This window comes from Molossus molossus, unplaced genomic scaffold, assembly GCF_014108415.1.
Source record: "Molossus molossus isolate mMolMol1 unplaced genomic scaffold, mMolMol1.p scaffold_m16_p_19, whole genome shotgun sequence".
In the NCBI taxonomy this organism is placed as follows: domain Eukaryota; kingdom Metazoa; phylum Chordata; class Mammalia; order Chiroptera; family Molossidae; genus Molossus; species Molossus molossus.
Genome location: NW_023425354.1, coordinates 14,851,625 through 15,139,982, shown reverse-complemented (window position 1 = coordinate 15,139,982; position 288,358 = coordinate 14,851,625). Strand labels below are relative to the sequence as shown.

The 288,358-nt window shown below is 44.2% G+C and overlaps 3 protein-coding genes and 1 pseudogene across 7 annotated transcripts; 1 reads left to right on the top strand and 3 right to left on the bottom strand.

Annotated features, from left to right (window-relative positions):
- Window positions 1–11,503: 11,503 nt before the first annotated feature.
- On the bottom strand, window positions 11,504–30,926 carry WNT9B (Wnt family member 9B). Its single transcript, XM_036269478.1, has 4 exons — window positions 30,791–30,926; window positions 15,292–15,548; window positions 12,739–13,004; window positions 11,504–11,977 (listed from the first exon to the last, which is right to left on the bottom strand). The coding sequence occupies exons 1-4, from the start codon at window positions 30,868–30,870 to the stop codon at window positions 11,504–11,506; spliced, it is 1,077 nt and encodes a 358-aa protein (XP_036125371.1). The 5' UTR covers window positions 30,871–30,926.
- A 24,578-nt stretch (window positions 30,927–55,504) lies between these two features.
- WNT3 (Wnt family member 3) lies at window positions 55,505–98,610 on the top strand. Its single transcript, XM_036269379.1, has 5 exons — window positions 55,505–55,697; window positions 89,851–90,092; window positions 93,657–93,922; window positions 94,581–95,068; window positions 98,442–98,610. The coding sequence occupies exons 1-4, from the start codon at window positions 55,618–55,620 to the stop codon at window positions 95,058–95,060; spliced, it is 1,068 nt and encodes a 355-aa protein (XP_036125272.1). The 5' UTR covers window positions 55,505–55,617; the 3' UTR covers window positions 95,061–95,068; window positions 98,442–98,610.
- Window positions 98,611–104,992: 6,382 nt separating this feature from the next.
- On the bottom strand, window positions 104,993–246,872 carry NSF (N-ethylmaleimide sensitive factor, vesicle fusing ATPase). Of its 5 annotated transcripts, none has more exons than XM_036268034.1 (21): window positions 246,823–246,872; window positions 226,909–226,994; window positions 223,904–224,003; window positions 221,322–221,361; window positions 214,510–214,676; window positions 211,439–211,546; window positions 210,888–210,963; window positions 207,904–208,059; window positions 175,295–175,494; window positions 164,967–165,132; window positions 163,816–163,890; window positions 163,433–163,620; window positions 153,658–153,753; window positions 149,985–150,141; window positions 147,533–147,666; window positions 135,098–135,164; window positions 133,033–133,112; window positions 110,644–110,778; window positions 109,206–109,319; window positions 106,230–106,289; window positions 104,996–105,789 (listed from the first exon to the last, which is right to left on the bottom strand). In XM_036268034.1, exons 1-20 carry the CDS (start codon window positions 246,832–246,834, stop codon window positions 106,230–106,232), a joined length of 2,217 nt encoding a protein of 738 aa, XP_036123927.1. In that variant the 5' UTR covers window positions 246,835–246,872; the 3' UTR covers window positions 104,996–105,789. The 5 variants fall into 5 exon arrangements, with proteins under 5 accessions (XP_036123928.1, XP_036123927.1, XP_036123924.1 ...); XM_036268031.1 differs by having other exon boundaries at window positions 105,016–105,789; window positions 106,234–106,289; XM_036268033.1 differs by lacking the exon at window positions 246,823–246,872 and adding an exon at window positions 242,031–242,039 and having other exon boundaries at window positions 105,535–105,789; window positions 106,234–106,289.
- On the bottom strand, window positions 197,183–198,321 carry LOC118633871 (annotated as a pseudogene).
- Window positions 246,873–288,358: the final 41,486 nt, after the last annotated feature.

The following is a 288,358-nucleotide window of genomic DNA, read 5'->3' as shown; positions in this document are numbered from 1 at the left end:
CTCATGATGTGGGTGTGAGCATCACTGTCCTCATTTTACAGCTGATGTAGCAATTACAGCACAGAAAGATCCATCAATGAAGAATGCTGATCCTGCGCTGGACGGTTTGGCTCAGCAGTTAGCGCGTCGGCCTGAGGACCGAAGAGTTTCAGGTTCGATTCTGGTCAGGGGCACGTATCTCAGTTGCAGGTGCTATCCCCAGTCCGGTTGGGGTCATGCGGGAGGCAACTGATCCATGTGTCTCTCTCACATCAATGTTTCTCTCTCACTTCCTCCCTCCCTTCCACTGTCTCTGAAAAAAAAAAAAAAAATCAATGGAAAAATATCCTCTGGTGAGGATTTAAAAAAAAAAAAAAAGAATGCTGATCCTGATTGCAAGCTGGGTCTGCAGCTCGCAGAAGCCTTCTGCTCTCTGTCAAAAGTCAGAGGCCTCACTCAGGAGTCAAGGAGATGCAACTACCACGTCTGGGATAAAGAATGGCTGTGTGGGGCCCCTCCCTCCAGGATTTGGAAGGGAAGAAAGGATGGGAACCCAAAACCACCTCGTAGGCACAGATGATGGGAGCCAGGTGAATAGTAGGGAGAAGGGGGGCGGGGCAGGAATGCAGAGGTCAGAGGTCTTGATTAGCCTTTGGGAGCCAGAGGTCAGAGGACCATTTAGCCAACCAGGGGCTGAAGGCTATGACCACTGATGGTCGGCTTGGACCCTACCGAGGCCATGATGAGGCTATAGGTTAAAGTGACTCCTGGTTTCTTCCAAGAAGGAGAGGGAACACGGTCACCAGCTGGCTAGCCCACAGTGCTCCCAGGGTCAGGGCTCTTCCTCTCTGGCCCTGGCCAAGGACACGGGAGACTTGCTGAGTCCCCTCTGCAGGGAAGCGCTTCCTGTTGGGCGAAGGCTGTCACATCCCAGAGGACCTGGTTCCCAGTGGCACACCTCTAAGTAAGCTGTGCACCCCTCCCTATCCTGCATCTAGATACAGTCAACGCCTGACCATCTGACTTCCCTGGAAATCGATTTTCACCATTTTATTGATGTCATCATGGGTTCTAAGTCTAGGACACAGATAAGATTTTTGTCGCGCTTAGTGGGCTGCCGAACTGAAGGAAATGGTTCTCTTCCTGTTGCAGGGAAGGGCTGAGCAGGCAAGCAGGGAACATTTGAGACGGAGGAGCTCTGCTTTGGGCCAGTAAGTGGCTAAGAGGCCACCTGGGATCAAAGCTTGACCATGCAACCTCATGAATGTGACCTCATGCAGGTCACTTAACCTTTGCATGCCTCGTCTGTAAAACGGGGGTAGTGAGTACAGGTCCTCACTCCTGGTGGGGTGGGTTGTGAGGATGAGGATTTAGTGTTCTCAACACTGGTCTTCGTGGCTCTGCCATCCACTGGGGGAGACTGGGGGAGTCTGTCCCTTCCCAGCATGGGGAGGCTTCTCGGTCTATTTGCCTTGAGATGAAACCACCTGGGCAGCCATCCCTCCATCAGAGGTCCGGGGTTATTTTGGTCCTATGTCTGAGGGGTGCTGATTGTAGAAGAGACAGCGCCCTCAGCTTAGGCCTTCTCTCTGCCTTCCTGCACCTAGTGCTGGATCCATGTGAACTACAGCATGTTGCAGCAATGCGGGAGCTCTGGCACCAAGGAGCTCCAAGGCCCGGGAATGTATCAGAGTCAGTGACAGCACGAGGGCCCCTTGTCCCTGGCCCCTGGCAATGGCAGCAATTGGGGGATAATAATAGCAATGGTTGCCATACATTAAGCACACCCTGTGTGCCAGGCACTCTCTAGAGACACCCTTGAATCCCCCCAATGACCCTGCAAGGTTGGTTTCATCACCCCATGCTGTAACCTCCCACTGCCTCCTGCATCCCCCTCCCCCTCCAACTCTTCACCTGGCCGAGGCCTCATTAAGCTTCAGGCTGGAGTTGGGCTGAAGTCACTCCTCTGGGGTTGGGGGGGCTCTCACTTCCCTTAGGCCAGCTCTGCACCTGCACCCCTGCAGCGCATCGTGGGCACTCTGTACTTACCCCTTGATAACACTCATCACACTCTGCAGTTATTCTATTTTCTATTTCATTTAGTTTGAGGGGTAAGTAATGCATTCACACGGTTTCCATCCGACAGCAACGACAAGGAATACAGTGGCCGTCTTCCTGCCCTCCACCGGCTCCCCAGCCACTGAGTGCAGCTGCCTAGGGCGACCAGGTTGTCAGTCCCGTCACCGGGAGTAGTGATGACTTGTTTATCTGTCTTCAGTCCTTTAGGAGCCTGTGCCTGCCTATTAACTGCTTCGTCCCCAGGGCCAGGCACAGTGCCTGACACACAGGAGTACTTTGCGTGTAATCTGTCCATCTACCTCTCTACCTATCGAGGGATTACCCACAGAGAGCATTTGGGTGGTGGTGTCTGTTTGTTTGCCTGCCTGCTTGCTTTATTTTAATGAATGAGGCTCAGAGAAGGAAGGTAACTTGCCCACTTGGCTCTAGCTCCCAAGACAGTGAGTGCTCACCCGAGGACTCTGTTGATCTGACTTTTTTTTCCCCCCATTTTTGTTGTTGTTCAGATAGAGTAGGAGGGAGAGAGAGGAAGAGAGAGAGAGAGAGAAACATCTACGTGAAAGGGACACATCAAGTGGCTGCCACCCACATGACCAACCAGGGCCTGGGACAAACTGCAACCGAGGTATGTGCCCTTAGCGGGAACCGAACCCAGGTCTCTCTGGACCGCAGGCCAATGCTCTAACCGCTGAGCCAAACGGGCCAGGGCTGTTGATCTGACTTTTAAGGACCAGCTGTCCCTTCTTCTTGGACATTTGACCATCCTCTATTAAATGGATCCTGATTTCATTTTTTAGTTTAATTTTTAAGGAACAGAAGAAGTGCCCTTCAGTAAATGATCACAAAGCAAAGGGTCATGTATCTAGGACTAGAGCATCACCACACTTCAGAAGTCCCCTGGTGCCCACCCAATCCTGACCCCATGTTGTGTTCAGGGTGATACTGCTGCTGCGTTGCTCACCGGGGCTCAGTGATCTCATCTGTCAAATGGGAAGGGGCCTGTTAGGTCTGCCGTTCGACGGCTTGCTGACGTCTTCTCTACTGTTACCCCTTCTGGCTGGTACTGCTTTATGCCGGCGCTGAAAGGAAACGGTGTTGTGAAAGCCTTTGATTAGGGCTACCGCTCAGCGCCAAAGCACCAAATGCATGAGCTAGGTCAGGACCGTTCTCTCCACGCCAGCCAATCTGGCCCTGTCCCCAGCTCTGGCCAAGGGCCAAGTACACACAGTGGTCGGTCCTCTGAAGAGCGAGAAGGTGAAGCAGAAAGAAGTAGCCAGCAGAGAAGCAGGTGGAGCTGGGAGGTGGTGACCACCTTGGAGACGGTGGGGTGGCCTGTGCATCTTTCACTGGGGACCAGAGGGCTGCTCATTCCTGCCCAGGGCTGCCGGTTCAAGTTTCTGCGTAGCTTTGTTCCTGGCGGCAGCCAGGAATTGTGAGAGTTGGGAACGGGAGACAGGAGGGAGTGAGGGGAAGGAAAGAGAGGAGAGACAAGGGCAGGGGACACAGCAGTGAGGAGCCAGCGTGTCAGGGAGGGACCTGGTGCCTGCTCACACAGGAAGCCTGCTACGGTAGGACACTGCTGGGGAGGGAAAGATTCATAAATTCACTTATTCATTTGTCTTTTATCTATCTAATAAAGACGCCAATATTGGGATAATTGCTAATCGGGGTACATGCAAAATGCTAAGTAAGTGTAAGAGAAGCAGATAACTATCTGATGAGTTGCAGGCATGGGGGATGAGGGGAGCAGGCCAATTTCACTGAAGGTGTGTAGGCCAAGCCATGGAGCAAGCAAAGGAGAGGCCAGCCCCCAAGTCCTCCCTAGCTCTGTGGCCCATCTCTTCCAGCACCTCTAAATCCCAGCCTGGCTGTTGCTCTCATGGGTTTGAGTCTTTGTTCTGCCACATATTTGCTGTGTGACCTCAGGTAAGTGACCTAACCTCTCTGAGCATCTATTTTCAGCTGTAAGGTTGGGATGACACCAACTTGGAGGGTTGTCATGAGATTCAGATACACTAAGGCATGAGAGGCACCTTGTAGCGTGCCTGGCACCTATATAGGACACACTCCAAACAACCTGCTGTTGATGTGGTATCCGCAGCAGCAACTTCGTACCCCACTCTGGGCCTCCGTCTTCGGTCAGGAGAGGAAAGCCGAGGCTGCTCCCGGCATCCCCCATCCCTGGCCCCCCGGCCCTTGGGGAAATATGAGAAGCAGAGTTTGAGGATCTAATGTGCACCCCCCACACCCCTTAATCCTTCCTGAACTTGGGGGGGGGTGGCCCTGCTGTAACACCTGCATGGCTCTGACATCTCCTGCCTCTGGGCAGAGAAAGCAATTTCAGAAATGACATGTTGCCAACAAGCAGAAATCAGCTTCTGAATTAAAATGTGTCGGCATCAGGTGACCCCAGGCTCCGAGGGCTGGCTGCGTGAAGACAGCTGAGATTAGGGCCTGTCAGCCACAGGAGGGGCTATGCGGGAAGGGGTGCAGGCACCCGGGGGCCTACTGTTGGCTGCCCTGGACTTGTTCGGACAGGGGGGCAGGAATTCGGATGCTGGGTCAGGTTCTCCTGGGCTCTGACCAGCCTCTGCCTCTCAACTGTCCACTCTCCATGGGGGCGGGGCAGGGCGGGGGGGGGGTGCTGGGGCTGCAGCATAAACATGCTAATGGGCCCAAGAGAGACAGTCAGGGAGGAATGTGGGCCCCACAGCCCCTGGGGACTCAAGGAGGAAGGGTGTAAAGGGGATAAGAACCCAAGAGGTTCTGCAGGTATTCAGGGAGGAGAGAAAGGGAGAGGGAAAAAGAAGAAGAGGAGGAGGACAGCGCGACAGGGAGGAAGATACCACCAGCCACACTGAATCCTTGCAGTTCCCGGATGCTGCCTTCTCCCTGGTCCCCACACCTTTGCACAAGCCATGCCCTGTAAGATGGGACAAGAGTCGTGAAGGGGCTGCTTAATTTCCAGCCCTGTTATTTACTGTGGGACCTTGGGCACGGTAGGGAACCTCTCTGAGCTTTAGTTTCCGTCTCTGTAAAATGGGGGTGATGGTTCTAGGTACCCCTCAGGCTGTCATAGTGGTTTGAATGAGATGATCCGAGGGAACGGTACCAGGGTTCCGGCACCACTCAGACGCCTTTCACGGGGCTTAACACCTACGGGTCTCTTTTCCTTGTCGGTGACTTCCCTGAAGGCTGGCCTAAGTCTTGTCACCTTGGCACTCTGGCCCAGGCCTAGCACACTACAGATGGCCACTTAGTTCGCCGAGTGACGGGTTGTAAGAAAGCACACCAGGTGAAAGATTTGAGGAATGGTAGGAAAGGGTGGGGGTAAGCAGAGAACTCTACCCCGTGGTTCTCCCTCCAGAGTGTCCCCACGCCAGTCACAGGTCATTCTTCTGGTCTTTCATAGTCTTCCTTCTAGAGCAGGGTTTGGCAGGCTATGCTTGCTAACTAGACGGTGACCATATTTCCCCTACTGGAAAGTGGACACCTGGGATCATTCCATGTGTCTCCTGGAGTTGATAGAGGCAGAGTAATTGACCTTGGGCCCATCTTGGAGGCTCTAGGACTTGGGGTCACCACAGCCGTGCTCCACAGAGTCAGGAATCCATCACGAACCAGAGCAGGGCTGGTTGGAAAAGGAGGTTCTCAGGGGCAGTAAAGAGGGAGGCTGAGGTACTGCTGAGCCTCTAAGGTTGGAAGTGGGCCAAGGAGACAGGAGCAAGGCTGTCCCATGGGTTCAGGAGAGGAATCTCCCTCCCCTTGTCCTCAGCACTGGTCTAAATGTCTCCACAACTGCTACAGGAACGCCGCTGGAAGGCACCGCTTCCCACTCCCGCTCAGAGCTGAGTCATCAGAGAAGAAACCCAGGAGTTTGAGATGACTCCAGAGAGCAGTGAGTGTGAGCTCGGGCATTAGAAACGCTCGAGTTGAGTCTCAGCTCTGCCACGCACTTGGCAAAGGATTTAAACTCCTGGAACCTCAGTTTCCTCATCTGTAAAATGGGGTTATTATAAAGATGAAAAGAAATACCATGGAGGTAAGGAAGAAGAGAAATCGCTTCCTGATGGAAGAATGCCAACTAAAAATAGAAATGACGGAATTAGAAAACCACCATTTGCAATAGATTTGGTCAAGAATCACCGATGGAGGCTGAAACCATTGGGTAAAATATTATTGGGCCACAGGATATTCCCACAGTCTCAGAGCATCAGCTCATAGATAAGTCAAAAATCACATGAATCAAAGGGAAAAAGGCAACTTCACATCAGAGAGATCTGGCAGAAGCCACAATAACCAGGCGATGAAACCCAGTATCACTAGTAACGTCAAAATCCCCTGGCTCCAGACAACATGCACAGAGAAGGACACACATCACCTAAGTAGCTTTCTTGCCAAAACGTTTAACCAAAATCTAATCGTAAGGAACCAATCAGACAAATTTCTTTTTTTAAAATTATTTTTTCTTTATTGATTTTAGAGAGAGAGAAAGGGAGAGGGAGAAAGAGATGGAAACATTGATGAAAGAGAATATCGACTGGCCGGCTGCCTCCTGCATGCCCCCCACTGGGGATTGGGCCCCAAACCTGGGCATGTGCCCTGACCGGGAATCAAACCGGTGACCTCTTGATGCATGGGTCGATGCTCAACCACTGAGCTGCACCGGCTGGGCAGACAAATCTCTATTGAGTAACAGTCTACAAGATATCTGGCTTGAAGAATTCAAAGTGTCAATGTTATGAATGCAAAGAAAGCAGGGGAACTCTCCACGATTACAGGGGGCTAGAGAGACATGCCAACAAAATGCAATGCTTGACTCTTGAGTGGATCCTGAATCCGAAACAGCTTACCAAGGACATTTGGAGGGACCGTCGGAGAAGTCTGAATAAGAACTGTGTAGTACGTACTACTGGGTCGATGTCAAATTTCTTGTGATGATGGCCTTGTGGGGAATGTTCTTGCTCTTAGGAGATATATGAGACAATATTTCAGTGTCTTGGTGTCTGCAATGTTCTCACAAGTGGTTCAACAGAATGCACACACGCAGAGCGAGCAAATGTTTTTAGAGGGGTGTGCCATGGGTAAGGACCCACCTAGGGATTGTCTCGGAAAGCACTGATCCCTAGGAAGAGTGGGGCACTGAGCAGCTAAGCCGGAAGAGGACAGAGAGGCTGACTGGGAACCAGATTATAGACAAGAGCAGGGAAAGGCATGGTGGGGGGATGGGGAGGTGTTGAGAGTGATATAGAGTAGAAAGAACATAGATTTGGAGGCAAAGACCTGGGTTAGCTTCCTAGCTATGTGGCCTTCAATGAATCCCTTAACCATTTTGTGCCTCAGTTTTCCTATCTGTAAAAAAGGAAGAAGGATACCCTTCTTGTGAGGCTCAAGGGGGACAACCAATGAGAAATCCCTTGGTGCACCGGAGCCTACTGCGTGTGGACATGTCTGTCTCGGCTCCAGGCCCAGGGACACGTTAGGAAGAGCACGTTAGGACAGGCAGGCTGGCGGAACTGTCAGTGACCTCAGGGTTTAACTGTGGACCTCCTCCTGCCTCTCTCCCTGGGGACCCCCTGTGGATCCCGGCAGGGCTGGACAGTGGGGGCGAGGCAGGGACAAGCCCCCTCTGCTTCCCTTTGCTGAGAAAGGGGCCTCGTGCCCCATCAGACCCCTAGGAGCAGTGGCTGGTTGAGGACATGCATTTCCCAAAGCACACTGGGACGGCAGTGTGGCCAGAGGAGGGACTCTTGGGCAGACACATAAATGACCTAAACCATTGCACGGTCCTGCCTCTCATTTCTGCTGACTGATCATAAGTCCTGAAGGTTCTGCACCCACCCCAACCTGCTTTGTTCGCCATGAAACGAGGGCTCTAGAAATACACACCTGTCTGGGAGGGGACCCAAGCCTGATCTGACTTGGCATGTAACCCTGGATGGATTACTTCCTTCCTCTAGGCCTCAGTTTACCCGGAATTCATAAAAGGGGGCGATCCATCCCTGAAATACCTACCTCGAGGGCAGGCAGCAGTGGAGAGGGGAAGGAACGCACTTTTCAGTCCCGACACCACTGCTTGCTAGTGGCACGTGGGCGCCTTGGCCTTTCACAGCCTCGGTGTCCTGAACCAGGGAGGGGGCCGTGGTGCCCATCGTGTAAGGTGATTGCAATAAATCGAGACAAAATGGCTAGCTTGCTGGCATGCTGTTTATTGGCTTATTGTTGCTCTCCCTCACTGGAGTGTCAGCCCCAGAAGCAGGGACCTGGCCTGGCTCACTGCAGCACCCCAGCCTCCAGGGTGGCGCCTGGCGCTCCCTAAACGGTTGTTGATTGCATGGATGGACAGACGAGGTGCTCAGTATATGCTGGCTCCCCTTGTAACTCTAAAATGTGCTAAGACAAAAAGCATTTGAAGTTCATGTTTGTGGAGAAAGAAGTCTCTGGAAAGCAAGAAGTAATCTTCAGGGTTGGCACGGGTCTGTCGGTCTGTCTTCCAAGCAATGGAGGGCACGAGGGAAGCTGGGTTTATCTGGATCGGGGATGGACATGGGGTGCCCATGAAAGCCAGGTGAAATATTCACAAGTAAAGTGGGCTGAGCAGCTGGTACTTGCAAACTGAGGGTCCCTGTGACTCCTGTCTCTCAGGACCCCCCTCCGTAGCTGACTGTCCAGTCTGCCAATGCAGCTGATTTTACGAGAAGCCAGAAATCCAATGGAAAAGAATCCATTTCTAAAAGAAAAACACAAGTAAGAGCAAACAAACCCATCTGTGATGTCACTCAACCCTCTCCCTCTCGGGCAGCCTGGGCAGGAGGAGGCAGGCCCGACGGTGGAGGCCCTGGAGTCACCCCCACGGGTCCTTGTCTGTCCAGACTTCTTGGGCAGTCCTGAGACACAGGACTCCATTTGGGAAAATGCTGAAGTGCTGCCTGGTCCAAACGGCCCGTGCCACACACCATCCGGGAAGCAGCCACTCCCTTGGGTCCTTGGCTCAGGGTGTATCCAGGCCTTGGGGCTCCCAGACTCAGGATAAGTCCGCTCCCATAGTGCCTGGTCCACGAAGAAGTCCAGCAAATGGTCACTGAAGGAACTTCTTCAGTGCGACTTGGAGCACAGCGCTCCACCCCTGGGCCGCATCTGTGAAATGGGCACAGTGATGAGGCCCCGCCGCCCTCACAGGGATAGTGGGGGAATCACGTGAGATTAAAGGGACGAAAGTGTTTCTGAAGACTGAAAGTGCTTTACAAATGCCAGGTGTGGGCATCTTTGTTGGCATTATGATTATGAGCAAGACAGTGTCGCCAGAGCAGCAGAGGGGGCCTGGGACAGGAAGAGAAGTTACAGACTTTGCAAAGAGGGTCCAGATGGAGCCCACTGGAGCTCACGTAGACGGGGGGGGGGGGGGGGGGCATGCCACAGGTGCTGCCCATAGAATATAGAAACTATATAAATAACATAAATATTTTCTCATATATCTTAGCTATATAAATTATTCTCTTTTGCCCTAAAATCTATATATGTGAGGTAGACAAATACCCTGTGAGTGCCTCCCTTCAAGCTATATAGAAGGAGGCATCAGCGGTAACTGGTCCCAGAGTCCCAGCAGCACTGAGGTGGACCTCTGGGGGCAACTGGAAGAGAAAGGGTGGGAGGAAGAAAGAGGAGAGGAGAGAAGGCTGGAGAGGGATGACCGCACAAGCTGAGGGCCCTCAGACTGCAGCCGTGCCCTCGGCCTGTGTTGTCAGTGTTGGTGACCAGCCATGGCCTTGGTCCCTCAGAGTCTGCCCTTTGTCCTCCTGCACCCCTGACAGTGCTGGCCACGGAGCTGTGGCGCGGATGGCGTGTTAGTGGATCACGGCCTCTCTTCCTGCCGCCTTTGCCTCGGGCTGAGCCAGGCTGGAGGCAGAGTCGGGTCTCAGAGGAGCAAGATGGACTGGGCTGGCAGACAGTCTCCGTGTGGTGGGGGTGTGGACAAAACCAGAAAACCAGCCCTCTCTCCTTTTGGCTCGTTCTGCCCAGATGTGGGCCAGCTGCTTGGGTCAGCAGTCAGTCTAGAAAGGGGTCTCGTCAAAGGCTCTGCAGCCAAAGAGCCTTCCAGGACCTGCAGGCCGCCCTGATCCACTGAGGACAGGGCAGCTCCTTTTCGCCCTTGGAGTCTCGGGGAGCCCCGGGGCTCCTTCCTGGGGCTGGCATGCACGGTTTTCCAGCATTCAGCTGATTCAGAAGTTTCCTGTTTCAGTGGAGGGTCAGCAACTCTGGGTTCAGGGAGAAAGGAAGCTGACAGAGGGTGTGACCAGGCCAGCAAAGTGGCCAAGGGCATCCCAGAGGAGGTCACTTCCTCCCGGCTGGCACTGGGCCCTGCTCTGGGGAAGCACACAGCCTCCAGCAGTGTAACCAGAATCAAACGCATAAGCCAACTCTTCTGTATCACGGATGTCAACTGTGTCGAGGCCTCACCGCATGGGGGGACCCCAGCCACAGGGCAGTTGACCAAAGCCACCTCATGGGGAGGCTGAGACACTGAGCTCACGGCATCCCTACCTGACCCGGGGGCTGTCCCCCTCTCCTGGGCTGGGACTAAAGGTTCTGTGTCCCAGGGCAAACAGGGAGGGTTCGCTGTCTCCCTGTGCAGCCTCAGTGCACCATCTGAGCCATACCCGGCGACTGGCTCTTCCTATCGGTCTTGCATCTACTGGTGCTTACTGAGCAGGGCTGGGTGGATGCGGATAACAGCTCTCAAGACAAGAATGAGGCCTCAGCACAGGCGTAATTTAAAAACCAAATCAAAGACAGAGTTCCAGGGCATGTATCTGACTTGGGTCCACTCAAGCCCAAAAAGCTTTCTTTTCTCCAAAACAACAGCTCCCACCACCTGGCCTTTCCTCGCATCGCTAGCACAGCAAAGCCATTCGGGGAGTGACAGTGTGTCGCCCCCGGGCTCACTGCGACCTGAGCAGAGCCCACGGGAGAGACTGACCCAGCCCAGGCAGACTGCAGCCTTGTCTTCCAGCTGACCCTGTTCCCTGTGCCTTCTAGACCCAGAAGCTCAACTCCCTGCACCCTTCCTGCTCTAGGTCACTTATCCCAGGAACTGAGATGGCGGGAGATGCCTCTCTCCCCCTCTGCAACCTCAGTCCTGCCCTCCTCCTGCTCTCTCTTGTTTCCTTCCACATCTTTCCCACTCTGCCTCCCTGCTCAAGTCTTCAAAAAGGCTGGGGATCCTTGGGTTCAGGGGAAGGGCCTGCGCCTCCCACTGCTGAGTGTGGAGGAGGGGAGGCTGCCAGGGCGACGGAGAGAGGCGGACGTGTGCTCTGGAACACACGTGGACGCGTGCGTGCGGCAGGTACATCTGCCGGAGGGGCCAGCTGGACGGCTGGGTGGCCTCAGGTTGCTGGGCACCCAGGGAGGTCCTGGCAGTGCCCGGCTGGCACCCTGGACAACAGACCTAGTGCTTACAGGTATACACGAGCTCCTCCTGCACGCACTGCTGGCACTCCACGTAGCAGCACCACTGCACCTGGCAGTGGCAGGAGAAGGCCACCAGGCGGCTCTGGGTGTCGTATCCCCTCCCGCAGCACAGGCTACTGCAGCTGGCCTCCCGGGAGCACACTCTGCCTGCAGTGCCAGGGGAATACTTGCTGGGCCGGCAGAAGCTGGGTGAGTCCTCCATGTAGACTAGGTCCCCGGGCCGGGGGGCCGGGCCCTTGGTCGGACTGCCCGGCCTGGCAGGTGCCCACAGCTCCAGGCGGCCCAAGGCCTCGTTGGTGGCACTGGACACCTTGACGGCGGAGTCGTAGCGCAGCTTCAGCATCTGGCCCGTCTCTCGGAATGGGGAGAGCTGCTTCCAGCAGGTGCGCACGGCACAGGAGCCTGACACGCCGTGGCACTTACAGGTGGTCCTGAGGCCACTCTTCACGGCCTGAGATGAGAGGCAGATTGGGGGCATGGTCAGAGGCCCGGGGCCCACAGCTTGAGCCTGCCCCCCGGCGCCGACTCTGCACGGAAGTGGTGGAGGGAGGGAAAAGCTAGCCTCGGGCACCTTTGTGGAACTAGCCCAAGGCTCTGCTTCTGCTGGGCAGAGGCAGTCCTGTGCCAACCTGCATGCTTGGTGAGTGTGGGCTGGACCTCGGCCCCGGCTCCCTCCCTTGGCCAGAGCTCTTGTGGAGTAGACAGCATGCGCGGCTGAAAACCACCGCCGTGGTTCACACCAACTCAGTGATGAGTTGGACACAGAACAGAACTGTTTCCTCAAGAACTGGAGCCCCGGTCTCCCCCGGCCTTCTCCTCCCAGAAGACCTAGATAGTTTTACCCTCCAGCCCTCCCACTACTGGGCATCCTCCTCTGCTCATTTGGAAAATTGGAGGGGTGGGGGTTGCACCAAAGTTTTCAAACTACGTTGGCTTCTAGGACCTCCAGGAAGGCTGGTCCTTGGAATAGGGACCCCTCTCCAAACATGTTCCAGCCTCACCATGACCTGGTCCCAAGCCTGGCTCCCACCTGCTGCCCAGCACTGATGACACCCAGCACCCTTCCCTGCTTCCCGGCCATGGTGCAGAGTAGATGTCCAAGCGACACTGGTTCCAACGATGAGGTTTGTTGTTGGGGGGCTGTGCTGGGGGGCAGGGCCTGGGAGGACCGCTGCAGACCGTGCACCCGGGCTGGCAGGGCTGCGTGCTCACCTTGATGCCCACATTGGTGTTGTGGGCATCCGCCCGTGCCCGCAGGTCTTTGCTTCCTCTCTTGGGCCCCAGGAAGTTGCTCAGGAACTTGGTGCTGTACTTGAGGTTGTCACCGCACACGCCCCACTGCCAGGCCTGCCGGCTCTCCAGGCCCGGAGAGTCGTCACAGGTGCAGCGCTCCATGCGGCCGGCACTGCAGGCCCGGGCCACAGTGTGGGTGAGGGCGGCCGAGGACACCGAGTACAGGAAGGCCGTCTCCTTGAAACCTGGGCCGGGCACCAGGGAGGTTGAGGAGGGGAGAGCGGGCTTAGAGGCTGCCCAGGTGAGCTGGCTCAGGGGTGTGTGAACCTGAGGACACAGCTCGGGCACCCCTCCTGCCACCTGCCTGTAAACTCAGGCTGCCAGTTGCCACTTAAAACAGGACTCTCACGTTCACTATGGTGTATGTGCCCACATTCCCAGGCAGCAGGGCAGGAGAACACATAAGAATACTGAGACGCGAAGAGAAGTGACTTAGGCACCCGGTAAGGGACAAAGCTGGGACTGATCTTGACTCCAAGTCCACGTGTGAACAAGTTGGACCAAGCTACTTCTGAAGCCCCGGATCCCCTGAAACATGCCCTGTGGGCCCGTACGTTATGATGTCATTCTTTGCTACCTACTGTGGGCGACTTTGGGTCTCCTGCCAGACTGACCATCCACCCACTTCTGGGACCACCACAACTCTTGCACTGTTGGGGCCCAAAGCCAGCCTCCCTCATGAGCTCGCTCCCTCCTGTACCTGGGATGTGGTGACACTGGAGGGTGGGATCCGCTCTGTCCCAGCCACCAAGAGCAGCTGGCCTAGAGGAGGCTGGCTGCTCCTATACGCCACGGCTGCCTTTTTGTAAAAGCCTGTACAGCCCTGCCTCATGGGGATGGAGTCACACGATGCCTTCTTTTCCCCTTGGGCTGCAAGCTTTCTGAGGGTAGGTGGGGTCCTGACTGGCTCTGTGCCTCCGGCATCCAGCACAGTGCCTGGCTCACCGTGAGCCTCACCAGATGCTTAGTGAACAGACAGCCAGTGGATATATGGAGAGATGCAGGGGAGTGGGGGGGGGGGGAGATGGATCAGTGGATATGGTGAACAAAGAAACAGGTGAATGAATGAGCAAATGAATTCGGCCTGTCTCATGCGATTTGGCCCCTAAGAAGTGCCTTCCAGCCTTCCACACTCTTGTACCAGTTTTGTGTAGGTGTGCATGTGGAGTAGGCTGAGGAAGGGGCTGGGGGACCACCCGTCGCATCTGTGCGCTCTCCAGGGTGGGCTGCGCCTCCTCTTCTCCTGTGTCCTCCTTGCTCCTCTGCTCCCCAAACCAAGGGAAAAGCTAGGCCTCTTTAACTCCCAGGACTCTTCTCACTCAGGACTGTGCTGGGTTCGCAAGGGCAGTGAGGCCTGAGCGCAGGGGCTGGGGCGTGGGAAGGGCAGACTCCCTTCCAGACCCCCTCCTCCAGCCCTCCTCCTCCAGCCCCCCCTCCCAGCCCTCCTCCCAGCCCCCCTCCCAGCCCTCTCCCACCCCCCTCCTCCCAGCCCTCCTCCTAGCCCTCCTCCCAGCCCCCCTCCTCCTAGCCCTCCTCCCATCCCTCCCTCAGGCCCCCCTCCTCCCAGCCCCCCTCCTCCCAGCCCTCCTCCTCCAGCCCTTCTCCTCCCAGCCCCCCTTCCTCCCAGCCCTCCTCCCAGCCCCCCTCCTCCTAGCCCTCCTCCCATCCCTCCCTCAGGCCCCCCTCCTCCCAGCCCTCCTCCTCCAGCCCTTCTCCTCCCAGCCCCCCTTCCTCCCAGCCCTCCTCCCAGCCCCCCTCCTCCAGCCCTCCTCCTCCAGCCCCCCTCCCAGCCCTCCTCCCAGCCCCCCTCCCAGCCCTCTCCCACCCCCCCTCCTCCCAGCCCTCCTCCTCCCAGTTCTCCTCCCAGAGCCCCTCCTCCAGCCCTCCTCCAGGCCCCTCCTCCCAGCCCTCCTCATCCCAGTTCTCCTCCCAGCCCCCCCTCCTCCAGCCCTCCGCCAGCCCCCCCTCCTCCAGCCCTCCTCCAGCCCCCTTCCCCCAACCCTCCTCCTCCCAGCCCTCCTCCCAGCCCCCCCTCCTCCCAGCCCTCCTTCTCCCAGCCCTCCTCCCAGCCCCCCCTCCTCCCAGCCCTCCTCCTCCCAGTTCTCCTCCCAGCGCCCCTCCTCCAGCCCTCCTCCAGCCCCCCTCCTCCAGCCCTCCTCCAGCCCCCCCTCCTCCCAGCCCTCCTCCCAGCCCCCCTCCTCCAGCCCCCCTCCCAGCCCCCCCTCCTCCCAGCCCTCCTCCAGCCCCCCTCCTCCAGCCCTCCTCCAGCCCCCCTCCTCCAGCCCCCCTCCCAGCCCCCCTCCTCCCAGCCCCCCTCCACCCAGCCCCCCTCCTCCCAGCTCCCCTCCTCCAGCCCTCCTCCTCCCAGTTCTCCTCCCAGCGCCCCTCCTCCAGCCCTCCTCCCAGCCCCCCTCCTCCAGCCCCCCTCCTCCAGCCCTCCTCCAGCCCCCCTCCTCCAGCCCTCCTCCCTACCTCTCTTGAGCAGGCCTGTCCTCCCCTCCAGGCTGCAATTCCAGCGCTCCTGCCGAAACTGGAACTGGCACTCCAGCAGGCTGAGATGGGCAGCATCCTGCAGGGTCTCAGCCAGGCCTGGCTCCCGCCGACAGAGCTGCTTCTGCCGGCGGGACAGCTTCAGCAGGTCACACTGCTTCAGGTGGGCCCCACCCTGAGCTGGGGCCACTGCGGTGCCCAGCCCTGGGAAGGGCGTCAGGACCTCCCGCCCGGTCAGGCTAGAGGGGGCGAGAGAAGGGAGACCTGTGACCCTTGGGGGTCATAACAGGGTGGGGGGACAGAGGAGGTAGAGAGTGAAGGATGACAATCCCTGAGGATGTGGGCAGGTGAGGGGAAGAGGGCCTTCTTGGGGGGCTTTGTTATTTCTGGGAGGGAGGCCAGCCCCATGGGGTTATAGTTCCACTTTGCAGAGTTGGAAACCAAGGTGCTTATAGCAAGGGCTAGTGCAGGGTCCCGAACGCATTTTCCAGATGACAAGGTCTCTTCTTACCCACCCTATTCCCGAACTTGCCCAATCAGAACAATCATCTGGGGTGCTTATTAAAAATGCAGGTTCCCGGGATCCACACTTGGCAATACTGCTTCTGTGGGTCTGGAGTGGGGTTACCTGGGGAGTCTGCATATTTACCACATCCCTGGGCAGCTTCGGGGATCAGGGAAGTTTGGGAAATGCTGCCTGGAGGGGACAGCCACGTTCCTACGAGGGGGCAGGCACCCAGCCATTGTCCCTGGTCGCCCTGTCTCCCTTGCATATGTCACTGCCCAAGGAATCCCACGCCAACCTGAATCATTTCCACAACCCCCGGAGAGCTCTTCAACCATCCGGTCACTCAGGGCCTGTTACAACGAGATGCTTGGGGAATACCGCACGGATGGAGGATGGACGAAAGGAAGGAAAGAGGGAGGGAGGGAAGGAAGGGTGGATAGGTGGATGAGTGGACAGACTGACAGATGGGTGAATGAAGGTGAAAGAGCTGAATTTCCATCAGCCCCAGACTTCTTGTTCTACAGCAGCTGAAGTTCGTGGGCTCTGGAATCCAGCTGCCGAGTTCTAAGCCTGCCTGCCACATCTAGCTACACAACCTCGAAGCCTTGGTTTTCTCCCCTGGAGGGTGGAAACAATGATCCTCTCCACCTCCTGGGGCTGCTGGGAGAGTCCCATGAAAAGTACCAATCACAGTGCCTGGGACATGCTGGTTCATTAAACTGCTGGCTGAAGTTTCTCAAAATCCTTCCCTCTTGAGAGATGCTTTAGCTCTAACTTGGGCAGAGTCTTCCCTTTGTCCAGATAAGGAAACAAAGGTTTTCTGAAGAGTCACCCAGCAGATCAGCAGCAAGGTGAGGACTAGAATTAGATCTTACCTCACCTCTCCCAGGGGTTCTACTCGCTCAAAATGCTCACTGTCCCGTCCCCTGGTGGCCCTCTGTGTGGGTGGAGCCTACACACCCTGCACCCAGGCTGGAGGGAGGAGCCCCTCTGGAACATGCTGGTAAACGAGCAGAGGCAGAGGCACACCGGGGCTCCTACAGCTCTTGCCTGGATGAAGCACTGGCCATTCTGTGCGCCCCTGGCCCCGGCAAGTCCTGGCCAAGCCCTTAGGGGTCAGAAAGATCCATGTCCATGGACACACGGGCACAGTTCTCCTGTTTGGAGCTACCTTCCCCAGCCAGGACATCTGGCTCAATGCCACACCCTCCCTGTATGGGTGGGTGTGGGGCCTGGCCAGGCCCCAGGTGCCTCCAGAAAGTGCCTGTAGATTCCAAATCCATCAGGTGCAGCCAACCCAGTGTGGGGCATATCTCTGAAACCTCTGAGCAGAGACAGATGCTATCAGGCTCCTCCTGGCCCAGCCTGGCCCTGGGTTCCCCTTCCAGACAGGGTGAGGGCAGGGACCCGTTAATCATTAATCTGGGGGCAAATGGGTAAATTTCCAGTCCACCAGGTCTACACCCAAGCCCCTCCCCGCAGCCTGGCAGGAAACCCTTAGCGCTTGACCCTTGGCTGGACCACAGCAGAACCCGAAGTCAGCTCCATCTGAGGAGGCCCCACCCTGACTGGCTTTCAGGGTAGGGGGTCACTGGGGGGCTGCAGGGAGCAGAGAGGCCACAGCCATGTAGCCCCTCAATGTCCCACACCAAGGACAGCTTCTGCTCATACAGTACCCATGTTTCAGAAACTGGCACCCTCCTTGTATCAACTGATTGACAGATGAGAGAACAAGCAGGGAGTGATGGGAATTTTAACCAGTGGGCTGCACATCCTTCCAGGCCTGTCTCAAATGCCATTTTAAGAATAATAGCTATTGCCCTGGCCGGTTTGGCTCAGTGGTTAGAGCGTCGGCCTGCGGTCCAGAGAGACCCGGGTTCGGTTCCCGCTAAGGGCATGTACCTCGGTTGCAATTTGTCCCCGGCCCTGGTTGGGTCGTGCAGGTGGCAGCCACTCAATGTGTCCCTCTCACGTTGATGTTTCTCTCTCTCTCTCTCTCTTCTTCTCTCTACCTCCCACTCTATCTGAACAAAAAATGGAAAAAATGTCCTTGGATGAGGATAAAAAAAAGAAAAAGGAAAAAGAATAATAGCTATTACTGTTGTATCATTATAGCTATATTGTGTTATGTTATGTTACATGATATGATATGGTATATCTACCACTTTTTGAGTGCTGATTACTAAGCCTTTTGAAATACTATGTGGACACCTGCTGGGTTGGCTGCCTATCTGTTCCTTCTATCTACATGGTTACCATGTGGGCCCTGTAGGCCATTTTATACCACGTGACCTTGCTGCTCTGGCCTGTTGATTGGACCGATGAGAATCGCATGACCCAAGCTGGGCCAATCAGTCCTTTCTCTGGGAATTTGGAATTTGAATAACGAGCATATAATTGCTTTCTCTCGCTTTCTTTTTGGGTGACTGACTGGGCCTGTAACTCAGGTGATAAAAAAACAAACAAACAAACAAAAAACAGAATGAACCAAATGCAGGAGAGAAGCAGAAGTGACAGAGGGAGAGAGAATTGGGGGCACAGAGCCTTCCTGAGGTCAGCTGTGCTCTGGCCGGAGGCGCTCCCGCCTGGAGTAGCGTCAAGGCCTGGAGTCAGTCTGTCCCACTAAGGGTGCCCGCCGCCCCTGCTCACGGCCTTCGGACAGCGTGGAGCACCAGCGTGCCCTCGGCTGCACTTGTGCGCCAGCTCGGCCCTCTCCCCATCCACAGGCACATGGTTGGGCTTTTGTTTTTTAAATTCATGTAATAGATCCTGTGATTGATGGCCCCAGGAGTCCAGTATAAAGTCGGTTAATTTTATTAGCGGTAATGACACTTAGTAGCGATTAATGGTCAGGAAAGGCAGCCAACCGCACAGGGGCCTCAGGCCACACTGGGCCTTGGTCTGCCCAGGGCTGCTTTCAAAGAAGCCTCCCTGGCACTGCCCACGGGGCCTAGGAAGACAGCTGGGAGCCCTTCCAGGCCCAGTTTCCCTCGTGTTTGTTTTCCACATTGTGGTTTGGGATCATATTTCCTTTGAAGAAGTAGGACTGTGATAGCAGATTTAGAAAACATCTGGAGGCTTGTGACTCTTCTACACACGCCCACCCCAGGGCACTTGCTGGGGGGGTTTCTTCCTGGACCCCCGAAGAATTCAGGCTCCAGTCCGTTCTGGGGTCTGTGGGCAGGATCCTCTCCCCTTGAAGAAACCACACCCTCTGGCACCCCAGGCCTGAGAACCCACCCACCAGGCCCCTCTGGAAAAATCTCAATTGCCAACATGGAGAAGATCAAGTGAGCTTCATTAGTCTAATGAATCCAGACAAAATTTGGAGTCTGAATAAGGACACTGCTTCGCCGTGAGGTCAGAGCTATCGGCCAAACAAGGGACCTGCGTTCTAAGCCGAAGGGTGGAGGACGCGGAATTTGCAAACTTGCTCGCTGCTCTTCCAGTTTGCAGGACGCTCCTCTGGTGTCTCTGCCTGACTCAAGTGCTCCGGAGCCGCCTGGGACCACCTGTCATTGGTTGCACCTGCTTTGGCCAGCTGGTCTCTCCTATTCCTGCTTCCAATCCAGCTCCCCCAGGCTGATTTCCAGACTTTCTTTTCCCATTGAGAAAGCAACAACCCCATGTGACCAGCTGCATTCTCCTACCTTGTTTGCCCCCAGCCTGTGCCCTTTGCCCCCTGAACCCTTGACCTCTGACCTTTCGGTTAATAATAAGACAGGAAGCCCCTACTCCCACACAAAGAGATGCGTCCGTCTGGCTTTGACCCCAGACCATCCCCAGCCACTTCCCTGACCACCTTGTCTCCCCCCAGAGCAGGGAAGATAAGGACGCCCTTCATCTCACATATAGCCCCCCCAGATCTCTTCTGTCCACTCCTGGCCCTTCCCGCCCTGTCTCCTTTCGCTGTCCCCAGTGCTTGTCCCAGCCACAGTTTTGGCCTTGAAATGAGCCGAAAAAGGTTCTCCATGCTCTGGGGAAAGCTTCCCAGGAGACTGCTTTGGTTTGCTGTCAGCAGGACCCAGGAACCATCAAACCCCTGAGAAGAAAAGGGGTTCATCCTGAAACAATAACCCATCACCTGCTGGAGTGTGGGGACCCAAGGACCTCAGGCCCCCGAGGCTGTTCTGACCTGGGGATTTGGGTCCCAGGTCTGCCCTCACTTGCTGGTGACCTCGAGGACGTCCACTCAGCCCCTGAGCTCTCCCATCTAACAGGTACACTGACTAGTGGGGGAACGTGGCCAGAGCCAGACGGCTCGAATTCAAGTCCCACCTCCACCCCTTACAACTTGTGCCACCTCGGAAAAGGGACTCCACCTCTGTCTCATCTATAAAATGCAGATACTCACAGCACCTACTTCACAGGGCTGTCCTGAGGATGACATTTGTAATGCTCTTAGAACAGTGCCTGGCACATAATAAGTTCCAGGTAAGTGTCATTCTTAAGCATCTACTATGTGCCAGGCACTGTGCTGGGTGCTGGGACGTGCCCCTGCCCTCCAGGAGCTCACAACCAGAGAGAACCTGGCTGGATTCCAGAGTACTCCACACTCTCCGGAGGCCCCAGGGGGCAGGGGAAAGAGAAGACAGTTTTGAACCAGCCCAGCTCCCCGAGGAACAATCAGTAGCTGCTCAGGGACCTGAACCAGAACTCCTAGCCCCATGTGGGTGAGAACCTGACCTTGGCCAACCCTGGTCCTGCCTTCAGTGGGGGGTCTGGTGGTGGGGAGGAGGTAGGAGGACGCTCCCAGACCTGGCAGGTAGAGAGCACTTTCCATCACCTGAGGCTGCCCCGGGCTCTGTTTTTCTACCACCGCTCCCCCCCACACACTTGTTTCTGCTTGAGAGGGTCTGATGGGGCCAGAGGAGGCCACGTCCAGGATGTGGTGGGTAAGTGGGGAGGGTGGCACAGGACAAGGCTGGTGGTTTCCAGGGCACCAGGTCATGCCAGCATGTCTGGACCCTTAGCTGGAGGGGCCAGGAGCTGTGCCTGGCATCAGGGCGCATGCCAACTGCAAGCAGCTGCCTGGGAACCAGGAAAGCCTCGCCCTGCCTGGAGCATTGGCCTTGGCCCTACCAACCCCATTAGATGCTCCGATAACAGGCTTCCGCTGCAGGGCCATTTACATGGTAAGTGCTCCTTCTGTGCTTTCATCTCAAACATCTCAGCCCACCTCTCCCAGCCCTAACTAAACCCCCTACACACGCACACTCACACACACTCACACGCACACGCACACTCACACACGCACACACGCACACTCACACTGGTTACCCCACCGTGCTCCCCACTAACCACCTCTTCCCAGCAGGGGAGAGTTAGCGAGGGCAGTAACTGGCCCAGGAAGAGAAGATGCATGGTTCCGAGCAAACAGTCCCTCTTCAGAGAGGGGACCCCTCAACACCCAGGCTCTCTCCCCTCTTCCTGCTTGAGCAGCACATCCTTCCCTCCTTCCTTCAGAGTCCTGCCTCCTCTCCTGGACTCAGCGTCACCTCCAAGAAGATGTCTTTAGTGAGCAGCCTGGCAAATGCAGCAGTTACCATTTCCTACCTTCACTCCAACTGCCTCCATCCCCTACTTTCACTCACTCGCTCATTTGAAATTAAGATAAAGGATTTTATCTTCAGCTTCATGCCAGGTCTACCCGCCAGAGACTGAAATAAACAAGGACACTCACCAGTTCCCTGTCTGGGTCCCCCAGCCCCTCCTGGGTCCAGCCTTTCTTTCCTCCCCAGCTTTTAACCTTAGCACCCACCTTGAGAACTGAATCTTGTCCCCACCTCCCCCCAGGAGCCCACCAGAGCCTGGTCCCTGACCCTTTCCCTGGCTCAGAGAGAAAGAGCCTGTCCCAGCTGTGGGCTTTGTCTCTCCAAGAACAGCTCCACTTCCTGTTTCCGGGACTGGGCTGCCCGCTGAGGATGGCATCGGGGAGACGTGCTCCTGAGCGAAGTGGGCAGCAAGCAGCCGGCACAGCAAGCATGCTTTGCATCTCAAAAACCTTGGGTATTTAGAGACTAACTAGTGCAACATCTGGAAAGGAAATGCTTCCCCTTCCTCCCTCCTGTCTCTCTCCCTCTCTGCTCAGGCTCAGGCTGAAGCTGAGGAGAGGAACCTTCATTCTTCACATGCGTGGATCAAGTGGCATGGAGGGTCCCCAAAGTCACTCCTGCACAGAGGAATCCCTCACCTCAACATCTCCCCCAGGTCTCTGGCTGAGTCCAAATGTACACCATTTGAATTATTATATTTTAGGGCTCTATAAACCCTTCAAGATCACCCAGGTCAGAGGTTTTGCCCTGATGGCTCCTGGGAGTTTATGTAAGATTTATTGTCCAAGGTGACCCTCTGAGTTAGTGGCAGGGCTAGGACTGTGCCCCAGGTCTCCTCACTGTTTCGATCAAGCCATCTGGTGGTTTCTGCTTTCAGTTTCAATGTAAGACATCATCACAGCAAATGTCTAGGGTGATAGGAACACAAGACAGCTAGGTTTGAAGGGAAGGAAATCTGGTCAGGACTGCTCTGGATCCCTGGGCAGTCAAAGGGAAAGAAGGACCCTTTGTTTAAAAGACAACTCTTCCCTGGGCTAAAACTCTCTTTTCAGCCAAAACTCATAAATAAAGCTTCTGACTTTAGAGAAGCAGTCTGCTTATTTACACTAAAGTGTGAGAGACTGAAATAATATCAGTGCCTGAGAACATACAAGCAAGTGTTTCTTAGACACCTGCTGGCTACATAAATCCCTCAGATGTCCCACCCCAGGCTGAGTGTAGCTTAGGCTGTCCCTCAGCTTCCCCTAACCCTACTTCCTAGCTGTCTGGCTCCCAAGCTCCATAAGGCAGGCTCTGGGAGGACGTGGCTCTGCAGGACCTGCCTGTAACCACGCCCTCCCTGGCCCTTAGACTGTGATCACATGCATGTGCTCTCCCCAGTGCCAGCTTTCAGGGCTGCCTGGCTGTGGTCTGTCCGACCCTGAGTCCTCCAGCCCTCTCAGCCCCATGGGAGAAGCTGTGCTCAGGGCAGCCTGAGCCTCCCTTTGGTACCAAGTGAGGACCAGCCAAGAATTTGGCTCAAGTCTTTCTTTAAAACTCAAATGTTCTGAACGTTTGCTGCAGGTTCACAAGCCTTTATCCAAACTCCAGAAAGCTCAGAAAACTGCCAAGTTTTTGTATACTTGTGATGAACTCACGTGGCAGAGATTTGACCTGAGAATATTTATGGTCTTGATTTATCCCAACATGTAGATGCTTTTCGGCAAAACTTACGTATCTGATTATGGGGTGCTGCCCTAGACCTTGCTAGGGGTGTTATGTTATACACAATATATGCATTGTATTACCGTTCTAAAATCTGAGAAGTCTCGAACTCTGAAACGCGTTTGGCCTCACAGGGATTGTAACTGTCAGGAAAGCAGAACTTCTTTGTTTTTGTCCGCGCTGACAGAACATGGGGGTCTAAGTCTCCCCTGGCTCTTTGAGACTCTTCACCTCCCCACCCCCTAGTCTTCATCTCTCCTGTGAGGGGGTCTGGGCTTGAGGCAGCTGCCCTACCCCCAGCTCATCTCGGCTGCTACCAGGTTCCCACGGAGTAGGCCAGGTGTGGCTGACTTCTGGGGTCTGATGGGGGCAAGTCTCTGCTCCCTGCTTGGCTTCTAGCTCCTATCCAGACAGAGGCCAGACCAGAGAGAGCCAAGTGTGAGCAGAAGATGGAAGAATAAATGTGATGAGGCAGAGAGGGAGGTTTTGAGGGAGAGGAAGGAGCAATGGAAAGGAGTGGGAACTGCCCACCCAGACATTCACTGCAGGAAACGATGCTAAGGTCTGTGGGGGGACTCAGACCTCAGCAGGGCCTCAGGACCTCTGTCTACTGGGAGTTACGCATGAGTTGGAGACATGAATACATGAAGAATCAGGTAATAAACCAAGAGTTTAAGACGTGAAGTACAAGAGATGCCTATGGCAGAGGCCAAGTGAAAGGTGTGGGTGACAGAGTGGAGGTCCCAGAGGGTCCAAGCTGCCCAGGGGAGGCTGGCCTTAGCTGGGGTTCAACAGGCAGCATGAAGCAGGGATGAATAGGTTGGCTATGATTCTGACAAGACTAGAACTTAAATCTTGGTGCTGCCAGCCACTAGCTGTGTGACTTTGGGCAAGGCACTTGGCCTCTCTGAGCTTCTCCCCCCACCTGTCAATGAAGATAATTATACTAGTACCTACCTCCTAGGCTATCACAATGATTGCATGAGATGATATGCACATAAAGTGCTGAGCACGGGAAGGATTCAAATTATACGATGACTAGGCTAAAAATGAAGAGAGGAACAGATGCCACTAAAAATGCTCCTTAACTTGGATGCTCTAAGATGGACCATGATATTTCTTAGACTCCTTTTTTTTTTTTTTTTTTTTATCCTCACCCGAGGACATTTTTCCATTTTTTGTTCAGATAGAGCGGGAGGGAGAGAGAGAAAGAGAGAGAGAGAGAAACATCGACGTGAAGGGACACATCGAGTGGCTGCCACCCGCACGACCAACCAGGGCCGGGGACAAACTGCAACCGAGGTATGTGCCCTTAGCGGGAACCGAACCCGGGTCTCTCCGGACCGCAGGCCGACGCTCCAACCGCTGAGCCAAACCGGCCAGGGCTTCTTAGACTCCTTATACATAGATAGCATTTCAGCACTTTTATATACATTTATTTAACCCTCACAATAATCCTATGACGTAAGGATTAACTCATTTTTATTGTTGGGAAAACTGAGGTCAGAGCAGCTGACTGACTTGTTCTGGGTCACAGTAAGTGGTTGGATAAAGGTTTTGAACTCAATTTGTGTGACTCTCAGACCAGGGCCTTGGGCTGCCTCCAATCCTAATCAGGCTGATGGCATGGTGGTGTCCCCTCACGGTACCTGGCCCACCTCCTCTTGAGTCCAACTTCTACCTGAGCACATAATCCTAAAGGCACCAAGACCTCTCTTGCTTAGGAGATTCCAGTCCAGGAGTTCCCCCTGACCTGCTTCCCTCCCTTCCTTTTCCCACTTCACAACCTCAGAAACTTCACCACCATCCACTGAGGATGGTCCGACCCAAACCCAACTTTGCAGCCCAACACTTGGGGGGAAGGGATTACAGCTCAGCCAGGGACAGGCCGCCTGAAATCCTTCCCAAACACAGTGATTCTTATCAGTGATGTCTGGCTTGCAATCCTCTACCCCAAAGCAATAAAATTTATTTTACCCTTTCTTCCCTCCAACCCTGTTTTTCTCAGGACCCAATTAATTCCTAAAATATATTTTTCAATTAAAAAAAATCACCGAAATACATAAAACACTCAAGAATGGTTTCTAAATAATTTTTTGTAAAACCCGCACACTGAAAATTACAAAACACTGCTGAAAGAAATTTTAAAAGCCCTAAATAGAGAGAGATGACCTGTTTGTAAATCGGTAGACTCAGTATTGTTTGAATGTCAATCTTCTATAAATTGATTTATGGATTCAGTGCAATCCCAATCAAAATCCCAGCAGGCTTTCCTGTAGATATCGACAAGTTGATACGAAAATGTATGTGGAAATACAAAGGACCTAGAATAACCAAAACAACTTTGAAAAAAAACCTAGAACGAATAGTACTTGGTTTCAAGACTTAGTGAACAGTTATAGTAAGCAAGACTTGTGGTAGTGGCATAAGGATAAGCATGTAGATTAGTGGAACAGAAGAGCAAGTCCAGAAATAGGCCCTCATATATTTGCTGAATTCATTTGTAATGAAGATGACAATGGAGAAAGGATCATACTTTCAACAAAAGGTACTGGAACAAGGGGCGATCCCCATGAAAAACAATGAACTTTGATCTTACCTCACACCACACACTTAAATGAACTCAAAGATAATCACAGACCTAAGTGTAAAAGCTAAACCTATAAAGCTTCTAGAAGAAAACACGGGAGAAAATCTTCACAACCCCTGGTAGGCAGAGGTTTCTTGATAGGACACACAAAAAGCACAAACCATACAAGAACATGTTGAAAAACTGTACTTCATCAAAATTAAAAAATTGTGTTCTTCATAAGATACCAGTAAGAAAATGAAAGGGCAAGCCACAGACAGGGATAAAATATTGCCAACACTTTCTGACAAAGGACTTGTATCCAAAATAATAAAGAACTCTTACAGCTCAATAATAAAAACCCTAATAACCCAATGGAAAAGATGTTCAAATGACCAATAGTCACATAAAAAATATTCAGCACACCACTCATCAATGGAAAAATGCAAATTAAAACCACAGCAAGATACCAATACATACCCACTAAAATGGCCAAAATTAAGACTGACAGTAGCTTTCAAGAATATGGAGTACTTGAAATTCTCACTCATTACTGTGTGAAATGTACAACCAACTCTGGAATACTATTTGACTGTCTTTTATAAAGTTAAACATATACATACTGTATGATTTAACAATCTGGTCTTAGATATTTATCTAAGAGAAATACAAACATATATCCACAAAAAGACATGTACATAGCAAATTTGGAATAGCCCCAAACTGGAAAAAATCCAAATGTCCATCAACTGGTGAATGAATAAACAAATTGAGGTACATCCACTCAATGAAATACTACTCAGCAAAAAAAGGAATGTGCTACTGATATATGCAACAACATGATGACTCTCAAAACATTATTTTGAGCAAAAGAATTCATACAGCAAAGGCTATCCACCATATGATTCCATTTATATGAACTTCTACGATAGGTAAAACTAATCTATAAAGACAAAAAGTAGCGAAGTGGTGGCTTGGGGCTGGTGGGGGAGGGTTGACTGCGAAGGAGCACATGGGATCCTTTAGGATGAAAGCAATGTTCAATAATTGTATGCCTAGCCTGTTTGGCTCAGTGGTTGAGCATCGACCCATGCACCAAGAAGTCACCAGTTCCATTCCCAGTTAGGGCACATGCCCAGGTTGTGGGCCTGATCCCCAGTGGGGGGCATGCAGGAGGCGGCCAATCGATGTTCTCCCTCATCAACGTTTCTATCTCTCTCTCTCCTTTCCTTTCTCTAAAATCAATAAAGAAAAAAATATTGAAAATAAAAATAATAACTGTGGTAGTGGTTACATGGGGGTAGACATTTGTTAAAACCCAAACTGTGCATTTAGAATACATGCATTTTATTGTACGTAATGTTGATTTGGGGAGAAAAGTTAAGGTTGTGTTTTGCTTCTTCACAATGATGACATCTCCACAACAAAAGAACATGGCAAGAACCCAAGCAACCACCAAGAGCGCTGAGCACTGTACTGAGCACTTAGTATGTGTCTGGCAACCTATCAGGCCCTTTCATTCATTGTCTCAATTAAGCCTCACACCAGCCTTTACAATGGGTGTTATCATCACCCAAACTTAGCAAGGTTAAGACATTTCCTCAAAGTCACACAGTTAGCAAGAGGCATGATCAGGATTCAAAACTCAGGTCTAGCTCATTCAAAAGCCTGTGCTTTTCATAAACGTCTCTGTACCATCTCCAGAAAGGAAAGAAACACATTAAAAAATAAACAAACAAACAAAAAACATGGAAGTCAACTATGATTTAAAAAGTTGCATCCACAGGAATTATTTCTAGTTACAAAGCCATTGGTATGACTTAATAACTGGATTGGATGGCAAGGTCTGTCCTGTTTCCAGCTCATCACATTATACAATGCATGTTCATTTATAGAACATCACATTAGTTAATAGTTGCAGAATTATCAAGCAAACTGAGTCAAAATATGAGTCCTTGATTAATCCTAGACTTCCAGGCCAGGACCAGCCTGTTAGGGAACCTTAAGACCTCCAGGTGCTAAAGACTCTGGAGGCAAGTGACTTGACCATAGACAACACAAAGAATGGTCCAGAGCCAGGACAAACCTGGGCCACTGACTTCTAATCTACCTCCCATCCCACTGCCAACTTGCCATCCTCTAGGAGCCCACCTGACACCCCAGCAGGGCTCAGTGCAACTGTCTAAGTATTGAGGACAAAGGAGAATGTTGTGGCCTCACTCATTCTGCTACAGCCAAGAGAGTCTGACAGAGTTAACTGAACGAGGGGGGCACCCTCCTTTGTAGCTGCAGCTTCCCTGGGTGACCACACAGTATTAGCTCTGGAGGCTGGAGGGCAAAGAGCCCAGACAGGTGTCTATCCTGCCTCTCCTACTAATACGCCGTGTGACATTGGGTGCGTTGTTGAAACTTTCTGAGCCCTGGTTTCCTTTTGGGCACTATTTCTACCCATCCTCTGTTCCTCAGGAATGAGTCTGAGAATCAGCTGCGAGAAGAGCTGTGTGAAAAAGTTATTTGTAAATTGTGATACTAGTTATTATGTTATTATCACCATCAACAAAAGTCGGCTCTAGGCTCATGAAAAGCAGTAGAAGCAGCTGCCAGCTCACTGTGGTTTGAGAATGATGGTTGTTTCATCTCAAAAATGGGGATAATAAGACATGACCTGCTCAAAGCAGGGAGTTGGACCAGAGATCCTTTGGGGGTCACCTCCCACTCTTAGGTCTGCAATTCTATGATTTTGAAGACCCCAAAATGATTGGCTTCACTTGGTTTCCTGATGTTTGAATTTTCTTTTATCAAGATGCCAAAATATTTTATCTTATAATCAGAAATGAGATTTCAAAAGCAAATGACCTGGAGAAGGGAGAAGCACATTGCCTCACATTCTCACTACATTGGGACGACTGATACACATTCCTTCCAGAGAGCAAATTCGGATGGGAAGCTGGGAACCCTGGTCTGACTGGGAAGCAACAGGGCTTTCCCAGTGAGAACTCAGGCTCTATGAGACCAAACACATAACAGCATGAGGCCCCAATTTTAGCTTATTCTCTTAGTGTTTGTCCTGCTCCCCAGACTGTGGTGGTAGTGGCTTGAGTGCCCTTTGCCAGCTTTGTTCAGCTAGGTCCACAACCTGGAAGAGGGGGCTCCAATACTCACATGTCCCCTGTCAGCCCTTACCTAGCCCAAACCCATCATCTCCCCTCTCATGTTCAAGGCTGCCCCTCAAATTCTAATCCCATGTACTAGTTCAAACTCCTCTCCCTTCCAACCCACCAGCCAGGGCAGTCCAGGCTTCCTGGAGCCTCTTTCCTCCCATCCCCTCTGGCCCTTGCCCCATCCTTAACCCCAAAACCCAAACAAACAGAAGAACTGTGGAAATGAGCTGGTGTCCAAGAGGATGCAGGCACGATTTGTCCTCATCCTCTCCATTCCAGTTCGTAAACTCTTGTTAGGGCTGGGATATCAAGACACTGTGCCTGGTCTCTTGAATCATCATATCATCGTCATCCTCCTCATCATCATCACTGGCATTAGCTGAGCATATACTATGAGCTAGATGCTGTCCTAATTGCTTCACATGTACTAACTCACATAATCTTCATATGAAATAGGCACTACTATCCTCATTTTACAGATGAGAAACCAAGGCACAGACAGGTTAAGTGACTTGGCCAAGAGTACACAGCTAGCAAGTGGCAGAGTTGGGAGTTGAACCCAAAATCTGTGTCCTAATCATTATACCCTGCTTGCTGAGGCAATAACTGTGCTTTCCAGCCTGAAGTCACCAGGAAACAATCACGTTGTGCACTGCTCTTGGAGTGGATCTAGAGGCTCAGTCATATACATTCATCCCCTTCTTCGTAAAAGGGGTCATTGTAGCCCAGAGACTGAGTGGTATTCCCAAGTTACCAGCAGCTGAGCCCAGAGCTATGGTGTGAGCTGACAAAACCTTGCCCCTCCCATATATTTTGAGGGAAGCCATTGCCCATAGCCAAGAAACGTTTTAACCAGAGGTCATGACCTGGAAATTAGCCCTTTTTCCAGCCTGTGCAGGACATCTCAGACCCTTTCTCACCCCTTCCTGGTAGGTCCTTAAAAAGCAATCTCTGGCAGGTCACTGTTTAGGTATCTTCTTGCCTTTGCTCTAGTCAAACTATAAACCTCACCCTGATTGGGAGTGAAGATCATAAAAAGTGGCACGATTCAAAGTAACAGACTACATATATACATAGTTGGAGCAGGCTTTGGGTGGAGGTCAGGAAAGTATCTTCACACCCAGGACCCCCTCTCAGACCCCAAGTTCCTGCAAGTCAGGGTCAGAGAAGGAGGTACAATTAGTTGCCCTGTAACCTGCGCTTCAAACACTCCCAGTTCCCGCCCCATGCCCTCCTCAAGTGTCAGTCCCACTCTGACCCTCCTTTTCCAACCGTGCACACTGCCTTCCCTCCCGTGTTTTTCGTCGTTCTCCTGAGAATTCACCCAACGCTAGGTCTGGGTTTGGTCGGATGTCCCCAGCTGATACTCCCCACGGTCCACGGGTTCCTCCATTCTTCTCGATCTGCACGATCCCCTTCCCCGGCCTCGGTAACAACTCACCCCCGCCCATCCACCCAGCCCTCTGGGTCTCCGCTCCGGGCGAAGGCAGAAGATGGGAGGGAGCCTCGGGCCGACTGTGGCTAGGCTGCGCCCATGATGGGGCAGACAGGGTGCCAAGTGAGGGTCAGAGAGGGCATCAGTGCGCGGGAGGGACACCTGGACAGGCTGGGACAGACAGACAGGGCGGACCCGGCAAGTGTCCGAGACGCGTGCAGAGTCGGGGACCTTGAGCCAGGGTCTGAGATCGCGCGGAGTGAGCCGAATGAGGTCTCGGTCAGGGAAGGGTGAAAGAGCACCTGCGAAGGGAACCAGAGTCGGACGCTAGACGGTGCGATGGGGGTCTGAGCCCAGGAAGCCAGAGACCGAGCTCCTGGCGCGAACTCCCACCGCGAGGTGGGGCTAGGTGCGGGCAGAGCTAAGGTCTGAGTTCGAGATCCGACCAGGGCCCGGGCCAGAAGGACGGAAAAGTTGGCCCTGCAGTAGCCGGAGGAGGGGTAGGCAGGCGGGCCGGGGGCGCGGGCCGGGGGCACGGCGGGCACTGACCCGAAGTAGGCGGCGGTGGCAACGGCGGGCAGCGCCAGCAGGCAGAGCGCAGCCAGGGCCTGCGCGGGCGGGGGGAGCATGATGCCGGCGGCGCGGCGCCCAGTCGCATCTCCTAGCGCCGCTCAGAGCTCGCAGCGCCGCCACCAGCCGCCCGCGGGGCTTTAAACCCGGGAGGGGCGGAGCGGGGGGTGGAGGGCGGGAGCAGCGCTAGCGGCCACTCCCCCCCACCCGCGGCGGCGAGCCCCCCGCCCCATTGGCCTCGCCGGCCTCGCCCCGCCCCGTCGCGGGTGGGGTCGCCTCTTCGGGCCCGCCCCCGCCCCGCCCCGCCCCGCCCCGCTCCCATATTTCCCTCCCACTCGCCCCAGGTGAGAGCTCACCTGAGGCCTTGCCCTCCGTGGGACGCGGCGGCGGGACACGAAGCCCTGGGCCTCGAGAGGCAGGGATGGGAGGACTAGGTGGGAGTCAGGAAGTCTGTGCTTCTCTCTTGGGGCGCAGTGGTGGGGCGTGCAGGGTTCCCTCTCCCGAGGTACGAGGGTGCGGGAATAGGAGAGAGGAGTCTTCGGAGACCGGGTCCGCCCTTCTGCCCGGTGGGTGCGCATCTCTCTACCTCAGCCCCGGGACTCTGAGGGCAGGGCCAGGTCCCGATGCAGAGCAGCTCTCCAGGAGCGGGATCCACCTGTAATGGCCGGGAGGACCCTCTTCTCCGGCAAAGGGCATCGGGTGGGTCCCTTCGAGTGGAGCAGGGGAAAGGGCAATCTCTTCCTAAACGGGAGCAGGTCAAGGGCGAGATGCACAGCGTGGGCCTCAGTGGGCGTCTGACAAAGTGCTGCTGGTGTTCGTGGAATAAAAATCCAGATTTTCTGGTCAGTGGAGAGAGAAGGCAGAGCCGGGGTGGGGGTGGGAGGTCAGGGAGGGACCTGCTTTCCAAAGCATGTAGATGCCAGAACCTCTGTCAGAACAGGATGGGCATCTCCAAAGCTCTGTCTTGCTTATTCTTTTTTTAAAGTTTAGCCCCAATTCCTGTAGCGAAGGTGCAGTGATCAAGGCAGCAGGTGGCACCAGTCTAAGAGACAGACATACAACAAATGACCCAAGCAATGTTTTTGAACACTGGGTCAAATCATGCAAAACAAAATATAACTTGCACTGAATGTCAGGATCTTCATGTAAAGTTTCCAAAAAATCAGCCATGCATATAGAACACCAGGTGACAGCGACCTTGGCTTTTCAGCATGACTGCAGGCTGGAAGACTGGTGGAAGATGGCAGCTGTGATGTTAGGGTTAGGTAGTGTTAGCAGAGGAACCCCCAACCCCCAACAGCGAGGCTCTCTAAGCTCAGTTTCCCTGTCAAATAAGCAGTGATTAGATGGTGGATAATTTTTTTTTTTTTTTATCCTTACCCGAGGACATTTTTCCATTTTTTGTTCAGATAGAGTAGGAGGGGGAGAGAGAGAGAGAGAGAGAGAGAGAGAGAGAGAGAGAGAGATCGACGTGAAAGGGACACATTGAGTAGCTGCCACCCACACAACCCAACCAGGGCCGGGGACAAACTGCAACCGAGGTATGTGCCCCTGGCAGGAACCGAACCTGGGTCTCCCTGGACCGCAGGCTGATGCTCTAACCACTGAGCAAAACCGGCCAGGGCGGTGGATGATCTTTTAACAACTCTGCCAGCCCTATCAAATTTCGTGGCTCTATTTATTGAGGGGCATGCCCCAGTGTGATGGACAGAGACCTGAAGTCAAATCATATAAATATGAACCCCAGATATGAAATGAGGATAATGGCAAATGCCTCACAGGATTTGTGTGCAGATAAGAGTGATGCCAAATGCTGAACGGGTGCTACCACTCAATATCGGGCTGTTGCTATAACTACAGGCAGCACCAGTGATGTGCTATGTTTACATGCTTTCAGGTGGATGGGTGTCTAATTTGTATCATTTGCCAATTGCTGTGCTGGAAATATTCCAAGCTATCAATGTGGTGTCATCCCTGATCTCTGGAGTTAGAAAGAGATTTGCACAGTCTCTACAAGCCAGTCTGAGCCAGCTCCAGCACACCACTGGTAAGACCTTGAACCTGGCTTAAGAAGCTCAGAGGACAGGAGGCTCTAGCCACACCCAGTGGCACTGAGTGCAGGCAGGTGAGGAGGGAGCGAGTCCAGCTTGGGCTACCCCAGCTACCCATCCTGTCCTCACACCCATAAGCACATACCATACATACAAACAAGCATGTACAAGCACGCACGTGCCTGGAGAAGAGGGGTGGTGGTGAGGGGGAGCACATTCTCCCAAAGTGACACATTTTCAACATTTCATAAAACTTACATGTTGACATCTGAAGGTTAAGGCTTATGATGCTAAGAAGTTGGAGGAAGCACCAAAGAGTCAACAGAGACATGAGTGATTAGACAGTGAGATATACTTAGAAAATATCCAGATGACTGTTCTTCAGCCTTCACCAGCCAGTAGCATGGACCCCACCCTTGGGCTCCTTCCTCCTGATGTTAGAACAGTACTGCTCTCTGCCTGCTGGATAGACCCCCAACTTGCCCACAGAGACATCAGGGTTCTGCTTTCAACTTTTGGGTAAACAGGGCTTCATGAAACTGCCCAGATGGCAGCTCCTGTTGCTGCCATGTACCAAGCTTGTGTGTGTGTGTGTGTGTGTGTGTGTGTGTGTGTGTGTGTACAATTCCCAGCACACAATCTCACTGAAGCCTCATGCCCACTATGAGGTTAGGGCAATTGCTACCCCTATTGCACAGATGAGCAAACTGAGGCTCAGAGAGCGTAAGTACCTGGTGCATGTGACTCAGCTGTAAGTAGTGGAAATAGGAGATGAGCCCAGCTCCAATGGGACTGTCACACTGGATGTGGCTGGCTGAGAGTCACCCAGGCACAGCTTGACTCACAGTGGCCTTTGTATAATTCATCCTTACGGAGCATCATGTAACCCTTAAGTGCTGACCCTCAAGGGGCTCTAGTCTGGAGCGGGAGATGGTGGCAAAAAGAGATCATCTCCACAACTGTGATATTGTGGGATCTCTGAGGAAGGAACTAAGGGATGGCCCTCAGGACTTACAGTCTTGTGTCACCTTCCCCTATGCTCTCTGAGCTTCTCAAGGGAGGGCCTGAGTTTTATTCTCTCCATATATCCAGAGTCTGGCACAGCACAGGGCCCAGAGCACACAGTAAGTGCTCAGGAAAAATATGTGTTGTTGCAAGCTTGTGACCTTGGTCTGTGGCCTTTTTACAGGGCTTCAGGGATAGAAAGAATACTGACACAGTGCATGCTCACAGGAGCATCTCTCCTAGGCTCAGATACATGCTTCACTACACACACACACACACACACACTCACACACTTTGACACTCTACAACACAAGCCCAGGCATTCAGTGACACACAGACTCCCCCTCACCTCCCCCATGGGTGTCTAAATTCCTAGGTAGACCCACAGCTGCTCCTGGACCCACACGTCCACACAGGTATGCAAGACAAGCATTCTTAGACATCCACATGCAGCTACCTGTCTCCATGAACCAGCCCAAGGCAGCCATACTCAGGGATGGAGTCTCCCCTCCCCGGTATGTGCGCGCGCGCGCGCGCGCGCACACACACACACACACACACACACACACACACTGAAAGGCTAGCAATGGCTGCATCAAATCCAGCTCCAAGGTGTCTCCAGACCTCTCCCTTCTCCCTGCCATTCTGTCCCTGGGCCCAGCCACCCTGCCTGAAGTGAATCCTCAGGGTCCATCCATCTTTGTCAGGTCCCCCACGACTCCAAACCCCAGCCAAGCCCAGGCTGGAGGCAGAGCGGGGCAGTCACACAATGCCCCCAGCTCACCACCAGGCCCTGAGCAGCGGAAATGAGGAATTCCAGGCTGGCTATCTCCTCTAATCACCCTGAGGCTGCACTGGAAATGGACTCAGCCCAACAGGAAGTGGTGCAGGAGATGACCCAGCTCCGGGGGAAGGCACCAGTGCCCAGGCCAGACCCCAGGCAGGGCTGCTCAGGAGAGCTGGTCCTGGGGAAGACCCGCAGGACTCCAGTGGGTGTGCTTACCAGTCTCCCCACTCCCCCTCCCCCGCCCTTTGCCGCGGCCTCATTATGACTAGTTCTATCTGACTACTCCCAATGACCCTACCCCACACACTTGAATTGGACTTGACTCACCTGTGGGACCTGTGAGGTAGCATGTTGGGCATCACTGTCCCCACTATATAGATAGGACATTGACGTTCAAAAAGGTAACTTCCTCAATGATGGAACTCGCTGACACTGGTGGCTGGGGACTTCATGTGTCCAGAACATCAGGTAGAAATAGGATTGAAACTAAGTGGGGCACGTGGACCTGGACTACAGAACCCCACGTGCAGGAGACTCGTGGCTGTGCTTGATATCAACAAAAGAACATGGCAAGAAAGACACTGGAATGTTAAAAGAAAAAGTGGGTGCCTTGGGAGTTGGGGGTGGGTAAAAAAAGTTTTTATCCTCTTTGTATTTTCCAAATTTTCTATTATAAGCATATTTAACATTTATAATGGAAAAAATTCCTTTAAAAAGAGAAAGGACAAATACTCAAGAATAAATCTTTTTTTTTTTTTGGTACGTGCCCCTAGTGGGAACCAAACCCGGGACTCTCTGGTCCGCAGGCTGACGCTCCAACTGCTGAGCCAAACCGGCCAGGGCTCAAGAATAAATCTTGAATGATAGAACTTCAAGCATTGACAGAAAAGCTGTTTGGGAGGGGGCGGGAGAAGTGTTCCTGGATGTCCTCCTATGGCATCCATCCATCCGTCTTCTGTAGGAAGGGCCCCTGTCCGCCTTTGGGGAGCTCACTCCTGATCGGCGGAGCTCACCTCACTCATGGCAGTTCTGGTTCCAGGCCTTCTCGCCTCTCTCCCCTCCTCGCCTTCCTTGCTCCAGAACTACTCTCTGAGTGGAGGTTTTATTGTGTTGAGGGTGCTATGACCCTCCCTTCCCCCTTGCCTGCTTGAGGCCCTTCTCTAGCCCTTGATGCAGCAGCATCTTTGAGCTTAGCTAAGGAAGGCCAAATGCAGAGGGGTGCCCTTTAGCAACCCGCCGCCCAGTCCTGCTTCCATTGCCAAGGCCGCGGGTTTCCTGCTGTGGGGCACCACCCCCACCTGGAAGCCTGCCTTGATTGACCGCTCCTGGTTCTGCTCACTCACCACCTTGGCCCTAGAGACTTTATTAGCACAGCTTAATTTTGAGCTAGTGACCATGTTAATGCCTTGAGATTGGGGGGTGTTAGGCACCCCTGCTATATGTAGATTGCAGATTTCTCAAGGACCCCGTCTCTTGTTTCTTTTCTATCCCACACCTTTTCCCCTAGTGGTACTGAGCTTTAGCTCAGAGTAAAGCAATCATTCAATATTTGAATTAATGAATGAATAAACACTGGAGTGCGGATAGGTCAGACCTGACTTATTGATGACTGTAAACCCTGCCTTTGATTGTATAATCTTCATGAGAGACGAGATGTCGCGCCCTCTATCACAGCATGGTTGGAACTAGAGGGAGTTCTGTCTGGTAATCATATATAGATAGGTAGGTAGCAATCTGATGGACAATCCCAATTTTGAATAGCTACTCCATTGTCCCCATACGGTGACTCATATATGTCTGGGGACATGTGTATGTGCGCTCTACCTGGGCACAGGGCTCACCATGAATATACCCACCACATTTCCAGAAGCCTTAGAACACAGTGAGATGATGGCAGGAAGCACCCAGCAGCTTTGATATGTTTTCAACTATTGTGAATCCACTGTAGGGCCTTCCCACGGGCCACGCACCAACAAAACTCTACTGTGCCTGAGTGTTTACAACAGAAAGGTGTTTCACACAAGGCACAGCTCCTAATATAGCTCAAAAGAAAGAAAGAAAAATGAAGGAAGGAAGGGAAAGAAGAGAGCAAGAAAAACAACTTCCTTAGGAAACAGAAATGAAGACTAACCCCAAATTGACTATAAATGACATTATAAAGATTTGACTCTGAACAGAGGCATTCTTGACATCACTTGTTTTCACCTGAGTAACTTCTTGCTTTCAGAAAAGAAAGGCTGAGAGGAAAGGGTCCCCATCTTGAAGTCCAGAAAGCAACTGGTCCCTGGAGGAATGCAATGCCCTGCATGGTCAGAGGAGATGGCCACCCCAGACAATTTCCTCCGGGCTGCATTTCACAACTACGGGTACAAATAAGTTTGCAGGAAGTGCTCATTAACAAAGTCTTGACTAATAGACGGTTGGACCACAGCATGTTTTCCTAAACTCAGTGTTTCCAGTGGCCCAGGTGGAGGTCTTGCTCTAAACTGGGGAGAGACACCTGGCCGGTGTGGCTCAGTGGTTGAGCATCAACCCATGTACCCAGAGGTCACTGGTTCGATTCCGGGTCAGGGCAAATGCCCAAGTTATGGGCCAAATCCCCACTGTGGGGCATGCAGGAGGTGGCTAATCGATGTCCTCTCTCATCAATGTTTCTATCTCTCTCCCTTCCTCTCTCTCTAAAATCAATAAAGAAAAATATCTAAAATAACATAAACTGGGGAGAGACTTACACCTTGATTTATCTCCAGAAAACACTAAAACAGTAAGCTCAGGTTTAACTCTTCAAAAGAAAAAGTCACTAACTCCATTTTACTGCAAAATTTCCATTTCATATAAAGTATGATGATATAATATTGAATTTAACAAACTTGATGGAGCATCTGGTGGTAAGTCCTGGGAGTAAGAGATGATTAAGCCAGGTCCTGCCCATGAGGAGCACACAGTTTGTTGGGAAAGATGGGCAAATAAATACATATAGCATTTTGGTATATCTATAGAAGCATAAGCTAGTTAGTTATTGAGTACTTACAAGGTGCCAAGCATTGTTCTAAGTCCTGGAGAAATATTAACTCATTTAATCCTCACACCATTTACAGATGAAGAAACTCAGGCACAGAGAAGTTTAGCAACTGACCAGATAGTAAGCCTGGAACTGGGATTAGACCCCAGGGAGCTGGACCCAGAAGCATGTGTTTCATCACTGCTGCAGTAAAGAGAAAACAGTACCAAATGAGGTGGGAATCCAGGCAAGGGGACAATCCAGTCATTGTTCCAGGGAAGGTGTGTCTAGGACAATACCAATAGGCAGTGATATTTGAGCTGAATATTGCAGTCATTTTCTTTCTTTCTTCACTTTGTCAAATGGCACAGTCCATCCTAATTTGCCACATAGATGTTTGGTAAGGAATCAAGTTTTTCCAGTGGTTGTCATTATAATTCTAAGGGATGGCCCTCCAGAGCATTCCTTTGTTACATTGGGTTCCACTTTGAAGTGAGAAGTAGATTGAAGGGCGTTGGGGACTTTAGAACAGGAAATGTCTTTGAGACTTGTTGAACCTTGCCAACCTTGCCACTCTGTGTGGTTGATTCTGGAATCTCATTTTCACCCCCAGCTGCAGTGTCAGGTCTACCCCAGTCACTCCTTCTCTGGGTTTAGCCCCCAGGATATGCCTACCTTCCTCTTCATGATGTGGCATTCAGTGCCTACTATGGCCTGGCTGCAGTGCCGCATGTTTCCAGTAGGGGACGCTGACTACAATGAGTAAGGTATCTATAGTTGAATGGAGAGAGAACCCTGGGTCCTAACGTTACCTTGTTCCTGGCTTCCTCTGTGACCTGTTTCCTCATCCATAAAATGGGTACATCACTCCTGTTTGTCTTCCTCACAGAACAGTGGTGAGGATGGATGTGGACCTTCCAGTGTGACTCAGAAGAGTCCAGATAAAAAAAAAAAAAAAGACAAGCATTTTACAGCTACCTTCTGAGCATCACCCACTGTGTCAGGTGTCATATGGAATCCAGAAATTATTCCTACCTTTGCGTAAAAAGACTGAATAAAGGTTGAAAGCAAACTGCAGTGGGGGTGGGGGACTCTAGCTCTCCCTAGTGGGCGGTAGGAGCAGTAGCCCCTGCCCTGAGAGAGAATGGGGTGTGAAGCAGCGGGACACCTCCTTCAGCCTGTGGCTGAAAGTCTTTCTGCCCAAGAGCTCCGGTCTACTTCACACAATGCAATTTGCTCATGGGGAAACCGAGGCACACAAGAAACGAAGTGACCTGCCCAAGAAACTGGATTCCAGGAACCTTCCAGACAGTTAATTCCAGAATTTGAGGCGGGGAGGGGCGGTGCGGGAAGGCAAGTGACTGGAGCAGCCTGGGAGGGACAGAAAAGGGAGGACCTTCCTGCCCTGACACCCTGGCCAGGCGGACGGTGGGGCCAGCCTTCTGCAGGAGCGCCCCCTGCTGGTCACCGGCGTCGCTGCTCGCAGCGGCCGTGAGTGGATCAGGATGCTCAGCGCTAGAGGGGCAGTTCCGAGGGAGACCCAAGACGCCCCAAAGTAGAGCAGGAAGAGCCCAGAGGGATCACCCTCAGCTCCTTGCACAAGGCAAACACGGAGCTCACGGTTCGAGGAAGTGACTTGCTCAGGCTCTCAGCGAGCCTGCGGGATGCGGGTCTCCTGGTCTTCTGCGTGCCTCACACCGCGGAGCCCTACAACAGCCTTCCCTTCTCCTCCTGTCCCCCATTCCTGAGCCCAGCGGGCCCCTTTCTCCCCGCCCTGCTCCCCGCCAGCCCGTACTCCTCCTGTCCCCTCCAGGAACCCGCCCGCCTGCTCTGCACCCCCAGTTCTTCGTGTACGAAGCCCTTGCCTATTGCCTCCAGGAGCCGGGAGTTCAAATGTCTTTCAAGTCCAGGCCATGGCTTGGTCGGGATGTCGGCAAGATTTTGGGGGCCATAGAAAGGCTTCTTTCTTTTGGCTTTTCCACTCTCCACCCCAGATGTGCCTGGAACAGGGTTGAGCTCTCACTTGGTGATGACACTTGATGAGTGACTTTGTCTTCTCGCCACTGCACAGTGGTCCAGCAGAGTGTCTCTGGCCTTGGACCGCCTGGATGCCTAGGCTGGCTTTGGGGCTTTCCTTTCTCGCTTAAAAGTCGCTTAAAAATCTCTCAGAGCTTCAGTTTCCCCAACTGTTGAATAAATTTTCTTTATTCAGTCTTTGGGCTGGTTGTGAGGATTAAATGAAATAATGCGTAAAATGTGCCTCGAACATACCAGTTGCTCAATAATTGGCACGGTTGACTAATCAGACTCCTGGGGAACCTCAGACTGGTCTCTCTGGCCCCATTCCTCCCTGTTTGGTCCCTCTTCTCCAGATGTGACCTTCCCGCCTTAACCCTCCTCACCCCCTGCCTCCTGTTATGAGCAGCATCAGGGAAGGGCCCACACAGTGACTATGTAAGGATCACAGGAAAGGAGGTGCTCCTAGTGGACAGAAAAGGCAGAATGATGGGGTAATCAAGCCACACTGCCGCCAATGCTCCCCACAATGTGACTTTCAGGTACCTGGTCTGCCTCTCTTGCTTGCCCTTTGTGCTGGTTATCGGCCCTCTTTCTGAACATATCTATTTGCTTCTGCTTCTATTAACTCCCAGTCTCTGCTTCTTAGAACACACGGCCTGCAGATGGCCCTGCATGGCTGCCCTGACACTCACTGTGCCATGGCCATTCACCTTGGGGCCCAGTGACATCTGTGTCAAAGGCTATTGCCGGAGGGTCAGGTATCCACACCTGGTCCAGTTGGCTGTGGTTGTGGGGATAGGGTACATGCTATGAAGAATGGCCTGTGTATTTGCCTATCTGAGAGAATAAGCATTTGATAGTTATAAATATAATATTTGAGACTTGTGGAAATTCACTTGAAATTCATTAGAAAAGGAAACAAGCCTTGTGAACTGTGGTGACTAATCACCTTCCCTGCACAGAGCTCCATGTTTGTTCATCTGTTTTGTACACCCAGATAGGTACACACTGCATGGAAGCTTGACAGACTCATATGCTTGTTACAACAAATACTGCTCCAGGAAGTAACCTCAGGGTCCCCAAACTCGACTGATGGTATTGGGAGAAGAGCTTCCCCATTTTCCCAAATGATCTATGATGTTTTTTCTTTCTTTCTTTTTTTTATTTTATTTTTGTTACAGATGTTTGTCCTTTTTTACCCCATTGACACCCTCCTCCCCATCCCCCCCGCCCCGTCCTCAGCTTTGTTGTCCGTGTCCATTGGTTATGCGTACATGCATATAAGTTCTGTGGTTTATCTCTTCCCTCTGCCAACCACCCCCTCTTCTGAGGGTTATCAGTCTGTACCCTAATTCCATGTTTCTGGGTCTACCCTATTCCTCGAACTGTTATATTCATTATATTCCATATATAAGTGAGATCATGTGGTATTTGTCTTTTTCTACTTGGCTTGTTTCACTTAAGATAATACTTTTCAGGTCCCTCCATGATGTTATTTTTTAAAGCAAATCTAAGATGTGAAAAAAATAAAGCCAACCCCTCCCTGCTCTGCATTTTCCTTTCCACTCACCCACTGGTCCCTGGACTCTTCCTCTCCTCCCCTTCCTTCCTTGCCCTCCCTCATCCCCAGTTATGAGATTCTGCTCCAGCAAGAAGAGCAAAAGCCTGAACCGTCAGCCAGATATCTCTGAGAGGAACCGGCAGGACCAGCGGTACACTAACGGCTACTGCTCTCCATTACCCCTCTGACGACCGCTGGGAAAACCGAGATGGGGCAGACAATGTGCAAGGTTCTCCCACTCACAGGCTATGGCCCGGAGTTGCCCCGACACCTGCTTACTCCCTTGGATGATGGTCTGGAGGAAGAAGTGACATGTGAATGGAAAAGGCTGGCAGGGCACTGCCCACTCACACAGCCTCTCAGATACCTCCCCCTCCAAGCACTTTACTTCCAACCATCAGGGAAAGGTCACTGCAAATATACCTGCGGTGCAAAAGGTGCCCTCCTAGGTGGGGCACCCTTCTGCAGGGCACACCCTGCACAGTTGTGCATGTCAATCCTAAAGATATATCCAAGGTCAGTCCTCTGCCCTGCGAGTGGGAAACAGTCTCGCTGACCATTAGCTATCCCTCCATATCTTTCCCATGCACATTCCCTCTGGGAACACTGCCACCATCCTGTGTACCAGCCTCAGCCCTTTGGAGTCACCTCTCACCCTGACTTCTGAGGGAGGTGGGTCTGGGTTCGCATCTCAGCTCCAGCACTTAGGTTACATGGACTCCCTGGGCTACAAGTCCCTAATTTGTGAAGCGAGAGTGGTGTCAGCTCTCACATGGGGCTTTGTGAGGATTAGATGGAAACATCAGTATGCCTGCTGAGTCCCCGCCATCAGTCCCCTCCCCCCATTTTTTCCCCATTTATACTCCACACTCTACCCAAGGAGGGAACATATGCATTTGTACATGGGTAGGTTATCTCTCTAGCCCCATCAGTGCTGGCAAGGTTGGATTATCCAAGTAAAGGGGTTCGAGGGTAAAACAAATGATATATGGAATACTTGCAAGACTCCTAGACTGGGTTCTCCCTGAAATGAAGGGTTGCTTTACAATCTGGAATCCTTACCCCTGGATTTCTTTATTCGCACATCTGGCTTCTTATTTATTCCAGGGATTTACTGAGCAGCACACCTGTGGGTTAGAAGAACACAGGTCAGCTGGTGGCTTCCAACCAAGACATCACTCCATGGCCCTCGGCAACTCTGCGCACCTCCAGGCCAGCGGGTGGCTCTCTCCACTGGGGGTTTCATTTCATCAACAAATTGGCTCAACAGCCTGAGTATTATCAGGTGTCAGGAGCCGTGCTAATTCATTTCATGATCTTATTTATTCCTCCCAATTTCTTCAGAAATTGACATTACCATGGTCACCTGGACGGTTTTTGACCACTGACATTTGCAGAGTTACCTTTCTTCCTCTTGTTGATGCAATATAACACAAAGACATACAGAGGATATACTTGTTTTTTTGCCCTTAAAACATAGGTGTGCACAGAATAATCTCAGACTTACTTCTAGGTACATCCCTAGAAACCAGACTCTGTGAATAAAGTTCCCCAAACACCACCAATTCCCAGAATTTGTCCCCGAGGCCTGGCTTTCCCTGGGAGCCCCGGCGGAATTCCAATGCCCCGTTCCTTCTGCATCTTGTTGTGCTTCTTTATTTTTTTTAAACCTTTTTGTGCTTCTTACCTGGAAAGTTGATGAGGGTTTAATATCTGAGGCAAATTTCAAGATCTGTAGTGAGGTGTTATTAATTGCCCTCCCTGCCCCCCAACCAACACTTGTCAGCCTCTCCAGCTGCTGTTCCTATAAGCCCCAGCAGGTGTCACTGTGACCCTGACCATGCTCACGGGCCCCTGTTTTGGGCTTGTGTACACAACACCTTTGAGGTCTGGGGGGCTCCCAGAGGTGGGACCTCAACTCTAAGGAATCTCACAGGGAGGAGCCTGTCCCAGAGAGAAGGGTGCTGTCTCTGTTTTATTATCTTCCAGGACCCTTTTAGGGAAGGGCTGTGGTTTAGTGAAGGTTCCACCTCATGGGCAAGGGGCTAGGCAGTGGGTATAGAGGGTGGATAGTGAAGTGGGAAGAGGGGACCTAGACCCTCCTCTCTTCACTCCAAGCTGTCCAGGTCTCTTCTTCCATTGCATTAGGAGACACACACACACACACACACACACACACACACACACCCTCTCTATCCTTCAACCCACCTGACCACCAACTTTGAGCTTTGGGGACAAATCTTGGTGACTGCTGAGGGCCACTAGGGGTCAGGAATCACTACACTGATGAGGAGCCAGAAGGCACAAAGGAGGCTGTAAGTGAGGGAGGCCTTCAGGAGGAGGTGAGTGTGGACCTGAGAGATTAACTCACGGCCCTGTCTCTTGTTGAAAAACAAGAGAGACAAGGAGCCAACCAGGGGGTTCGGTACTGTCTGGGAAAGGGATGCTGACAGGTGGGCCCACCAATGGCCATTCTGGGGGATAGTTCTGGGGTTGGGTGGCTTCCAGGACCTCTGCCCCTGCAAACCAGAGAAGCAGGAGCCCTAGATGAGACAGCAGGGCTGGCGAGAAGCCTTGGGAAGAGCTGGTCAGGGTTCGGAGGGAATATCAGGACGCAGAGTTGTGAGAGGGGAGAGGAAGACCTTCCTTCCAGGTTAAAATTGGGTCATCTGGATGGGGGAGGGGTGTGGCTACAGAGGGAGGGGAGGAGGCAGAGGGTGAGGACCAAACCTGTGCCCAGCCTCAAGAACAGGGCTGAGCCTGGCCAGGTGTGTTTGCTTCCCTGAGCCCTTGGCTTTTCTGGGGATGATAAGTCAGCGACAAGGCAGGGGGCTGGGCTCTTCCATGAAAGGCACTGAACACCTCGTGTAGTAAAGCTCAACTAGACCTCAGAGGGCCCTGCAGAGCTCCCCAGTTCCCCCTCTGGCCCCTCTCTCCCCCCCTCGCACACCCGGCTGCATCCTCAAGTCCAGCAAGACTGCCCTCCGCCAGAGGCCCCAGAAGCCCTCATGCCATCAGTGCTGGTCACCACCCACCCCTGCAGCCGCTGCCCAGACCCCACCCCCCCACTCTGCTCCCCACCCCTGGCAATGTTGCCCTTTTGGTTATCATCTCCTGGAGATTTGGCCCTTCTGGAAGCCAGTGTGGACCCTGGAGTGGGGCCTGGCCCCGGGTGGGGATAGGGAAGATTTGAGAACTAGTAAAAACACAGGCTTCAGCAGGAGCAAGATGCAAAGAAAGTTGAAGGAAAAGCCACCCTCCCCAACAGGAGCCCTGAGCGACAGATAGACAGTTCCTCAGACAGACAGACAGACTTCCTGGTGGGCAGTCTCACCCTACTCCTTCCTTCGGAGTCCTGTTTTCCAGGACGCCGGCTCGTGTGGTGGGTGTCTCGACTGACAGCCAGGGCCTGGGACGCTTAAGTCCTCGTGTTGCCAACAGTCCTCACCCTCTCTTTGCCTCGTGGTTGCACGGTAGACGCCACATGGAAACAGACGCCGTCACAGACTGGGCTGCAAGGACACGGCCCCCAAGTGCCAAGGCACAGCCTACAGCAGCTGGTTCCCAGCCTGGGATGTGTGACAAGGACCAAGGGGCCAGAGTGTAGGTTGGGGACTGTCAGCTCCCCAGCCCACCCTTCTAAGTCCCCTGAGGATTCCTAGACACCTAGACACCCCCATGTGCCAGTGGCCCGCCCTGAGCCAACAGAATACTTTTCCGTGGACATGCCACACGGGGTTCCTTGGCTTCCTCATCCTGCCAGCCCCTGCCAGCTTCCTGGGCCCCTGGCTGGTGAGTTTCAGCCCAGAGGTGGCTGTGGCATTTTGGTGGCCCGGGCCAGCGCCTTCCCTGAGTCCTTTTCCGTTGCTCTGTAGCCCAATCTTGTTCATCCATAACCCCCAGGAGCGGGGGCAGGGCTGGGGGCGAGAGGGGCTCTCTCCAGGCAGCGGCAGGGGGCGGGGGCCAGGGGCTCCCCTAACTGCAGAGGCTAGCCTTACACACCCAGCAACACATGTCCCCCTTTATGGCCAGGGCTTTCTCTCGGTGCTTAAAGGCAACTGTGAAAAGAGCAGGGCTGATTCTGGCTGCCTAGTCGTCTCCTGGCAACAGGCCTGGCAGGAGGTCTTTCTTTCTCCCCCCCACCACCTCCCTCCTCTCCTCCACCGCCCCCCTCTCTCCTTTCCCCCCTGTGTCTTGTGTTGTGTATCATTAAAACTTCCCTCCCAGCCACTTCGCAGCCAACAACCAGGCCCTTCTGGGGCCAGTTCCTTTGGGGCAGCTCAGCCGGCCGGCCCTGGGGGTGGGGGCTCTGAGGGGTCAAGCCCCCAGAGACAGGCTTTGTGTTCTGGAACCAAGGCTTAAACTCAATTTGGCAACCTTTTGCGCGTGCAGGAGGGTCAGCTACTAGAACCGCCCCCTCCCCGAGGACCTCTTCCTCTGGCCTTCTCTCCCCTCCCTTCCAGGTCCCAGTCTCTTCTGTTAGTGCCAATAGTGCCACTAGGCACTGCCCAGCCCTGCTAGGGCTTTACGAACACCCCTCACCTAGAAGGACAAGGCTCCGCTAAAGGTTGGGACAGCCCCAGCCAGAGGTCTGCAGCCAGCTCCAGCCCAGTGTCCTGGTCTGGCCTGAGAGGGACAGGGACACAAAGGGTGGTGGGCCACAGGGCCCCTCCAATCAGTGAGTGTCAGACCAAGAAGGACTCCTCATTTGGCCACTTCTATCTGGATGGACACTGAGACCCAGCGAGGTGAGTGCCTTACCCAGGACCCGCGGCCAGAGAGGGAAAGTGGGGCTGGCAGGCTGGTTTCTGGTCTCCCTCCTCGGTGGCTCTTTATGCTTATTACTGCGGGGGAGCAGGTGGCTCTCTGAGCCGAGGCACCTTCTGGACCCTGACCTGCCTACCTCTAGTGCAGTGACCAAGGGGCGTCTAAACTTGACCAGGCCACCTAAGGCCCCCCGCTTCCCCCACTTAGAAAGCCTGCATCAGGCCTGGACTGGAGGGGTGACCCAGCACCCTGCCCCGCTCCTCTGGACAATGGGGAGGCAGTTACGCTGCCTCCTCCGCCTCCCACCACCACATGAGTATCTGGGTCACAGAGGCCTGGTGCTGGACCACCTTGTCATCCAGCGTATTCATAAGGCTCAATGGATGGCCCCAAGTCTCTCATCTTGACATGTCAAGGCAGGGATGATTCTGGGTGATTCTCAGCTCCTGGCCAGGGTAGCTTCCAGATCCAACTCCAGTGCCCTCCAGTTCTGCCAACTGTATATGGCCTAGCTCTCTCCCAGGACCCCCAGCCCAGCAGGTGCAGGCCCCCAAGAAATGCCCTGACCACACAGGCTGGCATTTGCTGGGCACCCCTACTGCAGGCACTTTGCTCAGTTGTCCCCATGGTCCAGTGTCGTCCAGACCCTAGGCATTTCCATGCCACATTCATACCACAGCTGCATGCAAACTGGTCTCTTTTCTCAACACTTTCCTTAAATTGATTTGCTTTGTTCTTAATTACTTCAACTAAAAAGGAAAGTTCAGATTACTATGATTTTCAACAATGTGACTTCATTCTAACCAGACACTGTCGCCCCCCCACCCCAGCCAAAGGCTCTGAAGGACCCTCTCTTTTTATTAGCAAGGGATCTTATTAAGTATGGCGCTTGCACCAAACAGATTTTCTCCTTGACAGTACTCAGAAGGAGTGAAGGGGAATGGAACAGGGAATACGAATAAATGAGTTTTCTCACTGTTTGAAGTTATTTAACACCACGCGTCATCTCGTGGGGCAGCTAAGGTCCTCTCCAGCCTCTGAGAAACCTTACCATTAGTCATGAAAACGCTCTTCAAATTCCAACCTTTGGCCAAAAATATTTCAGACTTTCTTAGTTCATTATCACCATTGTCCCTCAATCATTAGACAGTCTGGTCAAGATTTTGCCATTTTTTTGGTCACAAGTTAGTAAGTCTTAAGGTACCAGCATGTGTTGTCTACTATATGCCCCCAAGTTCTTTGGGCACATTATGCCACTGGACCCTGTGAGCTGCGGAATTAGCGTTCCTGTTTGCCAGCTAAGGAAACAGCATGCAGAGGTCTAATCACTTGTCCAGCAGTCACAACTAGGCAGTGGAGCCAGGATTTGAAATTGTTCCGTCTGATCATAGAGCCCAGGCTAACCCCCACCCCAGCATTATTCTGACCCCCTCCCTGCAATTGGAGGCTCTTTGGCCAGCGGGGACAGACAGACCTTAGGAAATCCTGGCTTCTCAGGTCAGAGCATGGGGCTCATGCACAGAGGCCTGACAATGTGGGTGGCAGGCAGAACACAGCCCTCTGTCCCCAGACAAGCCTTGCACCAACCCCTGTGAGAAGAAGCAACTTAGGAGGTACCGTGTTCATGTGTCCAAGAGCTGATTCTCCCCACACTCGGGGAGCCTGAGGTTGGTGACTGGAGGGCTGAGATCACGGCGGAGGCGACTGTGGAAGGAGGGCAGCTGAGCTGCTGAAGCTGCTTTTTAAATCCTCACCCAAGGGTATTTTTACATTTATCTTCAGATAGAGTGGGAGGGGGAGAGAGAGAAACATGACATGAGAGAGACACATCAACTGGTTGCCTCCCACACGACCCAACAGGGCCGGGGACCAAGCTGCAGCCCAGTGGAAACCAGAGCCAGGGACCATGCCCTTGACTGGAATCAAACCCGAGACTCTTTGGTCCATGGGCTGATGCTCTAACCACTGTGAAAACTGGCCAGAGTGCTTTTCTTTTTTAAAATAGAGATTTAATTCACCCATCATTAAAATTATCATTTAAAGTGTACCATTCGGTGGCTTTTAGTATAAGTTGTGCATTTATCACCACTATCTGATTTCAATTTCCATCACCCCCAAAAGATACTGCTGTTTGTTAAGGAAAAGGCAACACCAGATGGAACCATATTCTAAATTAATATTAAGCCCCACCTCAAGCCCACATCCTCTCTTTTATTGCTCCCCCCCACACACACACACCCCACAAAGCTGTATGAGTCTTCAGCTCCAGATTCCACTTACAACCTTATCCCCACCCAGAATGAACCCCCAACCAAGAAAAGAAAGCCTAACCAGACCTTAAATTAAAGCAACTCAACTTGTAACATGTCATCTAACTGCCCCACACCAGATACTATGGGCAGGAGGATAGATTTCAGTTAGGAGTACTTTGGTTGCAAGTAACAGCCAGAGTGGCCTAAACAACAAGGAAAATGTTTTATTTTACATGACTAGAATTTCCAAAGCAGAGCTCCCTGGGAGTCAGCTAATGTCTCAGCAATGGTGTCAGAGACCCAGATTTCTTCTCTCTCTTTGTTCTTCCTTCACTAGTTAGCCTCATTCTCAGACAGCTTCCCTCGTGGTCACAGGATGGCTGCTGCAGCTCCAGGCATCCCACCCAGACACAGTGGTGTCTTAAAAAGTAGGAAAAGGGATATTTTTTAGTCTCAGTTAAGAGTCCCCAAAAATCTTTTTCCCAGAAGTCCTTTTGTACCTTTTAGCAGACTTCCCCTCATGTCTCATTGGCCCAAACTGAGTCCCATGCCTACCCCCAAACCAATCCCTGGTAAGGGGAGTGGGTCTTCATGATTGGCTTAGACCAATCAGGATTCACCTCTGAGCCAAGTTGGGGAGGGGTAGGTGCCAGAACAAACTGGGGCCTCTGCCAGCCTGGAAGAAAGAGCCACCAGCAATGTGAGCGATGCTACAATCTAAATAGAAGATTTTGCCCTTGAGCGGCTCAAGAAAGAGCAGCTGATTTTCATAAAGGAATGGAAGGGGCATTTACCTATCACTGAAAATGTCTCCTTTGGCAGCAGCCCTTTGAGGCAGGTGTTATTATATCCAGTTTTTTTTCAGGAGAGGAAGCAGGCTCAGAGAGAGTAGGTAATGTTTCCAGTATCACACAGAAAGAGACAGAGCTGGGATTCACTAGGGTCGTGGTGGTGGCACAGTATCTGGGCTCTAAGACAACCACTCAGACAGAGGGTCTCCCCAGCTACACATGCGGAACCTCATTCAGGCCTCACCTGGAAGCTGTGGTGAAGGAGCGAAGCAGATGGGCTCCGCCAGGTGTGGGACAATGCTAGACAGGTGCCCCTGCTCTGCTCAAGGACCTGCTTTTACCTGTCAGCCACAGCCATCTGTTCCTGGTCCTCTGCTGACGAGGCAGCTCTGATCCCACAGTCAGCCCACTGGGCTCCCAGGACCCAAGGCCAACAGCTGGGCCCACCCCGAGGTTCCAGCAATGGCTGCTGTGGGCTGCACTCATCTGTGGGGGCAAAAGTTAGGTGGCAGAGGTCTGGAGGGTGCAAGCCAAAATTTGACCAGAAATTTCTGCACCACCTCCAAGCATGTTAGGCTTGTTCTACCTCATCTCCCTAATGTGCCGCCACCGAAGTCTTTTCTCCAAGACCCCTGAGATAGAAAGAACTTCTGCAGCTCTTGGTTTTTAAGGAAACAATTGATTTAATCATCTGCCTCTCCAGCAAAGGGCAAAGCCCAAGCCTGGACTGTTTTTGGTCACCAGTCAAGATGAATGAATAAATGAATGAACGGTGAACAAGTGAACCATCCCCTGCACGCACAGAACGCTTGTGTGCAGCAGGGGTGTGGGGTGTGGGACGGTGGGTTATTAAAGAGAAAGGCAGCCTTCTTGAAGACGAACCATTCCTCCCCAGCACTGAGCCCCAGGCTTCCCCCACAGCAGGCACGAGTGGATGTTTGTGGGTGATGGGATAAACAGAACCCTTCCCTGCTTGGCTGAGGTCAAAGACAGAAGAAACCAGGGACAGCTCTAGGGCTGCATCTGGGGTTCCCCTCCTCTCCCACACCTGGTTATATCCCACCCACCAGGGAGTGGAAGGAAAACTGGGAGCCACAGTCCTGACTAAAAGAAACCACGTCGTCAGCCGCACACAGCCACACGGAGGTCTGGCTCTGCTTTCCCGGGGAAGGAGCACTTCTGGGCAGGAACTGACCTGGTGTCAGGGCCCCAAAGCCTTGGGCAGGGCTCGGGCTCCGAGGCAATGGCAGAATAGAGAGGATGGAGTAAGACTGAAAAGGAGGAAGAAAGGGAAAGAGATGAGAGAAAGAGAGAGAGGGAACATGGGCCATGGGGAAGAGTTGCGTGAGGCCCACCCAACCCCAGGTGCCCTGTACGGTGGCAACTTCCAGACAGGCTGCCAACCCCTGATCTCACTGACTTGGGGCCACACAAGTGTCATCTGAGAGGGAAGCAGGAGCCAAAAAATATAGTGGGGTAGCTGGGGCGAGTGGGGAGCTCTGGGGGCCAAGATCTACTCGAGATGGGGAAAACGAGGACCTCAGAGGGCCATAAGGAACCCAGACATGAGAGGAGTCCTCCCAGCCCACCGGAGGCCTCAGCCCCTGCTCCTCCTTCCCTCCCTCAGCCGGTCATCAACAACCTTTGTAAAGGACCCACTGTGCGCCTGACTCTGCTCTGGGCGCCGGGGCTTCAGCAGTCCCACGGTGTTGGGTTTAGATTTCAGAGTAGGAAATGGACAACATTAAGAGAACAACTTAGCAGATATATTGATGTGTTATATAGTAGATAAAGTCATTGTTAAGCTACGCAGAAAAATAAATTGGAATAAAAGGCCCAGAGGGACAGAGTTGGGGAGCAGCTAGTGGTACACGGGGCCTCTCCGAAGAGGAGATTTGGAGGTGCGTCTCCAGTGGGTCAGTCCTGGAGGAGGCTCCTGGGCGCCTGAGGATGAATCCCTTGTTTAGGCTGAGGGGCAGAAGGAGCCACTGAAGAGAGCTGCCTGTTCCTCAGCCCCTTAGAGAAGAAAGAAACCCAATATTTATTATTCACCATCCTCGGTCTGGCATTCTGTCAGCACTGTTCTCATTTAACGCTGACAACTCCCTATGAGATATAAAGCATCATCTCCACCTTGCACGAAGTAGAGGAGGCTCAGAGATCACTGGCAGCTGACATGTTTTCTGTTGCTCCCTCTCTTTTAAAAGACTTTGACCCCAAATCACTTTCCAAAATGCCCTTGGGGAAATGGAGATGACTAAGGCTGGGAAGTGACTCCTGTGACAGGGAAAACCCGTCATGTTCCCACAGGTGGCACCTATGATCTTGGGGTGCGGGTGGGCCAGGCCAAGAAGGACTTGGTGTCATCACCCTGCAGTTTGGAACCTCCGGTATCTCCACTGACACAAGGTTGCTGCAGCCGGAGGGTCCCTGCCTGGCGGTGCCCAGGAGTGCAAGCTCTCCTAGGACCTCAACGTCTCCTCCGGTGGCCTCCCAAGGGAGCCACCTGGGTTGGGAAGAGAGGGGAGCCCTAGCCATGCACACTTTATCCCCAACTAAGCTCAGGGATTGCGAAGTAGATTAAGGGCATTCACTCACGAAGATGCCTACTTAACCTGGATCCCCAAAATCCGGTCTGCACACCAACAGAGGCGCGGGCTCCTGGCCCACGGGTGTGGGGCGGGGCAGGGCCCCCTCCCTCACCGACCGACTTCTTGCCTTAGTATCAGCACCGCCGCCAGGGGGCGCGCCAGGGCCGGACGATGGAGAGGCTGGCAAGCTGGGGCGCTTAGCTGTGTTCCACTGACATTTGTTGCTCGCCCAAATGCTCACCCTGTGCAGGCTATGGGCATTTCCAGGACGCTACCTCTACGCTGGGCAGTTTAGAGAAATCTTGTTCAATTAATTCCTGCGCCCACCACCCCACGCTATGGCCCTCCTGCCTCCAGGTTGCCCAGCTTTCTAGTGGCCTCCAAGGAGCTCGCTTGAAACCGTCTGCGGCTCCTATAGCTCACAGAAGAAAGTTCAAAGCCCCCTTCTGTGGGTCGGAGAGTGCGGAGCCCCCGCGCGCCCGCTCCGTGCGTTCTCCGCGTGCATTAGGCCTTGGCCTTCCGCACTGCTGCTCGCCTCCCCTGCAGCAGCTCCCCTCTGTTCACCCTCAGGCTGGTCCGCGCCCGGCACCCAGCAGCCATCCGGCCTGTTCCCAGCGACACAGCACGGCACAGCGCTTGATCGGAGATTTCCTCCTCCCTCCGCGCGACAGACGGGTAGCCCCCTGCGGGCGGCCGGGGGCCTGGCCGCCGGGTTCTTTGTCTCGGCGGTGCCTCCGCAGGGGGCGCGGTGGAGCGGCGCTGAATCCACAGCGGCCGACTGCGTGCCCCTGGGGAGCGCACATCAAAAGGAACCTGGGGGCAGCTAGAGAGGTGGGGGTGGGATGGAGATAGGCAATCAGTCTGCAGATGGGCAGGTCGGAGGTCCCCGACGTTCACACACAGAACACAAAGTGCTTCCCACGTGCCAGCCCCCAGCCCCCAGGCCACTGGCCCTCGCGGCCTACTTTGCCCTTTTTCAAGAGGCCACCTTCCCATTCAGGGTCCACCTCTCGCTCTTGAGGCCTTGGCGTAAATTTAACCCTTTCCCTATCGAGTGCAACCCACCCTGCGGTCCGGGGTGCCTATTTGAGAGGTGTTTCCGTTTGTGACACGTGGCGCGGGGGCGCCCTCCCCCTCCCGTCAGGGACCATTCCTGTGTTCCAACCCGCAGCGCTGGGCAGGCAGGAGGAAGGAAATTAAGCCTGTGTTGAAGGAAGGACACCTGGCAGGGGAGGAGAAAGGCATCAGGAATCCCCTCCTCTGGGGAGCTTTCAAGTGGGGGGGAAATCCCCACACATGCTTCCATTCTCCAGGGGCCATGCGGGGCCACACACGTTCCCACACTGCTGCAGTCCTCTATGTCCTCAGGCTGCGGCCAGCACAAGTCTGGGTTACCCCCTCCCACCCACTTGTTGGCCGGCCTCCTTTCCATTCCCTGCCTGGTGTTCCAGACCTGGGTCTCTGGTGCTCCCAGGCTGCCTGGAGCAGGCATCAGATACATGTGTCCCTTTAGGGAATGACCAGTCTTACCTACATGGCTCCGGACTACTAGATGGGCATCTCTCTGCCAACCGCCACCCCACACACAGCCTCAGAAATCTTTTGCCCCCACTGCCCAGGGATGGCACCTGTGGAATCTTGGGGACCCCAAGAGGTCATCTAGTGCAGCGCCCACCTCCCAGCCACACTAAATTTATAGTGGTGTCTTGGTGTCCAGGGAAGGTAGTCCTCCTCAGCTCTCAGAAAGATGACTATGAGGCTCTGGAGTGCCCCACACTGTTCAGGGAGGATTTGAGTTCCAGTTGGCACCTCTGATCAGAAAACCAGCTGAGAGCCCCTGCTGGGTAGGATAGAAGTCCAGGGGAGACCTAGCAGGCCATTAGGGGTGTGTGTGTAGAGCTCTCTACCCCTGAGCTGGAGTTCTGGGGCTCGGCCGTTAGGGACAATGGCAAATCCACTGTGACCTTCTTTCCGGGGAATCAGAAACAAGGAACCTAGAGTGAGCCCACCACTACGGCATCTCCACAGCCTCCAGCCCATTCACTGTCCCTGGGCAGGTTAGAGCTTTTTCTTCTGCTCATCCTTCCCCTTCTCCGCCTCTCCCCTTCCCCCCTTCCCTCTTTTTTCTCCTTGGATGCCCTCTGCTAGCCTCTTCTCCTCTTCCCTCTGTCTCTGTCTGTTTCTCTTGGTCTCTCAACTAGCATCTCTCTCTCTCTTTTCTACACTCAGTTTCTCCCTTTTCTTTCCTTCCCTCCTCTCTTTCATCTTTCCCCGGACCCCACCCCCTCCAGTCGGGCTAGGAACGCAGCAGAAGCCGTGACAAGCCCAGGCGGCTCTCCCGACCCTTGGTGCCCGGGGGCCAGTTCCCCGAGCTCCCCGCGCCCACAGCAGCCGTGCGGAGAGAGCTGTCAGGATGCGCAGGGCCAGCGGGTTTGAGCTGTGGGCATGGGTGGCCCAGATCAAAGGCCAGAAATGTCTGGCCCCCTGGGATGGACTTCCTCCAGTTGTGCCCCCACCTGGTGAAAAGCCCACGTTCTTAGGCCTCAGCAGGACTTGGGGCTGCCCCTTCTGCTGCGGTTCTCTGAGCAGTGGCCCTTGCCCGCCTCTCACTGGCTTTGCTTGCTTCACCCCAGGCCCAGGGCTGCTGCTTGGTCCGGAGTGCCTCTGGGGGCCTTGGGTGGCCAGGGAGGAGGCTTGGAGGGGCAGGGCACCCAGGTGACAGGGGCAAGTCCCTCCAAGATCTGCCCTCTATTTGAGCCCCCCTCAGGGCTGAGACTCCTTGACTTTGTAGAGGGAGAGGACAAAATAACCCACTGGAACTTGGAAGGACTTTTTACCTTGGTGAGGGTGGGGTATTTGGGTGCATTTGGCGTCCCGGGAGAAAAGGAGTTGTCACCAAACTCCAGGTTGAAGCCAAGGGCAGGAGAGTTGGGGAGGAGGGGTGTGTCTGGAGGGCAGCTGGGTCTTCCGAGGACCCCGGCTGCTTTCTGCGTTTCACCCAGCCCACAACAGTTCATCCACAAGATCCAGATGGGACTGCGGGTCGTGCTTCTGACCTGAGCTGGAGGCCGGGCCTGAACCCCTTGAGGAGAAAGTGACCCGGCTCCGGAGCAGGAAATGCAACTGACTGCTGGTGTCAGTTGCAGGAAATGCAAAGGCAGCAGGAGGTCCCGATACCGATCTGATCCCTGACAAAAGACTCAAATGACACTCGGCTCTGTCCCCCGGCGCCGCCCGCAGCCAGACCTCCGAGCCTCGGCAGACCCCTCTGCGCGCCTCTCGGACACCCGGGAAGCGACCTCCCGTGGCCGGGTCGAGTGGCTGGTGGTTCTCGGGCTCGGGAGGCTGGAGGCTGGGAGGGGTTGTATTTCCCCACCCCCTCCGCGACCCTCGGAGCCTGTCCTGCCGGAGTGAGGCTTCTGGAAACATCTCTGTGCTTTCTACTGTCGATTCCTCAAGGGCCCAAGTCCCAAAGAGGTCACGGTCCCCCGAGAGAAAAGGAGACACCCATCCATGCCCATGCCGACCCGGCACCACGTGAACGCCCCCGTCAAAGCTCCAGCTCCCTTAACCTGGCTGGCGGGGTGCCGCGGCGGTCCTGGGCCAGCAAGAGGGTCCAACGTGCCGTGCACCCCTACCCAAGTTCTCACTGTGTCCGGGGCGCGGGCTTTGCCCAAGTTTGCTGGGCGATGCCCTTCCCGGAGCCGACTCGTGGGCCGGGCGGGAGGGGCGCGTGATTGACAGGCTGAACTACAGACTCATCTCTTACCTTAGGCCGCGGGCGCTGATTGGCTGCTCGCTGACATCCTCAAACCCGGCTGCTCCGCGCTGGGCTCGGAGGGGGGCGGCTGCGGGTGGAGGTGCGCTTCTGACAAGCCCGAAAGTCATTTCCAATCTCAAGTGGACTTTGTTCCAACTATTGGGGGCGTCGCTCCCCCTCTTCATGGTCGGGGGCAAACTTCCTCCTCGGCGCCGCTTCTAATGGAGCCCCACCTGCTCGGGCTGCTCCTCGGCCTCCTGCTCTGTGGCACCAGGGTCCTCGCCGGCTACCCAATTTGGTGGTAAGACTCGCCTCTTGTCTGCCCGCGGCCCGATTTCTTCGCCGAGTCCCCGGGAGGTGGGGGCGCCGGCCGGGGGTGGGCTCCGGCAGGGCTGGGGCTCCTTTCTCCTTGCCTCCTTCCAGCCCCCCACCCGCCCACCCCTCCTGGATTTTCTGCTGGTGTCGCCTTCAGTATCCAACTCCTGGTTTCTCTGATAATCACCATTTTCCCTGCTACTCGCTGCAGAGGCTGGAGGACTTTCCCCGTCTCAGAAGGTCTCCTGTTCTTAAATCCTAACCCGACACCCATCCCAATCTGGGGGCCCCAAAGACCCTCCATTTGCTTGCAGTTGGGTTTCTGGAAATACAGCGCTGACCCTGGGGCCCACCCACTCCTCTTCTCCATTTTGGGGTCTTCATGGGCAAAATCATCCTGTTCCTTCCTTGCCACCCCCACCTCTGCCGGCGCCTCCATCAAGAGATTTCCCCACAATAATCCCCGTTTGCCTTCATATTTCAGACCCCAGTGGCTTCAGGGATCCCAGGGGCAGGGGAATGGGGGGGATTTCATCAGACTCTCCCCACTCTGCTCTAGATTAATCTTGAGCCTCAGAAGTGAATGTGGTATTTGCTGATCTGAGATGCCATTGAATTCGGATTTTATTCATTTCTTGCTTGTCCATCCTAGAGAAATGGGGGCTCCTTGAAAATGTTGTTTGGAAGGGGGTGGGTTTGTTCTTCGACCAAAAACCCAATTTTCCATGTTAAATTTGTTCCTTTTGGAAAACCGATGACCGAGGAGAAAGGAAGAGAGGGAAAGGAGAATTCCATCCCTGAGAAATGCGGATACAAAAGACATTTTTAGTAAATAAGGCTAGGAAACCAGGCGCGGTGTTTGGGGGGGAGGGTGTGTTTATGGGGAGCCAACTGAGAAATAAACAGCCCATTGGGAGCCCCAATTCCAGGGAGTCCCCTTGTTTTCCAAGCGGCCCCATCGGCCCCGGGCAGATCCTAGAGGCCAGAGGGGAAAGAACCAGTTCTCTAAATTACACCCGCCTCTCCTCAGTCTCCAGCCCCTGCATTCCGGAAAACTTTAATTAAAGAATCTTCCCCTCCTGGACATAGGACAGTCTGGGCCTGGGGGGTGGGGGGGCTGGAGGTGAGTAGGAAGAATTTAGGATCTGTAAGAAGAGGGGCTTTGGCCCCTGGGGTGAAAGTCAGACAGGAGAACCACCAGGGTGTGGTGCCACCTGCATGTCCCTCTTTCCCCATCTTGCATCTCTTCTCCGGCCCTGGATAGGGGGAGCAGAGCGAGGAGATTGGGGGGCCACACCCCGAGTCTGCCACCAGTTGTTTGGGGGTGGTAGTGTTTATTTCTGGATGTTTGGGGGTTGGGATGGGAGCTGGAGCAGGGCATGGTGGAGGATCTCTGTTTAGAAGGTGCTGAGAGTTGCTCCCAGGACAGACACCCCAGGGGGATCCTTTTTTTCTGCCCAGTCCATCCTTCCCTTGACACTGGGCTGGCCGGAGGACTCCTGTACATAAAGAAGTCTGTGGAGGTGGCCTGGGCAGCCAGGGATTCTGGGCTGGGGGCTTTGCCCACTGCAGGGAAGGCTACTGTGGAAACCAGTCCTGCCTCTGTGGCCCTTCCTGACCCCCTTCCGATCCCCTTGCTAAGGCCATGCTGTTCTTTGCTTTCACAGGGACCCTGACCAGGGGGAGGGTAGAAAGAGAAGGTGTGGAGCCCCACCAGCTGGAGGGATGAGCAGGGAGACCAGGTTGCCCTACACTATGGACTGGAGGAGGCACTTCCTGGGCAGTGCCTATGAGGAGGGTGGGGGTCTGGTGTGTAACGGTGTATTGGGGAGCACTAGATAAGAAACACCCAATAGAAAGATGTTGGAAAAACCTGGAAAGCCAGAACATTGGCCCTAACATAATGCTGGACACTTGGATTGTTTGGGGGTTGGGGGGACATGGATTCTGCTTTGTCTGAGCACAGACCTGTGTGTGTGTGTGTGTGTGTGTGTGTGTGTGTGTGTTTTCTAGGTCTATGACCCTAAGGGGTATCATCTGTACACTAGTGTGTTTCTGTGTGTAGGAGCGTCTGTGCCTGCAACTGGGTGACCGTGGTGTGAATTCGTGTGAGATGTGCCTGGGGGACCCACAGCCTGTGACAGGAGATCCATGGCCTGTGACAGGGTGTGCTGCTGTATCTGCACACAAGTGTCAGCAAGTGGCTGATTCCATGATGTGTGTATTTGAAAGAAAGAGAGAGTCTAGGAGTCTCTATGCCCATGTCAAGGTCAGTACCTGTATCTGCTTATGACACTGCATGACTGTGTTCATGACTGGGCATGCGAGTATTGTGTGCGTGTGTGTGTGTGCATGTGTGCACATGCCTTCATGACAGTGTAAGGGGAAAGCCCCACAGATGTCTTTGTGCATGGATATCAGTGCTCATGGCCATGGCCTGATTGTGCTTGTAAGTATGAGTGTGAGGGTTGTGTCTGGGTCTGCCTATGACCCTGCCTTCAATTGCCAGTGGCCATGGCTTGGCCTGTGGCTATGGATATGTTTGTACACATATGACCTATGGGTGTGAGTGACATCCTGAGATTGGGTGCTTGGTGGGCAGTCATGGTTCTGGAGGGCAGTTCAGCAAGAGACAAAGGTCTAACAAGGAAGCTGCAGGGGGCACAGCTGACCTGGGGTCTGGGCGGGGCAGTGTGGGGTGCAGAGCCTCCTGTCTGCCTGAGCTCTGTGGTCAGGAGTTCTCCCCTCTGAGGCCGATTGTCTCTGGTATTGGAGCTGGAGTAGAGGGTGAGTTACCTTTGCAGGGTTGGGGCCAGGGCCGGGCCCAGCCCAGGCTGGGGACAGTAGAGTGGATGGGCCTCAGATTCCTGTTTCTACTCTGCCTACTCCCCCCCACCCCCAGTCAGGTTCCAGGCCTTTTAGCATCTGAGCCCATCAAGGCTGCCCTTGCCCATTAGGCCCACCCAGCTCACACATTCCCCAGGAGGGATTTACGGGGGAAATCGTTTAGCTGGGATTTCTATCTGTGCCACCCCTCAGGAAGGCACCCCCATCTCAACGCCCTGTACTGCCGGCCTCTGCCCTGAGAGGAGGTAGACCAGAAGGCCATGGGGGTCTCAGAGAGGCTCGCTGAAGGAGGTGTGTTCCAGGCCCTGCAGCCAAGTAGTGGCAGAGCTGGAACAGGAAGAGGTGACAGCAAGCACTGATTTCTATAATTCTTCTTGTCAGTCGCCGTGAGTGCCTGGTGGAGGAACTTGTCTTTCTTCTCCTTCTTGGAGGAAAAATGAACTATCTTATTAGGGCCCAGCCTAGCGCCTACTACATTCCAGAGGCAGAGGCCCTGGTGGAAGGGGCCTGTGCTAGGGGTCAGAGTGCACCCCACTTCTGTGTGACCCACCCATCTGGGCCTGTCTCCTCCCCCTTTCCAGGGGTCACCAGCCTGCCTTACCTCACAGCTAGGGTGGGGGGGAGTGTTCTGCAGAAGTCAAGGGCAGTGAGCTGCGAAATAACACCTGAATTCTCTTTGCACCGTCCTGAGAGCCATTCCCCTACTCAAGCGCCTGCTCAGCCCTGCCTCAGTTTCCCCATCTGTCAGGTGTCCCGCTGCCTCCCCCACCCACTCCTACCTTCACTCCCCTTCCAGAGGCTTGTGAACATGTTCAGTCAAACCCCGTGGGGGTCAGTGGGCTGGGCCCAGGGAGGCACCTGGAGACTGCGGGGGAGGAAGGCCCCCAGGCCAGGTGTTAACACTTGTAACAGGCAGGAATTACAGCTGGCTGGGGCTGGGGCTGGCGAGGAGCTGAGCTGGCTGGAGGCTGTTGATCCCACAGACAGACAGACAGATGAGCAGATACCAGATCGAATGGCCAGGCTTTAAGCGGGTGGTCTCCCTTCCAGGGCAGGTCTTTCCCTGGGGGCATGTGGTAGGGAAATTAATTCAGGTCTCTTGGAAGTGAATTAACAGCCCTCCTGACCACCCCACACCCATTGTGGGCGGAGCTTGATATCCCGAAGGGAGTAAAAGGGGTGGCTGATTTGTTTGTATTCTTCTGATGGGACTACATTTTGCTTAAAAAACAAAACAAAACAAAGACCTGAAACAGGTAAAATTCAATATTAAAAAACAAAACAAAACAAAGACCTGAAACAGGTAAAATACAATAATACCAGGAGCCTGGGGCTGAGTTATGTTCTTGGAAGAACCTGCTTTCATGTGTGGGGAAGGCTTGGGGGAAGGAGCAGCTGTCAGGGAAAGTTCTCCTAGAATTTCATAGCACTTTGTCAACAGCTCTGAGGCTAAGAGGTGAGCCATGGGCAGAGTCTGGTCCTGAGCATCACTCCCACCCCAGGGGTCCTTAGGACCTCAAGTGTGGGGCAACTGCCCAGTAGGAAGACCTTTGTGGGGAAGGTCCAAAGAGGCAGGAGCTGGACCATGACTCCCAGCCCTTTAGCAGGCACTCTCTCCTCCCTCCCTGCAGTTTCCCTAGTGGCACACCCAGCCAGAGCCCACCAGCACCCACACTCTCTGGCATCTGGGTGCATCTCAGTCACTGATGAAGATGGAGAGGGCTCTAGGTGGAAATCCCCAATGAACAGACTCAGCCAAGCAGGTATCTCCCAACCCGCTTTCTACAGAACTTAATGTTGATACACCCGATTAGTACTTGGGCAGATGTAGAATTGAAAAGGTGATATGTATACAAGGTGGGGGAAGGGAACTATGACCCTGGGGCTTTCTCTAGACTTTGAATAGGTCTCTCCTTGGTCTGGGCAAGAGGCAAGGAGACTGAGGTGGGGGAAGGAGAGGTGACTCTTTCCTAGGAGAATGCAGCTAACTAATCCTGGGGAGAGCAGGGAAAAGGAAGACCTTTCTAGACTCAGGATGGGGAGAGCCGGGCATTGAGGAGGACCTGGTCTCCCAGTCTTCTACCCACCCTGCTGTGAGCCACAGAACTCTTCTAAAGCCACCAAGGAGGGAAAGACATTCTCTACCCCTCTCCCTGGCTTAGGGAGGAGGTGTGCCTCCTTCAAGGGTTAGGGCCCTGCTGATGTTCCATGGATATGTTCACAGCACCTGTGTGCTAGAAGGTGCTGAGAGCCAGGAGTGGAGAGACCTGTGTGGTTCTGGGCTTACCACCAACTGACCGAGAAATGAGTCCTTTTCCTTCTCTGTATTTCAAGTCCCTATCTCCTTCTGGGCTCCCTTTTCCTTGACCACACTGAGGGGACCCTTCTGCCTTTGGGAGTCCACAGGACTCTGGCAGGGACCGGATTCACTGCTGTGAAGCCTGGAGCCATGTGGCCCCAGTGCCACTCCCCTGCTGAGCCTGCCTCCAACACCCAGGCCAGGCCCATTCAGACACTCAGAGCGAGGTAGGAAGCCCAGCCCTCTGCTCCTGCAGCCCTATCTGACCTAAATTCCAGAGCTGGCTGCTCCCCTGCCGCCCAGCCAGCCCCAGCCAGCTCGCTCCTCCAAAGCCCACTTCCCCCGGACGCTCACGTTCCTCTGGAGCCTGCCCAGGTTCACATCAGGCTTTCCCATGTACTACCTGGGGACCCTAGGGCAAGCCAACCTCTCCCAGCCTCAGCTTCCCCATCTGTAAAATGAGAATCATGACTGCTTCTACCTGCAAGGGTGACTGTAAAGATTAAATGAGTAAATACATGCAAAGCTCTTAGAATAATGCCTCAGATACCAGAAGTACTATAAGTCCTGGATCTAAATTTGCCTCTTCCAAGGAGTCCTCCCAGATTGTCCCCACCTGGCTCATTTTCTCCTTATCCTCCGAGCCAGCTTGCCCCATTATACTGGGCACTGGTGACTGAGCCTGTAGCCTTATTCCTAACTTGAGGGAGGTAGGCCACGCTACCCTGAGCTCAGCTCTTTGCCTGCCCAGAAAGGGGAAGGGACGAGAAAGAGGGCTCTGGAGTGTCCCCTAACCCTCCTCCCACCGCACAGATTGCCAGACTCTTGCAGCCACTGCCATTTCCAGCTGGGACCTGGAGCCACCTTGGGCTGGGCGGGGGGAGGCAGGCTCATGGGAGGGGGAGTGGCACTGGGGCCGCCTGGAGCAGCCCGAGCAGAAGTTGCTCCTCCAGGAGCTGAGAGATGATTCAGAAGGTGATTTATAGACGGAAGGCAGAAAGCTTGGCTCCTGGCAGAGGCCTGCTGCTTAATTACATTCTTTGGGGGGTGGATGTAGGAGTGGGGCAGCAGCAGGGGACCCACGTCTACACCCTCCCCCTCCAGGCCCGGCCCTGTAGCTGCCCCATCTCCAAGCAGGGTCCCCCTTTCTCCTGCTGCAGGAAATCCCCTGCTCTCAAGGAGACTGGTCGAGAGCAGGAATGGCTTGGGAGGGTGCAGAAGAGCCAAGGCCAGAGTCCTGTCTCCTAGGACTCCCCCAGGGCAGCCTGGGCTCCAGGACCACCTGGCAAAGATCACTCTGCTTCTGGGAAGGTGAATAGCTAACCCACCTAGCAGAGGGTTTCTGGAATCTTCTGGAGGGTGGCAACCCTACACTTTTCCTCCGGTGCCCTATCCAACTGGTGCTTCTGGGTCCTTCTTTCAAGTGTGCTGCTTTTCTGTTGTTCGGTTCTCAGTGGGCCACCGCTGGGTGCTGAGGACCAAGCTCTGTACTAAGAGGTCAAAAGTCAATTCTTTGTTGTTAGGCCTGAGCACACAGCCGCCTCAGATCCGGAAGGGTCCTCCAGGCAGGCTCAGCCTGTGACTGAGGAAGAGGAACTTTCCTGTCCTCATTTAAGTGAACATCTCAGAGAGTCACCACAATTCAGCTGCCAAAGCCGAAGTCACATCTGTGCTGTAGACAGGCAGCCCCATCCTGTGCAGCTACCTGCTGTGGTGACAGCTGGATCCCTCTGACCCATGTGGCAACCAACCATCTCTCTACTGCTTCTTAGCTCCCAGGCGGCCTCGAGACCCTAAAACTCCGCCTCTAGATCTTGAGGCTAGGAAGGTGTGCTGGGGGGCGGGGAGCCCAGGCCCAGAGTCTATTTATCTGTTTATAGATTGGCGTGTGCAGCCGGGAGGAGTTGGCAGGGGTCAGGGTGGGGACACTAGACAGCTCTCTGGTTCCCCCTGAGGCGGGCCTTCTCAAAATGGCCTCATTATGTGTGTGGAGTGAATTCCAGAAATGTCAGGCACACCCATACATCTAGGGAAAGGACGGAGCCGTGACAATGTGCTCGGAGACAAGAGGGGGCAGAGTGGGGTGGTGGGAGGTTTCTGGGCAGGGAGTTCAGAGACCTGGCTCTGCCACTAGTGCTAGTGTGACGTTAGGCAAGTCCCTTCACTGTTCTGTGTCTCGATAAATGTGGGAGTCGGACAGGCCGCTGGCCTGGGGCTTCCGGCGCTGAGATCTCAGTCCTGGATTCTGGTCACCCCGCTTTAGGATCATCTGTGCCTGGCGGTGGGGGGTCACTGAGATCATGGATGAGGCTCTGCCTTCCCCAGGCCTCTGTTTTCTCTTCTGAAGAATGGGCACTTGCCCTGCCTTCCAGCAGGGCTGGAAAGAGTTTCAGGAATAATCCTTATGAGAGCCCTTTAAGAACTTTCAAGTACTTTCTAGAGAAGGTGACATCATTGCTGGTCCTACCAGAAAAGAGTAAGAGCCAGCCTCTGGTCAGAGGGTGCTCAGAACAGACCCAGCAGGACTCTCTTGAGAAACTGTTTCCGGAAAAGGAGGAAGAAATGGGCACAGACAGGGGGGTTCTCAGCTCCTTCCTGTGGGGGTCATGAGGCGCAGTGGGGAGTGCCCAGGGCAGGGAGCAGAGGTTTGAGGCCAAGTGGGCACGGGCATGTCCAGGTCCCTAGCTCAGGGCATGGGGTGGGGAGCTCTCCTGACCCAATACGGAGATCACAGGCCTGAGCTCAGCCAGACACACGAGTGGGATTTGTAAGCAGGGACACAATGGCGGGAGATGTGTGTGGAGGTGAGGAGGGCTGAGGGCAGAGGGCCAGGAGCCAGAGGGCCCTTCTGAGGCCTGTGGTCATCAAAAAAACCCTATCGCCCTGAGAGACTATTCACTTGAGCTAGGGGTGGAGAGGGGGATGGGAGCAACAGGACCCAGCACCCAGGTCTGTGGGGCTTTCTGTGAAACCTGCCCCTGGGCACAGAGTCCCACTTCTCTGCCAGAGCCAGCTGGCCAGTGAGGAAAGCCAGCCCCCGGCAGGCCCATGAGGGATGCAAACAGGGGCTGTGGCAGCGGGAACCAGCACCCTGCTGCCTGTCCGCTCTTCACACCTACCTTCCTAACTTCACCTTCTCGGATGTCTCTCCCCTGCTCTAAAACCTCCTCTGCTCCCCACCTCTTGTAGGGCCCCAAGGTTCCCTGGGATCGGTCTCCACCCACTTGTCACGTGTATGTTTCATAACCGTGAGTCCCCCAACATCCCTCTGTGCCTGTTCATTGAAATACTTCGCCAGCCCCACGCTCCCCTCCCTACACTCAACTGCTGACATTCTGTCTTGCCTTGAAGACCCAGATCAAAGTCCTCCTCCTTCGGGAAGCCCACCGAGACTCCCAGGGAAGATGCCGTCACTCCCTCCTCTTCTCCCCCATGGGACAGACTGCCACATCCCACTGCCTTCCACCACGGGCTTTGGGTCTTATTTTCCTCCACTAAACTACTAGATAGTGGAGTTTTAGGGAGACCCCGAGCTTTAGTCACCTTGGGGCCCCTCACCCAGGGCCCCGTGTCACTGTAGCCTGTCTGTGTATATTTCTGCCCCTGTGTGCACTGGCTGACACTACGCTCGGGTGTCTGTCCAAGTCTTTAGTTTAAAAATCCCACTTGTGTTTGTTGACGATGTCTATGGGCTGGTCCCTCTCCACACATCATAACCCAGAACAAACTCTGCCCATTTCACAGATGAGGACGCAGGTCCTGCAGCCTGTTCTCTGAATCCACGTCCTGCTGGGCCCAAAGCTTTCCGTCCACCACCGTTCGGGCTCAAAGCAGACTTCTTGTTTAGGGCAACACTTGTTCTGCCTTGTTTCTCAAAGGATGGCTCTGAGGCCAGATTGCGTATGACCTTCACCTTGAGCGCTGCTGCCTTGGGTTTATTGATACTGTTGCTGAACCTCTGGGAGGGCTCTTATTTGGGAACATGTACAAGCCACCGGCAAATTATCACATGTCCTCCGGCTGGGATGGTAGTGGCCAGGTGAACGTTTTGTTGCAGGGAGAGTGGTGGTTTTGAACATATTGCCGCTTCCTGGGCCTCCATTTTCCCACCCGTGAAACGGGGTGCAGAGCACAGGGCCCCTCATGCTCCTCAGCTACAAGCCTTGTTGTTCGATTTAGTCTTTTGCTCCCCAGCACCCCGCCTTCATCATACACACACCAGGGAGCGATCACACCGAAGCCTCTTTCTTGCCCAAACCAATTCTCATGTTAGTGTCTCTGGCAGAGATGAGATTTGACTTGACCTTTACAATCCAGTCTTTAGCTTTATTTCTCCCTGAGGAGTTAGCGTGGTCTCTCCTTTCAGACATGGTTTCCTGGCTGTTCGGAAACCCAGAGTCAAGCCATCCTTGCACTTGTCTTGACCTTGACTTGGCGTATTTGTCTTTTGGTCCTGATTTTCGATTTCAGTGTATTGTTACTTAAGTCTGTGTCTTTTGTGTAACTGCTTGAGGGCAGACACCGACTTTCACTGCCGATCTCTGCATCACATAGCAGATGCTCATTAAATACGTGTTGCCTTTGGACCGAATATTTGCCTTCAGCCACTTCAAATCCTGCCTGGAAAGAGCAAGGTGCACACAATTTTTAAAAAAAATCTCGCCCTGGCCAGTTTGGCTCAGCGGTTAGAGCATCAGCCCGCGGACCAGAGAGTCCCGGGTTCGGTTCCCACTAAGGGCATGCACCTCGGTTGTAGTTTAGTTTGTCCCTGGCCCCGGTTGGGGTCATGTGGGTGGCAACCAGTCGATGTGTGTGTGTCTCTCTCTCCCCCCCCCCTCCCACTCTATCTGAAGATAAATGCAAAAATGTCCTCGGGTGAGGATAAAACAAACAAACAAAAATCTTGCTATCCCGGGGAGTTGGCCCTGACTGGTTTTGGGTGGCAAGAATTCTGATGGGGCTCTTTCTGTTTCTTTATCATCAGCTTTCCTTCCAAGTCCACAGAAGCCTTGTTTTCAGGGAAGTCACCATCTTTTCCTTGCCCACATCCTGCTTCATTCTACACTTGACATCGGAAGCTTTTCCTCTTGGGAAGTGCTCTTGTTTCTGGCCGGTGATGGCGCGTCCCTCTCCCCCAGCTCTCGTCACACCTCCTTCCTCCCACCTCCCTCGCCCAGGAAGCCAGCCAGCACCACTGCTGCCTGCTGCAGGTGACAGAAAGGCCTGGCAGTGCCAACCGGTCTCTCCATCTGGGCTGCTCCCCACTCCCTGGCCCCCAACCTCCTTTGTCCCGCCCTCCGCCCATGTCAGCAGCCATCGTGAGAACTGCTGTCACCGTAGGGCACAGAGGAGAAAACAGAGAGGGAGGCCGGGCCCAAGGTCACACAGGGCGAGCACCAGGCTCCCCATTGCCATCCAGGCCCTTCCCGTCAGCAGAACCCCCGAGGGGCACTAGCGTGGCCTGGGAGGTGCCAAGCCCCCATCCACTGATGGAACCTCAAAGGAGGGACACAGGAGAGTGGCCAGGAAGGGAGCCAGGTGTCTTCTCAGCTGTGAGTAGCCTCTCACCTGTCTGCTTCTGCCCTCGGGCGGCAGCTCTGGAGACCACTGCACCGAGCACCGTGACTTCAGGAAAGAGAACGCCTACCCCGGGCCGCTGGTTCTCCACCGTGACTGAAACTGCGGGAGGGATTCTGGAGTCTCCCTCGGTGTCAGAAGGATGGATCCATAACCCTGGCTCTGTCCTTGAAGCTAGAATAGCCCCCACAAGATTGGCATCTTCATCCCCACTTTATCAGGAGCTAGGAGGCGGGAGTGGACGGCCGTGAGCTGGGGAAACGTAGCTCATACATGCACTCCTCCTCCCAGAGGCCCAGGGAGGGCTACTCTTGTTACCCTCATTCTACAGATGAGGAAACTGAGGCTCCAGAGAGGCACTTTATGGCCCAAGGCTGCACGGCGGCAGCCCCAGTGCTCCAACCATGACACAGGTCTCTGAAGCCAGGCCTCCAGGCTCCCGTCCCTTTCAGTCAGGCCGCGCCAGGAATTCCCTCCTCGGGCTGACTGCGGTCTGTCCGGACAGTCCGAGCCCAGGTTCCGTTTGGTCCCCAGTGGACGTGAGCATCCCTGGAGATTTTCAGTGTGCACTCAAGGCCCAAGGTACAGTCCTCGCCGAGTCTCCCCTCTTCCAGAACAATCCCTCTGCCTCCTGCACAACTTTAACCACCTTTTCCTCCCTCTTTACCTCTTGCCAGCTTCTCTACTTTTTTTTTTTTGCAAGTGCTGTGGTCCCCAGAACTGCTTTTAGATCTGGGCTAAAGGGGTCTGGCCCCAGGCCCTTCAATTTAGCCCCTCCCCACAGGGCAAGACATTTGGGGTCCCAGGGGTTGTACCCACCCAGAGCTCACCCCCACCCCAAACATGCTCCAGTGCTCAGGTTCCTTATTGTCTTGCCCAAATGGCTGTGAACCAATTTCTGGGCTGTGCAGACTTCTGTCTGGGGTTCATGCCGTCGGGGCAGGCGTGCTGCTAGGGTGGGTATCCTAGGGCTGAGGGGGTGGGAGGGGAGGGCCTGTGGACGGAGCTGGGAGGTGCAGGCAGTGTCCAGTATGGAATGGGTTGGGGAGCAGACAGAAGGCTGGGGCCTGGCTCTCCCACGTCAATTTCTAGCACAGAACTCCGTGGAGAAACCCCCTTCCAGGTGGTGAATACAGTATTTGACCAAGATAACATGATGGGATTTATTTTTTCACTTGTCATTGAAGTCTACGTACAGGAAAGTGCATAAATTATAAGTGTATAGTTCACTGAGTTGGATACAATATATTATATTTAACAGTTTGTTAAATGAAACTTTTAAATATGGGGCCCATGGCAGATGAGCCTTCATTTAGAGTTCTTGCCCCAGGCCCCATAGTTCGGCCAGGCTTGGGGATGGGGCGGGAATGGGGCCCAGGGTCTGACTAGCAGAACCTGGCAGAGGGCTGACTTTCTCCATCTTTGCGGTTCATCCTCAGTGGACCTTATACATTAGCAACACCTGGCAGTCTCTGGTCACCTTTTTATTATTTAAAAAAAAATTATTTTTCTTTAAGGGAGAGAGAGAAGGGAGAGGAAGAGAGAGATACAAACATCAGTGAGAGAGAACATCGATTGGCCGCCTCCTGCATGTCCCCACTGGGGTCAGGCCCACAACCTGGGCATGTGCCCTGACCGGGAATTGAACTGATGACCTCTTGGTGCGTGGGTTGACGCTCAACCACTGAGCAACACCGGCGGGGCTCTGGTCACCTCTTTTTTTTTGGTACGTGCCCCTAGTGGGAACCGAACCCGGGACTCTCTGGTCCACAGGCTGACGCTCCAACCGCTGAGCCAAACTGGCCAGGGCTCTGGTCACTTCTTAGTTTCAAGTTTCTTTTTGTTAAACTGGGACCTTGTCTTACTCATTCTCGGCCTCAGGGGATCTTCCTTGGTGTTTGGTGAGTTTTTAGATGGCCCCATCAGAAGAGTCCTGAGCCAGGACCTCTGCCTGGGTTGTTCCCCACTCCACAGCATGGCCGCGCCCCGAGGCCCTCGGCCGTCTAGCCCCTGCCTAACCCCACCCTCCGCTCTCGCTGGACATCCTCCCCCTTCCACCTGCCTTCGCTTGTCTGGGTAAAAGATTGGGCATTAGGGGGCATCAGTCCTGGGCTCTTGGTGGTTCTGCTGGCTGATCTGAACCTCACTGAGCCTCGGTTTCCTCTGTAAAATGAGGGCTACTGCGAGACGGCGCAGGGTCTGGCGCCAGTACGTTTTGCCATTGTTACTCTGGTTTTATTATCTGTGTTATTCCTGTGGTGCCTTCCATCTCCAGACCTTGGCATTTGCTCCTGCCTTCTCTTGGAAGGAGGTCTGTGAACTGCCATTCATTCTTCAAAGGACAGTTCATTCTCCATTTCTTCCGGGCCGCCTTTCCTCAGCTCCGGCCCCAGCGCGGCCCCCTTCTGGGGGTATCTGTGAGCCCCCCGTGGGCAGAACCAAGTCTCCATTATCTTTGCATAGCACAGGGCACATAGTAGGTCCTCTAAGGTGGGTCATGGGACAGGGTCAGCTGCCAGTCATAGGCTCGGCCTTGCAACCCCAGCTGGATGCTTCAATGAGGTCCTTCTGGGAAGACCTGATGACCCTCGTCACTAGTCACCTTTTCATGTGCGTCTGTCTTGTCTTCCCCACTAGAGTGTCAGCCCCTTGAGGGCAGGACTCTGCTTTATACGTCCCTGTATCCCCAGTGAGCCTGAGTATCGCAGGAGCACAGCTGGCAATTCTGTAGGTGTTGGCCAACACAGCTGGCTGCCTCTGAGGCAAGCTCATGTCCAGGCTCAGCTGGTGCCCAGTCCCTGGGACAGCATTTCCTTCCCCTCATCCTGAGACTCCCCGCAGGGTCCAGACTCCCCACCCCCACCCCAGGGAGGCAGCCTGATGTCCAGATAGAGGGCAGGCTCTGGGCCCAAGCCGGCCTTGGTGTAAAACTCAGATGAGCTACTTTGTAGCTGTGGAACTTTGGGTAGTTCCTTTAAAATATCAATTTGTTCAGCTGTAAAATGGGGGTAAAAGTCCTAATCTCAGGGCAGTTGAAATGTGAGGTTGAAATGAAATAGTACATAGGGACTGGCTGGTGTGGCTCAATGCATTGAGTGCCGTCCCATGGACTGAGAGGTCCCGTTAGATTCCTGGTCAGGGCACAAGCCCAGGTTGCAGGCTTGATCCCCAGTGGGGAGTGTGCAGGAGGCAGCAGATCGATGTTTCTCTCACATCAATGTTTCTCTCTTTCCTCCCTTCCTCTCTCTAAAAAAAGTAAATAAAAACATTAAAAAAAGAAGAAGAAGAAGAGAGAAAGCAATAGTACACAGGAACTGAGTTAAAGGTGAGTAGGTGCTGAATGAATTAAGGACTTCTGTAGTCATTCCAATGTAGCAAGGGTTATACAATAGTCCATCCCAGGCCAGGCTTCCGCGGAACAGAAAGATCTGAATTTCTTTCGAAACAGAAAAGGCCAGCTGGATGCCCACTGCCTTTATCAGGGAAGCCATACCCTTTATCTTGTGTGTCCCATCTGACTAACCTGTGCGAGGAGGAGTGAGGGATGGGCGTGTGGCCGGACGCTGTGACCCAGGGGACCCAAGAGAATGTGGACTCTGGCCTGACCTTGTGTCCTGGTGTCCTGTTCAGCCAAAATGCTCACAAGGACCTCCGGTTCCAGGAAGGGAAGGGTGCAATATTCTCCCTTACCCACAGGCTTGTTCTCCAGGGTTTGTTATCCGTGGACAGTGGTGGTCTGAAAATATTAAATGGAAAATTTTGGAAATAAACAATTCAAAAGATTTTTGATATGTTGATATTTTGAGAGATTAATTTGCATAACTTATTACAGAATATTGCTATAGTTGTTCTACTTTATTATTATTATTGTTCATCTCTCGCTGTACCTAATTTATAAATTAAACCTTATCATAGGTATGTATATATAGGAAAAAGCATAGTATATATAGGGTTCGGTACTCTCTGCAGTTCCTGGCATCCACTGGGGGTCTTGGAAAGTATCCCCTGTGAATAAGGGGGGCTGTTGTAGATCAATGTGGTATCTGTTAGACTTTTACTGGGGTTCCCAGGGCTGGTCTGTATGGGCTTCATATGGCCCTGGTTAATGGCTTGGGCACTGGCCCTGACAGCCCTGCTAAGCACAGTGAGTAGGTTTGGTTGGGGTACCAGGGGGCCTGGGTGGGATGCAGCTGAGCTTCCAACCTTCAGGTGAGAGGGGCCTGTTAAACCATAGGAAGAAACGGAGGCATAGAAAGGCCATGTACTACATTTTGTTCTCAAAATATTTTTTATTGCAAATTGCTAACAACTGTTCTTTAATTATGTGATACTTGACACATAAGAGAGAAAACCTACTATATGGTATACAGGATATAATGGCAAAATGAAAACCTGGGCCACCCCACACCCCTGAAGAACTGGAATGTGATCAAGGTCACCAAATATACCCATGGGCTCCCCCTGTCTGATCGCCCATCTCCCTCCAGACATCCTGAATTTTGCATGTTTATTCCATCACTTAAAAATAAGTCTTTCCCAGTGAAGAATATGTACCCAATATAGATTTCATTTTGCTTATTTTTAAGCATTATAAAATTAGTTTCTACTATATGCGGTCTTCTGTAACTTGCTTTTCTCCCTTTGCATTATGTTTCTAAAATTCAGACTCTGTTGTTGGATATTACTGGAGCTCTTTCGTTTTTCATAGCTGTATACTAGTCCATCATCTGAATATACCACAATTTGTCTCTTCCATCTCCTGTCAATGAATGAGTATCTCGAGGTGCCCATGAGGGAGATACCCATGGGGTACCCACCAGGAATTGCACTTTGGGTTGCAGGGTTTGTGAATCTTCTGTTTTGCAAGTTGATGCCAAGGTGTTTTCCAAAAAGGCTCTACCCATTTGCACTCATCTGTGCTTTGAAACTTGGAATCAAGGGACATCATTTTTGTCAGTCTGGCAGCCATAAAATGTGATTTGGTCTTTGTCGGTAGAGGTGGTACCGCTGTAAGGTCCCAGACAGAGCAGCAGAGGCAGGGCTAGGACCCCAGAGTTCATGTCAACACATGCATTTGGAGGAACAGATGGCCCATGTCTGGCCTGTCTGGTGGAAACCCTCCCCGCCTTCAGCTTCCAGTCCCTCAGCTCCTCATATCGTCTGCCTAAGGGCAGAGGGCTCACTGGCCATTTGGTGACAGGCAGTTTTAGCTAACTTGTCTTCCCTGCTTCACCTCGCCACCTTCACCACCTCTTCCCTTTCTGCTCCTCAAATGTACCCTCAGGGGCTGTGAACACCCTGCCCACTCCCCAAAACAATGCCACTGCTTTTGAGGGCCCAGCCCCTGTCCTTTGTCCCCAGGGGCCACCTGCCTGAGTTCCAGAATAACATCTCTCAGGTGCCACTTCAGGAAGAGCAGAAGGTGAGTCCTTACCTTAAAGCTTCCCCCGAACACTGGACTCCTTCCCTCTGGGAGCACAGCTCTGAAAGCGCATCCTCCCTTCCTGCCGGGGTAAAACTCCACTTCCTTGGGCCTCCACTAGAAACAGGTTTCCCTATGGAAAAGCTCTTTCCCTCGCCTCTCCACCTGCCTGTGACCGGCCCAGGATTTTTCCAAATCCAGCTCAGAGCTGCCACCTTTCCGGGACTCAACCTCCTCTCTCTCTCTCTTCCCCCTCCCCCTTCTGTAAACCTTTGGGGCCAGAGCAGGACATCCTAATGTGTGTTTCTTACACCAGTCCCACAGAATCCTGCTGAGAAGGGCGGCCAGGGTCAAATAAGTTTGGGAAGTGCCACCTGCTACTTCCAGCCTCTTGGTGTTAATGGTGCTCATTAGCATATTAGCATCTCATTAGCATATTAGCAACACAGAGAGGACCTGCAGGGTTCATTGGTTTAATCTGTTTTCCCAAAGTATTTAACCTCAGAGCCTGGGGTGCCCCCTCCCCAGGTAACAACTATTAGCCAAGTAACAACTACTACCCATTTGGAAAAAGTGATCTAGAGGATTCTCCTAACCCTGTCATATGTCAGTTTGTCCTCATGGTCTTGTTCTTCTCAGTAATCTGGCTGTGAGTCTCCTGACCTTCCGATCATCCTGTGTGAACTAGTCCAGCCCACAGCACCCACCTCAGAGGGGCTTGAGTGGAATGCATGCACCAAGGCATGAAGCAATGAAGGAACAGAGCAGCCAGCCAGCGAGCCAGGAGCCAGCCAACCAGCTGACTCTCCTCTGCTGCGAGGCAGTCAGAAACGAGGCCCAGCTGGTCTGTGTACCCCGAGGACTCGGGTCTATCTGGCCAGTGTCAGACCCTCTCCACAATATTCCCACAAAGCCTACCCCCATCACTTCTGGTAGAATGAATCACTCTTCCACATGAGGCCTCCTGTAATTTTCTTTTTCGGCATCTGTCTCCCTGTGAGACCGGAGCCCCTGCAGGGCAGGCACCATGTCACACTCACCTCTCTGTATTCCCATGAGCGGTGCTCGGTCCCCAGCTGCTGAATGATGGATCGCTCTCTGCCTCCTTCCAGAGGCGCGGCAGGCGCTGGAGCCAGACTGGATGTGTCTCTAACTACCAGGGTAACCTCAGGCAAATCACTTAATCTCTGCCTTCAATTTCCCTGTCCAAATGGGGGTGATGATAACAGTATCTCCCTTACAGGGTTGTTGGGAGGATTAAATGAGTTAATATTGTAAAGCACAGGAAACTGACTGGCACCTAGAATGGTATTGCCTGTATTAGCACTTACAACAACAGCAATCGCCGTTTATTGTGCCAGGAAGTGTGATAAGAGCTTTCCCTACATCGTTTCAAGGACTCCTCCCTCCAGCCTCTTTGAAGCAGGTGATGTTTACATTTTTCTGATTAGGAAGCTGAGGCCTCCCAAAGGGACAGGGTGGGCAGCGGGTGGTAGCAATGGATCAGGTGGCCCAGATCAGCCAGTCCTGACCTGTAAGCATTCATGGTGCTGCTTACCGCTCAGGGTTGGGTAGCTCCTCTATTTCTACTTCTACTTCTTTGCCCCGATAAGTACCCCACGAGAACCAATTCAGTTTTTTGTTTTTTTTTTAAATCCTCTCTCCTTCCCCCAAAATGGAAATCCATGGACTACATGATTGGATCTTATGTGCGTGTGAATGTTAGCAGGTGAGAACAAATTATTTGGGAGGCCTACTGTTGCCAGAACCTTCTTCTTCTTTTCTTTATTGATGTTAGAGAGAGAGGAAGAGAGAGATAGAAACATTGATGAGAGAGAACATTGATTGGCCACCTACTGCATGTCCCCAATGGGGATCGGGCCCACAACCTGGGCATGTGCCCTGACTGGGAATCAAACCAGTGACCTCTTAGTGCATGGATTGATGCTCAACCACTAAGCCACACTGGCCAGGCAGCCAGAACCTTCTTGGTAGACCCAATGAGATAGATACCGAGGCTCACTTTAAGATACATGGTGGAGAAGTCACCGGAGTCCGCAGTGTTGCAGGACGGGCCGAGAGACCCTGGCCTTCAGCTTGGTATCATCACTCCCGCACCTTGCCCAGGGCCCTGTATGTGCCCAGGAAATGTTTGCAGGCAGGGCACCTGTGGTGGCTTTATCCAGGCAAAAGACAGAAAAGTTCCTGAGGGTTAGCAGCCACGGATTAGGGATGGTCATAAGGGCCTCAGGACCGGGGGGCCCTCTCTGACTACTGAGATGAGCATGCTCGAACCCCTTCCCCATGGGCCAGCCAGCCTTCTCCGACCCATAGACTGACCCGATTCTTTCCCACTTAGGAGAACCCCAGAAATCACAGGGTCCAGTGTTCCCTCCTTTCCACACTGGCAGGACTGGCCACACAGCTGAGATGTGGGGGCCTTGAGAGGGGCTAAGTGTGGTGATATGAGCGCAGGAGGCTGTTCTTGGAGCAGAGAAGGTCGGGGGACTTCATTCTGCACAGGGGAGCACTCCTTTAGCACCCGAGAACAGACCCGAGTCCAAGTGTGGCTGGGAGGGCAGAGCAGGTGACAGGTAAGATTTCCCAGCAGGTGTCACGAGGCGAAGGCACCATGAGTGGGAGCAGTTGGTGTGTCTGGCAGAGGGAGGAAGAGAAAGGGCTGAGATCTTTCCATCCTGGAAAGAGGAGAGGGTCCCAGGAATTTACAGACTGCAGTCAAAAGCTTGACTAGTGTGAGGACCTGGTAAGGTGCTGGATTTTAGGTCTGTGTCCTCTGCACGGTGGTCCAGTGTGTTCTGTGAGCAGAGGAGGCCCTGGGTCCCGTAGCAGCCCCTTCTCGTCGCTGCCTGAGGTCTTTGGCTGCTCCTCCCCACAGGATCCCAACTGAACTCCCCAACTGGGGCCACCGACAGAGCCAGTGGTGTGAACACTGGGTGCCACGGCCTCCTGGGGGCCTTTGTGTTGGGCCAGATGACTCCAGTGTTTCTTCCAGCTCTGACAGGCTCCTTTCCAGGGACCAGGCCTGCACAGGACCCGGGCCTCTTTAAGGCCCATGGTGGTCCCCACAGCACTGCAAGTGGGATTTAAACTCATCAGCTGGGACCTCAGGCCCTGGCCTCCTTCCCTTTGCTCCTTGAATTTCAGTGTTCTGTGTAACGTCGATGTCCCCCAAATGCCTTTCCCGTTCCTTTTCTCTTAGGGCATAAAAATTCCCCAGAGGTCTTATGGGTTATCTGTTCCCTGTCCTACTCCATGTCCTCCTTCCCATGTCTCCCTGCTGCCACCAGCACAGTTGGTGAGCTAGCTGGTCTCCTGGCACTTGTCCTCTGTTCCTGTGCATGCGGCTGCTCACTGGGCTGTGCCCTCCACCAGGGGAAGGTGCCCATTCAATGCAGAGCACACACTGGGTGCTGAGTGAATGCATTCTGCTGGAATGGACTGGTTATCACCGAAGGGTGGGATCTAGACAGAGAGCAACATGACAACAGTAGGGATCTCAGTCAGACAGATGGGGAGCAGGGGTCAAACCCCACCCCACTTACTGACTTATGGTCCTCTGTCTGAGCCTCAGTTTTCTCATTGGCAAAGAGACAGTAGCTACCTCTCTGGACTGTTGAGAGGATTAGCCAAGATGCTGTGCGGGGAAACGCTTTGCAGACTGGAAGGTGCTGGAATGTGTGTCACTTACCCAGACCTCTTTTGGGAAGTCGATGCCCACCTTTGTTGACATCTAGTGGGTTTGGCCTCTTGGAAGAGGTCTTGAAACCACCTGTCCTGTTTCACACACAAATCCTTCTGGGTTTAGTCCTCACCGCCTGTGGGGATGCCTTCGTGTGGGTCTGGCCTTGTCGGACATACAGTGAAATAAAGCTCAAGTGTGGAGATCCATGACAACATTCAAAAGAAAAAAGATCAATAGGCAGGGACCTCGTGTTTGAGTTTACAGGACTGTAAATCCAGAGAGCAGCCTGATGATCCGGACAGACCTGAGTATTCCCTTCCCCTCCGCCTTCAGTCCTTCATCAACATGCTCCTTACAGAGCTTGTCCTAGTAAGTGCCTCCCCTCATTGCTTTATTAGCCACATCAGCACCACCATTTCCTAGCTGTGTGACCCCAGACATGTTACTTAGCCTCTCTGCACCCATGTCATCACATGTCAGGTGGGGATAATAATAAGCTCACAGGGTTCTTTGGCAAAGTAAAAGATATATTCTACGTAAAGGGCTTTCTATGGCTCTTGGCACTAGTCAGGGCCCAGTAAATGTTAGCTATTTTTATTAATAATAATAACCATTCTGAGTGCCTCAGTAAATTGGTTCTCTCACCACCTTACTTATAGCAGAGTTCAGAAATTATTTCTTCATAACCCCCTTATTAACCATTCTCTACCTAAATGAATATACCCACATTGTTTTATTAACCATCGGGTGGGCACCTCTAAAAGCACCCCCTTTCATTTACAGCGCTGCATGTCCCCATCACATCTCCCCAGAGCCCTGTAGACACCTCCTCCTGTCTGTTGGGACCCTGGTCTTCTCGTAGGCAGGGTGATTCCAAGGAAACCTTAACTGGAGCTAATCTGCTTTGACATGTTGCCCCTCATGCATAACACATGTCCTTTTCGTAGATAAATTGATCATTAAAATTCTTTTTACTTTAAATGTTTGCTATTTGTGTGTATGGATGTGATGATTTTATCTTTTCTGTCCAAAGTGTTTTTGCCCTTGGAAGAAATTCATTTTTCCTTTTGTAATGGACATGACTAGAACACAGGATTGAACATACAGACCTTCCCTGTGGCACTGCACTGGGAGAGCAGCCTGGTGGGGTGCTGGTGCAACAGGGCGCTGGGCACAGTGAGGAGAGCGGAGGGGAGGGCACAGGGGGGGAAGACAGACCAAGAAGAGGTGAATGTCCAGGAGGGCTCCACCATGGACTTGTGGAGAGAAAGTATTTCCAGTGAGAGATGAGTGGGGAACTCTGCGTCCTAGACAAAAAAAAAAAGTAGCTGTGGGCAAGATGAGCAACCCCCAGAAGGAGAAAGGCCTTGGTATCTTGAACCTCAAGAGTGTTTGTTGGTGGCCTGCGTCTCTGCAGAGAGAATTTCCCTTACTCCCAGACACGGTGGCCAGGCTAAGAAACATGAACTGGCAACCAGGAAGAGGGGGAATAAGGGCAGAAAAACCGGGGATACATGGGAGGGTTGAAAGCTGGGGCAGGGAGTCATCAAATAAAGCATTAGGTTGTAGGAAGAAATGCTTTCTTTTGAAATAGACTTTCTATCTTGTTTTCTCCAATGCATGTTAGCGCGCGTCTTTGTAACGCACAGAGAACAGGAGCCGGTGGCGGGCTGGCCGGTGACTTGGACCTAAGCGAGCGCAGTGGAGGGCCAGGCCCACGCACCTGACCACCAGGCGCGCTTCACTCCCGCCGCTGGGGAGATGGAGACGCGCTGAGAGGCCAGGAGGGAGGCCAGGAGGGAGGCCAGGAGGGAGGCCAGGAGGGAGGCCAGGAGGGAGGCCAGGAGGGAGGCCAGGAGGGAGGCCAGGAGGGAGGCCAGGAGGGAGGCCAGGAGGGAGTGGACTACCTCCTGGGAAGAAGTGAACAAAACCTTGGTTGGAAAGGATGCACGGGATACTGCCAACGAGAGGAGGTGGGGCCCGGGAGGGCTGGCCGAGGGCGAGGAGGCCCGGCCCCGCCACCGCGTGCGACTGGGGGCAGGTTCTGAGCTTTGTCTGTGACCCAGGACAGTGCTCCCCCACCTCGCCTCCCCTGAAAATGGCGAAAGAAGAATACCGCAGGCAGGAGGGAGCACAGACCAATTAAATCCGTTTCTCTGGGGGTGGGGCCCAGGCCTCCGTAGTTTTAAGTCCCCCCACGCGTCATTTGTCGTGCAGCCAGGGTTGAGAACCAGTGACCTACCCCTTTGAGGGCTGGAACATTTAATGAGGCCCTGCGTGGACCCGGAATACAGCTCCTAATGGGTACTGGGTAAATGCTGGCAAAACCCAGGCGCCGAGGTAATGAGCCCTTGAGAAGAAAGGACCGAGGGAGGGCGGCGACCCCGCAGAGGGCCCGGCAGCGGGCAGGACTCGGGCCCGCGGCCTCGGAGGCGCGGAGGAAGGTGTTGAGGCTCGCTGCGCCGCCTTGCCCGAGGATGGGGAGGGGGCCGGAGAGGCAGCCACCGCTTTGAACTTGCGGGGAGCCTCCCCAAGCCGAGCGGGGAAGTCCAGGTGCCGGGCAGGGCGCTCACCTGCGCGTGCTCAGCGCCGTGGGGGGACGAGGCGCGGGGAAGCGCTCGCGGGAGGCGGGGAAATACCCACCTGGGAGGAAGGCGGCGAGCGCACGTCGCCCTGAGCGCCCGGCGGGCCGCGCCTCCGCCCGCCCGCAGCCCCGCCCGCGCGCACCTGCCGCCGTCCAGGGGCCCCGGCCCGCCCGCCCGCCCGCCCGGCTCCAGCCCTGCCTGGGGTCCAAGAAGCCCCACGAGTTGGCTGGAAATTGGGTTGTTATTGTTCCTTCAAAGTTTTATGAAAATTGTCAATCAGAAAAAAAAATATTGCGACTATACATACAGTATACATACATTCTCCTATTCAACTGTTTCAGCATTTTGCCACATGTATCCCTCCCCACTCTCCCGCTGTCCCCAACACACACACACACACACACACTTTTTAAGGAAAATGACACTGATTTTTTTGGAGAGGTCAGCCCTGTAGCCTTGTGACTCTCCCACATCCTGACTTTGTCTGGTTGCCTCCCACCCTATAGGGTCATTTGGGTTGTTCCTTTATCCCTCATGTTTTCCTGACACCCAAACGTCACCTCTGAGAGCTTGGTGAGAGTCAGGTTAAACATCTTAGGCGGGAGAATGTCCTAAGGACTCTGGGAACTTTGTATTACGTCATCTTACACTGTGCCACTGCCACACTCCAGAGGAGCTCTTTTTTTTTTTTTTTTTAAATATATCTTCAGATAGAGTGGGAGGGAGAGGAGGAAGAGAGAAACACTGATGTGAGAGAGACATATCTAGTGGCTGCCACCCACAGACCCCAAACAGGGCCGGGGACAAACTGCAACCCAGTTACGTGCCCTTAGCAGGAACCGAACCCGGGACTCTCTGGTCTGTGGGCCCACGCTCTAACAGCTGAGCCAACCTGGCCAGGGCCAGAGCCCCCCCCCCCCTTTTTTTTAATGATCCAGTTTCCCGGATTCCTCTCCTGAGTCTGATTCAGCAGGGCTGACTTTGGAGCCCAGGTGTCTGTATTTTTCAAAACCACCCCAGGTGATGTGGGCGCCTTGATGCCACAGCCTCATCCCTGCCCCCAGCAGCAGCTGGTAAATGCATGTCTTTGGTCCTCCAAATGGCATGGTGTAAGGAAGTGGGTGGGACAGTCAAGGTGGGTGACGTCCTTGAGTCCTCAGCCCTCACCAGGGCTGGTGGTCAGTGCTGTCTGGCTGTGAAAGGGGGTGGGTGGGCATCTGGGCCCCAGAAGGGGTGGGGGATGGGCTACCTGGGAGCAGCCTCCAGGTCCAGCTGTATTCTTGCAAGACCAGGAGTGTCCAATGTATATGTCTCTGCTCCCAGGGCCCAGCACAGGGCCTGGCCTAGTGGAAATGCGTGTTGAGTAAAGACACTCACCAGGCTCTGGCTTTTCAGAGAGTAAACCCCAGCAGAGCAGCCCTGCTTTCCATGTTCCCTCCTGGGCTTCTTCCTAAGAGTCAAACAAAGGGTTTCCAGACTGTGGAACCAGCAGCTGTGTAATAAGCCCCAGACACCTGCCCTTAGCTGGGTGGCAGCCCGTGGGGTCTCTGGGGGACCGGGTTAGGAGGATGGCTGGGGTAACAGGTGGAGCTGTTCAGCTTGACGAGAGGAGCAGGAATGCTGTGCCTGCTGGTGAACCAGGCACTCTGCTCAGTTTACAAAAAATGAGTGAAATCATGCCTCCTCTCAAAAGCATTGAAGTTTAGTCGACAGAGAGTAAATGGACAATTCAATTGAATGTATTTAAGGTTACTGCTGAGGTGTGTATAAGAGCTGGGAAATGCAATTTATACTGGACACAATGGGAGGGAATTTAAAAACTGGACCTTGATGGATGAATAGGAGTCCAAAGTGAACAAAAGTGCTGGGCAGGCTCTTAGCTTTTACCAGAACTGGGCTTGAAGGGTAAAGTAGTGTAGGAACCCAGCAAAATCCTGGTCTGGGAACCAGCAGACTTGGCTTCTCAGAACAAGCAACCAAATCCTTTAAGGACCTCATTTTCTCATCTGTAAAGTGGAAGACTAACCCCTGCCTTACAGAACTTAGTGGCTGGGGCAGTTGGGAAGGGGAGAAGTGTTATAAGGCTGAAATGAGCCCTGGCCAATTTGGCTCAGCGGTTAGAGCGCCGGCCTACAGACAGAAGAGTTGCAGGTTCGATTCTGGTCAAGGGCACATACCTCAGTAGCAGTTCATCCCGGGCCCCGGTCAGTGTCGTGTGGGAGGCAGCCAATTGACATGTCTCTCTTGCATCGATGTTTCTCTCTTTCCCCCTCCCACTTTACCTGAAGATAAATGGAAAAGTGTCCTTGGGTGAGGATAAAAAATAAAAATAAATTTTAAAAAAAGGCTGAAATGAGCCAAAGATGCAAATATGGTTTAGGGAAAGCTTAAATTAGAATATGATTGGGGGAGTGGGAAGTGAAGAAACAAATGGTAGAGCTCCAGGGTAAAAGGTGTCCAAGCTGAGCCCAGCTCCAATGTCACCTCATGGAAGATGTCTTCCTTGCTGTGCTCAGCCCCTCTCCCCTCGGCACTCCATTCCTCCTGCTTTCCACCCCACGTGGGGTTTCTCACACTCCCACTGACAGTGGTCACCTGCGGGAATGTCTCTCCTCTGGGGGGCGGGCTGAGGAGGAGGGTAGAGGCTGCCTTAACACCCAGGCATGAAATGCATGGGGAATGAATGAAGCCCCAGCCCTGAGACCTGAGGCTCAGAGAAGGAACTGCATGCTGTAAGGGAGACAGCATTCTGGCTGGGGTCAGAGGTCCGAGCTGTACTTCCGGTGCTGCCACCAACCAGTGGAGGAACCCTGGGCAAGTCCCATAGTGTCTCTGGGCTTCAGTTTGCCCTGAGGCACTGGACTGGATAATGCCCAAGTTTCCACTCAACTTGGATGTTCTATGGCCTGACACTGTGATGGAATAAGCAATGTGTGTGGCAGGTCACAGAATGCGTTAAAGCCTTTCTAAGGGACTCCTGTGTCACCCACCATCCTCTCCATCTAGCAAGAGACCAGCAGGAGAAGTGTCTCAGGCAGAGACTTTCATTCAACAGGCCTTTATGAAGCATCTACTTTGTGCCCAGTGAGCACTCCAGACACCCCTGGGCCCACCCTGGTTTCTAGGATGCTCAGTATCCCTCGGATGGGAAGACCGGTCCCACTGGAGGGAACTTTGACAGAGGGGAGGAACGTTGTGATCCCAGGCCCGTCACTGACCGTGTCTGGGCTTCCATTGCCTCCTCTGTGAAACAGCATATCAACCCTTTACGGGGCTGGGCCCCAGGCTGGACCCCAGCTCCTCGCTCAGAAGGTCAGGACTCTCTGAGCTCACCTGCGAGTACTCAGTTGCTCGGCAAAATAAGTGCACTTGGGAGCTGTTTCCACCTGTAAACACTGTCCACCTGTGTGTGCTCTCGATGCCTCTCAGGAGACCCTTTGGGGGTGTCTCATTAGTGAGGTCCCAGGCCTAGCCCCCTTTTACTTCTCTCGGACACCCACCTGGGCTCAGGCCTTTCTGTGGCCCCTGGGGACTCTTCCTGGGCCAGTCCTGCTGAAGGAAGATGGCCACAGCTCACTGCGTCCTCTCGGGTGCTGAGGGAGCACACAGCCCTGTGGACCTAAGCTGGAGCTGGGGCTGCCCAGGACAGGCGCCCAATGCTGCAGACCCCTCCCCTCCTCCACTCCTCCCCTCCCCTTCTCCTCCTCCTCCTCCGCCCCTTCTCTCAGCCCCCTACCCCCACCCCTTTCTTTCTCCCAGTTCTCATCCTTTCTTCCTCCCCAGGTCTGACCATCCTCTCTGTACCCCGCCTCCCAATTTGGCTTCCCAATTTGGCTGAAGGGGACAATCCCATCCCCCCACCCACTCCCTGCTCCACTCTGATCAACTCCACTTTCCTATGAAATTGAGAGAGAGAAGGATAAAAAAAAAAAAAACCCTCATGTTCACAACACAACAAAAACAGGTTGAAACATTTTACAGGTTTCAACATTTTTCAGGCCGCCTTGTCACATCTTATCAGATGCACCGGGAGCCGCAGGCCAGGCGCTCTGGGAGCTGCTTTGGAGAACAGAAGCTGTAACATTCCAGCCCAGGCTCTGCCCCGCCCTTCCCTCCCTCCCTTCCTTCTCCCCAAAGAAACGTCCCACAGGGCTCCCCAGGATGGAGCGCAGGGCCAGCTCCTCCACCCTCTTCCCTGGGACTGGGAACTCAGTCTTTGACCCACCCCTGCAGCTTTTCTCAACGCTGCCCACGCCCCTCAGCCCCTCATGTGGTCCCTCGAGGCTCTCAGGTGGTCCTCATTCACCTCCTCGCAGGGCCTTGTGGGCCCTGAAAGGGAACCTCCAGAAGTCAGGGGAGGAGGGGCAGAGGGGAGTTGTCAAAGCCACTCACAGGATGTAGAAGCTGCCACTTGGCCAGTAGGGCCGGTGGGTCGTGTTGGAGAGTTTAGGGAGGGAGAGAAAGATGAGACCCCCACCCCCAACCCATGGCCAGTCCTGGGGGCTGCTGCCCAATGGGAGGAAATGGCTTTTCACTTTGCTTTCATTTTGGTGATGGGGGGGGGTTTGGTGTGTGGGTTTTTTCACCCGTGGCACTGTGGACCCTGGCCTGTAATAAACCCCTTTCCCTCACATTCACCTCAGCCCCCCACCTTTCTTTCCTGCCACTCTCATGGTGACCTTGGTCACACAGAAGACGTGACAGATCCAGGAAGGGCTGACCTAAGTCTGAAGGCCCAGATTTCACCCAAGCCAACCTGAGGGAGAGGCCCAGACTCCGGGTCCAAGGTGCCAGAGAAGGGTGGCCTTTGCCACTCCTGGGTGTGGGGAGACTGGTCAGGCTGGGAGGCCCCACCTGGGACTGAAGGCTGAGGATAGGGGAGGAGGGTGAGGACAAAAGGAGAAGAGGGAAGGAGCCGAGGGAAGGAAGAGCGAGGTGACTCACTTTGCCCAACTGTGTTGGCCACGCGCCTCTGTGCGACCTGATCAAGAAGATCAGGAAACAGGAGCCAACCCCGGGCACTTAATGCCAATGTTGGCAGAGCCAGGCCCGACCAGCCTGCCTCCTGCAGGGTTTCAGGAGAGCCCTCCCCACCCCTTGGCCTGAAGTTCCAGCCTGTGGGTGTGAGGTCCTGGCCCCCATCCTGGTGCCCTCCCTCCCAGGGGAGCCCTGCATTCCTGGAGCCACCGCTGGGGTCCCTCCCTTGGCAGGTGACATCCAACGTTCCACCACGAGGCTCCCGGTTGTCTCACCCACTGTGGGAGACGAGGCCTTAAGCATCATCCTATTAGTAGCTCCAGGACAAAGATTCCCAAATCTGAATCTCTAGCCTCTGCCTTTCTGTTGGGCTCCAGCTCCGCACCTCCAACCCTGTTTGGACGTGGTGCCTGGAGGGCTCAGTGGCCCCACAAAATTCCTTCTCTTTGTTCCCAGACCTGTGTCACCTCTTAAGTTTCCTCTCTTGGTTGACATCATCTCCATCTTCCTGGTCACCTTTGGTCCTCCTTCTTTTTGTTTCCCAGGTGACCCATTGCTACCCATCCTTACTCTCTGCTCCCAATGACACTGTCCTGAGACCTGCAGCTACAGACCTGACGGGTGGTGCTCAGCCCCAGCTGTCCCCAGACCACCCCAGACCAGTGAAACCTGCCCCCAGGGGGCTGCGATGGGCCACCAGGCCCGAGACTCCGAGGCCAAAACTGTCCTGCCAAAACTGTCCTGCTGGCCTCCCTGCTGCTTGCTCAGCCGTTGGTCTCGAGGGCTCTCTGGCGTGGTGGTGATTGGGTTTTGAGTTACAAGGGCCTCAGGACCCTGTCACTTCTTCATGGTCCCCATGGCACCGGGGCCTAGTAGGTGCTGGGAAAGTACTGGTCTATTTGTGTCAGATGCCTCCTGGTCTGGGTGCTCCGTGGGTGTGGCTTAATCCATCTCTGTGTTCCCAGGGCAGGCACTCTGCCCGACTCAGTCCTCACTCAGATGTGTGTAGAGTGAAGAGGCATTTGTTTACCAGGGAAAGACTTTAACCTACTCTCCCAAGGGCAGGCACCTCCAGTCACTGCACATAATTAACGCTCTTGTGGGGCCCCCCGTCTGCATGCTGGCACCGAGTCATGGCCGGCAAGTCCTGAGCCCTGGGCTCGGAAGCTCTTCTAGTTGCTTCTTCACCTGGAACCTGGGTCCCAGCTCAGAGCACTGACCCCTTCACCCCTCCCCTCCTCTCCCAGTCCTCCCCTCCCCATACATAAACAAGGGTGCCCAGAGCCCTCTGGAGACACGAGACCATAGCCCTTCCATGCCTGCTTTCCTGGTTGCAGGATTCCAACCCAAATGGTTCCTTAAGGGAAACACGGTGGGGACAGCACAGTGTGCCTCCCTGGGCACAGGGCCCACAGCCAGCCAGCAGCAGGGCAGGTCGTTGTTGGGTGGATGACAGGATCTGTGGGTCAACAATGCCAGTGTCTTGGGACAGGACACACTGCACAGGGCGCTTGTTGGTGTTACACACATCCAGCCAACACGTAGGCTGACCTGACTTCCTCGGTTGGACTCTTTATCTCTGCTCTGTGCTCACCATGCAGGCCCATCTCCAGCCCTCTGGGGACAGGCCTTGGGGACAGGTGAGTGACCTGAGTGGCGAGGGAGAGTCTGATGAGGCTGTTCACGGTATTTAGTGAAGTCCAGCCTGAGAGGTCAGTGTGGGGTCTCACAAGCAGCCTGGTGCTGGCTGGCACCTGCTGCCCATCCACCTGGCTGCCTGTGTCTGTCCTTAGCCCAGCTGCATGGTGGGTGGTTGGGGTGGAGGATGAGCTGTCTTTAGAGGGAGGGGGGCAGGGTGCTTGGGCAGGGTAGGGCCAGGAGCTGGGTATAAATAGCCCCTGCCCAGCTGGGAAGGCTGGCAGTGCCCTCCCCCCTCCCCCTCATCAGCTGCCAGTGCCAGGCGGGTCCCTGTGTCCCTTGGGAGCCTAAACATTGTCTCAGGTCCTAACTGTAGGAACTTCCTCAGCGGAACTGAGGAGTCTTGTTCTGTGTGTAGGTGGAACCTCCGGAGGCCTCAGGAGTGGGGATGAGGGGCTGACGATGGTGAGCAGCCTGGCCTGTGGGGAAGGACTTGTTCCTTCGTTCCTCCCGTGAGAGTCAGCACGTGCCTATCACTGCCTGGCCTTTTGGGGGGGGTGTGTGCACGTGCACGTGTGTGTGGGTGTGTGTGTGTGTGTGTGCACGTGTGTGGGTGTCTGTGTCTGTGTGTGTGCGCGTGCACGTGTGTGGGGGTGTCTGTGTGTGTCTGCATGTGTGTGGGTGTCTGTGTGTGTGTGCACGTGCACGTGCGTGTGGGTGTCTGTGTGTGTGTGTGTGTGCACGTGCACATGTGTGTGGGTGTCTGTGTGTGTGTGCAGGTGCACGTGTGTGTGTGTGTGTGTGTGTGCGCTGTGAAGAAGGTGTTGAGGGAGAATGGAAGGAGATGCCGCCTCTATCCTCGGAAACTTACATTAGCACAGCCAGGGGGAATTGGAAATAAATCAGCTCAGCATTTTGAGATAAGAAAGTTTGAATAAGGCAGAGGCAAAATCCAGAGGGAGAAGAGGTTACTTTTGTGTGGAGCCCCTGAACATCCTTGGAAGGGAGGCGACCCAGGAGCAGAGGTGCAGGCTGGGTGAGATGCTGGCCCGGGCTCGGGCAGCGGAGCCGCACGCAGGTGGAGGGCTCAGGTGTGCGAGGCATGCAGGTGTGAAACAGCCGGGCTGCCGGCCCCTCCGCAGCCTGGACACAGCGCATCAAAGCCACTCACACTTTGGTATGAAGAACTGAGTGAGGCTCACTGTGTGACCTCCCCCAGGGGATCGTGCCCTTCAATAATGGGGACAAGGAGCTGTGAGTTCAATGAACATGAGTTGTGGAGGCAGAATTTCAGAGGTGAGTAGTGTGTGGGTAGCTGGCTGAGGGTCGGGTGGCAGGGCACGTTGGGGGAGGGCAGCTATCCTGCAGAAATCAATCCCGTGGCCACAGCCTCATTAGCCCTACACCAGCTTGTAGAGCTAAACCCTCCTCCGCAGAGGCCCTTGCTAATTACTGGCAGGATGTCCAGATCTGAGCTAAAACCCTTGACTGGAGCATCATGGAGACATCTTCATACCCTTGCCTTTGCCCTTTGGGTCACCTTTAACAGTCAGCCAGATCGCACATCTGCTCAGCCACCCCAGTCAGGACTGAACTGCTGGGCAAGGGGCCAGCTTTGCTCTGTTCCAAGGCATCCTTCCCAGAGACAGACGGAGGGGCTTTGAAAATGTGATGTGTTCTATTAAGTCAAGGATGGGAGGGCGGGAGGAATGAAGTTGATGACAGGGCAGAGGACAGGGCTGGGGACAGCTCCTAAACACAAGGCCACCACAACGAACGCCATTTACTGAGTGCTTCCTATGTGCCCAGTGTTTCATATACTTTGTATTTCCCATTATGTCTACTCTACAAACTGAGGCACAGAGAGGTGAAGTAAACCACTGGAGAGTGACAGCGAGGACTGGCAGAGCTGGGTTGGGACCGGGGCAGCCTGGCTCTGGCTGCGCAGTGCGCTGGGGCTGCGCAGCACAGGGGAAGCGGGTTCGGTGGGAGGCGGGACATGGACGCATCAGCTCTGAGGCTGGGCATTATTCTCAGAGGGTCTGCATTCTGGCAACTTCCTTCTGTAAGTCACCCAACTTCCCTGTGCCCCCATTTCCCCGGCTGTAAAATGGGGTGGCAGCGCCACCTCCCAGAACTATTGTGAGGATTAAATGAGATAAAATGTGCAACGTGCCTGTCATGTGAGTGCTAAATAAACGGCCGCTGCTATTGCTGCCAGTGTTGAGTGTGACTGCAGAGGACAGAACACCTGCTTGGGTTGTAGGAAGCACTCAGCCAGCAAGGGCTTGGTGACTCTCAGGGGAGTGGAAGGGACCATGGCATCTCCCTACTGGAAGCAACTGGCCTTTGCAGCCAACCAAGCCATGCCAGCCCCAATGCCCAGTGCTCAGGGTTCTGCTGGGCTGGGCAAGCTGCCTGGGACCCTGTGGGAGGGAAATGGTGAAACCAGAAAGGAAGGAGCCCCATGGAGGGTTGGGATGAGGAGCAGCCTCACCAAGTGGAAATGAAACATCAGCAGGGGCTTTGCCACCCCTCAGCCCCCCTTTCGTGCAATGGCAGCCAGCTAACCGGACTGCACTCACCTAGTTGTATGGCCTCTGCAAGGCCCTTCTCCTGGAGGGGGGACCTCTGCTTTCTCATCTGTGTAATGGACTCTGCGTTCTCTCAGGGCTTCTCTTATAGGTTCTGATTCTGATCCGGGGCTCAGCCTCCCACTTAGTTTGAGGGGTACCCAGGCCTACAGAGTTGTCGACAGGTGCAGGGCAAAGGCTGGGAGAAGGAGGAATAAAAGTACTGGGGGAGGGGGTGGGAAGATCCCTAAGTGCCCCTTGGGCCCCACTTTCATCTCTCTGGGTGAAGGCAAGTTGGAGCCTTGGGAACCCGGCTTGGCTGGTGAGCAGACCAATAAATGGGGAGTGATGTGGGGCAGCTGTCCTGGTGATGGAGGTGATGGTGGGACAGGCCGGCCCAGGTGACTGTGCAGAGGGGATGGGAGGCCAGGCTGATGGAAGCGTGGGCACTGCAGGCCAGTCTACATCTCCAGGGACAGGCAGGGACCCAGGCACCTGTGGCGGGAGACCGGGGAGTACTCTGGCAAAAAGGAGGGACACCGAGGCTCTGAACTGGGCGCCAGGTCTTCCCGTGCTGTGGTGGGATAGGCAGGGACCAGGCCAGGGTATGAAGAGAGATCAGGCAATCACCACCGTACTCCTTTAGAGCGGCCCTCATGGCCTCACACTCATGAGCAAACAGTTGTAGCCATCGGGTGGCACATCCCCTATCCTGCCTCAGCTCCACTCCCCAGCTGTCCCTATACGGGGGCTTTAGGTCCGAAAGGTCAGCGGAGGGAGTGGGAAAGGCCTGGGCTTCTTCCCAGGGTGGGCCTTGCTCCTGAGCTCACTCCCAGGATAGCGCTGTGCTGAGCCGTTTGCCTGAACCTGGCTCAGTTTCCTCCCCCAGTGATGGCAGGGCCACTGGGACAGGGCTGGCCATGCTGGTTAAGAGCACCTGGAGAGAGGAGAGGCAGACGGGAGGGAGGCCTAACTCTGACAATGCTCAGTCCTGCAGACAGGCGGGTTACTTAGCTCCCTGACCTCAGTTTCCTCATCTGTGAAATGGGACGATGACGATGATAATGAAGGACCTATCTCACAGACTTGCTGTGAGGATTAGATTACATAATGTGAGCAGTCAGAACCAGCCCAGCACATAATAAGCAACAGGATTTGATTACCATTGTTAGCACACTGACCTATTTATTACTGCAAACAAGACAGGGCAGGAGAGGACAACCTTGAGGGGCCTGTCCGGGGCTGTGGGCATGTGCTCATTAGAGGCCTCTGGGCTGACCTCTCTGTCCTTCTTAGGCATGGATGGGCTCAGTGTTGAGGCCCAGGATGCAGATAGGCCAGGCCTGCAGCCACCCCCACCCATGAGGACCCAGGCAGGCACTGCCCAGAAGGACGGGTGGCGCAGTTGGTTTGCCCCATGGGCTCTGGGGTTGGAAGGCATGGGGTCCATTGATCAACTCCTTAGCTGTTCTGTGGTCTGGGCTCATTTCTCAACCTGCAAGGCTCTGCCATCTGAACCCAGGACTGCTATAACACCCCTATGTCACAGGGTAGTTACAAGGATTCAGTCAGGCAAAGCCAAGGAAAAGCCAGCCCAGTGCCAGGCAAGGAGGAATTCAGGAATAGCCCTTCTCTGTGGTAAGTCAGGCCTGCAGGTCACCTGCCCTTCCTTCTCTTTAAAAGGGCTTGACGCTCAAGATCTGGAAATGTCTCATAAATGTCACCATCCAAACTCCCAGATCTGGTTCCCCAGTCCCTGCCCCCAGAATAAACAATAGCAGATTGGGGGCTGCCTCATCCCTCTGACAACTGAGCCAGCCTAAGGTGGATGGGCACCATGCCCTCCCTGGTGCCCAGAACAAGCACATAGTAAGAGCTGCTAAATGGCAGGCGTTTGGTTCATTTGTGTCTAGTCTGGAAGGCTTTTGCGTGGTATTTCCTGATCTGCCTCGGGTCTTCTGGACCCTCTTCCCAAGGCAGTTGCCATCACTTTGTGTGGGGTACCTGACTGCTGTATGTAAGCTCCCTGTGGGGCCTGAGACTTCTGCTTTTTCTGAGCTGGGGCAGGGAACCCTCCTCCTATTAGTTTTGGGTTCCTTCCCATGGGTCATGGAAAGTCTCATGTGGCCCCAAAAGCTAGATTTCCTGGGAGGTTGCCTAGAACAATCCCTTCAATGCCCTTCAGGGAATCTGGCCCAGAGCCTGGGAGGGGCTTGACCTGGGTCCCCCATACCATCTTTCCAGTCCTGAGTTCTCTTCACGGAATTGCACTGGTCCCCAAGGGCACCCACAAGAGGTTTCTGCTGGTCTTTCTGTTGCAAGCTGGGCATGTCCATGTCAGAGGGCTGACTTGGCCCAGATCGGAGCTCTGCCCTTCAGGGCAGCATCCAGGTGCCAGGTTCAGACTCATGGGCCCTCTGTTGCTCCACCTACCCTGGAGGGCTAACTGGGGGAGAAATGATCCCCATGATGGGCTGTGCTTTGTGCCTGCAATGCCACTGTCCTCTTGTGCCCACAGGTCCCTGGCCCTGGGCCAGCAGTATACATCTCTGGGCTCTCAGCCTCTGCTCTGCGGCTCCATCCCAGGCCTGGTCCCCAAGCAACTGCGCTTCTGTCGCAATTACATCGAGATCATGCCCAGTGTGGCAGAGGGCGTGAAGCTGGGCATCCAGGAGTGCCAGCACCAGTTCCGGGGCCGCCGCTGGAACTGCACCACCATAGACGACAGCCTGGCCATCTTTGGGCCCGTCCTTGACAAAGGTACTGTCTCTGGGCAGGGTAGGAGGTGGGGGGGGTGTGTTGGGGGAGAACATCAGGATGAAGTGCCTGATGTGGCATCTCAGGGTGCCTTAGCTCTGAGCCCAGGGTCCCCAGGGGAGGGTGATAAGGCTGGTCACCCTCCGGGGCCTCCACAGAAAATGGGTCAGGTCCTTCACTGGACCAACCGAGGCTGTTAATCACGGCTACCACACCTTTCCAGGTGCTACCGGGGGCTGGGCAGCCTTGAGATGCTCTAGGATCCCGAGATCCTGGGCAGGCTGGGGGGCTGCAGTCCTCCTTCCCCCTCAGCTTGCACAGTGGGCGGCCCCAGGCTTTGATGTGGACATTTGTGATGTTTCCCCAAAGCTATGTTAACTGCTATGCAAATGTACCTTTGGGGTGGGGGCACTGTCACCCCGATATGCTTCCCATATAGAAAATTCTGGAGCTGAGAAAGCTGCTTGGTGCTGGTGGCACTGCATTGCTCCCAAGTGCCTGTGTGAGAACTTTCTGCTGGTCTCTTGCCCCTGCCAGCTGGATGTGCCCAGGGGTTGTGGTGGGGCGAGAGGGAGAGCGGGCCTCTGGGTAACTTCCCAGCCATCTTGCAACCCGGGAGTCTAACCGGCTGCGCTTCAAAAACACAGAAGTCACACAACTTGACTTCAAACAGGAAGGCACCTGATGAGGGGGATGAAGGGACAAGTGCTCCCTACAAGGGGACTTGGAGGCTGGTGAGTTCTGAGCTGAAGACGGGCACCTCTCTGAGCAACTGCAGTGTCCAGGAATTGAATGATCCCAGCTGGCCTTCCACTCCTTTTCCACAACCCTCCCACCACCAGCAAGGCTTTGCCACCCAAACCCCTGAGCCTGGCCCTCCCTCCTTTCAGGAGAGCGCATTTGCTTCCCGAGGGAAAGGGGATCTGAAAGCCAGGAGGGTCTTGGCGGGTATTGGCAGGGAATGGGTAGGGGGAAGCTGACCTCCCCTCCCCGCATTTGAGAGTGCAGTCCCCCTTAACCTGTACCTCAGGTTCGCAGAGTAAATCCGACCTACAGGCTATTGTCAAGGGACCGAAGGGCAATTAGCGAATCAATGGATGATGATTCTGTTTACGCTTCTGTTACCAAAGCTAATTATTCCTTGTTTACATAAAAGGTTTGGCCTCTAATTGGGGCCAAGTGGCGGCGGTTTGCATTTCAAACCTGATCTTGCTGGTGTGTCAGTCTGTCCGCCTTCCGGTGCCCCACCTCGGGCCAGGTAGGGCTTAATCAAACAGCCTGGCGTCTAGACGCGCTCCCTAAAAGCGAGACTCACCTTCTGCTCGCTCTTCCCGCTCGGGACAGTAGCCAGTGAAAATCGGATCTTTGAGCTTATGACCCATTCGCACCTGTGGCTCACGGTTTACATCACCACTGTAGGTTCTAGAACATACCTTCATCTCTAAAATGGCAAGAGGGCAGTTTGGGGTTAGAGGAGGGGGTCGTAAGTCAGAGGTTCTGGGAGTCTGATGAAAGCTACGAAGTCTCGGGAAGAAGGGCCCCGCTCGCACACGCCCCGATACCCAGAGCCTGGCTGCCCCCCACCCCCTGGGTGGGCCGTCAGGGGTTAATCTCTGCCACCGCTCGGAGGCCAGGGCGGCCGGGAGTCGGTCTGCTGGGGCGCGAACCTTCCGCGGGGGCCGGGGACAGCGCCCGGGGCGGGGTCCTCCGGGAGCCGGCGCTGGGGCGGGGCGGGGGCGCAGGGGTCGTGGGCCGGAAGGCTGAGGACGCGACGGCGGGCTCCGCGGGGCCGGCCCCAGAGCGCTCTCCCCGGGCGGGGCCGAAGGCGGGTGCCCAGAGGGCTTTAGGCGGCTTGAAAGGGGCCCGAGCGCCGCCCCCCACCGCGCGGCCCGGCCCCGCGCCCGCTGCGGCCGCCGCGCCATTCACACGCCCTCTGGCCATTCGGCGCGGCGCGGGGGCGGGGGGCGTCGCTTCAATGGGGATTTCGCGGGCCGGCGCCGGGGCCGGGGGCGCGGCCCGGCCGCGGGAGCCGCCCGTTGCTACGCGGTGGCGGCCGGCCCGGCGGCCCGGGCCCGGCGGCCGCATTATGCGGGTAATGCGGTGTGACACCGCGCGAACAAAGGCGGATTGAGCGGCCCAGCGGGCCCCGCCGGACGGGGACCGGCACAGCGGGGCTGTCAGCGCCGCTCCCAGGCTAATCCCCGCCCCGCCCCCGCCGCCCCCGCGTTCCCGGGGCTGGGAACCGAGCGCGTCCCGGTGCCTGGGCGCCGCCGCCGCTGCGAGAGGCCGCGAGCCCGGCCGGAAGCGAGGCCCTCGCCCTCGCACCCCCGCCCCCGGCCGCTGCCGGGTGCAAGGGGGCTGGAATCGGGGCGGTGGAGGCCACCGGGTTCGGAACCAGGGCGCGGCGCCACAGGCCTTGGCCGCCCCCTGGCCGCAGTCCGCCCTTGCTGCGCGGGCTCCACCGCGCCGGGGCCCGCCCCGCGCCCCCTCCAGCCTGCTCGGCGCAGCGGAACGGCCCTTCCTCTGCAGGTGGCCTACGAGGGCGCCGGGGCCTCCAAAGAGGCAGCAGCGGCTGCCGGGGGATACTGGGCTCCCTTGTCTGCCGAGCTGCGTTCTTCCGCAGCACTCACGCCCCTGCTCTGGGTCCTTCACCAGCAGGGAGAGACTGTCGGACTAGACGGTCGGACTGCAGGTCTTTCAGGCCTTCGCCTCTCTCATCGTTGGCCTGTATCTATAGAATGGGCCTATAAGACTTCTGCCTCATGGGGTTAAAGGGATTGAATGGGATAGAGCACCTGAAGGGAAGAATCTGGTGCCTACTGAGCACCCAAAGGTGGTTATTATAATGAGGTTGGGGGAACATCCCTGAGAATCTCTTTTTCTTTGCTGAACCCTGGGGCAGAACAGGGGAAACTGTCGTCCCCCCCCCCCCCCCCCGGAAGGACTTGGCCTTCTCAGCCCAAAACCTTGGTCTTGTCTGGGTGGAGAATGGGAAGGGAGAGGGAGACTGAGATGCCCGCCACCACCCTTCTGGTCAGGAACTCTGGTGGCAGAGGGAAGTTCTTCCCAATCTTTGAAGAGGGTAACTGAGGCTCAGAAAAGGAAAGGGTCTGCCCAGGTGCATCCTAGTGGGGAATGCACAGACTTGGGTAGGTTTAGGCTGTAGGTTCCCAGACCTGAGGCCCTCAGGACTGGGAGGGCTCAGGCCTGTGTTGGGGTCTCTGGAGTTTGGGAAGATGGAGGGCAGAGGGTCTGCGGCTAGGAGAGAGCAGGGCCACCTAATCTCTTCTGCAACCTGCCAGAGCTATCGTTTCCACCCGTTTCTAACAGGCTCCCTTCTGCCGGATGTTAAGGCCCTGGTTTACCCAGTTAGTGGCCCTGACCTCAGTTTGCTCATCCCTAAAGTGGGAATACACACGACGAGCCAAAGAGGGTCTGAAGGGCACCTCGGTTTCTCCCTCTTCCCTCCCCGCTGGCGAGCTCTCCTCCCCTGCTGGGGAAGTTGAGGAAGGGCGGCCAAGTCCCAGGACCGGGCCTGAGCAATGCTTCCCAACTCCCTCAACGCAGCTACCCGCGAATCGGCCTTCGTGCATGCCATCGCCTCGGCCGGAGTGGCCTTCGCAGTCACGCGCTCCTGCGCGGAGGGCACCTCCACCATCTGTGGTTGCGACTCCCATCACAAGGGGCCGCCCGGCGAGGGCTGGAAGTGGGGTGGCTGCAGCGAGGACGCGGACTTCGGGGTGCTCGTGTCCAGGGAGTTCGCGGACGCCCGCGAGAACAGACCAGACGCACGCTCGGCCATGAACAAGCACAACAACGAGGCAGGCCGCACGGTGAGCCGCAGCTGCTTTTGTTGTGACCCTTTCTGGGACCCCTTCCCAACCCTGTCCCGGCCTCTCCTGTCCAAACCCCTTCCAGCGGCCCTTGTGCGTCCAGCGCTCCCCACCCTGCCTCTTTCCCCTTGGCCAGGGTTGGCCCCCACCCACACCGCACAGTCACTCCTGTTCACGCTCCTTTATCCTTGGCCGGTCCTGGTCTCTGCCCGCCTGGGGACGCACCAGCAGGGAGTGTGGTGGCCCCATGGAGCAGGTCCCGGCAGCCCATCCTGTGCATCAGGCTGCCTGCGTAGGTCTGTGGTCCTGAGTGAACTCAGCTTCCACCCCTTCCTATGGTTGTTTGACTTAGGGTGAGACATTTAAGTTCTCAGCCTCGGTGTCCTCATCTGTTAAACCTGGATAATAATCCCTATTTGTTACAGCTTTGAGAAATGGATGTGATATTTGCAGATGCTTGGGGTGCAAAAGGGAGGGAAACAATCAATAGTCACCATTCTTTGGGTCCATGCCTCCGTCCTCAGTCAGTTCTCATCTTGGCACAGGGTAGGAATAGGGAAGGCTCCAGGGGTAGGGCTGGGCAGGGCAGAGCAGGAGGGTTTAGGTGTGCTCCCAGGTGTGGTCAGTCTGGGGGCCAGCTGCGACTCCTCTTTCTCAGACCATCCTGGACCACATGCATCTCAAGTGCAAGTGCCACGGGCTGTCGGGCAGCTGCGAGGTGAAGACCTGCTGGTGGGCCCAGCCCGACTTTCGCGCCATCGGCGACTTCCTCAAGGACAAGTACGACAGCGCCTCAGAGATGGTGGTGGAGAAGCACCGCGAGTCCCGGGGCTGGGTGGAGACCCTCCGCGCCAAGTACGCGCTCTTCAAGCCGCCCACGGAGAGGGACCTGGTCTACTATGAGAACTCCCCCAACTTTTGTGAGCCCAACCCCGAGACGGGCTCCTTTGGCACCAGGGACAGGACTTGCAATGTCACCTCCCACGGCATCGATGGCTGCGACTTGCTCTGCTGCGGCCGCGGCCACAACACGCGGACGGAGAAGCGGAAAGAGAAATGCCACTGCATCTTCCACTGGTGCTGCTACGTGAGCTGCCAGGAGTGCGTCCGCATCTACGACGTGCACACCTGCAAGTAGGGAGCCAGGTAGGGCGGCGGGGTGGGGAGGCCGGGGCGGGGGTGGGGCGGGGGCTTGCTGCAGCGACCGGGGTGCGCCTATCTCCTCTTGCTCACAACCTGTTCTAGTTCTCAGCTCCCCAAGACACATGTTCCCAAGTGTGTGCTCCTTGGCTGCAAGCAGTTGATTAAAATTCTGATACATGTTAGTTAAATATGAGCCAGGTCAGTCAACTTTTTGTCCGGCCACTGGCTCTCATTATTGAGTATCTGTGGACACAGAGGAGGGACACAGTGGGGTCGGAAGCGGGGACACCTGACCTCTGGTGCCAGCTTTGCCCCTCACTTCCGGTTCCTTTACTTCTCTGGGCCTCAGTTTTCTTACTGTAAAATGAGGTTAAAATACTTGAAACGGTAGGCAGAAAAGTCTCTACAGACCCTGGGGCAGAGCTGTTCTGCACCCACCTTGAACTTAGAGGGCAAGTTTTTGCATAAGTGTAAATCCTACCAACCTCAGGGAGGAGGTGGGTGGGGGGGAAGCTGTGTATAAGCCCATATCCTGGCAGATCTAAAGCTTGGGTGGAGTGGGGTGCACTCTCACGGAGTTTATGGATGGTGATGGGGAGGAGGAAGGAGTCAAGTTCAGAGTGATGGTGGTGAGTAATCATGGGATCAAAGGCTGGGATTATGTTGCCAAGCTTCCCAGAGGTAGCCGGGCGTGGGAGACAGTATGCCTGGTGCTCAGATCCATAGGTCCCCAGGACAGGTCAAGATGGATGCAAATGGTCCTCAAGTCTTGGAGGTGGAACATTTTGAGGCTGGTGTGCCTTCTCCCTTTTCTCTGTCCTGAGAAGGAGCCTAACATACAGAGGCATGAACCCTGGTCCAGCTTCCATCACTTGCCAACCATGGGACCTAGACAAGTCTTTCACACCTGTCTCCGCACATCCTCCTCCCTAGGAGTGCTAGGAGGAACAAAGAACACTGGGAACAGCGACTCGTTCATGGCGAAGGTCTTGACAGCCTGGGTCATCGCTGGCTGGGGCTGTGTCAAAGGAGAGCACACTTGGGTCATGCAGTTCCACTCCGGGCACCTCAGAGCTGGGGTGCACACCTGTGCTGGGTGGGGCTGGGGGAGGAACCTGACATCACGGGGAGAGTTCTGGTTGCGGGTGACTCACCTAGTCCATCTGGGAAGCCCCTCTGTGTAGCTCAAGTCTGGGACAGAGCAGGGGGTTCCCATCCCACTGCTTACCAGCCACGGAACCTTCAAGCCCAGTTTCCTCCTCTGTGCAGAGATGGTGATCACGGGAGCCTCGCAGTTCTATGAGCTGAGATGACGGCTTGTCTGAATATAGTACTAATAGAAAGTGTGATACATGCCATCAGGGAGCTGTGACATGAGAGTGGTCATCATGTAGTGAAATGGTATCATCACTTGGGCAGGTTCATTTACTGTCTTTTAAAATGATAGAAGAAAAGTCAGCAAATGAGAGAGAACTCAGGCTCACTGTGGCCTGTCAAGGTGGAATGTTTGAAAGCACAGGGGCCACCCTCTTCTGATGTCCACTATGGCCAGAGGCAACACAGTGTCCCCACTATCCACCAGGTCATGGCTCTGGCCATTCTGAGAGGGGCCAGAGTTTTCGGACAGTGTCACTGAACAGAGGGCCATCTGTCTGGCCTGCTCACTGCAGAGGGGCAATGAGCCCAGGTCTCTACCTCCAGAAAGCCCATGTGTGTGGGTCCTGCAGTATCCCAGGCCCTGTCGGGGGCTGCAGGGTGTCACCGATTCAGGGCCCTGGAACTCTGTTCCAGCACCTCCCCTCCCCTGGTGGGCAGCTGAGATAAGCCTTCTGCCAAGTGGGGGAGGTGCTGGGTTGGCCCTCAATGTCGGGGAAAGTCCCCTGCCTGCCCCTGGGTGCTAACGCTGATCCTAAGAATCAGTGTTCTTCATCAGCCTTCAGCCTCCCCATTTCTGAAGTAGAACGGTGTTTTTCCAGTTTTATGGAAAGTGCTAGACATAGTTTCAAGATGCCATATCCAGGTAGATCGTGCCCCAGGCCCCTCCTGGGACAAGTGGCGAATCTGCTCCCAGTGTGGTCCTTTTGTTGAGTTGTTTGGGGCAAGCTGTTGTGCCTCTCTGAGCCCAGGCTTCCTCAGTTGTGAACTGAGGATAAGAACTATGTCCCTTGCAGGGTAGTGTGGACTAGAGTCGGTGACACCAAGAGCCCTGGCACAGGGCCCACGTGCTCTTGAGGAGGCAGCAAAGATTCCCGGGCCAAGCTGACCTCCGAGAGCAACCTCAGACTGAAGCCACAGGCTGGGACCCTGTTGCCTCCCCGTCCTTTCATCCACACGGACACTGCGGGCAGAATGGGGACTTAGAAACAGGCTGGTAGGACTGCAGGGACGAGCCTTTAGCTTTCCTCGGAGGTGCCCCGTCTCCACAGTGCAGGAAGGAGACAGAGGGAGCTGCAGGGCAGGACGCGTGCCCTCCACCGCGGGGTGGGGAGAGCCCTAGTCAACCGGCTTTACACCACAGGAAGGACAGACTTGCTTATGGGGAGAGCATCCTTTCTATCACTTGCAGCTTTTGTCCAGTGTCTCAGGCGAACCATCGATTTCTAGCATTACAAGTACCAGATTTATTCCTTGTCATTCAGATGTGAGCACGAAGGACTTTGGACAAGAGCCAGATGGTCTGGCTGACCCTTGGTGCTGGATCTGTCACTCACTTGCTGTGAGACCTTGGACATGTCCCTTGAATCTTGAGTCTGTTTCTGCCCCTGTAAAACCGCTTTACACTGGTCCTGTCAGCCCCCGAGGGGTGGCGGGTTGACTGGGATTATCACCAAGCTCTTCTGGCTTAAAATCTGTTGAGATGTAATACACAAATAAAATGTACTCATTGGTGCCCCTGTGAGCAGGAATTATTCGTAATTTTTTAACCAAATAGACTTTCTCCTGTTTGGACAGCTGGTTCTGAAACTCTCTGGTGTGATCCGAAAACACAGTGCCCAGGAGTCTGCTCTAGTTGGAAACGGCCCTACACCTGCTAGGTTCCTCCCAGTCTCTATACAAGACAGATTCCTCCATGAGGGTGGTCGGTTACTTGCTACAAGGCTTTCTGTCGCCCAAGCCCCCAGCTAGAAGGCGGAGGTAGCATTTGGATCTGTGGATGCTAAAGCCCTGCTCTTCCTGTAGACCACACCCCCCTTCCTTACTGGTGCACCCCAAGTACAGGAGGGAGCAGGGAAAAGCCATTCAAGGTCTCCATTATGTCCAAGTACAAGAAAAATGTTGAGATCTCCTGTCAGCAGCCTGTGATCTTTGCGCCCTTATGGGTGGTCTCCCTGGGAAAGCGATTATGTTTCTAATTCTTCCTCTTTATTTTCCAAAGGGCGCTGGGAATGGTGAAGTGTGTGGCTGGGCAGACTGACTGGAGTTCTATGGGGAGCAGGACCTAAGCCGGGCTCAGCCCTCCGCATCAGACAGCAAGGAATCCGGACTGTTGCCTGATGCCCGTGTGGTAAACTACCTGGACCCAACCGCCCACTGACCGGGAGGCTGCCCTCCCTCTCTCCTCGTTTCTCACTCTACTCTGGATGGTGTGTGGTTTTTAAAGAAGGGGCTTTCTTTTTAGTTCTCTGGGGTCTGATAGGAACAGACCCGAGGCTTTTCTTTGCACATGTTAAAGAAAATAAAAATGGAAAATAATTTCTACTCCAACAGAACAGGCTGGGCTAATGTGAGCTCTTTGCCTGGTGATCAAGGTATCAGCATGGGCAAGATTCAGTTTCCAAGCCGCTTCTCATGGTGACACTCCAGGAAGCCTGGGAGGTGGCAGTGATGAAGTAGGACAAACCCCTGCCGTCTCCTTTTCTCTGCCTACTCCCATTCAAATCCGATACACTTACGCGGGCTGATAAAAGCCACAGGTTTAGCAAGGATCAAGTGGTAGGGAGGCCCGAGGCGATTGTGAGTAGGGTTTTCAGTTTTGAAGAACTAGTTCTAGGTGACCTGGTAAGCTGTTGAAGAGCGGCTGTGTGTTTTCAGCCTTGTTTTCTCTAAACCTGTTCTGTCCCAGAGGCTCTTGGGAACTGCAGTCAGATCTCTCCAAACCCTTTTCTACCATTCTGCAGTTCCCACCATTACTGCAGTACTCTTTTTGGTGGACATTGTAAATGGGATGTACATGGAGTGGAGGAAGACAAGCCTCCTCCAGCCCCAGTGGCTTCCTAAGAAAGGAGTGGTATCTTTGGAAGAGGCCACCCAATCCCTCCCAGGCCTGCTCACCTGCACATTCTCCATCAAAACAATGCCAGGTGAGCAGCCAGACTCTGGTCACTTTAGTATAAATTAGACAGAGGGCCAGTGAGAGAGCAGCAGTTTGTTCCTGAAGTTCCACTTTTGAGACTAGTAGATGGGGAGGGTAAAAACAATTCATTTCCTCTCCAGTAAAGACATGTCCTTTCTTTCTTTGGCCTGTGCACACAGACACGCAGAGTTCTTTAAGGCAGATTGGCCTCCCCTGCGTGCTGATAAGCATCAATCCATGCAGTTACTGAGGATGAGGATTAGGTGTTCAAAGGCGAGCAGTCACCTGCTGCTTCCTTGGGAAAAGCACCTCACAGCTGAGTTCTCCTTGACCCTCAGTGGTTCTCTAGTACCCTAGAGGGAGCTAGCAAAATGGAGGCAGACAGATTGGACAGTATGGACCAATCCAACAGCGTTGTCTTAAGGAGAACCAGAAAGAGATGCGGTGGGGGTAGAGCACAGAACCAAGTTCTCTCTTCCTTTTCTCCCTTCTCTCTTTTGTCTACATAACACGGACCCAAGATACTGGGTCCAGCGATCTTCCTGCTTGCTCAGGCAGGTTTGCCAAGACGGCTGTCTAGAAGCCATGTGCTCTTGAATCTGCTGGCCACGAGCCCTGCTAGAGATCCACAGCCCATCGCCTCTGTAGAGTCTGAAATGCCCCTCCTCATCTCACCTTAGACTGAGAAGTTTTAAATCATGTCAACCGGATAATGCTTGCTTTATGTGAGAATTATTTCAGCAGAATGGATACAAATTTTCAAAACAGTCTTTTCATATCTATGTATTCTATATTAAAAGTGATAAAGTCATGTTTCTGGGGCGTATTCAAGTAGCTGACAAGTAATTATTTAATAATAGTACATTGAGTGCATTGTAATTATTCTCGCCGTAGTCAGGTAATAGTATCCAACGGAAATTTCCTACCAACCTGCTGTATCCAAAGTTTTGTAAAAAGTTGTAGAAGTTGTTGATCTTTTTGATTTTATATTCAAAAAGTCTCTTTTTATAAATATTATTTATTATACAATGTATATACCTTTGAGTTAACTAAGATTATATATTATATAAATATATATATATTTGGAGAAAATATATTTCATCATGCAGTTTTTTTCTGTTAAGTCATTAAAGAGAAGGTAAACAAACTTAAAATGGATACATTGTACAATGTGTGGAGTTTCCAGATTAATGCTCAGGAGGTCAAGAATGTCAAGATCTGAATGTGGTAGCTTCAACTTTCACTCTTAAATTAGTGGCCCAAATTAAGTTAATTTCCTGTTCTTTAGAGCACCTGAGACATCATGGACAGTAGATCTGATCTACTTTAGGACTTTTACAGGCTTACTTTGTTCTAAAACAACTTCTAACAAAGAATTTCCAGTTTTAGAAATAAGCGATTTGGGCAGTAATTCATTTCATAGACTCCAGCACTCCCAATGCACAAATTAATGTCACAGACACTCAAAGATGTGGCTCGAGGCCAGCAGACCATGCTGTTGGCCACTGACTTCATCCCTTCCTCACCCATGTTTTCAGCTCCATTCATCGGGAACACAGGATTTGCTCTACTGAAAATGAAACTGGACTGGCAATGGTTCTGCCCTGCTCCCTTAGCTTGAGAGCTAAGCTACAGAAGGGCAGGTTGGTTGGGAAGAAAGGTGTTCCCTGAGCTCTGGGTTGTCTGGAACGTGTCATTTAAAGTTTTAGACTGGGCTGAGCAGAAAGGACCCCCAGTGGGCATTATCTAGGGAAAGGCATTCTCTCCTTGCAGTGCAGTTGCCAAAGGACTCCCCTGAAGTCCACAAGCAGCACCTTCTCAGCAGTGAGATGCTGGAACTCGATTTTATGACAACAAACATAAAATGTCTTCAGACCTACCCATAAAATGTCATCTTCAATTTATTTGGCAGAGTAAAAATCGTTTTCTTTCTCCTGATGTACCTTTACTAGGAACAATTCTTATTGATCTCATTTCACAGAAGAAACAATGACAGAAAAAGGAAGTGGTTTGCCTTGCACAGTGGAGACGGGCTACCCGCACTCCATTTGGGCCTCTAACCTCAGATCAGGAATGGCCACCAGAAATTCATGCACTTAATTTGCTCATGATGTGTCTTTACTCAGCCCCTGGAAAGTTCAAACCACAAAAATGGTTGTTTCCACTGTGCAAGGACTTGGACACGGAAAGTATACAGGTGTCCTCCACATCGGGCAGCGGGCCTATCTTCGTATTCAGTTTTTATAGAAGGCTAATAATACTTGTCTACCCCAGCATTCGGAGGGCTTTTTCCCCCCAACCTATAAGATTGCCAAATATTTAAATGGTCCCTACTCATACGTACCACGGCCATTTGAAATCCTTTCTATGATTAATCACATCCAGTGATTAAAGAGAATACAGTTTACAGCAGTGCTTGAACATTTAGCTTCTCCATAAGCATAAATACTAATAAACATCTAAAAATAAGAGAAAATTTTAAAAAAAGATCCAAAAGAAAGAAAAAAGACAATAAAAACAAGACGATATCTTTCAAAGCAGTATTATTTTACGAAGAAAGAAGGGCGGGGAAAGTGTGTGACCGTGTTCAAGGATGAGGGGATGAGGTACAAGTAAAGGCAAAAGAAAGACACAAGGGAAGAGGTGAGGATGGTGTGATTATTCTAGGTGCCCCCAGTGATGGTACCCAGCGATCCAGTGGTGCATCCATGCCAGCCTGGGGTCTATGGACCTGTACACGCATTACTGAAATTTACACACACAAGTGAAGTTATTTCAGCAAAATGACGGCCACCATACTGACATTGTTTCTCCTAGCATAACGGAGAACTTGCTAGGAAGTAAAAAATTATCTGTCAGTCTTAAATTCCCAAAATAGTGAGACAAAGGCAGTTGTGTGGAGACAGTATACTGGGAATTTTCAAACATGAGCCCTCCTTGCAAATCCTGTCTTCACTACTCGGGAATCTTGCCGATCACGGCACTATCTCCTGCTGAATCTCAGCGCGATGGTGTCCATGCACACACACCTGTGGGTCCTGCTCTGAGCCCCAGTCTTGGCACCGCTTGCCAGCAGATGAGACACTTGAGATCATTTTGCAATAACTTCTGAAATTTACATGCTTTTTTGAACTCTCTTACACACCTCTCCCTGTCGCTTCTTTGAAAAGGCTTATGGATCAAGTTGCCAGGAAAGGAAAAATAAAATCTTGCTTTTACCTTCTGTGTTTAGGCTGGGTTGGCTGTTTATAGCTGACTCAGTGCTTCCACAAGTCTGTTTACCAAGGTTTGATTGTACACACTTGAATCTACTCCATGACTTGTTGCTGAAACTTCAAGGGGAGGCTGTTCACTGTAACTTTTACGATATGAAAAAACAGCCTTAAAGCAAAACATATTTCAGATTTTAACTACCATTGTACAGTTTTCTGTGTTATATTTTAAAAAGTGTTTCAGTGAAGATGTACAAATTTAGAAAGGATAAAATAACCTCGTTTTTGAGCCTTTAATGACATCTTCTGACAAAATAAAAAATAAAAAAAGCCTGTTAACAGTTCATCTGTAGATGCAGAAAAGTAAGGCAGCAGCTAGCTGGAGTCTCCTCTGCTTTATCAGCAGGCCAGGCTGTCATCTCGTATGCTCCTTGCCCAGCATCGACTTCAGAGAGACAGCTTCAAGACTCCACCTTTTCAAGGCTGCCCAGGGACCAGGGTGGTCTCAGGGTCCTCCTTCCAGGAGGGTATGGACAGCTCCTGGGGACCTGATGCTGCCAGCAGAGAAGCTCTGAAGTTGGCCTCTTCCCACAGACCCTTGCTGACTTTGTGGGCTGCCTTTCTTCAGTCCTACCCTGAACCAACTCTAAGGGCCAGTGTTTAGGCTAAGAGATCTGACAGCTCAGAAACATGCAAAAAGGATGAAAGATAGCAAAATGAACCACGGGAAGAAATCTCACTGAGAGAGTTTGAGTCCCTTGTCTTGCACAATTTCGTAGGAAGGAGTAATTCTACTTGAGAAACAATTTTCCTTTCTGGTTTAACCCAATTATGACTTTGGTACACTTCAGTTTTTTAATAACGTGAAATAAGTAAAATAAGTATAAGGATTCTTGTTGTGCATTAACTTTTAAAAATGCTATTGATCTGTTTTTTTTTTTTTTTTAAATAACAACACTCTCAAAATAATTAAAACCGGATTTCTTTCTTTCTTTCAAAATAATTAAAACCGGAGAGAGAGGGAAAGGGAGAGAGAGATTTGTTGTTTCACTTATCTATGCATTCATTGGTTGATTCTTGTATGTGTCCTGACCAGGTATCAAACCCACAACCTTGGTGTAATAGGAGGATGCTCTAACCAAATGAGCTAACTGGCCAGGGCCAAAAGCAGAGATTTTTAACTAAAAATCATCCATTTCCTTATGAGAGCTATAATAAAACATCCAGAGGGTCTTTTCTGAGCCCCCCTCTTCTTCATACATTTGTATTGGTTACATATAGCACTTTGTATAAAATATTGGTCTACAGAATGTTTTCAAGTATATATGCTCTTTATTGCATTCCTTCATTTGCATTAAACAATATAATATTTATATTTAATATAGTTTTGGTCAAAACACAAAGACATTAACCTCACTGAATAAGAGACACAAGTTAGTACACTGTGTGTTGCTTTCACGGGAAGAGAAAGGAGGCAAGAAAGATCTAAAAACAGAAAAGGGAATCCAGGATACTGGCCACCAGGAATCACAGAATTTTGCAATACAATTCACTTTTTGAAAAGCCACAAAATATGCTAGGGATGGAAAGCTGAAACAAAGTGGCTATGACATACAAGTCTACCAAAAATATGCAGAAAACAAGATGTGGAGAGAATCTGCCTTCTACCATGGGAACAGATGACAGCTGCACCCCAGTGCCACCGTGGCGACAAGCCTCACGGGCGGTTGTGGGTGGCCTCCAACTGCTTGTCCTCACATTTTAAGCATCACTGGGGAGAGAGTAGCATGCTCCATAGGTCTCATCACCAAATATGATGACCTATTTAAATTCCTTCTAATTCAGTTATAAGACAGGGCCTTTGGAAGAAGCATGTAGAGGGTACAGGAAATGGGTTAAATGTATTGGAATAGATGTTAAAGAACCGAGGGGACGGAGCTAGAAAGTGATTTATTTTTTTCTGGAGAATAGTGTTTTACTTAGATCCTAGAGATAGTACAGATAATTTAAAATAAAGGAGGGATACATTCTAATACAGTCATTAAGCTAAGGAACAAAGAAAAGTGATGCTAATAAGCCTTTAATATTATACTAAAGAATGAACCATTTAGAGTTGGACACTAATTAGTGCTGAGAGATTTGTAAATTATTTTACTTTATTATTATTATTATTATTTTTAATCTTTGCCTGAGGATATTTTTCAATTAACTTTTAGACAGAGTGGGAGGGAGGGAGGGAGCAAGAGAGAGAGAGAGAGGGAGAGAGAAACATTGATGTGAAAGACACATCAGTTGGTTGCCTCCTACACGACACCAACAGTGGCCAAGGATTGAACCTGCAACTGAGGTACGTGCCTTTGACCGGGAATCAACCTGTGGCTCCTTGGTCTGCAGGCCGACGCTCTAACCACTGAGCAAAACCAGCCAGGGCTAAATTACTTTATTTTAATGACTCCTTTCTTTTTAAGGGTGTAGACTTTTCCCTTACATCTTTCACTAGTTTTTAACAACTATCAGGTGGTAATGATCAACATATCTCTTACCACAGAGGACATTAGTTACATTAAGGGGATGTTATAGTCAACACAGTAATACTCTGACTTTCTATTAAGAAAGATATCCTGATTGCAACTTGGAAAATGACTGAGAACAGCATCTTAGAAATTCAAAGCCCTGATTCTTTAGGCAAAGGTAATAACCAGTTTTCTGGGAGAACTTGAACCAAATGACCAATTACCTGCAGTGCTAGCATAGAAAGTTGTAAGATAATCCCTGTGGCCCCTCACTGTTCCTGGTTTACCTGGAGGAAGTCTTCCTTCTAATAGGCCAAGTGTTGTCTTGCAACATCATCACATTTATTCAGAGTCTCTGGGTGGTGGGGGTAGTAGGGAGCTTAAAATGTGTAGTGTTCACAAGTACAGTATATCCCCCACAGACTGAGGATGAAGGAATCAGCTTAGCTTGCACAGAAAGGTAAGCACGGCATTCTAAAGCAAGTTTGTACCTTCCATAAAATAGTGGAATATTTTGATAAGCACAAGGAAGGGAGTTTTATTGCACTCATCATGCAGAATGAGCATGTGTTGAAGGCAAGGAACAGTTCACTTCATTATGGTCTTGAGTAAATCCAGTGAAGATCCTAGGACATCTTTACCTTGGTCATTTCCCTTGGTCACTGTATGTTTGCAAATAGTCCATTTTCAAAGTCAAGGGGGCTACTGAAAAAGAAATAGCCCAAACAAAAAACAGATTAGGGTTTGCAAAAAGCCATTCATCACAAAATCACTAAAAGCTTCTTAAAGGCTTTTCTACAATCTTCACCATGCATTTGCTATTAGATGAGTATGTCACAGAGGAAAATGGTCAGAGCTCCGTGCATTTAAAAGCAGGTTCCAAAAAATATGCACGATTGAATTTTTTCCTGCATTGTGACAAGGAAGTTTTGCAAAGCAGAACAGGGAGAGCGTAGACCAACAGTACAACCAATTCCCTTGCTTGGTCTCTCAGACCTACAATGTAGGGAAGAATTCTATAAATGGAAACAAAGTTGTCCAAGAAAGGTTCATTTGAAATTATATGTACTGTAGAGCAACTGGTAGAAGAGGCACTGGGATTTAAGAGTGGTTAAGTCTGGTTGACTGTCTTTAAGTGTACATACTTACGCTCCTTCTTCTCTTAAGAGAGCCAAGAATTTTCTCACACGGTATTCAGGATCCATCTAAATACGTCAGAAGAAATAAAGACAACGGGTTAATGGTACCTTCTAATAACCATGCACTTACTTCATGCCAAGTAAATGCTGAACTTCATACTTTCATCAGTGCTCTACTAAGTCACAGAAATGTGCTACCTGTTCCTTGACCAGTATTCTGATATACAGGAAAGCAAATTGCACCGCTCAAGAGAGGTGACTGGGATGTCCTAGCATAGAGAATTACTGTATTCGAGGTTCCAAATGACCCAGTTGGCCCTTCTCAGGCACCTCAGCTGCGCGCTCCCTTAGCCAGTGCTGTGTGAGGAGGCAGCATGCTGAGAGGACCAGTGTGAGACCAGACGGTGGCCATTCATGGGGCTCAAATGGCATCCAATTCATAGGACTCATCTAAAGCATAAAGGGGAGACCAAACTTGAAGAAACCAATTGATGTTGATTAAACAACTAAAAAATAGCTTATGAGTTCTTAGCCTTGGTCTCCCCTTCCATGGTTTCTTCTTTACAATCAATAAAAAAAAATAGTGTTGAAACGAGAAAAGTGGAGAGGGGCTGACTCTTCTGACATGATCTCTGGATAATCCAAGTCTAGATGAGAACGCTGTCGTGAGTCTAAGAAAAGATGGAGGAGTTTTGCTTCAGGTTCTAGGTTCAGGTTGTTATTATTAATTATTAATTTTCATTTTATATTCACATTTATACTAACTTGTTTATATTCTATTTTCATTGGTCCACCAGAGATGTGAAGTTATCTAAAAAATGGTCATTAAGAACATCTTTAATTCCTTAAGATGAATTTTTATTGTAAGAAACACACCTAACTTTTAAAAAATGTTCCAGGGCAGGAGTCTGTTTCCCAAGAGGGAACTCCCTGCCCTCCAGGAGCAGCTTTCAAATGCTTGGTGCAGCTGTGGGTGAATGTGCACTTGCATTCCCCCTCTAACTACCTTTTTTTTTTTTTTTTAAAGATCTCTTCTATCCCAGAAAAACATCGCACAGAAGTTTCAAATGTATCAAAGTTAAGAGGTCAGACTACAAAGGACTAAGAAAAAGTGTGAATAGCTAACAAAAGAAACATTTTTCTTCTTTGGGAATAGAATTACATATGAATCAATTGTCAACTTCTTTAAAAAAAATGGAACTGGCTGGAGCTCAGTTGTAGTCAGTACTTGCAGGTCTTTGCCCATTAAATATATTTAATATGTGTGAGCAACGACTTACTGACTTGCCTGTAGCTATGGAATTAAAAGTCGAGAGAAAGGGAAGAAAAAAGTAATCTAGATAAATGACTTTATTCCCTCAGGTGACATCCAGTCAGAGCAGATCCTCGGCACTGTGCAAGTTTTAACAGAATTGTGTATAGTGAACAGAGAGGTAACATGACTTATATTCTGCTAGACTACGTGCCTCTTCACTTAGGCTCAGTCTCTCTAAGGCAGATCTAAAGAGAATTCACTCAGCTGCACAAAATCCATTTGACATGAAGGGGTTCAGACTCAGAGGCCTATGAAATGTCAGTCGCTGAAGATTAGGCCTGAGTGCCCCACTCTCACTTTCTGCCCCACATACACAAGAGGCATTAACTTGATCACTGACCTGCAGGCATAAAAGCAAGAGGAAGGGGGTCGGGGCTAGGAGAAAAACTCACATAGTTTCTTCTATGCAATTATTGAAAAAAATTGTGCTTAAACTAAAAAAAATGAAGAGTTGAGCTGACTATCTGACAGGTTTATCTTTTTCCAAGGAAAGAGCCAATACATCTGTATATGCACTTTTACAAAGAAAAATCCTAAGCAAAGTGATCAGTCTGTAACTTTAACTTACTGCTCAAAATGGGAAATAAATAAATTGGCTTAAAGATAGTCTAGCTGAAAGTTCAATAGATTAAACTTTACGTTTCCGAAAACCACAATTTTATTTTAAAATAAATTTACCAGCAAAGATTAAAAAGCATTCACTTCATGTTTCCAATCTGTTAGTGGTCCAAGAGCCTATTTCAGTTGTAACCGAAACTTCACCTCTGCCACCCACCGCTCACACTGATCAAGTGGCAGACTAAGCAGTAACACATATGCTCAGAATGTAGCCTAGGACCTAGGAGAGATTCACTCAACAAAAGCTTACTAAGCACAACTATGTGTATGGCTCTGTTCCAGGGGTTGTGGATTCAATAGTGAGTGACAGCTAAGGTCCCTAAACTTACAGAACTTGGTAAGGATACATTTATTATCTAACTAGATAAGCATTAGACACAGGTACGTGGAGTGATGGAGTTTCAAAAAGAGGAAAGGTAAGTTGCCAGTGGACGTGAGAAAGTCCCAAGAAGTTTCACCTGTCTTTGCCCAGGCAACAGCTGGGGGCTCAGTTTTCTAGGGTGCTTAGCCCTACAAGTAGTTTGCACGATATTTTTAGGAGCCCAGGCCAGGGGAAAATATACAGAGCCCAAGTCTAATCTGCACAACTCAGTTACTTTGTCCCTTAAAACAGTCTCCCAGACCCCTTTTGGTGCATGTGCAGTAGCTTCCTGACCTCTGATGAACAACATCATCCCCCCTCCATCAATTGGCTATTACCTTAGATAACTCACTGACAACCTGTAGGACATTGAGCACCCTCATCTCTAAAATGAGGGGCAGCAGAACAATTGCTCTTTGAAGTCCTTTCTAGTTCTATGATCTAGTGACTCCCAAAATTAAAACTTAACATAACTTTATTATCTTTTGTTCTACTTTTGAATTTTAAGAAGTGGGAAAGAAAAGTACCGATAAATTATTGTTTGCTCTCAGGTTACTAATGTCAACTTGAGTTTGAAAATAATATAAGAAAATTACAAATTAAAACTTTGGCAAAAGGAATTATAAAATCTCTAGGCATATCATGAAGCTTCTGTATCTGCAATCATATGGAGAAGGAAGCAACTTACCTGCAGGGACATCTCGATCAACATTAGCAGCTTCTTGATTCCTATCCAGACCTTCTTGTCTTTTATTTGCTGTGCAATTGTGGAGCGTTCCTTATCCTTGAAGTTGCCCAAAAGCTACAAAAACAGAAAAAGTAATGAAAGCACTGTTATACTGAGTCAACAATGGTTACTTTCACATTTATAGGTAAAAGAACAATGATTAGGATCAGCTGATTGGTTCAAGTTGACAGGATTCTCTCCTATTTTAAAATCTAACCTGACTTTCCTAACCCCATTAGGAATAATTGTGAAATTGAAAAATTGGTGCCTTAAGTCATGTTTTCCTATAGGCCTCCATTATAATTTAGAGGTGCATTTGCTGGGGGGAAAAGTAGCTCCACCATTAATAAATATCAGTTAAAATTTTTTAACATTCCTTTCTAGGATCGATGTGTGTGTGTCAAAGTGGACTAAATGTGATTCTCTTACCCAGCTCCAGCACAAAAGCTGCTCAAGCAGGTAACCTGGAGTCATTTATCATATAAATAATTTCTATTTTGTTGGGAGTATGCCCCAATTTTATGGGTCCTGAGAATTTTAAGGAGCCTTCAACACTGTTGAACAACTCACTAGATAATATTTTCTAACAGATCTCATCAAGTCACTTGTACACATTGATATTAATCAAAAGTTTAATGAAGGATTTCTCTTTTTTTTAATCCTCACCTGAGGACATTTTTTTGTTTTTGGTTCAGATAGAGTGGGAGGGAGAGAGAGAGAGAGAAACATCGACGTGAAAGGGACACATCGAGTGGCTGCCACCCGCACGACCTAACCAGGGCGGGGGACAAACTGCAACCGAGGTACGTGCCCTTAGCGGGAACCGAACCCGGATCTCTCCAGACCGCAGGCCGATGCTCTAACCACTGAGAAAAACCGGCCAGGGCAGGATTTCTTTTTTTTAAAGACTGTCATCCTCAAAAATATAGAAAAAATTTCCGTATAATGAACTTATTCATAAAGAGTTCCTTTTACTTCTGTAGCTTATTTGAAGTTCCTAAGGTTTTAATCATTGTTCCAATTTATTAAATAAATACAAGTAAATGAGCTGAAAGCTACCACAAATAACTGATTTTTCTACAGTGACTGCCTTAAGCCTCTGCCCTCACCCCACATTTCTGGTCAGGGCAATCCATGTGCATCACTCATGCAGGGCAGAGTCACTCATTCCTGGTGGTTTGTGTGCTGCCTACACGGAGAAGTGGGAAATTCACTCTCATTTATATTCATCTCTCCTTCCTCTAATTCCTGAAAACAATGGAAGGTATAGGCCAGGTCCCATATTCTAGGTTAACATAGAAACTAAACATCAGGTGTGATGTCTGGCGCCCCTTAGCATTATTTCCAGCCTCAACTCCTTTCTTATAAACAGTAAGCAAATCCATTTATTCATTTTCACCTCCAAGGCTTCCAAGAGCTGCTCTCCTGTGGCAATATTGGGCACATGGATGGTGGTGCTGAAAGCGGTGAGCATTTCCATCTCCTGAAGGACATCTTTTCGGCTAGTGGTCCCAATGATAAGAAGCTTGCGGCCCTGATCGCAGAGAGAAAGCATGTTAAAATGCACAGGAGAAAACGGATTGGAAAACTAGAGTAAGCCTGAACAATACCCATTTATTTAATTGCAGAAATGCAAATGATTAGGCAATAAAAAACTCAGAATTTTCCTCTTGAAATTAAAATAGAAAAATCAACATGACAAAAAGAGCAACACATTCTTCAGAACATGATTCAGAAAGAGGCAACAATTCTTTCTTCTCATTCATATCAATAAAATAATGGCTCAGTAAATCTGGGAGACAGACAAGACATTTCAGTACATGTTTGTAATTAATTTTTCACAGCCAACATGGTATATGTGTAGGGAACTGGAAAAAAAAAAAGAATAAATGAATGAATGAAAAGTCTGTATCACCCACATAGCAAAATTTTATTATGATTTTTAGAAGGATGGGTAATAATAATATTTTACTCTATGTAACACAACTGTGAAAGGCATGGTGCACAATTGTCTAATATTTTAAGTTTCATTTTTATTTCCAACTCCAAAATATACCAAGAAAAAGTTTAAAAACTATACCGGGATTTTGCCACCATTCCTGATTGCCTGTCTCCAGAAGCAACCATTTTTAATTCTCTTAGCTTTTTTTTCTGGTACTTACTTCCTTATCTTTAAATAACAAGGTTATGCTACTATTTTAAGAATTTTGTTTTCAGCTTTAAATATTACTTACTGATTTACTATTATGGAAGATGGTTATTTAATATTAATTTTGCACTCATTCCACCTCTTCCCTTATCGCTTTCTCATCATTTCAATATAGTTATTTCACAGTCTTTGGTTAAATCTGTATTCAGTATTTATTATGACTATATAAATGCGATTGATAGCCAAGCCATGCAGTATACTATTAATTTCCTTTCTTGGGCACCATGTTGTTGTTATTAAACGAGTTAATTGCCGTTTCACCCCTTTGCTTTGTTTGCCAGGTACCTATCATAAGTTCATCTCCAAACACACACGACCATGAATATCCTTTCAACACACTGAAACATGTTAGGAAATTCTAAAGTTGTATTTATTTATTTATTTATTGAAGACATCCCATCCTGAAGTCCCCTGTTCTTAGAGCTTAATCTGAACTGCTCTCTAGGCCTGCTCCGCAGCTGCAGTTTTAGAACTTTCCCTTCCCTTCTGTTATAACCCCCATTTCCTAGCCTTCCTTTTTCTTCATTTATTCTCTCTTTCCCATGGTGCATATACTTTGAAAGCTTCCTGAGAAAGTTTGGTATATGAGAGGTAAAAATTTAAACATTTATTTGAATGCCTGGAAATGCCTTTAGTCTACCCTTAATACTGTACACACGCTTCATACTAGATAGTTTGGCTAGATATAGAGAACAAGGTTAGCATTTTGAAGGCACTGCTCCTTGTCTTTTAATTTTCAGTGTTGCTGGTTGGAAGACTGATGCCATTCTGATTTTCTGACTCTATTTCTAATTTCTTTTTAAACAATATAATTTTAAAGGAGTCTTTTATTTATCCCTATGTTCTGTAATTTCAAAATTATGTACCTTGTGATAAGTCATTCTTTACTAATTTTGCTGGCATTAGACGAGTCTTTTCTAAACTGGAAACTCCAATCATTCAGTCCTAGGAAATTCTTTGAGGTTCCTTCTGTTCATTTTCTTTCCCCTGTGCGCCCCTCTAGTACTCCTGAACCTCCATTAGTTGGGTACTGGTCTACTAATAATTTTATTTTTTTGCTCGTTCCCCCCCCCCTTCTCTAATACTTTTAGGTTAGCATCAAGTTTATCTTCCAACCTTTATATTAATCTTTCTATAATATTTTTTTATTTCTAAGAGCTCTTTCTTGTTTCTTGAATCTTTTTTTATTACATCCTATTATATTTCATGGATACAATACCTAATTTTAGATCTCTGAATACTATAGATTTTAAAAATGTTTCTTCTTTTCTTTGTCTCTGTTTCCTCTGAGTTTATTTTTTCCTATTTGTTCATTGGAGGCTTTCCTCAAGAGTGTGGTCTTTATTTAATGACTAATCACAATTAAGAGTTAAAGTAGTAACTGTGAGCTCTGAGTCTGAGTCCTTCATTACAGGTGAAGATGATCAGATAAGATTTGGCTGATTATTTGGGGGTTCCTAAAAGGTCAGGATGTATACATTTTTTCCCAGAGAAGACTCTTCCAATCTCCTTCCTGAGGGCTCTGAAGCCTAGTTTCCAGTGTACTGGAAGTAGATGGAGAGATGGGTCTGAATATCTCACTGCTCAATGTAGAGACCTTCATTTATCCCATTTGCAGTATGGTACCTCTGTAGAGCAATCTCTCATTTAATGTTCATTATAATCCCGAGAATTAAGTATTAGCATTATCTCTATTTTACTGATGAAGCTATTCAGTCTCATGGAAATAAGTAATTTGTTCAAGGTCAGATAACTAATAAAAGACAGAGCCAGGAATGGAAACTAGATCCAGAATCTAAAATTGTATACTGCTTTGTTTTCATGAAGAAAAATACACACACACAAAAAAAATTTACTTGGAAATGAAAGAGGAATAAATTTTAAATGTATGTCACTATATTTATACACACTAATTCCACAGATAAATCTAATATAGTTACTGAACCTATTTACAGATATTAGAAAATCAGGATGTTAAAATAAATATGGAGCCCTGGCCGGTTTGGCTCAGCAGTTGGAGCATCAGCCTGCAGTACAGAGAGACCCGGGTTCGGTTCCCGCTAAGGGCACGTACCTCGGTTACAGTTTGTCCCCGGCCCTGGTTGGTCGTGCAGGTGGCAGCCACTCGATGTGTCCTTTCACATCGATGTCTCTCTCTTTCTCGCTTCCTCTCTCTCCCTCCCGCTCTATCTGAACAAAAAATGGAAAAATGTCCTCGGGTGAGGATTAAATAAATAAATAAATAAATATGTGGAAATTAAAATAAATGTAGGAAAAGATGTTAAGAAATTGAAGAACAGAGGCAAAAACAATTTCAATTTGGGTTTTGTAAATATTATACTACTACTGTCAATAAGACATGCTAGCCTGTCTCAGTCTTACTCATTTTTTTGTCCATCTACTGTGCCAAGAATGGATAATGTACCAACATAAACAAAGGCATGTCAAAGTTGAGATCTTCTGGTAGAATTAGTGACTGGCATATCAGACATGATGACTGTGCAAAGACTATGGGATAGATGTGTATACCTGTGATGTATTCAGATGGAAGGGTAATTATTATAATTAGTGAAGAAATCAAGTAGCTACAAATCAAACACATTGTCAACAGAGCTTTACCAAACTTCTAGATGAATATGGAAGAAACCTTGTATCAACCCTTCCATTTCACTGCAGTATTATATTGGTGGCATTTTTATTTAAGAAAAAAAAAAGCTTTTGTAGTGATACAAAAGAGATCACTACAATACAATATGGAAAGGTAGAGATGTTATCACAGGATGTCATGGTAGACGGGAGGGCGGGGGGGCAGAACATGAAACAGAGGAACATCTTTTCTCTGGAGGAGGTAATTCCTGAGCTGAGTGTTAAGAAATGAGTAGGCTGATTAGGACGATGAAGGGGAAGGACATTCCAAGGCAGAAGGAGCAGAAATATGTAAGTCCAAAGGCAAAATAACAAAAACAAAAACTGGGATGCTGGGGTAATTATGAACACACAAGACTTACAAATGTCTACTATAACAGGAAAGTGGTGCTTTTATACTCCACTCCAGGTATTTTTCAACACTAAAGTCTAGTAGTAAACTTAGAAATATATTTCTGAAGGCTAATGGATGCCAAAGGCCACACAGGTTGGAACATCCTCATTACATTTAAAGGTTAAGTGGTATTTCTCTTTTTTCCTTAGGTTTTTAATGTTCCATAGCCCATCATTCAAACTCCCTCACCCTCCTCCTCTGTCACGGAGGACATTGTTGGCTCTGGAAGAATGGCATTGAGGAAGAAGCTTCTTACTCATTCCAGAAGCTAGAACTGCCATTTTCCTAGTGAACCTTTCTCCTAGGCTAACAATGACTGTGCTCTTCAGAGTGTTGAAAGACTGGGAAATGTAGAGCAACTTATAATAGAGATGCTAATTTATGTTTTGCTTTTCTTCTTGTTTAACAAGACTGCAAACACTGCAGAGAGGTCACGACCCAGGCAAGTTCAGGCCTTGACTTGTAAAGCATCATCTTTACGAAAACACCAAAAAAATTACGAAATAATTAAATTGTGCTGGATCATTTTGTATATTAATTAGTGGAGTAATGTGCATGAGAAAGCTTTATCATGAAAAAGCAGCTCCGAACATATTAATATAATAAGTCACACTGGAGACGTTTGGAGGAAAAACTGCCAGCAGCGTAAAACAGGAAGGCCAGCTCTAAAAATAAAAGTAGAGCTCAACCCAAGAGCGTAAATACAACTTGTTAGTGTGTGGCTACTAGTCTCAAGTCCATAGCACCGAAACATGTCCCTTGATGGGAAGAAAAAAGTAGAGAGACAGCATTTGGAAAAAAATTGTTCCCAGCATACTCTTTACTGAGATTTGTTGGTCCTGGTGCAATAAAGAAAAGGACTAAATAAAATGACTATCTGCCAATCGGATTATGATAAACATTGTTCCAAGGTTAAATAAGTATTAGTTAACTAATTCTTAGTGCCATAAGAAGCAACTCAGGTGAAAACATTACCATGAAAAAGGCACGGCTCAGTCAGGTGTTGATCCTTCAAAAAAAAAAAAAAAAAACAATTCTTTTACATGATGAAGAATGAGCCAAGTACTAAGCAGTATCTAAGCCTTTTGCCACACAAAGGCCTAACCAGATAATCCACACCCTTTCACAGGTCCTGCCCATTGATTGGCCCCAATAAACTGATTTGTAACAAAAGTTCATATGGAAGAAAGCTTTTTTTCTTCTTAAATAAAAATGCCACCAATATAATACTGCAGTGAAATGGAAGGGCTGATTTTAACCTGTGAACAAAAGTAAAGTCAGTTATGCAGTAAAGAAAGGCCATTCTTTCCATATCATTCAATGCTGAGCAAGTGTAATACACTCTTGGTAAGAAGAATTAACTGTGAACAATTGGAGACTCTGAAATGGATTAAGAAGTGAGTTTAAAAGTGCAACTCCAAACTGCTGTGTGCTGGGGGTGTCTTAAGTTTTATTTTCTGATTGTTAGAATTTGAGGGTTTTGTAAACATGAGTGAAAAATTTCAGAATATTAAGAATATAAACCCAGTAACTGAAAGATCCAATAGATTAGTTGATCAGACCATTAACAAGAACTTTTTTTCCATTCAAGTACTTATGGAATTATGAGATATGGTTTGTGTCTTAAAAGTGATTATAATTTAGCTGGAAAGAGCAAAAAAATATTCAGGGACCACTACCAAGTAACACACCAGTAAATACAAAGTCATAATGTCTGTGGGGACACAGCATATGGGGACAGTTTCTTTGGCGTGGGGTCATCTAGGAAGACTCCTGAAGGACTGTGGAGACATTGACAAAGAGGAGGCCCTGGAGAAGGGACGGGTCTCTAATGCTACTGAATCCTATGTGGGTGGTGGAGGCAGCTGAGCCAGGGCACTAAGGGCTGGTAATGAAGTCTCTTTAAAGAGATGGGGAGTGGGCAGCCAATAAAAGGGAAACTCAGAATGCTATAATAAGGAAGGAGATTTAGTATGAAAAGCAACAGGAAACTAAAGAAGGTTCTTGAGGAAGAACTGTGATGAAGAGAAAGATCAACCTGGCAGCTACATGCAGGATGGTCTAGTGGCCAGTGAGAAAGCTGCTGTACTAATTACATGCCAGTTCCAAGAGTAAGCATGCCAGGAGGGTTGTCTGCACCTTTCACCAATACTTCACATATATGGCATCCTTTTAGTTAGTTTGTGTTTTACAGAAAATATCCTCGAGGATATTTTTCCATTTATTTTCACACAGGGTAGGAAGGGGGGGGGGGGAGAGAGAGAGAGAGAGAGAGAGAGAGAGAGGCATCGATGTGAGAGAGACACAATGATTGGTTGCTTCCCACATGACCCTGACCAGGGCTGAGGACTGAACTGCAACCGAGGTACGTGCCCTTGACTGGAATCGAACACTTGACTCTTCGGTCTGCGGGCCGACGCTCTAACCGCTGAGCCAAATTGACCAGGGCTGTGGCATCTTTTTTTAATGCAAACCTTGGGCTGGCAGAAAGCAAGGGAGGAGAGGCAAGTCCCCTGATGGATAGGTGGTGGCTTGATGCAATAGGAAAAGTACAGGGTCCATCATTCATAGCTGTGTGATTCTGGCTAGATTATTTAACTTCTCAGGACTTGTCTCCTCCTCAACCATAAAAATTGGATTAAAAATCATACCTACTTGTCAGAGTAGAGCAGGAGGTGAAGAATGCTTGGGGGAGGGGTCTTTGCCATTACTGTCAGAGGAGGCAAGAATGAAAGGAAGTGAGAGTTTGAACAAATGGTCTTGAGGGGACCCTGAAAACTCGCCCTGTCTAGGGTGTCAGGAGTCCATAACAGTAGGTCCGCTGGGCGAGCAGTGGGGCGTCTGAGAATTCCTCTCTTCCCAACAACACAGGGCACTAGCAGCAAAAGATAGCGAGAGAGCACATTCTCCCAGAGGGCCAAGATCCACTGTGTTAGGGAAGATGAGAGCACCAATCTTCAGCTTAACCAGGGTTACAGTGAGGCCCAGACGAGGCCTGAAGCTAAAGATCAAACACCCCTCACAAGGAGTCTTGGCAGGGGTGAGAGTGAGGGGCCTCAGCAAGAGGCAGAGACTTCTGAGGGAACAATCAGTTCAGGGCAAAGGGTGTGAAAACACTTTCCTGGTATGAGGTGTTTTAGTCCATCACTGAGCCTAGCTTCATTCTTGAAATGGGAATAATTTCTCATATTTTTACTTAGTTTGTATTATTTTAATAGAGACCTTTAAAAAAAATTCTACCTAACATAATGCTAGTACAACTTTATCACTGCGTTTATTCGCAAGTCTGAACCTCGTTTCTAGTCTGTCAACTCCCTCTGGGGGGTAGGAACCATGTTTTCTTCATCTATGTCCTGGCAGTTCTTAGCACAGCATGTCTAGCATACAGAAGACTCCTGTGTTCTTTCTGCCTAGAATGCTCTTCCCTCATATATCCACACGGTTCTCTCCCTCAAAGTCAAGGTGTTGCTTGAATGTCACCTTTCCAACAGAGCCACCCTCCCCCACCTCCCACAACAGCCTCATTTAAAACTGCAATCCTCCCTTCCTCATCTTCCTTTATTCTGATGTTCCCCTCACAGTACGAATCACCTTTTAACATACTAAAGACTTTACTCATTTACTGCCTTTACTTATCTACTGAATTTATTGCTAATCTTCCTTTATAAGGACAGGATTTCTGTTTGGTTTTATTGATGTATTCAGGGCTAGCCTCGTACACAGAAGTTAATAAACTAGTGTTGAATGAATGAATGGTGATCTCAGTGTAGGTTTCTAGCAAATCACTTCTTCTTTGTTATGTTCTCTCTTCTGCCCCTGAAAAAATGCACATTAGTACCAAGTGTTCAACAGGATAATATACTCTAAGCCCCAAGTGTTGAATGCCATGACAAGAAGTTTAATTTTTTTTAATTTTTAATTTTTAGAGAGAGAGATAGAAACATCAATGACAGAGAACATTGATCAGCCCCCTCCCGCATGCCCCCCACTGGGGATTGGTTCTACAACCTGGGCATGTGCCCTGACCGGGAATTGAACCAGTGACCTCTTGGTGCATGGATCAAAGCTCAACCACTGAGCCACACCAGCCGGGCATGATAACAAGTTTTAAAGAAAAAATTCTAAAATGAATGGCATGTATGCCTCATTTACAATGTAAGTCTATGCAAAGGCTGTCATATCTCTTTTCTTTTAGTTAATTAATTGATCAATCAATAGTTAATACAGATTCCAACAGAGAAAAAATAAGATTCATCAGAGGACATTAACTTAAGCTAGTGAGATAAATATTATTACGCATCTCCTGCAACTCTTGGTTTCCCAAACCAGGGGGAAAAACTGACTACCAATACAAACAATGAGGAGTTTGGATAGAAAGGAGAGGAATGGGGCCTCTGCATATCCTGCATGCATTTCTGATTTCTCATGCTCAAATGTCTGCAACTTCTTTTTTTCTTTTTCTTTTTTGTAGTTAAATGTTTAAGTTGAATACCAAAGGAAGGATGTTTCAAATAAATCATGCTACAACCAGGCAGACAACTACACTTAAACTCTCCATTAGATTTTACCCTGAAGCAAATTCTTAGTCTACTGTCTTTGCAACTATTGCAAGTAGGGCAGAGGACAATAGGAGGGGCATTCATGGATTGGCTACAAAATGAGAAACTTCACCTCAAATAATTGTGAATAATTACTATAAGTGAGCAGCCCACTTTGTAATATTAAAGAATATTTTAGTACCAATTTGTGAAAAAGACCCTGAGTCATCAGATTTTACACTTGGAGTGGCCCTTAAACATTACTTAGTTCTTGCCGTCTCCCTCTTCAGGTTATTTTGTAGCTGAGAAAGCTTTTATATCCAGGAGGGAGCTGAAACTGAGTTCAAGCCTCACTAATATCCATTATGCTTTGCTGTCCACTGTTCTTATTTGTGTACTTTTTAACTCATATCAGCAATAGCTGAACCTTAATTATGAGTTAGTTAGGTTAGATATATTACCTAGAAATTATGACCTCCGAGCTGAGGAGAAAAGGTTAAATAAAGAAAATAAAGTTGGACTCTTAGCATTCTTAGTACCAAAGTTTTGTAGATGTGTTCGCTCATTAGAAACTTAACTAAAATGACTACCGATTAATCCAAATCCCTTGACCTTACACCCAGAGATCTTCCCTACTTCTCTCAGCTTGTTTGATAAGACCTTAAAGGACCCCTCTGCTCTATCAAGTCAATTTTCTTCTTCCTTTCTATTTAATTTCTACCTCTGTGACTAAAAAATATATATTTTTATTGATTAAAAAAAATTTTTAGAGGGAGATGACGGAAGAGAGAGAAACATCAGTGTGAGAGAGAAACACTGATTGGCTGGTTCCTGCATGCCCCCTATCAGGGATCAAGCTGCAACCCAGGCATGTGCTCCCTGACCTGGAATCGAACCTGCACCCTTTTGGTGCAAGGGATGACGCCCAATCAACTGAGCCACATCAGCCAGGGCTACCTCTGTGGTTTTTATCCATAACATTCCTCTTTATTAAAATGCTTTCCAGAGTTTTCTAACAGCCTGCAATGATCTCTTATGTTCAAGATATTTCAAAACTTGCCTTCTCTCCATACTCTGCCCTCATTTAACCCTACACAATGCAGTTTACTCCTTCAGGCCCCAGCCTTTCAGAACATGGATTCAACATGGGCAGTAACACTACTTCACTTATCTGGAGGCAAATTTGCTGGACAACATCAACTATCCAGAACACACTCAAGAAACAAGAAATAAGCATAAGTCCTGTAACATCTAGGACAGAAAACAAAACACAAGTGACTTTACTCATAGGCAGTGCCAACTTATCCATCAGACACAGTGGGCACAGTGGCAAGGGCCCATAACACTTTGAGGGGACAACAAAAATATTCTTTCTTTAAAATCAGAAAAAAAACACAAAACTTTCAGGTTGAAGAAAAAGTTTTAAATACCAACAGTTGGAAAATAAAACTTAAAAAAATTTTAAACGGAGAAAGGGACCCACAGAAGTCATAATGTGGCCCTGCTCATAGAAAAGCCTCTCCAGCTCTCAGCATAGCCTACTTACTCTTACTTGACAAACAACTCACGAGTTCTGGTGGTTGCTTCTGGTTCACAGATGACCAGAAGCAGCAAATTAGAAGAGAGGGCAGGAACTAATACAATGCAATTGGATTCTGCAAGTAACAGCTGATAACAAAACCATTAAAAGCAAGAACAGGTACAAAAATTTAAAACAGGACTAGACAAAAACAGGGTACATTGGGCCTACTTAATGACTACCGTGGCAGTCTTACACATCCTAATAGTTCTTGCTGTCACTCATGATATTACTAACCCATGTGGTTATGGTTTGTAATGATGATCCTTATTCATTAACACAGTGTTTATAATACTTTGCTTTAGACACCAAAGATATATATGGCAATTTTTTCCTTTTTAAAAGAAATTTATTTTTCTTTATTGATTTTTTTTAGAGAGAGAGGAAGGGAGAGAGAGAGAGAAACATCAATGAGAGAGAACATCAATTGGCTGCCTCCTGCATGCCCCCACTGTGGATTTGGCCCACAACTTGGGCATGTCCTGACTGGGAATTGAACAGTAACCTCTTGGTGCATGGGTCGATGCTCAATCACTGAGCCATACCGGCTGGGTGCAACTTTTTCCTTAAAAAAAGGCTAAAGTGGCGTGAACACGCACTATGCTATATAGATGGTACAGTATAGAATTGTACACCTGAAACCTATATAATGTTATTAACTAATGTCACCCCAAAAATTCAATAAAAATAAAATGAAAAAAGCTAAAGTATAACAATTGGTTTAAAGAGGTTAAGATTCAGTCACTTGGAGAAAATGAGCCTTTGATTTCTTATGAATTCCTATTCTTCCCTCCAGTGAAACTGAATATGCCATATGAAGCCCAAGATAAGTAACTGTACATGAAACACATCCTTAAGTTCCCGAGTATCAGTCAGAATGTAAATAATTAGCCTGCTGATCCTGGCATAGCACATTCTTCACTGTCTCTCCCCACTGCTGCAGAGCTGGAGCTCCTGAGCATGGCACAATGACCCTGAGAAATGTCCCTTTTACTCGTCTTTCAAGACCAACATCAAGAACTACTATTTGTGAAATGTTTGCAGATTTTCTCAGGTAAAATGGACCATACTTTCCTTTATATTCCACTGAAACTCACGTAACTTATAAAACCTAACTACATACATCATGTTTACACATTTCTCCTCACTGGATTGTGTCACGGACACCAGTTAGTCTCTGTATGAATTAGAAAGAAATACCCCTCCTCTGTGGATGAATTAGAAAAAAAGCAGTCATCTGGGAGCACGGAACCACCCTTGCCCCTAACCCCCAGAGGCTCAGCACTGTGTATGAGTAAAAAGGCACTCCTTTCTCTCTTCCTCGGGGATAGGGTTGCTAGACAGAGCCCTGAGTATATGTCCCAAACATTGAATGGGGCTATGCTTACACTAAACAATTATTTGATGTCTATCCGAAATTTGAATTTAACTGGGCACCCTATATTCATATCTACTAAGTCTGGCAACCCTACTCAGGGCAGATTCAGCCCCACACCAGACTGTCAGCTTGGTGAGCAGGGTGTGGGCTGGATGTTTACACAAACTGCGCAACTGAACATATGGTCCTGGATTATGAGCTCTTTGAGGGCAGGCAAACATCTTATTCATCTTCGTATTTCTATAGTGAAACAAATGCACATCCTGGTAAAAGCATACATTCCTTAAGGTAATATTTCAGACTTGCCTGTCAAAAGTAATATTTTTGGATGGAAAAGAAACTTCCCATCTCCCTTCCATGAAACTTAGTACAACTGTCACCATCCATCTTAGTCAACCTTAGTCACACTGGATTCAACTGTGGTAAGTTCAGACTAGGAGCACAGCACTGAGCTGAATGCCTGGTAGGTTTCTAAGGACAACTGTGAGAGTCATTAGGCACTTTCACACTCTACTCTCAAGACCACAGGATGTCTTACAGGCTAGACCTTAAATTAAATCAACCATAAAAGAAAAAATAAGGTTAAAAAACATATTATACATTGACAAGCTTAGAGATGAAGGTAGATTCACTTAACTGTTAGTCACACAGCAAATCAGTTGGAAGGATTGGAATGAAAGAATTTCGACAATTATGCTAGGTTAAAAATGAAAATAATAGTATATACGCTGTTTTATTTTAAATTCTTATTATAGAAAATTTATAAAATACAGGAATAAAATATTTTAAAAATCACCTATAAGTCTACCATCTAGGTCACAGCAGTTGCCTTTAAGATAGAGAAATACTAGACTGCTGTCACTTGGTATTTCTCCCTGTCCTCCTTTCCCATTGTTACCCTTCTTCCGCTTGCTCCAGGGCTGGCTAAGGCTGGGTCTGCAGGAGCAAGATGGCTGGCAGCTAGAGGAATAAAGAAAGCTGCTATGCTGATATCTCTAGGGCTGGTTTCATTAGCAGTAGCCTATGGAGATTAGCTTCTTTGATGAGGTTGGTCACTTTGTTGGTTTTAGGTATTTTTGTGTGTGTGAGGAAAGATAGTGTCAGAGTTTTCTTTGAAGTGAATAATAAACTATTAACTGAGCTGTGCTTTGCAGTTTACAAAGGACTACAATAAACATGTATCTTATTTAATTCTCCCAGCTTAAATATTACTACTGTTCCTATTTTACAAATGAGAAAACTGAGGCTCAGGAGTGAGTAGACTGGATTCAAATTCAAGTCTTTGCATTCTAACTCCTGTGCTATTTATACTGCCAATGCCCAGTTCTATGTGTAGTTAAGAACCACCGTCTTCAGAATATCCATTCAACAAATACTATCATCTACATAGCCTAAATAGGGAGAGAGAAAGACAGAAAGAGAGAGAGGGAGAGGGAGAGAGAGGAGAGGGGGGAGAGAAGGGGAGTGAGGAGGAGGGAGGGCCATGCTGACTGTCTGGAGCCTTCCTTGTGAAAAGCACTCTTTCCACTCCCCAATGTGAAGGTATGTAGGATTGTCACGATGAAGATGTGGTTACAGACCAAGTAGTGTCTTAAAAAGGTCAAGGCCTGATTCCATCGTCATTCCAATAACTATCAGAAATATTGATAGAGTGTTCTGGACCCTTTCTAAGGGTCCACCTTTGTAAGGTTCCTCTTATTGGTTCTTCTTACCCAAAATCTGTCGTGCCATGCAGCACAAACCCTAGGGAATCTCCAAAGCTCAGTGTACTTTATTTTGAGGAGAGGAGCTGTGAAATGCTATTCTGTTCCACTTTGAATTAGGAGAAAGGGGGAAATTTGGTTACAAGTTAACAGGTGGTTGCAAGGAAAAAGCAAGTAGGTGGGCCAGTCCCTGAAGGCTGAGGTAGTGTCCTTAGAAATCTCACAGTGTGGGCTCCCCCTACACTCCTTACCCTGTTGAGTTCTGAAATTTGTCTCTACTTCATTTTTCCTGGGATCCCCAATCCCGAGGTCAGAGTCTTTGGAAGCTTCTAAATCTCAGCAATGAGAGATGGAGAAGCAGGGTGTCCCCATTTCTTTTTCCAGTATTGCAAATGAGGTAAGTTGTACCTGGACACTCAAAAGTTTCCATGAAAAATTTGCTATATATAGTTGTTACATGCTTTAGCTTTCCTATCTTATAAGCTAAAGGTTCTGCAAACTATCTAAAGTCACCTCTTTCCTAAAAAAAAAAAAAAAAAAGGAAAATACGTTTCTAGTTCCACACAACAGTTTCTACAAAATACTAAATCCTCTAAGAACTTTGGAACAGCAACAAAACAGGAGGAAATAAAATTTTAGATGCCAACCACTGGGCCCAAGCAATGGGAATCAAATCAAGCAGGACAAATATCCATTTCCTTTTTAAATATCTGGGGATAAGACTCTATAAATCAGTTGTTTACAAATGGCATTCTCTGTGGACAATGGTATACTCCTACTTTTCAGTAATTCCATGCTTTATACCTTACATCTGTGTAGTCCACAGGTTTACAGAGAACTTCACTATATATTATCTTAGTTGGCCCTCCATGGGGTAGGTAAGGCAGGAGGAATTATCTCCATGAAGAAATAGACACAAAGGTTAAGGTTATATAGTCAGAAGATGACTGAGATAAAACCCAAACTCAGGTTTTCTGACTCCAAGCCCAATACAAAGAATAAGTTCTGCCCTGACCAGTTCGGCTCAGCAGTTAGAGCATCAGCCCAAAGACCAAAGAGCTGAGGGTTTGATCCCTGGTCCTGGCTGGGGTCATGCGGAAGGTAACCAATAGATGTCTCTCTCATATCAATGTCTCTCTCTCTCTCCCCCCTTCTTTCTACACCATCTGAAAAAAAAAAATCAATGAAAAAATATTCTTGGGTAAGGATTTTTTTTTTAAAGACTAAGTTCTGCAGAGATGGTACTCATAACTAGATTCATGGCACCATGGAATTCTTTAATCAACACTTTTCTAGTATCATGTCACAGTAATGTAGTTAAGGCAATGAGGCTAGATAAAAACATTCTGAGAGAACATTCTATCTCAGAACCATTAGAATTTCTCTGATGATTAAAATTTAGGTATTTAATCTTGAGTTATCTGAAAATGACATATATGTCTTATAATTTTCTTATATTCATAAATACCTATTATAGATGCGCTCTACCAAAAAACCCCGTTATGAAAACATGGTTTTGGTCAGCAAATATCTGTAGCTATATTTATAAAAGGATTCATCAAATTTCTTTTACTGTTTTTTAATGTATTTGAAATTATTCTACATATACGGTCATGGGCCAACTAATGATGGAGATATGTTCTGAGAAATGTATCATTAGGCAATTTTGTTGGTACATGAACATCACAGAGTATAGTTACACAAACCTAGATGGTAGAGCCTACAACTGTAATTGTATGTGCATACTTTATACAACTAGCAGCACAGTAGGTTTGTTTATACCAGCATCATTACAAATACATGAGTAATGCACTGTGCTACTACTTAGCTATGTCACTAGGCAATAGGAAAGTTTCAGCTCCATTACAGTCTTATGGGGCCACTGTAGGATATGTCGTCTGTCATAGGCCAAAAAGTTGTCATGTAGTGCATGACTGTGTATGTATAAGTGTGATTTACACAGAACTTTATAAGACAATCTACTACTAAGCAAAGTATATTTTATGAGATATTGTAGCCATCTCATGCATTGACTTAATAAATGGAAAAATTGGGCCACTAAATTGCCAAGCATCCTACATTTTTTTTTTTTTTTTCCAAAAAAGAAGCCCAATGCAAAAGTCACCACTACATCAGTGATTACGATTAATGTGTCTGGCAAAATGACTAAACCTCTTTCCTAAAGTGGTTATATATCTTATTGAGTCATATTGTAGTCATTAGCCAGAGTTAATTTTGAATAGATAGATGGGGAGATACTCATGTTTAGGCCTGCACAATTTGGAGTCTCTTCCATTATCTGTTCATTTCGCTAAAGCAACCTGAAGCTTGAAGAGTTGCTTAATATTATCAAGACTTCCTAATAATATTTCTGAAGCAAGAGTGTACGAAGATGTTACAAGGATTACATAAAAATCAATCCTGTCTAGAGACCAATAATGTTAAAATGAAACTCATGGAGAAACAAATACGTCTGTCTGAGTTCTCAACAGGGGTTTACTAATAGTTTCTTTTTGGTTCACATGTTATGCCCATCCCAGCTCTAAACTTTACTTCTTTCTTATTAGGTAATATTCCTAGGTGCCAGAGCAGTGAGGAAGTTTTGTGTGTTTTTTTTTTTTATTTATCCTCACTCGAGGACATTTTTCCATTTTTTGTTCAGGTAGAGTGGGAGGGAGAGAGAGGAACAGAGAGAGAGAGAGAGAGAAACATCGATGTGAAAGGGACACATCGAGTGGCTGCCACCCGCACAACCAACCAGGGCTGGGGTCAAACTGCAACCGAGGTACATGCCCTTAGCGGGAACCGAACCCGGGTCTCTCTGGACCACAGGCCGACGCTCTAACCACTGAGCCAAACCGGCCAGGGCTTCTGTGGTTTTTTTTTTTAATTAAAAAATGTTTTTATTGATTTTTAAAATTTTTATTTTGTTTAGAGACAGAGGAAGGAAGAGAGAGAGAGAGAGAGAAAGAGAGAGAGAAACATCGATTGGCTGCTTCTGGTCCATACCCCAACTAGGGACTAAACCCGCAACCTGGGCACGTGCCCTGACTGGGAATCGAACTAATGACCTTTCAGTGCACAGGACAATGTCCAACCAACTCAGCCACACTGGCCAGGGCAGGAAGTTATTTTTTTCAACAACTTTATACTTTAGCTAAAACTCTCTTAGAGATGAGTTCTTCAATAATAATGCTATGAGTCTGGAGTGATCTTCTTTTGTAAAAGTTTACATTTTCCAACTGGTATGCTGCAAATGAGTTACAAGATATCAATTCTTATCTGTCCTTGGGAAGGCTGGGATGGCTGCACCTCTGGCCAGTGAGTGGCCTCATACCTTTACCCAAGCACAACATCAAATGTTATCATTTTCTATATGCCACAATCTGCAAAAGGTAGGGAAGCACTGAACCGAACAAGGAATGGTTCTCCATAAATTACAAGGCTCTTCTGGTACAGACAGATGTGGTCTTCTAATTTCATTCCCAAAAGTGTCAAGTAAACCTAGTGTTAAAGCAGTCAGGTCAATAGGCTTAACTACTCTCACACTTGTTGAGGAAACTGGGAAGTCATGTCATTTTACAGCCCTAGGAGTTCCTTTTCAGGCACTTTATTCTGTCTCTCCTGCCCCTACCCTCACCCCTACCCCCACTCCAAAAATAAGGCACCAGAAGCAATCTATGAGGAAAATAATAAAGTCACTGGTGCTGCAGGTTGCGGGTAGGTTTACCTGGCCTAACCTCTTCACTACTGCAGCTTCCTGGGGCTCTCACCCTCCTGATTGTGAAAAGCACATTCCCCTCAACTTCCATAAATCTGTGAAACTTGAAAAGAGCCCCCAGTGTCATCAAGTAAAAGAGCCGGCTTTAGGATTCTCACTGGAAGGAGGGGTGTCTTCAAGCCTCTCACTGCTAAGCCGGACATTTCCTAACACTGGACAAATTGTACGTCCAGCTCAGGGAGGGTGAACTGCAGTGGTCTTTTACCCTCCAAGCCAATTGTTAGCTTTTCACAGGAATCAGCAGGGGAGCACATGTGAAACCTCTGTGGTGATGGTGAGCGCCCCCATGCCTTGTGTGACTCTGCATGTAGATGAAGCAGGCTGGGAGCTTTCTTAGCTGCTGCTGCTGAGTTCTCAGAGCAGCCCTTTTCTCCCGCGTGGCTCCCTGCTGGGACAGTCCTTTTCAATTTTTCTATCCCCCCTCGATCTCTTCTCCTGCAGAACACAGGGAAACTTGATTGAAATAAAGACCTAGGGAACATGTTTTATTTTCTCCTGTTCAATCCATTTTAGAAAAGCTTTTAATTGGTTTTAAAAAGATGCTAAACAAAATGTGATGATGTTTTTCAGTCTTCATGAACTACAGATACCACTTTTTTTACTTTCAAAGGGCTAATAAATCAATCATGAAATTAACTCTCAAGCTAAATTTAAAGCAAATCCATTGAATACCAGATTCATTAAAAATCTATGCATTTACTTAGAAAAATTTAAATTCAAAGAAAATTATCCTAGTAACTGAAATCTGACTTGAATTTTTAGTCCTACACTGAAAATCCAAGACCAAAGCAATCACAAAGGGAAAAAAGGAAGGCTTGTGAACCAGTTTTAATAAGCCAATTTACAACGAGGGAGGGGAGCGGGGGAGGGGGAAAAGTAGAAAAGAGAATATCTTGATACATAACAACATAGTGCCCCTGAAGGGATTCTTTTATTTGAGCATGTGCACACATGCACACAATTTTTCTGTGTGAAAGCTGGAATTACAACAAATGCAAAATTAAGGATTCTGTGGCTGATATGATTACTCTATTGTATAATTCCTTTTATTAAAGAAAAATGCCCACAATTTTTCTGTTTTCTTGACAGTCATAAAATTATAGCTTTTTTTTTTTTTTTACCATCTATACATTTCTAGAACACTCAAATTCATATACTTTTAATATTTAATTGAAAATATCTAAAAAACCTAAATGCTTCTACTCTAGAATGACAAATACTCTTGACACTGGATCAGCCCGAAATTTTCCTGAGAGAATACAAACTAATTTTTAAAAGTAAGGTGATACAGAGAAAGCATATTTTTATTTTGTTAAATACATGCCGACAAGAAATATTTCAAACATTAATTTCTTCTGCCACTGATTCACTTATAAAAGGTCATCTAGCAATTCAGGTCAGTCATCAAATTCTGATTAATTACAGGCTAGTATTCTCTTAAAAGAGAATCTCTGCCATTTCCAATCACTAAAGCAACCTGATCTATCTTTTATATCTATGTATTCCTATATCCTTCCTTTCCATTCCTAAAAGAAGTGCCTTCCACATCCCTTTTTAATGATCCAGTCCCCGTTTCTACGATTTCTTCCAAGCTGGCACAGGTGCCTGGGGTGCTCACTCCTTACTTCTAGCTCTTTATATATAATCTTCCTTTCATCATTTAAGTAGTTTCTGAAACCACTTTCTTTTTTTGGTAACCATTTTATTGAGATATATTTTACATAACACACAATTCAGTGATTTAAAGTGTACAATTCACCCTGGACGGTTTGGCTCCGCGGTTGGAGCGTCAGCCTGCAGTACAGAGAGACCCGGGTTCGGTTCCCGCTAAGGGCATGTACCTTGGTTGCAGTTTGTCCCGGGCCCTGGTTGGTTGTGCGGGTGGCAGCCACTCGATGTGTCCCTTTCACGTCGATGTTTCTCTCTCACTCTTCCTCTCTCTCTCTCTCCCACTCTATCTGAACAAAAAATGGAAAAATGTCCTCGGGTGAGGATAAAAAATAAAAATAAAAAATAAAGTGTACAATTCAGTGGTTTTTAGCATATGCGCAGATATGTGAAATCACCACCACAGTCAATTTTAGAACATTTTCTTCACACAAAAAGAAAGCCCATACCAATTAGCAGTCACCTCTTATCCTCCCTACCCAGCCCTCCCAGTTCTAGAAAACCACTCACAAATCTACTTTCTGTCCCTATAGATTTGCAATTCTGGACATTTCATAGAAATAGAATCATATACTACAGTGATACCTCGGTTCTCGAACGCCTCGGATTTCGACCAAATCGGTATTCGACCAGGAGATTCGAGAAACTTTTGTCTTGGAATCCGAACAAATATTTGGAACTCGAACTTCCGAGATGAGCCGAGTTGAGCCGAATGGCGTTCATTCGGCCCAGTGCACCTTGCTTGCGTCATCAGTGTGAGTGCAGAGAGAGAGTCACGCTTTGTGGAGAGAGTCACGCTTTACACTGAATTTAACCCTTAGACATACTGTACACTTTTATTTCTTGTTGAGACTTATGTTTTTCTACATATTATATACAAATTAGGCCAGTAAATAGGCATTTTCTGGGGCTTGGAACGAATTAATCCAGGTTCCATTATTTCCTATTGGGTTTCATTGCTTCAGTTCTCGAACAATTTGGTTCTCGACCGTCCTCCTGGAACGAATTATGTTCGAGAACCGAGGTATCACTGTATGTGGTCTTTTGTAACTGGCTTCTTTCCCTTAGCATAATGTTTTCAAGGCTCATCCGTGTTGTAGCATGCATCAGCACTTATTTCTCTGCATTGCTGAATAATATTCCACTGTATGTACTGTATATACCACATTTTATTCTGTTTGATGAACATTTGGGTCCTTTCCATTTTTGGGATGTTATGAATAATGCTTCTATGAACATTCATGTACAAGCTTTTGTGTGGCATATACTTTCATTTCTTTTTATTTTATTTTATTTTTTAATCCTCACCCGAGGACATTTTTTGTTTAGATAGAGTGGAAGGGAGAGAAAGAGAGAGAGAAACATTGACGTGAAAGGGCCACATCGAGTGGCTGCCACCCGCATGACCCAACCAGGGCCGGGGACAAACTGCAACCAAGGTATGTGCCCTTAGTGGGAACCGAACCCGGGTCTCTCTGGACCGCAGTCCGACACTCTAACCGCTGAGCCAAACTAGCCAGGGCATACTTTCATTTCTTTGGGGTATATATTTAGAAGTAGAATTGCTTGGTCATATGGTAACTATGTTTAACCTTCTGAGGAACCGCTAGACAGTTTCCAAAGGCCACACAATTTTTATAACCCAACGGCAGTGTACAAGGACAAGGGTTCCAGTTTCCATATGCACTTGTTATTATCTGATGTTTTTATTACAGCTGTACTAGTGGGTATGAAGTGGGATATTACTGTGGCTTTGATTTGCATTTTTCTGATGGCTAATGATGCTGAGTATCTTTTCATGTGCTTGCTGGACATTGGAACTTTACTCGTTTTTTAATTTTTTCACTTTAATCATGCCCTGCCAAATATGAACTACAGCAACAGTAAAATAGTTAATCCCACCAAAATGAGAGGACACTAAAAATGTGTATGTGTGTGTGTGTGTATATATATATATATTTTAAATATGTTTCTATTGAATTTTTAGACAGAAAGGAAGAAACATGGATATGAGAAACATCAATCAGCTGCCTCCTGCACGCCCCCTACTGGGGATCAAGCCCAGAACCCAGGCATGTGCCCTGACTGGGAATGGAACCGGGACCTATCAGTACACGGGACAACACTCAATCCCCTGAGCCACAGTAGCCCAGCTAAAAATATATATTTTTTGAATAGCATAAGATAATGTTCCTTTCCTTAAGAATCTTACAATTATTTACAAAACAGAAACAGTTATTCCTAAGTATTTACTAAAAATGTTGCAGGTGCCTGGCCAGAGTGGCTCAGTTGGTTGAGTGTCGTCCTGTGCACCAAAAGGTTGCTGGTTGATTCCTGGTCATGGCACATGCCTGGGTTGTGGGTTCGATCCTCAGTTGGAGTACATATAGAAAGCAACTGATCAGTTTCTCTTTCTCTCCCTTCCTGTCTCTAAGCAGGTCCTTGGGTGAGGATTAAAGAAATAAATAATTTTTAAAATATTGCAGGTCATTTGTTAATATCCTATTTATTTCTATTAGTGTCTATTTTGGATTACAAATAATTCTCAGCTAGGTGTATAGTATTTAATAATGCAAAGGACAAGCAGTTTGAAAAATTATTCTTCTTTCTCCCAAATGATTTTTACCATAAATTCTTTTTAGGTAAAAAAACAAATATTATAATAAATAAATTTAAATACCTGGAAAAAGTCTCCTAATCTCCTAATTTTTAAAATGCTGATTCCATAAAGAAGGATTTTTTGGTATATGATATATTTAGATATTGGGGTTATTTTTCTTGCTGTTGTTGGTCTAGCAACTCTGAATGTATCTATTTATATAGTTATTGAAGAAATCAGAGAAGGAAAAAATATTCTCACTTCTCTAACTTCAGCCTAAGTATAAGCTAAAACTCTAATTATTGGGAATGATAGTTTATGGAAAGATGATTTTAAAAAATCCTTTCACAATGCAAATATGCAATAAAATTTCAGTTACTGTAGGTGTTTCTTTTACTATTCCAGGAATTAAAATAAAAAAACAAAAATACCTAAAAAAATCAAGACAAGTCATTTCCTTTAGGTGTAACACACACACACACACACACACACACAATTTTAACTATTACATTAAAATTAACCAGCTTAATATTAAATAATTTCCATACAGTTTAGTTTATATCTCTAATAAACGCAAGATTCCCATAGAGACATTAAGATGTTTTTCAGGTTAGTACTCAACCCCTTTGTATCTGCCTTTGATTGGCATTTCTTCGAGGTTACAGCACACAGAATCAATCAAGAGAATTTGTATCTTGTGTCACAGCCAAACATGCTCTGGCAGCCTCTACATAATTAACATATTTAACCATCCCTTATAGGTTAGTTTTAAATGTGTTAAGCTATCAAAATCACCACTTTCCAATAGCCACATCGGTGAAAATGCAACCACATGAACCAAGACCCTGGCTAAAAAAATCACTCCTTAAATATGCCACATGCCACAAGAGAAATAACTCAAATTCATTTGTAAAATTGAAAAAAAATAAATCTGCCTATAGGAAATAAATTTCCCCAAATAAAAATTCTTGATAACATGTATTTAATCCCTTCCACATTAATATCATTATCTTTCATAGGAGATGAAGGAGGGTAAAGATAAGTTATACGATGGGGAACTTAAAAAACAAAACAGAATACCAACTGAAACTATGGGATTTTGAAATCTTCAGAAAAGGAATGAAAAATTTCTCTGATTGTTAAGAAAATAATTTACCTCAAGCTAGACCAGATGACCTTTCATAATCTCTCAACAGAATTTTGTATGTTTATAAGCTGCTTATTTAGAGGGAGTACACCATTATATGCAATTTATTGGAAAAGCTGTATAGATGTTCCTTATGTTATGTTTACCTGAGGAGGAGCCTTTTTCAGCAACACAAGAAGAGCCTGTAGTACCAGATTAGAAAATCGAGGGCCAATAGGGACATAATCTGGAAGAGAAACATTACTGTGTTTAGGGATTTGATGTACATATGCACATAATCCAAACATTGAGATTTTTCTACATCAAGAGCAAACACAGTTCTAAAAACAGTCATGCAACTAATGATAATAAGAAATAAATATCTTCAATAACTTGAATGCATAAAATGTTATATAACAAGTCTTATCTTTAAATTTTTTTTAAAAGCTTCTAAATATACATTTTGAGTTCATGTAGACATATTCAGAGACAAGTTTCTTCTAAGGGAGAAAAAACCCCACATGTACTTACTAAGCATTTCCGAGAAATTACTGTCAACTATGACAATACAGTAAGTACACAGGCAACAAAACACCATGCTAGAAAATGGGTAGAAGGGAAAATGGCAACTAAAAATAATGTAAGAAAGGTACTTTGATATAACTGAAAAGATGTTAGAGCCACTAAGATTGGTCCTAGATGGTGAAGAACAAAGAACATTCTAAAAGAACTTCCCACCTGTTAAACTGATTTTGCACAAATGCCACCTCCTTAGCTATCTCTGCATATTGTATACTCACCCTTGCCCTGTGCTTAGAGCTACCTTCAGGCATCAGCCCTCTGAAGTCAAAAGTGATTCCCTGCCTTTTCTGATTATCTAGAACAATGGCACATTCTACTTTGCATTAATTTTTGCCAATATATGTTATAACAACAGACAGCATCCTATTTTTCTGAAACCTAATAATTGTAGCACAGTAGGGCTCAGCAAATGCTTGTTGAAGAAATGAACAAACACGTACAGATAATAACTTCATATAAGTGAAAATATACTCAGAGGGCACACATTCCTGACATAGTAGTGTTGCTATGACCACACATCTCAATTGTGTTTAGATAAAGGAATTTACGCAGAGCTATGAGTATGTGCCTAAAAGCTTTTAAAGAAATAATCCTATAAACTGGGCTAAAATATATCAAAAATAGCAGACCAAAAACCCAGGTCACTAGATAAAGCTATCAATTTAAAAAGATCTCACAGCTATATCTGCTTTGCTTTATAACAAACATTGCCTTAGGAAACAGGAAAATAAGTAACAGAGGATTAAAAATCATGGGGAAAATATAGCCAGAACAGTTAACTTGAAATCATTACTACACCAGTATGGCTAGCTTATGGCAGAAGGGATTGATCAGGTATTAGATAGTATTTTTAGAGGTTTATTAAGTCACCAGGTGGGTTCAATTTCAACAGAATTTATTACAACACCCTGAACATTGTTATTATAAGTTTATTACAGATTTATTTAATTTTTGCAATGAAATAAAATGTAAGAGTAACACTTTTCTGGAATTTATTTGTAGATTACATCTTGAGTTGAGTACAGAGACTGTCTTACTCATCTCTATATTCTGTAGGAGTTCACTTAAACATAGGAGATGTTTAATAAAGATTTAAAATAATTACTATATAGCACTTTTAACTTTCAGAATGTTTTAAACATTATTATACCATTTTTGTCTTCACAATTACTCTATGGGATAAGTAAGGAAGGGATACAGCTTCTGTTTTATAAGAGCAGAAACCGAAGTTTAGAGACCTTGCAGCTTCTGCCCTAAGTGTTACCTTATTCTGATCGTAAACCCTTCTTTCATTAGTTCTGTCGAAGTTCGTAAGTGGAACCTCTGAGCTACAGGCAGTAAATATATCTGTCAACAAAAATTACTAATCATTTATTATGGGCAAGGAACTCTGTAGAAGATACAAAATATTATGAGGCAGGAGTCCTTACAAGGAAGCAGCTTATAATGGAGTTATAGTCATAAGGAATACTTAACATGAATACTGTCATTGACTAGAGAGAGAAGAGAGAATGTTTTATTTCATTATAAGACAAGGACATGTATTTCTGTTGCCTTATAGTTTATAAATACCCATTATTTTTCTCCTATAATTTGTGAGACTGGCTATAATGTGGCAAAGATAGTACAATAGCAAATGCTATGACTCACCAAGCAGTCTCTCAATGTCATCCACAACTACACAACTGAGCTGGGATTTGTATGCATCATCGAAGATCTGGAAGAAAGCAAAACCACTTATCATTTCACTGCTCACCATAATTGTGACAATTTCCAAGAAGATAAAATTTAGTTAATTCTTGAGCAATGCCTAAGCAAAGCACAGTAACACACAATATTTCAGACTACACTAAATTAGAATTTAAAAGATAATAGGATTTTAGAACTAAAAGAGTTCTTGCATTTTAAGAATGAAAAAATCGAGGCCCAAAGCAGTTAAATGACTTGCCCAAGATGATACAATTGGATCATAGCTAGGTCCTTCCTACCTGTGATGTTGAGAACAGACAATTTCATCAAATGTATCACAAAGGTCTCTCCTATCTAGGTAAGAAGCATGACGTCAGTGTTGTGACTCAAGAACCAGATGAAGCCACAATGAATATGCAGAATAAAATTGGGTGTCATTTTATTATCTGTAAGAGCTGTGACCCTATTAAGGAGGAATAACATTGAAAGAACAGAAGCCTGTCAACTCAAATCAGACCATAATGGTCAATGTGTTTAAAAAACAATCGAAGTATAAAGGATCAGATAGATCTGGTTTTACCTTTAAAACCCTATAAAAGATAATAAATAGTACACTGTCTTATGAAAGCCAAATAAATCGAAATTAAACCAAGCAGGAAGGAAAGTTACATCCTGATAAGTATATAGCAATTTCAAGCCAGATAGAAGAATCAACTTATGTATAAACTGAATATAAGCACCCAAGGCCTTGAGACCAGCCTTTTTATAAACGTTGGGGGTTTCTTCTCCAGCAACTATAACTGGGGCTCAGTGCATCCCACTGGTGTCATATGTAAAATTAATTCCTACACCCCACCCCAATCTCTCTGGTTTATAAGTAACCTATTTCAGTGCACCAAGATGGTAACCCTCCCTTCCATCTTTCTTGGGGTGACATAACATTCCTTAGCAGGTATCTTTTAACTATACAAGATTAACAATTATGTATAACCCTGGCCTGTTAGGTTCAGGGGTTAGACCCCTCACTGGTGCGATCCCTAGTCAAGGCTCAATCCCCGCCTCGGTCGGGGTCATGCTGGAGGCAACTAATCAATGTGTCTTTCTCATATTGATGTGTCCTGGCTCCTCCCCACTCTATCAAAAATCAATGGAAAAATATCCTTGGGTGAGGATTAACCAAAAAAAAAAAAAAAAAAAAAAGATTTAGGTATAGAAATAAAGTAAGTCAAACCTATAATATTAATATTTTTATACTAATTTTAAAGACAACTTGTGTATACTTGGTCTTTAAAGTATTTGTAACAATTAAGAACATTTATCATATTAGATTACTAGATTAGCCTTGCTAGTTCAATTTAAAATATGCAATTGAATAATTAATTTTATGTTGGAAGGTAAAAGATAACTTTAATAGTCTTACAAATGGTAAAGATAATCTAAGATTAACTATACTTATGTTTTAATTTAATTTATTATTAAATAAATGTAATTATACACTTATGTGAAATTTAGAATGTTTTTGTTCGACAAACAACTAAGGTACTTCAAAGAGAAAATAAGATATTTTAAATGCAGAAATATAGTTTAAGATATTTAAAAAAATTTAATTAAACTGTAAAAGTCCCTTTTTAAGTAACTGCTAAATTTTTCTAGACTTACAAATAGAATGAGATGAAAGTAAACTTTTTAAAAGTTTGTTCACTTTTGTGTTGTCTTACATGATATAATTTTGATATGTTGAATTTTAATTTTTTAGACCCCAAATTAGCTACAGATGGTCTTTTTTTAAAATTTATTTTTAATTGATTTTGAGAGAGAAAAGAGAAAGAAACACTGATGTGAGAGAGAAACAAACATCAATGTGAGACAGAAACAGGCATCAACATGAGCGACAAACATCGATGGGGATCAAACCTGCAACCTGGGTATGTGCCCTGACTGGGAACCAAACCCGCCACCTTTTGGAGTTCGGGATTTTCCAAACAACTGAGCGACACTGGCTAGGGCTACATATGGTCTTTTCCATGCTTAAAAGTCACCCTCAAAGATGAAAAACAAAACAAAACAAAAACCCCACAAAAAACAACAAAAACAAAAGCAAAACAAAGCATGTTAACAATCTAGATGGTAAGTTCCTCCCCAGCACATTAAGTTCTATAAGGTAGGGACTGTCTTCCCAGTATAATGTCTCCAGGGTCTGCTACCTCACTGGTACTTAATCCATGTTTGCTGCATGCATGCATAACAGAAAGCATGCTAGAAAGAAGAGCTCTGTGCTTTCCTCTGCACCATTCCCTGCACCCTCAGTCAATTCTCCCACACCGTGTCACCATCCCATCTGCCCTTTCATCCTTAGCTAGCTGTCTCCCCACTGGATTGTGAGAGGTAGATAAAAATGATAAAATGTATTGTTTTCTGGAAGGAGCTTTAAGAGTTACTGTAAGATTCTCTAGTACCTGGCACAAAACAGTATTTAGTAATGATTATTTGCTCAGTGAAGTCAGTGGTTGAAACAACACAAGTTCTAAATCCATCTTGTCACAAACCATTTGTTTCTCTTCTCCTTGAGTATAGCATTTTGCATATTGTGTATATACGATGGATGTACTGTATTTTCCTCTGCAAGCCTTGGGTGGCAAGTACTCTTAATGACCTCCGTGTCCTCACATCACTTAATATGATGTTTTACCAGAAAATAATCAATAAATATTTACTAAAAGAATAAATTTAAGCATGTTAAATTCAAGTAGAAATATCAAGTTAAGTAGTTGGAGATGTATAATTGAATTCAGGGTAGGAGAGCATCTTCAAGGCAGTGACTGATAAAACCCTGAGAGGGAACGAGATCTTCAAGGAGAAATGGTAGAAGCAGAAGAATAAAGAGGTAAGGGCTGAATCCTGGAGTGATACACTATTCATTCATTCAACAAATATTTTTAAAATTCCTATTATGTGTCAAACATTAATGAAAGCAATAAAGAGAGTAATGAATAAGACAAACATGATCCCACCTTCACAAAACTTAGAGTGGGGGAAGCAGGTCACATGTATCTATAATAAGCATGACATTATCATGCTGGAAGAAATACAAGATGCTATGGTGGTACAGAGCAAGGGAGCTGTGGTAGTCATAGGGGATACCGATACAAATCCTGGTTCTCTTTCTGGCACGTGGTAGACTGTGCTTCTTTACCCTTTCTCACATTAAGGATGATTATGGGGTTTGCTTTGGTTAATGAAATGTGAGTGGAAATGTGTCATTTTCTGGAAGGAACTTTAAGAGTCACTGTATGATTCACCATACTTCCTTTATTCTGCCTTGGCTATTATGGAATCACATATAAGAAGGAGCCTCTGCTATCTACTAGCTTGAGTCTCTGAGAAACTACAATGAGCAGAGAACTCTCCCTCTGAGCCTTGATGGACATGTACTGTGAGCAAGAAATAAACTCTGTTGTATAAAGCCACTGAAATTTTGGGGTTGTTTATTATTGTAGCCTAGCCTGATACAGAGGCTTATGGAATCAATGCTGTGCTCCTAAATTTAAGAAGTGACGATTAAGTTCAGACTTGAAGGATGAACCACCAGTGGAAAACAGGGAAGAAACTGTCCTAAGCAGAGTGTACTGAGTATTAGGAGGCACAGAGGTGAGAACATTCAGGAGCAGTGCAGACATATATAGTTAATAGATTTAAAATGAAGGTGTGTCAGTGTTGGTGTGATGTGTGTGGAGAGTGGTGGGTGAGAGATGAAGCAGGAGAGAAATGGAAGAGACAATGGAAAAGTTTGGAAGCAGTTCCTCTGTGGTTCTTTATTATTTTTTGAAGATTGACCTAATATAGCAGCCAATGTGGTATCCTATAAACTCAGATGATTTTAAGGAGTCACTGAAAATAATGCTTTGTTCTTCTTTTTTTTTTTATCCTCACCCGAGGACATTTTTCCATTTTTTGTTCAGATAGAGCGGGAGGGAGAGAGAGGGAGAGAGAGAGAGAGAAACATCAATGTGAAAGGGACACATCGAGTGGTTGCCACCCACACGACCCAACCAGGGTCGGGGACAAACTGCAACAGAGGTACGTGCCCTTAGCGGGAACCGAACCCGGGTCTCTCTGTACCGCAGGCCGACGCTCCAACCGCTGAGCCAAACCGGCCAGGGCCAAGTATTTAATCTTGTCTGTCAAGCTGTAATACCATGGATTAGAGCCACAGGAGCCCGGGACACTACTTTCTATATTTTCTCCAAATCAGCCCTTCTCCCATCTCAAACACAATGTAGAATTTACATGGCTACAGGGACCTTAGTGAGGACACTGCTTGGGTCTAAATTGAGGATAAATTGCTATGTAGTCTCACCAACTTACCTCAGATACAGTGATTCATGAAGCATTACAAATCACTTCACAGTTGACTGCATGGGCTATCTATAATATTTTACAAAAAAAAAAAAATACCTACAGCAGTCATTCAATGTAAAGTAGTTTCTTTTACAGACAGCTCTTAATGTACTAATTAGTATCACGGGGAGAGGAGCACTCACAGGTAACTCTTAACAACATACTAACCATGACAAAGGCAGCGCAATTCCAGTTGTAACTTGACCAGTTTCAGTTGACCAGTCACCTGAAACTCCTTCAGGGAACAACTCTACTCTAATTTAAATACACCCCCCCCTTCACTTCTTACACACTGTTTTCCTTGCCTAGTCACCAGTGTAACATACGGTCATCATTCTTCCCCTGAATTCATGTTTTTCTGCCTAATCTCAGCTGCTTCCATTCTCGGCTTCCTGGCCCAGGTCCCAGCAGAGCATTCACTAAGATGCTCAGATTTGACTGGCAAGTAAGTATATGGGATTAGTTGCCAGACTAAAATATAAGTGAGACATTTACATACTAAGCCGGATGTTCTACCACAATTTTAGGCAGACAAACCTAAAAAGGAGAAGTACTAAAAGAAAAGATGCAAAAGAGGTAAAATTGTACAAACTGCCTCAGCTAGAATACTACAACCAAAGTGCCCAACTGCTCACCAGTATCAGTACACAGCAGATACACAGTGCCTGCCCCAGATTAAATGATGCCAACACAACAGATAGCAAGGTGGGCTGAAGCTGAGGCTAATGGTTGTATCTTACAGACTCTTTGAAAAAATTAATTTAAATTCTGATCCTCTTATTTAGTAAGATGAAAGTATAATGCTCAAGCCTTTTCTTGCTGGAGAGGTTATCAGTAGGGGATCATATAAGTTATCATGCAAACCAGGACACTTGAAAGGGGAGAGATGTTAATAATCACACTGGAACAACAGGTAAAAACCAGGATTGCTCAAAGCAAACTGGAGTGTATGATCATCCTAGTTTTATCAGGGAGTTTCCTGTAGAGCAAGTAAAATTATCAGTATGTAGATATAAATATATATATACACATTTATATATATAGTCTTAAAGGTGGGTGAGAAGTCTGAAAGAGAAAGCTAAAGAAAAAACATGGGAAGAACTGAAGAAAGAAAAAGTGTGAAAGAAGTGGCATCAGTCAACATGGAAATAATGAGGACTATTCTAGAAGATGAAGAACATCTCTAGAAAACAAAATCCCATAGTCTGTTTTTAGCTGTGGACATAACGAGATTGTCATTAAACTCTCTGGTACCACCTCTCTCATGTGCAAAGGTAGGTAGGTGGGGGCCGAAAGAGACAACCTAGAATGTGGGGAGCCTGGGTTCGAGGCAGGAGCAGGGTGGATGCACTCTAAGCACTGAGGAAAAGGATGTGTGAGGCTCCTCAAGGACACTGCACACTCGTAAGGCAGACAGCCCACTCCTGGAATCTTTCGACAAGCTGGGAGCCACCTGTATGTAGGGGAGGGGCAGCAGCTGCAGACTCGAGTCTACATAAATACAACTGGGAACACGCCAGCCTTAGCTCCATGTTAATCCCAGCCTTTCAGAATCACAAACCACAGCAAAGTGTGTTCTAAGTAGATTCTGTCCTCCATTTTCTACAACCTCTTTAGTGTTCTGAGGTAAGTGAAGTCAAATTCTCTGCTCCTTTGGGGGCTGAAGAGGTTCATCTCAATTCTGAAGTGCTTGGCGTGAAGTACCTAGTTAGTAGGAATCTGATGACTTAGAAAATCCCTAATGCAGTAAATCTGTCAACAATGAGTTGAAAGCATACTCTAATCATATTTGGTAGCATATAAAAACGTAAATGAGCAAATTCAAATCAGTGCTATCAGCAATAATCTCTACTTTCTAAAAATAACTTGGGAGCAGACCAAGCAAACTTTAGCTGTCTTCTAATGAAACTGCCTCAGGAAGTGGACCTAAACTTTTGGCAAAGCACTAAAGATTCCTGGAATGACCTTAAAATCCTTTATTTGTTCTCCTTGCTTTTCAGGAAAAATTCTTACCTTTTCACATAACACGAGCCACAGAATGAGGTATTCTTGATAATATAAAAAGTCACAAGGTCTGAAAGTTCTACTAAAGATCTGTACCATCGTCCTTTGTGTGCCAAACAGATACAAATGCCAAAAGACAAAGTGCATTAAACAAAACTATAACAAGTGCCCACCCCACAGCCACGCAGGGACCTGTAATCACTTCCGGAGTGTCCACTTCTCTCAGTTAATACAAGCACAAACTTCAACAAATCAGCTACATGATATATTAGGATGTTAACCAAAAGCATCCAAATTCTGTTGCTTAGTAACTGCTGTCAAAAGATCCAATTTCCAGCTCTGCTCTTTGTATGGACTAAACCATGAAAAGGGGAGGATTAGGCACCATGATTCTGTTCTGTGAAGACTACAATTTGCAGTGGGATTTACAGGAGGAGGATATTCAAAGAAGATTATTTCTTTCATGTAAAGCTAGTGGAAAGGAAAATTTCTTCCATTAATTTTCATTCCTTTAATAGCAAGAATATATTATGTTATTAATGGGTGCAATTTTATAAATCACTAATATTTTTACTTCATTTTATTCAAGTAATTTAGTCACATCAGATTGTTCTATTTCCTCTCAGTACTGATTATATACTTGAAAAGTATCAAGATTAGGTAATTAGCTAAAATAAAATTCTACTGCTTTGTTCTTTTGTTTATTTAATGCCACTAACAGAACTAGTGCAACAAATTTTTTTAAAAGTATAGATGTAAAAATGAATAATGAAATTAAAAATTTACAATAGAATAAAATTGGGGAAACAAACATAAACAGGGGAAAGCAGATCTGTGAATACTTCAGACATCTGAAAAGAACATATGGTACACCCCAGAATGTGAGGATAATACCTCATACAGACTGGCAGTGTTGAGAAGTTGATCTGTGGAGAAAGAACTTACTCAGTAAATTAACAGCAGTATAAGGTGAATTTTCAGTTAATTGAGAAAAAACTACATTCATACATTTTAATACCACCCATATATGAAAAAAAAATAACTTAATTACAGAGAAGTCTTAGATACTTGTTAAAGCAAATCTAATGGCCCTCACTACTGACAAAAACTCTAATCTCTTAGTTTAAGTATTAAAATGGTATATTAAGATATCCTATGAATTAACTATTTAGACCACCCCTCTTTAACAAAAATTAATGTTATAATATTTCTGAGTTTCACAAACTATTGCCATTACAAAACATTTGAAAAAATCTTTAAAATTGAACATTTAGTCATGAAAATACAGCTGAAGAAATTCTTAAATGTCAATCTTTTACTTATGAAATTAGCAAAAATATTTTCATAACATCAAGTGTGGTTAAGAGTTCAAAAAAGCTGACACTCTTATGTAATGGGGCCACTAGTATAAATCGGTTCAACTTTCAAAAGAGGTGGGCTCCTATAAATTACTAGTATTTTGACATAAGAGTTTTGATAGCAATATTATCAAAAATCTTTAAATTATTCATATTTTTACCTTTTGCAATCCCGATTCTGAGAATTTATCCTAAGGAAATAACCAAAGCTGTATGTATAATAATAATGATAAATGAAAATAACCACTACAGCCCTGGCCAGTTTGGCTCAGCGGTTAGAGTGTCGGCCTGCGGTCCGGAGAGACCCAGGTTCGGTTCCCGCTAAGGGCACGTACTTCGGTTGCAGTTTGTCCCCGGCCCTGGTTGGTCGTGCGGGTGGCAGCCACTCAATGTGTCCCTTCACGTTGATGTTTCTCTCTCTCTCTCCCTCCCACTCTATCTGTACAAAAAATGGAAAAATATCCTCGGGTGAGGATAAAAAAAAAAAAAAAAAGAAAATAACCACTACACTTTATTAAGCACATATTATATCCCAAGGCACTGTGTGATACTTTACATAAATTACCATTTCATATAATTCTCATAATAACCCTATGAGGCAGCTATTATTATTATTATATTAATTTTACAAATGAGAAAACAGAGGCTTATAGTCAAGAGCTGGTAAATGTGGTGGTGCCGGGATTTAAATTCATATGTATTTGAAACTTCAGCCCGTGTTTTCAGCCAGTAAAATATAATGCTATTGCAAGAGAAACCTAATAAAAAAAAAATGGGGGCACTAATCTCCCTAGTTTGGTAATTCTACAGAAAATAATTTTTAATTGTGGAAAAAAACCTGGAAACAACCTAAAGGTTCAGTTAAAAGGAAATGTTTAAATGAATATTATATAGCTATCAATTTAACATAATAGTAAGATAAATTTTAATGACATTGAAAAAAGTTTACAATCGGATGTTGGGCAGTTGGAAAGACTTGAGGAAAAGAGAAAAAACTAAAAACTAAATAAAACCCAGATGAGAAAAAAAATAAAGAAAAAAGTTCATAACATATTAAGTGAAACCAGCAGGGTTAAAACGGTATGTCCAGCCCGACCAGTGTGGCTCAGTGGTTGAGCATCAACCTATGCACCAAGAGGTCGCCGGTTTGATTCCTGATCAGGGCACATGCCCAAGTGGGGGGCATGCAGGAGGTGGCCAATCGATATTCTCTCTCATTGATGTTTCTATTTCTGTCTCCTTCTCCCTTCCTCTCTCTCTCAAATCAATAAAGAAAAAAACAAAAACAAAAAACAGTATATCCAGTGTGATCCCCAATACATAATGTGTGTGTGTAAGTGTGTCTGAGCAGAGAAGAAAACTGAAGGACAAACATGGACTTGTTTTCATTTTCTCCTATGCTCTTCCCCACATTTTCTAAATTAGAAAAAGCTCCAGTTGGGGGTGGAAGAGGGGGGACACTTACAAAGAAAGAACTGACTTCTCCAGAATGATAAAAAAATTATAAATTATATGTGCTCTGAAGAAAAAAACAAAAACATCTTCCCATTCTCACACTACAAATGAAGGGAAGACAACTGTGGTGGGCGGCAGACTAGAACTACTAAAGAATGGCATTTATATTTCATCTGCAGAAGCAACCTGGAAGACTTAGCACCTTTAGACTGGTTTGAGCCCTTAGGCTTCTGTCAACCTATCATTAGGCAACAATGTGAAAATTATTTGCAGGGAAAGATTCTGCAATATTTCTAATATAGTTCTAAGACACCCATGCTTCATTCTTTCTCTGTTCTGTACTTTAGTTTCAGGAAATAATATTTTCCCCCCAAGGAAAACCTTAAAGTTGAATATGTATTTATTCTACTGCTGAAACAGAAATCATTTTTGTAACTTTAAGGGTGCATGGATGATCCAGACAGTGAATCATGAATTGAAACAATTTTGAATAAGCTTGTATAGACACTTATTTTCATATTCCTTAGCCTTCTACTCATTTAAAACTCTGCTTTGAAAGGCTTCAACAATTTAAAGATTAAATGATAAGTTATTAAGCCATTAATTTAACCATTTAAGCCTCTAAAATCAGCATATATTACCTTCCCCCCTTAAGTCAATTTGCAAGAGATTAAAATAATAAAAATGATAATATCTCACACTTACAAAGTAGCTTTGATCTGCAGGAGCCTAAAGTACTTTTTAAAAACTTTTATAGAAAAACTAGGACCATCCACCCACATCTTGGAGTACATCTGAGGCAGATGCTGGCAGCTGGTGAAAAGCAATGGAGTAATTTACCATCTGCACAGAAGATGACTACTTTTAAAAAAAAAAATTTTTTTTTATTGATTTATGGAGAGAGAAGGAAGAGGGAGAGAAACATCAATGTGAGACTGAAACACAGATCGGGTGCCTCCTGCATACCCTCCACTGGGGATAGAGCCAGCAACCTGGGCATGCACCTTGACACGGAATCAAACCAGCAACCTTTTGGTGCACAGGATGATGCCCAACCAACTGAGCCGCACTAACAAGGGCAGAAGATGACTACTTTTGACAAATATAAGAAACAGATGGAGTAAGGGACATTCTAATAGAATTAGCTGTTCAATCAAAAGGTAAATTCAATGGCCACAAGTTCCAAGGGCTATTATTTAAATTTTCACCAGAGGAAGTGGCGGCTTAAGGGTTTCCTTTAGAGGGGAAAAGCAAAGAAAACTAACCCCTACCTATATCAAGGAAATTACTGGTCCTCATGATTCTGTTCTGATTTTCTTGAGAAAAACAGATACTCCTGGGTTTCACCTCAGACACAGAATAAACTGACTATGATATTTAAGTATTTTGTGTGTGTGTCTGGAAATATTTCCATCGCTTTCATACTCAATTTCAAAGACCTTTATACAGAATGTTTAAAAAACTTATTGATTTTGGAGAGAGGAATGGGGAGAAAGGGAGAAAGACAGCGAGAGAGAGAGAGAGAAACATGGATTTGTTGTTCCACTTTGTTACACACTCATTGGTTGCTGCTGCTGCTTCTTCTTTTTTTTTTTTTTGTTAAGCCTCACCCAAGGATATTTTTCCATTGATTTCTAGACAGAGTGGTAGGCAAAGAGAGAGAGAGAGAGAGAGAGACAAACATTGATGTGAGAGAGGCACATTAATTGGTTGCCTCTCGCACAATCCCGACTGGGGTTAGGGATCGAACCTGCAACCCAGGTACATGCTCTTGACTGGAATTGAACCTGCAACCCTTCAGTCCACAGGCTGATGCTCTAACTGCTGAGCCAAATGGCCAGGGCATTGGTTGCTTCTTGTATGTGCTCTGACCAGAGGTCGAACCTGAAACCTTGGAATATCGAGATGATGCTCTAACTGAGTGATCTGGCTAGGGATCCTTAAATAGAATATTTATCTCCACATTTCATTGTGCAGGACTGGAATCCTGCTCCAAGCTCCGCCTCCTCCATCCATTTCAAGCACCCAACACAAATAATTTTCTGCCACCTGCACAAACAAGAGACTAACTTTTCAAATATATTTTTTTGGAGTCTGCTTTTTCTTAAATACTATTTCCTCTTCAGTCTCTTCCCTAAAGATAAACTGAAGTAATTGTTTCCTACATCTCTATAAAGTGAATGACTCTGAAAACAGTAAAAGAACACCTGAGCTGTCTTCGTTAGGTAGCACTTCAATTCTCAGGATTACCTTCCCTGATTCTGATTTTCCCACATCTCTTTAACTTAGAGTCAGTTCCTGTCTATAAAAGATTAAGCATGAAAATGAGGATTTAAGTAAAGAAATATTTCAACTACATACAAAATAAAATTTCTTCACTGTCTGAGTATATGCAAAATCAGAATATCAATGGAAACACTGGCTACCAAGTGAGATAAAATAGTCATTAGGAGTTTTCATCATTGATTTTTGTTGTTTTTTAAAGAGCAGCCACCTACTATCCCAGATGCCTTACATGGCACTTGCCTGAATGTATGAGAGATGGACCAGATGGTCTTAAGAGTCCTTTAAGCTCTAGGAGCCTATTCTATGTTGTTCTAACTCACTGATGGCTCAAAGCAGACATACTGAGAAGGTGACAAATGGCACTTGGGGAAAGGAAGAAGGATGAGGACTGCATTAAGTTGCCAAGAAGACTCCGATTATCTAATATACCACCATCCTTTCGTAGGGGCTTTTGAAAGTATCTTTCCAATGATCTGCTTCTGTATAGAGTCAACTTAATTTACTTCAAACAGTTTGACTTTGTACACTGATGAAAACTTTTTAAAAATCTAAATAAATTTGGTCCACTCTACTCAAACACTCTTAACTAGAATCCTTCTTTCAATCAAGTCAATACAAACTTAATAAATAAAAATTAATTGTAATATGTATAAAACAAAGCATAATTTAGAGATAAAAGTAATAAAAATGCATTACAAAGTTAAACATATCTAAAATAGTTGCTGTTTCTTCCCAAATTCTGCTGATACTTTAGTTCCACTTGAAAAGAACACAGTTGCTATGGCACATATACACACACAAACACACACATGTACAAAGATAGATATATATGTACGTGTGTATACACACACATCTAAGAGATATGAAATTAAAACGAAAGTAAAAATCTTGATACCTTCTTCATGGCCTGACACTTGGCTGTCTCAGAAAAGCCAATCATCTTATCAGGAGAACAGATCTTGATGAAGGGGAAGTTGGACTCCTCTGCGATCTTTGCAGCTAACGCAGTCTTTCCACTGTGAGGAGGGCCTGCATAAAGATATGAGCAAGTCAGGGGAAAAAAGCCAACCTAAGCAAAGGGGAATAAAACAAGTTTAAACTTTTATCCACAAGGTACTGAGGTCTCAACTAGTTGCTCATTAACATATCCTGACACAATTTCATGGCAGACATGTTTTCTCTTATTTGTTAGCAACTAAATTTAATAAACTGATTAGCATTTCTCAAAAGTATGATGAAATGCATTCCTTCTTTCTTTCTCACATAGCCTTAATCTTTCAAACTTCTGGCTAACCATATAAAATATAAGATTTTTGCTTCTTAAAAAAAGAGTGCTTTCAAATGCATATTAGTATTTATGTTTAGTTCTATCAAATCATTTTATCTAACAAAGAAATACAATTTTAGGAGATGATAGTGGGGGCAGGCAAAACTGCATTAGAAGCAAATGTGACTTAAAAAGCTGCAATCCCCAGGAGAGGGGGTGGTGGGGAGGAGATAAACCACAGAACTTATATGCATGTGTGCATGAACAACGGACCTGGACAACAAAGCTGAAGACAGGGCGAGGAGGGATGGGGAGGGGGGGATCAGTGGGGGAAAAAGGAGAAACATCTGCAACAAAAATAAATTAATTAATTTTAAAAAATTGTCTCAGGATCACAAATATATTGCCCTGTATCTAGGGAAAATTGAAATGAAACGCTTTAAAAAGTTACCAATTATTAATGAAATGTGAAAGCAACAGAACTGAATAAAATTTATGGAGAGTAAAAAAAAAAAAGCTGCAATTCTAAAGAGTCAGGCCTTTTCATAAAAACAACCAAATGTACAAACTTACCTGTATTTAGACATCTCCTCTTTTTTCCCTTCTGTGTAATGGAAGACGTTACACAAAAGGGAAAATCAACCAAGTCTTCCTTCTTATCTTCTCAGAAACCTGATATTATTGGTAGTACCCTCTCCCCCACATGTTCCATCTCTTCCTCTTCACATGCCTCAACACTACTCTTTCTTCTCCATTCAAAACGGAACTTCTCTAAATAATTATCTACTCTGGCTGCCTTCACTCTTCATCTTCCATCCATTCTCAAACAAATCCTTCCATTCCCATCACATGGAACAGGCTCCCATCAGGATCATCAATAGCCTCCAAGTCATCAAACCTAACAGACACATTATCTGTTGGTCTCTTAAGAATATTTGATACAATTGATAATTCTCCTTTTTCTTTAAAAATTTTTCTCCATCTCCACTACCACTGTTACTTCAAACTACAATCAGATCTCAATAAGACTAATGCAATTGATTCTAACCATCGGTCTCTCCTTTATCTTTTTTTCCCCCTTCCAATCCATTCTCAATCACAAAACAGCCGTGATGTTTTGAAACTACAAATCTGATTATGTCACTTCACTGCTTAAAACCCTACAAATGGCTTTCCATTGCCCCTCAGTCAGAGTTCAAAACATTAATTTGTCTACAGGCTTTGTATGAACTGGTTTCTGTCTACTTCTTCAGTCTCATGTTTAGCCAATGTCCCTTTCTGCTTCAATCTCCTTCCTGAACAGAGCTTTTCATATGCTGGCCTCTCTACATAGAACATCTTCCCTGATTACTTTATTCTGCCTGGCCACCGTCTCCTCATCCTTCAGGTCTTGGCTTCATGTGTTCCTCTCAGTGAGCCTACCCCCAGACGTTTGGAAAGGGTTAGATTCCTTTGTTATGTGAACTCACTGAACTGTTCTGTTGTACTAATCATAACTGTAAATAAATAATTGGTGAATAGATTGTCCTTCTCTCTTTGTCTGCTCGGGAAAATCCTAACTGATCCTTCAAAGTCTAAATTAAATACCACCTCTAAATACTACCTAAATTAAACACTAAATTAAATTACCTTGAGCACTGATGGGCAAAATGACTTGCATTCACACATATTTTCATACATATATATTGTAGTTAGGACTTTGTTTACATATCCTTTTTCATGACCAAACTGAACTCTGTGAATGTCTTTGTATCCCCAGCAACTAGGAAAGTACTCAGTGAATACTAAACTGAATTGAGTACTATGTGGTATTACATTCTATTAAGTAACACAGAAATTTAGATACAATCCTACAAGAAAACTAGTTGCTGTCACTCATCAGTAACATTCTATCCCCAATAGAACTTAACAAGCCTGTGCATAATAATGGTACACATATACTGGATTACTATTTTCAGATGACGAAAAGTTTTAGAAATGAAAATAATCCATTTTTCTGGAATGTGCTAAATGGTTTTGTAAAAGTGCCACTTTTTCTTCTTTTGTAAACTTTTAATGCCACCTCATCTTTTCTTCTTACCTTCTAAAAGGACGCTAACCAATGGTGTGCGGTCACTGTTTTTGGCCTGCTGGACCAGCAGCTCTCCATCTTCTAGAACTCGAGTAACTGGGTCACCCCATTTGATGATACCATTCATAATGTAACTTGCATAATCCTCTTGGTTTGTGCCAAATGCCTATGAAAGAAAAGGACAGTTTAAAACATTTTAAGCATTAGTATTAAAAATCAAAATATTTAAAGGTATAAAAGATGAGTAAGAATTCCTACACAATAAAAGTGTTGAACAATATTCATATTAATGTAAAAAGCCTGAAAAGCAAAACAACACAAAAGAGAACAAAACTAAAAATCCACTTTTATAATTTTGCATTTCACTTTTTTGTTGTTGTTGTTGTTAGTTCTCAGCCGAGGATGTTTTCCCCACTGCTTTTTAGAGAGAGTGGGATAGGGGGAGAAACACATCGATTGGTTGCCTTCTGTATGCGCCCCAACCAGGGCCAAGGATGGAACCTGTAACCCAGGTATGTTCCCTTGACCGGGAATCGAACCTGTGACCCTTCAGTGCATGGCCATCATTCTAAGCACTGAGAAACACCAGCTAGGGCGAATTTCACTTTTTACCAAATTGGGGATGGGGAGAACTGCTTTGGTTGACTTAACAAAAAAAGAATAAATTCTAGGCTCAGATTCTACCAGAGCCCAAGCTGTCATAATCCCTGAGAAAGGGTATGTCCCAATGTGCTTATTTCTGTAAGGAGTACATAGGTTGTTGCCTTCTGTTAAGAACAAAGAAAAAAAAGATTATGGACTTATAAATTAGAACAGTTGGCTCAGCAGACAAAGACACTATACTAACTCTGACGGTACGTATCATGGATTAAAATGGGAATGTAAAATAGTGATGAGAAGATCCTGTCCACATCAGCTTGGTGGGAAGACATGAAGGTAAGTATATGTGTGTTAATATAAGGTTTTAAATGAGGTAGAAATGAGCAGTTATAATGAAAGATCGAAGGATCAGGAAAATAAAATAAAAGCAGTTACTATAAGTAATAATTTTAATTGTGCTCACTACATATTGGAGTTCAGTCACATCCTTCAAACTTCATTTTCAACTTCTAATCTCATACTGGAACTCCCATCAAACCAGCTGCCAAAAGTAGTCAATAATCTTAGTACTTAGTTACTTAATTTAATTGAATTTTCATAAGGTTAACAGGAAAAGAAATGGGTAGAAAAACAACCCAATGTAAGATAAAGGTCATATGTCTTGAGAATTTCAAATTATAAAAGTTATTACATCCTTCAACTATTTAATTTTTCACTACCCTGATGTATGAAATAATTTCAACTCTTCTTTAGAACTCGCACCTCACAGAATGTCATTCTCTGTAATAGAGTCTCTAAACAGTATGCAATGGTCTCATTACTCTATTGCTTTGTCACCAAATCATTTCTCAGACCTCTCTTTGGTCCTTGCATACACTAGTCCTTTGATTCCTGAGTACAAAGGAAAGTCCTCATTCCCTGGTCTGGATTTGGTGCGTTCAGTGGCCCTGTAAAGGTTATAAAGGAAGAGCCTAATAAATACTGCTGTAGGAAATATGTAGATTGACTGACTTTTGTCTTTAATTATTCCAAGTATACATTCTAGGTCTCATAGCAGCAGCTTTAAGATATCTGAACCAGGAAACGGGGACCCTCCCAAGCTACACAATATGTATCAGTCTTCCTTACTTATCCTGTCACTTAACTTAGTTATATTAGTTTCTCCTTTCTTGTGGCCAAATTATTTGTCATTAAAAGAATCTTGAAATAGATCAGTTATGTTGAACTCTAATATTTTTCGTAACTATTACAAATGACAACAGCAAAAGATTAACCGTTTCCATTGCTCAATAACTTTTGAAAATAGTTTATATTTACTCACATTACTTACTCACATTATTTACTCATATTAAATCACAACAGTAATTAAAAAAATGTAGACAGGGCTACAACATGTTGATTTTTATCTTTAAGGGGATACTTACAACAAACAATTATTGCCAAGAATATATAAAGAACTTATACAGATCAAATAAAAATAAACAATACAACAACAAAAATAGGCAAAGACATGAATAGCATCTCACAAAAGATACTTCATGTGTTTATATGGCCAGTGAACACATGAAGAAATACTTAACCTTCGTAAGTAATCAGTGAAATACAAATTAAGACCAAAATGAGATCCCATCTCATATCCAAGAGAATGGCAAAAATTAAGTCTGACAATACCAAGTGTTGTAGATGATGCAGAGTAACAGGATCTCTTTTACATTATTGGGGAAAGTGCTTATTCCTTCAACCACCAGGAAAAGTTTGAAATTCTTCAGTTTAAAGTTGGACATTCACATACCCAACAAACCAGCAATTTTATTCCTCAATATACATCTAAGAGAAGTTTGTTGAAGAATGCTTACAGTAGAATTTATTTGTAATATAAAAAACTGATAATGTCCCAAATAGATAAATTGTGGTAGTCACACAATGCAATGCTATTCAGGAATGAGAATGATGTATAGCTAGAGAGAATCATGTGGATGATTCTTGGTAATAAAATATGTAATAAATAGCAAGTCCCCAAAAATTACATGCACCGTACTTTATTTTACACACCAAATAGACTAATAACAACACTGTGTCACAAACTGAATATTAAGATTAATCCAATTCTGTGCACCTGAGGTCCATTTAAAAAAAAACAAACCAAACATACACACCTCTTTAAGAGGCCTTTCTGCACTTCGTTTTTGTATTAATATAGGACTCTAAGCAATGGTTACTCCAGCAAGAGTAAACAAACATTAGTGTTATTTTATAGAAAAATGGTTTTTTTTTATGTCCTTATACTATATTCTAAAACTCCAACTATGACTATTGAGTTTTAGTGTATTTTTAAAACACTGACACCTTTTTTTAAAAGGGCACTTAGAATGGTTTTAGAGTCCTTAGAAACTATAGCAGTTAAAGGTCCTAAAGGTATTAAGCAAGAAAAAGGCATGCCTTGAAGGAAGTTAGAGAAAGATAGAAGAGAATAAGAGAGTTAATTTTATTATTTTTTATTTTTATTTTTTTCTTTATTGATTTTTAGAGAGAGAGGAAGGGAGAGAGAGATAGAAACATTGATGAAAGAGAACATCCACTGGCCACCCCCTGCACACCTCCAACTGGAGATCAGGCCCACAACCTGGGTGTGTACCCTGACTGGGAATAGAGCTAGCAATCTCCTGGTGCATGGGTCGATGGCTCAACAGTGAGCCACACCAGCCGGGCGAGAGTTAATTTTAAATATGATATATAACTAACATATGGAGAATGAATGAATTAGGGTGAATTTTGGTTTCAGTAGCTTCAGATTGTATAAGAACCAATGAGAAAACTAATTCTAGTTCAATATAAAATAACAACTAATCGTCTCAAAATGGGATGGTCTGCCTTATAAGATGGTGAACTCCCTAGCATGAGAAATATTTCAGTAAGTATTGGCTTATTACCCAGCCATCAGTTATCGTTCCAATACTGAGATTTTTCTGATGTTTAAAAACTTCTAATGATATAACTTTCCATAATACTGGGTAAAATGGTAGTTATTTTTCTCCTGAATTATTATTTTTTGGCTTATACATCACTCAATATTCATACTTACCGGTTTAATATCATTCTCCAAAGAAGCAAGGAAATCTCCCCTTGTCACCTGCAGGCTTTCTGCTTTTTCCATGTCCACTTCGACTTTAGTGCTGGCCTAGTTGGAAATGAAAACAAAATGTAAGGACTTTTAAGATTTAAGAATATTTTCCAACTAAGAATTTAACACCTGAGGATTTTTAAAAACATATTTTCACAGACAAATAACATCTCTCTCAAATTCACAAACATATACCTTTGCCTAAACAATTGCACTTCTAGGAACCTATCCCATAAATATATTAATAAATGTGTACAAAGTTATATTACCAGGACATTTACTACAGTGATTTGTAATAGCAGAAGACCAGAAGCAAACGAAATATCCACCAAGCGGGTACCGGTTAAGTCAATTATGATACATCTGTACCAAAGAACACTGGCTAGCCATTTCTTTCTAAATGAGGCATGAGGAGAAGAAAATACACACAGAGGGTCTCTAAGAACAGTGGCTATCATCCTTTTTATCAGAATAACCTCTAAAGCCTTTACAGATACACAGATACCCAGCCCCACCCCCTTCAGGATTTTGATTTAAGAGGGTCCAGGCATTTATTTATATACATACATGTGTGTGTGTGTATATATATACATATGTGTGTGTGTATATAATTATTAATTTTTTTTAGAGAGAGGAAGGGAGAAATAGAAACATCGATGTGAGAGAGAAACATCAATTGGCTGCCTTCTGTATGTCCCCCCAACTGGGGATCAAGCCAGCAACCCGGGCATGTGCCCTGACCAGGAATTGAACTGACCTTTCAGTCCAGGGAACGATATTCACTTCACTGAGACACACTGGCCGGGCCAGGCATTTATATTTTTATAAAGTGCCACAGGTAATCTGATGTTCAACCAGGTTTGTAAACCATTATTCTGAGAGACCATGGACCTACAACTTTGATTTGTACTCATACTTTGTGCTTAAGAATCTGTGTGCCAGCTCCAAAGATTCTGCTTACTGCACCTGGAGCTGACACTTAGAACAGACATCTGGAGAAGCATCAAGGCCTTTATCAGCACTTGGAGCTGCCTGGACCTGATGAGTGATTGAGATACCAACACATTTTTTAATGTGACTGGGCTCACTCCCAATAACACCAGGCAAGTGAGTCTAACATTTAAAATGGTACTACAGTTTAAAAAAAGTTATCTTAAAAAAATCTGATTATAAAATAAAAGTACATTAAGCAATATCAATCTTCCATTGATTATTATAATATATGAGTCATGTTCCTTTAGGAACAGACTGTTGAGACAAATAAAATGACAGACTATAAATTATTATTTGTTTATTCATTTGAGAGAGAGAGAGAGATTAAGCTATTGTTCCAACCATCTATGCATCCATTGGATGATTCCTGCATATGCCCCAACCAGAATTCAACTCACAACTTTGGCGCATTGGACGACTCTGCAACAGAGCTACCTGGCCAGAGCGAAAGACATTTTTTTAAGAAGTGAGCTTTATGGGATAAAACGAATTATGTCAGGAAACTGGATAAAGATGGCAAACAAAACACATTTATTTATCTCCCTGCCCCAAATCCCGCAAAATGACAGAAAGTTAGAGAGAAAGGTTAAAAAGCATGGAAGATATATTAAGAATTTTAAACACTGAGATAAGAGGAGTCTGAGAAGGAAAGAGAAAAAGTTATAGAGAAAAAACCATAAAAGACAGAAGAAAAATAACATTTCCACAGCCAAAGAAAGCTCTGTCTTTGCAGTTTAAAAGGTTCAATAAGTGCTGATCAGGATAAATGAAAACAAACCCACATCTGTCTAGACAGTGTTGTGAAGTATTAGACACCAAAGGTGAAGAGAAAGTCCTAGAACCTTTTGGAGAATCAAAAACAGGTTACCTGCAAAGGAACCTGGCAACACTAGAAACTAGACGACAATGTAAACACGTTTTCAAAATTCATCTGGCTATCTACCTGAAAAAATGATTTCCATGTGTACACAGAGAGACACAGGCAAGCATTTTCATAACAGTATTATACATTGTTCTGGGCACTAGAGCAGCGATTTTCAACCTTTTTCATTTCATGGCATTCAAACGAATTACTAAAATTCTGCAGCACACCAAAAAAAATATATTTTTGCTGATCTGACCAAAAAACAGCTATAATTTTAATTCATTCACGCTGGACAGCTATTGTTGTTTTGGCTGTTGTCATTTTTTAATTTGACAATCTAAGGAAAAAGAGGTCAGTGCTCCTGACTAAATATTTGAACATTAAAATAAATGTTTAAAAATTCTTGAGGAATGCCAGTTGAAAATCGCTGCACTAGAGACATAGCAGTAAGACCCAAAGTTCCTGCCATCATGGATCCTACATTTTAAATTGTAATAGCCTAGAATACCGTGCATTTGTCCAAAATAATAAAGACTTACATATACTGACATGGAAAGCTATCTAAGACATACTGTCAAGTGAAAAATATGAACTGCAGTACAATTCCATTTTTTTTTTTTTTTTAATTCTCACCCGAGGACATTTTTCGATATTTTGTTCAGATAGAGTGGGAGGGAGAGAGAAAGAAGGAAACATCGATGTGAAAGGGTCACGTCGAGTGGTTGCCTCCCGCACGACCCAACCAGGGCCAGGGACAAACTGCAACCGAGGTACATGCCCTTAGCGGGAACCGAACCCGGGTCTCTCCAGACCGCAGACTGATGCTCTAACCGCTGAGCCAAACTGGCCAGGACCAATTCCATTTTTTTAAAGTGCATATGTATATGAATGTAAATATAAAGAAAACAGAGATGGCCTGTTTCACTTTTCCCTATATACTTTGGCATCCTTGAGTCTTCTACAAAGAGAATGTATTCATGTATGATTACTATATTTTAAAAAAGAGAGCAGGTAACAAGTAACATTTAAATAAATAAATATTCTACTTAAATAAAGAGAACATTTAATTTATTAATAGGGTTTTCATTGGCACATATTAGGTATTCGATAAATATTGATCAAATTTATTTGACATCACTAAGTTTTAAAAAAATGATGTTACAGGAACAAGCATGTTCGTGAAAGAATTATGATGTTTATAATACATAAATCTCTTTCAGCGTTACAGTTGATAAAGTATGCTCATATACATTATCTCATTTCATCATACCCATTATCTCATTTTGTCTTTATAAATGGCTGGAAGTTTTCTTAAATTGAGTGTAAGTGTAATTTAATTAAGGGCAGATACAGAATTTCCTTCCCAGATAATCTTATATAAAGGTTTTAAACTCTGATTAAGACCTTTTGACACATCTAAAAGAATTCTACAAGGTGTAAACTTTAAGGTGAAAGTGAAGAAGCGAGTTCTGACAGAATCACATTAATATCCCAAAGAAGCTACAGACTCATTTTAAATACCCTCTCCCAATATAGCCTAAGTTTTTACTAAGATGTTTTATATTTTGATTTCCTCTTATAGTGAAACTGAAATGACAGAAACATATAGCAATATAAAGGGAAAACCTTGTCTATCTTTCAACATTTGCCAAAAAATATGATAGATTTCAGGACTGAAGCTGGTGTGCAACTTGTCTTTTTACTACTAAGAAGAGACTCACCCAATAAATTAAAAGTGAATTAAGATGGATTAGGTAGAGTTATTTTAAAACAAGTTATTTTTAGATACTCCAAGAATTTCAGAAGGTACCTAATTATAAACAACCAATATAAATACATTGTGAATTATTTCTGACTTTTCAATAAAGCAAGTTTTCTAAGGTTTTCTCTTAGCTAATTCTTTACTATTTTATCCAATTTTTATTTTTAAAAATTCTACAATTCTGGATTTTTACTCATTCAGTAAACCTTGTCTCATTTGTCTGAATTATTGTGATTTTTTCCTCTGCATTTTATTTATAACAACTAATCAATATAGAAGAGGCAACGTCTTTCAGCTTATACCTGCAGAAACTAATAAACTTGTATTTCAACACTAGCAAATATCGAGTGGTCACCCTTAAATTTCATAACCTTTTAAATCTGACCTTTCAAAGTTCTTATCATTCCTGTTAAATTAAGGGTAGAATGACCTTAATCAATCAAAATTCTACAGAAAATAAGAAATAATTTTATGGAAGTTCTGCAAGCATAAATCAGAACTTTGATTCAGTTGTAGTGTGTGCATGTGTGTGTGTGTCCTCGATTTATTTCCTTATAGCAGATAAGAGAAGAAATTTGAGTTATGAATCTTCTCTACCTGAAGCAGAAATTCCTTTCAAGATAAAAACAACCAAATGTCACATGAATTTTAGCTGACCGAAAACATGGGTTCAACTACAAATGACATGAACATCAGGTGTTTATGATTGGATTTTCCACTTGTTTCAGAAAACCTGAAAGAACAGTTTAACAGGGAAGACCTGTTTAGTTTAGTCCACCTGACTTTGTTTAAACCTAATTCTTTTGAAAAGGAAGCAAAAAACACTAATAATGGCTTTTTATAACACAAAGAAAGCACATCATAACAAACAGATGAATGTTGTGTATAAATTCTATATCAACCTTAAATCATAAGTCTCAAATTACTTATTATCAATCACTACTAGTAAAGCTATGAATATCTACAGCAATGGGAATACTGAAACTGTATGCCTTTTGTTCAGCCAACGAGGAGTCTTGTTAGGAAAATAGTGTTTAAAAAACTTTCTAGCCCTGGCCGGTTTGGCTCAGCGGTTGGAGCGTCGGCCTGCGGTACAGAGAGACCCGGGTTCGGTCCCCGCTAAGGGCACGTACCTCAGCTGCAGTTTGTCCCCGGCCCTGGTTGGTCGTGTGGGTGGCAGCCACTCGATGTGTCCCTTCACATCGATGTTTCTCCCTCTCTCTCTTCCTCTCTCTCCCTCCCGCTCTGTCTGAACAAAAAATGTAAAAATGTCCTCCGGTGAGGATAAAAATAAATAAATAAATAAATGCTCCTTTTAAAAAAAAAAAAACAAAAAAAACTTTCTAGCCCTGGCCAGTTTGGCTCAGTGGTTAGTGTGTCGGCCCGTGGACCAGAGAGTCCTGAGTTCAGTTTCTGCTAAGGGCACGTACCTTGCTTGCAGTTTGTCCCTAGCCCTGGTTGGGGTCATGTGGGTGGTGACCTCTCAATGTGTCTCTCTCACGTTGATGTTTCTCTCTCTCTCTTCCTCCCTTTCTCCCTCCCGCTCTATCTGAAGATACATGCAAAAATGTCTTCGGTGAGGATAGAAAAACAAAAACAAAACTTTCAACGATACAGATTTTTTTTAAAGGTATATCATTTTATTTATTCATTCTTATTTTCTATTTTTGTTAATCCTCATCCAAAATTATTTTTTCCATTGATTTTTAAAAAGGAGGGAGGGAGAGGGAGAGAGAGAAACATCAATGTGAGACACATTGATCGGTTGCCTCCTGCATGACCCCAACTGGGGCTAGGGATTGAACCTGCAACCCAGGTATGTGCCCTAGACCAAGAATTAAATCCGAGACCCTTTGGTATGAGGGCCGATGCTCTAACTGCTGAGCCAAATTGGCCAGGACAACGATACAGATTTTTATTATTTATTTATTTTTTTAAAATATTTTTTTAATCTATTTTTTTTAGGGAGAGAGGAAGAGAGAAAGGGAGAAACATCGATGTGAGAGAGAAACATCCATCAGCTGCCTTCTGCACGCCCCCTACTGAGGATCGAACCCACAACCTGGATGTGTGCCCAGGAATTGAACTGGGACCTCTCAGTCCATGGGACAACACTCAATCCACTGAGCCACACCAGCCAGGCAGCAACATACAGATTTCCAAAAATGCAGAAAAGGATATAAATGCCAGCACTATTTCTTTTTGGGAGTAAGGTTAGTGTTTTATGTACCCTTCCCTTCCTTGAAGTGCCTACAAGTCCCTTATATTAGATATTCCATAGATTATAAAAAATTAAAAGCTCTTTGGTACAAAAGGAGTTGATCACAAGTCAATATGCATCACCTGCAGTTTAAATTAAAGATAATTCAACCACATGGAAAAAATGAGGGAAATAATGTCCACTATTTGCACTACTTCTTACATGTAAATCTGAAGGATAATATACTCTGTATAGTGGTAACTAACCTATTAGCTTTATAATTAGAAAAATGATAAATGCAAATAGTCAACAAAAACCAGAAACTCAGATGGTGAAAAGAATGTATATGGTATCCTCTCAAATCAGCCAATAACAAAAATGTAAAGAACAACTAACATTTATATATAGTTTATCAGGCACTTCCTCATAGAAAGTTTGATTTAATTTTTGCAAAAATCAAGATGTAATATGTAGTTATTGCCCTTTGACAAAGCAAAAACAAAAAAGTGAAAGAAGCCTTAGGACTATAAAATATGTGAACTTTCCACCATTCTCATTGTTTCATGTGTAACCCTAATGCATGCTTAAAGAAAGCACATTTTTTTAGCGAGATGATGGCTTAGAGACATTTTGGGATAAGATTATTGTAGTTAAAATGGCAAATAGCTCAATAAGAGAAAAAACTGGTGGCTAATGCACATGAAAAATCTGATAACAATAAACTAGTTATTGGGGATTATATCAAGAAGCACTGATGTGGTCTGAGGTGAAGAATCAGTAAGGTAGGGAACAATTTTCACACTATTTACACAATTTTTCTTTTTCTTTTTTTTAATCCTCACCCGAGGACATTTTTCCATTTTTCACTCAGAGCGGGAAGGAGAGAGAGGAAGAGAGAGAAACATCGATGTGAAAGGGACACATCGAGTGGCCGCCACCCACACGACCCAACCAGAGCCGGGGACAAACTGCAGCCAAGGTACATGCCCTGAGCGGGAATCGAACCCGGGTCTCTGTGGACCGCAGGCTGACGCTCTAACCGCTGAACCAAACCGGCCAGGGCTACACAATTTTTCTTGAAGTCACCATCATTTCTTACCAAGATATTTCTTACGGAAGAGAAAAAAGAAAAGGGAAAATCCACTTTGTAAAGTACCCAATATTCTCACACTATCTAGACTTCTGGCATTTAAAAAAATGCAGTAGTACTAATACCTTCCTCCCACTGTCTCCAGTATTTTAAAAAGGTTTTTCTTATCTGTCTAAAGTACCTTTCTCCAGTATGGCATTCTTGATCTAGAATAAAGTCATTTCTATTATGTAGGGAAATTATGACTTACAGATAGGGTTTGATTCAGAATACCTATATAAGTTTACTAACTTAAAAAATATTTACTAAATACCTACAATGTTTTCAGTACTTAGACCTGTTTGAGATACTGTGGGAGATTCAGAGATGATTAAGATAAGGATGTAAAGTCTAGAACAAGGGTTGACAAACTTTGTCTATAAAGGGCCAGATAGTAAATATTTTAGGCTCTGTGGGCCATGCAGTCTCAGTTGCAAATACTCAATCCTGCCATTGTAGAATGGAAGCAGCCACAGACAATACATCAATGAATGGATGTGGTTGCGTTCTTTAAAAACTTTATTTATAAAAACTGGTGATTGGCCAGATATTGCCCATGGGCCACAATTTGCTGACCCTTGGTTTAGAACCATTGCTAGAATGTACCCATGTAACTAGAATATACTCAACCTAACTCTTCAGGCTTTTATTATTTCCTGCAAGAACTGTTATAAAAGTTCCCCTCTCTTGTCTGTGTCGCCAACTCCACTCCCCTAAATACTCTACTCGACACAGCTGCCAGAGTGATCTTATGTTTTAACAGTATGTCACTGCTATTCTTAAAACTCTTCAATGGCTTAGCACTACTCACAGAAAAAAGTGCATACTTCTTAGCACAGTATAAAAGGCTCTTTGTGCTCCATCCCCTGCTTTAGTCTCCTGACTGGTCTCCTCACAATATCTCCACCACCCCTCCCCTACCTTTTATGCTGAAGCAATACTGAATTACCCTAACAGATCATGCTATTTTGTGTCTCTGTTCTTTGCATATGTTGTTCCTTTTACCTAGCCCACCAAGAGACACAGAAATTCTTGTGAAGGTTCTTCTCACCCCACGAACTGACCACATCTGACACCTTTTACTTCCTTACCTTCTAGGTGAAGGATAGACTGTGAACTGCACAAAGGGAGGTGATTTGCTTCTTTGCAGCTGTAGCATTAACACCTAAGGCAGTGTATGGTATATAGTAGGTGCTGAATAAATCTATTTTGAACCAAAGTCAACTTTGGTACGCATAAATGGTACACCACTATTTCAGGAACACAATACATAATTTTTGAAAGAGAGAATGAGAAAAGGTTTGAAGAAAATGGTGGCATATGAACCAGGTATTGAAAAGATAAGTAAACAGAAAAGGTAAAGACTCTCGGTAAAGAAAAAAAAAAGCAAACAAGTGTAAAAATAAATTAAAGTCCAATGATTAGTGAGGATTTCAGTTTGACTAAAGTGTATGGAGAATAACTGGGAACACATCTGGAAAGGCTAGCCTAGGGTAAGGTCTAGAGGACCTTAAAGACAAGGCTAAGAAGTCTGTACTTTGTTCTGTAGACAAAGACGACTCCCTGAAAGTTTCTGAAGGGTAGAACATATGAAATAGGAAGAGTAATCAAATAGAAGGTGGACAGTGACAGTGAGAACTAAAAGATACTGCCAAGAAGAGCTGACAAAACTGGGCAAATGACTTGATGTAGGATACAGTGGAGTGACAGGAATGAAAGATAACCCTGAAGTTTTAAGCCTGGGGAATTGAGATATCAGCAAAATAGGAGCAAAAAGGAAAGCAGTAAACAACAAACAAAAAAACAGCAAATTTGGTTCTGGAACATTAAATGAGATCTGATAAAACACCCAGGTAGAGTTATTCAGTATAAACTGAAAGTATGAGACATATAAGAGATAAGACACAAATCTGGGAGTCATCTATCTACAAGTGATAGCTAAAACTTGAAGGGATGATACTTGTTCACACTTTATTCATCAAAATAAAAGTATCATATGTATTTCTACCAGAGCATCAAACATTATTGTACTAATTTGCAAACATGTCCATTTCCCTCACTCTGAATTCCTTGGGTGGAGAGGTCATGCTTTATTATCTTTGTGTCTCCAATGTAATACCTCAAAAATAGCATTTAGGCAGTATATATGCTGAAAGAAGCAGCCTCTATAATTCTAGAATATAAAAAAAAAAAAAATCCAACTTTCTATGACGTGACAACTCAACACAACACAAAAATTTAAAAAATTCTTCAACATCTTCATCTTCACATATATCAGATGGTGGCAACCTAAAGTACATGGGTCAGTGGTTACCATGTGGCAGATGCTACCATTATTTTTCCTGCTACTCTGAAGATTTAGCAGTTGATAGTTAATTCCTATTCCTTTCACCATGAATCTTCTCTATCAAAAGTCAGGATCAGCCCTGGCCAGTTTGGCTCAGCGGTTAGAGCGTCGGCCTGTGGTCTGGAGAGACCCGGGTTCGGTTCCCGCTAGGGGCATGTACTTCGGTTGCAGTTTGTCCCCGGCCATGGTTGGTCGTGTGGGTGGCAGCCACTCGATGTGTTCCTTTCACATCGATGTTTCTCTCTCTCTCTGTTCCCCTCTCTCCCTCCCACTCTACCTGAACAAAATGGAAAAATGTCCTCGGGTGAGGATAAAAAAAAAAAAAAAAAAAAAAGTCAGGATCACCCTAGGCCTTGGTATGCTTGAAAGAAAAGAGAAAAAACACCCGCACAGCATATACAGGGCTGCAGACTCCTAACCTGTTAGTTGACTTGACTGACCTTTATGTGTCTGTTCATAGCAGTGGATTGTGCTGCTCGCACCAGACCTTCCAGTTCAGCACCACTGAAGTTCTTGGTTTCTACAGCCAGTTCTTTAATGTCTACATCAGCAGAGAGTAACTGATGCCCTCTCATCCTTGCTGTGTGGATGTGAAGGATCTGTAGTCGACCTTTTTCATCTGGTAAGCCTGATAAAATTGAAAACAAGGTAGAGATTATTTTATTCCTAATGTTTTTCTTATAGGTACTCAAGCATGTAAACATCTGCTTTTCATGATATAACTTTTCTAACAAATATTAAACCACTGAGTTATATGACTTTGCTCCTGCTAATGAACTCTAAATACCATCCCCACCCCTACGCCAGTGATAGGTCTACTTACCTATTTCCATTTTAACTTCCAGTCTTCCAGGTCGAAGGAGAGCCTCATCTATCAGATCTGGTCTGTTGGTCATTCCTGAGCACAGATGTTAAAGCAACATACAAATGATTACAGCTCAAAAATATGATCAAATGTCCCTTCAGTATATGTAAGAATAGTAATTTACCTTAGAAGCTAAGAGGACAATTTATAAAAATCAAATAAAAAACCAAATTATTATCAAATAAAAATATCATTTGTTCTTGATCTGTTCTAAAGAAAATACCTGGAGACTTTGCTTTAATATTTCATTACTGAACAAGCCAGTGGCATATAAATACAATAAAAGCTTCAAATATTTAAAAACGAAAATTAAGGTTCAGAGAAGGTAAATAGCCTGTCAATGTGAGAGAGGGGCCATGTGAACATGATCTGTTTGACCCCAAAGTCCTTTCCCTTTTTTGTAGGCCAATGGTTTTCAATCTTTATAAACAGCAGACTTCCCTCCCTCCCTAAAAGCAATCTTAAGAACCTCAGTACATGAAACAGTTAAAAGATTAAGTTATAGGGATGCATGATCTGAAGCTCACTCCCAGACCTCACAGATCCTGAAGTCCCTCTGACAACACATGGAGGCCTACAAGACCCAGTCTGAAAACCACTGCATTACATTGGGCTACCTTTTTTTTAATCCTCACCCGAGGATATTTTTCCATTTTTTGTACAGATAGAGTGGGAGGGAGAGAGAGGAAGGGAGAGAGAGAGAGAAACATCGACGTGAAGGGACACATCGAGTGGCTGCCACCTGCACGACCAACCAGGGCCAGGGACAAACTGCAACCGAAGCACGCGCCCTTAGCGGGAACGGAACCCGGGTCTCTCCGGACCACAGGCGGACGCTCTAACCGCTGAGCCAAACTGGCCAGGGTTGGGCTACCTTTTAAATATGTGGGTGAGCTATATGCTTAAACCCATGAGTTACTAATATCCATTTTTCATTTGTTCTGTTAAAGCTAGACATTAAAATAGTCAAATTCCTCAATATCACTTGCTTCTAATTTGGAAACATTGGCAAAGTAGTGTAATTACAACCTACACAGATCTTAATTCCAAACCTACGTGTCTAATATTTTTGAAATTACAGCACCTTTTTTTAAAAAAAGTAAACATACCAATGACTAAAATGTTGTTCAGCTGCTCTACCCCATCAATTTTGGACAGCAACTGGTTGACGACAGTATCATGAACTCCCGTGCTACCAGCCATGCTTCCTCTCTGCTTGCAGATGGCATCAATTTCATCAAAGATGATGATGTGCAAACCACTGTTAGCACCAAGCTAGTAAGGGGAGAAATTATATTAAAGGTCAGATAATTTAAATAATTTGAGTATATTATTAAACTAATCAAAAAGCAAAGCAAAGCTTTCCATAGATGAACTTCACTCCATGTTTACTAATAAATATAGCAAGTCTAATCATGGTTGCTGCCCTCTCAAAGGTGTTAGAACTGCATTCTCAGAATCCTGCAAACTGCAAAGACATTCCAGAACCTCTTATTTAATAGCCACAAAACAAAGATACATAGCATATACTGATGAAAGTGAACAGCCCACCATCTAACTGTTCATTTACACTCATTTCTTACCTCACTATTTGAAAGAATTCTTTTTTTTTTTAAATTAATTTTTGTTACAGATGTTTCTCCTTTTCCCCCCTCCGTCTCCCTCCCTGCCCTTTCCCCAGTTTGTTGTCCATGTCCACTGTTCATGCATACATGCATATAAGTTCTGTGGTTTATCTCTCCCCCACCACCCCCCTCTTTAGGGGATTGTCAGTCTGTACTCCACTTCCGCGTCTCTGGGACTACCCCATTCCTCAGACTGTTATGTTCATTATATTCCACAAACAAGTGAGATCATATGAAACTTGTCTTTCTCTGTTTGGCTTGTTTCACTTAGGATGATACTTTCCAGGTCCCTCCATGTAGTCTCAAAGGATAAGAGATCTTTCTTTCTTACAGCTGCGTAGTACTCCATTGTGTATATGTACCACAGCTTTTTTATCCATTCGTCTACTGATGGACACTTGGGCTGTTTCCAGATCTTAGCTATTGTAAATAGTGCTGCTACAAACATGGGGGTACATATATTCTGAAAGAATTCTTATACTTATCAGATGTATTTCTTAAGTCAATGAATGGCAACTCCCTCCCATTTTCCCTGACTTTTGGTGAAGGGATTGTCCCAGAAACAATGGGTTTAATGTTATTTTGTTTGTCACATTATATAGCTAAATGGTAACTCCACCCAGAGGTCTACTGGGAATTGGGGAAATAGGGGAAGGACTTGAACATGATTCATATTCAGTTATATCACATGAAAACGGATTATTTTCTTCTAACAGTAAAGTGAGAACTGAGGCACACACAATTTGTAAAAAGAACACAGTCAGCCCTGACCGGTTTGGCTCAGCAGTTAGAGCATCAGACTATGGTCCCAAGAGACCTGGATTCAGTTCCCAGTAAGGGCGCATACCTCGGTTGCAGTTTGTCCCCGGTCCTGGTTGGTCGTGTGGGTGGCAGCCACTTGATGTGTCCCTTTCAAGCCGATGTTTCTCTCTTCCTCTCTCTCCCTCCCACTCAATCTGAACAAAATATGGAAAAATTGTCCTCGGGTGAGGATAAAAAAAAAAAGAACACAGTCAGGGGATGCTGTTTCTTCTGCACAGTGATTTCTGTTTTAGTTTATTAAACTTAAGAGTCATGTTAAAATAAATTATTTTATATATTTTAAAACTTTAATAGATGTAATATTTTTATTTTATTTTTACTTATGTATTTATTTTCTTTATTGATTTTAGAGAGAGAGGAAGGGAGAGGGAGAGAGAGCTAGAAACATCAATGAGAGAGAACATCAATTGGCCACCTCCTGCATGCCCCCCACTGGGGATTTGGCCCACCACCTGGGCATGTGTTCTGACCAGGAATTGAACTGGTGACCTCTTGGTGCATGAGTCGATGCTCAACCACTGAGCCACACCAGCTGGGCAATGCAAATACTTTTAAATGCTAATAATTGATTAGGTAAGTTAAATGGACCTTATAACAATTTATATTTAAGTAGTTAAGGCTCTTATTAGTAACCAAAGGGAGAAGTGTGCTCTAGAAATTTTCCTTTTTTAAAAAAACAAAAACATTAGGGATTAACAAAACAAAGCAGGTGAGAATGAATAAAACCTAAATATGACAACATATGGATAATATTAAGATGGGCATAATGAGATTAAGGATAGATATGATTGGTATTCATTAAACTTCTGGCAAGAATATAATTTTTGGTTGTGCGGGTGGCAGCCACTCGATGTGTTCCTTTCATATCGATGTTTCTCTCTCTCTCTGTTCCTCTCTCTCCCTCCCACTCTACCTGAACAAAAAATGGAAAAATGTCCTCGGGTGAGGATAAAAAAACAAAAAAAAACAAATAAACAAACAAAAAGAATATAATTTTTTAACAATAGTTGTAGAAGTAAGTTAAAAATAAACTATATTGCTCTGACTGATTTGGCTTAGCAGTTATAGCATCAGCCCATAGACCAAAGGGTTGCGGGTTTGATTCCAGGTCAAAGACAACTACCTGGGTTACAGGTTTAATCCTTGGCCCCAATTGGGGTCATTCAGGAGGCAACCAATAGATGTATCTCTCTCACATTGATGTTTCTCTCTCCACCCACCCCTGTCCCTAAATTCCACTCTAAAAATTAATGGAAAAATGTCCTCAGGTGAGGATTAAATAAACAAACAAACTATATTATATCACCTAAAGATATCCACTGTTAACATTCTGCAAATTTATTTCTATATTTTAAATTTATTTTAATTACAAAATTGGGAACTCTCTGCATCTGTATTCTCTTGAACATTAACAATTCTTTGAAAATAACTTTAATTTTTTTAATCTTCACCCAAGGATATTTTTACATTTATCTTCAGACAAAGTGGAAGGGACGGAGGGAGGGAGAGAGAGAGGGAAAGAGAGGGAGAGAAAGAAACATCGATGTGAGAGAGACACATCGATTGGTTGCCACCTGCATGACCCCGCCGGGGATGAATCACAACTGAGGTACATGACCTTGGCCGGAATCAAACCCAGGACTCCCTGGTCTGCACACTGAGCTAAACTGGCCAGGGCTGAAAATAATTTTAAATGGTTATTTCTGTTTCTAATTGCAAAATACATGATATTATAAAAATTTGGAAAAATAGCAAAGAATGTAAAGAAATCACAATCACCCAATTTTCACCTAGCTAGAAATAACTAACATTATTAATTTGATGCTATATAAATGATTTGTATCCTGTTTTTTTTTTTTTCCAGTCCAGACATTATCTTATACTCATTTCCATGCCTATAAGTACAATTATACAATAGGTTTTTTAATGGCTACATTTTTCATTGTATGACTCGTTTCACAGTTTAACTCCCTTGTTCCACATTAATTCCTTACTACATATCTTTAATAATTTCTAAGTTTTCAGTATTATGTATGCAGTTTCAGTGAACTTCCTGAAGACAAAAAGTTAGATGCCTACTAAACGGAAACCTAAAGAAAAGGGGGACCAAGAAAACATGACAGAAATAACAGATAAAATGTTATATCAGAAGTATGAAGAAAAACAGTTCCAAAAATGACCTAAAGGAAATTACACTGGGTCTAAAACAAACCTAAATATATCAAGTTTTTAAAAATCAAAACCAGAAAAAACCACAGATCCAGCAGATCTACTCTTTGGCTTATAGAAACTCTGCTTGTAAAAGCCTCCAAATGGAAACAAACCAAATGCCCTTTAGTGGATGAATGGATAAACAAACTGTAGTACATCCACACAATGGAATACTACTCAACAATAAAAAGGGATGTTTGATACATGCAACAACTTAGATGAGTCTCCAAGGAAATATGACAAGTAAAAGAAGCATGTCTCAAAAAGTTACATACTATGATCACATTTATATGACATTCTCAAAAAAGACAACAGGGATGAGAAACAGATAAGTAGTTACCAGGAGCTGTTAGCAAAGGAAGAGTGACCATAAAGGGACAGCATGAGGGAATTTTTGGGGGTGATGTAAATGTTCTGTATCTAGATTTTAGTGGTGGTTACAGAAAACTACACACGTTAAAATTCATAACACTGTACATCAAAAGAAAGTCAATAATACTTTATAACAAATAGAAACACATAAAATATCTAATAATACATTCTACTATTCATATTTGGAGTATTATTCATTCTTTAATGCAATACTATACAAGATGATTGATTGATAGTCATGTGCTCATCAAGATTTCCAAAATTTAGCTAGGTTTTATTTTTTTTCCTGAGCATTACTTACAAATTGTTCTCCTTCCACAAATGTTTTAAAAACTAAATTCAAATCTGAAAATTAATTTCTCAATATCATATCTATTGGACAGATGTCTAAAGATAAATGATAGCTTGCTTTTTAAAAAAATTCAACACCAAACTATTCATCTTTCCATCTGTGGAAAAGACTGAGAATGAGGAACTGGAACTACAACCTAGGCTTTGCCAAACACTTCTACATAGTAGGGTATTAATTCTTGCCATCTTTGGTACAAAACAAGGACACTCCTGTTTGTGACTAAAAAACTGTGGGATTCTACATTATTTTTATAAGACATTTTTATTCAAGGTTGTCTGCCAATAGAGCATGAAACAAAAAGCTGCTATAATGTATGAATTTTGCTGTCAATGTGCCTTGTGTTGCCACTGAAATCATGACTTCCTTCTCAGACCAACCTCAAAAATCATCTCTGTGGAAGGGAAACTGGAGACAATAAGAACACTGTGTTTGATTAAATGATCACAGGAGCAATCTGTCCTAAACATAATTCAGTACAATTCTGACCTTTTCAGAACCTTACTAATCTTATGACCTGTCATCAGGTCCCTTCGCCCAACCTAGTCAGTATAATAACATCAATTTTTACAGGTGTGTTACTTAAATAAAGCCAAATTCTTATTGCAATAAATTAGGAGTCGGTGAAGAAGATGTCAAAATTGATGTTCACAGATTAATATAGTCAAATCATCAATAAACCCTTTAAATTTCCACAATGCAATCCTCTTCAATTAGCTGGCTTCTAGCTCTGTTCTTACCATTTGAAAAGTGTTCCCCCATAGAAACAGAGCGGATGCTACTGAGCTCCTGGCAACAGGCTTCGAAAACCACAGTTCTATATTTAACTAGTTTGACCTATATGCAAGTGCTCATCTCTGTCAGCCTGGACTGGCCAGAATCACAAAGGTGATGCTTTTCTTTATTATGTAACACATATACCCTCCATGGGGTCATTAGCAGAGTACACCAAGCCATTTCTGGATGGATGTAAGAATCGAGAAAGGTGTAACTGAAAAGGCTGGCTATGATTAACACCTACCTAGAAATTCTCTGCCATCTCAATTTTATCATTAATAACTGACATATTTAAACTGTCTTCAAGTTCATTTGTAAAGATTGATATCTCATGACTTGTTTTTCCTTAGAAATCTTCCACAGACCAAAAAGGGAAATATATTAAAAAAAATAAAATAATACTTTATCTGGCAATTACCATATGGGTCCACTGGATCTTTTTACAAATCAAAGCTATATTATGCTATTTCAACATTCTAGAAATTATGTTATCATCAATTACCAACTATGATAAAAAAGATTAAAATAATAAGAAAATGAAAGAATGGTGAAACTGCTTAGAATGATGCAATAGTGAAATAAATATCACTGTGACATGATCCTTCAGTTTTCTTAGTGTTGTCCAAAGTATTGCATCATCTTTCAAGAAGCTATAAAAGAAGTTTAGAGACACCATTCACCATTTTTGTTGCCTGGTTTTAGTTTTAATGGAACACAGTTGAGAACTCAGATGTTTTAAATTCTCTAGCCATAATGGTCAAAAAATAAAATAAAATAAAAAAAGATTGATAAAGACATTCACAATTATATGAATCTGAAGATGAATACAAAGAGTGAGACAGCAGCACTTGAAATGCTAAGATGGTGAAATTGATCATTATAAGTAAAATCTCAGACTATGTGCCTTCAAATGATGACAGTCTACAGAAATTTTCTCAAACTCAAGAATGAATTAATTATTTTCTAAGGACAAAAATAAAATAAGACATTTTCATCCAGTTATTTATTCAACAAAAAGTCTCCAGTGTGTTCTGTATTTTGTGACAAGAAACTAGGCCATCTCATTTTTCTAAAAGGACACATAACAGTATTCCTCCATCTTTTATTTCATCTGTGCACCAAAATTTCCTTGATATGGTTTCTAAGTAGACAAATGCTGAAGGAGGTACTATAGAGAGAAGACCAGAAAAAAATAGATGATACAAACATCACAAAATTAGACTGACCATTCTAAAAGATGTATAAAAATGTAAAAACAAAAATGTTTCGCAATTATGGAGCATCTGATGGCCATCCTCTCTTCAACTAAATTATGAGCCAAAGAGTAAAAAAAAAAATTCTTCAAGTATTGTGTCTTAATGATGCAAGTACAAGAGAACCAGAAGTAATGGTAAGCTAGAATCGATCAGAGATGTATTTAAAATTTAGGAGCAGTATACACAAGTTCATGTATAACAACCGAAGAACAGTGAGTTACATTCAGAAGCTCCTGCCCATTTTGGCTATATATAATATGTCTTCAAAACCAGGAAAATATTAAATAAAAATTTGATTTGTTACATTTAAGCTCATATTTTAAAAATTTGTATCTGAGAATTCCAATATCCAGAGAACCAATTTATATAATCTTTTGTTTCTTTTTCTTCATGTGGTTTGTCTTTGTGTGTCTGCTTGCTTTTGATTATACACCAGACATTTCATTTGCAAACTAAAGAAATAATTTGAGGCCTTCCTCCAGGAAGTATCTACAATTCTGCCAGATGCCTGGGGGCACTAGTGATTTAGAAACCTTCAATCTAATTTTAGAGAATGTCATGAGTCAAAGCTGATCTATAGCCTCTGAGAGCATGTCTACTTCTAATTAACCCTTACTCGTGTAGCCTTTCAGGGTCCCAACTCAAAATGAGGCATGTTCATCAGGGTTCCCTCTTTGTAGGCCACAGGATCTAACTCTGCCCACTACTCCCACTAGCCTATCAAAAGAGCTGCATAGCACTTTAGCAACAAACTTCAGCATTAGCTAATATCTATAGAAAAACAGTGACCTTTTTTCTCTGAGTCTCCATATACCAGGGGCTTTATATCGGGGCCTTCATTCTACCCCTAGATCTTGTAACTTCTTTGATGCTTTCAAGCAAAAAATAATTACATATTTTGTTGAGCTTTTCTGGTAGTCTTCAGTGGCAGGCATGATTTAAGTTACCTAATCTGCCACTACCAGAAGTAGAAACTCCAGATTTTATCTATAGTTTCACCAATTTTATTGCTCATCATTGTTTCTTGCATCCACTGTTTCCTTATGGGTTTAATTTCCTTCATTCTCAAGTAAATCCTCCTTCATATTCTTCCAGTAAACTTCTGTGACTAGTTAATTCTATTAGTCTTTGCTTGAAAAAAAAACACCAAAAAAAACCCCACCTTTATTTCACCTTTATTCCTGAGTGAGAATTTAACTGAGTATAAAATTTTAAGTTGACAGTTATTTTCACTTAGCTCTGTGAAGATACTGTTTTCAGATCTCTGCTGCTGTTATTGAAGTTTGCTGTCAACATAATGGATCTCCCTTTGTACGTCACCATTTCTTTTTTGTTGATATTAAGATGTTTTTCTTTTTTCTTTGACAGTCTCCAGTTTCACTACAATAGGTCTAAAAATAACTTACTTTTTATTTATCCTATTTGGGCTCATGGTTCTATATGAATATGAGTCTTTATGTGTTTTATTTATTTTTTTAATTCTCACCCGAGGACATTTTTCAATATTTTGTTCAGACAGAGTGGGAGGGAGGGAGGGCGAGAGAGAGAGAAACATCGACGTGAAAGGGACACATCAAGTGGTTGCCACCCACACAACCCAACCAGGGCCGGGGACAAACTGCAACGGAGATACGTGCCCTTAGCAGGAACCGAACCCAGGTCTCTCCGGATCACAGGCCGACGCTCCAACCACTGAGCCAAACAGGCCAGGGCAGTGTTTTATTAATTCTAGAAAATTCTCAGCCATTCTTTTTTGCATATAGCTTCTACACTATTCTTTCTATCTGGACTTCTCATTTTAACTTTGTTATCTCAACTTCTCTTCTATATTTTCCATCTCTTTCTGCTACATTCTGGGTGATTTCTTTAGATCTATTCTTCTGTTTATCACTTCTCTCTTCAGCTGAAACTACTGGCTAATGTTTAACCTGATTGCTGAGCTTTACATTTTGATGATAATATTTTTCTCTTTTTTCTATTTTAGCTTCCCCTATGAGAAACTCTGTAGCTTGAGCTGTGGGAGCATTCCTTGGGGTTTGCTCATATCTAACAACCCTATGGTATCATTAGCCCAGGACTTATTTTTTAATTATTTTCTCAGCTTAGGGGCCCTAGACCATATACTGTATATTTTTTTTGTTCATTTGTTTGTTTTTAAATCCTATGCATGAGTCAAGGATCAATGGTTTAGAATGGCCATGAGAGGTTCCTCAGCTTCCACTTCAGAATCCAGGTAGACAGTTACATGTTTTTGTTATTTCTCTGTGCTGCTAGGCAGGTATTTTCTAATTCCTTCTTTTCATTGAGGAAACAAACCCTTTGAAGGTTCTAGTTCCTAGTCCATACTTTAAGGAGGTTCAAGGACTCATTTTCTGCTCCCAGTGGGTGCTAAAACCCAACCTTATATATTACCAAAACCAAAGCTTCAGCTCATATATTTATCATTCTAATTTTCAGAGTTTTCTTTTCATTTATGAAGATTTCCTTTACTTTCCTGAGAGCTCAATTATGTATTTGAAATGATTTGTTATATTTTACCCAGCATATGAAGGTGTTTGTAGAAGGAAGGCTTCAAGTTGCCTAGCCTACTATATTGCCAGAAACAAATATCCCATGGCATTATTTTTAAAAATTCTGTCAATGAAACAAATATGTAATATTAGTGTATTGGTCTGGGTTTTCCAGTGTAACAGAACCAAAACCCACACTATTAGTCACCTAAAACTATACAGATGTACATGTAGATAGAGATCTAGATCTAGATCTCCATTTATCAATCTATCTAGGTAACTATTGAGAATTAATTATAAGGAATTGGCTAACATAATTATGGTGGCTGACAAGTCCCAAGATCTGCAGCTCTTTCTTTTATATTCAGGTCTTCAACTGACTGGATGGAGCCCATCCACATTTGGGAGGGTGATTGCTTTTCTCAGTCTGCTATTCAAATGGTAATCTCACCCAGAAACACACTCAGACTAACGTTTAACCAAATGTCTGGGCACCCTGAGGCCTTGTCAAATTGTCACATAAAATTAACCATCAAAATTAGTAAACTCTGGTTTTATTTTTTATGTTTTTACTGATTTTTTTAGAGAGGAAGGGAGAGAGAGGAAAACAATCAGCTGCCTCCTCCTACATGCCCCCACTGAGGACTGAGCCGGCAACCTGGGCATGTGGCCTGACCGGGAATTGAACTGGGACCTCTCAGTCTATGGACACTCAATCTACTAAGCTATACCGGCCAGGCTAATTAATTTTATTTTATTTTTTAAGTTTATTTTAAAATCCTCCCCTGAGGATATTTTCCCATTTATCTTCAGTTAGAATGGGAGGGGGAGTGGGAGAGGGAGGAGAGAGAGAGAAAAAAACACAGATGTGTGAGAGGCACCACGACTGGTTGCCTCCCACATGACCCAGATCAGGGTCGGGGACCAAACTGCAACCAAGGTACGTGCCCTTGACCAGAACTGAACCCGAGACTCTCTGGTCCACGGGCCGACACTCTAACCACTGAGCCTAACCAGCCAGGGCAATTTTATTATTTTTCTAAGACCCAAATCAAGCTTGCCTCTGAGACCTAACAACTCACACCTGCCACTCTACAACTAAGCTGACTCAGTGGTAAATTAGCTTTCTGCACATGGACCTAACATAAACATAATTCTATATACCCCTTTATGGATTTAATTTCTCCCTTTCCAAAGGATGAGTTCAAGTCTCTGGAAGTAATGTAGTATTAAAGTGTCACCTGAAAATATATTCATGATCTGTTTTTGTAAAACTTTTGGCTTATACAATCATCTATCTTTGTATTATGAACATGTAAATAATGACATCTGCTCACATCATGTAAATCCTCCACAATCCTGGTTCAGTGACATAACTTGGTACTAAATAAATTTCACCCTCAAGTTTTTCAAAATATAGATTGTTCTAACAAGTTTTCTACCATAACTTTGGGTTCATTCAGTATATAACCAATAATAAACTTTTACTGAACTATACTTATATATTAACATTACCCTCCTTTGCTCCTCTTCAGCATCAGCAAAGAGTTTACGAATGTTAGCTTCTGATTCTCCCACATATTTGTTTAGAATTTCTGGCCCATTGACCACTTTGGGCTCTCTTGCATTCAACATCTTGCCAATCTGTCGAGCCAAGAGAGTCTTACCACAACCTGGGGGCCCATATAATAGGATGCCTTTAACGTGTTTGCAACCTAAAAAGGAAAAGAAAACAGTCTTACATCAACTAACTAAAACCCAAGTAAGGCATTTAAAGGAAAGTTTTCTTTCTTCTTCATATGCATGTTATGAAAAATACAGTGATGCCATTAACATATATTAATAGCCAGGTGTCATGAACAGAACAAGAATGAACAAGTGAGGCTTTTTTTTTTTTTAAATTCAGAAATAATTCCTATACCAGTACCAATATTTGAAGGGGAAGCTGACAATTAAAGGTCTTTGGAAAGTGTATTTGAACTATCATTTGGAACAAATACTTTTAACTCTGTCTCTGTAAACTAAATACCTAATTAAGAACTATTACTTATTTTTCATTATTCTTTACTTCAAAGTCAGGGGGGAAAAGGAGATCTGGTTTTTTGTTTGGTAAATTTAACTTAACACAAATTTCTATGATATGGTAAGCTATGGAAACTCTTCCTTGGTCATAGAAGTTACAGTCTACCTCTCAATACAAGCACTTGAAGAAAGGATGGTACAGAGCAATCCATAGGATCCAGATGGATATTACAGACTTTGTGGATAAAGTTAAATGTTCTATTTCATGTGACTAATGCCAAATGAGGCACATGATTTCTCAGAGCCACCCAGATGAAGTTCTAAAAAAACCCACAAATCTTTTCTAGTTAAGCACTGCTAAATGCTTTAAAGGTATCATTAATAGCAAAATAGCAAGACTAATCATCTAGATGCCCTAGGATTTCTTTAGTCAACTCTACATGAGCATTTACTCCATTTCTTAAGATTAGGATGACCTGTGGTTTCTGTTTACTCACGCTAGGAATTCTCACCTTTCCAGCAGTTTCACAGTTCACATACATGACTTTTTAATGAGTATTTATTTCTCCTACACCAGACAAGCATGCTGTGAAATAATAAATTTTTAAATTTCAGTGTTACACTCAAAACTACATGTGAAAAAGAAAATTTCTGGAAATGGAATGTAAATCATGTGTTTTCATAAAAACAGTTTGTCCTCATTTAGAATGAAAGCCTTAAATTTATCTTTAAGAAAAAATGATAACAATACATTTAATAACTCACATAAAAGAAATCACAAGATATAACCAAGTCTACCAGAAATTTTAGATTCTGAGGAGGAAGACCCTTTGGATTGCCAGTAAGATGATTACTTTTATCATTATGTCAAAAAGGACTCCCTTTTAAATCCTGAAAGCAATGAGATCTGTTTATGGTAAGGCTTGTAGAGACTAGGGGAACTTAGTGGAAATCCTTGAAGGCTAAATCTAAACCATTCTCATCACAGGGCAAATTTCTGTCCTAAGAACCATGACCCAATAAAATGTCTTTGCCCCTGATCCACCCTTCAAGCATGAGTGGTAAGGAGATGAGGGGAAAAGCCTTGAGCTCCTAGAGGTCAGTATCACCAAGCACTGCAAGCATTCAAGTCACTGGGGCATATTTGATAAGGATTTTGTAATCTGCCTCCTAATCTTCCCCTCCAAGCCAACTGCTACCATCATGATTTGAAACTATTCCTATATATCAACCACCTGCAGAGGCAGGTGATAGTGGTGGTGAAACAACAGGTATAAGGAGAGGAGAGCCAGAAAGAAAAATATGAAGATTTACTGAGTACCTACAAAGTACCAGGCCTTATCCTCATTTAGTTTCTTAACTTTCTCCAAGTTTATCAGTTTTCCCCTAACCATACTTCCTTCCATATTAAACCATACTTTTTTGCCTTCTTATATTCATTGGCCTTCTTATATTCCTGGAATTCCCATCCCACAAGCCCTGAACACAATATGGCTTTACTGCACCTACACAATGGTCACAGAGCACAGCCAAAGAATATTATACCACTGTGTTGATATCCTCACAATTTTCATGCCATCCAGATTCAGTTCTACTCTCACTGCTTCCTTAGTACTATATGCCACCCTTTGCTGGTGTTTGTTCATTATCTCCCATTCCTGTTAGTAATTATCCAGATGTGCTACCCCATGCCATTATTTTTTTTTTATTTTTAAATATGTTTTTATTGATTTCAGAGACAAGGAAGGGAAAGGGAAAGAGAGGTAGAAACATCAATTGGCTGCCTCCTGCACGCCCCCTGCTGGGGATCCAGAATGCAACCCAGGCATGTGCCCTGAATGGAACTGAACCAGCGACCTCCTGGTGCACGGAATAGATGCTCAACCAACTGAACCACACTGGCTGGGTATGCCATTATTTCTGAAAGATGACCTACATTCCCACTTCACATATTTTTTAAAAAGACTATGAACTCTCTTTAGCTCCCTGATTCTGTATTTATAGATTTATCTGAAGACATATCCATTCTCAACATCAACATTGGTTCTCAAAGGATGAGTTTCCTTCCTCTTCTCCAAGGTTTAAGTTGCAATCACTTATGTATATACCTTCTTCTCCATTAGACTGTGAACTATTCAAGGGCAGCTACTGTCTAGTCCATCCTGAATTGCAAACATGTAGTACAGTGCCTAGCACATAATATGTACTCAATAAATGACTAATTATGGATTCCTTTCTTTAAAAAACTCAAAGAAAATAGGGAGAGAAGGTCATTTCTAAAATTTTATTTAAAGCTCTTAATTTATGGAACAGTGTAAAGTAACATAATTGAACTAATTTAAATACCTAAAAACATATTTGCAATGACAAGGACTTTGCAAATTTAGCAAAACAAACTACATAGTATATAAATACTAGAATCTTAACTCTGTGACTCTGTTTTTATATGTGGAAAATGTTCCATTTAATATGTTTTGAATTAAATTGACCCAGATCTTATAAAATAACTAAACAACTCACAAAATATTACCATGAAGTTTGAGAGAGATAAAATACATTTCCATGGAACTTATTATATATAATACAGATCTCTGAAATGACAGACTCTATTCAATATAACACCAATAGAAATGTCACAGCTCTAGTCTGAATTAGAACTATTATTCTTTCAGGATCTCAAGAAAGCACATCAAAAATATACACTGACATGTGAAGATTTTCAAAATCCACTTCCACAAAGGAAGCAGTTACTTGAATAAGCAGTGGAAATGAGACTTTGTTATTACCATTATTATTATAGCCTATTCTGACTTATTAAATAAGCATTGGTCTCTAATTTTAAGTGAGTCATAAAAACTTTTCAGAAGTAATTCCATTCAACAAAAGTGTATTAAGCTCCTGTTTGGACTATGCATGAAACTAGGTGTTAGGGATACAAACATGAAAAAGGCCATCCCTACCTGCAGGGCATTCCTGGTTTAGTAGGAAAGACAGAAATTAAAAAGGGTTATCTACAATATAATAAGACATTATCAGAGATATGTATGAAATGTTTTTGGAACCTAGCCAAGAGAGACTTGATTCTGTCAAGGTGATGGCAGAAAATTAGGCATGGACATAGGGGAAGAGTTAACATTCAGTCTGGGTCTTAAAGGATAGTAGGAGGTTCATGGTTGGGCAGTAGAGACGAAATGGAACCCTTGAGAGAGAGAGATGGGAATGATCAAGCACATAGAGGTATGGACGTTGAAAACTATCCTCTCAAAACAGCCAGTAGTAACCTGTTGTGGCTCAGCCTTGGAGGTGAGCAGACGGCAGGGCCTGGAGATGAGTCTGACAGGTTCCAAACAACAGAAGGCCTTGACATGGTGCCCAGGAGTTTTTAATAAGTTTTGTAAAAACCCTGAGGTTTTTAATCACGGAAGGTGCACAATAAGATATGTGTTTAAAAACGAAGGCTGTTGTTGAATGGAGGAAGGAATACCAAACAAAAAGGCAGAGGGTAGAAGTCTAGTTGAAGAAATGTTCTTAACCGTTTTCTGGGGACACTGCTTCACTGTCTAGTTCTGGATTTCCACCAGTTAAGCTTCTCATATCCCTCCAAGTCCTTTGGAAGCACATGAACAAATGGGACCAGAGGGCTCAGGAGGACACCTCCCTACTGATGCCCCAACTTTCTCCCAAGCCTCTCCAGGACATTAAAGCATGGCTCTGATGTTGGGAGCCTCTGATCTCTGGCTGCCAGACTGTCTGACTGCCGAGCTATACGGATTGCTGTTACTTTTTTTCCTTTATGTCTTACATGCCCCTTCAGTAGTCAGAGATCAGTGCCCTAGGTTAGGGAACTAAATAGGAAAGGGCAGGCAAAGAAAAAGGAGAAATTGGTCCAATGGACTTGTTTAAATTGTCACATTCTTTCATTCTATTTCTCATTTTCTTTCCCATGGAATAGTCTAATGTACCTCTCCAGAAAAATGCACAAGTATAAAAAATCTGCACACAATTTTGAGGGGATTCTTAGATCCCCTGATGTCTGTTCATGGAATCCAAATTAAAAACTCCTAAATGTACTACTGAAATAATCCAGACAAGAGTCTAGAAGTGAAAAGAGGCAATAGTCATAGGAGACAGTAGTTGGTAGAAAAAGATTTGGGAGAAAAAGATTCATCAGAACTTAGACACCAAACGAAATGAGAGAAAGAGGAGGCATCAAGGATGACCTTTAGGTATGTAGCCTGAGCACATATGAAAAATGAGGATAATCTCAGAAGATCAAAAAGAAGATAAAAAGAGAAGGGCAGAAGAAAGTATAACTGTCTTTTTGGCTATAAGGCATTTGAGATTCGGGCAATAATGTCCACTAAAAATGTAGGCTGAAAACTCAGAAAAGAAATCAGAACTACTGGTTCAATATTTTTGAATGTCTGCTCTGGGCACATGAAAAGACACAAGAAGTTTTAAGCAGAGTGTGACGACAGAAACACATGCTGCAGAGGTAGAGGATGAGGTCTGGAAACAGAACCCTGCATTTAAAAACCAGGAAGCCCATGCTGATCTGGACCACAGAGCCTTAGATCGGGTCAGATAATTTCAGGATGAGGTGTGAGAAAGAAGCGAAGTACCATAAGCAGAAACAACAGATCACACTTTTAGGAACTCTGGCAAAAGAGAGGAGGGATTTAGGGAGACAGAGTGCAAGGAAACCTCTTCTCCTGAGACAGAATAAGTAAACTGGAGAAGAGGAAGCAAGGTGAGTTATGCCTGTGGGGTTCTGTTTACTATGTGAAGTAGGGGCTTAGATCATATGTAAAATGAGGGATGAGAACATGATACTGGGAAACAATGGTAAAGGTTTGGAAAGGACATGGGAAATTGGGAAGATGTGTGGGAAAATGTACTTGAGCAGGTAGATGTCATTAGGTAAGTGAACTCATTAAGTAAGTGAAATTCAGGTCACCGAGGGACTCTCCTCTTTGTTGTAATTATATAAGCAACTTGCATCGGTAGGTAAGATATAGATTCTTACTCAACTCTACAAATATAAATGTCATCAAAGCTTGCATAAGAATCTTGACTTTTTTGGTTTTAACCATTGTCTCCTTTTTTCAAAACTGACTCTTAAAGTTGAGCAACATGAGGTAAATAACAATGTTGTTAATTTTATTTGAAATCAACACATTTATAGCTCACTTCTATTACCTAATTATCTCATTCAAAGTGTGAGGTCAAAACTTTCGCACCATTTTCCACAAAGTTTGGGGTTTTAATCTTCATTTCTCAGTCATTTCCATAGTTTCTTCTTCCTCTATAGCTTACGTAAGTAAGAATCATTGTGGGCTAATATTATAATCAAATATAGTTAGAATGCATTATATCTTTAATTTCCTGTGTTCAACTACTTAACTGTTTCTTTCACTAACTGCTCTTGTTAGTTATCTTCTTAAAAATACCTAATTTTATTTGAATAAGGCACAAACATATGAACAACTTTTGGTTATAATAACATAAAGGAAGGTGGTAGTGAAAAGCATTATCCAAAATGGCTAAGACTTGATTTATATATATGGTTTTGGAATTCAAGTTGCTAATTATATTTGCATATAGGAGTAAATGAAGTCCTGGAATATCACAATATCTCATTCATTCTACAAATGCTACATTTGGTGGTGGGAAGAGGATTGATTCTATTTTCTCAGTGAAATAAAGATTCCAGGTTATAGGCTACTAGCGAAGATGGAAGAATTGAAGAGGCAGTGTTGGAGGGTTGAGGAGAATGGAGAAAAAAAACTGGTCATCTCAGAGAGCAGGAGAGTAAACTGACTAAACTAGAGAAATACAGAAGAAATACCAGGAACTACTGCTTCCATGAAGGCCCACTTGAGATTCAGTTCTTAAAATGAGATCAGACACCCCGGTTTTGTATTTTTCCTAAGCCACATTTAATAGTCTGGGTACTGATACAGAGTAGGCAGGTAGCTGAGACACACTTGGGGCTTTGAAACACACACAGAAAATGAGGGGTGAAGGGCAAGGCCATTAAGGGTGTGTGCAAGGAAGATAAATGTGATAGACCACGGAATCTAAGCTGGGTAAAGAGGGAAGAGAGGACAAAAAGGCTGGGAAGTAACAGTAAATTAACTGGAGGATCCTGTGGGATCAAACTTGCTGGAGTTGGCATGGGAGGAATGTTAGAAGTAAGCAAGGAACAAATGGAACGTGGTTAGAGCAGGAAGCTTAAAACTGAGATCCCAGAAGTGGTTAATGGTAATGGCAGTCTTGGGTATGACCAAACAGCAGGTGGCAAGAAGGAGTGAAGGAAATAAGGAAGTCAAAGAACTGTAAAGACAGACAGACTGTTGAACGAATCACCAACAAGAATCCGAAAGTCACCAACAACATACAGATAAATAAATCTCACAGGAAGATTACAGTTAGGAAAAGCAAGTAAGCCAGACAGCTTCTTTATCTGGCTCCTCCGCTCATTCTTTTCCAGCAGGGTTGTTCTTGTTCTCTCTCATTTTGTTCTCTCAATGTTACTGACAATGAAAAGTATTAATGTTGATTAATATATCATTAAGTAATAACTATTACTAAAGGTACAAATAATATAAAATGGCAAAGAAATAAGCATATGCCATCGTTTACTAAGGATTTAGGTTAATAAAGACACTGGAAGCTCACTGTAAGACTACATTCTGTAAAGAATTTAATATAAGGCTTGCATCTCATTCTAGACTCCTTGTCATAAAGCATGTTTAATGATTCCCTAGAATATGAACCACAAAGTTGCATTTTAATTATGTTTCACAATAGATATGTGTCAAAAAGAATGAAAGTACGATTTGTGGTCAGGTGATAGACAGGTAGGATTGACTAGATTAAAATGCATTAAGAAATAAATCAAGTGAAAAATCTCTAGAGAACATTAGAAATTACTAATAGCCCCACTTTTCTGACCAGTTGTTCTCACACTTAGATATCACAAACTAGCAAAAAATTTAAAACAAAACAAAACAAAAAACCTAGGAGAAGTGCTGTCACTGAGTTGCTCAGTTTTTATTTTGCAGGGTAAAGATTTCTTAAACAAACAATCAAAAAAAGTCGAGCCTGATATCTAGCACTACCATTTTATATAAAATATATTTTAATATCAAACGGTAGAAGGGACATAATCTCAAAATTAAGGACATTCTTTTGTATTAAATAAACATGGTTTTATGTACACTGTTAAAAATAAGGGCTTTTAAGAGTCAGCTTGCCTGGATTCAAATCTAGATTCTTCACTTACTAGCTAGCAGTAATAACAGCAACAATCCCAAAAAGTTGTTACAAGGATTACATATAATAATGCATATACAGTACTTAGCATTCTTCCTGGCACCTAGTAAGAGCTCATAAATATTGGCTATTAAGTAATATTAGCTTATTTTTTATCATCTTGCTGTAGAGGAGAGATGAAACAAAGCCAAATTCCCAACTGGCATGTGAGAATTAGAACTATTAAGTGACTGTAAAGCTTGAAAATAAATACTATTTTCCTTACAATTTTTTGTTCTGACCGCTGAGCCAAACCGGCCAGGGCACAATTTTTTGTTCTGAGAGTGAGTATTGTGGCCATCTAATACTTCATCTAATTCTATTGTCACTTAAATATTGCAAACCCTAGTACTCATTCCATTGATGAACATCTAGCTCCAAATTAAGTGAGTAGTAAAAGAGATGGACCACATCATTTTCACAAGGACTTTACTAGTGGTTGGTAAGCCAGGATTCTCCATGGCTTTACCCTCTCTCCTCCTGGTGGATTACTATCTGACTCAATCCTGCCTGCTTCTCTTGTGCCTTAGGCAGTCAATTCATACCTATTTCTCAAGCTTTCCAAGCTCATTTAGGGTCAATACATAGCTCATCCATAAAAAACAAGCTACCATGATTATCAATTCCATGTGTACACATCTTTCTATCACCTTCCCCCCTGCCTGTTCTATCATAAATGTATGTTTCTTTTCCAAAGTTCTCCTTATCTCCCCAATTACAACCATTCTCAGAATCCCGAACTGCCAGATATTAGAAAGCCGCCACTCCCTTTTCTTAGGGAGCACACACCCTGCTCTGCTGGCACTCACCTGGGATGACTTGGCTACTGGGGTGAACTGGGCCTATTTCTGGGTACCTCACCCAAAAGGGTATTTGCAATTCTAGATTACCACAGCCCATCCTTTGCCTCTGATTTTGAGATAGATTAGTATAATATGCCTTCTTACCTCACTTCTAGCTACCACTCTCTCACTTGAATTAGCAGTTCTCCCAACAATGTACAAAATATAAGATACTGTTTTGAGCCTCAGGTGTTGATATCCAGGAATTATAATCATACAAATTTTGATGGGGAGAACTTTAAGAGGTTTAAGGTATGTGCTACAAATAGCTTGAAATGATTTCTCACTTAAAAGTCTAAATGGAATAAGACTTTATCTAATATAATGAGGTCTATCCAGCCCCTCTGATGAAAGTAATACATGAAAATATTTGTTATCTAATACACTAATTGTAACCTCTTTTCTTTACTATTTGCAATCTTTCAAACACTATCCAAAAAGTGACAAGTTTGTATTTGCTAAGGTCTATCTTAAAAAGCAGTAAAATTTTCTTTGTTTGCCTGAGATGTTATCAGAGGCAAGCTGCACTGAAGAAAAATCGTCAGTCAACTTTCAGGTATCCAAAAGTGGAAAAAATGATAGCAAACACCAATTTTGCACAAGAGTGAGCAGAATGTTACCAGAGTGATCTGGAATTAGCATCATGTTGTAGGCAACATGACCTATGAAGAAAGAGAGAAGTGTGAAGTGGATTTTGAATAACTGATGTTAAAAAGGGAATCCCAAATAGCTTCTAGTTCAAATGCAGACAGATTCACCAGGCTTGCCAAAGAGCAAGGCTATCAACAGACTAGTGGCAAGTCAGGACATATTCACACCTTGCAAGCTTCTCTCTGCAGTTATGTAAACCAGATTTGAATGCTTATTTTTAAGTAGTGCATGCACTTGTAGAAAATACAATAAGAAATTAATATTAATATTTGATCTTTTGTTTTAAAGTTTGCCTAACTGCAATTTTTCCTAGAATCATGAGTATTTTCTTAGTTCTATTCAACTTTCATTTTAGTAGTATGATATGATTATTTAAGAAACATTTCTGCATTTTCCATCCAAGCAATGAAGACTTGGAGCATACCTTCCATCAACTCATAATACAGGAGAACCTTTTAATTGTTTCAAAGTCTGTCAATCATCACTTAAAACAGGTTATTAACTACATTTGCATAGCTGTGCACTTATCAAGTCTGTAAGAAAAGGAAACACTGAAGACTAAAAACACAACTTCTGACCTCATTTGAGCAGTCAAGGCTTTGATGAGCCATTCTCAGGGTACATTTCATCTAATAGAGACTTGCTGTTGCCCCGCCAACTTTAAAATACCAAGAGCACTTTGAGTTCCGTTACGATAAAGTGAAAACGACCTGTGCCCTGAGCTTCAAGCAGCTGTGCAAGATGTCTACCACCTGACTGGTCTATACCCAAATTATTCAACTGAGATTTAATATAGATATTCTCGTTAGATAGTCTAGAACTAAAGATGGGGTATGTGTAGCAACTCTCCAAGTTAATCTTTGCTGACACCCCCACCCTTTACACTCCCTCTCAGGGTGTGGCCTGGTACTTTGTGAATTCTTGATGACAAAGATCATGCTTCTATAGCAGGTCTTGCCTTGCTGCCACCTGGCAGCAAGTATCCTCATTGGTTTCAGAATTTTACAACTTTTCCTTTCTTCTTTTTTCCTCCATCCCTTAGTTTTAAACTCATTTTACTTGCTACTCTACAAGGCCCCTGCTTCAGACCAACCAACATTTTGTCTTCTCTAGCAGACAACGTACTCTTTCTTTTTCTACACTTGGAACCTCTACTCACACTATCAGTTCATGTTCTTCTATTCCTCAGAAATCACCTCCTTAACTAATGGAACCTAATTCTGATTATATCTAACTGTTCATATCACTTAGCTCTGATCACATCTTTGGGTTCTAGTCTTCAGTACTGACAGTAGCAGTTGTCAAACTCTAATGAGCACCAACATCCAATGGAGCTTGTTAAAATGCAGATTTCCAGGCATCACTCCTAGAGATTCTAATTCATTAAGTCTAGAGTGGAGCTGAGAAAGCTGAATATTTAACAAGCCTCTCCCCAGGTAATTCTAATGCAGGCCAGAGGACACTTTGACAAACATCATTCATAGTTTCAACTGACACTATATTAAATTGCTTTCTAAGAGTTCTTAGGTTTTTATTCTATTTAGTGCATATGTTTTATAGTCTCAATTAAATCATAAACTGGTAAGAATTTTTTATTCTTTGACAAGTTGTAGTTGTAGAACAACAAAAAGCTATTCTAACAAGATAAAAGTTATGAAGAATAAATTTAAGATTCCTGTACTTGAGTACAACTGGGGGAGATAAGGCTTTGTGAGAGATGACTTGTGAGTGTAACTCAACAGTACATTCAATATGAGTCAAGATAGAATGTGGACGTCAAAAATGCTAATGCAGTCTGGCCAGTGTAGCTCAGTGGTTGAGCATCGACTCATGCACCAAGAGGTCGCCGGTTTGATTCCCAGACAGGGCACATGCCCAGGTTGTGGGCCTTATCCCCAGTGGGGGGCATGCAGGGGGTGGCCAACTGATGTTCTCTCTCAACAATGTTTCTCTTTCTCCCTCTAACTTTCTCTCTTTCTCGCAAAAATCAATAAAGAAAAAATAAATTATTAAAATAAAAAGAAATGATAATGTAGCACAGCCTGTGTGGCTCAGTGGATTGAGCATTGTCCCATGTACCAGGAGGTCACCAGTTCGACTCCCTGTCGGGTACATGCCCAGGTTGCAGGCTCGATCCCCAGTAGGGGCCATGTAGGAGACAGCAGATAGATGTTTCTATTTCTCCCTCACCCTTTTTCTCTCTCTCTAAAAAATCAATTACAAATAATGTTAATGCAATTTCAGCCTGCATTAAAAGCAGACTGATGTTTTGAACAAAGGATGGATATTTCTGGTCTATTTTATAATAGTACTTAACAGTACTCAAACCGATTTCTGGGTTTCACAATTTAAGATGAATATAAACAAATGTTAAAGTTCAGAGAAATGTGAATAGAATAGTAAAGAGCTAAAAATCAAGTTATAAGAAGATTGGCTGAAGGAACCAATCAAGTTTGGAAATTTAGCTTAGATAAAAGATGAATCTACAGGCAGTTTATTCTAGACAAAATAGGGAGAAAACCGGAGAATGTAGTAGAAGCTACAAGTATATACATCCTACCTTAACCTAAGGAAGATGCAACTTGAACCTATCATTGTCCAAAGAATGAACTGTAGCATTCAAAGAGAGTGAGTTTCCTGTCACTGGAGGAATTCAAACAGCCTAAGGAACTTGGCAGAAGTTAGTTATTCAATAGGTATGGAGAGAAAATTCAAACAAAAGACAAGTGTACGAACTAAATGACTTTTATAATCCCTTACAATTCCTCTGATATTCTCTGATCAAATCAGGTGGTTTTACAGAGTCAGCTTTGAAATATTCCAGGATGGTAAGGAAGGAGACTGAAGGGTAGGAAGATAATAAGGAGGCTACTGCTATAGTTTAAGTGTAATTTACTGCAGCTATAAAAAAGAAAAAAGGAATGCTTCAAAAAGCAAAGCAGGAAAAAGTTAGGAATATTCAAGACTGCATTTGAAAAATACATGCACACATAAATACAGCCAACTGATCTTTGACAAAGGAGCAAAGGCAATCCAATGGAGCAAAGACAGTCTTTTTTTTTTTTTAATCCTCATCTGAGGACATTTTTCCATTTTTTGTACAGACAGAGTGGGAGGGAGAGAGAGAGGAAGAGAGACAAAGGGAAACATCGATGTGAAAGGGACACATTGAGTGGCTGCCACCCGCAAGACCAACCAGGGCCGGGGACAAACTGCAACCAAGGTACATGCCCTTAGCGGGAACCGAACCCGGGCCTCTCCGGACCGCAGGCAGACGCTCTAACCGCTGAGCCAAACCAGCCAGGGCAAAGACAGTCTTTTCAACAAATGGTTACTGGAGCCCTGGCCAGTGTGGCTCAGTTGATTTGAGGGTTGGCGTGTCATCCAGTGCATCCAAGGGTCTTGGGTTCAATTCCTAGTCAGAGCGCATACCCAGATTGCAGGTTCAATCCCGTTAGGGTGCCAATCGATGTTTCTCTCTCATGTCAATGTTTCTCTCTCTCTCCCTTCCTCTCTCTCTCTCAGATCAATTAAAATAAAAACAAAAACATATCCTTGGGTGAGGATTTAAAAAAAATAGTTACTGGAACAACTGAACACCCACATGACAAAAAAAATTAATCTAGACACAGGCCTTACACCACTAATTTAGTATTCCAATTAGCAATTCTCCAACAAGAAATTGTTGAGAATTTAGAATTCTCAAATCACTCCAATAAGCAATTCTTAGAACAGCAGCTGGGTGTCTGATAATTCAGCTCAATTCTGATCATATCTACTTGGAGATAGCATCAGATTCCATGGGTTTTGGGCTCAATACTACAAGACAAAATACATCTCCTGCCCCCAACTTCGGACGTCAGGCAATTTATTACCTGTGCTTCTGACTGACTGGCTATAGACTGGAGGTTCCAATGACCTCCTCCCTGGCAACTCAATTCAGGTATCAGTCGCATCCAGGTTGTTACCTATACTTCTGACCAACTTGCTATAAATCAGAGGTGCCCATTAATTTGCTAAATTGGCTCACAGAACTCGGAGGAAACACTGGTTTATTATAAAATAACATAACTGAGGAACAGCCAGATGAAAGAGATGCACAGGGCAAGGCTGGGGACAAGGGTGTGGAGCTTCCATGCCCTCTCCAAGCGCCACTCTCGCCGCATCTTCATGTGCACACCAACCAGGAAGCTTTGGGGTTTTATGAAGGCTTCATTACACAAGCATGATTAATACAATCATTGGCCATGGGTGATTTAAGGCAATCTCCAGCCCCTCTCCTTTCCTCAGGTCAGGGGGTGGGACTAAAATTTCTAACCCTCTAACTACAAAGCTGGCTCCACAGGCAACCAGCCTCCATCCTTAGGGGCTTTCCAATAGACATTATTAACATAACAAAAGACACCAATAAAACTCTCAACACTTAGAAAATTCCATGTTTTTGGAAGCCTTGAGTCAGGACCTGGATGAAAACCAAATATACATGAGAAATACATTCTGGTCATCTGAGTGACCAAATACATATTTCTTTCTTTTTTTTATCCTCACCCGAAGACATTTTTCCACTTTTTGTTCAGATAGAGTGGGAGGGAGAGAGAGAGAGAGAGAGAGCGAAACATTGACGTGAAAGGGACACATCGAGTGGCTGCCACCTGCACGACCAACCAGGGCTGGGGACAAACTGCAACCGAGGTACATGCCCTTAGCGGGAACCGAACCCGGGCCTCTCTGGACCGCAGGCCGACGCTCTAACTGCTGAGCCAAACCGGCCAGCATATTTCTTATAAATACATATTTCTTATAAATCACAAAATCATAACCCTTCACAAAAATTAAAGGCAAAATGGATCACAAACCTAAATGCAAGATAACATAGGAAAAGAACCTAGATAACCTTGGGTTTGGTGATAGCTTTTTAGATACAACTCCAAAGGTATAATCCATAAAAGATACACTTGATAAGCTGGACTTCATTAAAATTAAAATCCTCTGCTCTGAGAAAGAAAATATCAAGACAATGAGAAGACAAGTCACAGACGAAGAATTTATTTATAAAAGACACATTTGATAAAGCACTGTATCAAAAATATACAAAGAATTCTTAAAACTCAACAATAAGAAAACAAACAACTCAATTAAAAAAAATGGGTCAGGCCAGTGTGGCTCAGTGGTTGAGCATCGACCCATGCACCAATCGCCGGTTCGATCCCCAGTGAGGACACATGCCCAGGTTGTGAGCCTGATCCCTAGTGGGGGGCTTGCAGGGGGCGGCCAATCGATGTTCTCTCTCATTGATGTTTCTACATCTCTCTCCCTCTCACTTCCTCTCTTTCTAAAATCAATAAAGGAAAAAAAAAAAGGGTCAAAGACCTTAACAGACACTTCACCAAATAAAATACACTGATGGAAAATAAGCACATGAAAAGATGCTCTACTTCTTATGTCATCAGGGAAATGCAAATTAAAACAAAAATGAGATACCACTACACATCTATTAGAATGGCCAAAAACATAGAAGACTGACACTAACTGCTGGTGAGAATATGGAACATAGGAGCCCTGGCCGGTTTGGCTCAGCGGTTAGAGCGTCCGCCTGCGGTCCGGAGAGACCCGGGTTCGGTTCCCGCTAAGGGCATGTACCTCGGTTGCAGTTTGTCCCCAGCCCTGGTTGGTTGTGCGGGTGGCAGCCACTCGATGTGTCCCTTTCACATCGATGTTTCCCTCTCTCTCTCTTCCTCTCTCTCCCTCCCACTCTATCTGTACAAAAAATGGAAAAATGTCCTTGGGTGAGGATAAAAAAAAAAATGGAACATAGGAACTCTCTCTCATTCATTACTGGTGGGAATGCAAAATGATACAGCCTCTCTGGAAGACAGTATGGTGGTTTCTTACAAAACTAAACATACTCTTTCCATATAATCACATTCCTTGTTATTTAACCAAAGGAGCTGAAATTTTGTATCTATACTAAAACCTGCACGTGGATGTTTATAGCAGCTTTATGCATAATTATTCATAACTGCCAAAACTCAGAAGCAATCAAGATGTCTTTCATTAGGTAAATGAATAAACTGTAGTACATCCAGAAAATGGAATATTATTTAGCACTGAAAAGAAATGAGCTATCAAGACATAAAAAGACATGGAGGAACCTGAAACGTATATTAAGTGAAAGAAGTCAATCCATAAAGGCTACATACTACATGATTTCAACTATATGATATTCTGGAAAAGGCAAACATGTTGAGAAAGTAAAAAGATCAGTGGTTGCCAGTGACAGGAGGTGAGGTTGGGGGACACACAGAGGATTTTTAGGGCAGTGAAAATACTCTCTGTATGATACCATAATGATGATTCTATGTCATCATACATTTGTCCAAACCCATAAAATGTACACTTCCAAGAGTAAACTGTAAAATAAACTATGTACCTTGGGTGATTATGATATATAGATGTAGGTTCAATTGTAACAAAGGTACTACTCTGGTAGGGGACATTGATGATAGGGGAGGCTATGCATGGATTGGGGCAGGGATATATGGGAATCTCTATATCTTACCTAAATTTTGCCATGAACCTAAAACTACTCTTAAAAAATAAAGTCTTAATTTTTAAAAATGCATGCAAAGCAAGAGAAAAAGGGAAGAAAACCTGACTTCAGGGACCCAACAATAAAGGTAACTGGTAAGAGACAACTATTTGTTGGATGGAAAAAATGTTTAATAAATGCAACAAAGTTTTGAACATTTGAAGAATTCATTTCAATAAGAATTCGAATGGGAGATGGTGAAAGCATCTGGAGATACAGCCTTATATCCATACGGTAAAGCAAATCTAAAAATCACTGCTAAATGTTTGACTAAAAGGACTCAGACTCCAGAAAACAGTGAAGCTTATTCTAAAGAATGGGAAGTATGGCTGCACATCCAAGTTGTGAAATCTGGAATTAAAAAAAAACAAAATGCAGTAATAAATTAAATCATTTTTAGTGGCTGAATCAAGAATCCTAAAGGACACCAGACTGGGCATAAGGCAACCTGGATTCTAGCCTCGATTGTGACTTTAGCTTAAATAAGTTGTTTATCTTTCTGGGGTTCCAATGTCCTCACCTATAAAATAAAAATGACATGGACAAGATCAGTATTTCTCAACCTGGTGTTCCCTAGAATATTAATAGGTGTATCTCTTTGTAAGTATGTTTATTAAGTAAGTTTAAGTAAATTTGAAAAATGTTAGACAAGATAATTTCTAATGTCTCCTACTCTAACATGGTCTAATTCTGATTCAAATAAATAACTACCTTAATGCATTTAAATCTGCTTTATCTACATATATACTGTCTACTTTTGATTCTCTCATAGAAAAAAGTATTAGATAATGCAAAATTGGTGGCAATCCTTTTGAGAGAATGTCAAACCTTGATAACAGCAATTGAGAGCAGAAAGCAAAGGGTCCATTAGCAAAAGGGGCAAAAACAGTGTTTGAGAAAGGATTGGATAATTAAAGTAATAAATGTAAACAGTGTCTTTTATTTTGTTCCTGTCTATCTTTCTAAATCATCTTTTCCTTCAAATTCTTATGAGTTGCTAAAAACAGGATTACTCAACTACAAGTTCAACCCATTCAATTTTTTAGAAATACCTTTTTGGAGAAAATGATTCAATCTTTGGACTGTGGCAATAAACTATCATCTTTCTCTCCCATGTTGGCACAGTATCTACCTGGGGACATTATCACTTATAAGACAAATCTGAATTTTGAACAGCTGAGTTCTATGTTATTTAGTATCACATATGGTCAGTCTTCTATAACCAAATAAAGAGAAGTCAGACCACAGAAAAAATCTGTAACTCAGTAAAGTGAACCTTCCCTATCTTTTTTTAAGCTCACCACAGCCACAACTGGTATCTTAAACGAAGAGTTACAGAGGAAGGCAAGGTAAACAGGTAGCAGACAAAAAAGCAAAAACCAATAAAGAGAGAGTTTTGTGGAAAGAAAAGTCCAGTAACAGAAAAAAGTGTCAGGCAAAAAAATCATTGTGGATCACCATGGAAATGTCCCTGGAATGCACTAATAATCTGCAATTTGGATAGTTCTACTATGTATATTTGAGATTTGACTGCATCTATCTGATGTGTGGATTAGCAGCATACTAATTATAGGTTTATCCTACAGTAACCATTCATTATCAAAAGGCGCTTAGGTCTTGCTAAGTTTTCTCCCTCATGACAGGATTCTAGATAAGTTTTTTTTTTTTTTTTTAAATCAAAGCACCTCTAAAAAAATTGTATCACTGTGGATAAATTCGAGTAAATACATGTATAAACAGTATAGAAGCTACAGATGTGTGTATCTTTATATATCAGTTTCCAGTCACTCTAGAATAAGAATAGGACTCAAAATTATTACTTGCCCAGAGAAACGATACTGTTTTAAAGCCAGAGGTATTAGTGAAGAACTCAAAGTCACATATAAATCTTTGAGCACTGGATACATTATCTATAACTTTCCATCTCAAATTTCACACTATTAGTAAAATGGTATGAAAGGGGTTTACTGCTGTCCAACTTCTTTGAAAAACCTGAAAGAATTCCATGTTAATTATTACAAAGCAAAATCCAAGTTTCTTGCAAGTTTTTTTTTTTAATCCTCACCCAAGGATATTTTTCCATTGATTTTTTTTTTTTTAGATAGAGTGGGAGGGAGGAAGGGAAGGGGAGGGGGATATTGATGTAAGAGACACATTGATTGGTTGCCTCCCGCCCAACCAACCAGGGCTGGGGGTTGAACCCTAAACCAAGGTACGTGCCCTTGACCAGGAATCAAACCCCTGACTCTTCAGTCTGTGAGCCAGAGCTTTAACGGCTCAGCCAAACTGGCCAGGGCTATTTTGTTTATGAACACATTATCAAAGGTAGATTGCTCCAAGTAACACAACATATGAAACTCTGAGAAAAGTCTTGTTTGAATCATGGTTGAAGCACTCTCCTAAATAATTCTCTATTAAGTTCTGGGCAACACTTTACTAACATTGTTACTTATTCTTTCTTCTACTTCCCTTCCTCCAACATCCTATTCTCTATTGTGTCTATCAAGATGGTTGTTGTTTTTCCAAGTCAGTATATCACATATAAGAAACTGACAAGATATATAGAAGTGGTAGAGCATTTTATCAGCTCCTTTCTGATGGAATGTGATAACAAGTAAGTATAAATCAGCCAAGGTATGAGTTCACAAATAAAAAAAAATATTTCTAAGTGTCCCCTTGACTACCTTATCAACAAACACTGTTCAAAATGGGTAATTACAAAACAGCATAATCTAAGGTGTGTTAACTGTTTTCAACAGCAACAAAAGTTTAAGATAAGAGAATATATCTAAACATTTTATTACAGTAAATGGATTAAAGATTGTTGCCTTCTACAGAACTAAAAAAGTGCCTTTTGGCAATATAACAATACTAATGACGTGCCATCTAGAAAGTGTTTAATAGTGAGCCAGAAACTGTTAGAAAATTTATACACATTAATGCTACCCTGACAATAAATCTAATAAAGCAAATAACTTTGCAGACAGGAGTACCAAGGCTCACAGAGTTTAGGGTCCAAGACCCTGAAATATTAAGAGGACCAGGGCCATACAAGAGATAAGTGGTAGCCCGGCCGGTGTGGCTCAGTGGTTGAGCGTCAACTCATGCACCAAGAGGTTGCCAATGCAATTCCTGGTCAGGGCGCTTGCCCAGGTTGTGGGTCAAACACCCAGTGAGGGGCATGCAGGAGGCGGCCAATCAATATTGTCTCTCACTGATGTTTCTATATCTCTCTCCCTCTAAAAATAAGTAAAGAAAAAAAAAAGAGAGAGAGAGAGAGATGTGATAATGGCCAACTCAGAGCCAGCTTTGTTTGGTGTGTTCAAGAGTCTTCTTACTGCTGAGGAAGAGATGCTAATTTACTATTACAAGGCTTATTTAGATAGAATTTTGCTAATGCTATTTATCTTTTTGAAAGAGAAAATGTTATCAATATATTCTTTCATGGAAAAAACCCCAAGATACATTAAGGAAAAAGTCATAGAACAATGACTTGTGTGATTTTCTTTTAACAAAAAAATAAATCTATACATTATAGAGTTCAGAATCAAAAACATATACGTGTATAAATGCTTAAAATGAGGTCTGAAAAGATTCATGCCAATCTCTTTCCAGTGACTACCTCTAAGAGAGGGAGTAAAATTGGGGTGGGTAAAATGAAGGGAGATATTTTCATTCTGCACATCTATATTGTTTTATGAGGATGCATTACTTTTATACGTTGTAAAAGAAACACACATGTGCATGCATGTACACACACACACACATACACTACACACTATATTAACCCGATGACTTTAAATTTTAATTGTTTGTACAGCACCCATATATAAGAATGGCATTTCTCACTGAAGCAGATAGTAGGTGACAAGAACCTAAGCAAAATACTTTCCCCCTTATTTCCAGAGTCTAGCTCCATTTAGAAAAAATGCAAGAGGTCTTTCCTAGATTAAGAAGGAATCTAAAAGGATCTGCATAGACTTAGTAATGAACTATAAATATCATAACTGCTCTGACTTTTAAAGGACATGATCAAGTCTTTACTCCTTCGATGCACCTGCTGCTTCCCCACACTGCCTACTTTGCTACTTTGGTTTACAATGTGCCTTATGCTTTACATGATATAGCTCTGAGATTTGCAAATGTAGTGTTGTTCCCAAATATACTGTAAGCATATTGAGGGCAGGGCTTGGGTTTAACTGTCTAAGTTTTCTACACCTGAGATTAACCAAGTTCTTGGCATTTATTCATTTCTTAAAAACTCATATGATGAGCTAGGCACCACACCAGGAGCAGATAATACATTAGTGACAAAAATGAGCAAGGTCTCTTCCTCTAAGGTATAGACATGGGGAGAGGGGCCTGGAATATAGACATGTAATAAGCAATTACATTACAATGCAATAATGCATAAAAGGACATGTGGAATTACTGGAACACAGAGGAAGAACACTAAAGCCAAAAACACACGAAAAAGCTGTAAAAAAAAAAAAAAAAGGTGAACAAGCAACCTCAGTTCTATATAGAAGTAAGAGACAGTACTATGGCAAATTAGAGGACTTGAAAATAGCACAGGCTGGCTGGAACCCAGAGCATGGGGGAGGGGGCGCAGGCTGACAGGCGGGAAAATTTGGCAGGGGCCAGACCACATAGGGTTTCTAAGCCATGGAAGGAGTTAAGGAGAGCTACTAAAGAGTTTTAACCAGTGGAGTGACAGGATCAGACTTGCCTTTTTATAAAAATCACTCCAGTTACAGTGTGGAAAATGGATTAGAGAAGGGCAAGGCTGAAGGCTTAGGGAACAATTCAGGCAAGAGATAATGGTGTCCTGAGGAAGGTAGTGGTGGGGAGATGGAGAGAACTGGACAGATTTGAGATATGAGAAAACTGCAGCACTGGCACTCTATCGTGCGACTGACTGGAAAAGGGAGGTGAGGGAAAGGGAGAAGTTACAGAGTGTCCAGATTCTCGGCGAGACGCCGCTAGGGCACTGCCTGAGATAGACAACACAGAGGTAGAAGCATGTTTAGGGAGGATGGAGGGGCAGCTGAACGAGTTTAATTTTGAACTCATTTTGTGATTATGAGATAGCCACATGCTGATAAAAATCCAGAGCTCTATACTGAGGCCGAGATAGAAGATGCATATTTGGGAATGAATGACATAAAGATACTGACTGAAGCTACAGATACATGTGATCAATTTTGGGGAAAACAATTACAGAGTAAGGAACAGCAGGTCTTAGAAGAACTTTAGAGGAGCTCTGACATGTTAAAGGACACAAAAGAGACTGAAAGGGACAGCCAGAGAGGTAGAGAAAAATCTGAAACCCTTAGAGTAAGAGAAACCAAGTAAAGAGATTATTTCAAGACAGAGCAGTCAACAGTATGTATTTTCTTTTCACATGAAGAAGCATTTATTTGAGGTTTAAGATGAAATCATACAAATAAAATTTGTATAAACACAAATCCACAATGAATCATAACACAGATAGCAAAATCCAAAATAAAAACAAAGAGCCCTGGCCAGTTTGGCTCAGGGGTTAGAGTGTTGGTATGTGGTCCAGAGACCTGGGTTCGGTTCCCGCTAAGGGCATGTACCTTGGTTGCAGTTTGTCCCCGGCCGTGGATGGGTTGTGCGGGTGGTAGCCACTCGATGTGTCCCTTTCAAGTCGATGTTTCTCTCTCTCTCTCTCTCTCTCTCTCTCTCTCTCTCTCTCTCTCTCTCTCCCTCCCTCCCTCCCTCCCTCCTTCCCTCCCTCCCTCTGTATCTGAACAAAAGATGGAAGGTTGTCCTCGGGTGAGGATAAAAAAAAAAGAAAAGAAAGAAAACTAACTGGCAGCTATATACAGTTGGACATAGTGGTATCCTGTACACCAGAAGTATTTTACAAAATAATCATCTAAGAGCAGCAGAAGACCAGTTTTCAATGTTGTCTTGCAAGATGGGTTACTTCAGTAATGTGTTCTCCAGTGTCCTCCTTTAGTATGGCTGATAATTGTTTTGGTGATTGTCACCCCTCCAGACGACTTGCCATAAGTGCTCTGTTGGCCACTGTAGTCTGCATATCCCTGTCCTCCATATCCATGGTTCCCATAGTTATACCCAGAATAATCACAGCCGCCATAGCCACTATAATTTTGATCACCATCATGGGTACTACTGTAATTTCCACACTATCATAATAGTTATTAAATCCTTGGTTCCAATTTTGACCGACCTTGGCCACGACCCTAGTACCACCCCCTCCACCAGCAGCACCTCTTCCTCCCCTTTGTTGTTGCTGTTGCTGCCTATATACCTCTTTGGGTCGGGCAGCTTTGATCTCACACTTCCCAAAACCAATATGATATCTGCTTTTGAACAATTTCTTTATTGGCTCCTCATCTCTATATGTGATAAAAACCTCATCTTTCATGTTTTTGTATCCATGGGAAATTCAATATTTTCAATCTCTCCAAAGGCTCCAAAATATTCTTTAATTTGTTCTTCAGAAGTATCTGTGCTCAATCTAGTCACAAAAACCTTTTTGGGGGTACCTTCCCTTTTAAAGGTTTGGCCCTTTGGTGGGGGTGGGGGACTATCAATTTGCCATCTAGTTTGCTCCTTCAATTCCAAAACCTTATCAACATGAGCAGCATCTCTGAAAAGCGCAAATCCAGATCCTCTTGATCTTCCAGTGACTGGATCTGTTTTCCCTGTGCAGTCTACAACTTCCCCAAATCGAGACAAATATTCAGACATATCTTTCCAGCTTATATCCCAGCTCAAGCCTCCAATAAACATTTTACTGTCATCCTGCTGATTCTTGCTGGTGTTGATCTTGGATCCCTCCATGAATTCCTCTGTGTTGTTGTACTTGTTCATGTACCCCATGGTGCCAAAGTAGTTGCGGGGGAGGGTGCTGGCCCACGGTTCCAGTTGCCGCAGCAGCAGAGGTGGACCTTGTATGGAGCAGGATTTAAAATGGCAACAGAAGAGAACAGTATGCTTCTTAAATATGTGTGGATTGATTGAAGCTACCCTTCAGGAAATGAAAATATTAGTAATTCCTACTCTCTATCTTCAATTCAGGCTCCAGTTTCTTTTTGTGGTGATGAAAATATATGCAGTGATATTCTCCACATCCTCCAAACTAGTTCCTCCTGATTTTATTTCTAACATTTTCTTACTGAGACCTGAGTCTCATGTCAAATTTTGTCAACCATAAAAACTAATCACTAAATTCTGCTAATTTTGTCTTTTTATTTATAAAAATTTTTTCTTTATTGATTTTTTAGAGAGAGGGAAACATCGATGAGAGAGAACATCGACTAGCACCTCCGGGGATTTGGCCCAAAAGCTGGGCATGTGCCCTGACCGGGAATCAAACCAGCGACCTCTAGTGCATGGGTCAATACTCAACCACTGAGCCACATGGGCCGGGCTAATTTTGTCTTTTTAATCTTTTCATGTCTTTTCCTCCCTTCCCATTCTCACTGCTACCACCCTAAACCAGGTTTTAAGTACCACACAACTGGACAATCAGTCTACTGGTCTCCTAGACTACTCAGTCTTTCACCTCCTATCTATAGCAATTCTTTCCACAAAGTACTACCATATTAATTATCCTAAAATATTAACTTTAATTCTTTATTCTACTACTGAAAATTCCCCAATGACTTCCCATTATAATCATTTATTTAAAAATTTAATTCATTTAGCAAATATTTATGTAGGGCAGTGCTTCTCAAACTATGCCAAGGTCCAGGTTTCTTACTTCTTTTAAGTTTTCAATCACTTACAGAGCAATGTTTTTGAAAAATATGATAATAAACATTGTGGTAATGTTAAATTATTTAAAAAGTTTCTAAATTCTTACTCTCAACTTAAATATTTATCTTATCGTAGGTTGGTAACAATGGTTCATGGCTCAGAAATGATCTATAGCAGTGATTTTCAACCAGTGTGCCGCAAGAATTTTTAAAACATACAATACCTGACTATTTATTCAAGGGCACTGACCACTTCTCCCTTAGAGTGTCAAACAAAACAATGACAACAGCCAATACAACAAAAGCTGTCCAGTATAAATGAATAAAAATCATACATATATTTTTGTCAGATCAGCAAAAAAATATAGTATATTTTTGATGTGCCGCAGAATTTTAGTAATTAGTTTATATGTGTCATGAGATGAAAACAGTTGAAAATTACTAGTCTATAGAACACATTCTAAACAGCCCTGATAGCAATAATACACAGATAAAAGGACATTACAGTTGTGCCTTCGAAGACCTTAGAACAGTAGTTCTCAAAATGGTGATTTTGCCATCCAAGGGAGTAACATTTTTTTCACTAGGGGCAGGAGGAACTACTGACACGGAGTAGATAGAGGCCAGAGATGCTGCTAAACATCTTACAACGCACAGGACAGTTTCCCCACCCCCTACAAAATGTCAAAAATGTTGAGGTTAAGAAACTGCCATATAAGTGTAATGCAAATCAATAATTATTATACATTAAGAATACAACTAGATACAGATGATGTATTATAGAATTATATACCTGAAACCTATATAATTTTATTAACCAATGTTACCACAGTAAATTCAATAAAAAGGTAAAAAAATAAAAGAACACAGTTAGATTCTAAGTATATAACATACAAGGTACAGAGGAAGCACAGGAGAAGCTCTGGAGCCTGTCTGGAAGGTTAAAGAATACTTACCAAAAAAGTCCTCATTTCTGATTCACAGCTTTCTACAACTCATCCCCAACCTAATTTAAATCTAATTTCCTGCTTCTTCCCAACAATGCTCTGCTAGACTGGTCTAAGTTGTGAACTATACGCTTTGCTTAGTCTGTTGTTCTTTCCAGGATATGGACAACCAACCTTCCCCTCCCTCCTTCTATCCAAAACCATTCAGCATTTAAGGCCTCAGCCAAGCCCTGCCTCCTCTATGAAGTCTTCTGTGATTTTCTCTTAAAATTCCTATAGGACTTATCATCTATTATCATCTATACCACTCATTTGACATTTTATCATATACTGGCTTTTGATACCACTAGTTAGGTTATGTTGTTTAACTTCTAAGTGATTATTTTAACATTTATGTTCCATTTCTAAGTAGACAGTTCACTTAAAATAGAGCTTCTGACACTCTCACAGCAACTACCTCCTTCCTGTATTAGGCTACAATAGGTACCAAAAAACACATGAAGAAAGTGGACTAGAGTTATTAGACCTTATAGTCCTACTACCAACTCTTCATGTCTCTTGAACTCGTGACAATTTGAACACATCAGGCTATTTGTAAAGTAGATTATTATAAAAACTTAATGTCTTAGAGAGTTCATTCACCCTCATATATTGAGCACTTATGCTTCTTACTCAAGGCCAAGATATTGATTTTTGCCACATTCAAGTTCCAGAAAATCTAAAAATAAGAAAATTAAGAAATTCCAATTGAGACAGTTTCTCTACTCAAATTTTAAAACCAGAACAGATAAAGAGATCTTTATGCTTTCAGTCAATACACTCACTGCCCTGACAAAAATCTGAGGTTTTAGAAAATGCCTCTAATCTTTAAAAGAAGGAGAAAAAGAAGAGAGGAGGGAAGAAGGAGGAAGAAGAAAGAAAAAGAGGAGGGAAGAAGGAGGAAGAAGAAAGAAAAAACAGAGGAAAGTTTAAACAGTTGTCTTGTACAACATCTAAATACAAAGATCAAATTTCTGTAGTTTATAACTACCTCCATATACACTCACTATGTAGAATTCTAGCACATTATTAAAGTACTTTCTGAATGCTAAGGCTGTCATTTATAAATGCATATAGGAAATGGTAGGGGGTGAGGCCAGATCTACAGATCTTCAGTGTTTTAATAATTCCTCTCTTCCTTTTCATACCCCAAGCCTATTATGTCTAAGTTCTTAGAACCTTTATATAAGACAAGTTTTGTAAATTTCTCTGAGATTAGGGAGAAAAGGTAAAAGTAGAACTTAGTTACTCATCATAGGATATTCTTTGACATAAAATTTAAGGCTTTCCTGACTACTGGATTCTTAGCTTCATCTCTCAATATCTGGAGAGGCAGTTCAGAATACAGACTCTGGAATCAGACACCCTAGTTTCCAATCTCAGCTCTGCCACTTACTATTTGTACAAACTCAGTAAGTCATTTTCTTCTCCTACTTCAGGGTTCAAGTCCTAGTCCCAGTTCTGCTTGAAACTTGCTTAGTGACCTTGGGCCAGTTTCTGCATCTGTAAGGAATTGCCATCAACGTCCTGGGAATGCAGGCTTTTCCCCTAGGCTCTTCTCCAAAGAAACTTCACGAGGGGAGTGAGATATACCTGTTACCCAGTCCCTTGCTGTGCTGACAGTGGAGCTACCATGAGAGAGAAATAGCCTGTGATATCTTTTTGTTCGCGTTTTTTTTTTTAATATTTTTTTATTGATTTTTAAAATTTTTATTTTAGAGAGAGAGAAAGGGAGAGAGAGAAACATCGACGTGAGAGCGATACACTGATCGGCTGCTTCCTGCACATCCCCTACTTGGGGATTAAGCCTGCAACCCAGCCATGTGACCTGACTGGGAATCAACCAGGACCTCTCAGTGGATGCTCAGTCCACGGAGCCACACCGACTGGGCTTGTTTGTGTTTTTAATTACACAAGTAGAAATCTAATATCAGTAAAACAGACACAGAGGTTCACAGAGTAAAAGAACAAAATTCTCCCTTTATTTCCCACCCTAACTTCCCTTTCACAGAAGTAAACACTTTTTTTAATTCAATGTGTGTCTGTAGAGACTTTTATAATGCATTTTCTTTTAGTTTTATAGGTTTTTTTTTTTTCATTAAAACAAACATATCTGGCCCTGGCCGGTTTGGCTCAGCGGTTAGAGCGTCGGCCTGCGGTCCGGAGAGACCCGGGTTCAGTTCCCGCTAAGGGCACGTACCTTGGTTGCAGTTTGTCCCCAGCCCTGGTTGGGTCGTGTGGGTGGCAACCACTCGATGTGTCGCTTTCACGTCGATGTTTCTCTCTCTCTCTCTCTCCCAATCACTCTATCTGAACAAAATATCGAAAAATGTCCTCAGGTGAGGATAAAAACAAACAAACAAACAAAAAACAAACAAACATATCTGTACATTTAGAGCTATATCATTTTAAGATTTGTTCCACTGCATTCCAGAGGACAGGAGGATGTAGCAGTTTATTTAATCATTTCCTTACTAGGTGCAAACTTAGACTTTGACTTTATAATGACCCAATTACTGATCTATACATAACTCAACTGTAATTGCCAGCAAGTCTAATCCATTGGTTACTCTACAGACAAATCTGCATCCCCCCAAAATTTTTTTCTGAAAGTCTGGCTATAAATAAAAAATGTCAGCTGAATTCTCATACAATTTGACTCTGAGATACAGGCACAGCCATATTATTTCTATTCAAATGTAAGAAAATTCAACTTAAAAATTAAAGCCAATGGAGAAATTAATTCAAGGTTAAAAATTTCAATTTATAGAAAGGCACTGACAGTATTTTTTTTTTTTTAGGGTGTGTGCTTGATCTTAAATTCAGCTCTATAGATTTTGGAAATCACATGGTCATAAGCCATTTCTTTCTCCTAATTAAAAAATAAACTTTATAAATATCCCAACCTGAAGTTAGAATTAGTAAATTACTAAATTGTTACACTTCTCATATCCAAGTATCATCTACAAGTACTTTGTGGAAAATCAGAAGCGGCACGTTTTGCATCTCTAACCAGTGAGCAATCGCTTTCTTTTCCTTTCCTAATAAATTACAGGCAGACTTGAACAGATGTCAGGTTGGCATTCAAAACCTAAAATATAGCTGAAAAGCAAGTTATGACTAATACAAGGGAAAAAGATGAATGTCAGAAAGCTTCATTTTTTTCTTCTTTTTTTCAAATTTCAGATAAGCTCTTTAGCCTTAGGGTTCCTTTTACAGAGCCCTGGAGTTCGGCTAGATGTCTTAACCCCCATTTAAATTGCAATCTCTGCTCATGAGTGGGGGTGTGAAAATGCATTTTAAGAGTGTCAGTGTTTATGTTAATCTTAGCGAGAACTCCCTCTCTCCCAAATATGGCATGTTCAAAACCTTAGCACCCTTTCTTCCACTCTATTTTATTTGCACTGTTCTTAGCATCTGAAAGATGTCTGCATGTGATTGAAAGGCTCCTTATCTCTCAGCAGCTCCACTTCATAGAGAATTGCAGTCTCACTTATGATAGCAGAAGAGTTGCTTTCCTCTAGAATTTCAAAAGAAGCCTTAAAAATACAGATTGAAAATGGGCTTAAAGAGGGAGGCATAGAGGAAAGGGGACCAAAAAAAAAAAAACAATGCATAAGACCACAACAAGTGGCTTTCCTCCCCACTAGGTGGCCTGAATATCTCCAAGGTAAAGATCCACCAAAGGAGGCATGAGGACTTAAGTCTCCACACCCTTTTCCTTCTAGCTCTAAAATGGATAACTTCTACCAAAGCCCCTTGCCTTGGATATATGTGAACCTAGTCCTAAAGTTACATGAAGGGACACTAAGTCTTTAACAATTATTCCACTGTTCTTTGAAAAGGATTTGTGTTTTTGTTTTTTTTTTTGCTCTGACATTTACAGTTTAGAGGTAATTGCCAGGGGTGCTGAAAAATGAAGTTTCTTTGCAGAAACTCTATCATTGCTAACAAAAGAGCTACAATGAGAACTGAGGAAATCAATCGTTTATCCTGAGCACGCTCCAAAACTGCATGCAAAGGACTAAGTGTGGTGAATGTATAAATTCAGTTGACATCTGAGTATTCTCAAGGACAGCAATTAGCTGTTGAGTTTACTCACCTGTATTTCCAGATACTGGTTCTTGATGCCCACATCTCTACCCTGGCACTCAAAAGGTGCTTCCATTATCCCACAGAGTAAAGATTTAAGGTCATTCGTAATTAAACATCTATCATTATAGAGGCTGGAGGATATTCTGACTAAGTAGTTATTTGCTATCCACTAAGTGCAAGGTATAGGTCTAGTTTTCTTTGCAAATACTTTTATATAGGTCCGAGGAAGAGCTGCCCCAGGAGGGTTTGGGTGAGTCCAACTGCTATAGTCAAGGAAAACAACAACAAAAACAAAAGTCTAAACTGATATTCCCCCTAAGTAATCTCTTTTCCTATTTCTATACATAGCCTTTCTTCCTCTGTCTGTAGGACTGTATGTGACTTCTTTTCCCCTTTGAGGCTTTTCTTGATTTTTTTTTTTTCCCCTTATTGATTTTAGAGAGAGGAAGGGAGAGGGAGAGATAGAAACATCAATGAGAGAGAACATCGACTGGATGCCTCTTGCATGCCCCCCACTAGGGATCAGGCCCACAACCTGGACTATGGGTTGACACTCAATCAACTACCTGGGCCTTTCCTTGATTTTATTTATTTTTTATTTATTTTTTATCCTCACCGAGGACATTTTTCCATTTTTGTTCAGATAGAGTGGGAGGGAGAAAGAAAGGGAGAGAGAAACATTGACGTGAAAGGGACACATCGAGTGGCTGCCACCTGCATGACCAACCAGGGCCGGGGACAAACTGCAACCAAAGTACGCGCCCTTAGTGGGAACCAAACCTGGGTCTCTCTGGACCGTGGGAAAACGCTCTAACCACTAAGCCAAATGGGCCAGGGCCCTTTCCTTGATTTTAATTCTATAAAAATATAACAAAAACAGCAAGGTATATATTACATAACTGAAGAGAACAAAGAGATTGGAAACTAACATACAGGGTGAGGGCAAAAGCAGGTTTACAGGTGTTCATATGGAAAATAATACAATAGTTAATAAATAATCATACAAGAATAAACTCTGTTTTTTGTACTCGCAACTGTAAACCTACTTTTGCACCATCCTGTATAGGACATTTATTTCATGTATATTACCTCATGTGATTCCCAACTTTATTCATAACTATGTGCCTCTGGTTAGTCCTATAGTCTTTCTACATCTCACTGGCAACATTCTGTACGTATCTAAACTATATTTTCAATTTTGAAAAGCAACATTAAGTTTATAAGCAAAAAGAAAGAACTGTATTACCTAGAAGCATAATTATCAGTCTCATAAACATGACAAAAGAGAATTCTAAATTTATCACTTTGTGAGCTTCAAACTTTGATGTACAGGCAAAAAAGATCCATTTAGTTAAAATTCCTGTTTACAAAATAGACATAACTCTAGACTTCATGGTAAAGATAATGATTTGGTCTCAAGCCAAAAGTAAAAAAGTTCTCTGCTTAAATCAAAACAAAACAGTCCCATAATTATTCTTTTCCAATCACTTTTTTTTTTCATTTAATTGATTTAACTAATCATATCCAGTATCCAACTGTATCCCATAACCATACAGGTTTATCTATTTAGTTAACAGAGACTGAGGCAAATAATCAGCCATTTTTTTCCACCTGGCAGGGTAAAAGAACACAGGGTATATATCAAAAGAACTTATGTAGCATTATTTTATATTCTATCCAAAAGAAGCAATTTATGTTTTTATTTACCTTTACCAAAGCCTAATGAGAACTTTATAACCACACTGTACTTGGAGTGCAGTAAGGAAAAAAGAAGCCTCTACTAGAAAATAGGGAATGACACATACACAGCAAGAGAATTATTTCGCAGCCATTTTACCATAAAAAAGTAGCTTTAGGACACTGAGAATCTTCATTCAGAATAAAGAAATAGGTCTTTCAATCCAGCTCAAAAGCCAAGGTAGCTTTATACTGTACTTATTCTCTTTTAAATCAAATTGATAGCAAGTGCTTCTTGATGGGAAAAAGCCATGACGAGAAAAAAAATAATGCTTTTTAAAAAAGTACAGAACTCTTTTTTGTCTAATTACATTTGTGTAAAAATATTAGAAAAATAAATCCATAAAAAGGGTTCTGGATAGCACTCATAAACAAAATTTAAATCCAGGTCCTTAGTCAAAAAGCATGTTAAAAACAAAAGCAACTGTAACAAGTCAACTGATTTCTATATAGATTGCAGAAACACGGACTAAATTTACTCAGGAATTCCATATTTGTTTCGGTTTAATTTCAAACTCTTTGACACCTGACAAAATCACAAATCAACCAATATGAGTTTTACTCCGTTATGAATTATCTACTCAACCTCAGACAGAGGTCCTAATGAGCAAGGTTTAGATAATGCACAAATACAAAACTAGTATCTGAACAACTGAACCCTCTGTAGTTTCCAATGGTGAGGATATAGTCATAATATAATTAAAAGATATGGCTTTACAAAAGCAGTTATTCTTCTACTTGTTGGCTGGACTATAATGTTCAAAGACACAGAATCATTAAACTCTTTCTATACCAGAGCTCGCTCTTGAAATCCAGAAAAAACATTCTATAAGTTACAATATTTGAAAGCATCCTTTCATCTCTGCCTATACCTACAATATACTTAAACAATTTTTCATTTCTTGTTAAAAAAAGTATTATGGATTTATTGTGCCTCAAAATATACATTGCCAAGATAGTGAACCATAACATTTTTTACTATTTTCCAAATTAAAATAGTTTTTTATGGACTTGGCCTTTGTATCTTTCAGATAAAAAAGCATGTTATTGCCATTTCAAGGTGTATAAAACTCAGGTGATGAGGGTCTCTGTCATTTTCTCTTAATCCAATTCCAGAGTCGACCTTTACCCAGTGAACAGGTGTGTGCTGTGCCTGTAATTTATCAGAGTGAGCGACCAGGCAGAAAAGCAACTAACAATAGGAGGCTAATAGAAGCAAGCACTTAGTGCCTAGAAAGCAGTTCGTATCCCCACCATTATGAATATACTTTTATCTCCCAGTAGCAATTGAAAGATAAAGTATGATGGGGGTGAGAGGAGTAATATATTCCTATTCCTTCAGTTTTATTAATACTGTTTTTATACTAATAATCTGCCAGAAGCTGTTATGTTATAAATTCCTTTCTGAGATATTGTGTGGCTCACATTCCAATCCAACCTATAACATGAGTAAAAAACAATCATGACAGCATTTCTACTAGGGCAAATGACACCACTTCACACAGATAAATTAAATAAATCTTCAAGAAGAAAGTGATAGATAGTGCATTTCTTTGTATGTAATAGGGAAGCTCCTATGTATACCCTGCATTTGCCTTATTAGATCCAACTTATCTAATTTAAAAACATGCCAAGTATCCATCCATTTACTAGATATGGAGATGTACTGATTAAGTAGTGCAACAGCACACTACGAAGGAGCAGCAGTCAATATTAGAAAATGCTCACAGTCGAATAGATAATAATTATTCAGCAGGGTAAATCTTACCCATAGTGTATCTTTAGAGTCGGGTGAAATTTCTAAATATTCCCTATTCTAAAACATTAATAAACAACTAAATAAAATGCAATGTCTAAATATGTCCAAGAAAAAAACATACTTGAATAAATAAATAAAATGGGGCAAAACTACAAATATTTCTATGATTTTCCCATAAATTTAAGCTGTAATTTAAAAAGTTATAACATGTCAAAGATTTTTTAGAAAACTTTTTTTTTTTAAGAAGTTAAAAGAGAAAAATACTTTGGCAGGTCTGAAGAATAATTTCAGAAGATCGCTGAAAAGAGACTTCATCATACTCTTTTTTTTTTTAAACAACACACAATTTTATCAAGCTTTATAAAAACTCACCCATCTGCTCCACAATCTCTGGAGGAAACACTCGGGAAGCAAATGCTCGTCGAAAAATATCTGAAAATTCCTTGTCCAGACCTCCTATTCCCATTTTTTCAAAGTTCCAGTCAGGATTGATGATAGACTGGCGATTTTCCTTGGTTTTAGCTTTCCCTATGTCAAACAAAGATAATCAAACATGAAACAAGAACTTCATCAGTAAGTGTAAAAAGACAGACAGACAGAGCTCACAAGGCATCCTCAATGAACAAAGAGAAGCTACCCTTATACAAACATGAACAACATGCTCTTAGCTGATTTTCTAAGAAGGATGAGTTTTGCTATGTTAACTATTTTGTCCGGTCCCCATTCAGGGTCAGTAAAACACTTTCAAAATGACTAGCTACACTCATGCTGCAGTCCATTTGTAATCAATCTATGGAGCTTGGGTCTCATCAACCTTTAATCCTAACCAAGTTAACTAATTTGGTTGATTACAAGAAACACCATGTGCATATCTGATGAAGACAACACTAGCTGCCAGAAATGCAACTGAAATCTAGCCATTCCTCAAGGCTCCTAAAGAGAGTGTATTTAAAAATACATATACTTATCAAGATTAAACTTATAATTGAGTATATAACCCCTCAGCCTGAGAAGATGCACTAAATAAGTTTGATGGCTTATTTAGTTTTCTTCATTTGTACACAACAGTCTAAAATCATCCTGAAGTCTATACTGATTTCAAAATTCATGTTTTCAAATTCTTTCAGACAAAAATTATTTCACTTAAATGTCATAGTGCCACCTAAAGTAACTTAAGAGAATCACATTAACTATCACAAACACAAAGAATAAAAATACCTTAGTACATTCTACTATAAATTTTTAAAATTATAGTTTATTTTTAATTAGGGAAGAAAATATTGTATTAGAAAAAGCTTATCTTAGATGGCAGTTTTATGGTTAGAGTTTTGTGGACTTAACATTTCCTTTACAAAGCTATGGAAAATATATTCTTACACTCTACTGCCCTCTTGTGGCCAAACTTACTGCATGCTAAATCACTAAAGAATTTTGTTTTCCAAAGGAGAAAACCTATCGATCACAACTCTGCATGAATTACTTAGAAATACCCACACTGCATGAAAGTCATGCAACTCCCTTGGGATAAGATAACTTAACAAAAGGTGTACAAAACATAAAATACAAAGAAATCACTATAGAAATGTATTGGATTAATAATAGGAGCTTTTGATACATCCCACATCCATAAAATGACATATATAGTTATTAAAAATTATGCTGAAAAGTGTATTTATTAAGATACTTGAAATATGTTAGGCAGAAATCATAAATTATAAAACAGTATAAAAATAGAAGTAAATTTTAAAGTTTTAGACTTGTGTGAGTTGTTTTTGGGTGTCTACCCATACTTTATAAAATAAATATTTTACCTTATAATTGAGAAAAAACAATAAAAGGGAATAATAATTTATGAATAAAAAAAGAGGCCACACATTCTAAGGAAACTAAATAACCCTGGATATGACAGCATGCAACCAGAGAAAATTCTCTATTTTCTATTGCAGTAGACATCAACTTAGTTATTAAATCAATCAAAACTAAACACCAATCAGAAAGAATATATGTACCCCTATGTTCATAGCGGCACTATTTACAATAACTAAGATCTGGAAACAACCCAAGTGTCCATCAGTAGATGAGTGGATTAAAAGGCTGTGGTACATGTACACAATGGAGTACTATGCAGCTGTAAGAAAGATCTCTTATCCTTTGAGATGGCATGGAAGGATTTGGAGAGTATTATGCTCAGTGAAACAACACAAGCAGAGAAAGACAAATACCACATGATCTCACTTATTTGAGGAATATAATGAACTAAACAAACTGCTGAACAAAATTAACCCAGAGACATAGAAGTGGGGTACAGACTGACAAGCCTCAGAGGAGAGGGGTTTTGTGGGGGAAGAGATAAACCACTGAACTTACATGCATGTATGCATGACCAATGAACATAGATAACAAAGCTGGGGATGGGACGGGGGGAGGGGAGGAGGGTGTCAATGGGGGAAAAATGAGAAACATCTGTAACAAAACAAATTAATAAATTAAAAAAAAATTTTTTAAAAGGTCAAAAAAATAAATCAATCAAAACTGTACAGTTAATGGCATGTTTGCAAAATGGTGAGTAATTCTTAACGCCCAATCTGCATTATTTTAATATAATAAAAGCAGGCCTAATGTAGACGAGCAGGACTGAACTATGAATCTGTTGGAAAGATTTTCTTTGCCTGCACATTGATCATTTAATTCAATCACTTAAAAAAATGGCATTAGTATTGCATTTAACACACAACCAGGTGAGGGACAGTCCACACAATAACTGGCTAATTCTCAAGGTCATACAAGACCATTAAAGTCTGAGGAACTGTCAGAGATTGGAGAAGACTATAGAGACTAAACAACTAAATGCAGTGTGGGTCCTGAATTAGATCCTGAAACAGAAAAAGGACATAAGGAAAAACGTGAAATCTGAATAAAGTCTGTAGTTTAGTTAGCACTATAACCATGATAATTTAGCTTTGGTAACTGTACTATAGTTATTTAAGATGTAACATCAGGGAAGCTGGTGAAGGGTATACAGGAATTCTCTGAACTACTTTTGAAAATCTTCTGTAAGCCTAAACCTATCTCAATATAAAAACTTTAAAAGTTACTGTATCTTTCCCCTTATATTTATAGTGTGGTTACTAGGAATTTAAAAATTACATATGTGGCTCACATTATATTTCTATTGGACAGTGCTGATGTAGAGAAGGTTTTAAACTTTTCCTACATTAGCACATTGTGATTTCGTGAAAAGGTTTCTCAAGAGAGGTGCCCCTATTCCCCTTCCCACTTGAAAATCACTGTAGTTGAGTCACATACATTAATAAGATGACCTCGCTTCATTCAGAATCTTCTAAAAACTGTCTTACCAGTAAGATTGAGTGATGAATTTTCTGCTTTTTCAAATGCAACTTGACTGTTTCCAACAACCAGTCCTATTTCAATCTGTATAGAAAGACAATAATTAGTAGTCTAATAGCAGACTTCTGGACTTCTCAAAGCAAAGCCAAATACAAAGAGGAAATGTGGTCTCTCTGAGCAGAACAAATCTTCAAACTATCATCTAAGTGATATTTACTTTTGTCATAACTACCTTCCAAATTATTCCCATTTTCTTTATTTCAATGTTTATATCTTTTCATAATGTCTGTCTTATTGTTATTATTTATTTACAATATATATCATCTGCATTCAACCAGGATTACAAATTTCAAATTATTATTAGGTCTGCATATAAGTTATTTTATACTATATTTTAATAACAATACTTGCTATAAAATCAATTTTCTCTCCCCACTATCATAAGAGTATATAATATGAAAGAAATCACTGAGCAAGAGAATGGGTAGAAAAATCTATTCATCTTCACAATTCACATCATAAAGATTATCTAATAAAAATTATTAGAAATAAAACATACCTTCTGTCTTTTACCCGTTCCTGGTTCTCCCTTCAGGATGCTGGGATCCATGGCTTCAATATCCTTTACTAGTAAGCCAAAAAGCTTTTCATTGAAGCTAAATACAAGCTATGTAGAAAAGAAGGGCAGAAAAATCACTTTATGGTATAATGGCTCGACTCTCATATCATCAGCAATGTTTGCAAAATGCAGAAAAGCTTTGTCCTATGTGTTCCTCTTAAATCGGCTCTACTGGCAAACTACCCTCTAGCCAATGAGAGAAAAAACTAGTATTTATTGAGTTATTTGCCGTGTACCTAAAATCACCATAGGAGATTATGTAATTAATATTCAAAAACTCTCTTGGAAAAAAACATTATTCCTCAGTTTGAACTTGTGAGAAAGCTGAGATCCAGAGAGGGGCTAAGCAATGGGACCTGAGGCACAGTAAATGATTCAGCCTGGGTCAATGACTCTGATATCCATGCTTTTCTACAATCAATACAAAATGCCTGCCATATGAGTGCAGAGACAGCATCTGATGCATTCATTTGCCAAGTATTTATTGAATGTGTTCCACAATCTAGACTCTCCTCACATGCTGGGGTGTAACAGTAAATATAACAGGTAAAGATGACTGTCAATCCTGCCACTACAACCTACTACAAAAAGGAATAAATACTAAGAACAGTGATTTGGGGTAAGATATTTATTTCTTCTCTATATTATAGAGAACTTTCTTTCATGGGTTTATAGATGTCCGCATGTTACTAGGTTTAAAATTATTACAAATACCAATGCATTTTCTTTGAAATATTCTTCTAAGCATTTTCTACTAACATACTAAAGCTAAAGGAGAGGGTAAAAACAAGATTTTAGCTAGGAGACTTGAGCTCAACTATCAGTCCAAAAGCGTAGGAATCCAGAGGAATTATAGTTATGGCCCAAAATGCAATGGATAAGTAGTCAACAAATTATCAGCTAAACGTCCTCTTGGGAAGCCTTCCTGGACTATTTAATCCAAAGCAGCATGACAGTGGCTCCCTAGTGCGTTATCCCATTTTACTTACATCAAAGTACTTAACAGTTCATGGTATTTCTTTCTCATTTTCTTGTCTTCTCAAGCTAGAAAGTAAATCTATGAGAGTAGGAATTATATGTATTTTGTTCACTGCTGATCTGCAGCACCTAAAATAATGGCTAGAACATACTAGGTATTCAATAAATATTTGTTTAATTAATTGATCAACTGACTAGTGGGTTCTTATCTCAGTTACGCCCCTGAATGTGTAGCCAAGGGCATGTCGTTTACCTTTGCTGAACCTAAAATTCCTCATTTGCAAAATGAGGAGGTTAGACAAGATAAATTCTGAGGTTCATTCCAATTCTAGTATTCTTTTTTTTTTTTATCCTCACCCAAGGACTTTTTTTATTTTTTACTTTTTTTGATATTTTGTTCAGATAGAGTGGAAGGGAGAGAGAGAAACATCAAGTGGTTGCCACCCACACGACCCAACCAGGGTTGGGGACAAACCGCAACCAAGGTACGTGCCCTTAGCGGGAACCGAACCCGGGTCTCTCCAGACCGCAGGCCAACGCTCTAACCGCTGAGCCAAACTGGCCAGGACCAATTCTAGTATTCTTAAAAATAATAATAAATGTACTGTATCCTTTTCCTGACTATCAGTAATTAGGTTTCTACTCACAAAGATTTGATATTATAATGTGTGGATTATCAAAATGTTAGTTTTATTCCAGCTCTCTGCCTTTGAACAAGAGAATGAAAATAAATAACACTCTTTCACTCCAACAACTCTTTCCTTCTACAATTTCTCTCATTCCCAGTCTTATATACCTTCCCACATGAAATACTGCAAGGGTAGTCCATGTAAGTCATTAGAAGCAAGGATTCTCAAATATTTTAGTCTCAGGATCCCTTTATAAGCCAAAATTTTCTGAGGACCCCAATATGGATATAATAGATATAACAGACCCCAATAGATATAATCAATATGGATTATATCTATCGATATTTATCATATTAGAAATTAGAACCAAAAATTTAAACATTAATCTAAAATTAACTAATTAATCCATCATGTGTTAATAAGAATAACATATTTTTAATTTATAAAATACTCTCTCATTTCCAAAATAAATAAACACAAGTTGGAAAAATGGCATGTGATTTTTTTGTAATCTCTTTCGTGGAAGACAGCTTGACCCCATGTCTGCTCCAACAGTCCGTGTGATGCACTATTATGTATCTACAAAGCTGCACCATTTGCTCACAACAGAGTAAGAGGAAAAAGACACATATGTCTTGGTAATAACATGAAAATAGTTCCTGGAGTTGCAAACCCTCTGAACCTGCCTCAGGGACTCCCAGGGGACCTTAAGACCGAACTTTGAGGACCACAGCTATGGAGCTATGGTAGGAGGAATGATGAAGAAAAGTCACAAAGAAGGAAACAAATGTAAGGGCAAAAGAGCAATGATTACCTATGTATTTATGTGTACAAACAAGTAGCAACTTATGAATTCATACATTTTTAAGAGTGCAATTTTAAAAGGAAAGAATTTCTTCCTAGGAAGTTAACAACATGATATTAACTGAAGTACAAAGGGCCAACACCAGCAATACCATTTTAAAGAAGAGAAAATCAGGGCTTCAGACGTTCTGTGAAAAACCTGAAAATATACATACATAATTTCCTTAAGATTCTCAAGGTGATTCATAACCAAAAAAAAGTTAAGAACTACATTTCTACAGAAATATATCAGTAAAAGAGAAAGATACCAAAGACTAAACAAATGCTCCACCAAAAAGCAAAGAAGAAATTTGAGACATGTATTTTCAGTGTTCCCAAATTTACGGATGAAAAAGCTGCTATAATTATATATGACATTGGAACCTAAGGTGACTTTAGAATATTTCTGCACATTTCCCTCACTTGTCATCACTCATTTTAGATATACCCGTTCATATGCAAAGCTCCTCTCAGTTTTTTAAAAGTAGAATAATTTTTGGACAATTGCAGGAATTAGAATGCCTTATAAAGAGAAAGGAATGAAAGACAATTTCAAACTACCTGTTGTCCCACTGAGAATGCCTGGTTGTTGAACTGTTGAATAAATTCTCCTGCCATCTTGTCAGTATCATAAGGGTTGGAGTCAATGCTTTTTTTCTGCAGGAAATCAATCTCGATGGTCATTGTGCCAATACATTGTTTGGTCTTGTCAAATGTATATAAGGACACTAGGGGGGGAAAAAAGAAACATTTTTTAAAATCACAAGGACACCAAATACTTGCTGTGTTTCAAGTAACTAAAAGTTTCGCCTCAATGAATCATAACAAAACTTGACCAAAAGGGGGCTTTATATGGCCTTCAGTGGAGGGACGTAGGCACAGATTTTAAAACAGTACATAACCACTAGAGATTTTCTTCATGTGAATTGATTTGAACATACTGAACAACACTCTCCTTCTACTTTTATTCCTCACCCAACTCTTACAGGGAAAACATAGCCCGCTGCTACCCATAAAAGGCCTCTGTACCCTCCTCAAAATGACAGCATTGGTAGTCCCAGTAAAGCTGACAGCATGCTGTTTCCAAACAGATTTTTCTTTGACACAAGAAAGAGCTAAAGTGAGAGGTGTATGGACTCTTCTGCCCTAATAAAGTAGGATGCAGGACAAAAAAAAAAAAAAAAGTTTTGAAAAATACTGTTTACTACGGGAGTTTGCTTCAAAGCAATTTAGAGTTTGACATTTCTTTTTTTAATACTATAAAAATATTTACTGAGCACTTACTATATCCAGGAAACTACAGTAAGTTCTATATGCTGCACATGCTTTTAACCCATTTTTGTATTAATAGCACTAACAGTATGTGTTAGATGCTTAAAATATTCATGAACTGTTCAAATTCTGTTCTAAACTTATTTCCTATAGTCTAGCTACTTGGGTTATGTACAATACTTTTCTGTATATTTTTTAATACAATTGCTTTTGTAAATCATATTTTTATATTTTGATTTGCTGTCATAAAAAGGGACACACACATATTTTAAAGATAAACGTTTTTCAAAAGCAAACTAACAAAGAAAACCAGGCTAAGAGATGGAATATGTACTGAAGATTACAGAAAAAGCTCAAAGCTCAGCTGGAAGTTTTAGAATACTCTCCTATCTCCTCCACTTCTGGATGTTTTGTTCTTTCTTAACATTTCCCAGAAAGTACAGGTTATTTGCTAAGTAACACTCATAAGCAAGAGGGTTTAATTGTTTCCCCACAGAGCAAAGATGTGTATAGGGTGAAATATTAATGTAAATATGAATTAGTTAATTCAGCAATCCCATTTCCATGTGACTGTCCCAGAAAGACTCTTGAACATTTGCCTAAAAACAGATCTATAGAGAGGTTCATCGAAGCATTATTTGTAATAGTCAAACACTGAAAAAAATGCTGATCACTAGGGAAATGATGAATGAAATATAGCATATAATATGAAATATTATACAGCAATTAAAAATGGTGTATATTTAATACAGATGAATGGCCCATTAAAACATATCATTGAGTTAAAAAAAGGATGTTGCAGAAAGATTTATATAGTACAATACCATTTTGTGCATTCAAGATTTGAAAATAGCTTGGCCGGTGTGGCTCACTGGCTGAGCATTGACCCATGTACCAAGGGGTTCCAGTTCAATTCCTGGTCAGGGTACATGCCCAGGTTATGGGCCCAATTCCCAGTGAGGGGTATGCAGGAGGCAGCCAATTGATATTCTCTCTCATCGATGTCTCTCTCTCTCTCTCTCCCTTCCTCTCTCTCTAAAATCAATAAAGAAAAAATATTTTTAAAAAATGATTCTAAAATAATTCTACAATGTCATAGTATGTATACATGTATGTGTGTATATACACATATGAATATACATGTGTGTATCATCTTCATAGCAAGAAACTTGAGTAAGTCTATTAGAATATCATACTGACTATAGTTTTCAAGTGCATTTAATTTAGGTCAATGTTCCCAAATAGAAAAGACCAAGCTGTTACACCAATTTCAAATGCTATGGGTAGTACCATGGACAGAATCGCAGGCAGCACAATAGTCAGCACCATCATCAGCCCCCAAAATATGCCCTGAAGGTTTCACCCAGAAGCAAAAAAGGGTAGTAAGGATGAAAATATTTTTTCATTTTATGGCCAAGAACAATTTAATGTCAAAGACTAACAAAAATGTTTTTATAAGCAAAAAAAAATTATAGCCAATGCTTTGAAAAAACTTAGACATCACAATGATAGGTGTAACAGTCAAATGTGTTCACTAACGTTCAGTTTGTAATACTTAAAATATGGCATTCCCAGATGAAAAGAAGACTAAATGATTCTTCCAGAAGATTCCTAAAAGCAAAATCATGACTTGACTAAAAAATTCTCACCTTGCAGACAGAACTCCTGTTCCAGAATCTTTGAATTAGTATTCCCTTTCATATCACACTCTCATCCTATCTATGCCTACATCTCTACTTACACAGAACCAGCTTTCTACCTTTATGGCCACACCAGCCACATCACTCAAGCCTCCACACCCTTCTTTTGTCTCATGCTTACTCCATCTTAGCCCCACCTGATCACTTGGTTATATAATTCTGCCCATTAAGTCTGTTTGATTCACTGTTTAAAGAGCTGACTTTACAATCAAGATAAGCATTTCTGGCAGTGCAAAATAAACAAAATTTAAGGAACAATTCGTCAAAATTTATAACCTTGAATGTTCACATCTTTTCACAACAAAATTTATCTACATTAAAGTTGGGGGAGAAGATTAACCAAAGAACTCATATGCATATATGCATTGCCCTTGGACAGATAACAGGGTGGTGAAGGCCTCGGGTGGGGCAGGAACTGGGAGGTGGGGGGCAAGGGAGAATAAAAAGGAGGGATATCTGTAATACTCTCAACAATAAAGAAAAAATAAACAAATAAAAGAATATCTTATAAAATAAAAAGTCTCCGAAAATAAAAGTTAAATTTAAGCTCACTCTCAACTCTATATTTAGAAAAATAAGTTTAAGAAAATTAGAAACCTAAGTTATATACCTGTTTTCTCATTAGATTTAACAAGTGTTCATTTTTATTTCTGTCAATGCCTGCAAATAGAGAATCCTGGCTTTAAGCACTGGGTTCACTTTGGTGCTGAATTCCCCCACTGCCTCCACTTCTCATTATGCTTCAGATAAGGGGGTGACAGTTAAGGGAATCATTTATGTCAGTTTTCCCCAAAATATGGCTGATTAGAACCACATAAAGGGGATTGTTGCCCTGGCCAGTTTGGCTCAGTGGTTAGATTATCGACCCACGGACCAAAGGGTCTTACGTTCAATTCCTAATCAAGGGCACGTCTCTGGGTTGCAGGTTCAATCCCTGGCCCTGCCGGGTTCCTGTGCAAGGCAATCAATCACTGTGTCTCTCTCACATGGATGTTTTTCTCTGGCGTGCTCCATCTCTCCTTCCCTACCCCCTTTTCACTCTATCTAAAAATCAATGGAAAAATATCCTCAGGTAAGAATTAACAACAACAATAAAAAAGGTTATTGGTAAAAACACAGATTCATGACTTTGTCTCCCCAGAGAAGAGGCCTGGGAATCTCTTTTTTAAAAACAAACTTCCCAAATGTTTCTTTTAGGCAAGTTTAGAAAGCACTAATCATACAACTTTCTCCACCGGCATAACATTTAAGTTCCCTCGAACTCAGAAAAAATTAAGTATCCTCAAACAAGTATTTAACATATGATACAACACCTAAAATGAGAATATTAAACACTAAAACAGAAATAGACAAATATAAGAAATGTAATAAGAGTTTGTTGAACTCAGGGAAAAAAACTGAAGAAAAAGAACAAAACTATTTCAGCAGTGAAGAATAATTACAAGTGCCCAAGAGAGAATATATTCAAATTAATATTAATAGGAGGCAGTGAAGAATGACAGAAAAACAACCAAGATAATAAAAACAATTTTAAAAGAACAGAGAGAAGGTGGTTATAATCAAAGACATGCAAAAAAATGTCCAACATATATAATTAGAGCCCCCGAGAAGAGAGTAAAAACAATTGGACTAAAACTCATATTTTAAACCACACTCTAAGAAAATTTTCTGGAAATAAAAGAAAACCTAGACCTACATATTGAAACAACCCATTGTATACCTGGGTTGTTGACTCAGAATGACCAATTCCAAAAATTATCCTAATAAGGATATTAGATTATAAAGACAGAAAAATCGCCGGTTTGGTTCAGCGGTTAGAGCGTCGGCCTGAGGTCCTGAGAGACCTGGGTTCGGTTCCCACTAAGGGCGCGTACCTCGGTTGCAGTTTGTCCCCGGCCCTGGTTGGTCGTGCGGGTGGCAGCCACTTGATGTGTTCCTTTCACATCGATGTTTCTCTCTCTCTCTCTGTTCCTCTCTCTCCCTCCCACTCTACCTGAACAAAAAATGGAAATATGTCCTCGGGTGAGGATAAAAAAAAAACAAAAAAAAAAAAACAGAAAATCCTCAGGATTCCCCAGCAGAAAAACAAATTACTTATAAAGCTAAGAAGATTAGACTGCACCAGACTTCTGAAGAATATCATACAAAGCAAGGCACCTGTGATGTAGCATTTTCAAGAAATTCCAGGAAAGATAACAAGCTAAAAATTGCATATCCTGCCAAACTGCACTTGAAATATCAAAGACAAAGAAAAATAGCTTAAATATACAAGAACTTTGAAAACACCCACACACACATATACATATATATACACACATATATATATATATACATATATATATATACACACATACATATATATACACACACACACATACACTTACTGGAGGAATCTACTAGAGGAGTTTATATGCAATCAAATAGAAACTAGCAAAATGTCTGAGCATGATCATTTAAGAGACTTAATTGTAGAGTTAAGACTAACAAGTATGGGGTCATGTATGGAAGAATCACATGCAAATATTATGCTCTGACAAAGTAGAAAGAAAGTAACTAACAAGAAGGGAGGAGAAAAAGGAAGGTAGAATATGATGATCATTAACTGTTGTATAGGTAATAGATGAGAGTCAAAGAATATCACTTAGAAATGACATAACAGATTTTTTTAAAAGGTTAAGTAAGAAAAGAAAGGTGGGGTACTAAGGGCACCATGAGAGGTGTAAATGAAAAAGTAATCACTCAAGCAAAAATATAAATATTGCTAAATACCAAAATAAAAAATTTAGAATAGCAAAGAAGACATACATAGAGAAACAACTAAAACATAAAATAACAGAATTAAGATCAAACATATCAGTCATATCAATAACTAAATGGGTTTAATAAACCTATTAAAAGAAAAAGATTTTCAAATTAGCTTAAAGCAAAATCTAACTCTATGTTATATACAACAGACATATTTAAAACACAGTGATTCAGCCCTGCCCAGTTTTACTCAGTGGTTAGTGTGTCGGCCTGTGAACCAAAGGGTCGCAGGTTTGATTCCAGTCAGGGTACATACCTGGGTTGCAGGTTTGATTCCCGACCCCAAGTTTGGGAGGCAACCAATTGATGTGTCTCTTTCACATCAATGTGTATGCCTCACCCGCTTCCACTCTATCTATCTAAAAAAAAAAAAAAATCAATGGAAAAATATCCTCTGGTGAGGATTAACAACAACAACAACAAATTAATTAATTAAAAAAAAAACAGTGGGGGAAAAAAGGAGAATCATCTGTAACAAAAATTAATCAATAAAAATAAATAAATAAATAAATAAATAAATAAATAAATAAATAAATAAATAGATAAATAAATAAAAACAGTGATTCAAAAAGGCTAAAAGTAAAGAGATGGGCAAAGATATACTGAACAAATTAAAAACAATAAGAAATCCTGATTATCAAAGTATAATTAAAAATATATTAAACAAGAAAAAGAACACAACATAATATAGCTAAAAGCCACAATTTACAATAAAAAATATAAGTTATGAATATCTACATACCAAATAACACAGAAACTAATATGTCAAGTAGAAAGTACAGGAGATGCATGGAAAAACAGACAGAAAAACACTAATAACAGAAGATTTTAACATACCACTCTCAATACAAGGCAGGTCAAGTGACCAAAAATAAGTCAGACTATAGAAGATCTAAACAGCATAATCAATAAAGTAAAGCTTGTGGATATATATCACTACAGATTGATAACAAAGAATATACCTCCTTCTCAGTGTACCCGAACCATTTCCTTGTGTGAATTGTGAGATGAGACACAAGATTTACCCTCTCGGCAAATTCAAGTATACGCTATCATACCATTAACTGTAGTCACCATTGCTGTACATTCAATCTCTAGAACTTACTCAACTTGTATAACTCAAACTTTGTACCTTTTGACCAACAAGTCCTCATTTTATAAATGTATTCCTCAAAAACATCACCACCATAAAAGAAAAAATTATCTCGAACACCAGTGCCTAGAAAGATTTCTCTGGCTAATTTTCCAATCTCCAATCAATTCATGTATTCCTGTTCTATCTTAGCATTTTTATACAGAGCTTCTAATGGTACTATTTGTGCACATATTTACCTTGTACATATTCTGTGAGCTATGAATATCTGGATATTCTTCCCCCATTAGATAGTAATTTTCAGGCAAACTAGCAGGCAGATAGAGGTAGGGATGTTGGTACCATAACTACTTACTGTCCAGTCTCATAGATCTAACCAGTATTATGATGACAATGAATCTGCAATGACCTTACAACCAGTAACAGGAATTTGTACAGATCTCCATAACTATGAGAAAATCATAAAAAAAAATCTCCCTCAAATAGCTAAAATATATACCTACCTTCTATTTCTTGCCCAATAGAAAGTCCAGCCCATTTTCGCTGTAAAATAAAAGAGAAAAAAAGGACACTTAAAGCCAAATCAATCAAAATTAGATAAATTAGGAATTTCTCTGAATTTCAGGAACACAAAGACCAAAATATGGTATACTCTTAAATGCTGAACTGTGTCCCACTAAAAGATATGTTGAAGCCTTCATCCTGAAACCTGTGAATGTGGCTGCATTTGGAAATAAGATTTTTGCACATAAAATCAAGTTAAGATGAGGTCATTTCAAATTAGGGTGGGTCTGAAGCCAATATGACTGATGCCCTTATAAGAAGAGAAGACAGCCCAGCTGGTGTGGCTCAGTGGTTGAATGTTGACCCACGCACCAAGAGATCGCCAGTTCAATATCCGATCAGGGGACATGCCCAGGTTATGGGCCAAATTCCCAGTTGGGGGCATGCAGGAGGAAGCCAATCGATGTTCTCTCTCATCCAGGTTTTTATTTCTTCCTCTCCCTTCCTCTCTCTCTAAAATCAATAAAGAAATTATAAAAGAAAAGAAGAAGAGAAGACACATGGGGAAAAAATCATGTGACAAAGGAGGCAGAGACTGAAGTGATACATCTACCAGTCAAAGAACAACAAGGATTGTCGGCAACACCAGAAGCTAAGCACGGAACAGATTTTTCCCTAGGGCCGTCAGAGAGATCATGGCACTGCTGACACCTTGATTTCAGACTTCTAGCCTTCAAAACTATGAGAAGAAATTTCTGTCTTTGTAAGCCACCCAGTTTGTGGTACTAACTTGTTACAGCAGTCTAGGAAACTTATGTGCTACAGTTTATATCTGAACATCCATCCCAAAATACAGTAGAGTCAGTACCACGGAGTAGATGCTCATTTGCATAATATAACACTCCCAAAGGTCTTTGTAGTATCAGACAATATTTCAATATTCTATATGTACTGTGGTTAGTTACACTGTTTATTACAGTATCACAAAAAGACAGACATTCAGTTCATAGAAACCAAATTAAAACTGGTCTATGTTTGCTGAAACCCAAGCAGGGATTCAAATCATGAGATGGTCACAACTAGTGATTGTGTACTAGCCAAAGGATTTTCAGTCATTTGCAGCCAGATTTCAGCTTTTCCCCAGGTTGTGACTGGTTACAATGGCAATAAGGTACAGAGGCAGGCCAGACTGTGTTTAGGAAGTAATTCAGGACTGGCTTGGTATAGATTCAAAATTAGTAATCACTGAAAACACTCCAAAGAACACTGAGAAAAATCATTTTTGGCTGAAAATCAATAGTTTGTCCACTCATCTGAACATTGTAGGTTTCGTGGATAGCTAAGAGGATGCTAAATTTTAAATATGTGCAACAGTAAGTGCTCTCCCTTCCACCTTTCTCACCACAGGTCACTTCTCCCTCCTCATCCCTTCACATCCCTCTTCTATAATATCCCATCCCACTCACAGCCAACCTGAAATTCAGCAGCATGCTGGGTGAGCCTAGACTTGGGGTCACAGAGAAGCCACAACTATGATCTGCACTTCAATTCCAAAGATAGCCTCAAAGGATGATAATAATAGTATCTATGGTATGGGGTTGTTTTGAGAAGTAAATGAGCAAATACATGCAAAAGTTACTTAGAACTGTATTTGGCCTATAGCAAATACGGGGGAAATTTTTTAATAGCAGAAAGACAAGGAGAAATAGTCAGAAACCCCATTTCTGACCACCAGAATCCCAAATTGAGCTCTGTGAAAGCTGGCAAACCCTAGAATATACCAAACCATTGATCTATAGGAACAAATGTGAAGAGTAGTCCTGATAATGGAAAAACATCCAAACAGAAAAAAGGGGAATAGTGAGTGAAGATGTCCCATAATTTCTGAGAGTTTCAAGAGATATTTAATAACAAAACAAGTGTTTGATTTCTCTCCCTAAACCTCCAGGAGAGCAAATCAATGCTTATTAGCATACTAGAAGGAGGCAGGGGTAGTATTTACAATGCTTGAGACTGTGAGATCAGCCTCATGCGCAAGATGATAAGGGAGAAAAGAACAGACTCCTACTTGTGGTGTTCCTAGATTATGTATTATGTGCCTGGAGCAGTGCTAGGCAATTTTCCCTCCAAAGAATTTACCAACAGTTACAAATGTGATCATCATCCTTCTAGTCATTATTGGAGCCCAGCAAGTTCGGTTGTAATATGAGATAACAATTACTCCTATCAGATTCTTTAGTTTGACATCACTGTTTTTAAAAATCACTATTAATAGATGTCAATTTGACAAGTAAATGTTATTTTTATATCTTCTCTGTTATCCTGGAAGTTAACATCAAAATAACTTAACATCTTATCTGATAGCTACCTGCAGAATTTTTAAAAATTAGAAAAAAATCCAGGCAATAAAAGCCAAACACAGTAAAATTGGCAATTAAGGCTATGTCTTTAAATTCCCTGTACATTACCTTGATGTTTTTCTTCAATGTGGATCAATACAGTTATAAGGTGATTGCTTTAAATGGACTGCTTCTTCTATGACTTTCACGAATGGAAGAGAATAAATTAACATCTGAGTTACCTGAGGTAAGCTGAATGCAATGCTCCCTGGAACCACTGATGGATGAGTCTTCAGTGTAAATGTGTACCTGTGGTTGGTAGAGGTCCTCACAATCACATGCCTAAAAGACAGAAACATAATCAGCACTCCGTGTCAAAGGAGATGAAGAATATCACTTCTAAATATCTGCATTTCCAACAACTGAGACTTGATGAGTACCAGGTGGAAAATGGCATTATATGAGAGTCCTTAAGAACTAGGAGCATTGCCCTGGCCAGTTTGGCTCAGAGGTTAAGAGCATCAGCCTGCGGACCAACGAGTCGCAAATTTGATTCCTGGTCAAGGGCATGTACCTTGGTTGCAGGTTCAATCCCCAGCCCTGGTAGGGGTTATGTGGGAAGCAATCAGTCTCTCTCACATCGATGTTTCTCTCTCTCTCCCTCCTTCCCTCCCTATCTAAAAATCAATGGAAAAAAAATCATTACGTGAGGATTAAAAAAAAAAGAAAAAAAAGAATTAGGAGCATAAATTTCATTTCCAAAAAATGTCAGCAATTCAAAATGTTTACCATAAGGAGAACCTTGGGGTAAACACATATCAAGCAGAATGAGGACCAAGTTCAAGAAGTACATACCACCCTAGCCAGTTTGGCTCAGCCGTTAGAGTGTCAGCCCGCAGCCCATAGGACTGCAGGTTTGATTCCTAGTCAAGGGCACATACCTGGGGTTGCAGGTTCGTTCCCCCCGAGTCATGTGGGAGGCAAACAATCGATGTTATCTCTCTCACGTTGACACTTCTCTCTCCCTTCTCTCTTCCACTGTATCTAGAAATCAGTAGAAAATATCCTCCAGTGAGGATTACAACAAAAAGATAGAGCACATACCAGAGCAAAACCAACTTCATTACATTTCCAATTTACATAAAACTGATCACAGTGATTAGAGTCCTTAATATTAAGTAAAAACTAGATGAATTTCCTCTCCTGAGTATTATTTCACCTCCTAAATAGGATAAAGGGAGGAGAACCAAAGATAGAAGAACCAGGGTATAAGAGTAAAAAAAGTCAGTCTTTAGGACGAGTGTTTAAATCTCTCTGCAGACTCTCACAACAGGCTGAAACATTAACCTATAAAAGTAAAAAGATGGTAAAAATTTAAAAAATTTCACAAAATATATCAGCTTTCATATAGATATCAGTATTTACTATTTTGTGCTAATTCACCCTGCTCAGAAGTTACCTATAAACAGATAAAATATAGTCATTTCATGATACTCTCTTACACCAACAAAGTACTAAGAACTGTGTATGAGATAGAAGCCTCAAACTTTATGTCCTTTTTAAATTATCTTTTAGAATGCTATAATTTTTAATATTAATGGTTTATGTTTCTATACATGTCAGTTTGCCACTAGAACACAATTCCTTATAGCTACTATATTTTAAGTAACCCCATCATGAGCACAGTGAACATTTGACATATGTAAAAGAAGTCCATAAACAAATCCTCACACTGATTATCTACACTCCAGTTTATCCATGGAAAGTTCTGTGTTCAACTTAGCATCGTAGAATTTTTAGGACTGAAAACAATATTAATACAGTCATGTGGTAAAACCCATTAGTATGAAGCTGAAAACCATAGATTATTACCAAATCTAACTCTATAAAACTCATGTATTTCACAGAAAGCTTAAAAAACAAAAACAAAAACAAAAAAAGGCTGTCAAAATCCTTCTTTTCCTTATCTCCCTAGTCTGCCTTCTGGACCAGCCCCTTCATCTCCTTACCTCTACCAACCTCAGAAGCATATGGACGGCACTGAACTTGATAGCAGGGCCTTTAGAAGTTCTGACAGTGGGTGACATGAATCAGTTAAAATAAATGACAATGAAAAATGCTTGTAAAGCCCTGGCCAGTTTGCTAAGTGGTTAGGGCATCAGCCTGCCGACCAAAGGGTCATAGGTTCAATTTCCTGTCAAGGCCAGGCACCTGGGTTGCAGGTTCAATCCCCCACCCCAGTCGGGGTCATGCGGGAGGCAACCAATTAATGTGTCTTTCTCACATCGATGTGTTCTCTCTCTCTCTCTCTCTCTCTCTCTCTCGCTCTCTCTCTCCCCCCACCCCCTCCCTCTCTTCCATTCTTTCTAAAAACCAATGGAAAAAATATCCTTGGATGAGGATTAACAAAAACAAAAAAAACTTGTAAAGATCTGACATTTATTTGTTGTGCATCTTCCAATTTTCATGTCTTAAATTATCTTAGTAGTGATCAAAATGGCTAATATTTATTGAGGACTTATTAATGTGGTAGGTACTGTTCTAGGTGCTTTATTTGTATAACTCAATCTTTACATCTACCCTGGAAGATATCATCATTATCATCATCATCCCCATTTTACAGACGAGGACACAGAAACACAGAGATGGTAACTTATCCATGGTCACCAAGTTCGTAATTGGCAGAGCCAGAATCCAAATTCAGACAACCTGACTCCAGAGCCTAAAACCTAACGACAACGCTATATATGATTCATATGACCAGTATGTTTAATTCTGCTAAGAAAAACAAAAAACAAGTTATAAAAATCAATGTATGATTTTAAAAACATTACAGTTATGAAAGTTTAATACAGTAAAGACTGAAATACATAACTCCTTCTCATCTCTTCCATTTTCTAACTCTGCAAGAGGAATAAAAATTTTTTTTAATTTTACTTTTTTTAAAAAATTATTATTATTTTATTTTTGTTACAGATGTTTCTCCTTTTTTTCCCCATTGACATCCTCCTCCCTATTCCCCTCACCCTGCCCCCGGCTTTGTTGTCCGTGCCCATTGGTTATGCGTACATGCATATAAGTTCTATGGTTTATCTCTTCCCTCTCCCTACCACCCCCTCTTCTGAGGGCTGTCAGTCTGTACCCTACAATAAAAATTATTTTCAAATTTACTAAAAAATAAGGGCTCTGTAGAACTTTGTAAAATACCATTTAGTAGGTTAGAAGAAAATCAAAGTTAGATACTCACTGGCCAGACTGGAAACCTTTTTCATTCACAACTGCACAGTTGGTTAAAGATAATTCATCTGTAGGACATCTCGCAGCTACCATACTCTATAAAAATCAATGATTAGGAAAATAAAAAATTATCTTTTATAAACTTAAAGAACAGTTTATGTCTTCCTGTCCTCTATTCCTCATCACCTGTTATAAACACCTATTATTTTTTACTTCCAGCACCCCTTCCTCTGTGATAATAGCAAACCCTTCCTTTGGAAAACTGTTCCTTCCTCATTCCACATGCTTTAGCGGGTGTGCCAATCACAGTACACATACAACCATATAGAGTCCTATTCTACCCATGGGACCTTATATAGACCGGTGACAGAAGAAAGGTATTCTCCTTGGCCTCACTGCCACATGGAAGATATTCTTCTCTAAGAATAAAACTATCACAGAGAAAGCAAAGGTAACAGAGACACAGACAAACAAACAAAAGCCCTGAAACACAGACCTGGCAACCAAGTTAAAGTCCATGAGTTCTGAACGTTGGTTATAAGCCAGTAAAGTCCCTTTTTTGCTCAAGCTTATTTGAGTTGGTTTTCCATCTCTTCAAACAGAATAATTTTGATTGATTCAAACACAATGAAGTAAATTCAGTAAGTCTGATAAAGTGTATCATGAAAAGTATATTTTTATAAGAGATCCCAAGTGGCTCTAAACTGTATCTCCTATAGACTGAGAAAAACCATCTTCCAAATATCTCCCAACAAAGATAAATACAGGGTTATATTTTTAAAAAACAGCAAATAACAATCTTTTTGATCAATAGCAACTAGCAAAATATTCCTTCATATGATGTATTTAACCAATAACCTTCCATCATTCTAAGGTTTCTTAGTTAGTGAAATATAACACTCATAGTCCATCTGTTTATGACTAAAGTGTCCATTCTTCAAACCTCAAGCCAAAGCTTATTCTTCTTAAATCTGTCTCCCAAATACAAATTTATAGAGGAAGACAAATTACTTTTTGCTTCATTTTTGTTTTAACCAAAAGCTAATTTCAATACAAGTTATCTCAGTTGTCTAGAGCAGTGGTCTCTACAGTGAGATATATGCACCTGAAGGGTTTGCCAGATAATCCAAGTATCAAAATAAACTGAATTTAGAAACTGATCTCTGGATAGGTGTATCACAAAATATTAAACAAAGAGTTTAAAGAATAATGAAGCATCACTTTGTTTTCTGTATTATTAATAAATAAAAGATAAGTGAGAATATATTTTTCATCTTTAGCTCATCCTTTTTATATCTTTTGGTATATGCTTTATTATGCATATAAACTATTAGTATATAAATTATATATATGATACATGATCAATACATTTTTTACTTATAGCATTTATGATAAGGTGTTTGGACACCTCTATTTTAGAACACGAGATGAGTACAGTCTAGGTCACACGCTTGCTTTCTGAATGTGGTAGTATTTTTGCCCATGGTCACAATGTGACCAGCCATCTGACAAAAATATACTCAGCCTTTTAGTTTCCCACCTACCCTGTGGTCTCTTTCACCTACAAGCTTCTTTCTTTTACTATAATCCTCCCTTATCCATGGTTTCACTTTCTACAATTTCAGTTACCCACAGTCAACAGCAGTTCAAAAATATTAATTGGAAAATTCCAGAAATAAATAATTCATAGATTTATATTGCATGCCATTCTGCGTCGCATGATGAAATCTCGTGCTGTCCTTCTCTGTCCCGCCCAGGATGTGAATGATTCCTGTTGTCCAGCGTATCCATACTGCATATGCCACCCGCTCCTCAGATATCTAGTAGCTGTCTGTTATCGCACATTCACATAACTTTTATTAGTTTATTGTTATAATTGGTTTATTTTATTTTTAGTTATTGTTGTTAATGTCTTGCTGTGCCTAATTTATAAGTTAAACTTCATCGTAGGTATGTATGTATAGGAAAAAACATAGTATATATAGAGTTTGGTACTATTTGCAGTTTCAGGCATCCACTAGGATCTTAGAACATAACCCCTGCAAATAAGGGGGAGGTTTACTGTATATTTCTGTCTCTCCCCTAACTCTGAGTCCTTTGCCTGCCAACTCCAACTCATTCTACAATTCTTAGCTCAGACATTACTTCTGTAAGACATTCTTAGACTCCTTACCTTCCCCACAAAACTGATAAAATAAACTTCAAGTGGAAGTACCTGACCACACTTTTATTTTATTGTCTGTTTAAATGTTTGCACTGAATAAAAGACAGTAAGCTTCTCAAGAACGGAGACTATATTTTGCTCCAGTTTTTGGTTCCTGGGGCAGTACAGGATCTGGTACACAGAGAGTGCTCATCAAACATTTGTTGAATAAATAAACTTATGGACCTACAAATCTATCTCAGCTGCAGAATGAGCAATTCAAAGAATATGTACACAAGGAACACTTCAAGCTTATTTAGGAAGTGATATAATTGAATTATCTACTAGTCCAAAATCACACAGAATTGATATAGCCAAAGTAAAAAAAAAAAAAAATTAAAAAGTTAACCTCTACATTTATAAACTTGTTTACTTGTCAAAGAGTTGGTGTCCTTCAAAAAAAAGAGTGAAAAAATCTTTAGAAGTCTTCTGTCCGGTCAAATAAAACAGATGCTGTGAGCAAAAGGCCTCCCTGCTGGAATCCAGAAGCATCTGTGTTTTTATGGTACAGCCAAGCAGGGTTCTCATTTTCTCATAAAAACATAAGTCCTTGTAAATATTAGCTGTTTACTTACCACAGTAATGTGAAGGGAAAATTCCACAATTTTGCTAACACTGACCTTGCCTCTAGGAAACAATAATCAAAGCTCAGCCACTATAGCCATGTAGCTATTAAGAAATAAAAATACAAAATTGATAAGCAATTTTATACAAGTTTAGTAATCTGAGTGGCTGTAAAATGTTTTCATTAATTTAAAATGTAAAAAATTTATTAATTCATTGCTACTCAAAAGAATGAAAATCTCAACAAATCTTTAGTGGAAAAAATATATCGCTACTTATTTGAGAGACTTTAATGTACAGAAAGAGAATTTGCTTTTCTTCCTCAAAAAAATTGGAGGCATTTTAATCAGGACTTGTCTGGGCAACATTATACAGTTTTTGAATTTAAGTAACATAATTTTGTCCAAAGATTCACTTTAAAATTGGATTAAGTATATACTTTACTGTTTACCTATGTATTTAGTAGGGCAAAGTAAGCAGAAAATAAACCAGAATGCAATGCCTGACAAGAAGAGCTTGTTACCAAATAACTTGCCCCTACCCTAACTGCAACACTCATGAACCCACTGGTTCCTCCTCTGTGGTGCTTCAGGCCTTGGGTATGTCTCTCTAGAGTCTAGAGACACACAAATCCCCGACAGAAAAGGGAAAGTAGGATGGAAAACATAAACTTGCCCACAGCCAGCTCAGATGACAAGTCCACTCAATTATTTCTTGTCAGGCCATCTTTCCTGAAAAATAACATTTCAGAACTGCACTGTTCAATAAAGTAACCAATAGCACAGAGCGATTCCATAGGCCTGAAGACAGGTATTACTGATGACTTTCCTCACATTGTTCTAGATTAGTACTAGCCAATGAAACTTTCCTCAATGACAGCTACTAGACACTTGTGGCACATGAAAGGTGGCTGGTACAACTGAGCCACTGGGCCAGAGCAACATTATCATTTCTTTAAATCAACATTTTATTGCAGAAAAACATACATACAGTAAGGTACATACATTGTAAGTGTTTGGATAAATAAATTTCTACAAAGTGATCACACCCAAGGTAACTAACATCCAGTTCACGAAAGACATTACCAGCATTCCATACTGCCCGCCCCAGTCACTAGATTTTCACCCCCAACTACAGATAACCACTATCTTGTTTCTATCACCAGATGGAAACCAAGACTAGTTTTGCCTCTTATGGAAAATTTTATCTAAATGGAAGCATACATCATGTATTACTTTGTGTTCGACTTCTACCCCTCAATATTATCATTGTGAAACTCATCCATGTTGTTGCATGTGGTAATAACTCATTCATTTTCTTTGCTTCTTATAGTATATAATTATATTAATATATCACTATTATTTGTCCATTAAAGTTGTTTCTAGCTTTTAATTATGAAGACTGTTGCTATTAACATGTCTGTACATGTCTTTTGAATAACATACGAATATATTTCTATTAAATATATTCCCATCTCACCTCACCCAGCCTCCAGTAGAGTTGCTGGGTCATAAACATACATGGCATATGTTCAGCTCTAGGAAGTTCTGTCTAAGGTATACAGTGTGTTGTTTTTGATATAAGTATACCTTGTGCAATGATTACTACAATCAAGTTACACAGTTATCAGTGTGTGTGTGTGTGTGTGTGTGTGTGTTGTGGTGAAAACACTTTAAGATCTACTCTATTGCAAATTTCAAGTATACAATATATTATTAACTATAGTTACCATGCTATCTAGCATTTTAAATGGTTTCTATAGGAAGGTCAGTCAGGGTACCAAATCTATTATCCTGCCAGAAATAACTATACTTTCTTGAATGTTTGAAAATGGGATACAGGTGAAGGCATTAAAGGGGAAAAAAAGACATTAAACAGAATCTGGAAATAACAAGGTTGAGTATACATTTGGAAAGAAATCTGGGAAAAAATATCTTCAACAATTTATACCAAACTAAATAGGAATGCTCAAAATACTGTCAATGGTTCTCAACTTGAGCATGCATCAGAATCACCTGGAGAACTCTTAAAAGAGACTGCAGGGGCCCTGGCCAGTACGGCTCAGTTGGTGGGAGCATCGTCCCAAGCACCGAATGGTTGTTGGTTCAATTACCAGTCAGGGCACATACCTAGATTGTGAGTTCGATCCCCGGTGGGGGCACGTATGAAAGGCAACCTATCGATGTTTCTCTTATACATCAATGGTTTTCTCTCTTTCTCTCCCCCCTTCTCTCTCCTCCTATCCTGTTCTGTAGAGACAGAGAGAGAGAAACTGCAGAGGCCACACCTCAGTATTTCTAATTTAATCAGTCTGGGGCGGGGCCTGAGAATTGTATTTTGAAGGAGTCTTAGGTGATGCTAATTAGCTGCAGTCTCCACTCTGAGAATCATTGTACTAAATAAGGAGAAATAAACTTCATAAAAAAGAAAGGAAGGAAGAAAGAAAAGGAGGGAGGGAGGGAAATACTGATAGATTAAGTTCCTTTTACAATGAAATAGAAAAAAATGTGGAAAAGAAACTTCAGTAATGCTCTTGGTCCGTTTCATCATTTAACTCAGTAAATAGAATTAAGCTTATTTTGATGCTTGAAAAGTAGAAAATTGATTAGAAGGCTATATACACAAAAAAACAGTTATCATACTCAATATGTGCAGGTGAAGGAAAGACTATTGGAGTCTAACAGCTGTTTAAAGTTATATCTATGCTTATTAATGATTTAGATAACAGAATAAACAATAGTGGAGTATTCAACAGCTTGGCAGAGAACATAACATTAAAATTCAAACTGCAAACACTGTCCAAAATAATTATGTATTAAGGTATAGAAATACATGTTCACTCATTAATTAAAAAATCATTAATATTTCCATGCCAGGCTCTGTTCTAAACAGTGGGAATTACGTCTTGTATCCTCTCACAAAACTTTACTGATAGTATTCTCTAGGAGAAAAGTAACTAGGATAACTAAAAAATTTTTAAATCCCCCTACACAGATGTTCTTAGAAAGACCCAGAATTAGTGATAATTACTATTTTTATTGCTTGTCAAACCAAGTAAGAAAATACTTGTTCATATGCACATAACACTAAAAACACCTTACAATTTTAAAAAATCTACCAATGAAACCCTAAATACTCTTTATTATTTAGTGATTTTAAAAAATAGATGTTGTTGCCCTGGCCGGTTTGGCTCAGCGGTTGGAGCGTCGGCCTGCGGTACAGAGAGACCCGGGTTCGGTTCCCGCTAAGGGCACGTACCTCAGTTGCAGTTTGTCCCCGGCCCTGGTTGGTCGTGCGGGTGGCAGCCACTCGATGTGTCCCTTCACATCGATGTTTCTCTCTCTGTCTGTCTTCCTCTCTCTCCCTCCCGCTCTATCTGAACAAAAAATGGAGAAATGTCCTCGGGTGAGGATAAAAAAAAAAAAAATAGATGTTGGATTTCAAAAATGACAGGTTATTTCTTTTTTCTTTTTACAAGCAAATGTTTATTTACATAGTCACAGAGGTAAGAAAAGTGAGCCAGCTGGTCATGGGCTCAGGAAACAAGTTAGAGGCAAAAGAAGGGCCCTTGGAAGTTAGGAGAAAGAGAAGGGCAAGGAAAATGCATCTTGGGGATAGTGGGTGGAGAAAGGTGCAGGCTGGCTCCATAGAGAGAGCTGCTGACAGGTTATTTCTTATCTTAAATTACTCATTTTCCCATTCTATCCATTACCAAAGATCTATACGGTTAGTGCAAAACACATCAGAACTTTAGCACTTCATTCTGAATTTAGCAAAGGACTAAAATACCCTGCATTACTCATAAACAGCTGATGCAAATTCATTTGGTTTCAAATCTATAGAGTACAACATTGTGATAAAGTATTAGCACTTTTTGGCTTAATATCAAAAAATAAAAAAGTAGGTCAAAATCAATAGCAATAGATAAATATAAATTTAATTTAAAGATAAAAATAATATTTTTAAAGAAGAAGAATTAAGCTGCTCCTAAAATTCGTAAGAAAAAGGGCCAAGAGCCCTGGCCGGTGTGGCTCAGTTAGTTAGAGTATCGTCCTGGGTTCCAGAAAGCCCTGGGTTCAATTCCTGGTCAGGGCACATACCTAGGTTGTGGGTTCAATCCTGGAGCTGGGCGTGTATGGGAGGCAATCAATTAATCTCTCTCTCTCTCTCTCCCTCCCTCCCTCTTACCCCCTTTCTAAAATCAATTAAAACAAGAAAAAGAAAAAGGGCCAAGAAATGTCAAATGAAGAAAAATAAGGAGGCTCACCCTTCCAGACAGTAAGAATAATTTTAAAGCTATGGAAATTGTACAGAGGACATACAGTCATTAATACTGTAATAACTGTGCATGGTGCCAGTTGGGTACTAGAAATATCAGGAGCAACACCTTGTAAAGTATATGATTGTCTAACCACTGTGCTGTACACCTGAGATCAATACAAAATAATATTGAATGCAAACTGTAATTGAAAAAGAAATTTTTTTAAGCTGTGGTAATTAAAACAGTGGTATTGGTGCACATATAGACAAACAGAATAGAGTCCAGACAGACTGAATATAAAATAGAGATAGCATACAAATCAGGGGGAAAAGGATGGACTCAATAAGTGATATTGGGACAAATGATTACACAATACAGAAAAGATCAAATTAGCTTCCTAATTCATACCAAACACAAAAACTAATTCCAAATGGATTAAAATGTAAAAGCAAAATTTTAAACCTTTTAAAAGAAAATCTTTCTGACTTCATGGTGAAGAAAAATTTCTCAAAAAATATACAAACAGCCTTGGCCGGTTTGGCTCAGCGGTTAGAGCGTCGGCCTGCGGTCCCCAGAGACCCAGGTTCGGTTCCCGCTAAGGGCACGTACCTCTGTTGCAGTTTGTCCCCGGCCCTGGTTGGGTTGTGTGGGTGGCAACTACTCGACGTGTCCCTTTCACGTCGATGTTTCTCTCTCACTCTCTCCCTCCCACTCTATCTGAACAAAATATCAAAAAATGCCCTCGGGTGAGGATAAAAAATAATAATAATAAAAATAAAAAAATATACAAACATACTAATCATAGAGAAAAAAACAGGTAATTTTAACCATACTAAATTTTTTTTTTTTTTAGTCCTCACCTGAGGACATTTTTACATTTATCTTCTTCAGAGCGGGAGGGAGAGAGAGGGGAAGAGAGAGAGAGAGAGAAACATCGATGTGAGAGAGACACATCGACTGGCTGCCACCCACACAATCCCAACCGGGGCCGGGGACAAACTGCAACTGAGGTACGTGTCCTTAGTGGGAATCGAACCCAGGTCTCTCTGGTCCGAAGGCCGATGCTCTAACTTCTAAGCAAAACCGGCCAGAGCTATACTAAAATTTAAATCTAAAACTATAGACATGAAATAATCACCATGGCCTGAGAGAAGCTCTTTGCAATTAACAAAAAATGAGAATCCAAGCAACCCCTACACCCAAAAAAGGGAAAACTCTACAAATAAAAATTTTTCTTTATTGTTGAATGTATTATAGATGTTCCTCATTTTTCCCCCATTGACACCCTCCTCCCCACTCCCGTCCCCCTTCTGCCTTTCCCCACACTGTTGTCTGTGTCCATTGATTATGCATATAAGTTCTTTGGTTTATTTTTTCCTACCCCTCAACCCCCCTTCCGTTTGAGGTTTGTCAGTCTAGCAACCAATCTGTCCTTCTTAATCCCTTCACCATTTTCATCCATTCCCCCAACCCCCCTCCCATCTGGCAATCAACAAAATGTTCTCTATATCTATAAGAATGTTTCTATTCTGCTTGTTAATTTTGTTTGTGGATTGAATTGTCAATAGATATGTATTCACTGCCATTTTGTTTGTTCATATTTTTTATCTTTTTCTTCAAGAAGACTCCTCAACATTCCATATAATAATGGCTTGGTGCTGATGAACTCCTTTAGCTTTTCCTTGTCTGGGAAACTATATGGCCATCGATTCTAAATGACAGCTTTGCAGGATAGAGTAATCTTGGTTGTAGATTCTTGCTTTTCATCACTCTGAATATTTCTTGCTACTCTCTTCTGGCCTGCAAAGTTTCTTTTGAGAAATCAGCTGACAGTCTTATGGGAACTCCCTTGTAGGTAACTAACTGCTCTTCTCTTGCTGCTTTTAAGATTCTCTCTTTGTCTTGAACCTTTTGCATTTTGATGATGATGTGTCTTGGTGTGGGCCTCTTGGGGTTCATCTTGTTTGGGACTCTCTGTGCTTCCTGGACTTGTATGTCTGTTTCCTTCACCAAGTTAGGGAAGTTTTCTGCCATTATTGTTTCAAATAAGTTTTCGATTTCTTGTTCTCTCTCTTCTCCTTCTGGCACCCCAAAATGTGAATGTTGGCACGCCTGAAGTTGTCCCAGAGGCTCCTTACACTATTCTAATTTTTTTTGGACTCTTTTTTCTTTTTGCTGTTCTGATTGGGTGTCTTTTGCTTCCTTATATTCCAAATCGATGGTATGCTTCTTGGCTTTACCTACTCTACTATTGAGTCTGTGTAAATTATTCTTTATTTCAATTAGTGCCTCCTTCATTTCTGACTGGTCTGTTTTTATGCTCTTGAGGCCCTCACTAAGTTTGCTGAGATTCTCACTAAGTCCATTGAGCATCCTTATAAGCAGTGTTTGAACTCAGCATCTGTTAGGTAGCTTATCTCGATTTCACTTAGTTCTTTTCCTGGTTTGTTTGCTTGTTTTTGGTATGTGCCCTTAGTGGGAACCGAACCTGGCACTCTCTGGTCCGCAGGCTGATGCTCCAGCCACTGAGCCAAACTGGCCAGGGCTTTTGTTCTGTTCTTTCATTTGGGACCTGTTTCTTTGTCTCCTCATTTTGGCTGCCTCCCTGTGTTTGTTTCAGTGTGTTACTTAATGAGAGGTATGGGGCTCGCTGAGACCAGATGCTGCTCGTTTGAAAGAATTTAGGAAAATCTGAAGCAGGATCCAAGACAGGCCAATCCTATGGTTAAGCAACTGGCAACAGCTTGGGTGGGCCTGAAAGTTGGGTGGGGCGGGGCTAGCAGTGTGAGCCAGGTTGCTGGAGTCCCAGATATGGCGGCTGTCTGCCGCCCCAGGAAAGGGCTCATCAAAGGAACAAAGGCCTCTGACAGCACATCTGTCCTGGAGAAAGCCCCCTCTCCAGCCCTCGCTCCAGTGCCAAACAGCTCAGTTCTTCCCTGTATGTCTCTGGCGCCCCTCGAGCTGCCTCCCCTCCGAGCTTAGAGGGAGAGAGTCCGATAAGTCCGTGCGCGGGCCCTTTAAGGAGCTGCCTGGGGCTCCAGCCGCCTCAGCCCCTGAGCCTCAGTTCCTGCTGGTTTTTCCAGCCAGAAGTTATGGGGACTCTCCTCCTGGCACTGGAACCCTGGTGTGGGACAGGGACCCCTCAGTCCTCAGGGAGGACCTTCCCAGCCAAGGTATCCTCGATTCTTACCCGCCACACGTGAGTGTGAGACCAGCCCGTCCACCTCCGCCCCACCAGTCTCGATGAGGCTTCTTTTTTAATTTTGTAGTTGTAGGACTTCCATTCAGCTTGATTTCAGGCAGTTCTGAATGATGGTTGTTCTGTAGTTTAGTTGTAACTTTGATGTGGTTGTGGGAGGACATGATACCGCGTTTACCTACGCCACCATCTTGACCATAAGTCAAATAAAAATTTTTTAAATTAATTATTTATTTTTGTTTCAGATGTTTCTCCTTTTCCCCCCACTGATTCCCCGCTCCCCATCCCTCCCTGCCCTGTTCCCAGCTTTGTTGTCCATGTCCACTGTTCATGCATACATGCATATAAGTTCTGTGGTTTATCTCTCCCCCACCACCCCCTCTTCTGGGGATTGTCAGTCTGTACCCCACTTCCACGTCTCTGGGACTACCCCATTCCTCAGACTGTTATGTTCATTATATTCCACAAATAAGTGAGATCATATGATATTTGTCTTTCTCTGTTTGGCTTGTTTCGTTTAGGATAATACTTTCCAGGTCCCTCCATGTAGTCTCAAAGGATAAGAGATCCTTTCTTTCTTACAGCTGCGTAGTACTCCATTGTGTATATGTACCACAGCTTTTTTATCCATTCGTCTACTGATGGATACTTGGGCTGTTTCCAGATCTTAGCTATTGTAAATAGTGCTGCTACAAACATGGGGGGTACATATATTCCTTCTGATTGGTGTTTCAGGCTTCTTAGGGTATATTCCTAGAAGTGGGATCACTGGGTCAAATGGAAGTTCAACTTTTAATTTTTTGAGGTAACACCATAATGTTTTCCATAGTGGCTGCACCAGTCAGTCTGCATTCCCACCAGCAGTGTACTAGAGTCCCCTTTTCTCCACACCCTCACCAACACTTGTTGTTTGAGTCAAATAAAATTTTTAAAAAATACTAACAGCTTAACAGAAAAAAATGGGCAAAGGCTATACAAAGGTAATTCACAGAAGAGAAAACCCCAATGACCAACATGGAAAATGCTCGATCTCACTAGTAACCAGAAAAACAATGCAATTTTAAACTGGGTTGTTTTGTACCTATCATATTATATAAATTAAAATGTCTATAATATTAAGTGCTGGAGAGGACATAAGTAACAGGTACTCCTATACTGCTTGTAGAGAGTGCATATGTATATATCTCTAAACATATATCTTAAAGAAATTTATACATATATATATATATTGAGACATAGTAGAATGTGCACTCCAGGAAAAATAAAATTTGAAACCACCTTAATTGTCCTCTAATAAGAAAACAAACAATTGTGGTATACTCACAGAATAGAATACTACATAGTAGTTCAACAGAATTAACTGGCTACATACCAACATGACTAAATCTCAAATGTCCTTTTAAATGAAAAGATGCAGATCACAGAAGAAAATATATACAGTATAACACCATTATATATGTTAACAGTGGGGAACTGTAACCCAACCTACCATTCTTTTGACACTTTCTGTAAATGCTGACTCTGACTAATATGCAGCTTGTAGATAAATAGCATGCTTGTATAAGAATCCTAAGAACTAACTTCAGGGAAGACAGACTCTGATGTTCAGCCATTCCAATTCCAGGAAATTTATTGACCTTCAAAAAAAAACCAGAAGGACGAACAGCAGACCATCATTTGACCAGTTTAAAGGTCCTCATCAGAATAGATTGTGCTTGTCTACATATAATCCCCTCAACCCCTTCCCCTTGATCTCTTTGTTGTTTTCTCTCTCCCTCCTTTATAAAAACCTCTGCCTGTTCTGAGCTGGGGAGATGGGCTTCGGGACAAGAGTCCTCCATCTATCTTCTCAGGTGGCTGGCACATGAATAAAACACTTTCCTTCTCATCAGCACCTTTCTCACAAATTTGGCTTTTGTTGCAGCAGGCAGCTGATCCTGCATTTGATTGCAAACACACAAAACAGCCCTGGCTTGTTTGACTCAGTGGTTAGAGCATCAGCCCGCACACCAAAGGGTCACAGTTTCCATTCCCAGGCAAGGGTATGTACCTATGTTGCAGATTTGATCCCCAGTACTGGTTGGGTCTTGCAGGAGACAATCAATTGATGTGTTTCTCTCACATCAATGTTTCTCTCCTCTCTCTCTCCCCCTCCCTTCCACACTATCTAAAAAAATCAATAGAAAAATATCCTCAGGTGAGGATTAACAACAACAAAAAAAAGACACACAAAATGTATTTTTTATGGGAACAAACATAAGTAGATATAAACAGAAAGGATCTATACCAACTTTAGGATAGTGGTTATTTCTGGGAAAGGTTAGTGGGATCAAGAAGAGATACAAAGAGCATTCAGTTGAATCTGTAATGTTTTATTTCTTTTTTTAAAAATATATATTCCTGCCCTGGCCGGTTTGGCTCAGCGGTTAGAGCGTCGGCCTGCGGTCCTGAGAGACCCAGGTTCAGTTCCCGCTAAGGGCGCATACCTCGGTTGCAGTTTGTCCCCAGCCCTGGTTGGTTGTGCGGGTGGCAGCCACTCGATGTGTCCCTTCACATCGATGTTTCTCTCTATCTCTCTCTGTTCCTCTCTCTCCCTCCCACTCTACCTGAACAAAAAATGGAAAAATGTCCTCGGGTGAGGATAAAAAAAAAATATATATATATATAAATAATATATATATATATATATATATATTCCTTATTGATTTTTAAAGAGAGAGGAAAGGAGAGGGAGAGAGCGACAGAAACATCGATGAGAGCCCAGCTGGGGTGGCTCAGTGGTTCAGTGTTGACCCATGCACCAAGAGTTCAATTCCCAGTCAGGGCACATGCCCAGATTGTGGGCCCAAACCTCAGTGAGGGGAATGCAGGAGGCAGCCAACCAATGTTCTCTCTCATTGATGTTTCTATGTCTCTCTCCCTCTTACTTTCTCTGTCTCTAAAATCAATACAGAAAAAAAAAAATTAAAAAAAAGGAAACATCGATGAGAGAGTACATCAACTGGCTGCCTCCGGCATGTCCCCTGCCCCTGGAGATTGGGCCCACAATCTGGGCATGTGCAACTGACCAGGAATTAAACCAGTGACCTCTTGGTGCATGGGTCAACACTCAACCATGAGCCACACCAGTTAGGCTATAATGTTTTATTTCTAAAAATTAAAGAATCTGAAGCAAATATCAAAATATGTTAACATTTCTTAAATCTGGATAGTGAGCACATTGATATATATGTTATGTCATTTGCTGTACTTTTCAGTACGCTAGAAATCTCTTCAAGTGTATATAAAGTATGTATCTTTAAAATGCACAGAGCTTCTAGAAATAGTTATAGTCACACAAGGACTATTTAATTTTCATCATAAAAAATATGTTAGAAATTAGAGATTAAATCACTAGGAAATTGAAGACAGTGTAAGTTAGGCCTCAGAGCACATTCAAAAATATTAATACTGGCCCTGGCTAGTTTGGCTCAGCGGTTAGAGCGCTGACCTGCAGTCCAGAGAGACCCAGGTTCGGTTCCCGCTAAAGGCATGTACCTTGGTTGCAGTTTGTCCCTGGGCCTGGTTGGGTCGTGCAGGCGGCAACCACTCGATGTGTCCCTTTCACATCAATGTTTCTCTCTCTCTCTCTCTCCCTCCCACTCTATCTGAACAAAAAATGGAAAAATGTCCTCGGGTGAGGATAAAAAAAAAAATATATATATATATATATATATATATATATGTATATATTAATACTGAAGTATGAAAAAGGGTATCGTTTAGAGACTACCTAAAACACCATGCCTAGAGTATGGACTCTTAAGAACACCATGTCCCTGGCTAGTTTGGCTCAGCGGTTACAGTGTCAGCCTACAGACCAGAGTCCCAGGTTCAGTTCCCACTAAGGGCACGTACCTCTGTTGCGGTTTGTCCTCGGCCCTGGTTGGGGTCGTGTACGTAGCAACCAATCAATGTGTCTCTATCACATCGATGTTTCTCTCTCTCTTCCTCCCTCTTTCCCTCCTGCTCTATCTGAAGATAAATGCAAAAATGTCCTCGGGTGAGGATAAAAAAAAAAAAAGAACAACATTATTGCAAGTGTCTAGTGTATTGCCAGTGCAGATGTTTGCAAGGGTTCTGCCAATTCAGGCATATTATTCCATTTATTAGTGGAATAATAAATATACTTTCACCTTACATCTTTGCACCTTGATTTAAACACTTGAAAAAAGAATACATACGTCTTAAGCATAAATTCCTCTGGGTTTCAGAAAGAAGCTACTTAATAGTGCCGTAAAGAGTTCAATTTTATTTTTCTCAAATGAATAGTATTTGAAGATACTTTTTAAAATCTCCACTAAAGTAATATATAAAAGCAGTAACTACTGCATAAGATTGCAGAAAGTTGATATACTTTGGATAGCAAAACAATGATTTAGAAAATGGGACTATGAAACATTTTATAGGATTTGCTTTGACTTGTGGTACTGCACATGAGCTATCTCCAATTTATAACTTATACTCCAAAACTTTATTTGAAGGTTGCTTATTTGGTAAATTAGATATCATTTACCCATAAAGTGTAAATGGGTAGGTTTTTGGATTAGGCTACAAAAGCTTCTTCAATATAGTAAATGATACTAAATATACCAGCCTGTCTAAGCAAAATGATGGATTAGGTACATTTTACCTCTAATATCTTTCTATACCCCTTTCAATTCCTAAGACAGTCCTCTCCCTTAGATGCCTATTTAACATCATCCTACTCTATTTCTTCACAACAAATCACCTCAAGTAGGTGTAGGAAGAAAGTGATCCATTGGTTTATTTGCATTAATATATGTGTGTTTTCAGAAAAGAACAGCTTTTGGTTAGTTTGGATCTCTGGTGAGATTCCTGGCAATTTTTTTTTTAAATCCTCACCTGAGAATATTTTTCCATTTATCTTCAGAGTCAGGGAGAGAGCGAGAGAAAGAAAGAAACATTGATGTGAGAGAGGTACATTGATTGATTGCCTCCCACACAACCCCGACCTGTGCAGGGTATGCACCCTTGGGCGGAATCGAACCCAGGAATCCATGGGCCAACGCTCTAACCACTGAGCCAAACCGGCCAGGGCTGAAGTTCATTTTAAATAAGAGTCCACATTCAGTGGAAACAGTAAGAATTATAACTTTAGAATCTGCTTTATTACTAGCAAAAATTTAAAGTAGCTGAGACAACTTATTACATAATTGAATATTTTTGAAAGGCCAAAGGGAACAAGATAAGTTTAAATCAATTGATCATTTTATTATAAAATGTACCCAACTTGTCATTCCATATTTTTTCTCATATAATAAATACACTAAAACAGTGATTCTCAACCTTCCTAATGCCACGACCCTTTAGTACAGTTCCTCATGTTGTGGTAACCCCCACCCATAAAATTATTTTCATTGCTACTTCATAACTGTAATTTTGCTACTGTAATGTCTTAGGCGACCCCTGTGAAAGAGTCATGACCCACAGGTCAGGAACTGCTGCACTAAAACAACAATGACAAAAATTATTTTCTTTTAGGTTCTTTGTTTTCCAGATTAGGGGCTATTTTAGGGATTAATCAAGTTCTGATGACTTTGATTTGGTATCCTGAATAACACTACACATTTTATTCTGCATCCAATTTCCCAGATGAACTAAATATGATGCTTTCTTTTTGGGCCAGAAAAAGCAAAAGATAAGATACACTACAGGTAACTAATGCTATCAACGGCAAAAACAGTGACACACAAACACAAACTTCAGTTACACAGTAAACATAAACTACTTACAAGATGACGTCAGAATGCCAAAATTAACTAAACTAACCAAAAGCAATAATTCAAAATAGCTTTTCTCCCCAATTTTAAGAATATTACAACAAGGCTAACTCTATTTACTAAACATTGATAGGTAGTTTCTAGAAAATTATTGCCATCGGAAGAAATAAGACCAAAGGTGTTCAGGTTTTCTAAAAGGCAGAAGCAGTTTTTAAAAATTAAACTTTAACAGCAATCTCCAAAAAGTTCTAGGTAAGGTGAATTACCAAAAGTACATGGATGTGTGTCAGCCTAGGGTCTCTAGCAGCATGCTCAAGGACTATTTCTGACCTGTCTCATTCTACCTTTTATCAATGACTTGAATGTAGACATAGAAATCATGATTATCAAACCCGAAGAGAGAGAGCTACTGTGTTGCATAACATTAAAGAATCAATACTCAAGAAAACCTCCAACAAGTAGCAGATATGCCCTGACCTAAAAAAGTGAATTGTAAAGGAAATAAATGTAAGGTCTTACATTTAGGTTCAATCAAATAACTGTATTATCCCCTAATACCTAGGATGAGGGTGGATGTGGGTGGATGCTGATTTTAAAAGAACATGAGCGTTGTAATTGACCATTAGCTCAGTAAGTATGATTGACTGGAGAAAGAAAGCAAACACGATTTATCCTCTATTAATAATAGTAGTACCCAGCTCAAGAGAATATATAGTTCAAGTATATTCTTCACTGATCACTGTGTTCCACTCAGCACATTTTAGAAGAAACAATGACAAAACAGAGCATTTACAAAGAAAGGTAACCTAAATGATGAAGGGTTTGGAATATAGGATATTCGAGGAATTGGGGATGTTTAACTTGCAAAAGAGAATCTGAGGAAATATGTAACCTGTCTTCAAATATTTGAGGAGCTATCATATGAAAAAGAAATTGTTTAATTCTATGTAGCTCTAAATAGCAAAAATAATGTCTTTGTTTATAAGTTACATGAACTCCGTATAAAAAAGATCTTTTTAACATGTCAGTAAAATGGGCTGGCTTTATGGTGATGCACCCTCTACCACTTATATATATATTTATCCTTACCCGAGGACATTTTTGCATTTATCTTCAGATAGAGCAGGAGGGAGAGAGGGAGGAACAGTGAGAGAGAAACATCGATGTGAGAGAGACACATTGAGTGGCTGCCACCCACACAACCCCAACCGGGGCTGGAGACAAACTGCAATCTAGGTACTTGCCCTTAGTGGGAACCGAACCCGGGACTCTCTGGTCCACGGGCCAACGCTCTAACTGGTTAGCCAATCCGGCCAGGGCTAGATTCATATTTTTAAAAAATGTATTGAGCACCTAGGTTCCAGGGTGTGTACAAAGCACAATGATGATAGTGAGTAAAAACTAACATGGTCTAATAGAAGGTAAAGTTTAATGGTAGAGGCAAATAATCACACTAATAAATTTAAAATAACAAACAGACACATTTCTAAGGAAAACAATACAGTTCTTCAAGAGCATATAACAAAGGATCCTGACTTGAAGTATGGAATCAGAACAAGCTTCCTTTGAGTAGTTAAGTGATCTGAGTAGGAGAGAAATGGCTGGGAGTAAAACATTACAAAAAAAGGAAGCAGCACACACAAAGACCTTGTGATATGAGAAACCACTGCAGGTTCAAGGAATTGAAAGGCTTATATATAACCTGAGCATAGAGTAAGAGGGGGAGTGCAGAGAAGGGGGAGTGCAGAGAAGCAGGAGTAGAACCCCAAAGGACCTTACAGATTTGGTCTTCTCCCAAAAGTAATAGGATGCTATGGAGAAAGGGGTTTAATGGGCATGGGAGGGAACCACCAATGTGGAAAATGAAATAAAGAGACTACTTGGGAACTTCCTACAACAGTTCAGGTCAGAAATGATAGTTGTTAGGGAAAAGGAGGTGAAAATGAAGATGTTAGAGAGATGGATAGATTGGAGAGATTTTTAGGATGCTAAAATGACAGAACCCATGTGACCAGTCCAGTGGGTGATTTGGATATAGTTTAAAGCAGCAATGCCCCAAGCCAGATTCTTTGGCTCTAAAACATTTGGGGGGGGAGGGGAGAAGTGGGGGGAGGGGCAGACAGAACTCAGTGTTGGGGGATGTGGTGAAATACAGGAGGTATAAAGGATGACTTCCCCAGCCCACTCCAGGTTTCTAGCCTATATAAATGGATGGATGGTGGTGCCATTCGCTGAAATGTGAAACAGGGAAAGTACTAATTAGGTGGGCTAAGATCATGAGTTTGCATTTCAACAAGTTGAATTTGAGGTGCCTAGTTTTGAAAGGGTAGTTGATCTGGAACTTAAAGGATAAGTCTGGACTGGGAGTAAAATATTGAAAATCATTGCCATATAAATAGTATTTGAAGTTGTGGCATTAGAAGAAACTGCCCAAGGAGAAAATAGAGAGTGAGAAGAGAGCCTTGAGGAATATCTGTATTGAAGAACAGGGCAGAGGAGGGTAAGACAGCAAAAGAGAAGTATGAGTAAAAACTGGAGCAGGGCTTCACAGAAGCCATGAGAAGAGTGTTTTCCCATAAAGGAGGCAATGGTCAATCAACAATGCCACAAGCTTTTGAGACATGAAGCAAGACAAGGAATGAAAAATGTCAATTAACTTTAGGGACACATTTCAGTGGGAGGATAGAGCCAGAAACAGGCTGCAGTGGGTTGAGGGGTGAGTAGGTGGTAAACAAATGGGAGACAATGTTGACAATTCTATCAAGATTTCTGGCTGTAAAGTGGAAAGAGGAAAGGTGACAGGCAGTGAAGGTGGAGGGAGGGTTTGTTTTAAGATGGGTGTATCTTGAGTATATTAAGATGGAGCAGGTGAATAGAGAGGAGTGGGTTCCTGAAGAGGCCGAATTAAATGACCTTTAAGGTCTCTTCTCACTCTGGAATCCCATGACAATTTCTTTTAGATAGGACATTTACATGTATGCATAAATATATACAAACTTATTCAAATATTCTGGTATAAATAGTCAGTCAAGCACATCCTTATCCTCTAATGACGCAGTTAGTGGCCCCAGGTTTACGATCAGCGTAATCTCTTGGCAAGATCCATCCCTCCGAGAGCGTTTAGCTCAACGCACCCTGCAATATAGCACAGAACCGGCCCTATCTCCCCTCGCCAAACCCATTCTACAACACCGCGATCTTAGAGGCTAGGGGAGGAAGTAAAATTTAAAACCCTGAAACCACAACACATACTGCTGCGTTCGAAGCGACTGTCATTCATAAAAGCAAAACGTGACACCCCAAATCCCCAGTCCAAACTAAAGGCGTCTCGGCATGATCCGACAGTGACAGATCCCCCCGATGGCCGGGGTTTAACACTAGTCATTTGCACTTCCTCCTCCTTTCCCAAGACGTTTTATTGTGAAGAACCAGAAATGGGTTCCAAATGAAAATGGGTTCCTAATGATCCTTCCCACAGCCCTCGCCCTAATGCAGCAGACGGATCCTCCGCAGCTATTCCAGAGGCTACACCTAACAAGCCCAAGCCAGGGGTGCAGAGAAATCCCCCGAGTCCGTCAGACGGGGATGGAACGGCCACAATCCTGCGGCTGCCTTGAGGGGCTAAGGGGACAGCCCCAAGGGAGGGAAAGAGGGAATTAAGGGAGACGGAGAGACCCGGGTAGCCAGGGGTCCAACTCCCCTCGAGCTTTCTTTGGAGGACGGAATTTCTGAGGAAGGCTATTTCCCAGCCACCGCTCCCCCTTCTCACCCTCAAGCCCTTCTCTGGGCTGCTATCCACTCCAGCGCCCCATTTGCTCAGACCCAATCCTCCTCCCCTGGGTCTGTCCGGGCCTCGGAGCGCCCGCAACCCCGACGCCCCAGCCTTGAGCCGCGGCTCCCGGGCCAGCACTTACCCGGCCCGCCATCTTCGCCGACACGTCCGGCTCTTCAGCTGCAGCTCTGAGCCCAGCAGAGCCCGCCCCCACCGCGCGCGCGCGCCCGCCTCCCGCCCTCGCGCAGGCGCGCAGCCAACAAGATGCTGAGCACGCGCCCAGCCGCGTCCCCGGTTCCCCCACCGCAGGGCGCGCGCGAGCTCGGCAACTTCCAGGAGAGGGCGGGGCGTAGGCGCCATTTTGAACAGGAAGGAGGGGGCGGGGGGGTGCAGTAACTACAGTATTTCTAGAGCGTTTGTCCGCCAATGACTTTCTCCAGGGCTCCTTTATCGAATCTCATCACAGCTGGCCGTTTGCACTGGACTTGGTAGCGAGGCTTTGACTCTTTAGTCACCGATCCCCTCCTTTTTGCTTTGCCAGCTGCTCTTTGCCCTTTAATAGCCTTTAGCGTGATGCTTCCAGACCCACTGAAATGTGAAAATGTACACAAGAGTACCTAGCGAGGGTACTGGCCTGACCCCAACGAAGATCGGTGTCTCTGGGTCTATTTTGTTCATCCTCTTAATTTGTTCATTATATTCCACAAATAAGAGATCATGTGATACTTGTTTTATGTATTTCGCTTATGTATAGCCCGGAAAAATAGTTAATTTTTTTTTTTATCCTCACCAGAGGATATTTTTCCATTTTTTGTTCAGATAGAGTGGGAGGAAGAGAGAGGAAGGGAGAGAGAGAGAGAAACATCGATGTCAAGGGACACATCGAGTGGCTGCCACCCACACAACCAACCAGGGCCCGGGATAAACTGCAACCCAAGTACGTGCCCTTAGCAGGAACTGAACCCCGGTCTCTCTGGACCGCAGGCCGTCGCTCTAACCGCTGAGCAAAACTGGCCAGGGCTAATGTTTTCTTACAATTTAAAAGTGAATTGTAATTATTTATATATTTTAATGTTTATATTATTTTATTAAATATTTTATACTTGTTCTTATTTATAAAATTTAAGTGACCTGAAGATGGGCTAGGGACTGAAGAAAAATTGAGACCAGTTTCATAAACACTCATGCTGTACCTGAGAACCAGAGTGCTTTGTTGGACAAAACAGATGTTAACTAAATCATGGGTGGATCAGAGTTTAATAGGTAAGCTATATTACAAGGGAAAATGTCTCTCCAACCAGGAGGAATGTTTATCACCTAGGAACGACACATCTGCTGAAGAGAGTCCAGTGTCAGTTTATGAGCATATCTACCCTTAATAAGGGACCTTTTGTATCCTCTCACAAGTTGTGCAAATGCGCCCTCGCCAGTTTGGCTCAGCGGTTAGAGCGTCGGCCTGCGGTCTGGAGAGACCTGGGTTCGGTTCCCGCTAAGGGCACGTACCTCGGTTGCAGTTTGTCCCCGGCCCTGGTTGGTCGTGCGGGTGGCAGCCACTCGATGTGTCCCTTCACGTCGATGTTTCTCTCTCTCTCTCCCTTCCTCTCTCTCCCTCCCATTCTGTACAAAAAATGGAAAAATATCCTCGGGTGAGGATAAAAAAATAATAATAACAAGTTGTGCAAATGCAATAAAAAGATGTGCATAGCCCTGCAAGGTCTACCAAAGAAATTGTGCACAGACATGAGCTCTAGCCCTTAAAGTGTATTAACATTCAGCAGTAGGGGGAGATTCTGAGAAATTGCTCCAGGTTGTCACATGTCTATGCATCCCATCTGCTCTGATATTCAAGGTCATTTTAGAGTGAAGCTGATTTGGCATCACCTTCTGAGCAGTCCTCGGAGTGATAGTTGACAAACAACAAATATTTTTGCTGTTCCCCTTATTCTGGTCACAGCCCCCCCAGTTCATGCAGCCTTGGAAGCATTGTGGCCCAGGAGGTAGCACAGAACCCAGGCAAGGACCTTCATTGCCCCTCTTGCAGAAGATATCATTGTGAAGCAGACAAAGGTAGTTTTCAGAGCTCCCTTATACCCTTCCCTCTGCACCACCTCCTCTCTAAGTTCTTTCAGCATTAAATAACCTAATAGATTACTCTTCCCAGGAGTATATGCAATTTAAGGAATACCGCCTGGGACAGCAATGCCTAATATAAGGAAACAAGTCTCTAATGGCAAAATGTGAGAGGCTGTGACTTCTCTATGGGGAGTTAAATGTGGACAGCAGTGCTTATACTTGCCTCTCCGATCATAACCCCAGGTTAGCCACCCTGGCCTAAACCCAGGCTTTCAGGGAGCCTTATTGAAAATTTCACTTTACAGCCCCATCAGAGCCACTTTTAGAAAGATAGAGTTGCCATCTGTTTGTTTTCTATCAGAGAAATCTATTTCCCAAAATGATGGATAAAGCTAGAGAATAGAGCAAAATGGAGAAAGGATATGGGATTTTAAAAAACAAGACGACCAGCTAATGCAATGCAGCGTTTTTGGTTTTGGTTTTGGTTCATTGAGTGGGGATGAATATGTCTGGAAGATCAAGGACGAACACCTATAGTCACAAAAATCAATTCATTTGGGAAAGTCTGAGTGGGCAGGAGAGATGATAGAATCCTCCACGGAAGGGAATAAATGTTGCTATGGAAACCAGACCATCCTTTAGTGTGAGCCCTGATGCACTTGCCAGGCTGCCTAACCTTGCATATCAACATTGTGGATCCCGAGAGCTGCCTGCATCTTTGAAAAGGGATTATTCAGGTATTGGTCTGATGAAAATTCATGCATCTTGAGAAAAGGAAGTCTCCTGGGAGGGGCTGCATTTTCTAGAACCATAAGACACTAGAAGCCCACAAACCATAGTTGATTGAGATAACTGTATTAGCTCCCTGGGACAGTTCTCTGGAAGGCTCCTGAGAAAAAGTAAAGTGTGTCTTCAGGTTTCTTCTAAGGATGAGTTTACTGGAGAGCTGTTTCTAGGGCAAGGAATATGCACAGCAGAGCTTTCTAAGAGAGGAAGACATCCCTTGAACAGAAGTGTGAACAGAACAGAAGGATAAGTTCAGTGATCCTTGGGTGAAGGTGGTTTGGATATACTGTATGACATTTAAACTCTCTAAATTTAAATATTTTCATGTGAGAATTAGAAGAGATAAGTATCATAGAGTGCCTAATACATTCAAAACCTGACCGAGTGGTTACACAGCAAATACTGATTATCATTACCAAGAGTACTGTAACTATAATACTAACACTATTAACCAATTTTAAATTCTAACTCAGAGATGGGGAGCTATCTTCAAATAAGATGTTTCTCAGGGTGAAATGATCTCTCTGCTTCTCCCAAGAGCACTTTGTACTTTCCATGCTGCACAAATAATGTTATATTGACAAGAAGTGTTTTCTATTAAGAAAAAAATCCCCAATGAATGAATATCACCATTAGCAATTTATTTATTGAGTTACCACAGTTGAGCTTGATAAACTTCTCCTTAACAGCTATCATAATTCCAATTAAACTTCCTTCCTAATTGTTGAAATTTTATATTTTTTTAAAAAGTAAGTTGAGCCCTGGCCGGTTTGGCTCAGTGGTTGGAGCATTGGCCTGTAGACCAGAGAGTCCTGGGTTCGGTTCCCGCCAGGGGCACATACCAAAAAAAAAAAGGTAAGTTGAGTTTTGCATTATAAAATTAGTACAACATTTTCTCTCAGTCGCTTAACAGAAATTACAACCCCACCTCCTGAATCTGATCACTAATAAATTAGGTCTATTTTCTTTCTTTTTTTTTTTTATCATCCTCACCCGAGGACCTTTTTCCATTTTTTGTTCAGGTAGAGTGGGAGGGAGAGAGAGGAACAGAGAAAGAGAGAAACATCGATGTGAAAGGAACACATCGAGTGGTCGCCACCCACACAAGCAACCAGGGCCGGGGACAAACTGCAACTGAGGTACATGCCCTTAGCGGGAACTGAACCCGGGTCTCTCTGGACCGCAGGCCGATGCCCTAACCGCTGAGCCAAACCGGCCAGGGCAAATTAGGTCTATTTTCTTCTAGCTTTCCCTCAATATTCTCCATGCATATTATTATCTAAAAATATGAAACACATATACGTATAAGACATATGTGTATATAGAATGTGTGTGTATCTACATGGTTGTAATCATTTAACAACTGAGTGCCATGTGAGCAGGGACTTTGTTTTATTTTTAGGCACAATGAATATCTTGGGAAAATAATGCATATTCTCAGGTTGTGAAGAATAGGAGAATGAAGCCCTGTGATTATCAGCCCCAGTATTCCTTCTGCAGGTACAAACATTGGTAAGTAAAAATCTTATCTTTGCTATTTCAACTTTTTTTCAGATTAGGATGAATCCATTCAAACAACCTTCATAGTTGCTGGCAAAACAGCTGTACATTTTTGCCTTGGAAGTTAGCAGAAGGACATGAATAGATAATTTGTAGTAGATGAAATAAAAATACTAGTAAACATTTGGAAAAAATAAAGAAATGAAAATTAAACCAACATGAAATATTATCTTTTTGTTATCAAATTAGCAAACACTAATACCTCTCTTTTTAGAGAGCTTACCAAATGGAAAGCATGGCTTTCACTTGGTTGATGGGAATGTAAATTTATATAATCTACTCAGAAAACATTTTGGCAATGCAATATTTATCAAGAGCCTTAAACATCTTCATGTTTTCACCCAGTGATTCCACTTTTGGAATTTATTCCTAAAAAAATAGCAAGGAATGTAGGATGGAAAAATAAGATGCTCACTACAACATTATTCATAACAGAAAAACTTTAAACTAATCTAAATGTTGAACTACATAAAAATGATTTAATAAATTAATTTTAAAAAGAAAGTTAAAAAAGAAAATGATTTCAAAAATCAAGGTACAGCTATATGATAGAATATCACACAGCTATCAAAATATTTAAGAAAAATGTTAAGTAATGTGGAAATGCTCAAATTAAAATATTAACTGAAAAAAATCTAAAATTGTATGTATTCATAATCTAAACTATGTAAACATTGCATAGAAAAATGACTGGAAAGAAATAAACCACATGATAACAGTGATTGCCCCTGGATAATAAAATGATGGATAATTTCTTTCTCCTCCCTCTCCTCTCTCTCTCTCTCTCTTTCTCAGAGTGCATTTTTTCCCACATATTTTTTAAAATGACATTTTTATAGTCAGAAAAAAATAGTACTTTAATTTTTAAGGAATTATGTAGAAAACTTCTCAGATGTACTTACATTTACCCTCATATATACAATCACTGTGACCAGAAAAGAAAGTATTTGATTAAAAAAATTAAGATGTCAGACAGACCAAGGTTTGAATCTCTGTCCTGCTACTTAATTTTCCTCTTTTAAAATGGATAGCCCTGGCCTGTGTGACTCAGTTGGTTGAGCATCGTCCCATGCACCAAAAGGTTGCCAGTTTGATTCCTCGTCAGGGCACATGCCCAGGTTTCAGATTAGGTCCCGGTCCAGTGTGTATGGGAGGCAACTGATTGATGCTTCTCTCTCTCTCCGTCTTCCTCTTTCTCTAAAAAATCAATAAAAACATATTTTTAAAAAATTGGAATGATAGTTTCCAACTCATGGGGTGTTGTGGTTATGCCGGTAAACACCATGAATAGCTGCTGACACGTATTTGCATTCAATAGATGTTAGTTTTTCTGATTATTTCAGTTATGCATGTAAATGAAAGAATGTCCAGCCTATAGAAAAATCTTATAAGGGTTTATTTGAGCCAAATTTTGAGGTCATGTCCAGAAGCAAAGTCTCAACAGATTGAGAAAATGCTCCAGAGAATGTCAGTTTTGCAGCTTATTTTATACATTAGAATCAAAAGAGGAGGTGTAAGGAGGGTTACATAAAATCCATGGGTGGTAGGTTAAGGGGGAAGGAGAAAGCCAACCAGGGAAATCTCTAGGATTGAATAAAAAGTAAAATGGAGAGACATACTTTTACATCGGTAGGTGCAGGATAATTAATAACATCTACAGAACAGTATGGGGCAACAAGATAACAATGAGGGGTTTTGTGGTCTGGTGCTTTGGAGCAGGAGAGGTCTGAAAAATAAAATTACCCAGCATTGCAAATGTACGTAATCCTAGAATCACAAAGACAATAGACAGGCTAATTTAGGTAAAGACTGGCCTTTGTCAAGAAAGCTACAGGCTTTAGTTTAGGACATAACTGACCACCATGACCTGCTTTTAGCTAAGAATTTTTATGTTCACACCATCCTGTGTGGTTACTTTTGGTCTCCAAGTTTGTAAGGCCCGCCATGCATCCCCAAATCCCTGCCCCGGCAGTTTGTCAAGTTTAGTGTGTCGCCCCTTTTCCACTTACATGTACCATTTACAGCAGTTTGTAACCTTTTAGCTAACCAAGTTGGCCTTTAAGGGGCTGAGTTATTGGGAGCATTTCCCAGGAAGTGAGGACTGTGGTTCTGTGACATTTGAACAAAGGTGTAGGTGGCTAGTATTTTCCCCGACTGTTGAAATCTGTTTTAGAGGCAGGGCTGCAGTCCAGCTTCAGATTGTATAGAAAGCCTTCCTTACGCCTAACTTCGGCGTCAGTATCTGGGTGTTTCCTACACAGAACACCGCCCCAAACTAGCCTCCAGTTTAGCTGCACTCCCGCCAAATTCCTTAAATAGTACTATGAATTTGGCCCCGCCCACACGTCTCCACCTGGTTGGTCTGAATTCTTCTAGGGTTAGTTCAATCCTTGGGATTTTTCCGAGTTGATTGGCATAACAAGCCGGAAATCTTTTTACTTTTCTGATTGGTCGCACACAGCATTGGGGCGGGGCACGTGGGCGTGTCTCACAGGGACTCAGTGAGCTGTCACCGGCAGGTGAACCCAGCATTTCCGGGGCTTAGTGCTGTCGCTTAGTTCTCAAGGGGCGGGACACCTTTCGCCAAGCTCTTAATTGTTTTTTCATTGGTCAAGCCTGCCGTCACTCACGAAACTTCGAGCTCATTGGTACGAAAGCTTCAAGAGGGTTGCTGTTCCCGCCCCCTCTCCAGTCACCAGCCACCTGAGTGGAGCGGAAATTCTAAAGGCTGCGGTGAGGCTCGCAGTGCTCAGTGACAACGACTGAGTCACGGGCAGGGGAGAAGGCACCGCAGTACTGCGGGAGGGAAACTAGAGAGCAGCGGGTGGCCTGCGCAAAGGGCTGGGGCTCCGGGTCCCCTTTCCGTCTGTGGGGCGCGGACTGCGGAGATCTGAGAGAGGCTTGGCGTGTCTGTCGCTGGGCCCTCCGCTTTCCCGAGGCCGTCAGGTTGAGAGGCAGCGGCTCGGTAGCCGGGCAGAAAGGGCGTTGCGAGGCCTTCTCTGGGGACCTGCGCCGCCTGGTGCCCTGCTGGACAATCTGTGCTTGTGGTGTGAACCTGCCAAGGAGGCGCCGGGGTCGGCGTCATCGTCCTCCCGAGGGGCTCGGCTCGGCGGGTTCTGGGCGCCTCTGGAAGATGAGTAGAAAGAGGAAAAGACAAGCAGAAGGGAGAACCTAAGAGGTGTACCATGTGTGTTTGGGAGGGAGAATCGAGCCTCATAGGATGTTTAAGTGGGAAGTTCCTTCTCACAGCATGCTCCTTATGGTTTTCTTATCTGAGAATTTCTTTCTTTTGTCAGAAACAAAGACAAGGAATCTGGTTTGGTCGCCCAACGAGATTTTGAGTGCTGCAATGCCCTGGACTTTTATATACTTTCTATATGGACCTTCTGGGAATGATTAAAGCATGCATCATTCTTTGGCTGTGGCAGTTTGCTTATACCTCATTTATGTACAGGATAAGTGCTGTGCACCTTTTCTCTGGTCGTAGAATAGAATGGCCTGTGCTTAGACATCATCCATGATATTTAACTACTGTAGGAAACCGTTGCTTTTAGAGATAGGACCTCTGGAATTGGGTGGCCTTCCCTCTAAGGTCACTGGGGGGTGGGGGGGGAGATTGGTTGTCCCTGTTGCCTCTTCCCCCTGCTCCGCCCAGGAGTAAAACTTACCTTTGGTTAGGAAAATCTAGTATTTGGAACAGGGATGTTTGCCTTTTTCTGTTTGAAGAATCTTTTTAGCCTTCAGGAGCTTGGTTAGAGGCATGGACACTGTACTAGTTTTAAATCTTTAATTAAAATATTAAATTCACACTACAAATAGGCAGATCTGTTAAAAGACAGTAAGTTTTGGCAAAACAAGTTTGTGTTTACTATTGCCTTCCTTTATAGAATATATCCTACACTCTACTGAAAAAAAAACAAAATATTGAACATTTTTGCTCTTAGAAGTCAGTATAGTGATTACCTTTTGGAGGGTAATGACTGGAGGGTAATGACTGTAGGTAATGACCTACAAAGAGTTGTAGGTCACTGGTAATCATCTTTTTTTTTTATCCTCACCTGAGGACATTTTTTTCCTTTTTTTTTTTTTCAGATAGAGTGAGAGGGGGAGAGAGGAAGAGAGAGAGAGAGAAACATCAACGTGAAAGGGACACATCAAGTGGCTGCCACCTGCACGACCAACCAAGGCTGGGGACAAACTGCAACGGAGGAACATGCCCCTAGCGGGGACCAAACCCTGGTCTCTCTGGACCGCAGGCCAATGCTTTAACTGCTGAGCCAAACTGGCCAGGGCTGGTAATCATCTTTTTGATCTGGTTCATGACATTTAATTAAACTATACAGTTGTCTTGTATGTTTATATTTGTAAGTTATATTTCAGTAAATAGTTTTAAAACTTGATTGAGAGTAAGGTAATGGTCAACCCTGGATGCTATGGTATGGCCTTAACTTTTGCCTAGTTAATTTCTCTGGTTGCAGTGCAGTTTCCTAATACTGTATTTCTGCACCTCTGAAAAATTTTAGGTTCTTTTCTGGGTATTGATATTGTCTGCTAGCCAAAGGCAAGTACTAAATTTTGAAGAGATATTGATATTTAACCTACCTTAAGGACTTTGCTTCATATGTGTAAAATAAACTGGTTCTCTGCTTCCTAAGTTCCCATTTCATGAGAGTTTAGATGCATTTATTGTGGCATTGCCTCCATACCTAAGGTGACTAAAGCCTGCCATCACAGTGGTGGCATTGAGACTGGGCTTCTACCTATGCTACTTAGATGCTGCTGTGGAAAAGAGAATCTTCTGGTAAGGCATCAAAATGCTTAGCTGAGTTTTCCTTGAAAAAAGATATTGTATTCCTTATTGGCAAAATTGTGCTTAAGATTATTTAAATTGAATCTTAAAGACAACTAAAAAGCTGGCCCTGGCCCAGTAGCTCAGTTGTCTAGAGAGTCATTCTGATATACCACAGTTGTGGGTTCGATCTCAGATCAGGGCACATACAAGAAGCAACCAATGAATGCACAACTAAGTGGAATAAGAAGTTGACGGTTCTCTTTCTCTCCCTTCCTCTCTCTCTAAAATCAATAAAATTAAGGAAACAAACTAAAAACCAAAATAAACAAATAAGCAGAACAGAAACAGACTCATAGATAGAGAACATTTTGATGGTTGCCAGATGGGAGAGGAGTTGGGGGTGATGGGTGAAAAAGGTGAAGGGATTAAGAAGTACAAATTGGTTGTTACAGAATAGTCATGGGAATGTAAAGTACAGCATAGGGAATATAATCAACAAGATTCTAATAACTACATACAGTGTCAGATGGGTATGAGATTTATCAGGCCGATCACTTAGTTGTATAATGTCTAATCACTGAAACTAATACAATATTGTATGTTAACGCTAATTGAAAAATAAATGATTTTTAAAATTTTTACTAGGAGCCACCTCTAATAGAGATTTGTATTTTATGTATATTGTTTGTATATCTCCACTAAGAACAATGATTTTACTTGCCTTTCTTTTCATTCAGGTAACCAAATTCAGTTACAATGGGGAATGTTTTTGAAAAAGTGTTTAAAAGTCTGGGGAAAAGGAGATGCAGATTCTTATGTTGGGTTTGGATGGAGTAGGAAAAACCACCATTTTTTAGAAAATGAAGCTGGGAAAGATTGTGACTACTGTTCCTACAGTAGGTATGTTAATGACCTGTAGCAAGACCAATTTACAATTTAGTCTCTTACGCTCTTACATGTTACTTATATTATTGAATATTTGTTTTAGAAAATCTTGTTTGTCCCAAGAGTGTAAACTTTTTGAGGCCAAAAACAAGGTAATATATACTTAGCAAATTTCTCTCCAACATCTCTAGCACATTTGTAGGTTTACACGGGAGTCATATGAACACATTTAGCTTAAGCAAATTTAACCCTAGCTTAAAAGAAAAAGATAGTACTGTAATAATTAAAATAGTGAGGGCAGTTATTCCCTCTGGTCCTCAGTTAGCATGTGTCCCAGCCTAAGCCTGAGATGGAAGCTGGGAATCTGCTGTTACCTCCTCAGTCAGTCTTCATTCCAGTTGACCTTTCTAAGTGGAAGCATCTCTCCATGCCAAGTATGTTCCTAGTGTTTAAAGATGCCGTGTGATTTTTTTTTTCTCCACTCTGGCTCAAGCCACCTACTTGAGCTGGTGTCCAACTGAAGAATCTGACTTGTTCCAAAGCTATAGACCAATCTTCCTATGAACCAGCACTATGTTTTGTGGGCTATTTAAGGGTTTTGCAAAGGCGTTTTCAACAGAACTGTTGCCTTAAGAACTGCCTCTAGATCCAAAATCCTGAGCAAGACTAGGCTTCACAGGATGGCATAGAATGTCAGCGTGTTCCCAGTGTTGGAATAGGCACAAGAACCAAATGATCAACTTCCAATTTGGGCAGGAGCTTCAGCTATTGTGACATTTGAAGAAGGAGGAAACCAGATGGAAAGAAATTGTTAACACAATTTTTAAAAATGTTATTAGTTCAAATGAAAATAGTACAATTGCTTGGTTTTCTCCAATTATAAAAATAATTAATTCTTCTAGAATTTCATACATGTAGAAAAACAAACAAGTTTTAAAAACACTTATTTTTAAGAACATTAAATATTTTATTCACTTGAAGTTTATTTTTCTGTTATGAGTAAGGTAGAGATTTAGTTGTGTTTGAGTAGGCCAGTGCTGGCCGATAGAACTTTCTGTAATGATAGATGGCGGTCTTTGTCCTCGCTGTCCAGTGTGGTAGTCATTAGCCACAAGAGGCTGTTGAGCACTTGAAATGTGGCTAATGTGACTAAAGAGCTGAACTTTAAATCCTGTGGAACTTTAATTAAATTTAAATACCATATATGTATTGGGCATGTGCAGGGGTAGACAGTTACCCAATGCCACTTATTAAATAATTTTTTCACGCTGATTTTTTTTTTTTTATCCTCACCCGAGGACATTTTTCGATATTTTGTTCAGATAGAGTGGGAGGGAGAGAGAGAGAGAGAAACATCGACGTGAAAGTGACACATCGAGTGGTTGCCACCCACACGACCCAACCAGGGCCAGGGACAAACTGCAACCAAGGTACATGCCCTTAGTGGGAACCGAACCCGGGTCTCTCCGGACCGCAGGCTGACGCTCTAACCGCTGAGCCAAACTGGCCAGGGCTCACGCTGATTTTAAATGCCGTCTTTATCATTTAATATATTCTCATGGGTACATGTGTCTTTTTATGGACAACTTCCTGTTATATTCATTCAAACTCAATTCAAATATTACTAAGGTTTGGTAATATCTTTAAAAATAATTTGGTATTAATTTTCAGAGATTTCCTGGTTATACTTACTTGCTTATTTTTTCAGGTTAAATTTACAATCATTTTGTTAGGTTTCGACCTCTTCCCCCCACCACTTTGGGATTGGATTGACATTGAGTTTTTACATTTATTTAGCAAGAATTTAGATTGCTGCAATGTAATGAGTGTCTCTCACTAAAACAAGGCATGACTGGAAGTGAGATTTGAAAAGTGCCTAGGCCCAGGTCATGGTGGACCTTGACAGTCATTTTTGGGATTTGGGTGTGGGAAGTCAACAGGTTCCCCCCCCCCATTTATTTTAAGTATTTCAATCAAATATACATATGTAGAGAAGTGATACGACCATACTGTGTTTTTGTTGTTAATCCTCACCCAAGGATATTTTTCCATTGATTTTTAGATAGAGTGGAAGGGAGGGAGGGAGGGAGAGAGAGAGAGAGATCACTGTGAAAGAGACATATTGATCTGTTGCCTACCACATTACCCAACCCGGGGCTGGGAATGGAAACTGCAACCCAGTTATGTGCCCTTGACTGGGAATCGAACCTGAGACTCTTCGGTCCTTGGGCTGATGCTCTGACTGCTGAGCCAAACCATCTGGGCCACACTGGTTTTGTTTTTGTTTTTATCCTCACCCAAGGACATTTTTTCATTTTTTGTTCAGATAGAGTGGGAGGGAGAGAGAGGGAGAGAGAGAGAAACATCGATGTGAAAGGGACACATCAAGTGGCTGCCACCCACACGACCCAACCAGGGCCGGGGACAAACTGCAACCAAGGTACATACCCTTAGCGGGAACTGAACCTGGGTCTCTCTGGACCGCAGGCTGACGCTGTAACCGCTGAGCCCAACCAGCCAGGGCCGAGCCACACTGTTTTTGATAGCTTTGGTTAGAAAATGGTGAATGAATGGGAGTGGAAGAGTGATTACAGGGAGAGTAGTTAGGCTGTTTCAGTCATCGAGGCTAGGCTACAAATGATGATCTCTTGGATTAGGATGATTGTTAGATATTTAGGAGGTTGAAATGACAAGATTTGGTAATGAGATTTTTGGTAGTGAGAGATTTGGAAGTGTCAGGGATGCCTCCCAGATTTCTAGCTTGTGGAATGAAGTCATTGAGGTGGTAGCCAGTAGAAGAGCAGGTTGAAGGGGTAGAGATCTTAGGTTCATTTTTGACATGTGCCTTATTGGAGCCTTTGAGACATCCAACAAAAGATGTTGAATGGAAAGTTGGGTTATGAGCCTGAAGCTCAGAATAGAGATTTGGGTTGTGGTAATGTAAATTTGAGAGTTGTTAGCACAAGGATGGTAATGAAACTCTAGGATTGCATGAGATTACCTGGGGTGGGGGAGGGGGTGTGGAAAGAGGACAATGGATGGGGCAGAACAGAGTCATGGGAACTCCATCATTTAAGGATCAGTTAAATGTGGCTGAGCTCACTAAGGAGACTGAGAAGGTACATCCAAAGAAATAGAAGGAAAATGGCAAGCCAGGTAAGAGTTTCAAGATGGGATTGAACAGTAGTGTCAGATATAAAATCAAATAACAAACTCCACATGCCCATCACCTAACTTCAGGAGCTATCGATTGACATTTTGCCCAGAGTATGTTATAGCAAATCCCAGACATGAAGCCTTTAACTCACATTCTTCAGTGTTTGTTTCTAACTGATAAGGCCTTTTGTGTGTGTGTGTGGGTGTGGGTGTGGGTGTGTGTTGCACATAATCTCCATGCCATCATCACACCTCCAAACTTAATAATTCTTTAATATTTAGTACCCAGTCTTTGTTCAAATTTCTCTAGTAGTATCAATGATGTCCTTTATATGTTTGATTTGTTTGCATTAGGGTCAAAGTTCACACATTGCATTTCACTGTAATGTCTTTGGTCTCTTACTCTACAACAGTTCCTCCTTCCCTTTTTTTTAGTGCCATGTTTTTGTCAGGTGTTTATCCCACATTCTGTATTTAGCTGGTTGTTGTGGTTTCATTTAACTTGTTTATCTGTCTATGGCTATCCTGTAAAATGGTAGTTTGTTTTAGAGGCTTGATTAGCTTCTGCTTCATTCTGGTTCAAGAATACTTTCTAAGTGGTGCTAAGGACTTCCTGTGGTATGGCATCTTAACGCAGAAGCTTGGTTGTCACACTTCTGTTGGGTTCAGATGGTCTCAACCTAATTCTCCCCAAATAAAGTTCCCTATTAACCTTTCACCTAATGGTTTTAGCATCCATTGAAGACTATTACTTAGATCCATTACTTCAGTAGGAGTTACAAAATAGTGATTTTTCTAGATCTTGTCATCCCATGTGCATTTATTAGTTGAGATCCTTTTAAACAAAGAATTCCCTCACAAAATAATTTGGTTTCTCTGAAATATAGTTTCAGAGAAGTATAGTAGAAGAATGGCAGGAAAAATGCTTAATTTATTCCCTTTCCTGATTTTCAGTGAAATGACAATACTCTAGCAACTTTCATGATGACGCTTAAGATATCAATATCATTGTGTTTCATCCATTGCAGATAATATTTTTCTTGATACTTAGTGTCCACTTATCTTGAATTGGCATTTGCCAGATAGGCCAAACCATTGCAATTCCTTATATGTAATAAAACTAGATAATGTAGGTTTGAACCTCCCCTAAGTACTATAATACCCACTGTGCTGGATCATTTGGCCTAAATGAGATTAATTTTATAAAATTCTTAGTTCTATGGCTGGAAGGTAGCAGGCACTCAGATAGGAGCCTGTATTTTTCTGGGTTCTCTAGAGAAACAGAAACAATAGGATGGATGGATTTAACTGTATGAAGAGATTTATTATAAGAAAGTGGCTCTCATGGTTATGGAGTCTGAGTAGTTTCAGGATCTGCAGTTGGCAAACTGGAGACTCAGGAGAGGCGATGGTGTAAGTTCCAGTTAGAAGGCAGAAGGCGACGCATGTCCCAGCTCCAAAACAGTCAGGCCGAGAGACTAGTTCTCTTACTATTTCTTTTTCTATCCAGGCCTTCAGTGGATTGGATGAGACCCACCCATCTTGGGGAGGGCAATCTTTACTTAGTCTGCTGATTCACATGTTAATGATACACCAGAGTAATGTTTAACCAAACATCTGGGCACCCAGTGGTCCAGTCCAGTTGGCACATACAATTAACCTTTACAGGGCCTAAATTGTTAGAGGTTTTACTTCATTCCCTGGTGGGATTCCTTTTGCTAACCTATGCATATTAGGCATATTAAATCACCAAGTAGAAGTGCCTTTTTGTTTTCAGTCTTCTATTTATAACAAGTCTAATCTTATTGAATTTCAGTAACTATTGCTTTGGTGGTGGGGAACTGGCTATATTCTAGGACCATGAGATAGGTAATTTAAACTTGTTACAAAATTAGCAAATGGGACTGTTTGAAGAATGGACTTGCTGTCTGTGGTAGGTTCAGATGTGTCAGCCACAAGTATTCTTGGATGCTGTCTCTATGTTTTCTGCCAGCTTACTTACCAAAGGTCAGGCTCTCTTTTCAAATGTAATTTTTCTTCATCATCATGTTTAATATGACAAACTTAATGAAACTTCTTAGCTCTCTATTAAGACACTTAACTGTGTGTAGATTTTACTTGTATAGATTGGAATTTGAACTGTAATGTGACTTCTTAGTTGATTATATCATATAGAATGCATAAAATGGTCTATTAGTTCTCACATGGAAAGGTTCTTCTTTGATTGCATGCTATTTTAATTTATTAAATGGCAGTATACTTATATGGTTCAAAATTCAACAAGGAATAAAAATATATAGTAAAATCACCTCATTCCTGCCCCCAACCATCCAGCTCCCCTCCTTTAGGCAACAACTTTTATTTCTTGTATATATGCTCAAAGATAGTTTATACAGTATAAGCAGTTATAGATATATGGTCTTACCCCTTCTAAAAAACAAATTACAGTATACTATTTATGTGTAAATTTACCTTTTTTTTTTATCCTTATCCGAGGACATTTTTTTGCATTTATCTTCAGATAGAGTGGGAGGGAGAGAGGGGGGAAGAGAGAGAAACATTGATGTGAGAGAGACACATCGACTGGTTGCCACCCACACGACCCCAACTTGGGCCGGAGACAAACTGCAACCAAGGTACATGCCCTTAGCAGGAACCAAACCCAGGACTCTCTGATCTGTGGGCCAAAGCTCTAACTGCTGAGCCAGACTGGCCAGGGATAAATTTACCTTTCTTAGGTTCTTTTAGTTCAAAAGTTTAGTCAATCTGATGCTAAGTTCTTTTGTTTCTCAGATAAGAGAGTATAAAAAGGTACCTAATATTTATAAACCTTTATTTTTATTAGGAACGGCAAAGGGATAATATGATGCTGGCTTTCACCCTGTCTGTTTTGCATTGGAAACTAATGATTCTGAGGATCTCTTCAAATTTCTGGATACCCTGGTTTGCTTAGTAATAACCAGAGTCCAGAACTGCTGGTAGCATTCAAATTTGGGAGGGAGTCTGAATATTTCTCATTTTAAAAAATCTGATGTGCTGTAACAGACATGGCTTTGACTCACGTGACAGCCCCAAACATTCAGAAGCCGTAGAGCTCCTGTCTGCTGGCGGGGCTGCTGCAGAGCGGCTAGTCAGGCATCTGTTGGGGCCTGGGAAGCACAGAGGGAAAGGTCCGAGGGCCAGCACTGCTTTTTCCTCCTGGACATAGTTGTGAAATCTCATAGAAGAAACCTAGCGGTCATCTCACCTCACTACCCTTTCCTTACCAGCTAGGTCTTTTCTGCAGAGACCTCACAAGTTGTGGCTTTTGCTGGGCATGAATGAATGAGGGCCTTCTGAGGTAGCTTATTGCTTCAGTTCTGTCGACTCATTATCACGTTGACTTCCTGTAGTTTTTACCCACTGACCTTCAATCTGCTGTATAAAACAAATCAAATCTTTCTTTGTGCCATAGCCCTTTTGATATTTGAAGACAGTTATGAGTCTTCTCTAGGTAAAATATTCCTAGTTACAGCAATTATTTTTTATATGATACAGTATCTGATTCCTTGTCATCCTAGTCATTCTTTGAATCCCTCCAGTTTGCCTGTGTTTTAGAATGTGGGGTTCAGCACTGACCACATAACATTCCCAGGATATTCTGACCGACATACAGTAGAGTAGGCTTTTTATCACCCACATCCTAAAAACTAAGCTTCTGTCACTACTGTTGCTACAGCTTAGAATCAAATTAGTTCTTTTGGGAACCACATTTTTGTCTCACAGAGGGCTTATTGTCAGCTAAACCCCAAGTTTTTATCATTATTGCCACATAGACTACTGCTAAGAAAGTCTCCCCCGTCCTATGTCTGGATGGTGTGTTAGATTTCTTCTGGGAGATCCTTTGGGACCACCTCTTCCTCCAGTCAGTGTAGCAGTGACCATGTCTGTGCAGGTTTCAGCCATATTTGCTCAGATACAGTATGGCAGCACCTTTCTTCAATCTGTCTCTTGCTTCTTGGGATTTCTCTGTTGCTGTAGTGTGGATGCCGCAGACTTCTGACACCAGCTATCTGGAGTTGTGCCAAACTTCACAGGTTAAGTGCACAAGACTCCTTTACTTTAGGCACCAGCTGCAAGTTTGGGGGCCCCACACCACCTTCATTTCTGATCAGCTGGCTACAAATTTGCTAGTTCCCACTACCTCCTCAGGTTCAATAGTTCACTGGAATGATTCACAGAACACAGGCAAGGGGTTATACTTAGAATTACGGTTTTATTAGGATACAAACAAGCCAGGCGAAGGGAGAGAGCTGGATAGTACCACACGCACAGCTTCCATTGTCATCTCCCTGCTCACATGTGTGGTTTCACTGAAAGCAAGCATATGGAAGGATACAGGGTAGGCAAAAGTAGGTTTACAGTTGTGAGTATATAAAAGAGTTAAAGCTCTTGTTTTCCACGCAAACAACTGTAAACCGACTTTTGCCCCACCCTGTCTATGATCCTGAAAGTCAGGAATGCATTGCCCTTCCGGCACATTGACATGTGACATATGCAGAATATGGCCAAACCAGGGAAACTTACCGAACTTTGATGTCCAGAGTTTTTATTGGAACTTTAGTATGTAGGCATGATGTAGAAATAAAGTGATTAAAAGTGAGTGATTAAAATCCTTTTTTTCTGTATATTTCTCTGTATAATCAGGCGAAGGGCTATGATTCTTCTGAAAAAGATAGGTTAGCTGAGTGTATAGTAGCTAACTTTCAGGATTATATATCATTCCAGATGATTTGCCTTGTCATCCATCTCTTTGTAAACATGATTTTAAAGGGTGAATGGATCATTGTTTACTCAACCATGACCCTACTGTTAGGTTTGATATCAGTCTAGAATTTCACTAGTGAACATGGTTGACTTTCAAAAAAGAAAATCAGATTTGGTTTTTTAATAATTAAATGCAGAATATGTTCATGGTATAAATATACAAACAGTTCAGAATATCAAGTGAAGTGAATGATTTAGCCTCACTCATCAGGGTAAAACATTGTTAAATTTCTTACTTCTTTCCAGAGGTATAACTTTTTATGCCCATATAAGCACTTAAATGATTGTATTCATATTTAGATTTTTTTTTATCCTCACCCGAGGACATTTTTGCATTTATCTTGAGATAGAGTGGGAGGGAGAGAGGGAGTAAGAGAGAGAAACATCGATGTGAGAGGGACACGAGGTACGTATGTGCCCTTGGCTGGAATCAAACCCGTGACTCATTGGTCCACCGGCCAACACTCTACTGCTGAGCCAAATTGGCCAGGGCAATTGCATTCGTATTTAAATTGTGGAGATCATATTCTTCATTCTGTTTTGCTACCTGCCTTTTTACTTAGCATATTTTTTATGTCCTTCCATATCAGTACAACAAATCTACCTTGTTCTTTAATGCTAGTTTATTCAAATTTAGTTTGAACTTACTATGTGCCAGGCACAGTTCTAGGCATTTAGGATACAGCAGAGAACGATAGAGATCCCTTCCTTTGTGAAGCTTGCCTTCTAGGTTTGGGAGAGGGATAATAAAAAGCATACTAAATAAGTAAATGTAATACTATAGTAACAAGTGCTGAGTGCTGTATTTGAAAAGATTAAGCAGGATAATTTGGAGAAGTCATAGAGGCTCAGGTCATGAAAGCCTTACAGTCATCACAAGGACTCTGACTTTGATCCCTAGAGAGACAGCTGTTGTAGGATTTTTATTTTTTTATCCTCACCTGAGGACATTTTTCTGTTTTTTGTTCAGATAGAGTGGGAGGGAGAGAGAGAGAGAAACATTGACGTGAAAGGGACACATCGAGTGGCTGCCACCTGCACGACCCAACCAGGGCCGGAGACATACTGCAACCAAGGTACATGCCCTTAGCGGGACCGAAGCCAGGTCTCTCTGGACTGCAGGCGGACACTCTAACCGCTGGGCCAAACTGGCCAGGGCTGTTGCAGGATTTTGATAGACGAATGACTTGATCTTATTTTCATTGACTGCTATGTTGAGAATAGACTTTAGCAGAGCAAGAGCAGAAGCATGGGGACCAATTAGGAAGTTATTTTGGTAATCCAAGTGAGAAATGATGGTGGTGGGGTTAGGGTGTAACTGTGAAGGTGAGGTGAGAAATGGTCAGATTCTAAATATATTTAGATGGTAGAGCCTATAGGATTTCCTAATGTGGAGCTGTGAGAGTTGAGAGAGAGAAAAAAAAATTAAGGGCGATTTCAAGGTTTTGGACCTGAGTAACTTGGAAGGCTAGAGTGCCATCAGCTGAGGTAAGACTATGGGTTGGGGCAGGTTTGGGAGAAGAGAATAATATTTCATTATATGAATACATTATAAACTGACTTTTGAATATTCTCTTTCAAGGATGTTCCCAATGCTATGAGGACAGCAGAGATAACAGACAAGTTTGGCTTACATTCCTTGCACCAGAGAAAGTGGTACATTCAGGCTACTTATGCCACCAATGGAGATGGGCTCTACGAAGGCCTGGACTGGTTCTCCAACCAGCTCAAAAGCCAGAATTGACTGGAAGCAACTCATTCCCTGTGCATCATGGTGAAATCAGCTGGCCTATTCTGTGTGCATGTGTGTGTGAGGAGCCAAGTGTGGGTGTGTGGCTGATAGTGGGGGCAGCTTTCTCACACCATGCCTTTTATATGCTATGAGAAAACCAGTCTTACATTGTGTACACTACCTCCCATTTCAATAGCTTTGATGATCATTTCTACAGTTGATGCAGGAATCCTGAGGGCTTATGGGTTCATAATAGCCAGAGTGATCTTCACGGTGGAAAGGAGGAGGAGAGCTGGCGTGAGGACCGAGTTCAGTTGTGCAGCCCTGGATCTGGCGTCTCTGCACACCTGGGGTCCTGTTAGACTTCGGTGTCTACAAAAAGGAAGGACCTGTCATTCTTTCCCATCACTGCCCAAGCTAGCAGCTCACTTTTCAGTGCTTCAAAGCAACTGATCCTCAAGAGGGAAAAGGCACTTGCTTATTGTAGGTTCGAAGTTCAGATTTGAACTTTTCCCATATGTTGTATTCTAACCCAGACTTCCTGCTATAACATTCTTTATTTAAAGGAATCAGTGACCTTTTTCTTTAGAGTATCCAGACTCCATTAACATTGGAAAATTATCCAGTCTTTCCCATATGCTACTTCCTTCCCTCATTTGCCTCTTATTTGCCAAAATGGAGACCAATTTGGGTAGTAACCCAGCACGAGGCTAAAGCTCTTACTGGGGCCACAAGGTCAAGTGCAGGGTGTGGTAAAGGAACCAAGGTGACAACCATGTTTATGTCCTTGCATCACCATCACATGTTTCAGGCTGAGACTGCTGCTTCCACTTCTCTGCTCTCTGCCGAATGTCATACACTCAAAGCAGGAGGTTTGCTCCAGGGATGGAATCATCACCATGTACAGTATCTTAGTTCAACTTTAGGTTTTGGTTAGTTTCTATTCCCAGAACTACACACTTGTGAGTTCTGAGAGTTTGTGAGAGAATCAAGAGATTAATTTCGGGGACAAAATTACGGAAACCCCTGATATTGCCCCTGAGTTGGTGAGAGATTTTGCATGATAATGTGCAGTCTGGACTTCTGTCCATGGTACTGACTCCCTCTTCTGGATGGTGGTAGTGTCTGACATGGAAACATGCTGTGAAACTGGCCTGGAGATGAGCTAAGTTCTCACAGTTGTCTTGAGCTCTTTTGGTCAGACAGCTGTTGGCCAAATTTGTATGCATTTCCACTGCTTTGCCTTTTAAAATTATTTTAAAAAGCTATTGAAATTACAGAGGCGAATTTTAACAAGAGTAAACCTTGTCTATTGGTAACAATGAAGTTGATGTTACTGGAAAGAAATTGCATACCATGATAAATGTGTGTGTGTGTGTGTAATGTTTTTCTTTAAAATACTGACTTTAAAGAATGTTCATTGCAGTAGTGGCAACTAAGTCCAGATTTGCTTGTTTAACCATGGAGTAATTCCTGAGAAATATTTAGATTCTATGCTTAAATTGGCTAGTACTGTGTCTTATACTTGTGTATTTATGCTCAGTACAGTGTACCTAGTACAGTGTTAGGCTTCATTGAATACTTGTTGATTGATTGAACAATAAAGAACTTGCTTTGGAAGGAAGAGAAGGCAGCCATGTGCTTCTGAATGTCTTGAGCTACTTTATTATTATTATTATTAATTTATTTTTGTTACAGATGTTTCTCCTTTTTCCGCCGTAGACACCCTCCTTCCTATCCTGCCCTGTCTTGAACTACTTTAAAATCCCTTTCCTTTTCTATTTTAGCTAACTTTCTATTGAAAACTCACAGGGCATTTGCACAAAAGACAACCACAGGGGTGCTGTCCAACCCTAGGCCTTTAGTAGTACTCCTCACTAGTACTTTCATAACACTTCCAACCACAGTCTTTCTCTTCCGGTGGTTTTGGAGATGGTGGGTTGGGGTAAGTGTTTAGTGTAGTAGCTTTGAGCAGAAACTTGGGTCCCCAAAAGCCATATTCATATCCTAGCTGTGCCCCTCACTAGCTGCTGGCCTCAGGTCAGTTATTCCTAGCCTCTTTGTCTCTGAGCCTCAGTGTTCTTAACTGTTGAATGGGGATAATACCTACTTCATAGGGCTGTGGGGGTTAAATATCTCAGACCGTTGTGTGCCTTGCTCTGGTGTTTCCCTGGGGCCATCTTGATACCCAAGTGTAAACAGCAGTGCTGGCCTCAACGGGATCAGCATTATTCATAGAGGTGAAGTGGGATGGAGTGGGGCCGTGTTTAATCTCTCCTGCTCTATTCCCCTAATCCTGCCCACTGCTGCCCTCTTCTAACCATGGTAAGTGCTAAGACCAGCTGGGATGCTTGTTTAGAAAAGCACATTGATGTGCTCTACCCTCCCCTCTTCCTTTTTTAATATTCTGTGGTGTTTTGTATATTTGCAAAGTTGTGTAACTACTACTATTTTTCAACTATTTTTATCACCCCCAAAAGAAATCCATTCCTCTCTTCCCCTAGCCCACAGCAACCACTACAGAACAGAGCAAACAGAGAACAATCTACCCTGTTCTGTGGATTTGCCTGTTCTGGGCAGGCAAGGGGCTTGGGGAGCTGGTGGGTACTTTAGGAAGTGCTGAGGTGCTGTTGGCCTGACCCTGGCGTCAGTTCTGAGGCATCCGTCTGAGTCATAGATGACAGAGCCCCAGGGAAAAGACTGCCTCAGAGTTGGCTGCTCTGACATGTGTTAGCTCGAGAGGGAAAGGAGCGCTACCCACAATACACTGGTAATCACCCAGGAACGACAGGTGTGAAGTGCGATGTGCGGTCACCCTATCACAATGAGTCCCTCACTCAGAGCTCTGAGCCTGGAATCAAAGGCTGAGGCTGAGATCAGAGCTCCACCCATCCCCTAGCTGGAGTCAGTTGGACCTCTGACCCTTGATTTTTCTCACCTGGAAAGGAAGTTCCCAGGCTTATCTGGGATACAGCTTTGTGGGTACCAAAAACATGGCGGTAATGGGAGGCTCCATGAGTCAGTTCTATATACTGTGGATCATGTAATTTGATCTATTTTAAATAATGCCTTAGCAGAACTGAGAACATTTGCCTGTGAGTTGCTCAGGACAGGAGGGTTTACATTGTTCCTGTAGAGTTAGGTCTCAAGTGAGGTATGACAGACACCCTCTTGAGACCCAAGTCCTTGATCCACAGTCCTTTGGTAGAGATTGCCAGACAGTACACAGAAAATATGGTGATATGCTGTGGAGACACACTTTCCTTAGAAATTTTTGATATTCTTTTCACCTTTTTTTGTAGCAGCTTCATTGAGATATAACTCACATACCATACAGTCCCCCTATTTAAAAGTGTACAATTCAGTGGCTTTTAATGTACTCACAGATTTGTGCAACCTTCACTGCATTCAATTTTTAGACCATTTTCATCACCCTGAAAAGAAACCTATGCTCTTTAGCAGTCATTCCCCCTTTCTTTCATACTCCTCAGCTCTAAGCAACTACTTTCTCTCTGTGGATTTGGTGGGACGCTTTTTAAACTTTGCTTTTGCGCCACCTTGTGGTCTCTGAGGAGCAGCACGCTAATAACTTTTCTCCTATTTTGATTTTCATTCTTTGACTCTAAAGCATGGTATGGAAAAGCCTCTAGGAGGATGCTGTGGCACACGCAAGCATCGGATGCACCACTAAACTAGGTGACCCTCCAAGGTGTTCAATCCTTTTTTAAAATTTATTTTAATTTTTTTCTTTATTGATTTTAGAGAGATGAAGGAAGAGTGAGAGAGAAACATCAAATGAGAGAGAACATAGATTGGCCGCCTCCTGCATGTCCCCCCGCTGGGAATCGGGCCCAAAACCTGGGCCCGTGCCCTAACCGAGAATCGACCCAGTGACCTCTTGGTGCGTGGGTCTGTGCTCAACCACTTAGCCACACCAGCTGGACTTTTTTTTTTTAGAGAGGAAGGGAGAGAGAGAAATGTCCCTGTGAAAGCAAAACATCCATCAGCTGCCTCTGCACGCCCCCCACTGGGGATCACATCCACAACTGATGCCTGTGCCCTGACCAGGAATCCAACCAGCAACCTTTCCATGCCCAGGGTGATGTCCAGCCAACTGAGCCACACCGGCCAGGGCCAAGGTGTCTAATCTTTAGATTAGCTACTAATATAGCCTGTAAATAGCTTGCCACTGGGTGGTTGCTACTTACTGCTCCTTGCTACTCACCTACGTGCAGCCCTGGGTAGGGTGGGCCATGGGGGTTCCCAAGTGTAGAAGAATCCATCATTTTGCCTGGACACTGAAAGTGACTCAGGAAACAGGGACTACAGCCAGGGATGTGCCTGGAAGAGAAAGGCAAAATAGGCACCCAAAGCAGAGGGCTTATGAGTGCCAATAATACAGGCAACAAAACCCTAACCATAAAGCAGTCATTGCTACTATCTATTGAGCATACTGGACACCATTCTAGACACTTTACACATATTATCTTTAACCTTTACATTTGGCAAGAGATGTGTACTACATCTGCTTTGCAAAAGGGGAAATCAAGATTCAAGGAAGAAAAGTAACTTGTTGGAGACCATGTGGTCATGATTCAAATGCAAGTCTTGGACTCTGGGGCCCAGATCCTTCTAGTATAAACTGCTGCCTCAGACTCTGCTGAAAATCTATCTGACCACAGATCAACATCAGACATACAAATCTGTAATTTCTGGGATCTACTTTCTTGAACTTGAACATTTCCCCATTTCCAGTGTTACCCCCACCTCTCAGCTTCCTGATTCTCAGGATATTTACCAGTAGGGGTTCTGTGATCACAATGGAAGTCTTCGAATATATTTAGTTGGAATCAAGAGAGTTGAGCTCATGTATAGCAGCTGGGCTCTCCTTGAGCATTACATCATCTATCCTGGATCCCAATTACCCCATAACCATGTTTATTAATCTTTCAAGGTTGAAAATCATTCTCTTTAACAAAGGAAATAGAAGAAAATTAGGAGAAAGAAGGCTTTAACTTTTTTCAGTTATTTATTGACTTCATGCCATGTATGTGCCTTGAACAATGAGTCTACCTCTTCCCTGGTATTCTTGCTCTGAAAAAAATCTAGCTTTTAAAGCCTGCTTTTGTTATATTTACATCTTATTTCAAACCCTTGTCATTCTTGGATTCAATAATAATAATAATACCACTTAATATTTATTGGGTACTTATATGTTCTAGGCACATTGCTAAACATCTTACTTGTATTCATCGCATTAGTAAACATTTCTATAGCTATCTCTTCTTATAATTTGTCCTTTAGTTTTTCTCATTCATGTCCTCTTAAAATCTGAGTTTAGCCATGAGCTCCAAGGACAGCTACTGACATTTCTTTAAAAGCTGCTACTCTTTACTTTCTCTTGGGTGGATAGGTCCTGCCTCTGAGGTGGAGGTGAACTGGGTGCAGAGGAGTCCTGCCTTCCAAGACCTGCAGGAGGGGCAGATATCCTGGAGATGGTTGGATCATGCAAGGTCTTGACTTAGGGTAACTGATAGCTCTGCAAGAGAAGGAGAAGCAAAAATCTATCCAAGGAAGAGTGCAGAAGGTAGAGAAGTGAGCTGAACATCGTGGTCTAGAAGTGCAGTGGGAAGGAGTCCAAAGCTTTAGATCTGGGAAGCTCAGGCATGGTCAGGAAGTAGAGAGAAGGAAGTCATTCCAGATGGAGGCGGTAGCAGTGTGAACCCATCTGTGAGGGTTCATTTTACCCATCAACTTGATTGGGCTAAGGAATTCCCAGATAGTTGGTAAAACAGTATTTCTGGGTGTGTGTGTAAGGGTGTTTCCAGAAGAGATGAGCATTTGACTTAGAAGACTGAGTAAAAACGATTCATGTGAGCAGGCATCGTCCAATTCACTAAGCACCAGGATGGAGCAAAAAGGTGGGGAAGGGTGAATTCTCTCTCCTTCCTGTGCTGGGACATCCATCCCTCCTGCCCTTGGATCAGAGCTCCTGGTTCTTGGGCCTGGGACTCTGGGACTTACACAAGACTGACCCCACGTTGGCTTCAGACTGAATTAGGCCACCAGCTTTCATGGTTCTCCAGCTTGCAGACAGAATATCCTAGCATATCTCAGTCTCCATAATCTTATAAGCCAATTCCCATAATAAATTCCTTCTAATATATTACTATCCTGTATATCCTATGGGTTCTGTTTCTCTGGAAAAACCCAATACACCATTGTTTCTTTTTCCAACAGTGATGGTCAGAAATGCACCTAGGGGAGCAGCTCTTCCCTCCTTCCTCACCCTGCTGAAGACTGAAGCTGACAACAAGCAGGTAGACTCACAGGATGCTCTCCTTTTAATATTTTATTATTTATTTTTAATTCTCACCCAAGGATTTTTTCCACTGATTTTTTCAGATAGAGTGGGAGGGAGGGAAGGAGAGAGAGAAAAAGAGAGGGAGGGAGAAACGTTGATGTGAGAGAGACACATTGATTGGTTGCCTCCTGCATGACCCCGATCAGGGCCGGGATTGAACCCACAACTGAGGTATGTGCCCTTGACTGGGAATCGAACCTATGACTCTTTGGTCCATGGGTCAACGCTCTGAGCGCTGAGCCAAACCGGCCAGGACAGGATGCTCTCCTTTTAGCAGAATGAGTCTTTCTAACAATTTCTTGAGAGCTGAGTGTCCTCACTACTCCTGAATCTTGCCTCTGTCCCATTCTGTGACATATATATGGCCTCCCCACTGCGCTGTCAAGTCTTTGAAATATGGGACTATGCTTGAAACTTCCGGTCAAGACGGCGGGTAGGTAAACGCGGTATCGGGTCCTCCCATGACTACATCAAAGTTACAACTAGACTACAGAACAACCATCATTCAAACCACCTGAAATCAAGCTGAATGGAAGTCCTACAACTACGGAATTAAAGCAGAAGCTGCATCGACTGGTAGGAGGGCGGAGGGGACGGGCTGGTCCCACACCCACGTGTGGCAGATAAAAATCAGGAGGACACCTCGGCTGGGATGGTCCTCCCTGAGGACTGAGGGGTCCCCGTCCCACACCAGGCGCTCCGCTCAGGGTTCCAGTCCAGGAAGAGAGTCCCCATAACTTCTGGCTGGAAAAACCAGCGGGAACTGAGGCTCAGGGGGGCTGAGGAGGCTGGAGCCCCAGGCAGCCCCTTAAAGGGCCCGCGCACGGACTTATCAGACTCTCTCCCTCTAAGCTTGGAGGGGAGGCAGCTCGAGGGGTGCCAGAGACATACAGGGAAGAACTGAGCTGTTTGGCACTGGAGCGAGGGCTGGAGAGGGGGCTTTCTCCAGGACAGATGTGCTGTCAGAGGCCTTTGTACCTTTGGTGAGCCCTTCCCTGGGGCGGCAGACAGAAGCCATATCCGGGACTCCAGCAACCTGGCTCACACGGGTAGCCCCACCCTGGTGACTCCCTGAGGCCCTGCCCCACCCAACTTTCAGGCCCACCCAAGCTGTTGCCAGTTGCTTAACCATAGGACTGGCCTGTCTTGGATCCTGCTTCAGGTTTTCCTAAATTCTTTCAAACAAGCAGCATCTGGTCTCATCGAGCCCCATACTTCTCGTTAAGTAATACATAGAAACAAACACAGGGAGGCAGCCAAAATGAGGAGACAAAGAAACAGTTCCCAAATGAAAGAACAGAACAAAACCCCAGGAAAAGAACTAAGCGAAATGGAGATAAGCAACCTAACAGATGCTGAGTTCAAAATACTGCTTATAAGGATGCTCAATGAACTTGAGAACCTCAGTGGACTTAGTGAGGGCCTCAAGAGCATAAAAACAGACCAGTCAGAAATGAAAGATGTACAGTCAGAAATGAAGGAGGCATTAACTGAAATAAAGAATAATTTACACAGATTCAATAGTAGAATAGGTAAAGCCAAGAAGCAAACCATCGATTTGGAATACAAGGAAGTGAAAAACACCGAATCAGAACAGCACAAAGAAAAAAGAGTCCAAAAAATTTAGGATAGTGTAAGGAGCCTCTGGGACAACTTCAAGCGTGCCAACATTCACATCTTGGGGGTACCAGAAGGAGAAGAGAGAGAACAAAAATAAAAAACCTATTTGAAACAATAATGGCAGAACACTTCCCTAACTTGGTGAAGGAAACAGACATACAAGTCCAGGAAACACAGAGAGTCCCAAACAAGATAAACCCCAAGAGGCCCACACCAAGACACATCATCATCAAAATGCAAAAGGTTCAAGAAAAAGAGAGAATCTTAAAAGCAGCAAGAGAGGAGCAGTTAGTTACCTACAAGGGAGTTCCCATAAGACTGTCAGTTGATTTCTCAAAAGAAACTTTGCAGGTCAGAAGGGAGTAGCAAGAAATATTCAGAGTGATGAAAAGCAAGAACCTACAACCAAGATTACTCTATCCTGCAAAGCTGTCATTTAGAATATAAAGAGTTTCCCAGACAAGGAAAAGCTAAAGGAGTTCATCACCACCAAACGATTATTATATGAAATGTTGATGGGCCTTTTTGAAGAAAAAGACAAAATATATGAACAAACAAAATGGCAATGAATACATATCTATCAACAACTGAATCTACAAACAAAATGAACAAGCAGAACAGAAACATTCTTATAGATATAGAGAACATTTTGTTGGTTGCCAGATAGGAGGGGGTTTGGAGGAATGGGTGAAAAAGGTGAAGGGATTAAGAAGTACAAATTGGTTGCTAGACTGACAAATCTCAAAGGGAAGGGGGTTGGGGGTGGGAAGAAATAAACCAAAGAACTTATATGTATATATGCATAACCAATGGACACAGACAACAGTGTGGGAAAAGGCAGGAGGGGGTCAATGGGGGAAAAATGAGGAACATCTGTAATACATTCAACAATAAAGATAAAAAAATTAATAATAAAGGGACTATGCTTTTGCAAAATTCCCTTGTAGAACTTAGCACTGAATAGGTGTTCAACAAATATTTGGTTAGTTCATGAATGAAATCCAGAGCTCTTCTGGCTGGATAATGTAGAGTCCCAGAACCATCACTTATATTTCTTTCTCCTTTAACCAACCCTAGAAATTCTCCACTATGCATCCATTGTCAGATGTGTGGATTTCCAGGCAAGTGTTTTGCACATAAAGGCTGCTCGATGTACATTACCTGTTTCTCTGACAAAAGGCCCCATGAGAGACTAGCACCCCAAAGGAGCCAAGAGTTCTCTTTTGGGGCTCCCCAACCCAAAGCAAATATCATAGGGATGGGCATGTATCAGGCAGTTAATAAGTACTTGGTAACTAATTGGGAATATAAATATGAAAAAGTAGTAAATTAGGAAAAGAGTTGCATGATAGGTACTCAACAGTAAAGTCATCTAGGACAGTAGACTACCCCTGGGTTCTCTGTGCACGGGGAGAAGGTCGCCGAGCTACACATCTCCCTTCCCATTAGACTTCCATCAGGATGTCGCAACCAGCTCAGGATCTTAGAGCAGTTCTCTTCTCTTGGAACAAACTCTTGGGAAGTTTAAGTTGGATAGTAAAAGGCTGTCCCAGGAATAAATAAATTCACCGTGAACTACTTCTGAGTGGCTACTTCACAGGTGGCTGGTAGAACCTCAACCATCAATGCAAACCTGGTCAAGTTGCTTCCTTTTGTGTCAATGACACTTAAATATAAACTCAAGAATTTGGGAAATTCAACTAACAGAAAAATTATAGATTTCAGAAAATTGATAAATGTAGGCAACTTGAGTATCTCCTCAGTAGGATAGACAGCCTCAGCCTCCTAGTTCTGGCTGACAAAGGCTTGGGGCTGGGATGGGCCCTGAAGGAAGAAAAATAATGTTCTCAACTACCTTGATAGTTATTGAGATGTGTAAAAATCCTCCCTGTCCCCCTTGACAAACAGACCCAAAAGGATGAATCATCTGGGGGTGTTTCCTCTCTATCTGGGGAGGGGTGTTTCCTCTCTCTGAGGGCCAGTGTGCAGAACCAAGACAGAAATCCTGCCGCTCTGACCCCTCCAACCAGCAGATTTTTGCTTCATCTTCCACCATGAGCTCTTCTTATTTCTTCTGCTGCAGGAGGGACAGCTGTAGAGTGCAGAGCTTTTTGTCCAAGGGCCTGAGTTGGAATCCTCCCTGGCTCTACCAACATCCAGTTAGGTGATTCTAACTTGCTGAGGCCCAGTGTCTCCACCTACAAAACAGGTCTGATCATATCGACCCAAATCATTTAGAAAGCTGCTGGAAAGAGGTACCTACATCACTTCCCTAAGTGATAAAGAATTGAATAGGTGCTGGTTTTGTCATCCATAATCATTGCTGGAATATTGATCAATTACAGCTCTTAGGACCAGCCCCAGTAAGTAGTCTTCGTGTTGTTGTGGGGCTTCCCTGCAGATGGCGCTGTGGCCCAGAGAATACTCCTAGGGACTAACAGTGGCAGGTGGGACTGCACCGGACAAAAGCTGAGTCTGACCTGGGTTTCTACTTCCTGTGTGTCCTGGATGTGTGCCTCCACAAAGGCCCCCCACTGTCACATTTGGTTTTTCATAGAGCCAGTTACCTGCTAAATCGGTGATGCTGTATTTCTCCTTTTCTGCCCTCCCCGGTGGATAGAGCAGTTGGTCTCACTGGCCTGCTCTGCCCAGGCCCCTCCTGTCTGGCCATGACCTCTGCTTCTGCGAACCACTGCAGCGAGAGATGTGTCTACAGTCTCTTCAGTCCCTTTGAAGCATCTTACATTTATGACTCCGCTGGGATCCAGCCACCTGTGACGGGGGGGAGGCCAGAGGCCATCCTTGTTCTAACTTTGTCCCCCGTCCAGGGTGAAGCAAGGCACTGAGAAAGGACCTGAGCCAGTGCTAAAAGACAGTAGGCCCCAGGACTCCCTTGTGGCGCTCAAAGACAAAGGCCAGGCTAATGGGCAGAGCTCGGCTCCTACTCAGCCAGGTCGCAATCCCAGCCTCACCTCCAGCATTTTTGTGACAAGTGGGGGTGTGGGGTTGGGTGGGGGTATGCCCTAAGCCTCCCTTCCCAACCTGCCCTCTAGGGGGCAGCAGTGAAGACTGAGTGAGATGAGTCAGGACGCAGGCTTGGCAGAGTGCCTAGCAGACAGTGACATTCAAGGGGGGTATTGGGTGCCTGACCGGGAAGAAGATTAGGACAGCTAGTGGGGGAGGGCTGTGGGAGGAGGTGATGGTGAGCTCTGGAGAGGAGGGTTCCTTGGTGACTCTTGAAAGCCCTGTGGGAACCCACCCTTACTCTGCCGAGCCCCTGGCAGGGATCTGGGAACAGGGCAAAGTAAGCTGACCATCTGGCCAGCTGTTTTGCAACAAAAATAGATGGTATCAGAGGCTCTGAGAGCCAAGCTCCTTTGACCCACCACTGGCAGGAGAGGCCACACTGGAGACCACCACACCCCTGACCAGCAGTGTTCAAGCCAGCCAACTGCAGAGCCAGTGAGTGCGGGAGCTGGTCTCCAGGATGCCAGTGCAGAGGCCCGAGGGCCAGAACCCTCACTGAGCAAACCAGGGGACGGGGACTCCTTCTCGGCGATCTCATTCCCCAGCGGTGTGCTCTCCTCTGTGTCCCATGAAGACCCCTCCCTACCACACCGCAGTATTTATCACACTCCACAGTTAGAAGTGCATCTTCTGAGGCCAGACTACTCAGGGTCACACCCAGCTTCCAGATGTGACCGTGGGCAAGTTACTTGGCCTGTTTCCTCAACTGCCAAATGGAGTTCTCGTAAGGTTCACCCAGTTAATGCATGCGAGGTGCTTGCCACAGGGCCTGGCATTTGCCACGGGCCCCAAGGGTATGATCTGCTACTGCTACGTGCCTGGTGCCCCAACCTCTCTCTTTCCCTTTTAAAAATCAGTCAATCCCTCTGTCTCTTTCTCTCACTTTCCTTTTTCTTTTTTAAGCACAGAATTTATTCAACAAGCATGTATGAAGTGCCTGCCATATGGCAGGCCCTGGGGAGGTGGGAAGGGTATTGGGGACACAGGGATGGAATATACAGCGAGCCCTGCACAGGACTCTCTGAGGCTCCGCAGCTCGTCAGAGTTGTGTGCTATTCACACCACTGCTGCTTTCCAGCTATAATGGAGCTGGTCTCCTGGGCCCCAAAGACTGAGCCAGCCCAGCCCCCACAAAAGACAGGGCTGCCATTGCCCTCAGCCGCCAGAGACAGAGCTGGTGATTCTGGGGGAGGGGATCTTCCTTCCTGAGATAGGGGCAGCAGAGGTAAGAGTCTGATTGGAGGGAATGGGCTGGTGGCTGACAGCGCAGCCGTCAAATCCAGGACCTCCTCATTCAGGGAGCATGTGCCTCTGCCCTGCTCATGACAGAGCTGTCACTCACCATGGAATCGTGCAGGACCAGACACTTGCTGTCTCACCCCACACAGCATGACAGATGTCATGGGAGCCCGGAGAGCTCTGAGGAAGAGTTGAGATACCCTCTCCCCCAATCATTTTACATCCACCAGGGTCACATAGGCATGTTCTTATACACCTCAGTGCCTTTGCACAGGCCGCCCCTCCTGGAGAGCCTGCCCTCCGCTATCTCAGACCTTCTTCATTTGACAGTGTCTCATGTATCCTTCAAGACTCCACTCCCAGGTGCCCTCCTCTGAGAGGAAGCCTTCTTTAGTGCCCAGGATGGCAGGGATCATCCCCCCCTCTCCATGCTGCTCTGAGACCATGTTCATACTTTTACTACCACAGTGGACACAGTGAAGGATAAGAATTTGTTTAGGTTCTTGTTCCCCCTGCCACAGATAGTGAATTCTTGAGACTAAAGACCAGTTCTCAGCTTTCTCTGTATCCTGGGGCCGAGCACATAGTTGGCACTCAACAAATGTGTGGTAAGGAAGGGACTGTCTCTGCTGTCACCAGCTACCTCCACACAAGTCTTGACACTGAGCAGGATCCCATCCCTGCTGATGCCTGGCCTAGAGCAACAGACCTGCTTTAGTGAGAGGTTGGGGTTTGGAAGTCCAGCTAGATAGAAGGATCTAGAATGAGGAGGGCTTTTCCTACTGAGGACCCAATCTAAGCTCCTTTTCCCTAATGAACTAGGGGAGACCAGCTGGGAATTGAGTGTGAGCCCAGAAATAGGTAAGCCTCTCATTCCCACGTGAGGTGAGCCACACAACGTGAACTGCACCCGTTGGAAGCGGAAGCCGGACAGGGCTTCCCAGGCACACATACGGGGAGATGCCTCCCAGACCACAGAGGGAGGGAAAACAGAGAAAAGGAGGTGAATTTGCAATGCAGAAATGGAGTGTTCCACATGTCTGCTTTCACAACGAAGAAGAGAGAATGCAAAAATAACCAATGAAGGAAGTAATTAGAAAAAAAAATATTCTTTTTGTTCTCTGTGCAGGCCAGCTAGGGAAGGGGGACAGCATGGGGGAGAACCGGAAGTGCCCGGGAAAGGAAGGCCAGCAGGATGCAGAGATGAACAGGAAATGAAGCAGTGGGGGGAGGACGCTGGAAGAGGTGAATGTAGAAACACACACACGTTTTGATCTCATCAAGGACTTGTTTTTCATTTTTGTTGTTGTTGTTTATTTGTTGACATTTTTAGCATTCTAAGGGGGCACTTTTCAACTCGTTTCTTAGATTCTAGAATGAGAAGTTGCCAATGAGAAGTCTGATGCCATCCTTAGTATTGATCTCTCCTTTTTTTACAATCTGCTTTTTTTCCTCTCTAGAAACTTGTAAGATCTTCACTTTTCATACACATCACCAAATAATTAGTGGGGGGCTTTATTCATTCATTGTGTTGTGTGCTCAATAGGCTTTTAAAATCTGGAAATGCAGGTCCTTTCGTTCTGAAAAATATTTTTGTATTACTTTGATAATGGACTCCCTTTCACTTTCTCTATTCTCTGTTTCTTTTGTTGGCCCCTGAGGTGGATTCTCTGCTTTGCCTATTTTTTCCATCTTGTATTTTCTACATCTCTGTTTTTCCACTTCCTGAAAGATTTCCTTGACTTTATCTTCCAAACCCTTCTTTTTTCTTTTTTTTTAAATTTATTTTAAAGAGGGAGGGAGAGAGAGAGAGAGAGAGAGAAACATTGATGAGAGAGAACATGGATTGGACACCTCCTGCATGCCCTCACTGGGGATTGGGCCCACAACCTGGGCATGTGCCCTGACCAGGAATTAAACTGGTAAACTGTTAGTGCATGGGTCGATGCTCAACCACTGAGCCACACCGGCTGGGCCTAACCCTTCTATTGACTATTTTATTTCTGCTATCTTATTTTCAATATCCAAGGGCTTGTTCCTTTTTTTCTGATTTTCTTTTTCAATACAATTTTTTTAGTACAATTTACACATCATGAAATTCATCCACCATAAGTGTAGGATTTATTGATTTTTAGTAAATTCCCAGAGATGTGCAACCATCATCACAATCCAGTTTGGATAGTTCCTTCTTGTGAAGCCTTTTGTTCTCGTGTCATGGGTGAAATATCTTTCCTTATCTCTGCAGATATTAATGACCATTTCTTTGATGTTTCCTTTCCTCCAAGGTCTTTTCTTGATTGTTGTTCAGCTGGTGTCAGTTTCTGTCTTTCGTGTTGGAGACTTTCCCCAAGTTCTTGATTATTCTTTGCACTGCACTAATATTTAAGGTAAAATATTATTAAAAATTTATCTTCTGGACACTTTCTGTGCATAGATGTCATTTGTCAATCAATAAGCTTCACCATAGGAGTGATATGAGGGCCATTTCTTTGGGGTCCCAGAATGTTAATAGCATGGGGTCTTTCTAGGGACCATTCAATTTCTCCAGAGAAGAATCCACTGACTTCCTCTCTGGGATGGGGTGGATGAGCAGGGTGGGATAGTGCAGATCTGTTTGCTAAGATCCTTGGAGATAGACATATAGCATAGAGGGCTGGGGGTACAACCATTTGTAGATAGACTTTCATTTCATTATCTCTCTGATGCTTCTCTTCTACTGTTACTGTTGATTTGGGCTTAGACCTGAAATTTCTCTACTGAATAAACCCCCTGCTAGGAGGAATGGTGTTCACCTGACTGTACTGAACAGGGTCAGGAACTTGGGATGTTTTACTACGGATCCCCCACTTTCCAGTGGGGCTGAAGCTGCCCAGTTTCCGGTTCTACAACCCATCCTTGTCTTTGCGGTCTTCAGGGCCTGCAATTCCGGTGTCTTGCCAAGATTCCACAGCTTGAATTGGCTCTGTTCGCATTAGCACCCCCCTGTGCAGGCACATGGTACTCCGAGTTCTCAGCTCCGATAATTCCTCCACCTGCTTTTCATCTTCCAAAAATCTGTTGACACCTTTTGTCTTATACTGGGTTTTCTTTTTCTCTCATTCTTTTCATTCTTGTGAGCTTATACCATTTTTATTTCTTAATGACATTTTAGTGGAGTTTCAGAAAGAAACAATATTATTTTACTTACATATAGAGTCTAAAGAACAATATAAACAAACAAACAAAGCAGACACATAGATACAGTGATCCTACTAATGGTTGCCAGAGGGGAGGGGGTTGGGGGCTGGGTGAAGAAGGCTGAGAAGTACAGATTGATAGTTAAAATAGTGATGGGGGTATAAAGTACAGCATAGAGAATCTAGTCAACAATATTGTAGTGACTACGTGGGTACGGGAAATATGGGGGAGCACTTTGTAAAGTATACGACTGTCTAACCATTATGTTGTACACCTGGAACTAATACTAAATAATATTGAATGTAAACTGTAATTGAAAACAAATTTTTTAAAGAAAGAGACAATGAGAAATCTATGCACTCAATTTGCCAGGTTTAACCTGAAACATGGCTTTTCTAGCTATATTGTGTTTTTGCAACTACAGACATAAGGAGAAACCAGAGGAGGTCTCTTGTATGCTATACTAAATATGTTATGGATTTTCTTCTTTTTTTTATTTTTATTTTTATTTATTTATTTATTTATTTTTTATCCTCACCCGAGGACATTTTTCCATTTTTTGTTCAGGTAGAGTAGGGTGGGGAGAGAGGAACAGAGAGAGAGAGAAACATCGACCTGAAGGGACACATCGAGTGGCTGCCACCCGCACGACTGACCAGAGCCGGGGACAAACTGCAACCGAGGTACATGCCCTTAGTGGGAACCGAACCCGGGTCTCTCGGGACCGCAGGCCGACGCTCTAACCGCTGAGCAAACCGGCCAGGGCTTCTTCTTTTAAAAAAAAAATGTTTTATTGATTTTTTTAGAGATAGAGGAAGGGAGAGAGAGATAGAAACATCAATGAGAGAGAAACATCAATTGGCTGCCTCCTGCACGCCCCCTAATGGTGATCGAGCCAGCAACCTGGGCATGTGCCCTGACTGGGAATCGAACCGGGACCTCTCTGCCCATGGGACAAAGCTCAATCCACTGAGCCACACCAGCTGGGCTGGATTTTCTTCTTATCAGAGTGATCTTTCTAATCTGGGTCACTGGTTCTTAAAAAAGATGTGGGAAACTGAAGGAAACCCCAAGCAAGGATCCTGAGATGAGCAAAGGATGGACTTTGGAGCCAGGGGAAAGTTTGAAGGTACTGATGCTGTTTATCTGGGGGAGGAGGCCCAGGGATGGTTTAGTTGTACATTTGAATTCATTTTCCTTAAAGTGACCTTTGTACCAATGCATCCCCCACTCACCTATTTTGTGTTGGCATGAACTTCTAAGTCACCATAGAGCAAGTATTCAAAACTTGAGGGAGAGAAGAGGTGGGGAGAGACAAAGACTGTATTCATCGGGTGGGTTGGCTATACCGCAGTAACAAATAAATGCTGAAATGTCAGTATCAGCACAGTAAAGGCTCATTTCTCCCTCATTTCACCATCTTATTGCTGTTCCCTCCTAGAGGTGGCCACAGGACCCAGGCTACATCTATCTCATAGCTATCCTATCTGAAACACAAGGCTTTCCAAGGTTCTGCAAAAGGGGAGAGAGAACTGGAAGATCGTGCAAGATCTAAGCCCAAGTCAGGAAGTGGTTTCTATCACTTCTACCCACATCCATTGGCCAGGACTCTGTCCCTTAGTCCCAAATTACCTGCAAGGGAGGATGGGAAATGTGGTCTTCCCGTGAGGTCTGCAGGAGGCTCCAGTGTGGTAAGCATGTTGCATTGTCTCGGCCATCTGTCTACTAGGTTTTCTGAGGGAGATGGTAATATTCTTAGAGGAAGGGGAGATTGGTCTCCATGTGCACGATGCCTGGCCAAGAGGAACTAATGTTCAACTAACGTAGGAAACAGCAGTTGGACATGAGAACTTCCTTGACATTAAGGAAGTCAAATATTAGAACGAGCAATTGCAAGATGACATCTATCCTTGCAGATCCCAAAGAAAAGAGTTCCAGGGAACTGATGTATCTGCCTGCTTGAGAGATGAACCAGATAATCTTTGAGATCCCACCTAATTCTGGGCTTCTACTCCCAAACAGGCAGACCTCGGCGTTTGCAAAGCTGGAGGGCCAGGACCAGGGGGTAGATCCAGATTTTGTGAAGCCCGAAGCTTACATGACATTGGGTGCCTTCTGTAAGAAAAATAGTTCCACATTATGGACACAAAATTAGGTTCGGGGCTTGAAAGGGACCTAGCAAGAGGAGGGCCTCAAACATAAACTTATTAGCTTCCTCCTCTGGCCAGGACAGGCCCATTGAGCTCCGAGGAGAAATCGTGCTGCTCTCTGACTTGCTTCTACAAAGGCTCTTCCTCAGGCTCCTGCTGTGAGCAGAAGGCCCGACGTTTGCTGCGGCCCCTCTGTCAGACACTTCACTCCTCTCATGGGGCTGATGCTGAGTGTCGCTATGCAGAGTCAGCAGCCTGCACTTGAACGCTTGGTCTGGAGCCCAGCTGTCAGCCTTGTCCCCACACTGGTCCCCAGCACCGTCTGGGCCTTTTGGAGCTGATCGAACTGCAGTGTCTGGAAAGCTCCAGACCAATGCTAAGTCCTGCTACCGCCTCTGACAGCTTTCTTTTCTCCTAGAATTTTTAACCAGCAGCAAACCACAAACCTGCAGGGGTTTCTGAGGCCCTCTCGTCCCTTATCTAGTCAGAAGATCAGACCACGGATTTGCTGGGTAACTTTGCAGGACACCTTCATCTTCCTGGGCTTCTTGTTCCTCATCTGTAAAATTAAGGAAATAATCCCCATGAAGGGCAATTTCTGTCATTGTGGTCGAGGTCAGCATGGGATGGGTCTGAGGGTGGGAGAGGACACTGACACCTCCAAGTTAGCTGCACAGGCGCTCGCCAGGGGTCCCTACCACTGAGGTGCAATGGAGAGAAGAGGAGGTCTGGGGTCTTGGAAGCCCTGAATTTGGTTTCTAGTTAATGATGCTCTCACATGGTTTGCACTGACTGGGGGTGGCAAGCCTGGGTGGAAGGAATAAAAAAACAAACCTCCTTAAAGTGATTTGCTTGAAAATTTTTACATGGAGACACACTGTACTGAACACACAGGCCTGAAAATGAATTTTAAAAGGCTTTCTAATGAAGCAAATGCAAAACAACTCACGTTAGGTAAACCTCCTTGGCAGAGCGTGATTGGCATGGAGAACCGAGGCGCTCTCAGCCAGAGAAGGTGGGTCGGGGAGAAGGGGTGGCCAGAGAACATCTGGGAGGGCTGGCTTGCCTTCCTTCTGGGGTTCACTGTGACCACATTCCTGCCCAGAAACCCCCATTTCTTGCTCTCTGCTATTTACACCAGTTACTTCCCAAGCTTCTCAGACTGTTCTCTAATTTGGGGTCTAAATGCCTTCAGGGATTTTATCGATGGACTTTGGGAGATATGAAATTCATTGATATGTGCAAAATGTTATGTGTGTGGAAAAATTTCATGTGTCTGGGCATCAAATTCTCTCTGAGAATAGGGGACTGAGTTTTCATGTGATTCTCTGATGGGTTCAGGACCCAGAACAAAAATTCTCACTCTAGAGCACGCTGGGGGAGGGACAAGGTGGGCAGCATGTGATTCCAGCTGGATCACTGGGAGGGTGGGGAAGGGGGGCCACTACCAACTCTAGAGTTGAGCTAGGTACCCAAAGGAAGATGGAAAATTGAACCTCAGAATGCATTTGCCTTTATGAGGTCTGCCCCTGTGGTAGGCACACTCCCTGGCAAGTAGCAAGAGTCTTCTATGGATGGACTCATTCAAAGCCCCCATTTGACACCTGAGGTAAGCCTGGCACTGTGCTGGGTGCGGGGGACATGAGGAAGATTAGACATAGTTCTTATCTGTCTATGTGGGACTCCTAGTCTAGGGGATTAGGTGCCCAGGGAGATTCCAATACAACGTGATATGTACTATAAAAGAAGGTAAAAAGGTCTGGGCTGCACTGAGAGAGAAAAGGTTGGCTCAGTCAGGAAGCTGGAAGGCCCATCTAAAAGGGGAGTGTATGGACCTTTGGCTCAAAAAGATGAGGGTGTGAGCCCAGCCAGTGTGGCTCAGTGGTTGAGCGTCGACCCATGCAAGAAAAGGGCACTGGTTTGATTCCGGGTCAGGGCATATGCCCAGGTTGTGGGCCCGATCTCCAGTGGGAGGCATGCAGGAGGCGGCTAATCGATGTTCTCTCTCATTGATGTTTCCATTTCTCTCTCCCTTCCTCTCTCTCTGAAATCAATAAAGAAAAAGAAAAAAAAAAAAAGACTAGGGTGTGAGTCCAGCCTATGCCCTGAGAACCTCAGTTTCCTTTTTGGTGCAATACAATAATAACTATTTATAGAGTGCTGGGAGAGTCAGGTAAAATCATGCACACACAGCACATCGTGGGCTGGACGTGAAAGTGGAATTGGGCTTTCGGAAAGACCAAGGAGCAGCATGACCAGAGGCATGGCTGAGGAGTGTACTTCGTGCCGACTCAGCAATGCTTCTGCGCTGTGACTTGGAGAGACTGCTTTGAATGGCCAGCAGCATGTGGACTCAATGACTCAGCAGTTCTTTGTGTGATAATGCGGTGATTTAAACATTTGCGGTACTGATGATTAAGTGAGGGGGTTGGGGTGGGTAGATGGGGGCGATCTGTTATCAGGCCCTGGTACACATGTCCTTTTTCCAGGAGAGATGATGCACAGGCTTCTGGACTTACAGTGAGAGAGAGGTCGGCCTCTAAATCATTTTACAGACCCTAGAGCCATGACTGGAGGCTTCTCAGGCTGGACTGCATTATGTGTTGGGAGCACCTCCTGTGATGTGTCATAAACTGTGGGACCGGAGGCACTGGAAATACTCGAGGGGAGGAAGGAGGAACGAGTGCTGAGACAGGATTGTGGGTGTGAAGGAGCACCCTGGCAAGGGAGAAACAGGCAGCCGGCGTGCAGTTCCGCAGATACCAAGGGGGCCGAGGAAAATTGCTTAGCTGAGAGAACTGCTCACATTTTCATGCTTTTGCAGAAAGGGCTGTTGGAAGCAAGGGATGCTGGGGGCTAGAGAAAGGAGGGCCTGGGGGGTTGAAGCACCTGTCGAGGTCCTGGGCCTTACCAGGGGAGTGAGGCTGTCTTGCTTCAACTCAGACATTCTGTGCTGTTCTTCTGGTTATGCTGAGGGAGAGGAACGACCAGGATGGTTCTGCACATGTGATGTCCCAGGTAAGGTTGGTCTAGTTCATTTGTCTGCCTACCCATCTACCCGTTTACCCACCTACCCATCATCCATCCATCCATCCATCCATCCATCCATCCATCCATCTATTCATCACTCCCTCCCTCCCTCCATCTACCCTTCATCCATCTGCCTACCTTCCCACCTTCCCACTTCCCACCCATCTATTCATCCAACAGATACTTTGCGAGTCTCCCGTGTACCAGACACTGTACCAGACACTGAGGAATCAGCAGTGAACGAGAACTGGTCTCCTGAAGAGCAGATTCTGGGAATTCCTGCTCCCTCCTGTCCCTGCTGGGAAACGAGAACTAGGTTTGCTGTTGCAACTGTACAGGGCCAGAAAGTAAACATTTTAGGCTTGAGGGCCCTGAGGTCTCTATATTAGCTACTCAACTCTGCCAGTGTAGCCGGAAAGTAGCCATAGACAATATGTAAATAATATGCGGGGCTGTGTTCTAATAAAACTTTATTTACAAAAGCAGGTCAGCTCAGGTGGGCTCCTAGAGAAGCACAGGGCTGGGCAGGGCCGCAGAGACCCGTGGTTTTCAACCATGCCTGTGCACTAAAATCTCTGGGGAAGTTTTCCAGCAATACCCATGTCTGGGCTCTACCCCAGACCAATTTCATCAGACTTTCTGGGAGCAGGGCCTGAGAATTTGGCATTTATTCAAGTTCCCCAGATGGTTCCAATGAGCAATCTGGATTGAGAACCACTGGCCCAATCCAACTGCACCATTTATATCCCAGGGAACCAGAGCCCAGGTTGAGTAAACAAGTTGTCCAAGCTCACACAGTCCATCTGAGTTTGAGATTCATCCAAGGCTGCAGAGTGGCATTAGGTTTCAGTTGTTTAACTCTAGCCAGCCCCCTAGCAATGGCCCACGCTGCCTCTTGAAGCTGGAGAGAAGGCACCTGCTACCATCATCCTTGTCCGTAACTGCCTTTTCCTCTGACAGATGACCCCCCAGCTGAGATTCAGATGGCCTGACGTATGAACTAAGTTGAAGGCATGCTGTTGAGGGCACCCTGAGGACTCTCTGGAAGAGCAGATTTTTGAGCTTACCCCTGTGGGGAGGCAGCATAGAGGGCAGTCGTAAACGCAGGCTTTAGGGAGAGCCAGAACTCTGCTTACTACCTGGGTGATTGTGCGAGCTACCCTCTCTGAGACCCAGTTTTTCCATTTACAAGAATAGGGACAATAAGACTTGCCTTGTGCGTGTGTTGTAGGGATTCGAAGAGATTATGCATATAAATATTTAACATTATTCCTGGCACAG

Coding starts and splice junctions, on each gene's coding strand:
- WNT9B (XM_036269478.1), bottom strand. CDS start 30,870: ATGCTCCCCCCGCCCGCGCAGGCCCTGGCTGCGCTCTGCCTGCTGGCG. Junction 15,549..30,790: donor GCCACCGCCGCCTACTTCGG/GTCAGTGCCCGC, acceptor CGCCCCCTCTAG/CCTGACCGGGCGGGAGGTCC. Junction 11,978..12,738: donor ACACCAATGTGGGCATCAAG/GTGAGCACGCAG, acceptor CTCTCATCTCAG/GCCGTGAAGAGTGGCCTCAG.
- WNT3 (XM_036269379.1), top strand. CDS start 55,618: ATGGAGCCCCACCTGCTCGGGCTGCTCCTCGGCCTCCTGCTCTGTGGC. Junction 90,093..93,656: donor TGGGCCCGTCCTTGACAAAG/GTACTGTCTCTG, acceptor CCCTCAACGCAG/CTACCCGCGAATCGGCCTTC. Junction 93,923..94,580: donor ACAACGAGGCAGGCCGCACG/GTGAGCCGCAGC, acceptor CCTCTTTCTCAG/ACCATCCTGGACCACATGCA.
- NSF (XM_036268031.1), bottom strand. Junction 211,547..214,509: donor CATTCTCAGTGGGACAACAG/GTAGTTTGAAAT, acceptor TTTTCTACATAG/CTTGTATTTAGCTTCAATGA. Junction 109,320..110,643: donor AGCTCTTGGAAGCCTTGGAG/GTGAAAATGAAT, acceptor CTGTTTTTGTAG/CTTTTGGGCAACTTCAAGGA.